Below are 245,190 nucleotides of genomic sequence, written 5' to 3'. Positions count from 1 at the left end.
ATTCTCTATTTAAATACATATAACAAGGCCACATTGCTTCCTGAATTCAGCAGTGCTAAGTTTATACAGGAGGAAGCCCAAAGCCTCCGTTCTTTTTTCTCTGCATATGCTAATGGAGCTTGAAGAGGTAAGTTGTTGCCATATAAATGTACAAATGCACTGGAGGAATTCACAAGATCGAACCTGAAAAAGAGAATTAAACCGCATACGTTACGAAGTGAATTAGCATTTATACAGCCCGGAAAAGAGAAATGCACATCACCTCACTTCACCAGAGCGGAATCATTCTGACAAAGATGCTTGAGTGGCATTTCGTTGTTACCTATTATGGCATGGAGGGCAATGAGCTGCACTATGCAGGTTCCAGGGAATAAGCAGGGCTGTCCGGCACAAGCAGCAGACTGGATATGGCAAGGGGCGGGGGGTCACGTGAGGCTCCGCAGACGGGCCTGTGGGAGCCCAGTACGTTTTCAATGAGGCAACTTGTCATAAGAGTCAATACCTACAAAAAACCTCAAACCTTGTAGTTCATATGTCAACCATATTTTGGTTGCAGGCATCTCAGCATCCCCAAAAATCCATCTGTATCCCATCAAAGAAAGTATGACAAAAGGGCTTCCTGCTTCTCCAAATTAAGGACTCGGGATATTCAGCCACTCTTTTTACCTTTATCAGCCCTTCATTCTGTACTGTTATATTTTATTTTAAAGGCAAGTCCATTTCCCCTCTCTGAGATGCTGCACTGCACTATCAAACCTGGCTGAGAAGACTGAAAGGATCCTCTCTCTAAACTATCCCCTATTTATTACCATGCAATGCACCTGTATGATGGATTGCTGATGTGGAAGGTGTTTATGACCAGTGTTACCTATTGGTTCTAAAACTATAGAGTATTTCCAACTTCCAAGTGGTCTGTAAAGCTACATCATGACCTGGATACAGGAGTACTATAATATTAGTTCAAACCGTGGGCAATGAAGGTAGATTGCTAGATATAATCTTTTGTAACCAGAGAGGAGAATTAAACAAATTAGACACATCTACCACATTTACAAGCCATATTTACATCTAGTGTCCTTAATGGTGTCCTAATACCAACAAGGAGAGGTGTGCTATAAATATCTAGACCCATGATTGATTTTACTTTTTCCAACTCACCAAGCACTATCATTACAATGGGGTAGGTATGGAATCTGGACTAGGAGGCATAGTGTAAAAGGAAGAATTGGTCCAAGGATATGAAAAAGTTAGAAAACCATTCATGCTGCCTGTATCCTAAAAGTCCTTCTGCGTTGCTACCAGCTGCTGCCACCTCTTGAAACTCTGCTTTTAGAAACTGTTCACTCAGATGTGACTTGGGTTATCCATGTTACATGTGCAACTGGTTCTATACTACAGCCGGAAATAGTGAGAGATGCACATGGTAGCGACACTAGATTACTAGATGATGTATTAATTAACTGCTTCATATTTTATATGCAGCGAGGCATCTGTGTAGGTACACAAAGTCTTTGTCCAAATATCCATTTCACCAGACTATTAGCTTCCCTATATTTTTAGGGACAAATCCTATGTGGAACCAAGGACTGGGGATTAGATACAAGGAAGAATCCTCTATTTGGGCCACAGAACAGCTTCACAGCCATAGAGTGAGAGAATGAACCAGACGAGAGATGATGGTCACCTTGCTTAATGCACTGTTGGAAGGCACTCATATACAATGCAGTGAAAGTAGTAGGAGATCTTATATAAAATAGAATAGAGCTGTAGAAGTCCCTCCATGGCCCTGCGTAAAGGAGATATCCATATAGCTGTGGATTCGCTGCCCAACACCTTCTCCCCGCATGCTAAGGAATAAGGAGTAACCCCTTTCCACAAGTGAATCACACTAGTTCTGCTGAGCCAGGGCCCTCCTTGAGACAGCATAATGATCACTGAGGAAAAAAAAGCACCTTTCGTTTCATTATTCCTTTTATTTTCATATAAATTAACATTCTAAAAAAATTGAAGTAGAAACACTAAATACAGTATTGCACATAGCGATCTCTGTTAGATATCCTATTATTTCATTTAGTATGGTCATATACATACTGGAGGTACTGAAGGGAACAGGAAGGCTACAAAACCAAAACATGCGACTGTATCCTTGCACGTAAATAAAAATAAATGCAAAAGTTAAGAGCAAAAGACTATAGTTTACATAAATACAAACATGGGTTTGAATCAGTGCCATTAAAATAAACTTTATTTTTAAGTTACTTTCCATAGGTTACTCATAAACAGCAAATAATCTCTTTTCCCTTTTGCAAGAAGTAACATTACTCCCACCACCACATGATTTTAGAACTCAATTCTCGGTAATCATATTCTTGCCAGAAATTATCGTGAACACAGAATTTCACATAGTTTTATCAAGCTACAGGAGACTTATTTTTCACACAAGTGAAGAACATCTTTTCTAGTGCTTAGCATACGTGAAGAACAATGGATTCCTGCGGTTGTATTTTACATTGCCCTTATGACACCTGGTACAGTACATGTGCCTCTGGACCATCAGGAATGTCTTATGATATACTAGGCTAGACAAGGAATAATCCACCCCAGCAGGTTAAACCTCAAGCCACTCAGAAGTTTATGCTGCTAGTGTCTTCGATGCTAAGAGATTGTGAGCATGTGAACCGAATTCATTCCACACATTGCCGTTTCCAAGAAAACAGTGCTTTGGAAGAGAACAGTTACAAGGCCAATTCATGTTGGGCTCAGTAGTTATATCTAGGGCAGAGGGTTTTTATTGGCTCAACAAATCAAAACTGAGAAATCCTTAGGTTAATTTCCAGATCACAAATAGAAATCAATCATGTGGATTAAAAAGGAAAGCATAGTCACAGATTTCCATTGCCTCCTAGCCAATGGTATGGACTACTTAGAGAGAAAATGTTATGACTCTGATGTTAAATGTGAAATTGGCATGAATTAGTCAATAGCCTTTGTTTTGTCGGGAGAGTTGACTACTGTAATTCTCGAATGCCAATCCCTAGATAGATCTTTTAATATCCCTGATAAAGGGAGTCTTAAATTAATTGAAAAGATAATTCAAAAAGGAAGTCTGGCTAGCAACATGGTAGTCCTGAGAATCTTGTATCACTCAAATAATCAGCAATATAACTGTAATACCCCTTAAGTTTTTCTGTATACAAATGAGCTGCTTTACATGTTAGCAAGCTAAAGTGCCTAAGTTTCTCTTTTATCCTCTGAAGTACTCCTGTGATTTTCTGTGTTTACTGCTTTTCACTTAAATGTTTTTGGTTCAGGTTTTCCAACTCCCCCCCCCACTACTCACTATCTGGCAAAAGATGAAGAAAAAGTATGCTGCCTTATCGATTTTAAAGATAGTTACGGTAAACATCTTGTTCCACAAATATTTAGTCATGGAGGGCAACCAAACAAGTTGAGAAAGCATTGATTATACTTTATAAACAGCACTTAACGATTCAAAATACAAACGACAAATGTCGACGTGAAACGGATACAAACAATTCACTAGAAGTAACATTTCTTTCCCTAATCTAAATGCAGTGCCATGGAGTATTTGTGTTAGACAGATGTTGCCAGTAGGAATGGAAATATGTTACTGTATCAAGTAGCATTCTTGTGAAGTTCAACTTTAAATAGAATTTTCAGCATGTTCAGAACTGATACAGATGCTGCCTCTTAGGCATGCTGGTTTGGTCTACTGGTATTATACCATAAACTTTACAAAATGCCAGTGTTTTGGTGGAGAACGAGGCATGGGATATAGGGAACTTGTCTCATGTCCATAACTAGTCTATTGCTGGGCACTCCATTACAGTGGTCACATTCATTCATGAATGTACACTACACATTCTATCAGTGAGAAACTCTAGAGAACAAAAAGCAAATTTGAAAGGCCAAGAAGAAAACAAATGATCTGAATGATGTAGTTTCCTTTCCCGCCCCCAACAGACACGTTGAGTTTTACTGATCAAGTGGCAATGGGTTTTTCTTTTCTTCTCTCAGATCTTCATACTTATCTTTGCTTTCTGAAAAGAAATACCATAAGAAAACAAGTTACCATATATAAACATATGTATTATGCAACTATGTAAAGCACAGGGATATGTAGGCTGATCATCAAGTGTATCCAATATATAGTTTACTTATAACACCCTGCAACAAACTCAGTTTTAAACAGATTTAAAGTACAAGGTGGCTAACCATGTCTGTGAAATATCTTTTTTTTAATACTATTTGTAACTCCGTTTATATTGTAAGCATTTTGGGGCAGGGTCCATCCTTTTGTTGTATGTACAGTGTCTAGCACAATGGAGTTCTGATCCCCAATTAGGACTTTTAGGCACAATAGCAATACAAATAATTATAAATGTTATTTAAATGCATGGCTGTTCTTAAAGAATGCCATTAATCGCATGATTTTATTCTTACAAAGTGGAAAAATCCAACCAAACAAGTTTTTAAAACCTACATCTTGATGTGATTACAAATAAAGTTGATAAACTAAGATCTAGTTACCATTCCTAGCCAAGCTATTACTTCATTTACATTTCCTGTGTCACTAACCACAGCCAGTTACAACGAGAAACAACAGCAATAATTCTTTTCTTCGTGTGTTGGATTATGCCAGAGAGATTATGGTAAATGACAACGTTTCATTTCAAGGACATGTGTCACATGTCACAATGATTCATAAAATAGCATTAAATACAAACCAAACGGAATCATGTTTTTAGGAAAAAAACATGACCAAGGAAATAGTCATTCATTTTTAAATATTGCCAAAAAAGAAGCATGGACAGACATTATGAAAATTAGGGACCAGATTAATTTTCTGCTGCGAAAAAAAATCCAGCCATTGTAAAATAGGCCCATGTCCTGAAAATGCTTATACATGCACTTAACTTTAGCCATTTGAGTAGATGACAACTGAAATTAAAAGGAATTACTCGTGTGCTTAAAACTGAAGATGTGTCTTCGATGCTAAGTATCTTCAGGATCCAGGCCATAGTTTATAGGGAGCTGTATATAGCTCAAGAGATTAGTAAAAGTAGAGTATCTTTTTTTTCTAGATCTCTGTCTCTAATCCAGCCTAGGTATGTAGTGACTTACAGTCACTGGCATCTAATAGGTCCAACTCCCAGGGGACAGATGACCTCATCACAAAATCCCCCATCACAATTGGAAGTCTGAGCAGTGGGGCTGTGCACTGGATGGGTTTGGAGATTGAACTACCTCCTCACCCACAAAGGTCCGTCTCTTCCAGGTTCAAGGGACGAGGCACATTGGCAGGGCACAGTGGGGAAATTTTCGCTGCCACTACCTGAGCTGTATCTCTTCTGTGGATAAATATAGGACTTCAGGGTTGTCAATCTGGCATCTTTCACAAAAATGCTAAATTCAGACACATTTAAAAATAAATATTAACTAAATATGTCAGGATAGCGTACATACAAAATGTAAAAAGAACAAAGAAAAAGAAAAAGTTAACAAGAGCAGTATAATAATAATAATAATGCAATCCATTCTTACTATTCCAGAATCATGTCTTGGCTTTATATTATAAAGCGATTTCCCCTTTTTCTGTCTGCACACTTCCTCTGCTTCTTTAACTCTGAAGAAAGAAATTGTGATGAATATTTCAAGGGTTAAAGCTGTTTGCAAGATAGCACAATATGTGAATCAAAGATTAAGGTTTAAAGACAACAAATGTGTAACTCCCCCCCTCCACACCATTAACTAATATGCAGTGGTCTGCAAAATACCATTTATAAGTAGTATTTGCTATTACAATACCATCAGGACGACTGTATAATTTACCAGGAAAGGTGCAATCACTTCTAATCAGTGTATGTAAAAAATCACATTCTCTACCATAGCATTAAAATTAGGATATAAATAGATCATGGTTACAAAATATACTGTCTGACACAGAGTTGCTTTGCAAGTGTACATATTGGAAACTGCATTTCCATCATTCATTGTTTATACTTCTGTCTGCATTTCACTGTCTGCATACTGCCAACAAAAGCTTTGCCACTCTTGATTGTGGCTATTCCCCAGTTTGTCCTTTATTTACCCAATGATTTAATTCATTTTGGCAGAAACTTATGAAACGATTCAACACAAATGTCCAGTCTTTGCTTTCATATTCATAATTGAGGAAACTTGGTTTTCAATTTAAAAAAACAAACAAAAACATGTTTTCAGTTTCAGAGCAGTTGGCAATCTCTGGGCCTGATTCTGTGATTTTTTTACTGCTGGGACCAGTGCTTATTATTAGGAGCGGACATCAGCGACTCCGCACACAGTAGTAAGTGATTGCAGGACTGGAAGCTAGTCTGGAATTCTTACTCTCACAAGTATTTATGTATTTTGATTTACAGTAAGTATGTACAAACCCACCACCACCCCATGCCTATTCAGGCACTTTTGTCAGATATTAAAAGTACAAAATAAAGCTAATAGCTGCTCCTCTGACCTACAATAAATCAAGCTCAAGCAATGTTGTCTCCCCCTCCAAAAACAGCCCTTATTATGCTCTTTCCTCTCCAAAAGCCTGAGTAGCCCTTGCAGCAGGTTCTGATCAACAACACATTTGGGCTTTTTTGGACCAAAGAAAGGAACAGGTTCTAAAACGGAGGGTTTTTCGCAATGGGACTACTTGCTTCAGTACAGATCCCTCATGCGAGGAGGGCTGCAAGTCAGGACCTGATAAAATGATGCTCAGCAAAGACAGCATTTATAATAGGATAAACTTCCCTAGGTCCAGCACCGGGGTGTTGTCAGTGGAGTACTACCCGCTAGGACCTGCTCCTGTCGATAGCCTGCCATAGCCCAGTTCTGGTGAGCTCCAGGAAACAGTTTAAAATGTGTTTGATCTGCGGATCAATCAAAGATTGCCACTGCGTGTTTGAAGTATTGATACTGTGTTGGGCATTCCGTTATTGAACCTTTATGTTTTAGAGGCTTCTATTGGGTTACTTTGTAAATGATTACTTTTAATGGGGTGGACTCTTGAGTGAGGGATGGCAACGTACCTTATAAATAAAAGTATAGCAAAAGAGTCAGGTAAAACCCACATGGACTTTTTGTATAGTTGCCAGCAGCGTGAATTTTGGAGACCACTTACTTTGCCTTTTCATCATCATCCAACAGTAAGAAATAAACAGGAAAAAGATACTGAAGGAATGAGTACAGAGACCAATGATATATCCTTGGGCTGGTCCCGATGGATATTCTCCAAACCACTTGCATGTCTGCTATTTTGCTGTATCTCTAAGGAGCAAAGTGAGAAGCAGATTTTTTTTAAATAATTGTTTTATGTTATTAAGGGCCAGATTTCAAGAGAGACAAGCTCCCATTTAATAACTTAAATGCAAGTGGCCAGTTTTTCAGAAGTGCTCAGCACCCAGTGAAAATGTGACCCCAATTGTATCTGCTGAGTGCTTTTGAAAATTTGGTGTTAAGTCACTGTCCCTTTTATCCAACTTCAGCCAACATTCCCCAAGCTTTTTCACAAACACAAAATGTATACTTGTACAAATCAGCTTTGATCATGATTCTCTGCCAGTAGTGAAATCAAAGCTCTGACTGAACTTAACAAATATAGGAACATTTCTAATTGTAGAGGTTTTTTTTTTAAAAAAAAACAAAAAAAAACGGTGAATACACATTAGTTTGAAACTGTATTTCCAGTCTAAATGAGAAGCAGATGAGGTGGTGCTGCACAATATACACAGAGCCTTTGCAAAAATGCTTAACAGCCAAGTAATGCAGCTTTTGTAAAGGTATTTTAAATGGGTTCAATAAAGGTAGCAGCCAACGTGTAGTGGTAGTTTTACAACAGCAGCTAAGACAGAAGGTATAAAATGCAGTCAAGTTCACGGGACTTGGTTTGTTCACTTCCAAAGAATCACTTACCCTTTCTAATTAACGTCTATGAAAATTTGATCACATTTGAAGGAAGAAAAAGCACCTCTCTCCTCTGGTCACCTCCTAATAATCTATTAGACAGTTTTTCCAATAAAAGGTATTACCTCACCCCCCTTACCCTGCTGCAAATCCTACCTCTATGCCTCAACGTGGTGCAGCGGTGACTCTGGCTGTTCAACAGCGATAGTAGCGGAGTGTATTCTCCGGCAGGTCTAACCATGCTATCAAGGTGTTGGACTATCAGCCCAGCGAGGGGGCAGCTTCCGCTGTGGAAGGGCATAGAATCCCTCTTTCTGAGGCTGTAAGATAGCTAAGTTGAGGAGGTAAATGCGCCACTGACAGCCCAGTCAGTGGGTGGATGAAAACAATGGCTAAAACAACATGGAAAACCAAGTCTCAGTTCTCTGCACATTCCTCAATCCCCACTCCGGAGGCAGTGAGGCATTCGAACAACGAGAGGCTGCAAAGAATCTCAGGTGGCAGGTTGCCAAAAGGAAACCAGACAACTCTCTCAGTGTGCACTTATAACTGCAGAACACTGACGAGGGAGGAATCGATAAACCATCTCATGGAGAAAAAGGCAAAAACAGCCTGTGATGTGCTGGGTGTTTGCGAAACACAATGAAAGAAGGAGATGGAGGTCAGCTGGAGGGATGGAAGCATGGTCATTCTAGGAAAAGGAGAAGGCTCAAGGACCGTCGGAGGAGTTGGATTCATCATAAACAAGGAATGGTCTTTGAAAATTGTCTCATGCCATTTGAAATCATCATTTATCGGGGTGCTTTACCTCTGATTGAACTGAAACAGTACCCTCAAAGTCATCTAGATCTATGATCCCACAAGTGCATGTGAAGATGATGTGGTGGAAGGATTCTATCAGGAACTAGAGGAAACCCTCGCCCAGAGTTCCACATATACAATTGTGATGGGAGATTTTAACGCCAAGGTTGGAAGAGGGAGCGAAAAGTTCATACGAAAGTATGGTATCGGAGAACGAAATGCAAGAGGAGAATGACTAGCTATATTGGCAGAGATGAGGAGAATGTTCAGTGGTAATACCTGGTTCTGAAAGAAGGCCAATAGAAGATGGACCTGGATCGCACCAAATGTGAAGACAAAAAATGAAACTGAATACTTTCTTATCAATAGACGACACACCGTGCAGGATATTTCAGTAGTGCCATCATTCAATATCGGTAGCGATCATCGCCTACTGAGAGCCAGACTCACATTCACTGTAAAGGTGGAGAAAAAGGTGCTGTGTATGGCAAACAGAAGACACCAACCCGTAGCTTTTGATGAGGCAATCCTGAAGAAAAACATTTCTAGGGAAGATTGGAGCCTCCTGGATGACTGCGACGATGATTATGAGAACTTCAGTAAGAGACTGAAATGGTGTGTGAAATCAGCTGAGCATGAAAGACCAAGAAGAGCTAGTGGAAGAATCTTGGAGAATACAAAGACTTTACTGGAGAAGAGGAGGAAAATGAAAAGAAATGGCAGCAACAGGCTTGAGTACTCCCTTGTCTGCAAGCTCATACGAATGAAGTTGAAGGAAGATTTCGAGAAATTTCAAACCAAAAAGGTCCTAAAGGCTGCTGAAGATCGTAAAAGTCTCAAAAATGCAAACGGGAACTGGAGTTGTACAGGTCATCATTATCGGTTTGAAGAACAGGGACGGAAAATCAATAACCAAACAGAGATGGAGACAATTTGCAGTGATTTCTATACCCAGCTGTTTGCATCCCGTATAGACATCCCAATGCCATCACTTCAACAAACCGATGGACACATACTCCCGGTTCTCATCAGTGAAGTCGATCACACAGTCCTTTAAATGAAAGAGGGGAAGACTCCAAGCAAGGACAATCTGACAGCAGAAGTGCTTAAGGCGGTAGGTCAGGAACTTTGGAAAGCTCTCGCCCAAAGATTCAGCTGCTACCTGGAAATCCATAAAATACCATCCAGTTGGAAAGAGAATAATACCATCTTGCTATATAGAAAGGCAATCGAGAAAATTTAAAGAACTATCGCCCAATCTGCGTGCTTTCACATATCTATAAGTTGTTCACTAAAATAATAACAAATCGACTGTTGTGAAACCTGGATGAACAGCAACCTAGAGAGCAGGCCGGCTTTCGAAGGAATTACAGCACAATAGACCACATCTTCACTCTAAACCAACTAGTAGAGCGTTCAAGGGAATACAAGTTCCCTTTGTGCATTGCCTTCGTGGACTATGAGAAGGCGTTAGACAGCGTAGAGACTAACACCATTCTTGAAGCTCTTTCAGAACAGGACATCAGCATGAAATATAGCACATTACTAAAGGAAGTGAACTCTGGCTGCAGCATGGACATATCACTGTTTGATACTCCCCTCCGAATCCCCATAGAGAAAGGCATGAAACAAGGAGATACAGTTTCACCAAAACTATTCACAGCCTGTTTTGAATTGGTTTTTCGATGAGCAGACTTGAAAGGCAGGATTAATATCAATGGCGAGTGGCTAAACCATCTCAGGTTTGCAGATGATATAGCACTGATAGCCAAAAATACAGCCCAACTTGAGAGAATGCTTAAAGAACTGAAGGCGAAAAGTAGTCAAGTTGGATTAAAAAATGAACCAGTCGAAAACAAAATACACGAGATCAAGAGTTATTTGGGTTCTTGGCAGAACATCTGGAGGACAGCAGACCCAAGAGATTGATAAATATGTTTATTTGGGCCAGGAAGTCAACATGCACCATGGTCAGAAAGGCGAACTGTTGCACAGAAAAAAAGCTGGATGGTGCGCACTCAATGACATCAAGGACATCCTCCAAGGAAAGATCAGCAAAACAACTCGACCGTGCTTCCAGCGATGTTATATGGCAGTGAAACATGCTCGCTGACAAAGACTGAAGAACATCAACTATCTGTCACACAGAGGGTGATGGAACAAACATTTCTCGGCATTTTGCTCCACAATCACATCCCCAATGAAATAATTAGGCAGCAGTCTGGAGTGCAAGACGTTGTTGTGGAAAGCAGGCTCAGCAAAATGTGATGGGTGGGACATCTGGCCTGACTCAGTGACAACAGATGGACCGCAGCTATATCCGAGTGGTATCCGTGAAAACAGCAATGGCCACGCGGTCAGCCTCCAAAGAGGTGGGATGATTTCCTAACGAGGAGATATGGACAAGCATGGCGAAGGATGGCCAGAGCGAGAGAAGATTGGAAGATGTGTTGTGATTGGCTCAGTCTCACTTGATGAAGGACTGACAGTCTATGCAGTCTACGTTACCTCACCCCCTCTTGTCTCTTTAGACACATCCGAGGCATTAAAAAGTGTCTATTACTAAGATTAGTACATATTATAACAGTATCTATCATTTTATGCAATTATAGCTGCTAGCTAAGTGGTATATCCCACTTTAGCAAAAGTGGGTCAGATTCTTGGCTGGTGTAAATCAGCATAGCTCCATGTGGCCTAGTATTTGCTCCCAACTCATCAACAGATTCGTTGGTTATACGAAATAATTGATATTCTGCAAATACTAAGACTTCTCAACAACCTCTAATGCAAAGGACAGATGGTGTGAAACGCACCACAATATTTTTTGAAACCAACTCACTCTGATCTGGAAATTGTTGTCCAGTAACATCAGGGAAGGTTTAGTTCCATGCTCTATCCCAATTAAGTGAACCCTTTCTGGGACACATCAGCCATTGTGTTTTATTTTTGATCACATATGGCAGTTCTGTTGTGGACTGCAAGTCAATGCAAAGTCACTGACTTGGATATTTTCTGGTAGATGTCAGAGATGCCTAGGCAGATCCAAGAGAAAACTAACTGTTCATGGCATTACAGTGGGAACAAAAAACCTCTCATATATTGTAAATACTTCATCAGCATCAAGTGCTTGGGCAGGGGCTGGGTGACAGCTGCTGTGGCATATGGATCTCAGTCTAGTTTGGCAAAGTGTGTGTGTGTGTGTGTGTGTGTGTTTCGGCCGAGGGGTTGGGGGCAGCATACGTTCTCTAGATACCATAACAAGTCATAGGTGGGGTGGAAATCAGTAAGTTCACTGCTGCTGTTTTGTATTACTACAACTTTTGAAGAGAACTGCAGTGTTTGTGTAGGCTAGTTAAGGAGTGGCTTGTTTTGAGAGCCAATAGGACTTGTCACTGTTGAAAAACCTGGCCACCCTGCTCAAATTTGCCCCTCCCCACATCATGACAGAGGGATGTCTGGGCCAAACCTGAATGAGCGGTGCTTGCCTCCCCCCACACTTCTACCAGAGCCACTGAATCATCAGCAGGCTCATCATGCCTTCTCCCTGAAAGTCCACTGCACTCCCACAGCGTAGAACCTCTGTTCTAGGAGGAAAGAGGAGAGCAGCACATTGACTTTTTGCCTAAGGTGGCAGATTTTCTTGTATATCACGTGAACTGTCTACTTTAAGGAAGGCGAGGGCCCCTAACATCCACAGTGTACAGGGTCCCAAAAATCTTTAATCTGGACCTGCTTATATATATTGAAATCGTCAACTGCAACTTTGAGTGTCTGCAGGATAATTCTTGCAGAGACGTGTTTCAAGCCAACTGGCAATTAAACTTGGACTCTTAATAGGTCTTGTCTTCCAGTTTGGAAAATTAGGTCTTGAATTCTTCAGGACAGTGCAACCCAGTATTAGGCACTAAGAGAGCTTCACTTGGTTCTACTCTAGACTTCATTATAAAAGGTATAGGGTGCTGTGGGACTTATGTTCTAAGACAATGAGCCAGGTTTTGGATGGCTGCATGGCTAATACTAAAAAAAAACAAAAACAATTTCTCTTGAGCTTGTGAATATTTATAGATGTGGTAAGTGAAAAATAGTGTGGTCTAGTGGACAGGGCCCAAAGCTGGGAGCCAGAAACTACTGAATTCTAATTGCAGACAAACCACTTACTCATTGTGTGGCTTTGGGCTACTTAACCTGTCTGTCTCTTGGCCTCCTGCTCCTGTGATGAGATGCATGCAGGCAGATTCTTGTGCTTGCAAGGAGCCGCACTGAAGTCAATACAATTCCACATGCATGCATCTCTAGCATCAGAAACTAAGCTTCTTCATCTGTAAAATGAAGGTATCATTTACCTGCATCACTGGGGAGCTGTGCGAGGCTTAATTTGTGACTATTAAAAAAATGGGAAGCATTGTGTAAGTGTTAAACTGTAGTATTACATATGAAAAGGCAGGTAAAAGCATTACCTTCTATCTCCAGCCTACAGCTGTGGTCATTGGGCTTTGCAGTGCTAAAATCCAAAAGCAACTAAACTGTTCTTAATTGTTGCAATATTCAAACATATATTTTGAAGGCTGAAAATATGACTGAATCCAGGATTTTGTTTAAATTTAAAATTAATATGTATGGATTTCTCCTTTCAAAAAGCTCTAAAAATTTACTGGTTTGAACATTTCTACCACTTAAAACTACAGACAAACAGCTCCTTTCACAACCACCAGCAAGACTAATACGTTACACTAGTTGGACATGACTTTGAAATGTCATCAGCAGTTTCCTCCCTTCCTTGGGAGTCAGTATGTTTGTACTTTTGCACTATGATAGAGTGGACAGGGGAATGAACTCATTTTAAATCCTCTTTTCTTTGCCAACTGCCATGTTTTATAATAAATGCTGTGATGTGCACAGGATTTGTCAATTATTTAAATTACTAATTTACAATTATGCAAATGATTATATTTAGCATTTCCATTGTGTTTTCATCTATACATATGAAAGGAATTTTCAAGAGTGGATAAGCATAAGGCAGAGAAGTGAGAAGAACCCTGGCTAATATATTTTCCATTTGTTCTATTACAAAATATGCTAAAAATCAGTCATATATATGTATGACTGATTTAATATATAATGAAATATATGCTGAATTTTTATAATGTATAAAGTGCCTATCACCATACCAATCAGCAATACTTGCAAAAAATTTAAAACAGAAATTATATTTAAATAGCTATAAAGTACGAACAAAATTAAAGAGAACAACCAAATCAATAAAAAGATCGGAGCTGGGGGGGAGGCGGAGAACCATGAAATTTCCACAATTGTAATAACAAACAAGAATCTTGGAAGGGATATAAATCATCATGCCTCAAGGAACAAACTCACCTCTTACTAATGGGGTTAGGAGGAAACTTTCCCTTTCCCCCGAAGCATCTATGCTGTCCACTGGGAAGCAGGTCACTGGATTTGATGGACCGCTGATCTGATCCAACTGCTATATTCCTAAATACATTTTGTCTAAGTAAGCACTGTGAGGTTGGGCCCCATTTTTGTAATAAATGTTCTAGCTATTACAATATCATTTGCATTGTCTTTTATTGTCTTTGCCCCTCCCTTCTTCACCTGTTGTCATTTCTTGTGTTTTTAAACATCAAGACCTAATCTTACAAACACTTACTACCAAGGTTAGTATTCACTATTGTGGGTTGTCCAATTTAAAGTTAATGTTGTTCCAATACTGTAAAAGGGTAAATGGGATGACTGAGGTAATTATAGGCCTGTCGGCCTGATATTGATCCTGGACAAGATAATGGAGAGGCTGATACAGGACAAACGAGGGTAATATAATTAATGCCAGTCAACATGGATTTAAGGAAAATCCTGTTAAACTAACTTGATATCTTTTTTGATGAGATGACAAGTTTGGTAGATAAAGTTGATAATGGTATTGATGTGTTAGACTTCTGTAAACATTTGACTTGGTGCTGCATGACATTTTAATTAAAAACTAGAATACTACAAAATTAATATGGCACACATTACATGGATTACAAGCTGGCTAACAGGATAGTTCTCCAAATGTAATTGTAAGTGTGAATCATCACTGAGCAGGTGTGTTTCTAGTGGGATTCCCACAGAGATCAGTCCTTGGCACTACACTACTGAAAAATGATCTGGAAGAAAACACAAAATCCAGCACTGATAAAGTTTTCAGAGGACACAAAAATTAGGGGACTGGTAAATAATGAAGAGGACAGGTCACTGATACAGAGGGATCTGAATTGCTTGGTAAGCTGGCAAGTACAAACAAACACTATCCATGTTAATAGGGTCAAAAGTAAATGTACACGTATATGAACAGAGAATGTAGGCCATACTTACAGAATTGGGGACTCTACCTTCGGATGCAGTGACTCTGAGAAAGATTTAGAGGTGGTGATGGATAATCAGCTGAACATGAGCTCACAGTGCAATGCTGTAGCCAAAAGGATGAATGTGATCCTGGGATGTATAAAACAGGGGAATCTCAAGTAGGAGTAAAGAGGTTATTTTACCTCTGTATTTGGCACTGTTGCAACCACTGCTGGGATGCTGTGTCCAGTTCTGATGCTCACATGTCAGAAAGGATGTTGATCAATTGGAGAGGGTTCAGAGAAGAGCCACAAGAATGGTAAAAGAATTAGAAACCCTGCCTTGTAGAGACAGATTCAAGGAGTTTAATCTATTTAGCTTAACAAAGAGAAGGTTAAGGAGTGATTTGATTACAGTCCATAAGTACCTACATGGAGAACACATATTTGACAATGCACTCTTTAAAATGTAGCAGAGAAAGATATAGCAAGATCCAATGGTTGGAAGTTGAAACTAGAGAAATTCAGGCTGGAAATAAGATGTATATTTTTAATAGGGTAATTAATTATTGGGACATTTTATCAAAGGTTGTGATGGATTCTCCATCACTGGCAATTTTTAAATCGAGACTGGATGTTTTTCTACAAACAGATGCTCTCATCCAAACAGAGATTATTTTGCAGAAATTCTATGCCCTGTGTTACACAGTCAGACTAGATGAGCACAATGATCCCTTCTGGACTTGGAGTCCATGAATCCATAAATTGCAGAGACCACTCACAGCAGTGTGCAATCTCAGGATCAGACCTGTACAATGCTTTATAAATATTAAATAAAATTTCCATAATTCAAATCCACCCCATCCAGACAGATGTATGTCTTCACTGAGCTCAAATGCTTTATTCCAGAAAGGATTTCCTCCAATGCAGCTACAGCAATAGTAAAACACTCAGTAAATGTAAAAATCATGAAACATCCATGAGCCTGTGAAAAACCTACGGTTTTAGCTAGTTATTATGCAGTGCAAAAGAAAGGCTCTCAAATCCTGCTTTTGAATAAAATTTTGATAGTTTACTGAGGGTTAATCTAAACAAAGGGAGCGGTTTCTTGTTTCCATCATAATAAAATTGTTTTTCTCCAGCACTTTCACCTCCCACTCCCCCCTATTTATTGTCAGGCAAACATATACAAAAAGTTCACCATGATTAAGTTTAAAGACAGCTTGCAAGATGAATAAGGGAGATACACTTTGGCACAGATACAGGAAAAAGAAACCAGACGTCCTTGCAGCCCTGAAGGCAGAATCATTTTATCTACCTTCTAGACCAAACGCCAGCCTGACCACAGCCTTATCAAGACTGAGAGAATTTCTCTCATCATTCAATCCAATGAGAAGGGGAGCCACTTCCCTGCCACTAAGCATTAATAATTTTGTCTGAATAAGTATCTGTGGCAGACAGATTCATTTCCGACTGGCTCCGAGTAGGCTTGGTGGAGATTCCCTTACACTTCACTCGAGTCTATTAGTACATGACAAATTTAAACATACTGACAAGGTTGGAATGTTGCATGCTTTAGGCAGTAGAAATGGTCACAACAAACCTTCCAACAACAAGCTAAGAGCAGGCATTATTACACTTCAACAAGGTACTTCATGAAACTCAACACCATTGCGTCTGTACAAATTCAATACATCGTAAGACAGAGTAAAAAACTAAGTGAAGCAAGAGGTTTTATAGTTTGAATTAAATGGATTTTTTAATCAGTTAAATAAAAGAAAAAAGGGATGTCATACGCTAAACAAAGGATTTAAACTGTTCTATGAGGATTGCTCTCTGTCTTGCAAGTAACGTGTTTATAATACTAAGACACATGAGCAATTTCTTTAAAAATCAGCCAAACCATTCAGTGCCAGATATTTCTCCAATCTCTGGAGTACCACATAAGGAAAGAGAGTTATAAAAATCTTTCTTGTGAAACTGTTTATGAAAAGAAGGGCTAAATATGATTATTTCACCCTGTTTTTAAATGTGTTTAATTATTTACTAAATATTCTTTTAGAGCAGGTCATCATATTTCTTGCATGAGATAATCCCAGCTAGAAATCAGAATTGTTAAAATAAAAGTAATTTATAAAACACAAGCAGAAGTTTAGAGCTCTTGCACTAAGGCTATCAGGGTTGAAGTGATGAAACAGACATGATTCAGTAACTGACTGTGAAGACTTTTACACAGATAAGAAGCACATTATAACGTACCTAGTCCCATCAAATTGACGGATGAAACTTAACCTCTGCCTACCAACAAAGAGGTTATGCATTGGACTATCTTGATATCACAGCCAACTTCTTGCACTGCTCCTTTAAGGACTGCATAGCAGACAATAGCTGGCCAAAAGACACTGTGATTAATCATACTTTGGCTCAGAGGATCAAGGACAAATGGATTAAAATGTTTTAATCTAACCACTTAAAATAGAAGCTAACCTGTAGCAGAATCCTGGACATTTTCCTCCTTTGTCAACAACCGATGCCCAGAACTTGTACTGCCCTGAGATGTCATTTCTCAAATAAGCACATCTTGACAATACAATGAAAAAGGTGTCTGGTGTGTTTTGTTGATGAAGATTTCATTGAGATTAGCAAGTATTGTAGCTCTACGTTTTATTTAGTTTACTTTCAGAGATTAGTCCATATTTTTGGATGATGAAAACTGGCATAACTCCCTTGACTTCTACATTATAGAAACATGGAATCATAGGACTGGAAGGGACCTCAAAAGGTCTTCTAGTCCAGTCCCCTGAACTCATGTCAGGACAAAGTATTATACAGACCATCCCTGACAGGTGTTTGTCTAACCTGCTCTTGAAATTCTCCAATGATAGAGATTCCACAACCTCCCTAGGTGATTTATTCCAGTGCTTACTTACCCTGATGGTTAGGAAGTTTTTCCTAATGTCCAACCTAAACCACCCTTGCTGCAGTTTAAGCCCATTGCTTCTTGTACTATCCTCAGGGGTTAATGAGAACAATTTTTCTCCCTCTTTCTTATAACAAACTTTTATGTATTTGAAAGCTGTTATATCCCACCTCAGTCTTCTCTTCTCCAGACTAAACAAACCCATTTTTTTCAAATCTTTCCTCACAGGTCATGTTTTCTAGACCTTGAATCATTTTGTTGCTCTTTTCTGGACCTTCTCCAGTTTGTCAAAATCCTTCCGGAAACGTGGTGCCCAGAACTGGACACAATACTCCAGTTGAGGCCGCATCAGCACGGAGTGGAACAGAAGAATTACTCTCGGTCCTTGCTTACAGCACTCCTGCTAATATAGCCCAGAATTATGTTTGCTTTTCTTGCAACAGTGTTACATTGTTGACTCATATTTAGCTTATGATCCACTATGACCCCCAGTACTCCTTCCTAGACAGTCATTTCCCGTTTTGGGTGTGTGCAACTAATCGTTCCTTCCTATGTGGAGTATTTTGCATTTGTCCTTATTGAATTTCATCCTATTTACTTCAGACCATTTCTCCAGTTTGCCCAATCATTTTGAATTTTAATCCTATCCTCCAAAGCCCTTGCAACCCCTCCCAGCTTGGTATCATCTGCAAACTTTACAAGAGTACTCTCTATGCCATTATTTAAACCATTGGTGAAGATATTGAACAGAATGGGATCCAAAACGGATCCCTGCAGGACCCCTTGATATATCCTTCCAGCTTGCCTGTGAACTACTCTCTAGGAACAGATTTCCAACCAGCTATACACCTACCTTATAGTACCTCCATCTAGGTTGTATTTCCCTATAGTGTTTATAAGAAGGCCATAGGAGACATTATCAAAGCCTTACTAAAGTCAAGATATACCACATCTACTGCTTCCCCCCTCCACAATGCTTGCTACCCTATCAAAGAAAGCTATTAGGTTGGCTTGATACCATTTGTTCTTGAAAATACCATGCTGACTTACTTACAGCATTATCTTGTATGTATCTGCAAATTGATTACTTAATTAATTACACATTTTGTACGTGTGTTAATTAAGCTGACTAGGGTGTAATTCCCAGGTTGTCCTTATTTCCCTTTCTATAGATGGGTACTATATTTGCCCTCTTCCAGTCCTCTGGAATCTCTCCGGTCTTCCATGACTTTTGAAAGATAATCACTAATGGCTCAGATATTTCCTCAGGCCCTGGTGACTTGAAAAAAATCTAACTTGTCTAAGTAATTTTAACTTGTTCTTTCCCTATTTTGGTCTTATCTCATTTTCACTGGCATTCACTATGTTAGACGTTCAATCGCTGCTAAACTGTTTAGTGATGACTGAAACAAAGAAGTCATTAAGCACCACTGCCATTTCCATATTTCCTCGCCCCCATTAAGTAATGGGCCTACCCTGTCCTTGTACTTCCTCTTGCTTCTAATATTACTCCAGTTTTAATCTTGAGTATTGAAAGGCCTGTGGATCCATTTCAATACTACAAGTCTTTGGCACTCGGCAAAACTTGGTACTAGAGCTGATCAGAAATTTTCTGCTGGAATGATTCTCTGACAAAAATGCAGTTTCTGTAACATTTCTGGCTGAAAAATCTAAATGAAATATTTCATTCTGGACAGGTTCAACCCAAATAGGAATATTTAGTTTTGTTGAACTGATGTGAAACATTTTTCTGGATCATGGTGCATAGCCTTATTAAAGTTGTAATTTGGGCTCCCATTCTCTCCTATTGTCTGGGCTCTGTGGAGGACTACATCTCTCACATTGGAGAATGGATTCCCCTACAATCAAGCTGCATGGGACATCAAGGCATGAAAGTGACTGTGTGTACACCATGGGAGATGTAATCCGACCAGGAAGTCTGGCCCATAGGGAAGAATAGAGGCATCAGATATTCAAATAAGAGCACCCATGAGGCAAAGCACCACAATAGGAAATGGAGTTTAATGTTCAACATAGAAGTATTTCAAGTTAATTTGAACCAAAATCAAACATTTTGATTGCAGAATATTGAAATGTTCGTTTTGATTGAAAGTGTAGTAATGTTTCATTTCAAGATTTCCTAATTTACATTTTTTGAATACTTCACTCCATGAAATATTTTAATATTGCATTTTTTTCCTCCTAATTTAGGATGACAAATGTTGAAACATTAGAATTTCCCATGGGACAGAACTTCCAAATTTCACTCAGCATCACTTGTGACCACTACAATCACTTGGGTGGTCTAGAGATTTTGTCTTACTCTGCTATGCAACAGGAGAAAGGCCAATTGTGTAATAACCATGGTGTCCAACTATATATAGGAAGCCATATCTGCACAAATACACAGAGACACACATCCAAAGTTCAAAAGGGCAACAGTTTTTAAAATGAAAGGAAATCCCATTCTTAAGTCACCAAATTGTGCCTAGTTACAGCAACTCATATGGTACTGAAAAATCAGCAGAATTGCCAAATCTTCTGATTTCATGACAAGTATCATACATACACATACACACAAAACGTGTCCATACCTCCTGATTTATACCAGCAAAATCATGAATTTTGTCTTTAGTCGAAGTGGTCACCATTTCCTATTACTTTCAGTAAGACTGAAGCAAGGCTACCTTCAGGCCAGACGACCATCATTTCCTTACATCTTACATCAGCTAATTTTATGTTCATTTTGAAATGTGGCCTTGCTAGGCAATGCTACTAATCTTCATTATCACAGGAATGACACATTGAAGACTTACTAGAGAAATTTTTCAACCACTGATTCTCTCCCCACTTTCCCATTCCTTACTAAGTGAATAGTTCCATGTTCCCAGATCTCTTTCTCAGGTCTAATTTACTGGTTCTTATTATAAGGGTTAATAAAAGATCCCTTAAATTACTTTGGGAGGACATAGCTCGTGCAAGGAGATTTAATGCCCTTCTTTGCAAGCAATAGTGGCAGATTACCAGTATGTGCCTTACTCTGCAAGGCATAGATATCGAATGCCAGACTTTAAATTGCTCAACAGCAAGTTTTAAATCATCCTGCTGGGGAATCTGTAGGGAGACATACCAGTCTTGCTGCAGGGGGAGATCAATGAGCTGTGGAGACATGTTGGCCAGGAATCTCCCTTTCATCTAGATATACAATGTGACACGCCAAGTGCCAGCTTAACTGCTATTCTTATGGGAACGGGCAACTTTTAGAGTCAAATGAGGAGTAAATTTAGGGGGGTTACAGATTATTTTTAAAATGTCAAAGATTTATCCTGGGAGTTAAAAGGTTGGATGGAGTCAGTGAAATGAAGTTCTCATACTCAGCGTGAGGTGGAAGATGTCAGAACTTTACTATAATGATGTAGATCTAGTTTATGACCCCCCCTTCCACCTACAGCTAAGAGTCAGTTAAAGTGCATTTCTATTAGCTGACACCCTGTTTCATAAATATGCGCCAAGGTGAGTAAACAATCAGTTCCCCCCCCCCCCACACACACTTTGGGGTCCCCAACTGTCCCTCTCCTTTTCTCTTCTTCTGTGCAAGCAGGAGTTCTTTCCCATGTTCAGATAGACGCCTACACTTTTGCAAGGGGTGGGGCTATCTGGGGCAGCAGTGATTATCTGAAGAGACTGCAGCCGTACTCTGAGCAGGGGTAGAGAGAAAGGAGCTTCTTTGCCTACTCTGCCACCCAAAAAATGGAGGCGGGGTTATGAACAACGCCTCTCCAGGTTTAGGGACAAGTCTAGCAGGTTTTAATTAGGCTCTAATGCTGCACCAGTGATACCGGCATTTTAAAATGTTGGCCTTTTTTTTTTTTTTTTTTTAAACAAAATAAGTTCTGAAAGCCTTCACCTCTCTTTGCTACTGTCATGAGCCAGAGTATACATAATTAAAAAATTAAAAATACAAATAAAAAAAAGAAGCGTTTGGCTCTGTTAGTCTTGAAAGACAGATTTTGCCACCCAGACCAATAGAAGACATTCCAATAATTAACTTTGTATAACTTACTCTGTTTTTGACTGTCATACAAGTGTGTCTTTACTCTCAGGGGATTTTTCTCTGAGAGTGAGGAATTTGCCCACCTCAGCCTGAAGACAAGACTCTTGAGGAGGTTCTTGCCCTACTCCTCCAGACAGTTCCAGGTTTATAGTCAAGTGGCACAGTTGTTCCTGCCTAGCCCCTCTGCCTCCCTTCTTTGGATGATAGAGGAGGCAGCCAGTGTTCCTTTCTCTCTGATCAGGCTCAAGCACAAATAAATCTGGAAAAAATGCATTTAATGATGGACACCTCATTACCAGGATGATCTATAGAAACCGAAAGGAATTCAAAGAAATTTAAACAAAATTAGGAGATTGAAGAGATTGATTTAAAAGGAAAAAGTTAAATACTTACAGCTTGGCATGCTCAAGGGGGACAGGATTAGAGCTGGGTGAAATTTTATGACCAAAGCTTTTTTTTGTGAAAAATGCAGATGTGGTGACACTGACATTTTGCAAATTCATGTTGATTTTGCCAAATTGCTTCAGTCAAGTACAATAAAATTAATTCCAAATGGAAATGTTTCATTTTTTTTAACTCGAAAACAATGTTTTAGAAAAAATCCTTTACTTTTACGCAAAATGTTTTTTTAAAGATTAAAAAGTGCTTGAAGTATTAATAAAAAGTGTTTCACTTTGTGTCTAACAAAACGTTTGACCCCAAAACGATTTTTTAAAACTTTTCAATTCACTGAAAAAGTATTTTCTGCTCAACTTGATTTTTTTTCCCCAATTTTTGAGAACTGCTAACAAGCTGAAAAATATGTTATTTGCACAGCTATAGATAAAATAACTGCCTATAAACAAAACATTAAGATGTCTGAGAGTCGTAATCCCAAACACTGAACAGCAAATGGGTGCTCAGGACCAAGATCAGACATTTGGATTCCAAGCAGTGAATGTGCTACCTTCACCTACATCATGCTATAGTCATGGACACAGGTCTAAGTGACCTGTCCTGCTTCCATTACACCCACTTTTCAGAATCCCATCACATGATCCAGGAGGTCTGGCTGTAACATATACAGGTAAACACATTCTCAGAGCTCATAATATATGAATGCAACATGTGGTCTATTAATGGCACATTAAAAAAAATATAGTGGAAGAAAAAAGGTGAGATAATTCAAAGCTTGTTAGGTTGTTAATTGAAAATCAAGAGCCAAATTCGAACGTTGGTGGGGTTGCACAGATGTAACCGAGTGCTGAATTTGACGCCAGTTGTTTGCAAACTTATGATATCCCTTTCATCTCTAAAAAGGTTATACCTGCCAAGGTTAAATATCAAAACAAAGCCATTTTTAGTTATGAAACATGGAACAAAAGTATTTTAAAGTACAAAACACGCTTTAAAAAAAAAGGTGTGTAAATAAAAAAAAATAGCTAAATGGATCTTGTTTAGACTTTAAAAAAAAAAATCACCCTTAGGGTGAGACCCAGCATAAGAAATTTCAGCCTAAAGGGAACATTTCTGAGAACATTATAAACAACTCAGAATGATTTAGAATGGAATGCCCATCTTACCCTTGACTAAAGTGTTGCTACCAAACACAGTGCTGTTAAGAAAATCCCAACAGTACTAATGAAGAAATATGCTTTACATGTATATTTCAGGTGCATTTTTCTTTGTATTGCTACTGTATTCAGCAGTGTCTTGTCGAATTTTCTCTGTGACTGGTATTTTCCATTTCTGCTTTATTTCATCTGACACAACTGAGTAGAAGCAGTTGAAAACTTCAGAAAAATGAATTTGTTCTTAAGCTTGCGCCATTTTTCTTTGGTTTTTCTCATCTGGTAGCTGAGAAATACCAAGACTAGACACTGCTGTGTTTATCTAAATGCCTGCAAACCAATATACAAGCTGCAATCCAGACTGGAAAGTATTTAAAATAAAGAATTACTGACTGCTTTCTTTAAACACACACATTTTTGGCACATCTGTAACATAAGGGTGCACTTTAGAAAAAAACCCATTTATGAAAGGCCTTTGGGTAAGTTATTGTATTAACAATTTGACTCACATTTACAGAGATTGGATAAGGAACTTCTACTATAAGAAGCTATCACTCCCCCTTGTTTTCCCTGCTGAAGACCAAGGACCTTAAAACTAGGCCAGAAATGCTGTACACAGTGTAATCTTAAACAAAGAACATTGTTTGGGGCTCAAACAAAAGAACAGGGTTCAGTTCTTACAAATATGATCACTGTCAAACTGCTTTCCTTTTTGCAGCAATTATTTCCCCAACAACAGAATTATATTGCAACAAAGAAAGAAAACGGGGGGGGGGGGGGTTCTTATCAGACCTGTCATATAAATGCGTACAGACAATACCTTGCTCTTTGATTTTAGCTACAGAAAATAACTTGATTTACCAAACATAGACAGAGATAAGCAACCACTGTGATTTCAAAATACACTGTGTGAAATTCTGGCCCTACTTTTTGCAATTGACTTCAAGGGGGCCAGGATTTCACCATTAAAATATTAGCATGAGACACCTAGCATGTAATCTAGGCACCAATCTTTTAGGTATAAATAACATCAGTGGCATCTGAGTGGCATGTATCATCACAAAGCAGCTTAGTGTATTTCAGATTTAGAGTGTTTCCCCATTGAGTTAAAAGCTAAACTATGCACTCACAGGAAAGTATTCATTTGGCAATAATTTAAGTCATGGAACCATAGAGATGTAGAGTCCTGGGGACACTCTGGAAGCAAAAGCCCGGATCCTCAAATCCAACAGTCTTGATGTCAATTTACACCAACTGTAGATATGTCCCTACCTTTTAATTCTTACTGCAATTTTGTGGGAGTAGGGAATACTATGGAGTGTTGCCCTAGAGTGGCTGAGAGTGTCTTGCCCAGGTTATTCTCCATTTTACTCTCCCGGTACAAAGAGGCCTTCAATTCACAACATTCCTGTCCTTTATCAGTAGAGCCGGAAATGGCTACTAAAACAGGTCAAGAAAACCATTCTGTCAGTTGGCTGGAGGACACCTCTAGAGAACGTATTTTTACTAGGGCTGGTTAGAAAATTTCCATTGACACTGTTTGAGGGAAAAAAATGAGTTTTCAACTAAATTAGAGTTTTCACAAAAAGTATGGGCTTTCCATGGAAAATCTAATTGCTCATCAAAAATCTGGCCAAAGCCAAAAATAGATAGATTCAGTTAAATGCCACTGTGGTGCTTCATAGGTGTTGTAGTTTGGGTCACTCATTCTTTTCTATAGGATGGGATCCCCAGATGGATTTAATCTTCCACGATGCATCATGGCCCATGCAACAGCCATGATGCATCACCTCCCATCACCAAAATGTGAGACAATTGTAATCTGGCTCAGGGGTCCATCTTATGGAGGAGACAGGGAGCATGAGACACCTGAACTACATCTCTCATGAGGGACTGCAAATAGCATTTCAGAATCTATAAATTTTGATTTTCTGTTGAAATATTTCAGATTTGTCATGTTTTGCTGAAAATGATATTTTTCACAGAAAAAGTTCACATTTCTGACCAGCTCTGTAAATTTTTCCTTTTCCTCTAAGATTTTGCCTGTTGCCTCTATAGCACCTCCTGCTGGGGTGTGATTAGTTAACAGTTATATAGTTAGATGCAAATCACTATTATTAAGTAGTATTAATTATCATTAACCTTGGTACCCTGGGGATGGAAAGAGCAAGCCAGGACCTCCAAAATTCTTAATCCATGCTGACAGAACATTACAAAAAAGCCTTGAGTCAGTTCAGCATGATGTACTATTTTCTGTATTCCACATTCCCCATATCATAATGGAAAAACATTCATAAAAGTGGGTCTTTGTTTCTTAGGTGTTTGTCTGCCTTGAATGAATTTCTCCCATGGGAAGTCATGGACCTCTTTTTTCAGATCATCATAATCTCCTCCTCCACACCGATTTATATAGGATACCATATATGGAGGACAATGATTTCAGGTAGGGTAATAAGAAACCCAAGCAAGTGAAAACTTAATGGTCTTGTTTTCATTACAACTTCTCTTGTACTTCAAAATATGTGGAGAAACAAAGCAAACAAACATTTGTATAACAAGCAGAGAATCTAAAAAGTGTTTTCAAAATTTTCCATGAGCTGATCTTTTAAAGAGTCAAAATGTATTTCCCCCCCTTTTAAAAAAAATACTAAAGGAAACAATATGTACAGTGAGAGGCGTTCTCACCATTTTAAGAAAAATAACCTAATAATCAGAAAAAGAAAAAAAATTAAAAACAATTTTATGAAAAATACATGGAAACACAAGATAAACCTTTGGCAACTATATCCCAACACAGGAAACTGGAGACAGAATGAACTTGGGCTGAAGTTAAATACTAAAGAGAGAGATTTAAGTACATGAAATCATTTCAGACAGGCAGTAAAATGAAGTGCACCCCCGTCCAGTAAGTACTTGCACCGTGTTAATATTTGCTCCATAAACTTGCCATAGAATCAGAATCCAGTCCTCGTTTTCTTAATTGTGAAAAGGGAATTCACTCTAAAATATCTTCCCCTGTACTTAAAAATCAATTGTTTTGATTTGACTTAGATACCTGATTTTCTAGGTGCTAGGTCCCTATAGTTTCCATTGACTTTAGCCAAGCAGTAATCTAATTTCAGTGGGAATTGGGCATGCTCAGCACTTCTGAAAAGCAAGCCCTCTTTATTTAGGTGCCTAAATATGTGCTTACATGACAAGTTTTGATAATCTGAGTAATTTCATTAACTTCCCAAGGAAGTCATTGTGACTACATGTGTAAAGTTATGCATGTCTATAAACATTTGCTGTTCAGGCCTACCTCTGTAAAATTTCATTTTATTTTGACATTTATTAAATCATAGCAACATTCTTATGCTCACTGAGTTACCAAAACCAACAACTATATATAGCATACAATAGCTCCTCTAGCACAAGTTGTAATCCACGTCTCAGTGGGTGTTAGAATGACTGGACAAGCTCCCGCTTATATGACAGCCACCATCTTAGCCAACATACTAGCTTTAGCTAAAGAGCCAAGATTTCTTAGCTGAGAGCTGTAACAGACCCACATCATCTGTGGATCGGCACAAAGGGGCACCTGTTATACACACATACCAGAGGGTTACACAAGGCACAGGCAGTTATGCCAATTTTTTTTTCAATGATCATGCCTTATTTCTATCATGGTGCAAGAAAGCTCAAAAAACTAGAGTTTGGGTATTTTATTTGTTTTGGTTCTCTCTGTGGGATGACCTTGCTAGACTTTTGTCTCCCCCTGCTATAATAGGTCAAATATTTTAGGATATCATCTCTGGATATTGAGCCCGGTCTATGACTCACTATAAACATATGAATGAGAAAACCTCTCAATGACTTTCAGGACTTAAGTGAATAATGTTTCATTGGCTGGATTAATAGTGATGTATCAATTACATGCTCTAATGCGTCATTCATGGTCATGTGGACAAAGACAGAAAAAGCTTGGCACAAACTGAAATTTTTACTGATTACTAGACTTCATGACTGTTAGGATGTATTTATAAAAAAAATTAATAAAAGTTTGTATCAGAAGCTATTTGAAAGACGTTAGATGTATTTTTATGCCCATGTTGATTTTTTCCTGAGATATTGCTCCAAATACTCTTTTAGAAAGAATATTAACAGTCATTGCAAAAATGAGGACACCTACTTTTCTTGCAGAATAAGTTTGTTTTCCTTCTTCCAGAGGTCTTTGAAGTCAGAACTGAATTCATGCCAAATACTGAAGAAAGCATGAGGTGACACTTCCTTCTCTCCCATTTTTGGTTTCATACAGAAATAGGCTGCAGTTTCCAAAAAGCTGCCAAAGACAACAAAAGCATCAAGTATTTTGTTATCTATTGATATAGAATTTTTTTCTGCATCCAAAACCTGGCATAATACACAATTACTATTGCTAATAGGAGTGAAATATACGGATTATCTAGCTCTGATGTTTTCCTGTACATATTCTGTTACAATATATTTCCTCAGCAATGGTTGGGGTTTGGTATTTAATAACACACACATTGTTTTTGACCAAAGCATTGTCCATATTAAAGCCAAGAATGAACATACTCTCTTCAGAGCCCAGCAAAGCCAGACCTCAACGCCTTTCCTTGCATTGCATTTTTATTATATTTGAAACTATTTTAAAACAGAGCTGAAATCTAAAGCAGTTCCAAACAGTCTTTCACTATGAAACACGACAATAGACAATCTAGCAGTCCATAGAAAGGTGGTATTAAAACAATTCTTTTCTACCCTAGACAATAGTAAAACTGCTAGCAACAGTCATACTAGAAAATAGTTATCAATCATGATTCTGACATAACTGTGTTTGACACCCATTTCTGAACATAGATATCGCTAGAATAGATGACAAAGTAAAATATGTAGAGCTGAAGAGCAAGCAAGAATTGCTCTTGAAGGATACAGAGGACTACACAACAAGATTTAACACAATGGCTGTGATTTCAATGAAATGTAACCCCCCCCCCATAATTAGAGCCTCTCTCTTAGTTCCAAATTTTAAAAAATGGTCAACATGAAAAAAAATATGAATTTCAATTCAAAAGGATAAAGTCATACACCTATTCCTTGAGCTAATTTTACTGAAATCTCATCCAATTTTATTTGTAATTAAAAATGCCGACGTGTTCAAAATAGTCTTCAAGAACAATTACATCAAAATAGGAGAATTCAAATTTTCACGTTTCTATGAAAAATTGGCCAGTTTGTCCGCAACATTTTTTCACAACACAATGGCTCAGAACGTATCAGAATATTTCTTTTATTTGTGTGTTACACTATTCAGACAATGCTTCCAAAGCCTGCTGGTGTGGGGTGTAGGAGAATGGGACAAGACGGCAGTACAGCAATGGACACTAAAGGAGAGATTAGACAGACAGGGAACCAGTTTTGTGCCTCACATGGTAGTTCAGATTACTGCTATTCAACCACCCATGAAATAACAGTTTATGAACCCGTACGTGGTGAGACCATATTCGTCACAGAGTGAAATCTTGGCCCCACTGAAAACAAAGAAATTTTGGTATTGACTTCAATGTGGTTAGGATTTCACCCACTGAACCAACTGACTGATTACCTTAATTATAGTTACAGCAGTAGTGCTAGGACAGTTGTCAGTGCATGTGCCAGACAGCTAATCAAAAGCATATGGAGAGTGATGGGCATTACAGGATGGCTTGGGAATCTTCAGGCACCTTTTGAGTCAGTGGCCATTTCTGAGTAAGCTACTTAAAGACCATTCTGTGTTTTGCAAAACACAGGAAAATCAGTAGCTCAAAGAAAGAAGAGGCTCGGTTTTGACAAACACCTAGACAAATAGGCAAATGACACTAGGATATCAGACCCAATTATAGCATGAAACAAGGGAACCCTAATAGCAAAATGACTGATCTGAAAAAAACATCATCAACCTGACTAGAAGATGATCATCACAAGAGAATGAAAAATAGTCATCTCAAGTAATGTGTTTAAATTTGAGGTAACAAGCTATAATCACTCTACATGAAACTATCTATCTCATCAAGCAGGGAGCCAGGCCAGAATGAAAATCCAAATACATGTTTGAGTTTGATAAATGGTACTAACATTTACAGAAGACATGAAGGCTTTCATTAACAATCCATGGGATCAAAGGGAGTTAGTCAGGCTTTTCCTCTGATCATTGCTAATCTTGCTGCGAACCCCAGTATAGCCAATTCAGCCATACATCTATGTTTAACTCTAGCTAATGGCATTCCTTCTTCCAGTCAGTTACAACAGAATGCAAGTCCCCAGCTGGATTGATCACCTCCCATGGCAACCAATTTGAGGGAAGGGGAAATTAAGCTGTTTGTAAAATGTGAAAGACCAGAAGCTTGGCAGATTGTCACTTAATGTGTCACTTTTCTAACACCTGTTAGTGCAAATTCAGAAGACACAACCTACAACACAGTTGGACCTAAAAGCAGGAAGCCCCAGGAATCCAGGTATTTATCTATCCTGGTAGCACAAAAAGGTGAAACAAATCCAAGGTAATCATCTCAACTTCTTTAGTCAGAGGTATGTTGATGTTCTCCTTTAGTGTATCTTGAAGGAGAAGGTGGCAGGATTCAGATATGAAAAGCAAAAGATCAATACAAAGCGAGGGAGAAGTGACCCTAGATCCCCAGAATGAAATTTGGGAAGCAGTAACTTGTTTACGTTAGCATACTCTGTGAATATCAGATTTTGTAATCCGTAAGATTACAGTTTACATATGTTAAAATAGAGAGACCTCAAAGCTGACTCTGGAGGGGACATGGAGTATATGGCTCAATTATAAAAAGGGACTTAGACAAAGTCGCAGATAAACCCATGAGGTTAGGAGTGGATATTGCCATTTCACATTTCATTACCACATTACTGAGCCACACAACAGATGCTTTGTTGGTCTGTCACGGTGTTGTGACTCACCCCTGCAGAGCCTCCTGCTGGTCTCTCAGGGAATTTGTTTTTCCAGCCTCTGGAGCGCCCTCTGCAGGCCAGTGTCCCACTTGCCGCTGGCCCTGTGTCCCTCCCCAACCCCAGTGCCCCTTTCACCCAGTCTCTGGGTCTCCCCCTCCCAGGGGAACCCCCACCCACTATCCCTACCTTGCCTCAGTCTTTGGCTACTGCCAGTCACCATTAAGCCCCCGCATACTGAGCGGACTGCAGTGTATTAGCCAGTCATCACAGGCAAGGGGGGGTTGGACCTGCTGCCTCTGCCTACCCGTGGGCTGCCCCCTGCAATCCCAGTACACTTTTTTAGGCCGTCTGCCAGGCCTGCAGCCTGGGGCTTTTCCAGTCTGCAGCCTCCCAGCTCCTCTGGCCTTCCCCAGCCCTGGTCCACTCCAGGTACCTTCTCAAGGCAGAGAGAAAGTGTCTGCGCCTGGCCCACGGCCCTCTTATAAGGGCCAGCTGAGCCCTGATTGGGGCGTGGCAACAGCTGAGCCTGCTTCCCCCAGTCAGCCTGGGAACTGCTTGCTCCCAGCCACAGCCCTCTCCTGGGCTGTTTTAAGACCTTTAAGGCCGGAGTGGGTGACTACCCCGCTACCTGGTCTTTTAACAAACCTTGAAGCAAAACACATTTCAATAGTGCTTATAGCTATATATGCAGCATGTGTATGGTGGTCAGAGTAGGGGACTGGGAGTCACGACTCCTGGGTTCCATTTCCAAATTTGTTTCAGTAACGTATGACCTTGTGAAAGTCACATAAGCTCCCTGTGCCTCACCTTCCCTATCTGTGAAACAGGTGTACTTACTACTCCAAAGAGGTGTTGTGGAACTTGCTTAATGTTCATAAAGCACTACGAGTTCCTCAAATGAAAGGTGCTTACATCCCCCATACTACTAAATCATGTTTCAAAACAACACAAAATCTGTGCATCAGAGAAGGTGGGAGAGGAGAGGGTTAGGGTTATTTTCAAGGATTAATAGAGGTACAGGAGGTCAGTGGCTTTGTTCCAGTCAGCGTGACTTTTCAAGCTTGATTAAAAATAAGGCACTGATGTTCACACTGCTGCCTTATCCAGACAGGGCAAAGGCCAAATATCTGTTAAAAGGATTTTAAATAGGTTTTCATATTCCCCACACTGGCCCCAAAGAACATTTAAATATCATTAAATCTGCTAAATCTGTGAAGGTGGTGGTTTCTGAGAAAATAAATAAGGAAATGAGATTAGGGAAGGTGGTTAGCTTCCCTCCTCCCCCAGTCTTCCCTTCCCCCAATCTAATCTCTAAAAACTTAATTGTTTCATCTCCAGGCACATTTCAGAAAAACATCATAGACCTAAAAATTTTATTAAGATGATGTTAAAATAAAAAGAAAATGGAACAGAGTTTAAGCATAGAAGTTTCTGTTTATCAGGGAATAACGTACAGATTATCAAGGGGTGTGAAGTTCGGTTTAGGATCGGATGTCTTAAGGAATACATAATCTGCAATATCCCCAATTGGGGGTAAAAGGTTAATGGGTCAATACATGCTTCTTATTTTACACCTCTGCTATTGTGCGTTTTTCTATAGATATTCGACTACAAAACAACTAAACGTAACAATCAGCATTATTAGAAAAACCTGAATCATATTTTTAAACCTACTCGCCACCAGCATGTCGACCTACTGGGTCAAATCAATTAGAAATACTTTGAGAGCAAGCCATAGATTGGTTTATCTTTTTGTTCCCAGTTAACACACTACAGCAACACACAATGATTCAAATTCAGGTCTGCCATGTGTCATACATCGACTGGACAACTATCCATTCATCTGACCAGTTTATCAATACCAACAAAATGTGTGTGCATGGAGATATCTCTCTTAATTTGTGGATGATATGGGAGTGCCTATTGCTGAAGAAAGAGGAATGGAGGAACAAACCACAAATTGGCATTTTTAAGAAATGAATTAGAATCAATACTACTCAGCAGTGAAGAAACAGCTGCAGAGTCTCCTCAGGCTACCCAGGCTCCAGCAGCCAACAAATAAAGGTAACTGCAGGTCCAGAGACATGGTTTGAATTTCACTTGCAGGGACATTATTCCTGGCTGACCTTACTGAGAGATGGTTAACCCACACTCTCTCTCTCTACATCATGGTTCCAAACACCCAAAACAAAACACCTGAAGGCACAGCATAGTAGCAGTGATCAGTCTAAACATGGAGTTAAGACCATGGAAGATGATTCTAGATTGTTTAACAAATGAAGGACTTCAACTGCAGCTATATTCGGTCAGCTGTTGTTGATATGCACTAAAGTTACTACTCACTTACGTAAATTTGAGTTTAATTAATTGACATTACCTCATGGGATTTCCCTCCCTGGTAGTAGTTGTGAGGCTTTGGGTTCCAGAAGTATTCCCAGATTCAGATAGTAGATTTATCTACTTCATAAAATACATGCTATCCAGTGATTAAGGTTACAGGTAAAACAGCTAATAACTAAGGTCGAGTAAGGGGAAGTGTAGGCGTGTTTGGAGAGGGAGAAGAACAGCTAGATGTAATCAACAAGGCGCTATACAAGTACATGCAACTTATTGCTCTATTTAAATTTGACATGAGTTGTATTATATTAAGGCCCAACTTATGTAGCGAGGCTTTATAAGTTTGTTATAAGGGCAACATTTGGCCCTTTGGATTTAAGGTGAGACATGAAAACAAGAGTACAGTATATAGCTAGCAGTTAGTAGCTGCGTTCTGGAAAGTTAGTCAAATGAATTGTCGTATTAACCCCTCTCAGCATCATTTTGTTTAGCGGCAAAAGCAATGACAAATATTCTGTTGTCTCTTGTATAGAATATACAGCTCCTTTAGCATAAACACATTGGTGAGAATATGTAAACAAGGAAACGCCATCTATCTGATCAAGGTTGGGCTTATGATTTGGAGGGCTCTCAGCAGCTCTAGCAGGTGGAATTAAGCCTCTTCCCTCTTGGGTTCTGCTTCAAAAAGGGATAAAAGGGGCCAACCTCCTAGTTTCTGAGATAGGTGACTGGAAGAAACAGGATCCCAAACAGTCACTTGGACAAGCTGGTATATTTAATTCAGGTTCCCTTTTTATTGTGGTTTCAAGGTTACGAGTGCATTTTCATACAGTTTTTACACATTTTCACCTATTGCCATCCTTGTCCTGCATAATGAAAAATGGGGAAATTTGATTGTAAACACAAGTATGGGGAAAAAAATCAAGCATTCAAAATTTTATAAGCAAATTTTGTTTTGTTAGGCAGAAAACAGTATTATTGTATTAAAAACAAAGCCAAGTTAACATACCACTTTAAATTAACTGCCAGGAACCATCAATCTTTCCTTGCTTTTGCCGATTTATATTGTGTAACTATGGTTTTTGTAATTTTGTTCTTTAGAGAACACACTAAGGTCTCAAGTTTCTCCCCTGCCCCCCATAAAAACTTTCCAAATGTTTGCAATGTTTTTCATTCTAAATCATCCTCCTCATCTCCACCCCCCCCCCATCCCATAAATGTATACTGAATGCAAAAATGTTTTATTGCTCCAATAAAGAAAAAAATCAAACAACTTTGTATTGGGGGTGGGGTGGGGGGAAATGCTTTGGAGGAATATCTTCACAGAGTACTCCTATGCCAGCCACCACCCAACATAAATCATAAAAGCGGAAGGCCAACAAACTATATTGTGGCAGACTAGTATTTTGTGGTATTTTTCTATTCTTAATATGACAACGAACACTCAACATCCTTAATGCTTAATGATAACAACTGATCGTATCAAAAGTATAAATGAATAAATAATATAACTGCACAACATAAATATTTATAATTTATACTTTATAATGAGTGTAGCAGATTCAGCAACACTTACAGATTCAGCAACTGTCACAGAACGTACAGTGTAAGTGGCAGAGAATCGTTACATTCAAGATGCAACATTCAGAGTTTAAGCTATTTCATAAACATTTCTTTGGAAAAGTTACAATTTGCAGGGGACTGATTGACTCAGGATGTTGCTAAAGGATTATGCCTTTTGTCTCTAGAATGCCAATTCAAATGCAGCCCAGGCCAGTAATCTAATGCCTGAAGCCATCCAGTGGTTGCTGGCTTCCTCGGTCTAGTTTCCCATGGACAAAGCCCATTATACAAAATCTACAGCCGCGACTGGAACAAAGCAGCAATCTTGTTGGAACTCTCAGAGAGGCCAAAGAGTGAAGTGAGCGTGGACACTAACCTACCTTTTCAACCCTAGAATTATCCCGCTGCAGACTCGCTGCTGCAGGGTTGGGTTCGGAGTTTTTTGATGCTGTGTAGACGTACCATAATGCTACCATTTTTAAAGGAGTTGTGTGTGTGAGATGCAAGGTGACCTTCCACATAATATTTTTTGTTTTACTTCGAGAAATTTATTTTATTGACATAGGCCCAGTCTTGAAAGATGCTCCATGCTGGTGAACCCCCATGTCTCTGTGATACTGGATGTCTCTGCAGGATGAGGGACATCAATTTCTTTAATTATATAAGTAGAAAAGTCCGCATGTATCTTATCAGATTCAATACACATACAACATTAAACACAGATTTGGCTAATGCCTGGCATCCCCTAAAGAAGCTGGGTAGCAGGGTTGGGGCTCCTAATGTTTGGTACAGTGAGGAAATAGCCCTTTTTCCTCAGCCTCTTAACCCTCATGTTCTACCAGGGGAGGATTGTGAGGTCTCACCATGGAAGAAAGGGGGGCTGACAGCAGGCCTCCACCAGGTGGAAACAATTAAGGAAGGAATGATGACCTGCACGATACAAGTTTTTGCTAGATATGTCCCAGATGAGTTTAATTAATAAAGTTGTGACCTAATTAAACCACATTCCTTGCAACTGTCTAACTTAACTGGTGTGCCCAGGACATTGGGAGCTGGATCAGGATCTAACCCATAAGGTGATTCTTACAACAGAAGGGAAGAGGGCAATGCCTGCAGGGACATATCTACTCTTCCTACTCTATTTTCTTCTCTTCCTGCTCCACTTCCCAATAAAAATTTGAATGACAAAATTATCTAGGCTAGACAAGACTAAACTGTGAGGAACTACAGAAGAATGTAGCTACACTTGCCAACTGGGCAATGTGATAGAAGATAACTTTCAGTGCATATAAGTGTAACCCACACATATCCTGGGTGTGGTGTTCTGTCCCATGTAGTGGCACTGAGACCACTTAGAGAGAGATAAAATGAGTCTGCTCTACAGCCTTAGCTAAGAGCAAGTTGGCTTTTAGTTCATGTGGTAGAGGCTCATGCACTAAGCTCCAGAGGTCCCCGGTTCGATCCTGCCCGCAGATGACCAGGGTTTGTTGGTGTTACTTAAGCACAAGATGATGCATGCTGCAATAAAAATATGATTAATTCTAATTCAGCTGTATTCTCTCAAGAAAACTATCTTGGCATCACTGTAGTGAAACCACTTGCTGAACACGCTGCGGTTGTCAAAAAAAGCAAACGTGCTGGATCTAAGGATTTTAATTTCTGCAATTAGAGCGTTTTTTGACTAGCTCCTTGATTTTTTGTTTAAAACCTCCTTTTCTAAAAGCTTAGTGCCACAGTGCTAATTTGCAGTATGATTCTTAAAGATACTGACCTTAATTATATTCGTGTCACTATTACTTAGTACTCCACTAGAATTGCTTCTTGAACTAACTCCTGCATCTCATTTACTGTAGAGCAAAGAATAGACCCTCCTTATGAGCTTTAGAACTAGCTATTCCAAGAAGCAACAATCTTCAATAACATAAAATTGGTACTTCTAAGCCTTGTCCCATTTGATACACGTTTGTGTTAGCACTTGAAGTTCCCTAATGAAATTAAAAGGCAATAAATTTAAAACTGATAACAGGAAATTTAAAAAAAGGGAAAAAACGCCAACCCACAACATAATACTTAAACATTCAAAAAACAGACATGTAAATGGATTTTTTTTTCAAAAATTAGATAAGACAAACATTTCATAAATGGACATACATTTTCATGATTCTCCCTGGGTTTAGGAAAAACTTTTCTTTATGGGAAACGTTGTTCCCTAATTACCCATTATAGGGGATTTACATGGTCTGACACTTGCCTTTATCAGAAACAGGGCACTGGACTAGAAAGACCATTGACCTCATGTGTGGCAGTTCCTAAGCTCATACATTACCTGTTCCCTTTTTCAGCCCTTTTCCCATTGAGCATTTCCCTCCTGCTACAACTAATATATAGCTACGATGTGTAAATTCCTACTGCTGAGTAACTCACACAAGTAATATGAGCCACCAAGTGAGAAGATCTAACAGGGAAGGAATCAACTGTCAATGAATGGAAGGTCACAAGGGTATGGGTGGCAAGGAAAACAGTAGCAAAAGGAACCCAGAGGAGAAAGAAAGAGTCCAACCGTATTCTCTGAACTTTCAGTTAAATTTTAGTTTTTCTGCTCAATCTCTCTCTCCACTCTCAGCCTTGCTAGTGGGAGTTTTCAACACATATTTCAAGCATTCATTCAATTACATTTTAGCTTCACAGATCCCCTTTGAAGGAAATCCAAACCATTGTGTGGTGGGGAGCGGGGTGGGAGCAACGTTTAAGGTTTTAAAGGCTTACCAGACTTAGGTGCTACATTTCTAGGTATTGCTTTTCAACAGTACCATTCTACCATTAGGTTTGTTATTACTCTAGGTGTCATCAACCTGTCAGCACAAGAGCAGGTGTGAAGTATTGGTCCCTACCATATCTAATGCCATTGAAGCTGATGGAAGTTCTATGCATGCAAGGAGTGTCCTGTCAGGCCTACATTATTTCTCAGGGAATTTTGGAGGTAAACATTCCCACAATTCACCTGTTACTACAGCAAAGAGAGCAACATAACATTGCTAAATGCATTAAAAAAAAAAAGTTCAGAAAACAAAGAGGTGCCTGAGAGACAGCACTTGGGAAGCACTTTAAAACCTAGCAATCCTTGGAATGTAGAAGTACCTGTATCAAATAATGAAATAAACCAAACCAAAAACATCCTGAAATGAGCAGATGGGTGTTCCATATCCAATTGTACTCATCCTAAATTCCACAGCCAGTAATTACGTTAGTGTGCAGAAACCATCCATTTGTCCTTTTATTATATATCAAGTACCTGTTACTGCATCACAGAGCAAATTTCAATTTCACATAGCAGAACTTACTCTAAATTCTCATATCAATTTAAATCCATCACAACATAACCCAGCCAGGATGATAATCCAACATTTTGGTCTATCTGGCCTTTACCAGGGATCAATAGCAAAATGTATTCGTAAAACTCTTTTCTACAGCCTTCAGCCATCTAAGGAGTCCAAAGGAAAGCAGCCCTTAAATGTGAATGCCTCCTGGTAATCACATCTTATCACCATTTTGCCTGAAAATGTAGAAAACAGTGAAAACATACATAAAAATATAGTTTATAATATTTGGAAGGGACACACTGTAATAATCTAGAAGACTCTAAACATGCACTACTCCAAGCAACATCATTTTCAGAGGCTCCACATAAATCATCTGAAACGGAGTAATTTTCAGTGCAAATTAATTGTTTTTGACAGATGTCAGATCCCCAGTCCGAATCTGTTAGGGTTCACCCACATCTAAGCATTACTAGCCCAACTAGTAGCTACTGTATTGGGCTTAGAATCTGTTGTTTCATAATTTGCCAAATGGATAGCACTAGTAAGTGGACTCTCTCCAAGCTCTGAAGGCGAACTTGTACATGGATTCTAAAGTGTTTCTCTACAAGCAGACACTGTGGTGATGGAAGAGGAAGATTCATGCTAAATCCTCTAGTGCTATTGATTTTGGGAAACTAGCATACCACCTTTTTTTTTTTTTTTTTTTAAAAGAGATAAGCAATTAATATGGGAACCAGACTTTGAACTAGGCCCAAAGGTAACATAGATCAAAACAGCTTAATAATGGGTACTAAGGCTTCAGCTGTTCATTCACAGGCACACAGTCCAGGAAAGCGAATGGATCTTGCTGCAGCATTGCTGTTGCCATTTTTGATGGGTCTGGCTTTACTACTTAGCTTCTGCTTCTACAAGAACCCGTATGAGAAGATATGAAGGCCAGAGACAGCTCTGACAATGTGCCAGTAACATGATGCTATAGTGGCTGCTCTTACCCTGCAATGAAGTGTGTAGGAGGGGGTGAGAAGGAAGGAAGGAAACTTCTGTATCATAACTACTGTATTTCGGTGACAATGACGGTCTGATATTGTGGGCCTCTTTTTCCTGTCGTAAGTTGTATGATCAAACCTTATCCCTTGTAAATTGCATTAAATGCAGTTTCCTTCCCCCCCAAAAAATGGAACTAAAACTTCTCTCCCCACTCCCAGAAAATGAAGGTCATGATTAAAAACTTGTCAAGCAAGCAAAAACGTTCAGTAGCTGAACACAACAAAAAGGGGTACGGGGAAGAAGAGGAAATTGTTCTTAATTCTTTGTGAAAACAAGGCCAAGTGTTCTAATTTTAGTAGAGAGTCACTTCATCCATCCATCAATATCTAGTAGAAGTTCAGTATTTCAGCCATACAGCTGTGGGCCGCAGGACAAAATGAGAAGTGCTTAACCTAAATTACTTAAGGATTATTTAAAATGAAAACAATGTAAAATATAATTCATGGCCCTTCTCCTCCCAACACTCTCCCTCTCTTCTCCCCCCTCAAAAAAAAAAAAAAGTGGTTCCTACTTTAACTTGTGAAGTATTTGACAGGTTCACAAGTATTTACGAATGAGGGTCTAATTGGAAAGTGCCAGGTTCCTTTTTATTGCACTTTATCAATATTGTTAAGGGAGTGATGTAATTGTTTGGGGTATGGCAAAGACATTCCATGTCACTTCAGTGTTAATACCAGGCTGGAGCCTTCCTTGTCTGCCTGCGTAAGCTAGATAAACACAGACCTGTGTGCTTTCTTCTCATCTCAGGATACTTACTCAGAGAGACCTTGGAACATATGCCTATTGTGTGCTAAACATTTCACTTTTCATTTTATCCATGTGCCAGAAATCCATTCCTTGGATAAACACTTTACATACTGACACTCTTAAAGTCACTAAACACGATAAATAAAGAGAGAATACATCATTTCAGAACTGATTAAACATTTTCTCACTTGTGACAAATGAACAGCTATACACTGTATGGAGTCTCTGGAGCAGACATTCCATTTTCTTTGTCTTTATTTTGTGTGGAAGATTAACTTTCCATTTCAGCTCATCTATTGCACAACTCCGCTTCTCTAAAGTACACATTGTTGCACTGAGCCCAAAACATTATTCAAATTAGATTTTTTTTTGCAAGTGCTTTTTACCTAGAGTTTCTGTATTTTTATGGCACCTTAGAGACTAACAAATTTATTTGAGCATAAGCTTTTGTGAGCTACAGCTCAGTTCATCGGATTGCATCCAATGAAGTGAGCTGTAGCTCATGAAAGCTTATGTCAAATAAATTTGTTAGTCTCTAAGGTGCCACAAGTCCTCCTGTTCTTTTTGCGAATACAGACTAACACGGCTGCTACTCTGAAACCTGTATTTTTATGGTAATATCAATTTTTAACATTTTATGCTATAGCTAAAAGGGGAGTCTGTTTCTTGCTAGAAGTTAAAGAAATACTACCATGAGGTAGATTTTAAGTGTTTAAGTTGTATGTAGGCTAAAGTTAACCACTTCAAAAAGAAAAATCCAAGTACATTAATCACATTAATTTTGCTTCATCTAATCCATCACTTTCTTGTACTACTTACTTCTCTATTCATTCAATACATTGCTGTTCTACCTATGATTAACAGAATGTAACTAATCTCTTATTTAGCATTCCTAAACTCTCCTACTTTAAAATAGTTCAACGTCCAAGCATTTTATTTTGAAGATATTTAAAGAAAACTTTAGCACTGAAAATATCCTTCCCAAAGGAGATTGACCAAGAAGCGACCTTCAAAATCTTAGCAAAAGTTTTATTCTAGTGGCTGAATAAGAATTTCAGTAGTGGGAAGGGAAAGAAAGGATATATGTATTTTTCTAAAGTACACATTGGTGCATTGAGTCCAAAACATTATTCAAATTAGATTTTTTTTGCAAGTGCTTTTTATCTAGAGTTTCTGTACTTTTATGGAGATGTCCATTTTTAACATTCTATGCTATAGCAAAAAGGAGAGTGTGTTTCTGGCTAGAAGTTAAAGAAATATTATCATGTAAATGTATTTTTCCATAGCTAGTGAGTGGACAGAGTAAGTTCTGTCTCTTAATATTAAATCTTGGGGTCTTAACATAATTTTTGGTATACAACATAAAGGTTGCTAAAAGTCCAGATCATCCTTGCTAGACAAATGCATGATATGCTTATAAGGCATAATTCCTTTCCCCACCAACCTACGTAGGATCTAGGTTCTGCAGAGAGACGGAGAGGGAGAGAGAGAGGGCTAGTGGGCAGGAATGGACAAGACCAGAGGAAGGACCACGGGGATGGACATTCTGTTCTCCTTCCCACTGTCCCTATAGACACTAGGTGTAGCCATAGCCATGGCCACAGGCACGCATCATTAGAACAGTTCCAATTAAGCCAGTCTGGCAAGAAAATGGGGAGTAAGCAGGGAAGGGAAACCAAAGGCAGTGCTGAGGCAAGGGTCCCTGGACAGAATACTTGAGGATTTGCCAGGTTTGGAAGTCTGACAGCCCCCCAAAAGAACAATTAATTTACAGTAAAATACAGTAGGAATGCTCAAAAATTTCCCTTGCTTACCCAGAGATTGGGTTTTACTATGGGATTTGCGTCACAGCTTTTAAGAATACTGAGCCTGCAGTTTAGCAATTATAAACCTCTAAATGATTTTAATAATGTCTTACATATAATTTACCAAGGCTTCAGATGGGCCCCAATCACAAAACTATTTATGCTGCACTACTTAGCAATCCTATATTCTGCCAGTTGAATTTAAAGAGACAAGAGCAAATCAAAGAGGACTATATTATGCAGTTTTCTATTCACTGGGTGTAACTTTGGCACTGTGACAATAATTAAATACAATTCTATGGAAAGCGAGGACGGTTTAACACCAAAAGAGACAAGTCCTTGCACTTAATTACCAAAGACTATAAAAAGCATTTTAATCTACACACTTGTATCTAATAAGTTCCAACTGCATTCACTCATACTGGGTAAAAATAAAATTAATTAATTATACACCACAAATAAAACCAGGTAAAGAAATGCATTCATAAGTCTGATCAGAATATAAACGGTGTTTGTTTACTTATTTTTCATTTTGGTCCTTTACTGTGACTGACAAAGTAACCTTTCCTGCCCCCACCTTTTACTCCATCATTTAAACAAACACTGAACAACATGTACCCCCACACACAGACTTGTGCACGCATACACCACAAGTTGTGCAATACAGCAAAGTTGGGGAATTTTCCCAATTTTGAAACTTTTACGCTGCTCATATACGTAATGAAATTTGTGGTTTCATCACAAAAGTCATTTGAAGAAAAATTTGAGTTCTTACAGATCAAATCACATTTAATTATACACATCCTTGATATTAAAAAAAAACTATTAGTACAGCAGATATTTCATAAGTGAAGAACTGTGGTTCAAACAGTTCACTCATATGCCAATGTCTTCTTTCTTTTTTTTTTAAGGCATGAAGATGGGTGTATTTCCCATTATAATAGTCTTCTGTGCATGCTTGGGTTGTTTTGATTTTCTATTCTAAAGTTCAAAACAAAGCTGACATTAAATAAATATCACTTGTATTTTCTGAATGCATTTCTTTTGCTATCCAGAAAATTCTGTTAGTGTTGGCTTACAGTACAGTACCTTCGAATGAAAACACATCTTTCAAAGGAAAAAGTTTTATTGCGTTAGTTCATCTCACCTTTTATGTGCTTCTGTCAGTGACTTCTCTTCATTTTCTTGGTCGATTTTAGCTGTGCAACAGACAGGAAATGGATTAGCTACAAGAAGAATACTCCACAAGTTTCTTTAGCGATAAATGTTTTTCATTGAACATGTCTGTAAAGTATTTATCTTTTAATTTATAAGAATGCACATCAGGTTGTATTGACATGTATATCAATTCTAAATCAACCATGAATTAGAACACAGCCACATTTTAAAAGAAAAAAAAAACCCTCCCAATTAACACAAATAAATGGGACCACCTCATGAAAAAGGCTTAAAGAAGTAGGCCTTAAAGAGAAAGACCTTGGAATGCCCCCTGAAAATCAACACACTTGGGCTCTTATGGACCAAGAGGGAAAGAATATTTCAGGGAGAAGTACTAAAAAATACCCTCCAACCAGGCCTCCCTGATATTTACATTTGGTGACTGTGAGTAAAAGCCCCATCGCTGATCTAACTGTTGGAGTACAGCCTTAAGAAAGAGGCATCTCTAAGAAAGCCAGGATCCAAATCAGTAATGAACGTGAGTGCATGCACAAACCCTACAATTAGTGCATTCTTAATGAGAGTCTCATTCCCGCAGTCAGAGACAGTTATCATTTTGCCAGCTATGGTGCTAACAAAGAGAATTCAAAACACTGAGCCATATTTGCTGTACATTTGTGAAGACACTATTTTCCAATTTAAAATTTCTTTTGATTTTCATTTTATTCCAGTTTATCTTGTTTATGCAGGAGTCTTGATACAGAAGGCACACAAAACCAAAACACATTTCAACTCAGAGATTTTACTAGTCTGAAGAACAACAGTAATGCCCGCTATGTGCATGTGCAAGCTCAGATGAAATCGATTCCTGTGTATAGGGCTAACAAAAAAAAAAAGACCATGCACCACTTATTTTAACAGGTAGCCCTTCAACCTGGAATCTGATTCCCCTCTTTGGTCCCTCAGAGCAAAAGTTTGCTGATTTGCAGAGTAATCTGCAAGGCCTATTTTGAGGGTGTAAGTGGATCTTAAGTGGTGTGGAGGCTTTGTGTTGTCATAGAACCATAGGACTGGAAGGGACCGTGAGAGGTAATCTAGTCCAGTCCCCTGGACTCATGTAAGGACTAAGTACTATCTAGACCATCCCGGACAGGTGTTTGTCTAGCCTGCTCTTAAAAATCTCCAGTGATGGAGATTCCACAACCTCCCTAGGCAATTTATTCCAGTGCTTAACCACCCTGACAGTTAGGAAGTTTTTCCTAATGTCCAACCTAAACCTCCCTTGCTGCAATTTAAGCCCATTGCTTCTTGTTCTGTGCTCAGAGGTTAAGAAGAACAATTTTTCTCTCTCCTCCTTGTAACAACTTTTTATGTACTTGAAAACTTATGTCCCCTCTCAGTCCTCTCTTCATCAAGGTTGAATTTCTATACAGGGTTGTAACATATGGCAAAAAATCCAAGAATATTCTTACTTTTCATTCGGTTTTAGCACGTCACTCCTGCCAACCATACTCATCAAATAATGCGTTCTCAATATTGCCCCCACGTTATAAGTATATCATCTTTTGAAATACTAACTTCTACATTTGAAAAAGGATGCTACTGCATCCTGAAACCATTAGCAGTTGCAACAGTGGCCAGAAATGATCAGAGAAGAAAGTGAACTTCAACCTGGTAGTAAGAATAATCACTAATGATAATTCTTTCATCCACTAGCTCAAAACACTTTACAGAGATGGGCTAGCACTACTGGGCCTATTTTACAGAGGGCAAGAGAGATGCAAAGTGATTTGCCCATAGTCACACAGCCAGTTAGAGCCAGGATGTGAATCCATGCTCATGGCTCCCACTCCAGTATCAACCCACTCAGCTATATGCTTTTTAGCATAAAGATCACGGGGCTGACCCTGAAACCCTTGCTATTGGTGTAGTGCATACTACCATGAGTTGACATCAACGGGATTACATGTGGTAACATGCCTTGTTTCTAGCAATAGTTATCTGAAAGTTCAGGCCCTATTTCAATGTTCAAAAAACAAACCACAGCAAACTTAAGCAGAGCTGGGTAAAAAGTTCTCAAGGAAATTCAAGAGCATGTGAAGCCTGCCTGATCATGGGTTTCATTACTAGCTTGAAACTCAGCCCAGATTCTTCTAAAGGTTTGTGTAGCTTCACAATGCTTTCAAGTGAACCTGGGACCAGTGTTGATTGAACCTGGGCTGACTTACGGGTTTACATGCGAGCCTTCCATGGCTTTGGATGTGAAACAAGGTGAAACTTGGCAGCTTAAACTGAGCTTCATTATAACAATATATGTATTTTTAACTTCAATCTTGGAACTCAAAGTGACACTCTTTGTGAAACAATGTGGATGAAGACTGAACAAAATGGTTGCAAAGCTCCCTGTGAAGCAAACGCACCAATCTCTCACTTTAGGTTCACAAAGTATCCCTATATAGAACTGCTAAAAATAAAAATAATGTATTACTGAAACATTTAACTTGGGCTCCTCTAATCTGCTTAAAATCCACTGCACAAAACTTAGACTGGCTAATGTTTGACAAGCTCCGGTCAGTGGTTTTTAAATGCCTGTACAGTATCTGAAAGTCATAACTAAACAACGTTCCCCACTATTTCCAAGATTACTTGGTTCTGACAAGATTGTTCACACTGGCGGCAGAGCTTCTTTCCTTTTTTGCCCATTAGATGGTTTACACTAGCTTACAGGTCAATTGTTTACGATATAAAAATGGGGAAAATGTTCCGCAATTTACCATTTGAAAGTGCTCACGCATGAACAATATTAACCATAAAAACGTGCTTCAGGCTGAACAAGGCATGACTGAAAACATCTTCATGCTGGAGCACTTTAAAAAAAAAAAAGTCGACAAGAAAAGTAGTTATCCTGAACATCCACACGGGGGGGAGAGGGGGGGAATAGCTTTTTACTGAGATTTGTGCTCATTAGTATTTCATTTAGAAAAAGGACTACTATACATAGAACAGAATTTTGAGAAGTCCTTCAATGACACAAGGACATAATCTGTATTTTTTGTTAAAAGTTACAAATATATACATACATGACAGTCAGAGCTACACAGCCAGATTCTCTCCTATGTTAGACCACCACTGGGCACAGGAGGAAGGCAGAGAGTTGCTGGGGGTGGGGATGGGAGTCTGTTCCTCAAGGCTGGCCCAGCTTCCACCCTAATGATATACTTAAAGCAAGTGCTGGAGGCCATAACTCACTTGAGAATCTGGCCCACAGTCTACCTACTCTCCTAAGTTTCTAAAGGTGGAGTGCTTTAAACTGTTAAAGAATAACACAAAAGTGATTCTGCAGTAACATGAAGGTAAATGATACACCCGTGAAGGCAAGTTAACATCAAGATTAAAACGGACACCTTCATGTGTTTTCTAATACCTAGCTCTCATGTAGTCCTTCTCATCAATACATCTTAAATATCTTTACTATAAACTATTAGATGGATCTCATGTACTATGGGTGGTTTTTGCTGGTGATCTTCCCTATAATGAAAATATTACACGTGTTGTTGAGTCATCATCTTCCCTTCCCTCCAACAGTTTAACTAATCCTTGATGCCAACCTAATGATCAGTCTCAAAGTTGCAGCTCACTCCTCCTAAAGGATGCATCACCCCAGTAAATGATAATCCCTAAATTTTGATCTCATGGATCAGGAACAGAACTTATTTTTTATTTAGCTGCTTTCATACTCTCAATATTTCACAGGGGTCTGCATGTACTTAACAGCTCACATAGCACTGTAAGTACAAATCTACTTTAAAATAGAAATATATTGAACGGTAATATTGGCAAGGCTCTGGGAACTATTCTGGCTTTTTTTCATATACTGCTTGGGTGTCAAAGAATCAAGGGCTAAAAAGTGACTTCTCATGGGACAAGCGAAATGAGGTGCCTAAACCTAATACATACTGTACATTGACTTTATCTAATCTCCTTTTTAATATTTCCATATATGGTGCATCATGATTTCTCATGGCAGGGTATTCCATTGTTTAAACTCTTATCATCAGGATATGTTCCTTATATTTAATCTACATTTGTCCTACTTTAATGTAAAGCCCTATACTTCCTGTAATACTTTATAATTTTTGGTCATAAGTCTAGTACATTACTTTGGCCTTATATCATTTCCCCACAAATATCTTTACACAAAGTATCATAGCCCCTTTCTATTCATTTCTTTCAACTACGGTATATATGCATTGTTAATCTTTTTTCCTGTCTGACCTTTCAGCTCTTATCTTTGCCGTTATTCTTTGTGTTTTCTTTGTTTTACTGTTCTAGGTTTTATAATCAGGTGTACAAAATTGTACACGGTATTCCATAAATACTCAGTCTACTGGAATTACCACTATGTATGCATCTACAAAATGGTATATGTCTTTATCCAACAGCTTTGCACTTTAAGTTCCTGCAGAGACTTAAATACATGCATAACTTTACACATGAGTAGCCACACTGAAGTCAAATATTCCGATAAGGGAATTCAAAGCATTGAAAATAAGAAGAGATTAGGAGAAGCATATACAGGTTATCTAGCAAATATCTAGATGTTTAGTAAAGAAATGTTATTTATGTTCCTGCAAATATAGTTTAAAAATATACAACATGAAATTGAGTATAGAAAATACAAAGACTTAAGCATTCAAGGAAGGTATTTATGAATAGTCCCACTGACTTTGATGGTATATCATGCTCCAGTCACACATTGCTCAAGTCCTGGCATGACTCGGGCTACTTAATACAGAAAACAAAACAAAACAAAAAAAACCCACCAAATCCTTTTTTTTCATTTCCACGCACCTAACATTCTCCTATATTGTTCCCCCCAACCAGATGTCTTTGATTTTTCTATATTAAACTTCATTTAAAAATATTTGTAGGAAAGTAAATGGTATTTTTCTTTTGCTAGCCTACTTCATCTTCTAAGTATTCTCCACATTGCTATATTTTGTGTGTGTGCAACTCCTTCAAATTCTCTTATCTACAAATCTGGCCCTTTCATCACTTATCTGAGTTTCCAGATCAGTTATAAAGATATTTAACAATACCAGCCCTAGAGTTAACTCTGCCATATAGACCACAAGTTGAACATAATTCTCTTTCAACTCTCAAAGATTATTCTGTTTCTCTACCATTGTAGTCTTATTTGGGAGGTTGAATTTGTAGACATGAGTTGGGACTGACTGTGGAAAGGCCTAAATTTACTATGCTTGGACAAACCAGTGCTGCATCTCCTGTTGCAAGGGTGGGTTTTATTAGGCTCTATAAAGTTTATTTACTCTTGACACTAAGACTGAGTAAGCAGTAGCTGGAACTGATTAAAAAAAATGGCTACGTATCTCCCCCACTTGGGTAACTGGCCACCTAGATCAGACAGAGAGAAATCAAGGCCAAAGGAGAGACTTGCTCTGGATTCCTGACCTCTTCCCTCCTCTGGGCCAAGCGAACTCTAGGACCTCATGATGTTCTTGCCGGGCCTTCAGCCAATACTCGCACCCCAAAGTCGGAAGAGAAGACAAGTGAAGACAAGATAAAGAGGATACACTGTTCAACAGCCTACACAAACCAAAGTCCTCGTGCTGGACCATTCTAGCCTACAGAATTTTTGCCTAATCTCCCAAGAGGAGAATTTGCAAGAATTTGCAAGCACTCCAGGGGCTGCACCTGCAATGGTGTTTATAATTATTTTATTTAGGTATTTCTATAATACTCAAAACCATAGAATCCAAGTATCTGACATTATTAAGGGTAGAAGATCAAGGCAGAATAGCAAGATAAGAAGACAAAGGGAAGTCTCTTGAGGGAGCTCTTTCCTTTTCCTCCCCATTGCTCCCCTCTCCTCCTCCTGATTTTGTGCATTTTGGTTTTACTTCTTGGATTTTGTTGTTTGCTCTATTGTTGTAAGCTTAATATCCCTTAATGTAGTCAGAGAGAGGAGTGGCATTGCGGGGAGCAAGAAAGCAGTGATTGATTATGGATGGAAAATAGCAGAAATAAGTGGGTTCTGAGGAAGTATTTAAAGGAAGTGACTGTATCAATAATCTTCAGAACATGACAGTGGCTTTGTGAAAAAATAATTAAACCCTTTGCTGAATCCTGAATGTGCATCAACCCCAGAAATTAGCTACAGAAAATCTATTCAAAATTAATAGAAAATTAGGGCTTACCAGATACCGTATGTGCAAATGTACTGGGATAAGCATAGTTACAAGACTGACTTACTATTTAGTTCATATTCAGAAAATACTCTGAGCTGAGCAGGCCTTGTGGTATTAAGATGCGGTCTATTCTAACAGCATTCACACATCCATCTTAAACTTTTCGCTCCACCACAACTTTCTGTTGCTATTCTGTGTTATGATCTTGACCCAGTGATTACGGTCTGTAGTCACTGTCTGAATCCAAAACCTTTCAGCAGCTTAAACTATTTCTGCTGAACCAGTTCCAAAGGGTTGTGAGCAAGCAGAGGCACAAAACTGCCATCCCTTCTGCTCTCCCACTCTCACTTAAGGGAATATCACGTCCTCTCAGGTAATTGAATACAGGAATGTATTTGAGTAATCTGAGGCAACAAGAACCATTTCATCTACTTGTCAATGCTCTACATCTTTTTGCTTTTTCTTCTTTTTTATTTAAAAAGTGTTAACTACTATTTATTTATCATTAGCTATGAATGTTCTTTCCAGTCACTTTCATGTGTAGCGAGTTTTTTTAAACAGATATAGTCCCTTTACAATAAGGGCATGGCTACACTTGCAGATGTAGAGCACTTTGAGTTAAACCCACCTTCGGAGAGCGCAGTAGGGAAAGTGCTGCAGTCTGTCCACACTGACAGGAACAAGCGCACTGGCGCGGCCATGTTTGAGGCACTTGCAGAGGCATTGGGAGTGGTGCATTATGGGCAGCTATCCCACAGAGCACCTCTTCCCATTCTGGTGCTGTGAATTGTGGGAAGGGGGTGGGAGATGTGGGGCATTCTGGGTCCTGTCCCAACGCCCTGTGATGCATCGGTTCACATCCCAGCAATCCCTGTGCTTCAGTCCACATTTGGCGCCAGCTTTCACCGTTTTTTGTACTGCGTGCTCCGTCTTCCCTTTCGGTCTGTGGGAATGGAGCCTGAACTGCTGAGGAGGATGCAGACGAGTCTCGCCAGCACGTCACGTTTGGCAGTTGAGTTATTCCTTATGATCCAAAGTGACAGTGAGGGCTCCGACGATGATATCGACGCGAGTAACACATAGGACACGAGTTTGCTTGTGGCATTCATGGTCATGCTCACCACCGTGGAACGGTGCTTTTGGGCTCAGGAAACAAGCACTGAGTGGTGGGATCACATCGTCATGCAAGTCTGGGATGACAAGCAGTGGCTGCAGAACTTTCAGATGAGAAAAGCCACTTTCATGGGACTCCGTCAGGACCTCACACACACCTTGCGGTGCAAGGACACAAGATTGAGAGATGCCCTGATGGTGGAGAAGAGGGTGGCTATTGCAATCTGGAAGCTGGCAACTCCAGACAGCTACCAATCGGTCGCTAACCAGTTTGGAGTGGGGAAGTCGACCGTTGGAATCGTGTTGATGCAAGTTTGCAGGACTATTAATCGCATTCTGCTCAGAAGAACCGCGACTCCAGGTAATGTGCATGACATTGTGGATGGTGATAGATGGCACACACATTCCAATTCTGGCACCAGCCCACCTAACCTCCGAGTATGTTAATTGGAAGGGGTATTTCTCTATGGTTCTCGAGGAGCTTGTGGATCACCATGGGCGTTTCACTGACATTAACGCAGGCTGGCCCAGAAAGGTGCATGACACATGCATCTTTCAGAAAACTGGCCTGTTCAGGAAGCTGCAAGCTGGGACTTTTTTCCCCAGACCAAAAGATCACCACAGGGGAAGTTGAAATGCCCATTGTGATCCTGGGAGACCCCACTTATCCTTTAATGCCATGGCTCATGAAACCCTACACAGGGAGCCTTGACAGCAGCAAGGAGCGGTTCAACAACAGGCTGAGCCATTGCAGAATGACTGTGGAGTGTGCTTTTGGCCGTTTAAAGGGCTGCTGGCACTCTCTGTATGGGAAGCTGGACCTCACCGATGACAGCATCCCCATGGTTATATCCGCATGCTGTACCCTCCATAACATTTGTGAAGGGAAGGGTGAACGATTCTCTCAGGCATGGAACTCAGAGGTTCAACACCTGGAGGCTGAATTTGAACAGCCAGAGAGCAGGGTTATTAGAGGGGCCCAGTGCGGGGCTGCAAGGATTAGGGATGCCTTGAGGGAGCAATTTGAGGCTGAAAGCCACCAGTAATGTCTGGTGCCCTGCACGGGAGTGAAGTGCAGTGGTTCCAATGTTAGTAGGAATCTGTGTTTGCTACGCTGACTTGCAGTGCCTGTTTCTTTCCTGGGCTAAGGTATCTTTTACTTTATGCAATAAGAAAGCCAAAAAAGCCATTTATTGAAAAGAAACACAACTGCTTGGGAAACAGAAAGGGCAAAGGGGTGGCCTGGGGAATGGTACAATCACAGATTGTATGTCCTGTTGTTATACTCAGCCTTCCTGTCTGGAGTGCTGTGCAATGAGTGCTGCAGTTCAGGATGGCTATACTGCATGGTGACGGGGGTTGAGTGCAGTGGGTAAGAATCATCGTTTTCAGGGCTGGGTGGTGAAGCTACAGGTGTTAGAGGCAGCTGGTGGCGGTAAGAACCTGAATATTGGGGAAAGTGGATTGGAGGTGACATGGGGGCACAAGGGAAAGAGTTTTGGGACAAGGGCTGCGGGGGGGGGGGGTCGGGCACAGTAGTGCTCCACCTGCATTGCTACGAGCGCCTGGATCGAGTCCGCTTGGCGCTCCATTATGCTTATTAGCTGATCCGTGCTTTGCTGCCGGAGCACCATGCTTTTGTGCTGGTGCTCCTCATTCTGCTGGCGGATCCTCCTTTCACTGTCCCGCCACTCCTGCAGTTTTTGATTTTCATTATTTGAATGCTGCATTACTTCATGCAACATTTCTTCCTTGCTTCTATGTGGCCTCTTTCTGATTCTTTGGAGTCTTTCGGGCAGAGATCTCAAGGTTGCATCTGTAAAGGAAAAATGCAACACTTAACAGAGGCACCGTTGTTCACACCAGACAGAGCAATGATGCACCCTGGCCCATATGCAGCTTGCCTGTGTGCAGCAATGGTCCCCCCGCCCGTCACGGCACAGTGGCACGGACAAGTTAGCCTTACTGGGACAAGGAACGCAGTGGCTCTCCCGAGAAACCTGCGCAAGCGCATTGCCCAAGTTCTGGATGAAACCTTTGAAGAGATCACTGAGGCAGATTACCGTGATGTGAGAGAGCACATCAACACCCTGTTCTGCATCTAGGCATGCATGCAGCCCTAACCCTCCTCATCACAAGAGCCTGCACCGAATAACTTCCTTCCCAAAATAAATGCCGCTTACCGGGAACCTCCTCTAGCGTTTGTCCTTCCCCAAGCACCGGCTGCCGCAACTTGCTACCTTCCTCTTGGCTTGAGAACAGCTCCTGGCTCCATGCATCTAGGGATGCCGGGGTGTCTTCCTCCGCCTCAGCACCCTCGCTCCTAGTTTGCTGCTGCTCCTCCTCCTCTTCCTGCCTTGTTGAACTGGGCTCTGAGGTGTCCATGGTGGTACTCGGAGTAGAGGTGGAGTCGCCCCCAAATAGCGCATCCAGCTCTTTGTAGAAACGGCAGGTCGCAGGGGCAGCACTTGAGCGGCTGTTTGCCTCACGGGCTTTGCGGTAGGCATTCCGCAGCTCCTTCACTTTAATCCTGCACTGCACTGTGTTCTTTGCATCATGTCCCTTGATATCTGCCCGAAGGTATCGTAATTCCTACAGCTGGAGCACAGCTTGGACTGGACAGCTTCCTCCCCACAAGCACTGATGAGGTCCAGCACCTCGCCATTGCGCCATACTGGGGATTGCCCTAGTGGAGGCATGGTCACCTGGAAAGATTCGCGGAGAGCACTCCATGCCTGGCTGAGCAAACAGAAAGGGGATTTTCAAAATTCCCAGAGAATTTAAAGGGCGGGTCTGGTGGTTAGTCACCTGAGGGCAGGGCAGTAGAGTTCAAAGTGATGACCAGAGTGGCTAGCACAGGCATTGTGGGACACTTCTGGAGGCTGATCAGAGTGCACTAACAGACCAGGGCATCCACACTGGTGCCACAGCACTCCAGCAGGGGTGCACAAAACATTATTCCAGACACTGAGGTGGAGTACCAGGAGCGGACCAGACACGGAGTCAGAGCAATCTACATGCTTTCCCAGTGTGGACGGGTAGTGAGCTAGTGTGCCTGGGGCTCCTTTAATGCACTGTAACTTGCAAGTGTAGCCAAGCCCTTAGTCGCTACACTGCTATAGTTTTCAATACTTGTATTGACACTGAATTGAGATCTAAGTACATTTGCATAATGTATAAATGTTCTACGCTATATTCATGGTAAGACCACATTGCAATAGAAGGATGCACTCACAGGGATTCCCATGTCTGGATTTCTCTTGACAATTAAATTCATAGAAAGGTTTTGGCAGAAAGTATAAAAAATAGACATTTTCTATTCATGAAATTCCATTTGAGCCTTTTAAATACTTCAGTCTTCATAGAGTCTTCAAATTAGAGCTGTCAAACATTTAAAAAATTAATCGTGATCAATTGCAAGATTATTGAAATAGCCATGATTAATTGCGCTGTTAAACAATACCACATTTATTTAAGTATTTTTGGAATATTTGGATGTAGAAAACAGGTATTCACATGGCACTGTTGTCATCGTCATTGGTGATCCCTTGATGGAAGGTTGAAAAGATGTTATTTCCCATGGTAGAAACCTGTGCGTGATGTCTTAACATGGAGAAGCTGATACGCCTACAGCAACCACACAATCATGACAAGCTGGAGGTCTGGGGCCCAGTGGCAGGGAAAGTCCGAGATGACTGGAGATCTCCAACATGCTGCAGCCTTCATCTGCTTTCACAGCTGTTGAGATCCAAAGACCCTCTTCCGCCTGATCCACTGTTGAGGACTTGGGGGATTGGATCGTGCTTTGTCTGAGAACTCCTCTCGGACCTGTTTGCCTTGGGAGACCCTACAAGGAGCATAAAGCTCCTGACAACATAGTTCTGAGGATCATTGGAACATGCAAGCCCCTTCACCACAGCAAGGTAATGGTCCCCGAAGAGCGGCACTGTTGTAGGCCAGAATTGCAAGGTATTTATGTACCAGATATGCTAAGCCTTCGTATGTCCCTTCATGCTTCAACTACCATTCCAGAGGACATGCTTCCATGCTGATCACAGGTTCTGCTCGATAATGACCCAAACCAGTGCAAACAGAGGCACATTCATTTTCACCATCTGAGTCAGATGTCACCAGCAGAAGGTTGATTTTCTTTTTTCGTGGTTCAGATTCCGTAGTTTCTGCATCAGAATGTTGTTCTTCTGAAAGCATGCTCCACACCTCGTCCCTCTCAGATTTTGGACGGCACTTCAGATTCTTAAACCTTGGGTCGAGTGCTGTATCTATCTTTAGAAATCTCACATTGGTACCTTCTTTGAGTTTTGTCAAATCTGCAGTGAAAGCATTCTTAAATTGAACAACACGTGCTGGGTCATCATCCAAGACTGCCATAACATGAAATACATGGCAGAATGCAGGTAAAACCACAGAGCAGGAGACTTACAATGCTCCCCCAAGGAATTCAGTCACAAATTCAATTAACACACATTTTATCAAGTGTCATCAGCATGGAAGCATGTACTCTGGAATGGTGGCTGAAGCATGAAGGGGCACACAAATGTTTAGCATATCTGATACGTAAATACCATGCAACCTCGGCTACAACAGTGCCATGTGAATTCCTGTTATCACTTTCAAGTGACACTGTCAACAAAAAGCAGGCAGCATTAGCTCCCATAAACATAAACAAACTTGTTTGTCTTTGCGATTGACTGAACAAGAAGTAGCTCTGAGTAAACTTGTACGATCTACGGATTTACATTGTTTTGGTTTTGAGTGCAGTTATGTAAAAATATAATTCTACATTTGTAAATTGCACTTTCACAATAAAGAGATTGCGCTACAGTACTTGTATGAGATTAATTGAAAAATACTATTTCTTTTGTTTATCTTTTTTACAATGCAAATATTTGTAATACAAAATAATATAAAGTGAGCATTGTGCACTTTGTATTCTGTGTTGTAATTGAAATCAATATATTTGGAAATGTACAAAAACATCCAAAATATTTATATTCAATTTAAATTAGTATTCCATTATTATTTAACAGTGCAATTAAAAACGGTGATTAATTGTGACTATTTTTTTAATCTAGTTAATTTGTTTTGTATTAATTGCTTGAGCTAACCGTGACACTCCTACCTCAAATACTTCAGGATGCAACTACTAATATAGTTTCTAACATGCAGCCCTGATTTACAACTGTGTTACTGAAGTTTTGTGCCAGCATAATTTTCTATCAGTATCATAAACTTGTATTTGTTTGTCTTTATTTCAAATGCCTTAACCTCAGAAAGGCATTACACTGACTTATATCTGAAATAGTGCAGTGATATTTGAGACCATAGATATATATTTTATTTAGTTTTCAGTTTATCAATAAAATGCATGAACCTACTGTTTAAGCTTTTTGGCACATTTACCAACACTGAAACACAATAGAAACACTAACCTGATGACAACAGAGGGTGCTGTGACCAAAGCAGATGCAGATTGCTTGAGCTATGAAGCAGCCCACTACATAGGTTCCGACTACCCCTCTACCCGGTGGGTTCTCGACACTCACCCCCGCCCCTAGCCCCATCTCTTCTTGCTCCTGCACTGCCCTCACCCCACTCCCATTCCACCCCTTTCCCAATGTCTCCACCCTGCCTTTTCCCACTCCAGCCCTGCCCCCATTCCACCCCCTTTTCCCAAGTCCCCATCCCTGCCCTGCCTCCTCCCCTGAGCATGCCAGGTCCCCGTCCCTCCTGAAAAGCACGAAGTGTCGCCAAACAGCTGTTAGGTGGGGAGGGGGGGTGGGAAGTGCGGGGAGGGAGGGGGAGGAGCGAGGACATGGAGCACTTGGGGAGGAGGCGGCGGCGAGGAGGAGGGAGCTTGGCTGCTGGTGGGTGCGGAGCATCCACGAAGTCGGCGCCCACGGCCCAGTAGGAATCTCCAAACATCATCCCCTAAACCCCATCATCCCTCCCAAAGAAATATTGCACCTGCCTACTGAAATGCCCAAGATACTATCTTCTAGCTGTAGATTCTTCCTCTCCGGATCTGAAAGAACCAACAAAACCAGAGGAGATCTGCCTCCCCCACTTCTACAAACAAAATGGTGCCTGAGCTTGATGGAATGCAGCTGATGGCTGTGCTACAACAGATGGCCGTAGATACTCTGTTGGAATCAAATCTGCAGTTTCCACCCTACAGACCACAATGACTGAGATTCAGGGTGCACTGCACGCTCTACCCAGACAGATGGATGAAGCAGAACACAGAATTTCTGAAGTGGACGATGCTTTCAAAGAGAACAAATTACAGATTATGAAGAATTGTATCATCATCAAGACTGTTAAGACCAAGCTAACTGATCTAGAAAGCTGCTTGCAACGATATAACATGAGGATTGTGGGTGTCCCTGAGGGAACAGAGAACGGTAAACCTTCTGAATTTGTCCCTACACAGGTAACTAAGTTGTTGGATCTGCCAGTAGATTTTTGTTTTGATAAAGATCATGCATACCAGGCCCTTGCCCTCAAGCCAGCTCCAGGAAGTACGCCTAGAGGTTGACTGTGAAATTGCTGAAGTTTACCACTAAGGAGCTTATTTGCAGAAATCCAGAATCCAGCATCCAGCAATTAAAATACAGCTCTTTTATGATTATGCCCCTGATGTGGTTGCAATGAGGGCAGCTTTTAACCAAGCAAAACATCTGGCCGGGAAGGTGGACTTGAAGTTTTTTATTAAATGCCCAGCAACATTTGATAATGTGAATGGTGAGAAGAAAGGATCATTCAGTTCATGTCAGGAGGAGGAAAAAACACCTCAACAGTCTGCAAACTCCTCCCTTGCAAGAGAAGATATTTTTGGAATGATTCAATCATATGGAATTTATGTATTGCTCTCGGAGATCTGATATGGCTACTCTGAACAAGTTAATGAGCTCTATTTGATAATGATATGTTAGTTCCTTTTCTTTTCTCTCTCTCTTTCATTGGGGTTAAAAGATTAAAGCATTATCATCAATGTACTTCCACATGCCTTAACTCATAGGAAAGGTAAAGTAAAATCTATCATTTGGTTAGTACTTTTATATATAATAAACAAATAATTGCTTTATTAGATTGTGCTTCCTTACGGACTAATGTATGAAGGTTTTATTGGTAATAGGTGATTATTAATACATTTGGGCTCTCTCAAGAGATGGAATTAATTGGAGTAAATCAGAAGTCTTGGGCATTAACAAAAATGCCCACAAAGGCCTTTCCTCAAATTGGGACTTTCAGTGGTAATACTCTTGTATGAAACACGTAGGAATACTGATCCCCCAAAATATTCAGGAGATCTCTAAGATAAATACTGAACCTATTATTGCCCAAGTGCTTTCACCATCTCATCTGCCCACTGCCCACTAACCCATTCACTGTCACTAGTTTTAACATCCTAAGTCTCGGAGAGCTTCAAAAAGACTAGTGGTCTCAACCATGTGAGAGCTCTGTTCTGCTAGGTACTGTACAAGCATGTAGTAAAAGACACTTACTAAGACAAAGCATACATTCTTAGGTATAGAGATGATACTGTAAGTAGTTTACATTGGTTTTAATTCCTCTTTCCAAGACCTGCATGGAAGGACTGATAACTTAAAGATACCTGACTCTTTTCTGTAGGCGGGTGATGGATGAACATACACACACTTTTTTAACAATTTTAAAGATTTCTGAAATTGCTTTCCATTAATATATGCAAGAAAAACAGAATCACTGATGGTGCAGAGTGGCATAAAAAGGGTTTATTGGCACACCTTTTGATGACTTGTATAAACTGTCTTGTCCCTTATTTTTTGTCACTGATGAGTATGGGGCTTTTTTTCAAACACATGTCCATAAAACCTTCTTTTACCTGACCACAACATGCAGAGATACCCACACAGTAGGCATAGATTACATTTATGCCACTAAGGATGCGTGAGTGAGTTCCTGTACAGTGGCTGCGGAGAACTGAATACATTGCAATACACTGGCTTTCTTGTGGGTTCTGAAACAAGGCAAATTCATTTAAGCAGTCTTAGTGATCCACATGAAATTGAATGTGCAACAAGAGGACTATGTAGTAATGCAAAACAAATGAGGTGTAGACATCTGAGGTAAAAGACAAGTTGATGCAATACAGATGCATTTGTTAGCATTACCACATCTAAATGTTTGAGATATATATATAAAAAAGATGACTTTCATCATTTAAAGCAGACAGAACACTAATAGAAAACTGTAAAACAATTAATGAAATTCACATTATTTTCCCCCAGTGTTAAGCATTCTGTTTTCTTATGTACTTATTCTGTGTTGCCTGTTCTTCGCATTCCTCTCCAGTGAAATTTTCAAAAACGGGAAGTTTGGGGGGGGAGGGTTTAGGTTTATTTTTTTTCTTTCAATAAAGAGCATATTGGGAACAGTCCTATCTCAGTAGCTTTGCTTATACTAACAGCTCCCTAACTCTGCCCATTTAGCCTTGCTTTGCTTCTCCACTTTGGGACGTACCCAGGAAAAAAACTAAAGACTTCACTGTTGCATATATGAAGTATATGGTACACTGATACAACCTACATATCCTTTCTGTCCTTTGCGTAGTATAGCAGAATTTCAGGCCGACTTTGCAAGGGACTATAGATTATTGTGGTTCTGAGGAAAAAAGCTGATCTTGTCTACAGAATGTGAGGTCTCTGACTACTACAGGGACAGTGAATGGAGTAGAGAGGGGTGTCCCTCCCAGAGTGGAGTGATGGGGAACTCATCTTTTAAGTGGGTGACATGTGGAGGGAATGTGAGTGAAATGCCGTGGTCTCCTCTGGTCCTCACCACTTGAGGAAAATCTTTTTTTCAGTATCTGATTATTAGGTAGGATCACAATTTATAGGCCAGAACAGAGTTGCATTTTGGATAGTTGAGATCTGTAGCCCAGAATTCAAAGTTACATGAAAGACTGAGGAGGGCGATAGGAAGGCAGAGATAAGGTTAATGTTGGAAACTTATGTCATTACTATTACCACCTTTCAGAACATTTTCAGCATTATAATTTATTTTCATTTTTTAAAATATCTTATAATGTTTAAAGAATGGTGTTTAAAATTAATAGATATTCACAGCTATATACTCTTTGCTACCTTAATGAAGTTTTTGGCCTGGGAATTTTTTTAAAGAACAAAACAGTTTTATTTCTATATATTCCTAACATTATTTTATGCCTTGTTTTCTTGAAAGGATTAGTTTAGAACATTTTGGAAAATAACAAAGAATCGTATTACCCTATACATTAAAAAGATACATTTAAAGAACATTAAGTTGGAAGTCAAGCACACAGAAGGTAAGAAATGCCAGAATTAAAGTAGCATGGGTATGTGTCTTGAGATACGGTCTCTCTGAACATTATGTAGGAAGTCTGTGGCAGAGTCAGGAGCAGAGCCCAGATCTCTTGGGATCCAGTGCACAGCCTTAACCACAAAGGAACATTCTTGTCTTTCTTACAAACCTCTGCCTTATTCACTATCCATCATTTGCACTGAAAGAAGCAGGGGTCTTGCAGAACAGACAGCATGTGATCATGTAATTAAGGACTTTATCATAGTTCATATACACAGGGGAGGGCAAGTTAAGATTTCATGAAAAACCTTCATTCTGACACTTCCTAACCTGAAGGGGTGAGTTTGCAAACTTTACATCCTTTAAAAATAGTTTTGGTACGCAATTTCCTAGATTAAAAAAATACATAAATCCCCAAACCAACAGAGCAAATTTTATCATGTGAAACCATACTGGCCCACCAGCAGGAGTTAAACCCAAAGCCTTTAGATCCACAGCACTGATGTGTACTGTTTGACCTGTAAGAGTAATTGACAGTAGTAGCAAGCTATTATCTTCTAAGTACACCAGCCATGAGAGAGGTAAATGTGACACACTTTGCTAATGGCTTACACAACTGTTTTCTAGATAGCAGTGGAACATGGAGAATCAGGATTCCTGATTTCTATTCCTGGCACTGGAAGGAAGTGGTTATGGATAGGATAGCCAACTATATAAATTTGGCATATTTTATCGTTCAAAGCAATGAGACTTTGGATTGAGTCCGCAACATTAGAGACAGTGTGATCTTGCCAGTTGTACCTGAAATGACCTTGTGTAACCACTGTGTAAAATCAGTGGTATGATACTCACCTGCCTTCTAAGGTAGGAATATGGGGCGTTCCTCAATAATAAATGTAGTGATGGGCACAGAATTTTGCATATCGGTACATGGGGGAGCTGAGATTAGAATGTACGGTCTCTTTCTGGGTCCCAATGCAGCACTACTTAATAAAGTGACAGTTTTTACTGCTACATCCTTCATGGAGTCTGTGGGGCCAGGAAGCATGCTCAGTGCAGATGGAATGTTCAGCAACTGTACCAGCAAGCCTCTAAAGGCCTCCCTTGACTGCAAAGTTAACTCGAATTACAACAAGAAAAGGAGTACTTGTGGCACCTTAGAGACTAACCAATTTATTTGAGCATAAGCTTTCGTGAGCTACAGCTCACTTCATCGGTATATGCATCCGATGAAGTGAGCTGTAGCTCACGAAAGCTTATGCTCAAATAAATTGGTTAGTCTCTAAGGTGCCACAAGTACGCCTTTTCTTTTTGCGAATACAGACTAACACGGCTGTTACTCTGAAACCTCGAATTACAACTTGAATGCTGCACCTAGCTCAAGTTCCGTCCACTAACAAAAATCCTCAACTCAAGTTGGCTGGGCCATTAGGGGGCATAACTCATCAGCTGCTAACATGACCACTCTGCAGTGTGGATGTAGGGTAGTTCCATTAGCACTACATTGTCTTTCCACAATTCCACCCGTGTGCCCAGATAAACTCTCCCACTGGGAAAGAATTCATAGAGCTTACTTCAGTGCGAAGAACCATCAGATAGGCCCACAGAAGCCTTTGTGTCACACGAGTGAGTGCAATGCCAGTATGAAAACAGCAGCTTGACTGTTGTTCTGCAGTGTGGCTGCTCGCTCCCCCAAATTAGGCTAACTTGAAAGAAGTAGCTCACATATAGAAAACTTGAGTTAATGTTGCCATGTAAACATACCATAAAAGTCTTTACCAAGCATGTGCAAATTGCAATTTTCAGACACTTACAATTTGGCTAAATCTGGATACATTTTAATGGGGACAGCAAAAGGTACCTGTTTAATACCAGGATCATCCGCCCGCCAAATTTCATATTCCTGTTCCAAATCTTAGAGGTGCTAGAGCTCTTCAAAGAACCCTTCAAAAAAATGTAACTTTTGGAAAATGACTAACATTATTTTTTATTGTATACATTATACTAATTATTCCTTAATCTTCTCCTTGGAAGCAGTTAATTTGCTTTTACTGAAACCTTTTTTGGGGCGGGGGGGGAGCCTCTGGCAGAGACAATTTCAGCACAAATGGTTCAAGTTTAGCAAAGCAATATGCAACTTAAAACAGATGTCTCACAGGGTGGCTGATTCTTTAGGTGGAGCTAGAGCTAGCCCCACCTGTGAATAATCAGCTGCCTCAGCAGATACTTTGAGGCCAGGGATTGGGTTATAGCCTGAAGATCAACTGGTCCTTAGCTTAGCTGAAGAGGGAGCTGTGAAGAGTAATATCCTGCAGGAGATGCTTGGGAGGGGAAAGAACCCAGTTATGAGTCTGAGGCAAATGGCCTGCAGAGTGTAATTCTACAGGAAGTAGGTCAGGAAGGAGAGAGGAGCCTTGTAGGCTCATCTTGACTCCTCATCAGGTAGTCTATGGAGCATAATCCTGCAGGGAGTAGACAGGCTCTTGCAGAAAATTCCAGATTAGAGGGGACAGGACACGACATGTTGAACTTGTATTAAATAATGTTATTTTGAAGAAATAAAACTAAAGCTGCACAGAAAAGGAATTGGAATCCTGTGGCTGGAGAGGGTTCTTTGGTGCATGGGCTGGTGAGTTAACCATATAGTTTGCAAGGTGATTATAATAAAAGTATTAGGAAACCGTAACCAAGTGCATCATTTCCAGGTCCACTGATAACATATTAGCTGACATGCATAGGGATTGATTCTTCCTCTTAAGGTGGGTGTAATGATCCATTTAAAAAGTAAGTCTGACAGGATTCTGAGCCCCAATCTTTTCTGCTTTTACTTTACAAGTTTACTCACTATTTTTTTCTTTTTTACATATAAAATTCAACCTGACCAGTTGCAATATTTTAATTAAAAATTAAACTAATACAACTGTGCTAAACCTGTAGCTGCTCCTATACAGTTCTTCTCTAGCTCCTTGCGAGAGATATTTAACCACATATGCTCAGCTCTCCACACATACTGGTAGATCGTTTCTCACTTCAACTTTCTGCCTGGCCAATGCTAGCAATATGTATCAATGGAATATTCTGTAAATGTCTAAAGTTACTCTGAACTGGTGAATCTCATTATACGGAAAAGTTACCTGCTCTGAAAAGCATCAGAAAAACATTCTAAGTTATTTAACCCTGTGAAAAATTATGAATTTAACTGTAAGTTTAAAACTTTTTTTTGCTTTGGAGAAACTGAACTTTAAATATAAAAGAACTTAAACTTTATTTTACTTTGCCCAGAACACACATTATATAAACACATAAATCCCCCAAAGGTGTCAAAAGTTGTCCCTCTGTTTTTCTAAATGATCTTGTGTGTGCAGTCTAGCTGAAAAGACTCATCGATTATGCCTACATAAACAACAAAAGCCCTTAGAAAAAATATCTAGATCAAAAGCCTGTCAAACACTGAACAGGAAAGAGAAATCCTGTTTTAAACATGGCCTCTTTCAAGTCTGAATTCAATCCCACCAAGTAAAAACAAAGTTCCATAATGGAAGGTATTTTAAAATTACTTTATTTTTTGAACTTAACTAAAGGATTCTTTTCTCCTATATGTTAAGCTCTATTTTTCATATAGTAATATCATTAGAGACTTCTGAAAAGTAGCCTTTGCGAGGTTTAAAGAATTGTAGACTAGTTTATTTAGAACACATCTAAATAACCCCTACTTGTAATAATTTCCATTAGAACATGCAAATAATATTTTTAACTTTGCTGCTGTTCTGAGGTTATGGGGTTTCTTCTCCCATCAATGATCACACAAAACTCCCACTAATGCCAAAAAGGAGTAACAGCTGTACATTCTGATAGGAGACTAGACCTCTAGGATCAGATTTATCAGTATCTTCTTTTCTCTCTGTCTCAAAATGAATACAAGATCAGGGAGGGGGATGACTTTGAGAAAAAAAATATCTGGTAAACCTATAACAAACAAAATAGAATATTACTTCTCCTCCACATAATCATTCTGTGGAATTCACTGCTGCAGGAAAACAGTCTCAAAAATTGTGGAGAAATTTAAATAGGGAGCCAGGCAACTTTTATGACCATTAATAATGTTTTCATTGTTCTTTCCTAAAGGGATGAAGAAACATCATAGGAGTTTCTTCTGATTTACATTAGTATAGGTGAAATAAACCTCATGTTCAAATCATTGTTTTAGTTTTAAGAGGAATGCATAAAACAGTTATTAGACCTTAAGTTGTAGCTCCTAACACATCATCTGACAGAAAGAATCTCTACTTCCTATTGACAAATGACCTTTAATTTGTTGTTCCTTCTTCCTCATGCATAACCTTATTTGCATATACATTAAGATAGATGCCAAAAAACAATTACCATTGTGGCATAAAGTATAAAATGTAGGCCTCTGATTCCAAAGCAGATCTTACCAATTCTTTCAGGACACAGCTTAGGACCTGTTTGGCAAGGATTTGGGGACGGACCTTTCATGATCTGTTGATTTGTATTTGATTGGTCACGTGGCGTTTTGGCTATGGGCATCAATCTAAATAAATCTGTTCAATGACATGTGAAGTCACAGGAACTGGTGCACCCATGCTGAACGTCACCATAAGACTACCTTGAAAATGCTATTTACCTTTGATGATCCAGTTAGGAAGCAAAAATGTGCATTTAATACCTGCCTAGCTCACTGGAAATAAATAATGGGCATTGAACTCTAATACAATCCATCAATGATAATTTCCATTTGTGATGATTAGTTAACACAGTTCTAGACTTCAGCACTATTGACCTCTAAAAGGGATAAGCAGAAGAAACTTTCACTTCTCACACAATTGTTTATCCAATCATGAAAAAAAGCAATATTTTTGTTTCTATTATGTTGTATGGTTACAGAAAGCTGGAGTGGGGACAGGAGCAGCCAAATAAGTAGACTGTACTGGCCAGAAAACCACTGTGGCCAAGTCAGCAGAGAACATTCCGACTCAGAACATTCCCTCATTGGCAGTGCTGCTCTCCTCACCTACTGCAGAATCCTGATGGTGGGGTATGGAAACAGCAAAACCCATCCCCCATTATGATGCTTCCCGCCTAGTGTTCAGACAAGATCAGCCTAGATACATTTAAATTTATCCCTCCCGTAGCATTTTCCACAAGCCTATCCATTTGAATTTGCCTTTTGTGTTTGCTTAAGAAATTAGTCTCACGTTTTGTAATCTGAAGAGCTGAAATGAGACCTCTGCTCTGCAGACACCGTATTTTTGGCACAACAGTCACTGCTTTGGAGATGAGTCCAGCTTTAAAATATTTTCAAGAAACAAACATTTTACTAGAGTTGCAAACTCATGATGAGTTCACACCCTTGAGCCAATAGCATCTGTCTTTGCTGCCACTCAAGAGAGTGACTCACTGACAGTACAACAGTCATCCCACAAATCTTTTAGAACTGCATGGCAGCTGATTAAACTAACCCACATCTTTCTATGATGCCAAAATAAACTGTCTCTTTACTCCCAATGTATAAACATTGTTTCTATAACTTTCCTTTGAAATGTCTTGAAAAGGTTAAATGACGTTTCATTATTTACCTTGATTAATGAATTGCTCCATGCTGTCTTTGAAAGGCTGGATGTGCTCTTCTAGCGATACCTGATAAACTTTCCCCGCTTCTGTCTCGCATGCTGAAATTGAAATAACAGATTACTTTCGGGTGACAAATCACGGCATAGATATGAATACTATAGTAAAAGTACATTAACTTATGTAAATTTATAGCCAGCAAAACTTGCTAGCATATGATCCTTAGAAAAATACTGCTTCAAATGCAAATGCTACAATAAAATCTTCCTGGAGAGCAATTTTGTTCCTGATCAAATGTTTCTCTGATAAATGAACAACTGGTGCCCAAAGTAAGTGGTGGGCTTATAGGTGTCAGAGGCCATCCTTCCTGCTACCCTCTGACTCCCACTGATCTGCTACCCAGGGAGTGACCAGATTTTTGTGGGGAAACATTTGGAACACTTATTGTTTGAACAGCAAGCGATAACGAGGAAGAGGTGTTGTATTTACCTCTTTGTAAATGTACTGTAACATATACTGTATTTTATACCATGCTCCAGCAGGGTGAGCTCCGTATCTTATTTATTAAATTATATTTCCCTGGATCAAAATCCTACCCTTATTTCTTCCACTTCTCTTTCTGTTTTTATGTTCAGCTCCCCTACTCCTAACTCCATTTTAAGGTCCCATTTTTCTCTCTTTTTTAAATTTCCCTTTCTCTTGGTCTTCTCTTTCCTTGTCTTACTTCTTTCTACACATCCTTTCCTCCCCCTGTAATTCTTCCCCACCTCTAGCCTCGTACGGTCTCCTCCTATTTCCAAAATATATTTTCCTTCCTTCAGCTTCCTGAGTCTACCCATCAGTGGCTGCAAGCTGCAGTACAGAAAACACTTGTTCTACCATGGGCTTGGGGGGACAAGTATGTAATTAGCTCCTCAAAGGCTTGAAAGGACCTTTGCTCTTCTCCCTTACATCTTATGCAAGTCAGGAAGTCAACAAAGGACAAAGAAGCTTCGGTCTCAAAATATTTCCAGGTAGAAGCCAGGGATATGACCTTAACTGCACAGGCACGGCAAAATATCTATATAAGTGGAAAAAAGAAAAGGAGTACTTGTGGCACCTTAGAGACTAACAAATTAATTTGAACATAAGCTTTTGTAAAGCTACAGCTCAATTCATTCGATGCATGCAGTGGAAAATACAGTAGGGAGATTTTATATACACAGAGAACATGAAACAATGGGTGTTACCATACATACTGTAACGAGAGTGATCAGGTAAGGTGAGCTATTACCAGCAGGAGAGGAAGGAAAAAACAAAACAAAACACCTTTTGTAGTGATAATCAAGGTGGGCCATTTCCAGCAGTTGACAAGAACAAGAGAGGAACAGTAGGGGGAAAAATAAACAAGGGGAAATAGTTTTACTTTGTGTAATGACACATCCACTCCCAGTCTTTATTCAAGCTTAATTTAATGGTGTCCAGTTTGCAAATTAATTCCAGTTCAGCAGTCTCTTGTTGGAGTCTGTTTTTGAAGTAAATACTCACCAGCAACCACACACCACACAACAAAAACACTAACCCAGGAACCTATCCTTGCAACAAAGCCTGTTGCCAACTGTGTCCACATATCTATTCAGGGAACACCATCATAGGGCCTAATCATATCAGCCACACTATCAGCGACTCATTCACCTGCACATCTACCAACGTGATATATGCCATCATGTGCCAGTAATGCCCCTCTGCCATGTACATTGGCCAAACCAGACAGTCTCTATGTAAAAGAATAAATGGACACAAATCAGACATCAAGAATTATAACATTCAAAAACCAGTCAGAGAACACTTCAGCCTCTCTGGTTACTTGATTACAGACCTAAAAGTGGCAATATTATAACAAAAAAATTAAAAACAGACTTCAATGAGAGACTGAATTGGAATTAATTTGCAAATTGGACACCATTAAATTAGGCTTGAATAAAGACTGGGAGTGGATGTGTCATTGCACAAAGTAAAACTATTTCCCCTTGTTTATTTTCCCCCATAGTGTTCCTCACATGTTCTTATCAACTGCTGGAAATGGCCCACCTTGATTATCACTACAAAAGGTTTTTTTCTCTCTCTCTCTCTCCTCTGCAGGTAATATCTCACCTTACCTGATCACTCTCCTTACAGTGTGTATGGCAACACCCATTGTTTCATGTTCTCTGTGTATATAAAGTCCCCCTACTGTATTTTCCACGGCATGCATCCAATGAAGTGAGCTGTAGCTCACGAAAGCTTATGCTCAAATTAATTTGTTAGTCTCTAAGGTGCCACACGTACTCCTTTTCTTTTTGCGGATACAGACTAACACGGCTGCTACTCTGAAACCTGTCATTATATAAGTGGAGGCATCTCTATAAATCCTTACAGTTACCAGGCACCCCACAGCAAAGGTATCACCTAACATAGACACTTCTAATAAAGGTGAAGAAATACAGTATTAGGAAGACAGAAAGATCTAAGTGTTTACATGAGAAAGACAGAAAAGTTCTAATAGATTTAAGAATGCAGGGTGAGACAAGAACTCAGGAACCCAGAACTCAGGCCATATTTCCCAACTTTGATGAACCTGGCGTGAGTCTGGGATATCAAAAACATATGATCTTGTTTGAAAACAGGGTTTTCAGCCCCAAACCAGGTACAACTAAGTGAACTTAGTTCAGTTTTGCATTAACATTTTAGGTTTATTTGAAATTGAACGAAAGCAAAATTCAAGGTATAAAATTCCATGCAAACTGGGGAATACAGAACTATAATTATTGAGCAATGCACAGCAGAAGGCTTAATGTGCATGGTGCTACTACAATAGTAGGACTTGCTTGGAGTGGCTTGCCTTGTTCAACAGCAACCATTCTAGATGATTAAAGAGCAACAAAGAAAGGGAGTGAGAGAGACAAGGTGCTTAAGTTAATATGTTTTATTAGATCAACTTCTGTAGGTGAAAGACACAAGCTTTCAAGCCACCCAGACATCTGCTTCAGGTCTGGGAAAGGTAATCAGAATTACAAAGCTAAATACAAAGTGGAATAAGGAGTTAAAACACATATTGCAAGAGAGCATTCAAGATGAACCAGGCAATTAACACCTCTACAGTCTTAGGACAAAAGAGAGTTAGTGGGTTACAGATTGTTATGAGGCAGCATAAAACCACTGCGTCCACGATTTTTAGTGTTTAGTAAAGTTAGTATTTAAACTTCCAGGCTTGCCCTTTGAAGGTGTTGTGCAGGTTTCCTTTGGGGACGTGGACTGAAAAGTTAGATAGGGAGTGACCATTTTGTGAAAAGTGTTCACCTACAGGTGAGAGGATGTTGTTGTCTTTTATAATTTTTCTGTGTGAGTTCATTTGAGAACTTGGTGATTGTCTGGTTTTACGCACATAGATGTTACATGGGATGAGGTACACCACATATTATGATTGGCATGCGTAGGAACATGGATCTTGAAAGGTGTGTTGTGGGGAGCGTTGATCATCATGGCAGTGGAGATATGTCTACAGGTTTTGCATCTGTTGTTCGGGCAGTGTCTGGTATTGCTTTGATTTGGCGCGTCCTCTGGGCAGCTTGCTTTTGATTGAGGGGTTGTTTATATGCCAGAAGAGGGGGCTCGGCAAGATATCTTTCAGGATATGATCCCCATCAAGTTGTCACTAGAGGTGTGTGGTAGGTGGGTTGTTTTTTTCCCTGAATTGAAGCAGGTTCTCTCAGCATACTTGGGTGGCCTGTTCCATAATGCAATCTACTTCTCTGGTCCTCTAAACTAGTGTCCTTGTTTGGTGAAGGCAGTTTTAAGTGTGTTAAGGTGTGTATCCCAGACTTTCTCCTCAGGGCATATTCTGTGGTAGCTTAGCACTTTGCAGTAGATAACTGATTTCTTGGTGCATGTCGGGTGGTTCCTAGATTTGTGGAGATAAAATGTTGTGATCTGTGGGTTTCTTATATATAGCTGTCTGCAGGGTTCCATTGTTGAAGCTGACTGTGGTGTCCAGGAAGCTGATGCTAGTGTGGGAGTGTTCTAGAAAGAGTATGATGGATAGGTGGTAGTGGCTGAAGTTGTGGAAATCTATCATGGAATTTAGGTCATCCGTCCAGAGGATGAAAATATCATAGATGTATCTCAGGTATATCATTGGTTTTGTGGTACATTTTCCCAGAAATTCTTCCTCGAGGTGGCCCATGAAGAAATAGGCATATTGGGGAGCCATCCTAGTACCATGGGCAGTTCCCATGGTTTGGACAAAGTGTTTGTTGTTGAGCGTAAAATTGCTTTGGGTGAGGATGAAATGGATGAATTTTGGCAATGTGTTTGTGTATAAGGGAGTGTTTGCCACTAGAATGATGACTGATAGAACTTGGGAATGGACAAGGTCAAATCTTAAAGTAGTCTGGCTCTCATGGTGGGGCCACATTATGCATGTATTCAAACAAAATGCACTAGCTTTAATGTGATACCCTGAGGATTCTGTCTGTACCACTTCTGAATTGTGGATGAGTCTATGAAATTTTATCATGAAATTATTGTGTCACGGAAAGCCTATGTGTATGTGGATCCACCCTAAATTAGCAGGGTGGCATCATGTCTCTACCAGGCCAGACACAATGGTAAGTGATCAGCACTCAACAACAGTATACTTGAAGTAAAACACCCTGGGACAATAGGTTTTGCTCTAATTGGGAGAAGACACTTCTACCTTGTGTGTGCACGGAGGAGAGTTTGAAAGTAATGCAAAATTTCCAAAAAGACAGAAAAAAAGGTGACCCCAAGCAAGAGTCTATAAAGGGATTCACATGGGTCAGAGAGCCATTTTGCAGCTGATTAATATGAGGCAGGCTGCTGCAGGGGCACAGTAGAAAAGGGGGTGGAGGACCCTGCCATGGAACACAGAGGATTCCCCAAAAACTCCCAAGGGAAGGGTAAGCTGGTGAGGGATATCACATTTAGGATTTTGTAGAGCTTTTTGTGATCGGAACTCTCTTGTGCTTTACATTGGATTACATATAAAAAGAGCATAAAGTTGAAAGATTATACAAAATGTGTGTGTGTTTGTGCTTCACAAGTACCACACGCTCCTGGGAGAGTTAAACTGTAAACGAGAAGCTTCACACCTGTAGAGTGGAGTTCTGGGAGATGAGCATTTCAAGTCCTGGGGAATGTGAAGGGTCAGTGCTGCACCTAGGGCATCTAGGAGGCTGGACAACAGGTTCCAACACTTGGAGGGTGGTGCCAGTTAGAAAGTCTGTGCTCCGAGATTGTTCCATGGGGCCCTTAGATTGGGACAGTAGCTGGACTCCATTCAGCTCCAGAAGCTCAACACACCCCAGGGCATCCAGAACACAGAGGCTTAGATTCCCTTCACAGCAGTCCTAGTGGGGGGCAGGAAAGGATGATCACTAGGATCTGTGACAAATGGGTTCAAACAAACTGCCCTAGCTTTAAAATGTCATGAACCAATAGAAAGACAAGGTGGGTGATGTAAGATCTTTTATTGGACCAACTGCTATTGGTGAGAGAGAGAGAGAGAGAGAGAAGTTTCGAGCTCCACAGAGCTCTTCTTCAGCTCTGTTTAGCTCAAAAGCTTGTCTCTCTCACCAGTAGAAGTTGAGCCAATAAAAGATCTTACCTCACCCACATCATGTCTCTCTAGTACCCTGGGACCAACACTGCAATGAACCAACAGAACTCAACTCTTGGGCAATGCCAGACTTGACACTTCTTTCAGACCACTTGTAGCTCTAAGTTCTATAAAAGGGGGAGAAAATCCTCTTTGGTGGTCAAAAGCTACCACATCTTTTAATGCAGAAGTACTGCTTCTGCCTAAAATCAAATCTGCATAAAAACCCCAAACATATAATGTTACAAAAATGGTACAATTCACCCTAAATAGTACCTTTAAATTAAACAGGATTATTTGTTTTACCCTATCTACAACAGAGCAGTTGTGGTATTGTTTCTAAAAGGCACTTCTGTGATAAAGAGATTTACTACCATACTCTGCTTATCCAATATAAAATGAATATTTAAACTGTCATCACTCTAGACCCCTAGAGAATAGCAATCTGTTTTAGAGATCCAAAAGCTCATGTGTCAGAAACAATCACTGGAGGCCTAAACCACACTGCTGTCATACACAGCGCAAAAGAAAATGACTTTAGGAAAAATCCCTGGAGAGCTAGATAATGTAATTCAAATTTAACAAGGCTCTAAGTGGTAATCACACCCTGAATAACAATGGAATCCAGATGCCCAGCAACAAATTAAGATGTACCAAAGGTTTTTTCTTATTTTTCTTTTTAATTAATTGAACATGAAGCCCGAAAACACACTTTGTGGGCATTTCTTTTATCATTGTTTTCCACAAATGTAAAAAATGCTAATGATCAAAAGTACACAGATAAATGGAAATCAAATCAAATTATTCAATGGCGAGCCACACAAAAGGCATAAAGTTAGTGGGACATTGACAGCTGTAAATACTCTGATTCCTTTTTTTGTTTTAAAGTATAATTGAAGATAGAGGAGAAATGCGAACAGACTTAGTAAAAAACATCAGTAGCCCTATTCAATTTAAAAAAAAGTTAAACGGGCCTTCTTTGCTTGTGTAGCAACTTATTTGAAAACAAATGTTACGTATCTGCACACTCCTGTAGGAAGGCTTATGAAACACGTACACGTGCTAAGTCAATACAATACAAGAATGGAATTACTACTGGATGTGATGATTTTCTAGGGTTTGGAGAATCTGCTCATTTATTTAGTGAATAAGTGTTATATTAGGTCAATTCCATGCTTAGTGAAAGTGCTCCAGTGCAGCATTCTCTACCTTTTCTCCCACTTCTGCTGTGTCTTTGAGGCAAGAATGTAAACTTTGTACTACACGAAAAGAAAACAATTGTACTCCACATGAAGCCTTTTCAGAAATGGTCTCATACATTTAATAGGAGACTGTTCACCAAAAAGCTTCTCAAAATGCTTCACAAACTAATATATGTAGCCACTTCTGGAGTGAAATATGGGAGGTGTTCAATTACGCTGTCGAACACCATACAAAATTTAGGACAGGAAGTGAAAATGAGTACCTTATCTAATTTAGATAAAAGAAAACTGAAGAGGGATCTTTTAGGTGGGTAAACTGAAAACTACAAAACACAATTAGTCAAAAAGGAGTTTGATCCCAAACACTCAAACAGTATTATGGGGTAATGGAGATTTTCCAAAGGGAGCCAATCCAGAAATATCGGATGACCATCTGAAAGATCTTGCACTCTGCCACAAATTGCTATAACAGCCTAGGTAACATCACATGAGTTCAGTGTCTCTTCCCAGGCTATGGATTACTCATCATTTTTGACATAGTCAAACTTTTTATTCTTTTAAGTCATCAGCTACAATTCAGGATGACCTCCTGATATCTCAGTCAATTTAAGAGAAGATAAGTGTGGCTCCTCTGAGGATAAGTGCCCCCCAGGGATCGTAGGCTATACCCATGCCAACAGCCTACAGCAGTTCCCCTTCAGAGTCTTTAAGGAAATGCGCAAATACACTATCTTTCATATTCTCTTTGCTTTGGAAAAGAAAAACAGATGTAATATTGTCAGAATGAAATGCTTAATCTTTCTTTCTTCACAGAACTATTTAGAGTCCTGAAACATCTCCCATGACATGTGAATCTTAAAAACAAAAGAAAACCTCTGTTTCTACAATCTGTTGTTTTATGTGAAAGGACTAAAGTTTGACATTAGTGATCCTAAAAAGATTCAGAGTTCAGGTTTGATTCAGCCAAGCAGCTTGGTTGGGAAAACTGGACTGTAAACCTCAAGAATTAATAAGATTTGGGGAATTCCCACAGTGGATAAACTTCAGGAACAAACACTTTCACTATCCTTGCACCTCCTGTTTCGATCCAGACTAGAAAATGATAAAGAAAATACTCTGAGGGCTTGATCCTATAGAGTCTCTGTGTAGCATGCATCTAAATACAAGGAAGAACTGAGTGGCAGGAAAGGGAGTTCCTGAGATCCTAATTCTGCATCAGACTGCTGCTATGCTACCCCCAAGTAACTCCTTCCTAGTGTCAGACATAGAACCTAAGAGAAAAAAAAATGCGAAATTAAGAAAGGAACTTAAATGAAGAAGCACCTGGCATTAAGAGAATTGTGCTGAAGTCTATGTCCACATGCCTGATATCCACCCACAACCTTTTTGTGTTGTTTTTGTTTTTTTAAATCTGTGGTCTTGTGACTAAGGGAGCAGGTGTACAGGGAGCTGAAGACTTACTACTATTCAGCATGGTACACTAGTACTTTCCCTTGCAATGTATGTTACCACAAATGGCCTCCACTCACACTGATACTGGAACAGAACAACCCTGTATAATGAGTCAGGTTTTGGATTATGGAGGCCTTCATCTAATAGCATCAAAACCACAAAAGAGGGAGCTTGGTTCAAATTCAGTTATAAAATGGGTGATGGTTGAGGCAAAAGTTCTCATTTTGGAAAAACATTCACCCCATTCCTGGCAAAAATTGCCAACCATGTGTAGATCCTTCAAAGACAATGGAAAAACACAGAAAAGGAAGAAAAATACATCTTACTTTGTCCAATTAGGTATACAGGTGCTGAAAATTAAGGCCCCAAATGCAACATCACACCCTTTAGAAACAGTGGGAGGCATGCTGATACTGCCATTAGTCAGGCAGTGGTATCATCACCTACCGGTCTAAAACGCGTCAGCGTCTAAAATTAACCAGTGATTCATTATTGTCTATAGAACAGGCGTAACATGTCTTTTAGGTTTGGTAGTCTTCAGTCCCCCAGATCAACAAACTACTTTTTAGGATCATAATCTCTCTAAACAGAACTGTTAGATGTACTCATAGATCATGTTCTACACGTTTCACTGGAGTCTAAAAACCTCTGTCCTGCTGAGCTGTTATTATTCCACAGCATGACTAAAGGAAGCAAAGATGATAGGAGCACAAACGATACAGGCAGTACTCCTGCCTTTCCATATTTCACTGCCTGTATATGCTTTTCTTCAATGTTCCTTTACTAAATTCTTAGTAGTGCAAGGGAAAGTGAGTGAAATTGTGTGGAATAAGTGACACAAGAATGCCGGCACAGTTTGTTACATACTTCGTAAAATCTATTTGATTTCACTTAACTTGATAATGTTTAAAGTTGGGCTGTCGATTAATTGCAGTTAACTCACACAATTAACTCAAAAAATTAATTGCAATTAATCACACTGTTAAACAATAGAATACCAATTAAAATTTATTAAATATTTTAGGATGTTTTTCGACATTTTCAAATATATGGATTTCAATTACAACAGACTACAATGTTTACAGTGCTCACTTTATATTATTTTTATTACAAGTATATGCACTGTAAAAATGATAAAAGAAATAATATTTTAAGTCACCCCATACACGTACCATAGTGCAATCTCTTTATCATGGAAGTGTAACTTACAAATGTAGATTTTTTTTTTGTTACATAACTGCACTCAAAAACAAAACAATGTAAAACTTTAGAACCTACAAGTCCACTCAGTCCTACTTCTTGCTCAGCCAATCGCTAAGACAAACATTTTTGTTTACATTTATGGGAGATACTGCTGCCCGCTTCTTATTTACAATGTCACCTGAAAGTGAGAACAGGCATTTGCATTGCACTTTTGTAGCCGGCACTGCAAGGTATTTACGTGCAAGATATGCTAAACATTTGTATGCCCCTTTATGCTCCAGCAACCATTCCAGAGGACATGCTTCCATGCTGATGATGCTCGTTAAAAAAAATTATGCGTCAATTAAATTTGTGACTGTACTCCTTGGAGAGAGGATTGTATGTCTCCTGTTCCATTTTACCTGCATTCTGCCATACATTTCATGTTATAGCAGTCTCAGATGATGACCCAGCACATGTTCATTTTATGAACTCTTTCACAGCAGATTTGATCAAACACAAAGAAGGTACCAATGTGAGATTTCCAAAAAAATAGCTACAGCACTCGACCCAAGGTTTAAGAATCTGAAGTGCCGTCCAAAATCTGAGAGGGACGAGGTGTGGAGCATGCTTTCAGAAGTTTTAAAAGAACAACATTCTGATGCAAAAACTACAGAACCCAAACCACCAAAAAAGAAAATCAACCTTCTTCTGGTGGCATCTAACTCAGTCCACTCTGCTTTGAATCATTATAAAGCAGAACCCGTCATCAGCACGGACACATGTCCTCTGAAATGGTGGTTGAAGCACGAAGGCTCATGTGAATCTTTAGCGCATCTGGCACGTAAATATGTTGTGACACCGGCTACAACAATGCCATGTGAAGAATGCCTGTTCTCACTTTCAGGTGACATTGTAAACAAGAATCGGGCAGCATTATCTCCTGCAAATTGTAACAAAACTTGTTTGTCTGAGCAATTGGCTGAAGTAAGACTGAGTGGACTTGTAGACTGTTTATTTTTGAATGCAATTATTTTTTGTACATGATTCTACATTTGTATGTTCAACTTTCATGATAAAGATTCCATTACAGTACTTGTATTAGGTGAATTGAAAAATATAATTTCTTTTGTTTTTTACAGTGCAAATATTTGTAATAAAAATAAATATAGTGAGCACTGTACATTTTGTATTGTGTTGTAATTGAAATCAATATACTTGAAAATGTAGAAAACATCCAAAATATTTAAATACATGGTATTCTATTATTGTTTAACAGTGCAATTAATAGCACGATTAATGGGATTCATTTTTTTAATCGCTTGACAGCCCCAGTTTAAAGACATTGCTCTCAATAAAAGAGCCTAGCTAAACATTAACAATATCCAGGGACTGGGTCTATCAGTTGGTAAAGCTCAAGGAGGTTCAGTTGAAGTAAGTATCCAGAAGTTTGAATATGAAACAAAAACTATAGCATCCTCTCCCTTCTATCAGGCCTCTGATCCAAACTGCATTAAATTTACCACCTTAAATAATTGGTCCCATCTCTACTCCTTTTTAAAAAGGGCCCTCATATCTGATTTCCTCTATGCTATGTTCACTGCAAATTAACTGCCACCCTGGGGTTTCCTTGTTACCTGCATAACTTTAGAAGTCTCTAAACATGAAAGCAAATGACTGGATTGCAGGAAGAAAGCAAAAAACGTCAGGGACTTATCTGAAACTGCAAAAATGTCTGGTTTGCCGGTACAGGTAAAGTGAACAGGGGTATGTATACATCACAATCACAAATTGGTGACCACAGTCACCACAGCTGACAGTCTTGTTGGCCATCTCAAATGAAGCCAAGGTCTGAATAGAGTTATAAACTGAATTACCTTCTCAGCTGTCAAGCTGGTCTTTCCATCTCTATTTTCCAAAAATGAATAGAAAGTAGTAAATAGCAAAGAACTCTACTGTACACAGCTTTGTAAGACAATAGATTTCAGAACCCTGCAGTCTATACTACTCATTAGCATTGTACTGCCCTTGTACTTTCTTCTAAGAAGTTTAAAATCTTAAATAAAAAAAATACCTAACATCAGCATATGGACATAGGAAATGCTACACTGGATTAGACCAACGGTACATACAATCTGGTATCTTGTCTTCAACAATGACCAGCACCATACGCTTCAGAGGACTATGTATAAACCTCGTACTGGACTAATTCAGAAACTTTGTCATGGGGAAAGTTTCTAACACTTAGACAATTAGTGTTTGATATTTCTTGAAGCATGATGATATTTCACACACGTATGTTGCTCTCTGATTAGTATCCACACATTTTTGAATAGTCAGTCTACCACAGTATGTATTATTTTCCTCCCTGCATAATACAGTATATGTGAAATGAGAACACTTTAAAACAGTGATGGACAAGCATAAATATTCAGGTATCCATACTTCAGACTCTCATCCATATCTTGCTGGTCTGAAAATTGGAAAAGGTAGACGGAAGGAAAATTGGACGGAAAATCTGATAACAAGATTTGGTAATATTTCTAAAGCTTCCCAGTTCCAGATGTGTCTAATACCATGAGAATAGCCTCTGTCTCACCCGGTATTTCTATGAACAAAACCTCTAATACAAAAGACATTTTTCAACAGCAGCACACGTTTGGTTCAAGGTTTGGGTGACTCTCCTTTTACCTGACCAGGTTCATCTATCCTAACATGGCAGATTTTATTTGCTATGAGGTTAGCACAGTAAAACTGAACACAATCAAAGAGCCCAAACTGATCAAGGGCCACTTACACCGTCTGAAGAGAAACGGAATGGAGAAGATGTTTCAGTGAACAAGAAATATGTGATGAGTATGTGTACTTTCTGGTTAAGTGACACTCTCGAGATGTACAATAGAAGTGATAAAATGTAGGGTCTAACCACTGTTTTCCCAGCACCTCCAGTGTTTTCATGTAACATTTACAACTACAATCTGCAACTTTAAGGACAGTTAAGAATTTCATGAAGGGGAATGAAACTAGCATCATCTGAAAGACAAACTCTGCCACAAATAGAACAAGCTCTCAGTTTTCTTTTATTTATTTTTTTGGTATTGTTAAGACTTACACTAAGAACTGCTCAGGCTTCAAGGGCTTTCATAGACAGCTCCTTGTTTGGAGTTTTAAGGACAGTAAAACATGACTCACAGATTGACTGAAAGCCTGGCTTTAGTTTACATCTGGTTTAGGTTTAGGAGTCTGCATGCTGCACAGTTTCAGTAATTAACCCATTCAGTGATGGCTGCACAAGCTGCTGGAGTGTGTTGATGCAGAGTTCATGATTTGTAAGCAAAAGCAATATTTTATTTTTTTTTAGCATGCTCTCTATGCTTCGGAATAACTGGAATTGAGTGACTTCCTCAAGCACAGATGTATTGGTGTATTTAACTAATATTTATCTTGACGGATTTGGCATTTACTAATAAAAAGGCAGTAAGCATCTTTTCTGAAAATAAGCATGTTAATATTACACATCTGGCTCTGTATCTCATCACACTGCCTCATATAGATAGAAAACTGTAAAAAATATTTAATGATCTTTGAAGTCTTAACATTTGTAAAAAATTTAATTGATGTGATCGCAAGACTTAAATTTTGAGACTAAAAACAATGAAACACTGGACGAATTTATTAAAAAATTATGAGATGGTGCTACAAAATATATTTAGAACAGATAGCAAGAGGAGTACTGCAGAGTCAATTAATTCAGCCCTCTCAGAGTTGAGGAGTTCCTCATGTAACTTACTCTATTCGCCTTCCCCAAAGACTGGGAATACAAGCATAGAAGCACATTCAGGCCTGGTGCGGGAGAGGGTAGCAAATCATTGAGTGACCCCTGTGGTTGCTCCCTTGATCAGCACTAATCTGATGCCAAGCATCATGTGCAAATGGGTTGGGAGGATAGTTGAAGGTGGATATGGGCTGAAAATTGGGACAAATAGGGATTTGCAGGAATGAGGATGACATTCAAGTACAGATGAGGGTAATGTGCTTTTTGGACATTAACCTCTGAGTACATGATATTACTGCCCTTTTGACCTAATTCATCACCACTCATGAATGGTGCTTGCTTTGCAAATTGTGAATTTGGCTCTCCATGTGTCAAATCACAGACACAAGAGCAGAGGCTTATAGTTCCAGGTAAAAGCAAAAGAAAATGGTAGATGTGGTAAATCAGGAATATTTGTATACCTCTCAGGGTTGCTGAAGCTTTTTTGGAAAATACTTTGAAAATATGACATTCTGCACAAGTGCTAAGTATTCTTATAAACATTTTTCAGTCACATAATTCAGAGATGGGAGAGACTGATTGGGTAATCTAGTCTATCCCCATGCAAATGCAGGATTATTCAGCGAATCGTAGATTCTCAGAATACATACAAAATAGCACTAAAAAGCATATTGTTTACGTCACCACAATTACCTTGTTAATTTATAATGTCCATGGTTGTCAACTGAATATGATAATAGTACTACCACATCATGACATGCAAACAAGCTCTGGCAGATTCAGGATTTTAGATCAGTCAGTTCATACTATACTTGGTTGGGTTCTTACATTTTTACTAGTTAGGCAGAAAATAAATCTAACCTTGTGTTTTTAATTCTATTTCACTGGAACTTTAGTGGAAGTTGGGCAATACATTACAACTGATGAATTTTATGCTTGTGAATTAATTTACTATTGTAGAGCTCCCATGACAAGAGCCATTTTCCAGATGGTTTAAACTCACCATAAGAAGTGCTTCAGAAACACTAAAAGAAAAGGAGTACTTGTGGCACCTTAGAGACTAACAAATTTATTTGAGCATAAGCTTTCGTGAGCTACAGCTCACTTCATCAGATGCATTCAGTGGAAAACACTATACTTCTTATCGCCTTTTTAGTGTTTTACCTCTTCCCTGCCCTGAATCCAAGTCCAGTTTTCTACGTTATCTTCCTCCCCTTCCTCTCCTCCAATCTCCATCACTCTGATGGCTAGAATTTGGTGTAGTTTCTGATGAGTACTATACCTCAGATGCCAGGTATCAATGAAGACCCTTCCCCTTTTTACTTCCAGTGAAAGTCTTTGATTCACCTAAAAGGTAGATTTCAAAATCCGTGTAGTAATGGAAACAAAAATACCCTTTCACATCTAGAAAATTACTTTGATAATCCTAAATAGTAGATATACACAATGCAGAAACCTTTGCATCAAAAATCTTCTTCCATTGTTTCTGTGACCTTAGCTACCTGACTCTCTTTACATGGTCAGTTGATTTATGTCATGTGGTGAGTGCTAAAATTTCTCTCGTGGAATGACATAAGAACAGAAGTCATTACTTGTCATGACTGCATGAAGGAGGGCTGCTGACAGCCAGGAGAGATCAAAAGCAGATCAGGTTGCTTAGCAAACTATATGTCACTGAACTCAGAAAGGCTAAATTGAGAATCCTGGAGAGCTGAGAAATCTGGGGGCAATTGATGGAGACAAATTCAGTAGGTATATTAATAAAATACCTAGCTGTTCTTCAGTCTTCTGTTTATTAAAATGTCTAGTACATAATACATTAATCCCCACCATATATTCTTTTTAAACAAGAACATCAGAAATAAACTGCCTGTGAGTTTAATAATGTATGGTGTACACTGGTACACTGTAATTTGTGTATATCTTTAATTCCTCATTTTTTACCATTTTGTAACTGAAATCTCTGTTCCAAGCAAGAAGGCAGCAGGCATCCAACTTACTTTTCCAAATTCTTGTAGGTTGACACTTTTAGACTAATTAAACTCTTGGAACAGGTTTTCTTCACTAATATTTGCAAACCGCAAGGCATACAATTCATAAACTTAAACATAGACAAAAGCCTATGCAGACATAATGGGAAAGGCATAAAGATATGGAAATCATGAGTGTTTTTTTTCCTTGAAGCATCTCAAAAAACCTACCCCTTTGATACAAGCAAGCATCCAAGCTGATCACTGTGAATTAGCATTTCACAGAAATCATCTAAAACAAATCAAAGATGGCTTTAAGTCTGAATGTCTCTCTGTGTGTTACTTACATATTTAGATTGTAATAAAGGCTTAAAATGGAAACCTTTGTAACTATAAGTCTAGCAGCTGATTCCAGCAATTGCTATATTTTCCAATCTCATTCTGAAACAAACCTATTGGACTGAGGTTTCCCATGACTGATCTCTATTCAAAAAGGTAATTTTTTTCTTCTTCTTCTTTTTTTTTTTTTTAAATTTTAGGAGGGTAAGAAAAAAGCCCATTGTAATAAAATTTTAACATACTTTTTGAATATGGACACCGTATTTTTTAAAAGTGAAATGGACTGGTGCCTTTGTTCGAATTGAAAACAGTCTTTGTTGTACCAAAGTTATGAGTGATTGAAAGTTTCTGACTTGCAGTTAAAAAAAAAAAAATTAAAGGTGAAATTCTGACCCTACTGAAGTCAATAGGAGATTTGCCATCGACTGCAATGGGGTAAGAATTTCACTAAGAGTCTACAACCTTGCACTTAAACATGAATGCATGTGCACACAGCTACTTAAGGGTCTAATATTTCAAGGTACTGAACACCTCTTGAGTTTTGTCAGCTATCACTGCTGTCAAATGCAGAGAAGTACTGTGTCAGGAGACGATCTTCACCTTGCAGATTCAAGCCCTAAGTGTTCAGCTATTTAGGTAGGAACTTGCTACTTTAAGGAATTTATAAGATCCATTGGAAAATCAGCAATGCTTGAATAAAGCATAAGCTAAATAAATAGTTATAAGAAAGGCAATTGAAGCCAGATTCATTTTCTCTCTTTTTTTCAGATAAAAGTTATATGACATTTTAAAAACAGCATTCGGACATGGTTAACTTTGCCCCATTGAAAACCTTACATGCACTAATTTATTCCAGATAATGCATAAAGTGTCCAAGATGGTGAGCTTAACGTACCTAGAGCAACTTTAACTGTTGGAATTTCCTGACTTGTGAGTGCTTGAACTTGTAATTTTAATGTTGTATTAACGCTAGTTTTTGCACCTAGGTTGACATTCTCCCATGGTGTGGAGGGCCAGCATAAGGCATTCTGCACCATTCAAGACCTGCAGTAAAGCTGTGAAGGACTGTGGATTGGTTTTGAGTGGGTTCCTCTATATAGGACCTGGAAGAGCTCCTACACTGGTCCCAAATTGGCTATTGCTAAGAGAAGTGTGCAGGAGAGATCATGGAAGATGTAGCTACATGGATTCAGTAGCCCTAACAAACTGAGCAGTCACTATTCCAGTTTAGGGGCTGAAGCAATGGCACTAGAGTGATCAGGCTGCAGCCCCATGGTAGGTTGAGGAAGAAATATAATTTCCATCCCCATATAACCCGTGCTTAATTCCCCCACACAAGGCCCAATAACTCCACATGGATGGTGCAAATTTCACTCTTAATGTAAAGATATTTCAGCTTTTGTCAATGCAAAGAAAACAGCTTTGAAAATTTCTCATGGTGACATATGAGGAATTATGACCCTAATCCATGGGAGTGTGCTAATAAAGTTTGTGGATGATACAAAATTGGGAGGTATTGCCAATTTAGAGAAGGACCAGGATATCATACAGGAGGATCTGGATGACCTTGTAAACTGGAGTAATAGTAATAGGATGAAATTTAATAGTGAGAAGTGTAAGGTCATGCATTTAGGGATTAATAACAAGAATTTTAGTTATAAGCTGGGGACGCATCAATAGAAGTAACAGAGGAGGAGAAGGACCTTGGAGTATTGGTTGATCACAGGATGACTATAAGCCGCCAATGTGATATGGCTGTGAAAAAAGCTAATGCGGTCTTGGGATGCATCAGGAGAGGTATTTCCAGTAAGGATAATGAGGTTTTAGTACCGTTATACAAGGCACTGGTGAGACCTCACCTGGAATACCGTGTGCAGTTCTGGTCTCCCATGTTTAAGAAAGATGAATTCAAACTGGAACAGGTACAGAGAAGGGCTACTAGGATGATCCGAGGAATGGAAAACTTGCCTTATGAAAGGAGACTCAAGGAGCTTGGCTTGTTTAGCCTAACTAAAAGAAGGTTGAGGGGAGATAGGATTGCTCTCGATAAATATATCAGAGGGATAAATACCGGAGAGGGAGAGGAATTATTTAAGCTCAGTACCAGTGTGGACACAAGAACAAATGCATATAAACTGGCCACCAGGAAATTTAGACTAGAAATTAGACTAAGGTTTCTAACCATCAGAGGAGTGAAGTTTTGGAATAGCCTTCCAAGGGAAGCAGTGGGGGCAAAAGATCTATCTGGCTTTAAGATTAAACTGGATAAGTTTATGGAAGTGATGGTATGATGGGATAACATGGGTTTTGGTAATTAAATATTCATGGTAAATAGGCTCAATGGCCTGTGATAGGATATTAGATGGGGTGGGATCTGAGTTACCCAGGAAAAAATTTTCTGTAGTATCTGGCTGGTGAATCTTGCCCATATGCTCAGGGTTTAGCTGATTGCCATATTTGGGGTCAGGAAGGAATTTTCCTCCAGGGAAGATTGGAAGAGGCCCTGGAGGTTTTTCACCTTCCTCTGTAGCATGGGGCACGGGTCACTTGCTGGAGGATTCTCTGCTCCTTGAAGTCTTTAAACCACGATTTGAGGACTTCAATAGCTCAGACATAGGTGAGAGGTTTTTCGCAGGAGTGGGTGGGTGAAATTCTGTGCAAGAGGTCAGACTAGATGATCATAATGGTCCCTTCTGACCTTAGTATCTATGAATCTATGAAGTACTTAAACCTGCACCTAACTTCAAGAACCATTCTGAATCAGCGTCTATATGCCTTCATTCTTGGGTATCGAGATCAGACAATATCCACCAGATAATCATTTGCAAACTGCAAAAGCTACTGTATGAACTCACTTCACAAGACTGAACTGGGGGCAGGGGTTGTCTCCAGGGAAACTGGGGCAGCAAGTTTATGCTGCTTCATCTTTACTCCTCAGCAATACTCAGAACTGCATCTGAACATTTTCCTGACATGCAATTCATTTAAAAATCTTGATACCATGGCTATAACATATGCTGATCACTCACTCTAAAAACACCAACCAGTAGAGTTAATCAAGTCAAGGATACAAAGGCAAAACGTAGGAGGTAAGATCTACCTTTCATAATGTATTTTACAGATGAGCAAGTTTCCAGAAATTATACAAAAAGTGAAATAGAGCTATATGTTATTGACATATCTGTAGTCTGATCTAGTTACAGTACCTCGCAAATCTTTTTTTAGTTTGCGAAGATCTTTTTGAAAGTCTTCAAATTTCATTTGTGAAGCCTGAAAGAGGTCCTGTGGCTCTGGAAGAGGAAAGATGCATTGCTCTTTTCCAGCATCCTGACAAAAATATAAATGAACATTTACTTTACCTTTATTTTTAAAGGTATACATTTTAAATAACTAGCACTTATTAAAATTTTACTTATTAAAACAGATAGTGGACAGTTAGCACTAGTATTACTTATGAATAATAACATACAGATTAAAGTAGTCTTAACCAATATAAGGTAATACAAGTTTTAATAATTAGTTTATGTAATTTTATTTAAATTGGCAAAGGTAACTCACTCACCTCATCAAAATTACGCAAATAATATGAGACAATATATGATAGAAGACTTCTGCTATTATCCTGTGTAGAAAAAACAAAATAATAAAGTTAAATTTTATTGTGTTGCTATGTCATATTTAAAGTATAGTAGGGTCTATTAACTTTTTTTTTTTTAAAAGCTACAATTAAATCACCTTTATTCTAGAAGAGCAAGGGAATTCTGAATGGAAGCTAATGTTCCTTACTGAATGATGCTGTTAAAAGCAAAACACACCCTTAAGTCCTTTGCTGAATAGGGATGGACTTAAGGAAGTACTTAAAGCCAAAAAGATGCTTAACTACTTTGCTGAGTTGTGGCCTTAAATGAAAAAATATTTCAGTCTCTCTGCAGATATTACATCGGATCACATTTATACTCAGGTCATATTTTCAAGCTTTTCTTCACAACCAGGAAGGCTTGAAACTTACTTTGCTTTCCTAAATGAAAGTTGAGTTTCTGATATAATCAGCTCACTCCAGGAGTCAGTGCCATAACCGTGGGTGTATAGTGCCTTTGCCTTGCTTACCATTTTCACCCAAATGGCTATGCTAGGCAGCTTTAATAATAGGATATTTACCATCACTACCATTTCTTTCATGAAACTGTTCCACAGCCCAGTGACTCTCTGTATTGTATATACAGGCCTGACAGATTCATATGACGAAACTTGGGTTAGTATAGGAAACACATCACATTTTAGATGTTAGGGCTCCCAGTATTAGGTATTTCATATGGTAATTATAACATGTCATAAATATAAAGGGAAGGGTAAACCCCTTTAAAATCCCTCCTGGCCAGAGGAAAACTCCTCTCACCTGTAAAGGGTTACGAAGCTAAAGGTAACCTCGCTGGCACCTGACCAAAATGACCAATGAGGAGACAAGATACTTTCAAAAGCTGGGAGGAGGGAGAGAAACAAAGGGTCTGTGGGTCTGTCTTTATGCTGCCTTTGCTGGGGATAGACCAGGAATGGAGTCTTAGAACTTTTAGTAAGTAATCTAGCTAGGTATGTGTTAGATTATGATTTCTTTAAATGGCTGAGAAAAGAATTGTGCTGAATAGAATAACTATTTCTGTCTGTGTATCTTTTTTGTAACTTAAGGTTTTGCCTAGAGGGATTCTCTATGTTTTGAATCTAATTACCCTGTAAGGTATCTACTATCCTGATTTTACAGAGGGGATTTCTTTACTTCTATTTACTCCTATTTCTATTAAAAGTCTTCGTGTAAGAAAACTGAATGCTTTTTCATTGTTCTCAGATCCAAGGGTTTGGGTCTGTGGTCATCTGTGCAAATTGGTGAGGCTTTTTATCCAACATTTCCCAGGAAAGTGGGGGGTGCAAGTGTTGGGAGGATTGTTCATTGTTCTTAAGATCCAAGGGTCTGGGTCTGTAGTCACCTAGGCAAATTGGTGAGGCTTTTTACCAAACCTTGTCCAGGAAGTGGGGTGCAAGGTTTTGGGAAGTATTTTGGGGGAAAGACTTTCCAAACAGCTCTTCCCCAGTAACCAGTATTTGTTTGGTGGTGGTAGCGGCCAATCCAAGGGCAAAGGGTGGAACATTTTGTACCTTGGGGAAGTTTTGACCTAAGCTGGTAAAGATAAGCTTAGGAGGTTTCCATGCAGGTCCCCACATCTGTACCCTAGCGTTCAGAGTGGGGGAGGAACCTTGACATAACACCTACTCAGTCATTTTTCACTATTTTCTCTCTCCCAAATACTTCAAAATCAGTATTTACTAGAACTGTTTTTTGTTACAACAGTTTCCACTTCTGAAACATATATAGTTTTAAAGAGTAAAATTAATTATATTGAAGGAAACACTCACTGAAAATAAAAACCATAAATATGCAGCATATGGAAATTCAAATATACACTAAGTTAGGGAGTAAGACAATTTCTAATTTAAGACACTGATTTGTTCATCAGTTTAATAGCCATAGAGAAGGCAGATTCATTTCCAAATTGTTCTACAAATAAATTCACTCTATAAGTGCAATCAAAGTTGTATCCACTGATAAATATTTCTGTCTGATACTAGCTTTAACTTTATATGAGGTCTGGTAAACATTTATTAAGAAAAGTGCGATAAAGCAGCACTCTGTTAGTAAAGAATGAAATATTGTTCTACAGTCAATATACTTACACTGCTCTTAACATCTTTCAGCTTTGGAAGAATGTCCAATCCAAACCCATCTGCCTGTCCCCGTGTCCTGTTTCCACCATTCATGTAATTTCCAAATGCGAGAACCAAACCCAGAACCTGCATAACTCCTGACCCACTTTTCAAAGTCTGTAAAACAGGATATTTATATATAAAAACGTAAAATCTCAGTTGAAATCCTTAATAAGTCAAAGAAAAAAATTAAGTAAGTATGGATATCAATAATTAACAGATTAATTACAAGCTTTATATTGCAGTTTGATGTTGCATTTTACACTGTAGCTATAATTTTGGAGAATATCAAACTCATATCAGGGACACTCAAATCTAATGCAGTAATGACAATTTTCAGCAAATTAAATTCACTCTAATTTTAGCACACCTGATTACTCTCAAAATGGGTATTTGAGGGGAAAATGGTATTTGTAGGTTTCAAGTTACTACATTCTTTATGCATAGGGCCCTACCAAATTCACGGTCCATTTGGGTCAATTTAACGGTCATAGGATTTTAAAAACTGTAAATTTAATAATTTCAGATATTTAAATCTGAAATTTCATGGTGTTGTAACTGTAGGGTTCCTGAGGCAATGGAGTGCCGAAGTTAGAGGGCATGGTATGATATTGCCACCTTTATATCTGCACTGCTGCTGACAGGGCACTGCCTTCAGAGCTGGGTGCCTGGCCAGCAGCCACCGCTCTCCAGCCACTCAGCTCTAAAGACAGTGCCGAAGTAAGGGTGGAAATACTGCAACCCCCTTACAATTACCTTGCACTCCCCTCCCCCCCAGCCCTCTCTTGCTGGGGACCTCCAGTTTGAGAAACGCTGGTCTCCCTCGTGAAATCTGGTCTTGTATGTACTTTTACCCTATACTATACAGATTTCACGGGGGAGACCAGATTTCACAGTCAGTGATGTGTTTTTCACAGCCATGAATTTGGTAGGGTCCTATTTATGCAAAAAGAGAGTATGAGGTATAACAACAGATTGACCATTCAGAAGGAGGATCAGTACTTTCTTAGCAGACCATGGTATTACCTAGCGGTGCATTTACTTTGGTCTCTGATCCTGCAATCAGTTTTGCAAAAACAATAAATATATGGCACAAGGCAACTTGCAGGACTGGGGCCTTAGGGAACACACATTTCTAATAGGAAGAAGCAATTATTTTTTTAAAATGTCCATTGTATAAAGATTAAATTTATCCTAAGTATGTTTAAATGTTTCTTACAAGCATTAGGCTATGAAAAACTAACTCTGCATTACTTCAACAAAGCTATTGATTTAGTACTAATTTTACACCAACCTTTTCAAGACACATCACAAACAGCAGAATTGGCATTATTTTTCTTTAATAAAAGGTTTAAGAAATTTGCATAGTATTAATTTAAGTATGCGACCTTTTATCTGTTGCTAAGGAGGCAGCTCGTTTAGATCAGATATTTCAGATCTGTTGAACAGACACATTCAGAATCAAAGCATGCACTTAAAATGAGCTAAAATGGCATTCGTTTGGAAAGTGCAAGAAGTGAGACAGTAACTATGAAGACAGAAGATTTTTGCTTTGGCAAAAGCAGAAGTTACAGTATTCTCTAGAGGCTGATGTGTATTGGCTGCAAACTTGTGATGTTATAGTTCAGCAGCGAAAGCCAATTTTAAAATTTGCTTTGATCTTGGAGTACAATCATAAAATGTTCCATTCTGCAGGACTGCTATCCCTCAAATTTAATGAGTGCTTAAAGTAAATAAAAGAAAACTTTTGAAATATGAGTACAGCTGAACAAGAAAGATTAAATATCAGAAAATCTAGCTCTACCTTTATATGGACCACAACCCACCTCACACAGTTTCTGTAGCAATTCAAGTTTGCGATGGATAGAGCAAATGGTTTCTGAAAATGTTGATTGGAACAGGATACAAAATACTCGTTCTGAAAAGTTGGGGATTAGTGAGAGTTCATATAGAAACCTGGAGGAATGATTAAAAAAAATGATTTAGTTTAGTTAGTGAAGGTTTTTCACTTCTATTTGCTTCTTCCTAACACTTCCAGTTAGGTTACTAGAGCAAATTAAGTTTCCCTAAAGAATGCAGCATACACATCTCCCAGGAAACTTGTTCTGTTGAAGACAGTGTCCTTACTGTTCAGGTTTGTCCAAAGATTTGGCATTCTCCCTCTCTTTCGATGATTTGCCGTGCTTTTCTATTTTTTCCAGTTCATCTGATTGTGCTCTCTGGAAAAAACAAGCAAACAAAGAAATTAAAAAGTGTTTATTCAAAAGCTAGACAATTAAGCTTTACAAATAATTATGCCCTTGTAACCTCACTTCTTTTTAACTTTACTTTTTAGCATCTGTTCATGGTAATACTACTTAATTTGTGGAGTCATTTTAAGTGTAAATATGTTTGATTCAAAACAGAACATCTCTGAATTCTCCAAATAAAATTATTGACTATTAGTAATCTGCAAAACATTTATTTATTCAAGTATGTATTGAGACAATGCTTTTTCTTCCTGCCCTCCTCTCCCTCTTATTTTGCTTTTGGATGTTTATAAAACCTCCAAGATCAAAGTATTTCCCTTTTAAGTGGTATTTCTCATTCAAAAATCAGTTGGGTTGCAAATGAACGCAATTTGATCTATAGCTACATATATTGTATTTTTAACTAAATCAAAGGGGTTCATATTGTTTAGTGTTATTAACTTTTATTTGTGGCACCTTAGAGACTAACAAATTTATTAGAGCATAAGCTTTCGTGAGCTATAGCTCACTTCATCGGATGCTTATGCTCTAATAAATTTGTTAGTCTCTAAGGTGCCACAAGTACTCCTTTTCTTTTTACGGATGCAGACTAACTCGGCTGCTACTCTGAAACTTAACTTTTATTCAGGATTTTGAAAAAGGAATGGAACAACAAAAATAATTATTGAACTGATTTAAATGCAAGTATCATATAAGAAACACATAACAATACATGAACAAACAACTATGGTATTTTTTCCTGGAGTATAATGAATCTCACTGTATCTTGAAAAATAACCCACTGCAATCACATGTAAATTTCATTTTTCTTCTCAACTTTAGTTCCTTGGATGACCCTGTATTAGGGTGTGTGGTTATTTTTTGAATATTCCTGATAAGTGGAGAGATATTTCATAGGTCGCAAATCTTTCTATATTCACTGCAATGCTACAATTAATTTTCCTAACTATAGTGCTGCATTATTGGGTGGAATTTTTCTTTTTGGTTTCATGACGATTTTTAACATGTGTTTGTAACTCCTGACAAAAGTATAACATACAGGGGAAAGTAAGTTAGTTTAACTCCAAAGTACTTATCTTTACCCTAGGAGGAAAAAGTGTTCATATCTTAACATATAATATTATGGGAACTGGAAGATAACAGGGGAACCAACCAACACTTCGACACACAACCATTCTTAGCATCCTCCCCTCCCATGAAGGACGAAAACCAAAAGACAAGCAGGACTTGAGTACCTCAACGTGTCCTGCATTAACAAGTTTGGAAGGAGAACACTGGGACTCTAAATAGATGATTTATAGTGTCCAACTTTGGCAGTCAACATGGAGCCACAAGAATTAGTCCTCCAGGTAAAATTTCTTTGAAGACCACTTGACTTGAAGAGGTCCAATGCCACATGTCCCAGTGCTCTCCAACCAGTCAGAATGTCAGGGATTGTTCCCATAGGCACAGGATCTGTTCTGTTCAAAACAGTCAGCCTCCCAGTAGTCTTTTGAACATGCAAGGTGCCAATGGATAAGATATTCTCTGCCTGAGCAAAGAGATCCATTATCTTTTTCAACAGCAGTCTTGGTTCTTGGCTACCTTTCTGATTACGAACAATACAACAGCAGTATTGTACATGTGTAGTGTACCCCACCACTTTTGGGAGAGGGGATAAGATTTGTCAAGGGTAATTTGACAGCCTTTGTCTCTAGGATGTAGACTACTGTGCAATACCCGGCACTGTGGATTTCCCTACCTGGAAGTCCTCCTTTATTTAGAAAGCAGAATCCATTTGAGTCTTAGATAAGGTTTCTCTGACAGTGTTCATTCTGTTTAAGGCTTTAGTCAAGTGATTCCTGACTGATTTGGGAGTGGTAGAGCTCATGTAGCTTTCTAGACTCTCATTGTCTATCCCTGCCCCAAGGAGAAGTTGTTGAAGGGACCTCTCATGATATTGGGAACAGGGAATCAGGTTTTGACATAAAATATTATCCCTAGGAGGTTCATCAGATGTTTCCATAGCTGTATTAAGGCAATCTAGGCTCAATGCACACCATGGACATGCACACACAACCACACAGGGCTTTTCCATTGTGTCATGACCCTGTTTCCCACACTTGGAATGACTGCAGCAGAGGTCTCTACCCAATTATTGCAGAACTCCAGGAGCAGCAAATGCCCACCCCCTTCTCTCCTCCACGACAGGCAGGAGTGTTTCGCTCCCCCTCAGGGCATCAGGAATGGTATCAGGTGACCCACTCAATAAATACTTAGATCCCAGATGCTAAGGTGCATTTACTTGAGTAAACCAGGCCTACCACTCTCTTCTCTTTCTGCTGCACCCACAATCCTCTTCTCAAGTGCTGTTGGCAAGAGACCCCAGATCAGTAAGTTTGCAGTTATAGACACATATAGGGCACTTCACACCTCTCAGACTAATTCTTTCAGGCTGCCTGCAGATATCACACTGCATCAGCTATGCTAAGGTCACATATTCAAGTTTTTCTGCACAGCCATAAGGGCTAGACACACTTTTTTATAGAATGAAACCCAATAAATTGATGTAAGCAACTGGCTGCAGGAGCTATGGCTATTAGCACTGACCTTCAGCACTTATGCATTAATTTTCATAGAATCCGAGAAGTATAGAGCTGAACAAAGCTAGTCCATGCCCCACTCTGAAGCAGGACCATGTATCCCTAATCCCTGACAAGTGTTTGTTCAACGTACTGATGGGAATTCTACAACCTCCCTTGGTAATACCTTCCAGTACTTAACTATCTATATCTCCTTTGCTGCAGATTAAGCCCAATACTTTTTTTGTCCTACCATCAGTGGACATGGAGAATAATTGATCACTGTCCTCTTAATAACAGCCCTTAATATACTTGAAGGCTTAACAGGTCCCAGCTCAGTCTTCTTTCTTCAAGGCTAAGGATGTCAGGTTTTTTAACCTTTCCTTCTAGACCTTTCTGTAGCTGTCCTCTGGACACTGTCCCCACTTTGTCCACATCTTTCCTAAAGTGCGGTGGCCAGAACTGGACTATTGCCTAGCCAGATATTCCCCATTTTGCTGCTGATTTTTTCTTCCAAAATTAGTATTGTGCACTTGTCTTTATTGAATTTCAGACCAGTTTTCCAATTTGTCAAGGTCATTTTGAATTCTAATCTTATCCTCCAAAGTGCTTGCAAACCGTCCCAGCTGCAGATTTTATAAGCATACTTTCCACTCCATTGTCCTAGTCATTAATTAAAATAATGAATAGTACTGGGCCCAGGACAGATCTGTGTGGGATCCCACTAGATACGCCCTCTCACTTGGACAGCAAATCATTGGTAACTATTCTGACTATAGTTTTTCAACCTGTTATGCACTCATGTTACAGTAATTTAATCTCGATTGCATTTTTCTAGTTTCCATATGAAAATGTCACATGGCACTGTGTCAAAAGCCTTTCTAAAATCATAACATTACACATCTTCTGCTTCCCCCCATCCAATAGGGCAGTAACCCTGTCAAAGAAGAAAATTAGGTTGGTTTGCCATAATATGTTCTTGAAAAGTCCATGCTGGCTATTCCTCACAACCCTATTATCCTCCAGGTGCCTACAAACTGATTGTTCAACAATTTGTTCCTGTATTTTTACAGATATTGAAGATACCTTAATTGATCTATATTTCTCTGGTCACCCTTTTTGGTCAGCCTTTTAAAGACAGGTACTTCATTGTCTCTTCTCCAGTCCTCTGCGAGCTCACCTATCCTCCATGAGTTCTTGATGATAATTGCCAACAGTTCTAAATTTGTGTCAGCTAGTTACTTGAGCACCATAGAGTGAATTTCATCAGGCCCTGCCAACCTGAATACACTTAACTTATGTCAATAGTCTTCAACCTGTTCTTTCCCTTTTCTGGCTTGTATTCCTTCCCTCTTGTTAATATTAATTGTGTTGAGTTTTGGGTCACAATTAACTTCTGTAGTGCAGATGGAAGGAAAGATAATGTATCATCACCACACATGGCATTGCTAGTCCCTCGTTTGTGCCTACAGGCTACAGATCCTGAGATTTTCTTTATTGCACTACTGAGTTTTTTGCTAGGTTAAAAAAAAGTGATCCTCATGAGCCAGTTATCCTCTCTGAACTACGGACAATTTATAATTTTATCTGAAAGTACCCTTCATTTTGTGACCAAGAACATATTTTTGAGACCCTGCCAATTCCAGTTGCTTTAACACTCTCTCTCTCTCTCATACAAACACACATACAGTTTAGTGCTGGATACTTTAAACACTACAAGCCTTGCTCTTTGACTCTGATGGAAGTCAATAGGGAGGGGACAGGTCAGAAGTCTTGAAAACATGTTGTTCCCCAACTTGAATCATAGAATAGCAGGGACCTCAGCAGATCATCTAGTCCAACCCCCTGCTCAAAACAGTACCAATCCCCAACTTTTGCTCCAGATCCCTAAATGGCTCCCTCAAGGATTGAACTCACAACACTGGGTTTAGCAGGCCAATGCTCAAACCACTGAGCTATCCCTCCCCCACTAACTTTGGAACTGATGTGTATATAGGAGATGGTGCTCCCCTGTGAGCTTTGGAAGTAACAAGTGTGTGGGGGTAGGGGGAGAGGAAGGTCCTTCTGTGGCTGCTCGGGGACTTGAAGTTTCACAGTGGCAGAATGATCCCACTTTAGAGGCGTTAGTGAGTCTCTGCTAGTTGTCAATCGGAATCCTTTCAGTCTTGCCGTCCATGCCTTGCTACTTCCACTTCCATATTAATAAACTACGTGAGAGTTTACCCATCAGTCTGTCCCCAAGGAACAGAACTCAGAATATAAGCAGCTTTTACTCATCGAGTGTACACAAATATTTAATTAAATTCTATCATCCTATATTTTAACAACACATTAATCTGGAAAACTGATATGTTTAGTTTGCTTCTCTAGTCTAGCATTCAAAATCCCTTTGATAGTATTTCATTTGGTAAAAAAGAAGCTCCAGAAAGATTTGTGCTGTGGGGGTTACACATCTGAGGAGCTATAGGAGTACCCAGTATCATCTCCTGTCTCACTGCTATGATATACAGCTTTAGGATGATGGAGTATTTTAAAATGCAGGTGTTCCAGTGGATCACCTTAACCAAGAAGGACTTGTACCCTCAAAAGGCATGTCTTTTAGCAAGAAAAAGAGAACTGAGGACAGACAAACTAAGGAGAAATGTTGATCCTCTAACAGTTTGACATTTTTAGCCTTTGGAACGAGAATGTATTATAAGGTGTTATGAGGCCCTGATGAAGAGAAATTTGCTTGAAAAAACCCTACTGAAGGCATTGAGAAGACTAGCAGTTCCTTCTTCACAAGATAACAATTAATCACAGTTCCCTTCCCAAACTGTTTACACTACTCTGCAGGAATCACCAGAATGACCAGAGATGGGCCCAAGCCACAAAGCTTAGATTCAGACCTCCACTTCCCCAAGGTTAGGTCATCTCTACACTACAGATGGTATACCAGCATAGCTATGGTGCATTTGTGTTAACGCAGAGTACAGCGATGGAAGGATAGGAACTCCACCTCCCCAAATGATGGTAGCTCAGACAAGATGGAAGCATTCTTCCATCAACTGAGCGGTGTCTATACCAAGGATTAGGTTGGCAGAAATACGATCTGCAGGAGTGTGGATTTTTCATACCCCATAGTGCCATAGCTATGTCAATCTAAGTTTTAACTGCAGACCAGGCCGCAGGGGATCAGAGTTTTGATTCAGGCTCATCTCCGCTAATATCATACATTAGGCTTCAGGGTGGGGACCATTATCCTTAGGTATATGCTTTCTGCTAAGGTCAACAAAACAGTAGCAGGAAGTACTAGACAACTCCAAATGATTGAAACCAGTTGTGAATATAACGTGTGCCTGAAGAGACGTTGTGACTTTGTATCAAAAAGTAGCATTAATTTTAGCAAAGCCATTAACTTGAAACCACATGGCTCCATTGTAAATATCTAGCAGGGTTTCTAAAAAATGGATGATACAAAAAAAAAAAAGCAGATTTTTAATTAAAATCACATATTTGTACAAATTATATATATTTCTTTTAAAAATAAACCTGTTTAAAGTTAAATTTGAAGTTAAGGCCTACATTTACAATATTAAAATACAATAAAATATATATTGCATCAATGAGCACTCCTCAAGTTTTGATGTGTTAAAGGGTGCTTTGTTTTGTATTATATACAGACGCAGGATAAAACATAACTACTGAGATTAACTCAAGTTTTACAAATATGTAGTGCTGTACACTAAGTATCTATGTGTTTTTCAGTCTTCACAATGGAACATATACGGGTATTTCCATTTTTCCAAATTGTAAGTACTTTGTTTCTTTTGTGGAGAAAAGCTTTTGGCTTAGTTACTTTTGGTTTCAGTTTAACTGACAGGTGCAGAGAGAATGTTTTCCTCATTTGGACTAGTTTATTTATACTTGAGAAACCAACTGGGAGTTGAAAAAGCAAGAAAACGTGTTTTCCTCTTTCAATATATGAACCACCACCAGGTGGGAGAGGATGAGCTTTACCAATTCTAAAACTAACCTAACCTGCTTAGGCACTTTTGCAATTCCACTAGGTGCCTATTTGCATCCTGAGGCTCCCAAATACCTTGGAAAATCTGGCTCATGGTGACCAGAAACAATCCATCAACTCACTAACTACAGTTAACACTTCCTTTGTTTACTAAAACAATTTTTGCATTTAAAACATACTTAAACTTACCTTCCCTCCCTCCATATGTATCCAGCACTTTTGAGATAGTTTTATTTCATTAATCCAAAAAGAGTTTAAACATTTTTGTGCATTTTAATTGAATTCCAATTTCCATCCAAATGCAGATTGACACAAATCATGAGTCAAAAATTATCTAGTAATTAAGAAATGGGTTATTCACCATTTTCTAACATAACAAAAAGTAAAAATTAACCTGAACAAATGTATGTTGAGGTATAAAATTATTTAAGCAAAATGCATATAGATGTATACATCAGGGGATTGGACTAGATGACCTCCTGAGGTCTCTTCCAACCCTAATCTTCTATGTAGAGTATCCTCCTCGTTAGCAACGAACAAAAGAGTTTTGTTTATGTGGGCTTTTTAAAAAAGAAATTAAATTATTTATACATTTGGAACCCACACTTTTTGGTACTACAGCCAATGTATAGCCCATTAAGTAACAGCGCCTACCGACCACATCATTTAACTGCTCTGTGCTGTGCCCTAAAGACCTCTTCTGAAAAATACAGCTAATACTATTGTGTATCACCCACTGCTTATTCATCTCTATATGCAAAGCATTTTACAAAAGCAGGGGAGGGTTATTTATCACCATTTTACTGTTGACTTAAGTACAGAGGTTGAACTAATTTGTATGAGGCATGATGGTCCAGGGGATCATCTTAGACATGAGCATTATAGTTCAACCTTGGCCACAACTTCCTACGTAACTTTTATCCAGTGTCTCAAGCTTAAATCAATGCAGTACTCTGGTAGGGAATACAGGGTGAGGTTTAATTTCCACTAGAAACTGAAATTCCTTTCGTTTTTGATATGGCTTGTTCAGAGGTTGAAAATGCAAATATTCTTTGTTTTTTTTCCCATCTGCTTCATTGACATAATTCAGTCCAGTTTTCATATAAAGTTAATATCGTAAATGGGTTATTATATCTGCCCTTCAAAAGCATCGTCTCCAGGAACCACACCTACTTTTTAGGTGTTGGGGTTTAAAGTGATTTCATTGTATGGATACAGGGACAAAAAATTGGGCACTCTGCAAAAATTTCAAAAAGTCATCTCTCAGTAATTATTTTCCAGAAATGGTCTAGCTGTTGGTAAGGCTTGACCCTAAAGATTTGAAAGCATGATGATTTCAGATAATGGCACAGGGACTGCAACTTTAACTGCTGAGAGGCTGCCCTTATGTCCTTAACAAAACATTACACCCCTCCCTGGACACGCTAAAGTGTCAGCTCCAAAATCACATGCCTTTATTTCTTTAAACTAATGGAAAATATCTGATAGATGTCAGACAGCAGGTCCCAAATGTGCTGTCTGAGCTTCTCCTAGCCAGTAGAAATTAATATGCTCATAGACACGCAGTACAGGATTCTCCACCCACTGAAGTTAATGCCAAAAAACTCCCATTGACATTAATGGGAGCAGGATCACATTCATAATTTCCACCAAAATGAATGGGCCTTAACTATCCAGAACAAAAAATAGTAAATTCAATGAATTACAATTCAAAAATAGTCGTCTGAATGTCACTTTGTCTCCCTCTTACTCAAGTGACTTTACACAGTAATGTGTAAAGTCACTTGAGTAAGAGGGAGACAAAGTGACATTCAAAATTTCAAATCAGAAAAATATTTTAATCATCTGACACTCAAACTATTTTGACCAAATTTCTTCAGATTTTTCAGAGACGTTTGCCTTGCCTCCATAATAAATCTTCAATTTTCAAGCCAACGTTACAAGGGGTGATGAAGTAGGGATTCATAATGGGAGCTGATTTCAACCTTAACTCTGGAAAGACTGCTCCTTCTCAAATTATATAGATACACACACCCCAATTCATTTCACAAAAGCAGCAAGGCAAAAACATTTAAGGATTCTGTTTCATCTGACATGTACAGCACCCTCTTCTCAAATCAAAGTTCATAACTAATGTGCCAGGAAAAGAATACTGAAGTGCTACAAGATTGTAAGTGAAACACAAACCTTGAGAAGTAAAACTTAGAGATCTCAGATTCTTTCTGCCACACGTGATTTATCCTAATTGGGGGATTGTGTGTGAGAGAGATAAACTGTCTTCTTAACGAAATTGTTGACTTATCTTGAGCTATCATTTATGCATCTTGTTTTAAATTTTGAATTATGTTTTTAAGAAATGGATTCTGACACACAAAATGAAATCAGGAGGGCCAAATCGTACCTGGAGCTGCAGCTAGCAAGAGATGTCAAGAGTAACAAGAAGGGTTTCTTCAGGTATGTTGGCAACAAGAAGAAAGCCAAGGAAAGTGTGGGCCCCTTACTGAATGAGGGAGGCAACCTAGTGACAGAGGATGTGGAAAAAGCTAATGTACTCAATGCTTTTTTTGCCTCTGTCTTCACGAACAAGGTCAACTCCCAGACTACTGCACTGGGCATCACAGCATGGGGAGTAGATGGCCAGCCCTCTGTGGAGAAAGAGGTGGTTAGGGAGTATTTAGAAAAGCTGGACGTGCACAAGTCCATGGGGCTGGATGCGTTGCATCCGAGAGTGCTAAAGGAATTGGCGGCTGTGATTGCAGAGCCATTGGCCATTATCTTTGAAAACTCGTGGCGAATGGGGGAAGTCCCAGATGACTGGAAAAAGGCTAATGTACTGCCAATCTTTAAAAAAGGGAAGGAGGAGGATCCTGGGAACTACAGGCCAGTCAGCCTCACCTCAGGCCCCGGAAAAATCATGGAGCAGGTCCTCAAGGAATCAATCCTGAAGCACTTACATGAGAGGAAAGTGATCAGGAACAGTCAGCATGGATTCACCAAGGGAAGGTCATGCCTGACTAATCTAATCGCCTTCTATGATGAGATTACTGGTTCTGTGGATGAAGGGAAAGCAGTGGATGTATTGTTTCTTGACTTTAGCAAAGCTTTTGACACGGTCTCCCACAGTATTCTTGTCAGCAAGTTAAAGAAGTATGGGCTGGATGAATGCACTATAAGGTGGGTAGAAAGTTGGCTAGATTGTCGGGCTCAACGGGTAGTGATCAATGGCTCCATGTCTAGTTGGCAGCCGGTGTCAAGTGGAGTGCCCCAGGGGTCGGTCCTGGGGCCGGTTTTGTTCAATATCTTCATAAAGGATCTGGAGGATGGTGTGGATTGCACTCTCAGCAAATTTGCGGATGATACTAAACTAGGAGGAGTGGTAGATACGCTGGAGGGCAGGGATAGGATACAGAGGGACCTAGACAAATTGGAGGATTGGGCCAAAAGAAATCTGATGAGGTTCAATATGGATAAGTGCAGGGTCCTGCACTTAGGACGGAAGAACCCAATGCACAGCTACAGACTAGGGACCGAATGGCTAGGCAGCAGTTCTGCGGAAAAGGACCTAGGGGTGACAGTGGACGAGAAGCTGGATATAAGTCAGCAGTGTGCCCTTGTTGCCAAGAAGGCCAATGGCATTTTGGGATGTATAAGTAGGGGCATAGCGAGCAGATCGAGGGACGTGATCGTCCCCCTCTATTCAACGTTGGTGAGGCCTCATCTGGAGTACTGTGTCCAGTTTTGGGCCCCACACTACAAGCAGGATGTGGAAAAATTGGAGAGAGTCCAGCGAAGGGCAAAAAAATTACTGGGATCTGGAACACATGACTTATGAGGAGAGGCTGAGGGAACTGGGATTGTTTAGTCTGCGGAAGAGAAGAATGAGGGGGGATTTGATTGCTGCTTTCAACTACCTGAGAGGTGGTTCCAGGGAGGATGGTTCTAGACTATTCTCAGTGGTAGAAGAGGACAGGACAAGGAGTAATGGTCTCAAGTTGCAGTGGGGGAGGTTTAGGTCGGATATTAAGACAAACTTTTTCACTAGGAGGGTGGTGAAACACTGGAACGCGTTACCTAGGGAGGTGGTAGAATCTCCTTCCTTAGAAGTTTTTAAGGTCAGGCTTGACAAAGCCCTGGCTGAGATGATTTAATTGGGGATTGGTCCTGCTTTGAGCAGGGGGTTGGACTAGATGACTTCCTGAGGTCCCTTCTAACCATGATATTCTATGATTCTAAAACTGTTTGGATAGTAGGTTTAAACTAAGATACATGTGGAAATATCACTGATCATTGGAGCCCATTAGATAGACACTTTCTGTTGAAAACATGTTAATAAATATGAAATAGAATCTCCTCCCCAATAGCTATAGAGTAAATAATAATAATACCGTAGAACCTCAGTGTTACGAACACCCCGGAAATGGAGGTTGTTTGTAACTGAAAGGTTCGTAACTCTGAACAAAACATTATGGTTGTTCTTTCAAAATTTTACAACTGCACATTGACTTAATACAGCTTTAAAAAGTTACTAAGCAGAAGAAAAATGCTGCTTTACCTTTTTGTTTAGTAGTTTACATTTAACACAGTACTGTAGTGTTTTTGCTTTTTTATTGTTGTTTTGTTTGTTTCTATTGCTGCCTGATTGTGTACTTACTGTTCTAAATAAGGTGTGTTTGAATGGTCAATTAGTAACTCTGGTGTTCGTAACTCTGAAGTTCTACTGTAATATCACCTAGCTCATATATAGCGCTTCTCATCAGTAGATCTCAAAGCACTTGAAAAGAAACTATACAATTGTTTAACAAAGTGTAGCTACTATACAGTGATCCACTAATAAAGACATTACCATCTAACTGCAATGCTGGTTAATAATCCTAAACAAACTATACAGGGATTTTTTTTTTACATCTTAAAAAAAAAATCACAAAAGGTGTATTTAGTAACTATGCGGGTTTAAGAAGGCTTTAATTCCTTGGTAAACAGGAATTGAGCCCTCTGGACTGTGGTTTTTGAAATTAGGGTGTGTTTAGATCTGGAGACTGCCCAAACTTCATTCACATCTAGAAGGGAAAGCAGCATGCCAAACATATGCAATCAGGAAAAATTACATTCTGAAGAAAGATTGTAAAACAAATGCTCCCATATGTTTCACAGAGATCAAATAGAATGGCTGAGGACTAGCACAGTGATATTTAACTATCTGGTGCAAAAAAAAACCCCACAAATCTTCAGAACTGAGAATTAATTTAGTGTATGAAAAGTAAGGGAAGGAGGCACATAAGTTAACTACTCTTTTTTAAAAAATTTCTATATGCTACAGAGTATAGCTAAGAAATAAGGGGAGATACAAACTCTCAACTCATCTGGTACCATCAGACACCTAAAATCACTATTTGTATTACAATGCTACCTACTGTCCCCAACAGAGCTCAGGCCCCTATTTTACTAGGTGCTGTACAAAAGTATAGTAAGGGACAGTCCAGGCACCAAAGAGCTTACAATCTAAATAGACAAAATAGGGGAAAAAGAAAAAAAAAAAGATGGGAAGCATAGAGAAGTGAAGTGGCTTGCCCCAGGTCACAGAACAGATCACTGGTGGAGCCCAGATTTAAATCCAGGTTTCTCAGGTCTCAGTCTAATGCCCTGTACACTAGACCACACATCTTATTTCTCAACTTGAGCAATGTACTGCAGTCACTCTCAAATATCCAGTTGTGCCTGAACTAAATATTTAACATTTCCCCAGTGGTTACACTATTCCCTAGGTATTCCCTGTATCAGGTATAGAAAATATCAAAGGCATTCTGCCATAATGTTATTCTGTTATGTAAGCCACCTGAAAAGATTAAGGGTAACCAATACAGTGTTTCACAGATGAGCTTTAAGGGACTGGTGTGAGTCCCTTGTTAGCAGGGCTGATCTTTAGTCAGATGGAGAAATCCTTAGGTTTTAGTAAAAATGCTTCTAGACCCATTTGTTTGTGAAGACAGCTCTGAAAACATAACCTGACATAAAGCAGAAAGATACACACACATAATCTTAATCTTACTTTATGTAAAATTAGTCAATTACATTTTGGGATGAATGCCAAAGAATCATTAATGGTACACAGTGGTGTGATCATAGTGGGTGGGAGTTAGTTTTGTTAGGACTGGGAGCTCACTAAAAATAATAGCAGGCTCTGTTTCTTAAATTGGGTTAAGAACTGAGGCTGAACTGTCTCCTTCTCATTCAGACTGCTGCCACAGCATGGTTTTATCCCCCCACCGCTGACCTTGCTGTCTCCTGTGTCTCCTCCCCTGCTCCCCAGCACCACTAAAAATCACACCCACCCATTTTTCAACCACTCTGGCAATTTATGAGGATGAAGCAGAAAGGAGGCAGGCCAAGCTTCTGCTACATTGAGAGTGTGTCCACCACTCTTCTACTGCCAGTGCCAGCCTACTCAGAGCCTGAAGATCCAGTAAGCAGGTGAGAACTTGGAACTCCCTAGTCCAGCAACAGAGAACCCCAGTAGGACAACTACCCCACAGCTAGAGACTGCAGGACATCCACCTTTCCCATGACCAGCCACTCAAAGCCAGAAGCTATTGGACAATTCGCCTGTCATCATCATGTGTAAGGAACAGCTACCTGGTAGAGAAGCTAACAAGAAGAACCTCAAATGAGGTACTGGGGAGTTGGAAGCATAAAAGGTGAATGGAGTCAGGGATGGAAGAATAAGTAGATTAAAAAGGAGGTAGAGATCATGGAAATGATACATTTTTTGTGGGTGAGAGTGGGAAAGAAGAATACTAGAATGATGGATTTGCTAGAGGGAATAATATTTGGCACTGAAAAAACATCCTATATATGACTGAATAAACTGGAACAATGAGGGGTACACATTTTCCTAACATTTAGGCAGCATATAATTGATGTTTTTTTCTCTGAAATCACAGGATACTGGACAATTTATCTATAATCATTTCACTCTAAGAGAAAGAGCATTTTTGAAAAACAGAAAACTGAAATAACCAAAATTATTTAATGGGGTGACAAAATAACATTACCCTCCTTCATTCTGCCTCTATGACAGACCCTGCATGCTGTCTCTGTGAGAAAAGCCAGGTGTGGCAGGGCAGAGATGAGACAAAGCTAGGAATAAGTCGGTGTCTTCAGCACCATTCTCCCTGCAAACCCATAGTGTTGGCAGAGACCCTGTTTTGGTTTTGCCTTCCTCTGCAGCATGGGACACTTGCCAATTTGAATTAGATTAAATGGTGGATTCTCTGTAGCTTGAAATCTTTAAATCAAGAGCTGAGGACTGCAATAATTCAGCCAGAGGTTATGGCCTATTGCAGCTGTGTGAGGTTCTATGGCCTGTAATCTACAGGAGGTCAGACTATATGATCATGATGTCTATCCTCAAAGTCTATGTAGGTTTTTCTGCATTACTAAATTCGACCATTTATTTTGTGTGGTTTCTGCTCTATAAGGATGGAGCAAGATGGCAGTCTGCATTGGGCTAGGGCAGAGACAGAAAGGCTGAGGAAGACAGGAAGGACGGTCCAGTGTTATGGCACTAGCCTAGGACATGGGTGACCTTGTTTCAATTCCTGTTCTACCACTGTTTTCCTATGTGACCTTGGGCAAGTCATGTAGTCTCTCTGTTTCTCAGCTGCCATCTGTAACAGTATCTCCCTATCTCACAGGTTTGTTGTGTGGATTAAAGATTGTAAGGTGCTCAGATACTGTGGTAACAGGGGCCATATAAATACCTAAGATAGAACATATTTGTGGCAATATAGCTCCTGTGGCAATCATGCTGTCATGGGGAAATAAAAGAGGTCAGAACCAGTGCTTAATCTGTGCTGGGACTTGCCAGGGCTGAGCAGGCACCTCTAGGGTTGGCAGTTCATAGGCTTACCAGATCAGTTATGAAAGTAAAAAAAATTGCGTAAGCCCTGGCACCTAATTGCTTGAGCCCCAGCACCTCTTTCATTACAAATTAAGCACCGGCAAGAAAAGTAGCAAAACAGGAAAAGGCCTCTGCAGATACCCCCATATCTCCCTCAAGGGGAGTCGGACCACTTGTCTACTCTGTGCGGAAACCCCATCTCTACTTAATCATGGGACTGGAAGGGACCTCGAGAGGTCATCCAGTCCAGTCCCCTGCACTCGTGGCGGGACTAATTATCGAGACCATCCCTGACAGCTGTTTGTCTAACCTGCTCTTAAAAGCCTAACGTAACTTCATCCAGCCAGACAGATGTTTTCAGGGAAACTCCACCAGCTGAAACAATGTCCTGACCCTCCCGCAGGTTCTTCATAGGTGGGCATGGTCCAGCCCTACATGCTCAATATGTTTAAAAGACAAAAGGACTACAAGTTTTAAAAATCACGAGTTAAGGGAAAACAAAGTAACTGAATATATTGGCCAGGAATACCAAGAATATTTCCCCTACTTAACGATTTACGCCTTCAGACATCCAGGATCTATTAATAGTACTGATATTAGCATACTGATGTTAGCATCTTCTAGGGGTGAGTGGTCCTCCACCTCTCTTTTGCAGCAGTGGAAGTCAGAAATGCTCTGCTGGATTCTACTATTTCTGTCTTCACAGTCAGAATAATGCTGGGACCAGGATGCTTTAGGCCAGGGGTGAGCAAACTATGGCTCGGGGCCACATCTGGCCCTTCAGATGTTTTAATCTGTCCCTCAAGCTCCCGTTGGCTCCTGGAAATGGCAGCATACCCCCACTCCGCCTCCTATGCGTAGGGGCAGCCAGGGGGTTCTGCACACTGCCCCCATCCCAAGCACTGCCCCCACAGCTCCCATTAGTAGGAACTGCGGCCAATGGAGCTGCAGGTGCAGCACCTGTGGACCAGGCAGCACACAGAGGTGCCTGGCAGTGCCTTCGTGCAGGAGCCGGAGGAGGTACATGCCGCTGTTTCCAGGCACTGCTTGAGGTAAGCGCCACCCAGAGCCTGTACCCCTGACCCCCTTCCACACCCCAACCCCCTGCCCCAGGCCTGATCCCCCTCAGTCCCAGCCTGGAGCACCCTTCTGCACCTCCAACCCCTCATCCCTAGCCCCGTCCCAGAACTTGCACCCCCAGCCGGAGTCCTCCCCCCTGCACTCCAACTCTATGCCCCAGCACAGAGCTCCCTCCTGTACCTTGAACTCCCCATTTCTGGCCCGATCCCAGAGCCTGCACCCCCAGCCGGAGCCCTCATCCGATCCCGTACCCCAACTGCCAATTTTGTGAGCATTCATGGCCCACCATACAATTTCCATACTCAGATGTGGCCCTTGAGCCAAAAGGTTTGCCCCCTCCCCCTGGTTTATTCTTAAATCTCTGATCTTGCATAGTTATTATATAATCTCTCAGAGTAGTTAGTATCTCATGGTTATGTATCTCAGTATACTATACTAAATTTTACAGCTCTCAATGATCCTTTCCTTTAAAGTAACTAAGCATTATTTCCTGTGGAAGTGAAAAACCATGAAATACAGTATTCAAAAAAGTTTTAGGTGTAGCACAGGAATAAATATTTTTTAAACATATGCAATTTTATTTTATGTTTATTCCTGTCAAATATAGCATCAAGCTTATTAAAAGGAAGAAATTATATATTTGAATATAAGTGAAATCCTTGACTTGAAAAATAAATCCACATTGCAAAATGGATTGCCATTTTAGAAAGGGCAAATGTTTATCCTAATTTTCATTTCGATTTAACAAAGTAAAAATTTCCTTAACAGAGAATACATTTGTGCAGCTTAGTAATGAGCTGTTTCTGTTGCAAACCAAAATTACCTTCACATGAAACTACAGTATACTATGTATCTATACCTCCTCCTATTACTCACATTCTCATAGAGGGCTTGAAGGGTCTCTAGGTCAACCACAGAGTTGTCCAAGTTCACAACAGCTGTGAAAAAAAGACAAAAGTGAAAAAGAATTAGTTGTCAAGATGATAATCCAGCAGTGAAAGACACACTGAACACAGTACCCAGCAATAGCTTTTATGACCCCACTGGTCATACAGCTTAAGGGTTTTAACTTTATTAATGCCTTGAATAGTGCCGTTTCTAAGACTGTGGCCTAAGAACCTGGTAGAGCCAGGTGACAAGCATTAAAGAATCCACCCCCTCCCGCAACACACACACACACACACAATCCCATGAGTATGGCCAAAGCCAAAGATCAGAGATAAGCTTCACATCAGACTTTCGTGGTCCGACTGAAAGCATTATAAAAATTTGTAAATCTGTATCTCTCTCTCACACACACACACACCCACCCCTCATTCCTGTCACTGATTGGTTTCAGACTTAAATTGATTAATCCACAAATCAACCAGTTAACTTCAAGACACCTGACAAGGGTCAAATCTTCTATGCACTAACCCGACAGGTTCAGTACAAATACAAAATATGCCTTTCCTGTTCCCAACCAATGCTGGTGCCACATACATACTGTACTTTCTCAATGTCAAAAATCTGGCTTAACTGCACACAGAGAAGCAATTTCAAATCAACCTGACCTTTTGGGAGCGGTGGTGGGGGGGAATGATGAACAGGGGCACTGATGTGCTGGGATCACTGGAAAAAACTATGAAGTGGAAGTATAGGTACTAGGCACATTTCATATTTATGCTGGTCAGCGAAGAATCATTCCAAATTAATATGAATACAAAATTATTAACACAGAATTATTTAAAACCTGGTAAACTGCATTTTTTATTTTTACACTCTTACAATCCATGTCATTGGAAAGCAAAGTAAATTTGGGTTTCTATATATTGAACAGGTATTCTGAATATTATACAGCAGGGATTCTTGTAATGTTAAATATTTTTACTGCAATATTTTATGTTTTGCCATTTTGTCCTTTATTTGATTGCTTTCTTTTTTTGTGATTTTTTCTGTATACATATCTGTCTGCTAGCCAGAATAACCGTGGGACAAAACTACTCTAGAGATCATGCTGGTGATCAGTGATGGAATCCCAGTATCTGATTGCTTGATCCTCTATAAATCAGTGTCCTTGACTGTCACTAAGTGATTCTGTGTATACACCTCAAGATTAGAGACAATATAATTCAAACTCATTTGTTTCTCATTGCTCTAAGCATTCAGTGATACCACTTAGTGTCTGGGACTCATCACGTTTTCACCTTACCGGTCTGGAACTTAATTTTAGTTACAGTATAATAAAAGAATATATAAATAAAGAAACATTGATCTTGATTAAACAGAGCAGGGTCCAGTGCATATGTATGGACAGAGTTTTAGCAGATGAAAAGAACGGGAACTTATTTGGAAATGTGCTAACTTTCCAAATCAATAAAAAAAATGATCTTTTCTGTTTTTCCTTATCAAATATATTTTATACATACATATTGCCTTGCCCCTCCTACCCTGCCTGCCAAGTACCCACCATCTAAAATGTTTTAGAAGGCCAAATTTAATGGGTATTGAAAGATGTGAAAATATATTAAGAATTTTGCACAAAATAATCCTAAAATTGAGCTGTCTATTCCCATTACAGAATGCCAATATTTTCCCTTTTCAACTTTTTAAAATGTCAAATACATTAAAGGTCTAATTAAAACTAGCAAAACCAGGAAATACATATTGAACATCTGACATTTCAATACACCTGTAAATCAGCTGGTGACAACAGGGTGGCAAACCTTCCTGGGGGATACAACAGTGGTCCTTGTTTAATGCTACACATTGTGATACCTTATGTCACTTACACTTTTTATTCTGTGAATAAATGTTACAGCAGGCACTCTAAGGCAACATTTCAGCAAGGTACTTAAGCACATGTGTGTCTTTAAGCATATAAATAATCCCACTGGCTTCAATAGGACTGTTCCCGTGTTTAAAGATGTGCATGTGCTGAAGTAGCTTGTTGAATCAAGGATTAAAAATCAAAAGAATTGTTCAGATTCTGCAGTGTAGAGATTTCTACACATTGTTTGAGCTTGTACACCAGCGTGTACATGCTATAACAGCTATCCAAAACAAGGTGTATTATAGACCTACATTTAACTGCGTATCTGATTTTTGCTTTTACAAGTTAGTGTATTTATATTATACGCAAACACCACAACCCTTTAGTCATTCACTTTGACTCAATAGTTATCTTCTACTACCCCCGCCCTCGCCTCAGAGACTGTCTGCTTCTGAACTAAGAAATATGGCACAAGTTCCTGTTCTGACTTCTTCCACAATGTTAAGATCACCCATGGATTACTTAGAGAGCAATAGAACACTTTTGTTTGAATGCTTGCCTGAGATAAGAGAATGCCTGGCAAACACAATGGTGCCAGATCTGTGTACTTTCAACAAAACAGGTATGCAGAAGAGCATGCATATTTCAGGGAGCTGCTCAAAACAAATCAGTCTCAGAGGACTACAGACAAGGATTTAAAGAAATTATCTCCTAGCACATATATAAAGAAGTGTCTCACTGCTAAGAAAATGACAAAACTAAATATACCTACACACACATATATACTTACCTACCTATCACTCTATAAAATTTCACTCAAATCTTTCAACATAAAGACTCAAATATGTTTTTTCGGGAAATAAGATTATAAATTGAATAATTAAGAGGATCATTAAAAAAAAAAAACAACCTCATGTCCCCTCACCAATAGTATTCTCTACTAGTGAACTCATATAATCATATAAATAAGAACCACTGTAGTTGAGCATCTAGTTCCACTACCCAACATCTAGAATTGCGAGATAAAGCACCCCCAAAATTCCATATGTGCTGGTCAACTCAGTAATGAAAACACAGAGAAACACCTACTCCTCCTGGGTGGCTGGGGAGGGCCTCACTGAGATGAACTACACAGTTCTAGTGCATCGTGCTTTGAGTATCCCTCACAGTGATGCCATAGTCCATGGACACTATGTGCTCAGTTGCACAATGATCTCCCACTGTCCCAGCAAACAAAGCTTGCGGTGGGGTCAGGGGAAAAATCAAATCATGCAGAGTATTTTTAATAAATCATAAAACATAACATAATAAAACAAATAAGTCACAAAAGAAACACCCCCCACTCACCCAAAAAATCATCTCCTGTCTTGACTATTGCAAAATCCTCTTCACTATCCTCTGTAAAACCCATTCCATGCCTCTTCAATTCATTCAAAGCACAACAGCCAATGACTTCTCTCCGATGCATCACTGTGATGTAACCACACACCCTGCCCTTTTCATCCAATAGTTATTTGTTTTCCATCAATCAAAATAAAGTTTTCAATCCCATCTATCTATCTACCTAAGGTACTTACATGACTACAATTGCCATAGTATCTGAACACATCTCAATCTTTAATGTACGTATTCTCACAACATTGCTGTGAGATAGGAAAGTAATATTTTACACGTGAGGATCTGAGGCAGAGAGAGGCTAAGTGACTTGCTTAAGGTCACACAGTAAGTCTATGGTAGAGCCAGAACTCAACCCACGTTTTCCAAGTCCTAGGCTAGTCCCCAAACTATTGAATCATGCATCCTCTTTCCTATTCTCAACCTCAAGGCCTTGCACAACTCTGTCTCTCTCTGCTTATGCAATCTTGTCTCTTTTTCTTACCCATCACCACTACTCTGCCAATGTTGCCAGCTTTGAATGCCAACTTCTCTGATTCTACAAAGGTCTCGGTGTCTCTTTCCATGCTGCCCTTTATGCATAGCTCATACTCCCTTAATGAATCTGTAAGCCTTCTCATTCAAATATGTTCTCAAGACCCATTGTCACCATGAGAGCTATATGAATCAATTACTAATGACAGCTAGGTTGAGAAGCAGTTGGAGATATAGGACATTATTGAAAAAGATTGTTACACGATTCTGAGCCACCAAGCATGCACACAGGTACACTGCAAAACTATATGATCTTATTATCCTCTCACCCTTCAGTCCCTCTTATTATTTGTCACAATCTGATTAAAAACTCCATGTAACAAGTGTAAGATCTTTGGGGCAGGGACCATGTCTTTCTGAATGTTTGCACAATCTTTATTATAATGGAAGGGGTTTTATTTATGCATTACAGGAGAGTAATAGTAAAATAAATAATGCAAATTTATACATACATTGAAAAAATCAAGCAAGCCAACTGTGTACCATTTTCAAAGCAAGGACTACTAAGTGTCTGAACAAACAACAGGACAAAGACTTGCGACAACAATTAACACTGCTTATTTTGTGAAGATGGCTAACCACCTGTGAAGAGTCTTCAATACAACAGAATACTGAAACAAAATGAGCTTAGTGTACAGTACAGACAACACTGTATATAAAGGCAATCAAATTGCCATGCTTACGCTGAGACAACACACCTCCTCCCATATATACTGAAGCCAGTCTAGAATAGAAGCCAATCTTTAAAAAAAATACCCTGGGGGATGCAATATGTAATCAAACATAACCAATGAGATCAATGATCTTGACAGCAAACAGTGTGTACATGGAGAGATACAAAGAAAACACCAAAAGGAAATTTTCAATAAGCCCATCATATTCCCAGACAGAGTACGGAGGAAAGTAGCATTGAATAGTTTCACTGTAAACTAGACAGACTCTCTCATCATTATAGTTTATTATTCAGATTTCTAGGAAATACAGAAATGGCCAGATATGACTAAAGCAAAAGCAGTACACAAAGCAGACGGGACAAACCAACCAGATTAGCAGACATAACAATCCAACCTTTGTCTTCCTTGACAATGGCTCTAAATTCACCAGCAACTAACTTGCATAATTGGTCAGAGAAAGATATTTTTGAAAAACTGGTCAAAACTTGGATTTTGCATGAAATTCTAACATTGTGAAGTTCTCTTTCATCCCAAATTGTAACAAACAATTGAAAGTTTTAAAGTTCCTGCAAAATGAAATATCAAGATGATCTTATCAAAATGCTTTGTTTCAATAAGGTCAAAGCACTTCATTTAGACTTTATCATTGACTTTCATAGACTACTACATCCGCTAATATTTGGCACATACTTTCCTCTCCCTACACTAGTTATTCCAATGGCAATACTGAGTTGGCTGTCAAAAAATAATCTACTCAAAGAATAATAAAATTATATGGCAAGCCAACCTTAAATAGCAAAAAATAAACAACACAGCCAAGTGCATTGTTAGATATACTTTAACATTTGTAACCTAACTTACTGCTAAAAACTGAAGCAGTGGAATATTTACAAACCAAAGAGGGAGAAAAAAACCCACAAAATACCAACAGGGTATGATCAATATTCCACAGACCTCCCAGAGTTACAAGTAAGAGAGAAGTAAAATTGTTTCCTCAGCATAGATGGGAAATAGGAACTCTGAATAGAAGTACTCAGTTAATGGATGTCTTTAGAAAAAACTGCAAGGATATCCACACACTGCAAACTCAAGAATCTAAGCACGGATAGACAAATCATCTTCCTAGGAACAACTGACAGGATCTTGATTGCCTTCTTGAATAGCACACAACCAGCATGCGAACCAGCTGCCCATATCATTCAGCGAACCAAAGAGCCAAGCAAATCCAAAAGGAAGCTCAAACAGAATGCAGCAGCCCCTTTTGCTGCTATTAGAAAAAAAAAGAAAAAAAAAAAAGGTTATAACTTGATGCAACATCAAGCCACTGGCAAGATAAACCCAAGAGCTGTACTAAAGTGGAAATAGTAGCACTTAGGGTAAGTTATTGTATTAGTCACTCCCTGAAGAATAAGTAGTTTTGAAAACTATGTTGCTTATTGCTGTGTTTCAAAGCAATGGGTGTCACACATTGGCCTATTGCATATGATCATTCCTTCCTCTAATATGATACCAGCAACTAAACAGCCTACTATTATCTCTCACCTAAAGGATTTATCCTTTAGCTCAAAGGACAGAGATTTATATCTTTGCGTTGAAGGTCAAATCCCAAGTTTCAACCCGAGGTATTGTTTTAAGCAATCCATCTTAAATAAATATGGAGAAGGGGATGTTGGAAGAGAAAGATTTCCTGTCACCAGTGGGAGGTACAGTGAAACCCAAAGAAATCTTAACTGTGTAACATTTAGGGACTCTGAGTGCTAAATAAACAGGGGAAGAAGAGAGTTCACAGCACAGGCGCATGTACCTGCACTAATTGCAGAACAATGCCTATTGATAACAGCTGAGCAGATGAGGAGTTACACCACGCACAGAGTTAAAATGCATGAAAACATTCTCAGATTACTACCCCTGCGTTTGCTTTGTGCACTCACCTGATACGTACTGTCATTAAACAAAACTGTAAGCCATTTGGGGAAGGGGCTTTCTTTTTAGTACATGAATTTGTAATGTGGACTGGGTTTCTGATACAAATAATACACAGGGGTGAGAATCAGCCTCACTTAGAATTGTATGCATATCCCTTTATTGTTGCAGTGATTTATTTGGATCTATACACTTAATAAGAAACCAGAACGGTGCATAAAATCCCCAAATTGAAGGTGATAGGAAATTAGGCGATTCTTGTGTTTGTTTTTAAAACACTCAAAATTCAAAAACTGCTTTAGAAACAGCCAACCACTCACATGTATCTGGGAAGTCACCAACCATGGAAAATTTCAAACAAAAATATTAATTTGAGAAATTTGAGCAACTTAAAAAGGGACTTTATGATGAAGGGGCATTTCATCCTTAGTTTTTACTATTCATTCTTCTATAGTGTGGATTGGTTAACATTGTTACAGCCTTTGACCTTAGCTTTTCATTTCCCGGGTTTGGGTTCTAATTTGTAACCTTAGAATTGTATTAATATGGGGTTTTAATTGTGATATAAAAGAAAGATATTGCTAACAAACAGCTCTGCTACAGACATTTCAAGTAAATATGGTTATGCAAGTTTAAGGACAGCAGTTACTGATTAAGTCAGTCTAACTCCATACACCTATACCATGTGTTTATAAAATGTGTGTAAGTTCAATTCTTCGAGAACAAATACATTTTGTTTGACTCAGTATGTCGCCTTCTTGTCTAGGCGAGGGGGGGAAAAGGGAGACTAATGCTGTAATCCTTTCAGAATAAAATGTTTAAATACAAACATGATTGCCATTGTAGACTGTTTAATCTAGAGAGATTGTATTTCAGTTCTGTTTTTGAAAGGTTTGCTGATTTGACCATACAGAGCACTTCATTGCTTATCTTAATTGTTTAGATAAGATTTCTTTGAGTTTGGCAGGTGACAGAATCTTGGGTGTGGGATATAGGAGGGTCAAAAAATATTGGCATGTTACCAGATTATACTTATTTAAAATTATAGTGTGTGGCTGAGCCAATAGTCTCAATGAACCTGCTGGAGGCTGGTCTTTGGGGATGGAATCTGAAGCAGAACACTGATTGGTAGAAGGCAGGATTTTGAATAAACGAAGAAAGAATTATTATCACCCCCCTGACCCCAAAATGGGATCTAAGTCTTAGCGCAGAGAGAGCACAAGTAACCCTCTCCAGTTTCTGCATGTGTGAAAGAGGGACAGATTTAGTTAGGGATTTTTAGGTGAAATTTTTATGCAAACATAAGATTATTTTTATAAGCAGGTTTTCATGGCTCTCTCTGCTTCCCAAAGAGTGGGACCAGTGGTGAATAACAGACCTGCCTTTTCTGATGGAAAGATAAAAACAGTCTCAATTACATTTTTAAAAACTCCACTGAAATAGGTTTTTTATACCTGTGACAAATGCAAACTACAAGTTGGTCTAGCCTGGTCCAAGCATTCATTTTGGGTGACCTGTATAAGTTCCTCATAGCATTATTATTCATTAGTAATGTGCCTATACCATGAATGTGTTCTTTAGATAGACTGTATATGTAAACATTCTAGAGAGAGAGAAAGAGATACAGAACAATTCAACTGCACAAGCTGAGGAGAATCTATGCACTGGGATTCTGCACATCTTGTACACCATCTCTCAGACTGTTTAAGGAATAACACTGGGTATGGGCCTGAGCGTCCTCTAACCATACTTATCCACTTGGTCAAAATCCACTCTCACTCCTACTCACCCTTTCTCATCAGCCCGTTCAGTAACAGTCACAATCCCGTTGTGTGCCTAGTCCAGTATCCAGTCTATAACAATTCCCGGAAACAAATGGCTCCGAGGAAAGTGTAGGAATAACCTGCCAATATGGGAGATATTTTTCCTAACTGCCACCAGTCAGTGATTCTCTGCCCTGAAGCAGGAGAGAGTTTACAACTCTCCCCAAATGAAGGTTTTGGTTTACTGTGGGGTTGGGGTTTTGCTTCTCTCTCTCATTACTATTTACATTTCAGTTCTGTTGAACTCAGTCTCAGTGACGTATCACGGCAGAAAGTTATACAGGCTAATTATTCATCTTCATAATATGTATTATCTTTTCTATTTTTAAAATGTTTCCTTTTCATTTAATTGAATTTCACATGATTATTTGTATTACAGTAGTGCCTAGCATACCCAAAAAAGATCAGGTCCCCACTTTGACAAATACTGTACAATATGCATAGAGAAGACAACCTGTGACCCAAAGATCTTACAATCTAAATAGACAAGAAAAACAATGCGTAGGAAATGAAAGAGACCGAGAAAATGCAGTAACTTGCCCAAGGTCACAGCAGATCAGTGGCAGAGCCAGAAACAGAACCCATGTCTCCAGAGTCTCAATCCCATGTCCTATCTGCTAAATCCCTCTGGTTTTGGTTCTCATAGTCAAACTTTGTCAAGTTTGATTGACAAAAGTAACTGTGTTGACAATATGCTCAGACTTCTTAAGACTAAGTACCAAGCAACATTCTAATAAAAATAGCACTATGAAAGTCAATGTAGCACATATTAAATGAATTAAAAACTATCTGAGAGAGAGAGAGAGAGATCTCAAAATTCAATGGTTAATGGAGAATCATCAAATGGGAGTATTTCTAGTCTGCATCCTGAAAAGCAGAGACTCTGAAAAGGACTTAGGAGTCATGATGGATAGTCAAGTTAACATGTGCTCTTAGGCCAAGGTGCTGGCTAAGAGGGATAGCACAGTCTTTAATAGGATGTATAAAACTGGGGCCTACATAGTAGCTGTAGGCAGGTGGCTCCCTCTGTATATGGGATACACAAAGGGAATAAATTACTGAAATAAAGTTGTAAAATTGGAAAGAGTTCAGAAAACAACTAATAATAATAATTTTCAGTATGAAAAACCTGTCTTACCATGAGAGACTTAAGATGCTCAATCTATTTCAATTATCCCAAAGAAGGATAAGAGAGGACTTAATCACAGTCTGTAAGTACCTAGAGGAATTCAATTTAGGAAAGGCATAACAATAGCTCATGGCTTTAAGTTGAAGCCAATCATATTCAAACTGGAAGTAAATGCACAAGCTTTCAACAGAGAGGGTGATCAACCAAAGGAACAACTTACCAAAGGATGGGATGGATTCTTCATCACCTAAAGTCTTTGTTTGAAATCCTGGCTCCATTGAAGTCAATGGCAAAACTCCCTGTAAACTGTAAATCAAGATCACATATCTTTCTAAAATATATGTTCTAATTCAAACAGCAACTAAGAGCCTGATGGAGGGAATACTGGGTGAAATTATATGGCCTGTGTTATTCAGGACAACAGGCTGGATTACCATGATGGTCTCTTCCGGCCTTAAAAATATATGAACCTTTAAATATTGAACTTCATCTGCCTATTCAACTACCTTTTTTATTCCACTTTGAAGATCCTCACAGTCTCCCCTAATTTTGACTGATCTAAAACATTTTGCTTTATCCTCAAATTTTGCCACCTTTTTGCCCGTCTTTTCCAGTTCATTAAGAAATATATGTAACACCACCAATCTGAAAGCCAATGTAAATAATTACACAAGTGCTTAGAAGCACTTTTACAAAACTGCAGGTCCAGCTGAAAATCTTGCTGACCAAGAACACAAAAGGCAGCTGGAAAAGTTTATTTAAAGAAATAAATTAAATAATAAGAAATCAAGTAAAGTCCCATTCTCCCCCCCCCACCATCACCAAATGGTACTCTACTAAAAATAAGCCTTCATTCTTTCAGTTTCTTCCCCCAACTCCCACCAAAAAACTTGGGACAGCAGAAAGAAGTTAAGATGTAGCCTTGTATATTACATGTATGACTATCAATCATATTTCAACACATGAACCTTTTCACCTAGTATTCTGCTTCAGGCAGCCACCGATGCTAGCAAAGTGGTGTAGCGATCATGTGATATTTGGTCCATGTTCTAAGTGTGGCAAGATTATGGAAATACCTAACCAAAAATCTTGTCATATAAATGACAGAAGATTTGGCATTACTAATTCAAATTGCTGTGCTGTGGGAAATTACAGGGGTTTATGATTTAATCCCCCCTCCTTCACATGCTAAGAAATGTGTTTCCACAAAGTTGGCATTGTTGATTCAAGGTTCAAGTAGATAAGGGCTTTGACTGCAACAAAACTGGTGACCTAATATTGCAAACAGAATAGGATATTTCATCTAGATTTTTTGAATCAGAATGTGTACACATTTCAATATCTTAACTGGATTCTGACCTAAGGACTTCAAGGGTAGGATTTTCAAAAGCACTCAACTTTAATGGACGTTTACCATTGACTTAAAAGAAAGCCAAGAAAGGTAGGCCAATGGTGGCTGTTTCTGAAATTCCTACCCCTGAATTTTAACATTAAGTGCCATTTTTTGTGCAAATATTTCAATCTTAAAAAATAAGAACTACCTAAACATTACATGAAATTACATAAAACCCCTAGATGATGCCAATACTTTTAATAGTAGAACAAACAGATGCATAGACATAGAAAGTTCAATATTTTAATACTTAAAATTCACAGTGATGATTAGAAATTCAGTGTGGAATAGTCAAGTCCCAAGAGAAACAAGAAATTTGTGGCTACCAGCTAAAAGGCGACCCCTTCAAGAAATTGTTTGTGGTCACCTGGTGCTGCAAGGGGCAGAGAAACAAAAGGCACTTCCAAACTCATTACCACTTCCGATATGGACTGCCAGATGCTCACACACTATCATTTCCCCAGTGCAATGATGGTGTTCCAAAAGGAGTGGTATCTAGCCCAACACTTTGGCCTACACTCTTCAGCAGGGACAGAACAGTCCACTAGTGCCATCTGGTGGAACTACAAAACTTGAACTAGCAGTCAAAGCATACAGGGGTTTTCAATCTGATGATTTAGTAACACTTTGCCCTAGCCATCTTTGAGGTGATGACGTAGTATACTGTGTATCTCTGTGGTGCAGCATGACTAGGTCAAAACAACTGAAAAATTAAGTGACGTCGTTGATGTGAAGCATTTCCAACATTCCGACGTTTTGTAAATGCTTCTCCCCGACTCCCAAAGGATGTCTTGGAAATGCTGGTATCACCCAATTAGTGCAGGAAGCATTCCTAGGTTATGGAAAAGATACTATTAACATAAAATGATTCTGATCATTTGTTGTTGGGTCCAACCCAGCCTTTCAAGCTAAATGTTAGGAGCATGATGGCACCATGATAAGGAAGCTTTAACTACAGCCAGCCAATAGAAAAAAAGAGTACACCACACACTGAGATGGTTGTTCCATACTTTATAGCCCCCTAAACTGACATTCTTCCAGCAGCATCTTTAGCTTTTGGAAATGTACAGTTGGAGTCTTCAGTCCTATGTCTCCTCTTTTAATCAACACAACCAGGTCTGTTTGATCATCTGCCACCAGGCTGGGCTAGCAAAACACTGATCAGCCTGATTTCCCTGCTTTACCTGTCAGTGAGAGTGGCACACAGAGCATGGGAGTCGTTTTATGTATGACTCCGGGTCATGAGAACTCCAGAGCCTTTTCTCTCTGTGCAGAACAACATGGTTCTAAGACATTATAACTAAAAGAATTACACATTATCCTCTCATTTTGGAAATCTCTTTTACTATTAAAAAAAAAAGTCTTGAAGAAGGAACCCTTTCCTTACATTGTATCCTTCTGAACATCCAGTTGTACTGTTCTCTGAAATAATGAGTGGTTGAAGTACAGCTGCTCTCCTGAGACTAAACTTCCCTTCCGTTTGTCAGCCATTTTTAAATGCTGAATTAAGGTCTCTTTTAAACAAATATTTTATATACCTACCTTAGATACTTACATGGCACACATCATCACAGTCTTTGAGCTCCTCACAGTCTGTCAATGTATTTATGCTGTCAGCCCAATTTGAGATAGCGAAGTGCTATTACCTCTCTTTGATAGATCAGAGTTGAGGCACAGAGAGAATAACTGTCTTGCCCAGGGTCACACAGGAAGTCTTTGGCAAGAAGGGAAGTGAACCTGGGTCTCCCACAGTCCTAGTTAGCACCCTAACCACTGCACAATCCTTCTCCTTACTCAACAACCACTTTGTATGTCCTGGGCAAAAACACCAGCCAGCAACTTTTGACAGCATACATTGTTGTCATGATTTTATAAGCCCTTTAAAAATACATTCACTTTTATTTATCCTGGGTGGGCTGGAACAGAGAGAGTCTGCTTCAGCACACTGATATCACAATCCCCAGCTACAATGGTTGTATTCAAACAGCTCCTTTGTTAGCAAATATCTCTAAACGGGAGAGGTACAGTGGCCTATTAGTATATTGTGAGAACGAACACACACAACCTGTAGTGGTAAACACCTTAATTCCCTCAAATCTGTCCACTTTACAGAAAAGGGAAGATTTAATGACACTGGCAGATCTTATTTGAGGAAATATTAATTAGCTGTTTTTCACTTTTGTGACTGTATTGAGTGCCCAAGTCTGATTCAATAATGCTTTGGTACATGTGTGAACATTGGGAAAAGTTCCTCTTGAGGAAACAGGTGAAATTTCTTAACCACAGCATGTTACCCATGCTATTAGCAAACAAAAAAATTCTGTTATACTTTTATTTCCTGACCAGTAATCTTGTGATGACTGTGAAGTGCACAAATCAGACCAGTGGTGCTAGTTTATTAATGCCCATTTGGGAGATTAAAACTTTCCTCCACTTTTCTCTTTGGAAATTCCCACATTACTGAACTTAAGAAAGAGCACAGCCTTTCAGCTGAAGCAATGAAGAAATATGTTCTCCCGAAGTCACAATTCTTACAAAACTTCCCTATAAAATTAGATGTGCTGGTGTGTCCTTAAAAAATCCTTAACGCACCAAAAATATACAATGTGGCAGTGATTAGTCTGTGTGCTGATTGCAGCATTATGAGAAAATTTTATAATTTTCCTCATTGTTTAAAAAATGTAATTTATTGCAAATTCATTACAAACATATGAAATGATTTTGAGTGGTTTAATATTAAAGGTTTTTCAGGCTTTGTAAAAAATTAAGTGTAAATTTCCAAATGGGAAAGACATCGAGACTGGTATGTCCTAAGATGGGGTCTGGTAACTAATGGAAAAACTTATATGAAGTATCTAAGTAGTGAACCCCATGTGGTCCCAATAAAATGGTTAAGGAAAAATTGCTGCTCTGGCACAATTTTCCCTTTCCTCAACTTCAAGGGAGCCATACTCGCACTCTGGGCAGGAGGAACCCAGGTGCAGGGATGTTAAATAGGCCAGACACATTCTCTCACCACTTAAAAACCTATCTCAGGGAGATTGTCTATGTCCTTCATCCAAGGCTCAGAAATCCTTGCCCACTTCATTGCAAGCTTCTAACATTCAATTACAACTCCAACCTTGACCTTGGCGTCAGCATCATTGCTAGTACAAGTGGTCAGTCAGGGATTCTAGGACTGCTTTAAATGTACCATACAACTTAAAAACAAACACTATAGTATAAATGTATTAGGAATTACAGATACATATGGGCAGTTTTAGCACATTACTTTCCCTTCTAATGTGGTTTGACTTTAGTGCTCACCTTCTGGAAAACTACTATCATATATTCTATTACTATCATCAATTATAATTTCACAGCTCCTAAAAGTACTAAGAAGTTCTTTGAACAAATATAAGACGACAGGGTCCCTGCCCTTATGAGTTTGCAATCTACCAACAGGCATGATGCAAGAAAGAGGGTTGCAGATGAGTTGAGAGGGACTGAGGAAAAAGGACAAGGGTTACAGCAATAAAACTATGTGGTTACTCAGCAAAAGCTAACACACAGCAGAATGAAACAATTAAAGGATCTGATTCAATATGTGAGCTTGCTCAAGAAGGGCATGGCATTTGGTATAGGAAAAAAGGATTTGAAATGTTTCCGAATCAATTCTCGGTGACAACTTGGAATTGATATTAAGATAAATCAAGCCTTGTGATTAAACAGGAGTGAATAAAAAACTAAATTTTCCAGAAGTTGGTCTTTTCTTCCAGAAAAAATTATTCATTCAATGCTTCACTGCAGTTTCAATAATTAATTATTTTAAAAAAGTTTGTTAAAGCAGGATTAATATTGGACTGTTTCTCTCCACGTACCTTGTATTTGGAGATAGGCATGATAAATTTAATTATAGCAGTCTTATCATCCATGATTTCAGTTCATGAACAGAAAATACTTGAACCTTCTGCAACAATACTTTTTGAATAGTGCTTTATTCTTTATTTTACACATCTATCATGGTTATATACTATCAAACTGGAATATGGCATTTATAACAGTAACTATATAGAACACAGTGAAACTCACTGCTATTATTAAGGAGTACAGAAATTGTCATACTACTTCAGAACAATGGTTCACCTAATGACCAGCAGCGGTCAGTACTAGATTCATAGCTTTTAAGGACAGAAGGGACCTTTATAAACAACTTATTTGACTTACTATAAATCACAGACCAAAATACCTTACCCAATAATTTCTGCATCCAACCCATAATTTGTCTGAGTTACACTATACCTTTTTCAAAGATATCCACCCTTGATTTAAAGACTTGAAATTATATAGAATTCTCCACATCCTTAAGTAGGCTGTTCCAACCCTTACTTACGCTAATGTACTTATTTCTTCACTGCAGTGGATGTGAGGGAGATTCCCACACCTGAGCCATTCTTTTTAGGTGACAAATCTGAGGATCTGTCCCAGAATGAGGTGTCAATAGAGGAGATTTTGGAACTAATTGATCAGTTCAGTAATACGTCACCAGAACCAGATACTATTCACCCAAGAGTTCTGAAGGGACTCGTATATGAAATTGCAGAACTAAGTACGGCATGTAATCTATCACTTAATCAGCTTCTGTACCAGATGACTAAAGGATAGCTAATGTGACATGAACTTTTAAAAAAGGCTCCAGAGGTGATACTGTCAATTACAAGCCGGTAAGCCTAACTTCAGTAACAGGCAAATTGGTTGAAACTACAGAAAAAGAACAGAATTATCTGACACATATATGAACATGATTTATTGGCGGAAAGAGTCACCATGGCCTTTGTAAAGGCAAATCATGCCTCACTAATATATTGGAATTCTTTGAGGGGGTCAACAAATATGTGGACAGAGACGATCCAGTGGATATACTGTACTTGGACTTACAGGAAACCTTCGACAAGGTCCCTCACAAAAGGCTTTTAAACAAAGTAAGCTGTCATGGGGTAAGAGGGAAGGTCCTGTCATGGACTGTTAACTGATTAAAAGGTAGGAAATAAAGGTCAGTTTTCAGAATGGAGAGAGGTAAATAGTAGTATCCCCAAGGATCTATACTGGGAACAGTGCTGTTCAACATATTCTTAAATGATCTGGACACAGGGGTAAACAGTGAGGTGGAAAAATTTTTAAACTATGCCAAATTTGCAGACTATACAAAATTACTCAAGATAGTTAAGTTCAAAGCAAACTGAACAGATCTCACAAAACTTGGCGACTGGGCATCCTGCAGGGATGTGCTGGCCGCTGCTTCCCGCAGCTCCCATTGGCCAGGAACAACAAACCGTGGTCAACATAAACAAAATGTCTTGTGGCCCACCAGCGGATTACCCTGATGTGACACATTATGAAGGTTGCCGACCCCAGTAATAGAGGTCTATAAAATCATGCGTAACTTTAGCAGCCTCATGGCCAAGATGTAGTCTGCTCTGCAGGCAGCTCTGACAAAGAGAAGGCATGTGCAGGAATGCAGCAGGGAAAATCCCTTGCGCCCCAGGGGCACCTGTTCCAAACCCCCCCAGAGTGAACACACACACTGGAAAAGTACAATGTTCTGTTCATTCCCTCTGAAGCACCTGGCATTGGCCACCGTCAGAAGATAGGGTACACTGGTCTGACCCAGTAACATGGCTGTTCTTATGTTCTAGATTCAATTTGTGTAACTTAAGCTTCCAACCTTTGACTCTTGTGCTTTTTTCTGCTAGATTAAAGAGCCATCCAACATCAAAAAAATCTTTTCCCCATAGCTGTACTTTTAGACCGTGATCAAGTCACCTTTTAACCTTCTTTTGGATAAACTAAACACATTGAGCCTCTTAAGTCTCTCACTAGAAAGAATAATAGCCATAGCAAAATTTATTTTCCAGCCCATGTCAGCTAGTGTTGAGTAAGAAGTTATTTATTAAGTTTTCCCCTTGTTAATTTGCATTGCAAGCAATCACATTTATCTTAAGTCTTTTTTTTTTTAAATTGTCCATTAGCACTTTTTAAATTAAAGTAGTTCACTTCCTGCACAACATCTACCTTTCAAAGTCACAGGGCAAAATGTTTTCTGTAGTGCACAAATACAAAGCCAGAGTTAGACAACTTAAGAAACCAAGTTATGGTAGATATGGTGCAAATATGATGTTTAGTAAAATAATCTGAACTGTCCAGGAAACAGGATTGGGCTTTAATTGAGGCTGGATGAACTAGTGGCTCTTTCCATCTCCCCATAACCAGATTTCTTCTTGTTGATGTCAATATTGCAACCTCCTTCCTTCCAGCTGATACCCACCAGACTCCCTCTGATCACTGATCACACCAGAGAACAGGCAGAACTTGCATGTGCAAGTTATATGAGTAGCAGAGACAAGGCAGGACCTGTGAGGAATGCATTATTACTGGACCAGTGTGGTTCCAAAAATAAAGAATGGGATGGGAAGCAGAGCTTTTAAAGTAGCAGGACCAGAGTGGAAGTGAAGGAGTGAGGACATGAAAGGAGCTTTGGAGAGGCAGACATTTCAGAGGGATGGAAAGTATGGAACAGTGAAAAATAATCAGCAAAAGTTGTGCAAGTACATATTTTGCACTCTTGCTGCTTTATCTTTTGAATATAATGTTTTGTTCAAATAGTTTAAATAACACCACAGTATAGATTAAATCTCTGTTCAACAACAAAATTGTATTGCTATGCTAAAAGTTTTCATTATCAGAGAGAAAAGGGCTATTAGCTGTCAAATATAGCTAAGGAGCTTCTCTTCATGAGGGACTGCGGCGTCTCACAATAGAAAAAAATACTCTTGGTGGGGAGGGAGGGTCAGGGTAGGTGTGTCTAAGCAGAAGGCATTAAGACAACTAAAGGATGGTGTCCAGATAGTGTTTGAGGATTTTCACAGCAATTCTCTAATAGAATATTGCTCGCAGCTAGATATGCAGTTAGGAAATTCAAGAGCCCTGAACCTGTCACAACAAGAGGAATGGTGGAAACAAAGTACAGGAAACTACTGAAATGGAAAAGATGATATACAAGCAAAATGGACAAACACAGAGCCTTTTATAATATTTTTTCCAGACTGCTATTCTCAACATTTACAAGAAACGCACTTAAATAAGCTCAACAGGTTTAGTCAACCGAGATTCATTTCCACATTGGAAAGAAACACATTGTACATTTCTAACTGGGAAGAAACTGGAATATTCATTAGTGTGAAATATGATATTTGTTGTCAAATGTTGTTACTCTAACTACAGGCTTCCCCAACCCAGGTGTTGTTTTCATTTGGAGGGAGAAGGGGCAACATGTGGTTTGGATAGTTTTTTTTTGGGGGGGGGGAGAGGGTTTATACACCCAGTCCTGTTATTTTTATGATTACTGTATTTGTGATGATCAATTAATACAAGCTTAAAAACCAAGAGGAAACAAATTGTTCCTTACAAAGAAACAGCTTCCATCTTTCTCTTGCCTTTTCTATACCAAGATCTAATGGCTAGAAGCTGAATTGGACAAATTCATATTGAGGTGCACATTTTCAACAGTGGGGGTAATTAACAATTGGAGCAATTTACCAAGGGTTGTGATAGAGTCTCTATTCTCACATCATTCTTCCATGTGAAAGAAATTTTTAAATCAATATTGGATATTTTTCTAAAAAGATAGGCTTTAGTTTAAACAGGAATTAATTCAAGGGAGTTCTATGTCCTATGTTAAATGGGAGGTCTGACTAGATGATCATAGTAATCCCTTTCTGGCTTTATAAATAAAATCTATACATTTTTGCTGTCTCCATTTGATGGGGAGAAAAGTCCACCACAAGGCTCTCCATAAAATGCCTTCTATTCCACACACATTCTTGCTCAAAAGGTGGTTCTGTGCTGCAAAATTGACTTTAAAAAATGGTACCTTCTTATTTAACAGACCTGCTCCCTGAATGTATTCAGGGCCATAGTGAAGATGAATACTTTAATTATTTCTGCTGATTTTAACAATATGCATTTTTTCTACTTTTGAGCCCTTCACATTTATCACTGAAAAATATTTGTAACAAAAATGAAACACTAATGAAACTGAAGTTACAGTTAGTTATTTACACTACAGGAGTGGATCCCTTAGCTTTTAAGTTTGCCGAATGTATTTTTTGTCTTCGCCACACATTGCATCTCACATTTGGGCCTTTGCAGGTTGAGAGATACATGTACATCAGCAGCTGATTTGGTTTACTACATTCCTTTCACATATGCATGTGAAAAATTAAATTAAAGGCAATGGGTTTGCACAGCTAACAATTATTTCTATAAAACCTTTATTATTCGTGATGATATTTGAGAGGGAAAAAATGCAGCCTCACTTCTAGAGTTAAGTTTAACAAGGTAGCAGTTAGGGGATAAAACACTGTTTTACCTCTAAAACGAGTAAACTTGATAGGGAAATTACTGAACATGACCTGGAACACCCACAATGCCATTATTAAATGGAATCTCTTTTCAGAAATGGATAATACTTTAAAAATAGCCTGGCAATGCCCAATTACTACCACAGAACCAGTTCTGATACTTGAACCACCACCAAACACAATAAAAATACTTCTTTAATTATTATTTTCACCTGAAAACTAAAAAAATAAATCTTGCCAAAAATAAAAAATGTTTGGTCTTCAGCCAAAAAAAAAAAAAAAAAAAGATTTGTTTTATTTCTTTTTTTTCTTTTCTTTTTGAGGAAAGCAGATTCAGAAAAAGTTTTCATTTGATAAAAACTTAAATTTTGTCAAAAAAGTTTCAATGGAAAATTTTCAATCAGCCCGAATATCTTACTTTCAACATAGCCATTACCATGATGTCTTTAAATAGAATCTTTATCACTCAGCACTGAAACTGCTAATTGAAATTGTGATAAAGTCCCAGTTTAAACATGGCTTGCATTTCTGACCTTTTGGAAAAAAACCCAAATGGATCTTGAAGTCATCATATTGCATCTAAAAAATAAAATCTGAGATATAAAGGAAAAATTCATGAGAAGTGCTTGACTGGCCTCTCTCAAACATTGGCTGAGTCTTGAAGCCAAATGCAGTCATGATTCCAGTGGGAACATAATACTGGCTAAAATGAACGAAGGATATTAGTGGCATACCCCACCTCTCCCCCCCCCAAAAAAAAAAACAAGAAAAATGACTGGGTAAAGTGTTTCAGGTAATTGATAGATGATTGTAATGATTGAGCATCAGTAAGCGCACGCATGAAACCAGAGAAACCATGAGAAAAACTTCTTTTTGTACTGCAGCATCTAAATACATAGAAAATGGCATTGGGATTAAAGAGAATAACATTTCTTAAAATTCTAGCCAACACATGATAGACAATTGGAAGATCTGTTAGCAATTAAAATCTATAAAAAAAACTCAACAACTTTAAAGCACTACTAGAAAGATCTATTAGGATTCAATAAAAAATATGTTCTGCTCATTAAAAGGATTCCTTCCACACTGTAAAATGTCTAAACAGCAACCAGAATTTGGGCAAGCGTCTTACTGAATCCAATTCAAAGAAAGAAACAGACTAGCCCAATTTCATTAGCTGCCACTTATGTTCCCCTGACCAAAGGAGATAATTAAGTGTACATTGTACTGCTGCTGCTGCAAGCTTGCATGAAATGTCACCTAATCACAAACTCAGAAAACAGTAGCAGACTCCAGATAGTAAAGAGACCATAGTTGGAGAAACAGCACAAATGATTACTATTCAAATTTTCAACATCATCTGTCAAGTAGAATTAAAATTTGTTTTAAGAATATATTTTACCAATATTATGCAATTTCCAGAAGCGATAAAATTAAGTGTAATGTTTGCCTGGAGTTTCAAATTATTTTAAAACTATTAAAAATGAGTTACAACCATGTAACTGTAACTTGCAACCCCAAATTAGCCATTTGGGCTCATGCTTACCCCAGTTTTCACCTAAATTCCTAAAATCATTTGAGTTTTGTTTTCAAAAGAAGGAATCCTGATACAGTGTCTCACTGAAAGGTTCCCTCTCTTGCTAAGTTATACAGTGGTCTTAAAATCTGTACAAGTTGCCTTTGCAAGTAATTAACATTTCCTCTGCATTCAACAGATGTGCCTTACACGCAACACAAGGAATATCTGTGTACAGAGTATGATATATCCCAGTGAACCAAGATAAAGAAATGCATAGTAAAACAGACTGTTAGTGGGGACAATTATTTTGTTCTAACTACTCAGGAAATTCAGAAATAAGCATTCCAGAATTGCACTTTCGGCTGTGTACTGTTTCTTTAGATTTGTAGCACAAAATCAAGCAGAACGGACTGCAAAGTGGAGTAAAGTAGAGCATAAGTGTAGTATTAATGATATTACTGGTTTCATTATTCTAACAGCATAACAATTATGGGTGAAGATCTAGAAATTTTGAATTTATGCAAATACAGCAAATACCCTATTTACATACTTCATCAATTTTTCACTGAAAGGTTATTTAAATTCTCTGCTCCTGCTCCCTTATCAGTTTCTCTGTTACTGTAATAGTCAGGCTATAAAAGCTGGTAAAAATATATTACTACTAGATATTTACATGCCTTCAAGTCCAAGTTAAATGAGGCATAAATAGAAAGTGAAGCTAGGCTCTTGGGGCTATGATTTAATAATTAATATTCATCGACAACCTGATTATTTGGGAGGGAGGTGTCTAAGATCACAAATGTTGGCAGTAACTAGGAGGAGGAGGGAGAAACCCAGACACTGAGGTAAGGGGTAGGGAGAGGGAAATGTGCTGCCTCAGCCAAGTCATGGTAAATGTCATGTTAACTCCATTAACAATGTCACAGACTCTGCAGGAGCCACAGGTAGGGGGCAGCACTGAGAATCCTAGTTCCTTTGGGAGCGAGGAGGGCAGACTATTTCCAGGGCTGTTTCAGTCTCCTTTGACCCTCTCTGAGAGGTGGGGGATCATAGAGGCTGCATCCAGTGCTTGCTCTATGGCCTTGCACGTGCTTCCCTCTTCCCTCACACTCCAAAATCCCCAAGCTGCAAAGGGAACCTCCACTCATCCCACAAAGTCTATGCTGTGAGGTCTGACAAGAAAGAAATGGGAGTGCGGCACTAGTCCTAGGGTTAAATTCTGGCCCACTGAAGCCAACAGGTATTTTGCCATTGACTTCAACAGGGCCAGAATTTCACCTCAGTCTCAGATAGGGTGTACCAGCTACAGCTGATAAACCCTCACTGTAACTATAGAGAGTAGAAGTGTTTTATTCTCACCTCCTGTTTCAGTCTCCTTGTTTCCCCAGGAGATTCAGTCTCCCAGTTAGGGTCCAGGTGAGATCAGCAGAAATTTGGAGCCTGCAGAGGTGCCTGGGGCACTCAACTCTGATGAACTATGATGAACTTCCTTGTTCAGAGTTAGAAGAAATTGGCTCTTCGGTGTTGCCAACCCCAAATGTCCAAAAATCAGACCCCAAACAATAGTGAGGTTTAAATAAATAACAACCACCCAAAATGTATAATTTGCTTTCTGGCTTCTGAATCTTTAGGGTTCACTCTATTCACATCTGCAAGATTTTCAATGTAATCATGTGGGCAGTAACCTCATTAAAAAAAATCGAAACTCAGATTTTCTCAAATCGTTTGACTTCAGAAGGTGGGGCCTTAAGAAAAACACCAAGTATCACAAGACTATCAATATAATCGCAAAAGCTAGCAACACTGCATGATGTTGTTCTTTACCATTGTCATATAACCAGCAGATTGGCCTGCGGTTCTCAGGAGAGTGAAATCCAGGCCAAAATACAGGACATTTACAGACAGGTGGCTTCTGCTTCCATGTTCTCCAAGGGCTGGCAGCAGGGGAAGCTGCTTGTAGGCCCAGTGTTGAGACAGCTGGTCCTGGGTCAAAGGAGGAGGAAGGGAAGTGTAATAGAACCTTCCTCCCCAGGAGAATTAGCACTAAGCACCCACACGCTGGCTACCCAACATCAATCCAGGATCAGCAAACTGAGCAGGTCTGAGAGGGTGCATCTGCCCATACTGGAAAGTGCTCATGGGATGTCTGGAAAGGAAGAGGGTGGATATCTGTCTATCCTGGGAAAACGTCTGGGTGTAAGTCTGAAATGGAAATAGCGGGGAGGCTAGTTTGGATTGACGAGAGGCATGCCTGATGTTGCGTCATTTTGTAGCACATCATCTGCCTTGCTCAGCCCCGTCAGTGCTCCTTTCCTGCCTCCAAAATTGCGTTAACCACCAAGTGACAGATTCTTTGCATTATTTTCCAAAAGCTTCCCTAATAGAAAAATGTTGCTTCTATTTCACAATTTCAGTCATATTTCAGACAACATGTAAGTAAGGACAATCGTGCACTGTGCTTTAGCAAAGATTTTTTTTTCTTTTAAACTAACAGCTATTGAAGGGGAATATAGAAAATAGTGTCAGGTTTCAGAGTAGCAGCCGTGTTAGTCTGTATCCACTAAAAGAAAAGGAGTACTTGTGGGACCTTAGAGACTAACAAATTTATTTGAGCATAAGCTTTCGTGAGCTACAGCATCCGATGAAGTGGGCTGTAGCTCACGAAAGCTTATGTTCAAATAACTTTGTTAGTCTCGAAGGTGCCACAAGCCCTCCTGTTATTTTTACAAAATAGTATGTAACTTGTATGACAGATGATCCTATATACTTAACATTCTAATAGGATAAAGGTTAAGCATAATATTGTTTGACCCCCTTCAACTACAGACATTCATGCCATGTTATTGTTAGTATTGCATGTTAAGCAAGCACATTTTCAATGAACTCGCGTTGGCTTTACCACAGACACAGATGTTAGGCGGACTCCTTTGTTCATAAGGTTCTCATTATTAACTCAAACCAAGTTGAATATTTGACTGAAGGAAAGGACCATATCATTGTTTTCAGATTTCACTCAATGACTTAACTGAACTACATCTGCCAGCTTTAGAAATACCAAGTATTTCTTGGCGCCAGTACTGGCGCCTTATTCTATGACTACCATCCTAAACGTTTCAGCTTGAGGAAGTCTAGTAACCATCAAAACAATTTAATAAAAACTTAAATTGTGATTAAGAGTTACTCACTAGCTGACAGATCACAGGAAAATTTGTTCTAAATCTGAATTATTCCACAAAATAATCTAAGCACAGCAAATGGAATTCAGGTCTGTAAAGATGTAGGCTAGAAAGCTTGAATTTTTTTTCCCTGTGATTTATTAAGTCTGCACTATACTTGAAACCATGTTTATTTAATAGGTAGGCTGGCACTTCACAGGACAGATCAGTCTGCTTTAAATCTATTCAAAGCCCCTGGGAAGCATAAAGGACACTCTGAATAAAAATATAACTCCTCTTTTCTGCCATCCTACTATAAAAGTGAAAAATATTACAATCTCAACAAAATGTTTCTCTTTATAACATTCTTGAAGATAAAGCAACTAAGAAGTCTATACGTGATATTCTAATACTAAATGTAGGAGCGATTTTACACAGCAAATAAATAAAATGGAAGTCACAACATTTCCAGGTGTCTAGGTTTCCAATTATGCTAACTGAGTTAGAATCAACAATACAATATAGGCTGGAGCCAAAGTCACTAGATTTTATATATCTGACAGAATCCAAGTGAAAGAATGTAAATTGTAAGGCTTTGAATGAACAGCCACATTAACTGTGCAACTCTGTATATAATGCATGGCAATTATGTAACACTGATCAAATGGGTAGATACACACTACACGCTGGCATCAAGTTCCTTCTGGATTTTAGAAAAAATATTTTTATTGAAAGCCTTACTTAATAAAAGTTTATTGTACTTACCGTGCTGGATGTCTTTCATATCTAAATGAAGACTGGACATTAGTATTCCAACTGCCTGAGATCTTTTGTTGCTTAACAACTTGACAACCTGGCCAAGAAAAGAAACATTTATTAACTTGCAATCAGCAGCCAGGATTTACAAAATATTTTGCATTGCTCGTTACGAATCCAAGAAATGCAAGGTACTTTGTACTGTACTTGTTTAATTGGATGAAAAAGTAATGTGCTGTTATTCATGCCATGCAAAATGTACTTTTTCTGTGTAAGCCATGACACGTGTAGACAGCCAGATAATCTGAGTGAAATCCTGGTCCTGTTGAATTCAATGTAAAAACTGCCTTTGATTTCAATGAAGCTAACAATTTCACCCTCCATTGGGATTTGCATTTCCATCTTCATCCTCACACTGATGTTACTATCTGTATAAAACAGGCTGTCATATAAAAGGTTTCCAACTGCGTTTTGGAATGTGTTTGGTTTCCAAAACCACACAATGATTTCCAGCTTCAATGTAAGCTAAAACTGTGAGAATGTCATTTATTTGAATGTTTGATGCAGTAGTGGCCAATATGAATGTTATTTAGAAAGCAAAATAACCATGTACATATTGAGATGCTCTTTGATCACTTTTAGGGAACACAAAAGGCCTCAAAGTATGCTATGAAAGCTACATCAGACCCTCAAAATTGCTAGTTTGAGTAGCTGGAGTTAAAAAATTAGCTACATACATATTTGTACATACCATGTGTTGGCTCTGTAAACACAAAAGCAACAATTAATTTACAGACTAACTTCCAGATAGCTTTAAGCATAGTGGCCTCTTTCTTGCTTCTCATTCCAGTATTACAAAACACACAGAGTAGCTCCAGGAGAAGATTCCTTATCAGGCAAATGATGTGGCCCTAGACAAAAGAGTTTTCTGTGTAAAAGCAATTTGCTACATAGTCTGAGAAGTATATGCCAATTACTTTTTTACTGAGACTACTTCTTCCTCACAGACCATATAAGGGACACAGACAGACTTTCCTCTCTACAAGCCATTAAGTTTCAAGTGTTCTTGAAAAGCCAAATGTAATTAAAGCCAGTAAAGGTCCAATTTCCAGAAGCGACAGACTCCTTAACAACAGTTGATGGTGTTTATATTTTTAATTAAATTGGAGCATTCATAGAAAATAAATAATCTTAATTCATTGTCACACAAAGGTCTTAAGACAAAAACTGTAGTTGCAATTCTGTTCCTAGTTTTTGAGGGGAACCAGACTGGCAGATCAGTTATAAAACAAGAACAGCTAATTGATGTATGACAGGTGATTCAAAAAAATCAAACTATTCTAGTCAGCATTGCTGAGCAGTAAATAATGTTTAATACACAGAAAAGGAACAAAACCACATTTAATGTTGAACAATTCAAAATGTCCATATTTTTTTTTAAAAGTCACTATTTAGGTTTTATTAGCTGGAGGATGCTGCCCAAATGGCTGAATCATCCATTCTGTCTTGGAAAAAAGATGGTTCCAGAAACCAGATTTCTCCCAGCATTTGAAAGAGTACAGCTGATGATGACTGAATTAATCTACCAAAAAGTTGATTTATATCTAGGCAAGTATAAAGGTACACAAGGTGTTTTCCATCAGACCATTACTAAGTCTGATTCCTTCAGGATTTCATGAAAGTGAATATAGGTTTTTAGTTTGATGTATAAAGAGAGGCTAAATGGAAATACAAGAGCATGACTTAGATTTTAGCAGATACTCTGGTTAAAATAAGGAAGCTAGAGGAACTCCCAGAGTCAGGCTTTTGCAGCCTACCTTCTTACATTGTCCCATAAAAGTTAAAGTCTTCACTGAGTCAATTTACATTTTGTCTTGCTTTCTCTACACCTCCCTTCTTTTAATTAGCCAGTGAAATGAAAATACTGTATCTTACTGATGAACTGAAAAAGTAGCAAGCCAGAAACCAAATATATGTGTTAACTTTTCCTCATAAATTTAAACAAAACAAAACACAACCCTAAACTCAGAACAGAATTTGACAAAAAATTCATTAAGGAATCTCAAAACATAAAAATCAAATGGACTGAAAAAGCTACTGAACATCGATGTCAAATGCAGATATCAGCATTAAAGGATAGCACTCGGTCTCATAAGTAAGAAAAACAATTAGATTAATCTGGATCTTCCATTGAAGGAACTCAAAGTACTCTCTCTTTCAAACTAGAATTTCTAAATCTCAGGTAAACCTGAACCTCTTAAGACAAATCTAGCCAGAGAAACTATCTCTAAGGGTTTCCTGCTGTGGAGAGAAGCTATTAATTGTAACGATCAACATATTTAAGACCATCTATGTCTGTCTACAAAATAAAACAACTCTTGGTCATCAGGCTGTGGCTTCAATATTTCCAGCCATTACATTGCCTCTAATAGAAATCTTGGCAGTATCTTGAGCTGCATCATGAAGGAAGTAAGCAATTACGCAGAGAAAGAGCATTATTATACTGCTGTCACTTATATGTCTCCAAAGATTGTGCAGTACTGGAAAATCCATGAAGTATTTTGCTGTAGACTACAGCACTCTTTCTTCCAGGAGCAGGAAGTCCCCTCCTATGTCAACTAATAAATCTTTAGAAGTTTCACTTTAAAAATATTAAACAGAAATGAATTGAACTCTGGAGATGGGGTGGAACTGAAATATTTTCACCGCTTTGGATCCCAAGAGTACAGCATCCCACAAGAGTATAATTATGACAGACTAAGCCTGCTGTGGTCAGCTACAGAGGAAAGAGGTCCTTCTTGTGTTCCTTTTGAACCAGTGTCTGCAGAAGGCAAGATAATTGCTCCAAACAGGAAACTGAACAAATGAAAATGTAAGTGGAAACACTTTAGGAAGAAACAGTCTCAAAAAAACAACAGGATAAAGAAATGGAAAGTAAACTAGTTAGGTCAAAGCTCAGGAACTTGTTGCAGAGTGAACTAATGGAAGACAGAACAATTACTATTTATTAATTATCATAACTTTTCACTGTAACCAAATAGGAAAAGACATTGCCTACGTACAAGATGTGAACTAGGAACATATTGGATCTCTGGGGCCAGAATTCTGAGTTTTAAGGAGTGAGTCAAAGAAACATCGAAGTGAAGAGTAAGATCTATCATTTCTGGGCCTGTGAACAAAGTGTATAGAAAAGTGATTGAAAAGAAGGTTGTGACATAGTAATTGCCACTTTTTGGCTAGTTACATTTAAAAAGTAGGTTATTTCATTTTGATTTTTATACGCATCTTAACTTTAGTTTTCATTCAATCCGTGAAAAATTGCATGAACACCAAAGTTTCCTGTTTCTTTTTTCTCCAATACAGTGGCTGTAACAATACAATATTAATTAACAAAACATGAATATTAGCATATGTGACTAAAGCAATTCCCACAATTTAAAATAAAATCATTAGTTATGCAGTCTAGGTCTACTGGCTAGTGATGCCATTAAAAGGAGAAACAACAAAAGGTTGCTAATCAAATCTCTCTAAGATCTAGGCACCTTAGACACAATATACAACTTTTTTATTTTGTAATCTGGAATGCCGCTTTCAATAAATTAAAAAAAGAAAAAAGGAACCTACAGATAATATCAGCACATTAATGTCTAAAACAAAGCTTCTGACTGTTGAGTGGTCCTTGCTGTTGACTAGTAAACAAAACTACATGCCAAATTTATTCCTGATTGGACAACACAAGCAATAATATTCAAAGATACATTTAGTGAATAGTAATACAATACAGATGTTAGATGATAAAAGCCCTGGAACAAATATATGAAGATTCACTTTCCCCAGAATAATCTTTAGGTAATGCAGAAGAGTTTTGCAAGGATTCTCACTTTGTGGTTCAGAGTTTAACGGTTAACATTAACCAAAAGCATCCCATGGTTCTTGCTGGTAAGGAAAACTACTAATTAATTCTTAAACAAAAAATAAATCACACACACATGCAACTCAACTGTACAAAACCTAGGATCTATTTGTACGGAATATGCAAAAACCTTAAGTTTCCAAACAAGAACTTGAAAGACCAGATCAAAGCAATAATTCATGAATCAGCCTCGATCCCCTTCACTGGGAAGGAACTAAAGCCTTGTAGGGTCTCCACTGCAATTAGACCCATGGCTGGTGACTTGGGACATGGGGTTCCAACCCAGGCCTAAACATCTACACCACACTTAAACAACCCCTTAGCAAGAGCCCCATGAGCCTGAGCCAGCTGGCATGGGCTAGCCACCGGTTTTTAATTACAGTGTAGACATACTTTATTACGAACAGTCTAAGGGTAACAAATTTCTGGTGGAAGTGTATAGGTCCCTAAAAATAATACCAAACGGAATTGTACATGTTTCCCATAAAGACACAAGATTTATAATTAAATTAAGGGACTGAGGACATCCAGTGGCTTCTTTAAAACAGAAAGGGGTTAAGACAATCCCAAAAGTAAGGCTGGAGTAAAATACTGATCAGGAAGGAATCCTGCTGCAAAGCGTTTAGCATAGGAAGCCAGTTATGGCTGCTATTGCCAAAATATCCAACACCGGCCAATCAGGAAAATTCCTTTGCTGTTAAAGGAGTGGAAGCAAGGAGTAGAGCGCTACAGCTCCTGCATTCAATGAGATGCACTGGAGCTGGCTAAAGCCTAACAGCCAGTGACAATGCTCATTGACTCCAAAGATGCATTGGCTAAGTGAGTTAACTGAACTGTATGTAATCAACAGCTGTTATTTTGGGGCTGTTTTATGACACTCGTCAAATGGGTTATTTCTTTACATACTTTTGGTGGCAATGAATCTGGGTCAGGAGAATGGGCCTTTGGAATAAGTTCAAGAAATCTGTGATGACTCAGATGCTAACTTCTCTTGGCCTTGGTCTATACTATGAGTTTAGGTCGAATTTAGTAGCGTTAGGCCGATATAACCCTGCACTCGTCCACGTGACCAAGCCTGTTTTGTCGACTTAAAGGGCTCTTAAAATCGATTCTGTACTCCTCCCCGGTGAGGGGTTTAGTGCTAAAATCAACCTCCCTGGGTCAAATTTGGGGTAGTGTGGATGCAATTCGATGGTATTGGCCTCTGGGAGCTACCCCAGAGAGCTCCATTGTGACCACTCTGGACAGGGCTCTCAACTCAGATGCACTGGCCAGGGGGACAGCAAAAAGCCCTGGGAACTTTTGAATTTCATTTCCTGTTTGGCCAGCGTAGCAAGTTGAATAGCACAGGTGACCATGCAGCCCCAGAATCGCAAAAAAGCTCCAGCAGGGACTGAACAGGAGGTACTGAATCTGATCGCTGTATGGGGTGAAGAATCCATGCAGGCAGAACTCCGTTCCAAAAGATGAAATGCCAATATATATGTCAAAATCTCCAAGGGCATGATGGACAGAGGCTACAACAGGGACACACAGCAGTGCCATGTGAAAATTAAGGAGCTCAGGCAAGCCTAACAAAAAACAAAGGAGGCAAATGGTCACTCCAGGTCAGAGCCCCATATATGCTGCTTCTATGAGTGGCTGCATGCAATTCTAGGGGGAGGGGGCTACCACTAACCCACCACTGTCTGTGGACACCTGCAAAGGGGAGTCTCAGCAACAGGGATGAGGAAGATGGAGGAGGAAGAGGAGGTTGAGAACAGCACACAGCAGGCAAGTGGCTCTCCCCGACAGCCAGGAACTGTTCATCACCGTAAAACCCAATACCCTCTCAACCCTCCCAAGGTGGGCTCCTGGACCATGAAACCAGAGAAGGCACCTCTGGTGAGTGTACCTTTGTAAATATAATACAGGGTTTAAAAGCAAAAGTGTTTAATGATTAATTTGCTCTGAAGACTTGGGATGCATTCGTGGCCAGTATAGCTACTGGAAAAGTCTGTTAAAGTGTCTGGGGATGGAGCGGGAATCCTCCAGGGACATCTCCATGAAGCTCTCCTGGAGGTACTCTAAAAGCCTTTGCAGAAGGTTTCTGGGGAGGGTAGCCTTATTCCATGCTCCATAGTAGGACACTTTACCACACCAAGCCAGTAGCAAGTAGTTTGGAATCATTGCAGAACAAATGCAGCGAATGGACCCAGGCTTTGGTGGCATTTAAGCAACAGCCGTTCTTTATCTCTCTGTGTTAGCCTCAGGAGAGTGATATTATTCATGGCCACCTGGTTGAAATACGGAAAATTTGTTTAAGGGGACATTCAGAGGTCCCGTTTCTGCTGGGCTGTTTGCCTTTGGCTGAAAAGAAATCATCCCTGCTGTTATCCAAGCGGTGGGGGGAGGCCAGTTCATACTAAGCTGTTTGCATTTGGCTGATGGGGATCTTCCCTGATACTAGCCATGCGGTGGGGTGGGGGGTGAAGCGATCATCCCAGAGAATTGGGTGTGTGTGGAGTTGGGTTGTGCTGCACATTCACCCGAAAACCACATCCCCTCCTTTTAAATGGCCAACCCAAAAGGCTTTGCTTGGTATGGGAAAGGAGGGCGCTGCTGTTTCAAACCACTCCCATATGTTGTGAAGGTTGAAGAAGCCGAAACCCTTTGCCTTACCATGGCTGCCTGCAAGCCAAATTCTATTGCCCAGTCGAGCGTGCGTGATGTCTCACACCAAACCAGCAGGCACGCAATATAAGAGACAAAATGTAACCTTGTACCAAAAGCACAAGTGCTATGTAATGTGAATCGCTTGATTCAGTGTGAAATAGTCTTCCATTTGTTCTGTAAAATGTATCTTTTTAAAGACTACTCTCCCTTTTTTTCCTCCTGCAGCTGCAAATGTTTCTACGCTCCCCCTATCATCTCCATCCAAGAGGCTAGCGCACATTAGAAGGCAAAAAAAAATGCACTCGCGATGACATGTTCTCAGAGCTCATGCAGTCCTCCCGCACTGAAAGAGCTCAGCAGAATGCATGGACGCAAACAATGTTAGAGTCCAGGAAAGCGTTAAATGAACGTGATGAGAGAAGGAAGGAGGCAGGACGCAATGCTGAGGCTAATGCGGGAGCAAACTGACATGCTCAGATATCTGGTGGAGCTACAAGAAAGGCAGCAGGAGCACAGACCACCGCTGCAGCCCCTGTATAACTGCCTGCCCTCCTCCCCAAGTTCCATATCCTCCTCACCCAGATGCCCAAGAATGCAGGGGGAAGGCTATGGGCACCCAACCACTCCACCCCAGAGGATTGTCCAAGAAACAGAAGGCTGACATTCAATAAGTTTTGAACTGTAGTGTGGACTTGTCCTTCCCTCCTCCTCTCATCCACCACCCCACCTGGTGCTTCCCTCCTCACGCACCCCTCCCGGGCTACCTTGCGAGTTTTCCCCCTATTTGTGTGATGAATTAAGAAAGAATGCATGATTTTGAACCAATAATGACTTTATTGCCTCTGAAAGCGGTGATCGAAGGGGGGAGGTCGCTTGGCTTATGAAGTAAGGGAAGTAGAGTTAACCAAGGGGGCGGGTTTTCATCAAGAAGAAAAACAGAACTGTCACACCGTAGCCTGGCCAGTCATGAAACTGGTTTTCAAAGCTTCTCTGATGTGCAGGGAGCCCAGCTGTGCTCTTCAAATTGCCCTGGTGTCTGGTTATGTGTAATCGGCCACCAGGCGATTTGCCTCAACCTCCCACCCTGCCATAAACGTCTCCCCATTATTCTCACAGATATTGTGGAGCACACAGCAAGCAGCAATAAAAATGGGAATATTGGTTTCACTGAGGTCTAACGTAGTCAGTAAACTGCACCAGCGAGCTTTTAAACGTCCAAATGCACATTCTACCACCATTCTGCACTTGCTCAGCCTATAGTTGAACTGCTCCTTACTACTGTCCAGGGTGCCTGTGTATGGCTTCATGAGCCATGGCTTTAAGGGGTAGGCTGGGTCCCCGAGGATAACTTTAGGCATTTCAACATCCCCAATGGTAATTTTCTGGTCGGGGAAGGAAGTTCCTTCCTGCAGCTGTTCAAACAGACCAGAGTTCCTGAAGATGCGAGTGTCATGCACCTTTCCTGGCCATCCCACATTGATGTCAGTGAAATGTCCCTTGTGATCCACCAGTGCTTGCAACACCATTGAAAAGTACCCCTTGCCACTTAAGTACTGGCTGCCAAGGTGGTCCAGTCCCAAGATAGGGATATGTGTTCCGTCTATCGCCCTACCACAGTTAGGGGACCCCATTGCAGCAAAGCCATCCACTATGACCTGCACATTTTCCAGAGTCACTACCCTTGATACCAGCAGCTCAGTGATTGCATTGGCTACTTGGATCACAGCAGCCCCCACAGTAGATTTACCCACTCCAAATTGATTCCTGACTGATTGGTAACTGTCTGGCATTGCAAGCTTCCAGAGGGCTATCGCCACTCGCTTCTCAACTGTGAGGACTGCTCTCATCTTGGTATTCTTGTGCTTCAGGGCAGGGGAAAGCAAGTCACAAAGTTCCATGAAAGTGCCTTTACACATGCAAAAGTTTTGCAGCCACTGGGAATCATCCCAGACCTGCAATACTATGCGGTCCCACCAATCTGTGCTTGTTTCCTGGGCCCAGAATCAGCGTTCAACAGCAGGAACCTGCCCCATTACCACCATGATATCCAAATTGCCAGGGCCCGTGCTTTGAAAGAAGTTTGTGTCCATGTCCTCATCACTATCATGATCGCGCTGTCGTCGCCTCCTCACCTGCTTTTGCAGGTTCTGCACATATTGCAGGATAATGTGTGAGGTGTTTACAATGCTCACAACTGCAGCGGTGAGCTGAGTGGGCTCCATGCTTGCCATAGTATGGTGTCTGCAGGAGAGCAGAGTTGCAGCGGAAGATGACGAGAGATGCAACGAGAATAGATATTTATACAAAATGACGAGAGGACCTGCGAGGTGGATTCATGGCACCAGGAGAGCAGAGTTGCAGCGGAAGCAGTTGATAACGACAACATGGAGAAATTTGCTATTGAGACTGAGCTCATTTACAAGACCAGAAGAGCAGAGTTGCAGCAGAAGTGGTGGATGACGATGGTGAGCAGTCCTACTGCACCATCTGCTGACAGCAGCACCCAAGACACAACAGCAGCAGCGATGGTGAGCTGAGCTGAGCAGGCTCCATACTTGCTGAAGTATGGCGTCTGCACAGAAAAAAGGCACGAAACACTTGTCTGCCATTGCTTTCAGGGAGGGAGGGGCAACTGACGACATGTACCCAAAACCACCTGCGACAATGTTTTTGCCCCATCAGGCATTGGGAGCTTAACCCATAATTCCAATGCGTGGCAGAGACTGTGGGAACTGTGGGATAGCTACCCACAGTGCACCGCTACATAAGTCGATGCTAGCCACAGTAGTGAGGACGCACTCCACTGACTTAATGCGCTTAGTGGGGAATACACAATTGACTGTACAAAATCGATTTCTAAAAATCGACTTCTATAAAATCGACCTAATTTTATAGTGTAGACATACCCTTCGATAGGCTCCAGTCTATTCCAACTGTAAAGAACGGCTACAACGGTGTATTGAAGCCTCCATGCCTTCTTTCACTTTTTATACCCTCCCCACAGACTTGAGATGACATTTTATTGTCACCATCACCAGGTTTCCCAGTAAATATTCAGACCCAATCTCTAGTTTGTATTGGTGGTGTTAGGGTAAGGGGGAAAGGAGCTGTAGCACATGAGTGGCAATGCTGTGATACAGCAAGATCCCCAACATTTTCTACTAGTCTTAAAATGTTGTGTGCGCTGCCCCAAGTGTTAATACATATCTTCATGGCAAAGCGTTTAACAAAGCCACCCATGTCACATGGAGCCAACGTCAGACACACTGACCAGATTAAAGTCTAATGCTCCAGGGAAGGTTGGTTCTGGCTAGGTTCTGTATAAGTGTGCTTTGAACCCCATTCCCCCCCCACCCCAAATGAATATATCTTTCTTGACTGGCACTCCTATCCAATCAGCTCTGCTCCCTTCTCCAATTCAAGATTCTCCTTTACATCAATAAAAACTAGAAATTTCAAAACCCTCCTCAACATACACCTCTATAAAGGTGCCATCCACCAGCTGTTGTCACATTGTATAAACTAGCACAATACCTTTAATGCAAACTGCTAGCCAGCTTTATGTGCCTACTTCATAATGCTGCAACTTCTGTTTGAAAATTAAATTAACTCTTTAGCTTATCTTTCATTCCTTCCCACCTTCCTCATGATTCAGCTTTCATAAGTCATAAGCTTTCAACCCTACGTATAAGAAATTGTTCACACTCTTTCACACAGTTTTACCATTAAAATAGCATAGATGTACATGTTGTTGGTTGAAACAAATACCCCTCATGTTATTATAGAGGTCACCCTCTAATAATAGATTGCTGCTCTAGTTAATGACTCTCTGTTATGACATTACATGAAAAATTACTCAGATTGTTTAGATTCAGATGCTTATTTTACTTATTACTGTGTATCATGTTCTTCAACAGGAGACAGAACAATAGACTAAAATGTTCCTCTAATTAGAAACAATCATGGATTCAAAAGTGCAGAGGGAAATATATAGAAAAGTTTCAACTCCCTGGTTTTAAAAGAAAATACAGGGCTCCCCCGCAAACCACCAGACCTGATCATCTCTGCCAGTTTAGCTCATTGTTATCCACAACAACTGGCTTTTTTTCCTCATTATTTCTTGAAGACCACAGCTATGATTTTCAAAAAAGGGGTGCCTCAGGTTAGGCTCCCCAGTCCCTATTTAGGAAACTATAGGGAGATTTTAAAAGTTTCTAAGTGAGTTAGGAGCATAATCCCATTGACTTTCATAAGACACAATCCAGTCTTTCTTCAAACTTACACTTTGTAAAAATTAGGTATAAAACCCACAATTTTCAAACTTCTCCTGCAATGCACTTACCAGGCCATCTGCATATGTGGTCACCTAACCGATACAAACAATCTTAGTCATTGTACAAACAAATTAGGCATACATTTACTCATTCATTTTGAATGCACCATTTCATGCCTCAGTGTATTAAAAATCATGCTCATTCTGAAGTTACTTTATTACAAAATCATCCCTGAACTTCAGGGAGATTGACAAAGGAAAGTGGAAAACACTTATTACTATCACTAAAGTTCCTAATGTTCTCCTCAGCTATTGCAGCAGTAAAAATCAGGAGTGAGAACCTCACCCCCACTCTGACCCTTTAAATTGCATAAAAGGGCCAGAGCAGCATAAATCCTCTTGAACAGCCCATGTGCCTAGTGGGGGAGGATTCTCCCGGATGAAGGCAATGAGAAGACCACAAAAGACTGTGCTTTGAGGACTCCTTTGCAAGCAGTAGCATATGGGGTGTGATGGAGTGTATCTGGAGTGGGACTTGAGCACTTAGAGCTGTAGAGATTCCAAGCAGCGTCAAAAAGCTACAAAAGGTCTCATTTTTATCCGATACGGAACAAGAAATTTTTTCCCAAACTTTTAGAAATATTTGCAGGATGGAATAACTATTTCCTGCCAAGCTCTAATACTGGTTCAGGTTCTGAGGGGAGTGTGTTCTAGTGGGCACAGACTCTTTTCCCCCTATCCCCCTAAGCTTGACCCCTTCTGCACCTGTAGCCTGTCCTCAGTTCCACATCCCATTCCCACTCTCCCCCACCCCCATGCCCACTGGTCCCAGTGCCCCCCTTGCTATCCCAGGTATCTGGCTTCTCACCCCTCCGCTTTTAAGTCAGGCTGTTTCCTCCTCCACCGCGCTCCTTAGGTGCCAGCTGAAGGGGTCACAGCACAGGAGAGAAAGTCTCCCTGCTCTCAGTGCTCATGTCTGATGCCCCATTACTGAGAGAGAGAGAGAGACAGACAGACAGCAGACAGACACTCTCTACAGCCCAGTGGTTATGGCCCTCACCTGGGACATGAGAGAGTCAGGTTCAATTAATATTTAATTATTTAGATAAAGTGGTGCCAGGAACAGCAATTTCATGGAAAGTCTTGTTGAGCATCTATATTCCAGGGATAGAACATGCTTACTACAGATGCAAACTTTGGAACATTTAACTACAAAATACAAAGTCATACTGAGCATGTGAAAACAGATTTTTAGTGGCTCATAACTTGGCCAAATGTATGGAAATTTTCATAGGGACAGGCCACAAATAGGACATCTTTGACAGCAAGTTGTCAAAATTTCTGCCAAATTTCAAGTCTCTGCTCCAAAGCACAGGGGCACTAAAGTTTCTCAAGGAAACAGTTTTGTGATTTTTTTTTTTTTAACATGGCAGTATTAATCCAAAATTATTCAGCCTGAGGCTGACACCTAGCATGGGGAATGTCCGCCTGAACCACTGGCAAAGCTAAAAGCAAATGAAAACAGGGTTTTATAACGTAAAGAGCCAGGAAAACTTAATAAATGACATTAGCTCGGCCACCCATGGGGGGCTTTCTTTGAAGACTAAGGGGGCAAATTCAGTGAAGCTATGCTGATTTACAACGGCTGAGAACCCTCATCCTACTACATTAACGAGGCCAACAGACAACTCTCTGACACCTCCGACTATAGAGAACTCAAAGACCACCACCATTTACTCAGGAATTTAAGGCTATCATCAAATCCTTCCCCAAAAAACTCCAAGAGAAATTCTACAAACTTATCCCCTACAAACCAACCCCAAGGACCTTCTTCATGCTTCCCAAGATACGCAAACAAGGTAACCCAAGCAGATCCACCATACCTGGTCACAGCACTCTTACTGAAGGAATATCTAGACCAGTGGTCTCCAATCTTTTTTATGCCCATGATCACTTTTTGAATGTAAGGGCAACCCAGGATCTACCCTGCCCCTTCCCTGAGGCCATGCCCCTTCCTTGAAGCCCTGCCCCACTCACTCCATCCCATCCCTCACCCCCCCCATCACACTCTCTCCCCCATCCTCACTCACTTTCACCAGGCTAGGGCGGGGGTTCGGGAGGGGGTGTGGGCTCTGAGCTGGGGCTGAGGGGTTCACAGTGTGGGAAGGGGCTCTGGGCTGAGCCTGGGGTAGGGAGTTGGGGGCAAAAGGGGGTGAAGGGTGCAAACTCTGGGAGTTTGGGTTCAGAAGGGGGCTCCGGGCTGGGGCTGAGCCTTGGGATGCAGGAGGTGGTACAGGGTGCTAGCTCTGGGAGGGGGGTCCAGGCTGTGGAATGGGGTTTGGGTGGAGGAGTAGGTATGGGGTGCTGTCTCTGGGAGGGGACTCAGGGCTGTGGCAGGGACTTCGGGTACAGGAGGGATCTGGGAGTTCAGGAGGGGGTATGGGGTGCTGGTTCCAACCGGGGGCACTTACCTCAGGCATCTCCCAGTTGGTGGTGCAACAGGGCTAAGGCAGGCTCCCTGCCTGCCCCGGCCCCACTCAGGCACATCAGCTCCTCCTTCCCATCACAAGCTGGGTCACCCTGCCAGCCAGTAGTGCACCACGCAGTGATGCCGCTCCTGGAAGGGTGGCCCCTGGGGGGGGCACGTGGGTGTGCATACTGCCCCTCTCTGCAGACACTGCCCCTGCAGCTCCCATTGGCCACAGTTCCACATTCCCGGGCAATGGGAGCCACGGGGGTGGTGCTTGCAGGCAGGAGCAGCATGCAGAGACCCCTCCTCACCCAAAAGAACGGCAGAGACATGCTGGCCGCTTCCGGGAGCGGCGTGGGGCCACGGTAGGCAGTCCCACTGCGCCGCTGCAGGCAGAGATTGCGATTGACTGGGGGAGTCTCCAGGATTGACTAGTCGATTGCGATCGACAGGTTGGTGATCACTGATCTAGACTCTCGGAAACCATCCTGAAACCACTCACCGCACAAAGGGCCAGCTTTATCTACAAACTCCAGAACATTTACAACCTCTCTCAGAACACCATCCTCGCCACCATGGATGTCACTTCCCTTTTATACTACCACCCCTCACAATGAAGGCATAGCTCCCTGCCTCATATATTTACAAGACAATGGACAATCCTCAGATACCCATCCCAAATACATCACAGAGCTCATCCATTTCATCCTCACCCATAACAATTTTACATTCAACAATAAGCAATGTCCAAACCATGAGAACAGCCCTGGGTACTAGGATGGCTCCCCAATACTCCAACATCTTCATGGGCCACCTTGAAGAAGAATTTCTGGACCACACGATCAAACCACATGATATACTGAAATATATTGAGGATATTTTCATCCTCTGGACTGGCAATTCCCTCACAGACTTCCACCACAATTTCAACCACCACCACCACCAGTCCTTAAAACTCTTTCTGTAACTCTCCCACACCAGCATCAACTTCCAGGGCACCACAATCAGCTTCAGCAGTGAAACCCTACTGATAACTATATACAAGAAACCCACAGATCACCACAACTACCTTCATAGATCCAGTGAATATCCCAAACACACCAAGAAATATGTTATCTACAGCAAGGCAATATGATATATGCTCTGAGGAGAAAGTCCATAGAATGGGCCATCCAAATACCACGAGAGAACCTGCTTCAATACAAAAATAAAACCGCAACTGACCACACATCCCTACTTGTCCCCTACCATCCACACTAGAACCCATATGGGTATAATCAAACAACTATAACCCATACTCAGTGGAGACCCCATCCTTAAATCTTTCCTGAACCCCCTTTTCTGGCCTTCAAATAATGTCCCAGCCACTCCAAGCTCACCACCAGAAGCAAGCTCCTCACAGACTAGGGCACATCAACTCAAAGCGGCACCATACCCTGTCAGAACAACAGATGCAAAACCAGCACACATACCTACACTGCTACAATGATCTACATCCCCTCAAGATCCATGGGTCCTACACATGCCTATCACAACATGTGTGTAACTCATCCAGTGCACTAAATGCCCCATAAAAACTATGTGGATGAAACCGGACAATCACTGCGCTATCAAATGAACTCTCAAAAAAATTATACGAGACAAAAACACCCTATCACCTGTGAGTGGACACTTTTCACAAAGCAATCTCTATATTTGATTTATCAGTACTCATCCTCAAAGGAAACCTGCACAACACGTTTAAAAGATGAGCCTGGGAGCTTAAATTCATAACTTTGCTCGACACTAAAAATCATGGACTAAATAGACACACTGGATTTATGGCTTGTTACAAAAATCTTAACTCACTAACTGCCTGCCCCACCAGCTGCTTTCTCTCCCCCTCCCCCCACCGCTTCCTTTCACTCTTATGACTTGAGAGGTGTTAATGGGCCACTTCACCTAGAATAATCCCTTGAAATGTGTGTTAACTATGCTAAACAATCTGTTACATCTTGTATTTAGCAGTGACTCTCTGAGTTAGGACATGTCTACACTTACAGTGCTGCAGCAGCGTAATTTATGTCTCACTGACACAGTGCTGTGCACACTAGTGCTTATGCTGGTGTAATTTATGTCACTCACGGGGGTGGACTCACACCCCTGACCAAAAAAAGTTTTACCAACAAAAGTGCTAGTGTAGACATAGCATTAGTTTCTCGGGCCTGAAGAAGAGTTCTGTGTAAGCTTGTGTCATAAATATAAAGGGAAGGGTAAACCCCTTTGAAATCCCTCCTGGCCAGGGGAAAACCCTTTACAGGTGAGAGGAGTTAAGAAGCTAAAGGTAACCTCGCTGGCACCTGACCAAAATGACCAATGAGGAGACAAGATACTTTCAAAAGCTGGGAGGAGGGAGAGAAACAAAGGGTCTGTGTGTCCGTCTATATTCTGTCTTTGCCGGGGATAGACCAGGAATGGAGTCTTAGAACTTTTAGTAAGTAATCTAGCTAGGTACGTGTTAGATTATGATTTCTTTAAATGGCTGAGAAAAGAACTGTGCTGAATAGAATAACTATTTCTGTCTGTGTATCTTTTTTGTAACTTAAGGTTTTGCCTAGAGGGGTTCTCTATGTTTTGAATCTAATTACCCTGTAAGGTATCCACCGTCCTGATTTTACAGGGGGGATTTCTTTATTTCTATTTACTTCTATTTTTATTAAAAGTCTTCTTGTAAGAAAACTGAATGCTTTTTCATTGTTCTCAGATCCAAGGGTTTGGGTCTGTGGTCACCTGTGCAAATTGGTGAGGCTTTTTATCCAACATTTCCCAGGAAAGGGGGGGTGCAAGTGTTGGGAGGATTGTTCATTGTTCTTAAGATCCAAGGGTCTGGGTCTGTAGTCACCTAGGCAAATTGGTGAGGCTTTTTACCAAACCTTGTCCAGGAAGTGGGGTGCAAGGTTTTGGGAAGTATTTTGGGGGGAAAGACGCGTCCAAACAGCTCTTCCCCAGTAACCAGTATTAGTTTGGTGGTGGTAGCAGCCAATCCAAGGAATATTTTGTACCTTGGGGAAGTTTTGACCTAAGCTGGTAAAGATAAGCTTAGGAGGTTTTTCATGCAGGTCCCCACATCTGAACCCTAGAGTTCAGAGTGGGGGAGGAACCTTGACAGCTTGTCTTTCTCACCAACAGATGTTGGTCCAATACATGATACTGCCTGACTCATCTTGTCTCTCTAATAGCCTGGGACCACCAGAGCTACTACAATACTGCATGAAAGTTATTTGGACAGCTTTTCTTCAAAACTATTTCAAATTTAGCCAATGTTTTACATATAGCATATATAATCAACGCACAACTAAGCACATATAAGCATCCTCACAGAGAAACAAATCAGTTTCCACAAATAAAACTTTTCTGCAAATAAGAGCACTAAACTTAGCACTGCTATTCAGTGTACTGCATAAACACACAAACAACATGAATTTCAATGTCCAGAAGGAAAAATGAAAAGGTATTTTCCACAGCTCAATAGGATACAAAACACATCTGCTTTGTATAACAGATGACCATAAAAAACACTACAGAAACACTAATTGTAGGATCTTTACAAATGCCAATATCTATCAGAGAATCCATGTAAGTCAGAAACAGTTTAAAGTTGCTTCCTATAAATGCCACTCTTGTGGCATTATGGCTATGCCTTCTCACAATAATGGCTTCTTCTGCTGAGCAGGGATGAACTTCATTATCCAAATGTTTACTATGGTATAAATAAAAAGTATTTAAAAATGAACTCAAATTCAAATTTACTGAGGATGTGCGCATAGAATAGGTTTTTAAAGCTTATCCATTTCAAATCTCTATTGGTTTAATATTTTAGGAAACCTAAATGATAAGCTGTTTGCAGTGTTATTGTGGAAGAGCTGTGCAGCTTTTAAGCTTGTCTCTTTCACCAACGGAAGTTGGTCCAATAAAAGATATTATCTCACCCACGTTGTCTGTCTATCAATATGAGCATTTTACATTTACATCTTGAGCAAATGCTACTTCTAATGCAGGCTTCTGTTGCCTCCCTTGCATAATAAACAGCAGATTTAGCTATCAGTTTGATATTTCCACAGATCGAAGTTCAATAAATCACACCTATCTATAAAGGCATTTTCAGGTGGGGGAAGCTGGAGGGGCAGCGGCACACATTAATCTGATAAATACAACAGAAGTACCACTTAAAGGGATACTTTTGTATCATGTTACAATGGCAACACAAATGGTCAGTTCTAAATTGAAACACATTCTTAAATTCGATCTTGTTAACTTCGGTGTGCAAGTTTCTGTTGCAGACCACATGTTCTTTGGGAATCCTTTAAAAATGGTCAGGGACTTCTTGAAACATATTTGATAACAATATAAGAAAATTCTTGTCATTGGAAGGAAAACAAATTCTGTCAGTCATTGAAAGCCACATCCACTAATGTTTAACCACAACTACTGTCTGTCTCTGTTTAACCACTATTTGTCTGCCACATAGAACTTAATAGCCATAATTTTTATTGTTTACAGAGGTTTGCATTGCCAAACCCCATAAAATGTAAACAAAGTAGCATTTCACAGGGCAGACATCAGGTATAATTTTGCACTCACTTCTCTTCATGTGGAGCTACTACATGTACATGGTTCCAGTATCACCACCATCTGATTTTTTCAGTTGTCGGCCTTCCCAAGAGAGTCTCAAAATACAGTTGAAGACTTCCCATTTGATGATCAGAAGCTCTTCCAAGAACTACAGATGAGCCCCTGCGCATGCTAAAGGACTCCAGGGCTATATTGAGGTCTTTGGGTATACATACCCTACAAACAAGATTAGATTTAGTAAGTCTCAGATTGCTCAGAGACCGTGCCTGGCTCAGTTATCTGCTTGTGTCAAGGTTCTTTCCCCACTCTGAACTCTAGGGTACAGATGTGGGGACCTGCATGAAAACCTCCTAAGCTTACTTTTACCAGCTTAGGTTAAAACTTCCCCAAGGTACAAACTATTTTACCCTTTGCCCTTGGACTTTATTGCTGCCACTACCAAACGTCTAACCAGGTTTATTATTGGGAAAGAGTCGTTTGGAAATGTCTTTCCCCCCAAAACCCTCACCAAAACCTTGCACCCCCCTTCCTGGGGAAGGTTTGATAAAAATCCTCACCAATTTGCATAGGTGATCACAGACCCAAACCCTTGGATCTTAAGAACAATGAAAAAAGCATTCAGTTTCTTACAAGAAGAATTTTAATAGAAGAAAAAGTAAAAAGAACCACCTCTGTAAAATTAGGATGGTAAATACCTTACAGGGTAATTAGATTCAAAACATAGAGAATCCCTCTAAGCAAAACCTTAAGTTACAAAAAGACACAAAGACAGGAATATCCATTCCATTTAGCACAGCTTATTTTCTCAGCCATTTAAAGAAATCATAACCTAACGCATATCTAGTTAGATTACTTACTAAGTTCTAAGACTCGATTCCTGTTCTGTCCCCAGCAAAAGCATCACACAGACAGACCCAGACCCTTTGTCCCCTCCCTCCCCCACTCCAGCTTTGAAAGTATCTTGTCTCCTCATTGGTCATTGTGGTCAGGTGCCAGCGAGGTTATCCTAGCTTCTTAAACCTTTACAGGTGAAAGGGTTTTTCCTCTGGCCAGGAGGGATTTTAAAGGTGTTTACCCTTCCCTTTATATTTATGACAGAGCCCAACAAATAAATTCTGTTAAGCCAGCAGCAAATGAAAAAATCATTGTTTGAAATGTAGATCACCTTTATAGGACTATAGTGAAAATTAAGTTACTTATGATTAAGTGGAGTGATCTAGCGGCTCAATCTTGAAGGTACTGAGCTCGCTGAAGTCCTATTCGACATGTAGCATCTTGCAGAATTGCTCGGGAACATGAAGTCTTATGCCCCAAATACCTTGCAAATTGTTCAATCCAGGTTAGTGCTTTGCAGACCTCAGAACCACAAGGTGACATTGGCTCCTGAAGATGGGCGGGGGTGTGTGTATTGGGGGAGAGCAGGTGAGGGCATCATGTGTAATTGCACATGTAACTTGACATCAAGCTCATTATAAAGAATTTTTTGGAAAGACATATAGGAACTGAGTAAAGAAAGGACCATAAGCCACAGACTTCAAAGATGCAGGGAAGGCAAGTGAGGATCTATAAAGACAATGTATTTCTAGTTCTCCATTTACTTGTAAGTATTTTCACTCCTACTTAATTGCCTCCACAGGTCCTCTTTCCTGGAGATTAATTCCAAATATATGATGATTAATTAGAAAATAATGGCATCTCATCAGAGGTTTCATCTTGCTGCTAGCTGTAGTGGGGCAAGTGGGGCAGCTGGTCTGGGGAACATATGTGCACATATAGGGAGTGCCTGTGGATAGAGTAGGAGTTATGATGGAGGGCTGGATGTGAATGCGGAGCAAACAGTGAGTCTAGTACCATATCGCTGATGCAATGGGCTTTATGGGCCCCCTGATATCTGAACCTTCAGTTATCAACTATGAGTATCAAGAGCAGGCCATGTTAGTAGCATCTATACAGAACAACTAAAAGGAGAAAATTTCTCCAAATACAACAAACTAGGTGGACTTCCAGAAAGACCTAAGCTATCCAGTCTATCCAGGAAACAGCCAGATGCCTACAATAAGTTTGTGAAGTATAGTCCTGCAGAGTCATGGGGTCTGGAGAGGAGACCTGGAGATCTAGATAAAAATTAGACTTTCAGCAAGATAGATAAGATCATAAAAACTACCTTGTCTTTACAAAGGCATTGGAAGGGGGGTAAGCCATAAAAGCTTGGAGTTCACTCATACACACCTGACAGAGGCCACCAATCACCAAGAATGCCACTTTTAAATACAGATGTCATATAAATATCACATGACTGAAGGATCTGTAAGCCTACCAAGCTGCATTAGAGGGGTACACTTACAAGAATTCCTTAAAGAATCACTTTATAAGCAAATGCAGGTGAACAAAAATAAATAGCCAGCATGGCAAGTGGTGTTCTAAGATGGAGGGCACTCAACAGGAATGAGAAACCACAGCCTGCCTGATAAACTGGGAAACATGAGCTTTCATTATGGACTAGAGCAGAAAATGACAAAACATCAAGCCACAAACCCAAGGATTTTGTTCTTAGAATGCCAGGATCCGCCATATGATGCTGATTGCCATAGTATCAAAGTGCCTGTTGGCTAAATAAAGAGAAACTTTGTCTGTATGAACCAATCCTTCCTTCCTTCTTGGAGAAGATCAGTATGTCTGGCATAAAGAAGAGATTTCTCAGCCAGAGTTAGGAGCTTTGAATACCAGAAGTAGTGAACCCAAGCAGGAGCCATAAGGATCACACATGCTCTTCCCTTGCATCATCTTGCTAAGGTCCCTATGCAGAAGATAAACAAAGTTATATGCAGGCACTCACAATCAGAAGGCCTAACCCTGGATGAAAAAGAAAGGCTTTTGATATATGCCCTTGACTTCTGCCTGTTCAAACATAGAACTGTTCTTATTTGGCATTGGAGTACGATGAAAGGTCAGTCTGTGGTCTAACTAACCACCCCTCTATTGAACAGGTTGTGTACTACCAACTGCCAGAGAGACCACTGGATGTAGCAATTGTCCACAAAGATGTTCCCCCCTACACACACACACACAGATTTATGGCTGAAGGACCTTTCCAGTAAAACATAAAAGCGCAGATAAGAAGTTTCACAGATTCTAAAACCAGAAAGAACCTTTATGATTATTCATCTGATCTCCTACATAACACAGGACAAAAGAATTCCTTATTATTTTAAAGGTAAAAGTTTTAATACAAAACCAGCATCTACTCAGAAACTACTCAAATTGTCAAGGGTAATTAAAAACAACCAAGGAAAGAGGAACCTTGTGTCTCTTTACACCCTCTGTCTCCATGCCAGGCTGAACATAAGCCTCCTCTCCTAGTGTGAATTCCTCTCAACAACTCTGTCTCTTTCTCTCCACCCCATACCTCAGACACCAAGTGTAGGGATCCATGAAGGATATTCCATGGGGGAAGAGAGTCTGGAATGCCAGAGAAACATGTGTAAAGATTATAGTTACTTTTCAAACTGAACTAAAACAAATACAATTAAATGTAGTGCTAAGAGCCTACTAAAATTATACCACTGCATGTGTATACCCTAGTCCTGGACCAGGACCCTATTGTGTTGTTAGGGCCTGTACAAACAGTACAAAAATTGCTCTGGTCTCAAAGATCTTGCAATCTAAGTAATGAGATTGTCTCTGAGCATTAGTCACACAATATATAGCTCTCTCTCCTTTACAACAGCAACGGAAATTGGACATATGTAGACAAGAATCAGTGTCCGAAGTAAAGGATTGAGGGAAGGGAACTCATCACAGATTAGCATCTCTCCTTTTCTGCAGCTATTCTGAAGACTGAGCTGGTTTTATATTAACAGAAACTTTCTGTATTATTTAGCAGGTTGTATCTTATGAGATTAGGCACCCAGGATATAGAATGGATGTCTATAGTTACATTTTTGAAATTCAAATAAAGGATAAAATAATAGCAGCAACATACAATATGTAGGATATAAAAGAACAACGTTTCATGGTGGGGAAATATACATACTGGGATGGATTCTCCTCCGTGAACAAGCTGCACTCAGATGCACTGAAGAGTGGATCCAGCCGCAGTGCCCTGATCTTCCAATATCTGCTCCCGGTAACGGGAGGATTAGCATACTCAACTCTTTCTCCACCATATTCTTCCCGGGCCCCAGTCTGCCTCCTTCCCTACCTCTTGTGCCGAGGACAGGTGGACAGAGGGTGGGTGGAGCAGACTACCCTGTCTCTGCCAACCTTCTGCTAGCAGACAGTTGTCCTGAACAAGTAAAATTCTCCACTTGAAATTTGCAGCCAGTTGTGCTGTGCTGACAAATGTGTGCTGCTTTATGGAACAAAGAGGACATAGCAAACTAAACTAACCCCACAGCTATTCCTGGTTTCTTTCATTTAAAACAAAACAAAAAACAAAACCCTTTCTATTGAATTATTTAATCTCCCTTTTCACACCACTTTATTTATTCTGTTTATGTCGTACATGTGGACAAGGCCGGCTCCAGGTTTTTTGCTGCCCCAAGCTCCAAGAGCGCAACTGCCCAAGCAAAAAACAAACAGAAAAAAAAAAAACCCAAAAAAAACCAGAAGGGGGGCCGGAACGCCGCCCCTGGAATTGTGCTGCCCCGAGCATGTGCTTGCTTTGCTGGTGCCTGGAGCCAGTCTTGCATGTGGACATGACCACATGGGACAATAGTGCATGGCACGCCAAAGTCTGAATCTACAGTGCATCGCCTTGCCACACAGCAATATCCCATGCTACAGTGCACGAAAAGTTCCATGGCATGAACTACAGAATTCATAGCGCACTGCAGCCCCACCCACATGAGATATTACTCTGTGGCAAGCTAGTGTGCTGTAGCTTCACGCCCCGGCTTGCTACTATGCACTAAAGTTCTGTTTAGACAAGCCTGTATTCTTAGAGATGTGTTGCTGTTTCATTTACTAGCTGGAGATAAAAACCATTGCAAGGCTCAGCTTGTGCGAACTCATGTTCACTTTAAGCAACAAATACAATAATTTAATCACAGGAAAGCAAGGCAAACCCCATACAGTGAACAAAGTGACACATTTTTCTTCCCTTTTTTGTTAAAGAATTGCTGTAAAAGTCAAAAAAGCCAAATGCAAAGGGGAAAAAAATCCACTAACACAGTCACAGAACATTAAAAGCTTATAAACTTATATAAATTATATTTCTTATAATGTAAATCATGCGGATGGACAGCACAGCCACTTTATTACTGTGAAGGTAACGTACTGTGTAGGAAACTGTAATCAAACTTTTAAGAAGATGCCAGAACATAAGAATTCTAAAGTTACTTTAAAGGATTTAAGAAAACCAGAACTTCCATTGTATATATGTGGCATTGTTAGGGACTTTTTCATAAATATTTGCCACTACTGTGAACATTTCTAGTCTGGTTCCTACAATGAATCATGAGATGCCAAAAATTCCTACATGTCATCCAGTCAGTATACACATGCAATGGGAGGGGAATTGTTTATAAAGCACCTTGAAAAACAAACCTTTATAAACCATCTATAAAACTATGAATCACATGTAAATGGGGCAGATAAATATTTCTACAAAAGTAGAACAAAAAAGACTTTATTTCAACAAAATTTCAGCCACTGCACTTTTTCATTTTCCTGCTCTTCTGTGACATTTTGTGTGCGCACAGCCTCCATGTCATTCAGGAAAAAAATAAATAATTGGCCACGTACCTTACCGGTGTCTAAGTCAGTTGCACTAATGAAGAACTAACAGACTATTTGAGAAAAAACTCATAATAATTGGCAAGGGGTACAAATCAAAACTATTTTGAGGACAGGAGAAGACCAACATAGGCCCTAATACTATAAATTGTTCAGGCTACCTTCATTAGAACTGTGTGAAAACTACAGACTGAAATAGGCTGGCTGCACAGGGTCACTTGAGAAGACTACTTTGCACAGGCTACTCAATGTAACAATCCCAATTATACTGTCAGTTCTGCTGCTCCTCATCCCTGGATGCTGACACACAATCAGAAGATATCACATGCTTGAATGGCTGGCCAAACGACAGACCAACTTTTTAAATGTTACGTAGCACTAAAGGAACAATACCTAGTCAAATAATGTCTGTGTAAAGATTATCACTAAACATTGCCAAATCTATGGCACTGAGATATTGAAGAGGACTGTTATAAAAAGCAGTCTGGGTTTGGAAAATTCCTATACTGTATTGCCCTGTATATGGACACATGAGAACCATAACCACCATAGAGAAACCACCACCATACCTGCAAGCCAATGACAAGTTTGAATGAGTGTTTCAACTGCTCATTTGAAAATTCTGATTAAGAGCATGTTCTTGTGTGTCATTCCTGTGTTAGTCTGATTATCAGACTACTAACAACAAAAGAAAGACTAATTGGAAGGTAATTTATTTTGAGCAACTAACTATTCAGAATTCTCTTTATGCTCATGTAGATGTGAGGCTGCAATAGCTTACGTACCAAGGCTTAACCTGCTTAGTAATCTTTACATTTATAATGGTCCGGATTTTTCCCAGTGTACTACAATTCTTTCAATTTCAAGAAGTTTTTTGATCAATGTATTTTTTCCATTTTGCTTTTTCATTTTTATTATGCATTCATGTGCATGTACTATATAAACAGATACACATACTATAACCTCAGTTACTGTGGTTATTTTTATGGTAGAAGAACTTGGATGGACAGAAACTTTCAAGCATTGATTTTCAGATAAGTCACTGAATTCTTATCAGCCTTACCCATTATATTTACTTTAAAATACTTAATAAGAACAAATTGCAAACTATATATTGTGCACACATACACATATATTAATGTTAGATACTATATAGAGATAGATACATATACTTGAAATTTCACCTGTGCTGTTAGAATTTTTTTTTTCCCCAGAAACTCACTATTTTAATGGAAAGGAAGAACTATGCTTTTAGGAACATAACTTAGTTTAAACCTTGAAATCACTGAGTTTTTGAAGTCAGAATTGTTAGTTCCATTAACTTTCATATGTGTATGTGTAGTTCACAAGTGTGTAAGTAAACAAAGCTGTCAACTGTACTCTGGAACAACCACAACTATAATGTACAATTTAATCATATTTGCATATCTTATTTTCCCCCCAGACACAGGATAAAAGTTATGAGGTTTGTTTCTGGCTATTATTTTAGGTTTGTTCTAGCCACTTCCAGACACCATGTAAAGATTTTAAAAGCAATTAATACAGGGACATAGCTTCATTTGACTACAGAGGAAGTTAGTAAATGTAGCTAGCTTCTAAAATTATTACCCATACTCTCCTTTTTTATATATTTGTAAACACCATGCAGAACAACAGTTTGAAAAACAATCAAACAAACAAACAAACCCCATACATCACAGCTTCCTATTGCAGCCCAGGTATGCGTAGATAGATACCGACCCAAAAGCATGGGAAATGAAGAGTACTCACTTGTTTAGCCTTTGTCTTTGTGATGGTGTCTGAAATTGGTTTCTTCCTCTCTTTAACAGCTGTTTTGGAAAACAGTTCTTCAAACTCATGATAATCTATAGAAGGCTCTTCAATTTTTTCCCACACAAGTGAAGCATTAGAATCTCTAAAGTTAAGCAAAAGACCTATGTAGAGCAATGTCAAACTAAATATAGTCACAAATGGTGGAATGAAGAAAAATAATGTTAATATTATTTTTGAGTGACTGCTACTTTCAGGATTAGCAGGAGTTTAATAGACTATATTTTGGATCTGAAGTCCTCCACACCCCAGTTATGCTTCAAACTGCTTTCTATTCACATGTGCCACACAGTTTGCGTTATCACTAGCTCAGTATATAAAAAAAAACACCAGAACTGGAAATAAGCTTGGGCTGAGAAAAGATAAACCCACTATTAAGTGACAAAAAATATGAAGGTGAAGAAAATGATAGGCAGGGAGAGAAGAATATTACTGAAATCAAAATTAGTATTTCCCTATGAGTATGAAATCAGTATTTCCATAAACAATGGGCATTCTGCAAAACAGAGAAATACATTAACAACAAATCTGATGTCAGCCAGAGCAGCGTCAAGCAACGAGGGTCACAGGCAAGTGGGCCTTTTACATCATAAGGTAGGAGACATGGGGAGCGAGTGTGCGCATATCATGGATTCATTTGGAGACTCAAACTACCTGAGTTTGCAAGTTGCTTGAGACAGGACCTTGGTGCTGGTGGAAAGGAAAAAAGGTACAAGCAACTTACATTTGAGTCACAAAATGCCTGACACGTATCACATATTGAGAGCTGAGGGTCCACAGAACCCCATAGGATCAGGCCCAAAGTTATCCAGAAAATGGTTCTTTAAAAGATTTCTCAAACAGCGCAAATATATACATTTTTCCCCCTCTGCACTGACCTGTTCTATATAAAAAAAGGGGGGGGGGGAGGGAAATAGCACTTCTTACTAATATGCTCTCTGTAGTTCATAAAGACAGTATTGAAATATTACCTTTGTAAAATAGCTTTCATGGGTAATAAGCAGTTTAAGTTTAATTTTAACATACAAAATGCTAAATGCAATGAGCATTTTATTTAAATGGCAGTTAAAATTAAAATTGCAATTATATGAAAATGTGTATGTTGTAAAGAACTATTTATAAGACACTAAAGCACTTAGTTAATTTCACCCCATGTTATTGAAACACGCTTGGAACAAAAACAAATTCTCCATCTTCACGTTGTACATATTTTACCTTTTACTATGAAGCTGAATTCTTGTCCAATAAAGAGGCTTCATGGGTCGAGAAGGTTCTATTGCATGTTTCCTGCTCCCTTTATCCTGATTCATCCCCAGTACAAATAAACCGACTGGTAATGGAGGAGGAAGAACCCCACAGACTTGTGGAAGGCCGAAAGTTGGCAAGAAGCCTCCCTGGGCTGGTGGTGGAAGAGAAAGAGCTGCCCCATGTGGTGGCGGCGGAGGGGCAGGGGGCGGCATTCCTACACCAGGCAGTGGTGGGGGAGGGGGCGGCATTCCTACACCAGGCAGTGGTGGGGGAGGGGGCGGCATTCCTACACCAGGCAGTGGTGGGGGAGGGGGCGGCATTCCTACACCAGGCAAAGGAGGTGGGCATGGCATTCCTGCACCAGGCAGTGGTGGGGGAGGGGGCGGCATTCCTGCACCAGGCAGTGGGGGGGGAGGGGGCGGCATTCCTACACCAGGCAGTGGTGGGGGAGGGGGCGGCATTCCTACACCAGGCAAAGGAGGTGGGCATGGCATTCCTGCACCAGGCAGTGGTGGGGGAGGGGGCGGCATTCCTGCACCAGGCAGTGTGGGGGGAGGGGGCGGCATTCCTGCACCAGGCAAAGGAGGTGGGCATGGGATACTTGCACCAGGCAAAGGAGGGGGTGAGGGTGGGGGAGGCATTCCCATACCAGGCAAAGGAGGTGGGCATGGGATTCTTGCACTAGGCAAAGGAGGGGGCGGGGGAGGGGGGGGCATTCCCGCCCCAGGCAGAGGAGGGGCCGGAGGTATTCCTGCCCCAGGCAGAGGAGGGGCTGGAGGTGGGATTCCCGCACATGGAAGAAATGGGGGAGCGGGAGGCAGTGGCATCGCTCCATCAGGCAAAGGTGGGGGTAGAGGAGGTGGCATAATTATGCCAGGCAACGAGGAGCCCAGGGGTGGCACTGCTGTGCCAGCCAAAGGCAAGAAAAGTCCTGAACCAGGCAAAGGTGGTGGGGATGGGACACCTGCACCAGGCAAGTGTGATGTGAAGGAAGAGCGTCCTGCTCCAGGCAGGGGAACAGATAGTTCTGTGCCAGGCAGTGGGGGTGGGATGCTACAAGTGGGTTCAGAGGATACAGAAGGGAAACAATCACTGCAAGTCACACTCTCAGTACTTCGAGACTGATGGGGAGCTGGCGATACAGTCACTTCTTGAAACAAAGAAGAGGATAGATCCATGTCAGGTCCTGCACGAGGTGGCTGTGATGTACTTTCTGTGGACTGGCTTTCATCGAGCTGCGTCGAGATTAGTTTTGGTGACAGAATTAAAGATACTTCAGAACAATATGTGGGATGTAGTTCAAAAGTTGGCAACGGCTGAGATGGCAGTTCAATTTTATCCCCTTCCAGGTGGGGAGGAGACTGTGGCAGTGCGTTGGCTGAAGGCTTTGAGTGTGTAAAACTATCTTCTACTGGTGAAGTTTGTACTGATTTTACTTGTAAAACTGTTTTGGGTAGAACATTCTCTTCATCTGTTTGAAGATCCACATTACCACGTTCCCCACAAACTGGGTGTCCACTCTCACTCTCTTGGTCTCTGCAAGGAATCTGTGCCTCCGTTGGGGCTGGGAACTGTTTCTCCAGTTCTGCGATTTTGGTCCTCAGATCCTCGATGGTTTGTTCCAGCTGCTGAATTACATTAGCACGCTCCTCAGATTTCAACTCGAAATCATCCTTCAAAAAGAAAAAATAAATCAACACACAGAAAGAGGAGATAACCGTTATCAGCACACATGGGCAGTGAAGCTAAATACGGATTAGCACCATCCACTGCTAGAGAAAGCAATTTGCTTCTACACTCTGTAAGAATGGAGACACCATATTCCCAGGTACAACCTACTATGGAAATTAGTTTAGGCACTCACACTATAATTAGTGATTATAATGACTTCATCAGCACGTGTGTTCTTTATATTGTGATGTTATTCTCCTGTCTATAGTACTGCTTTCCAAAGATGGACAAAGAACCGCAGAGCAGTGGATTAAAAGTACTGCAACTCTCTTTTTATGGTTAGATGTAATAGAAGAGTTATACAAATACTTAAATTTGCACAAATTTTCAGTAATGACTGAAAACATTTTAAGTATTTCTTTAGTACACTATTACTGTACATGATAGACGGGGTGAATGACCAAATGTTACATTTGAATACATGCTAAACTAGCCCAGGCCTTATTCACCCAAGAATGGATAAAAGAAAACAATATGGAACCAATTTTTAAAAGAATGCAATCATATTGGTGTACATGGCAAAGTTATGATGGCAGAAAGTCCTGCATGTTGAATACAGTAAACTACACAGCATAGTATTTGAGCTAGTAGAACCATAACTAATTGGAAAGAAAAATGACAAGAAATAAGAAAATTAGGAGCTACTTCTTCTCCCCAAGTTCAGAAAGCATCAAAACTGCTATGTTTAAGGGCATAAAACAACCACTAACAAAGAGGGATTAGGGAGAAGCTTCCTTTATGAGACGGTTATTCCCTAATTGCCAACTTTGAAGCTTCTTGCAGTTTCCTCTGAAGCATCTAGTACTGTTGGAAACAGATTACTGGAATATATGGACTATTCAATATGCCAATTCCTATGTTCCTAAATAAATACCAGTAATGGAGTGTGTTCTGTTTAAATGGAGATGTGCTTTATCAAAACGCATCACAAGGAAACAATGTAGCCCAGGGATAGTGAATAGTAATGACTGGTGCTTTATCAGGACCACAATTCAAGAAGCTAATCAGGCAATAGATACATCAGAAATTCTGAAGCATTTCAATACAAATGTTCCCAGATAGAGATTTAAGGGAACAGGAATGCTAAAGTTGAATATTTTTTTCCCCACTGCTGTACTTCATTAAATGTTAAGGATTTTTTTAATGGTATCCTCTCTTGACTGGGACAACAGAACAACAACAGGGAGTCAGTAAGGTAGATTGTGTTTTACAGTCTGTTCTGCACACATTCAGGAGATGTGGGGTTTATTTTTCCATTCTCTGCTACAGATTTCCTTGGTGACCTTCGGCAAGTTACAACCTTTTTGTGCCTTTTGTCTCCCTTCTGTAAAATGGTAAGCCTCACAGGTGAAATTCAGGCTTCATCCAAGAACGTTTGAGAGTTACTGACCTCAGACACAATGGTGAGGAGTACCATAGAAGCATCTGTAAATGAATGCCCAATAGCTAACAGAGTATTAGCCTTTACTTGTCTCCCAGTCCTGAACATTATGCTTGTCATCTCATACATGACACAAGAATATATTTTAAAAAACAGCTTTCTTTGTTGTAAGCAAAGTTCTCACTACCAGTAATGATATATTCATAGCTTACTAAAATAGTTTCTACCGAGTTGTTTTCTGAACACAACATTTCAGGCATGTGTTTATCTTGGGATTTCCCAGGTCTCCTAAAGCATTCACTAAAATGAAATAGTAACAAGCGACTAACTCAGATTGCTCTCTACTCGAAGCAATTTACATCAAGTTACAATGCTCGGTCTCACAGAAAGTCTGAAGAGTCATTTGGATCTAAAATTATGAATACTGGCAAACGGTTCTCCCTATCAGATTTTAATGTGTAGGTAACAAGTTAAAGCAGGGACTGGGTGGCCATATATTTGTCTAGAGGTGGGTGCTAGTTACTGGCTGCTCAGCCAACAACTACATAGTGCTTTAAACAGTAACCTGGAAAGAAAGGCTAAAAGATAGCTTTGCCTATTGCTTCAGCTTCAGTTACAGGATATTCTGCTGGTACCTTTTTTATTATACATCCCATTAAAATTCAATCCATTTTATTAGCAACATTTTTGTTGAAAAACTTTATTATAATATAAAGGACAAACATTTTGGATTAGAATGTGTAAGTATGATGAAAAGAATATTACAAAACTTCATCCATCCCCATTATTCTGGTGTTTGTACATTAAGATCAATTTCTCAAAAATAAAAATAAAATACATACGGACTAGGACTATTTATACATACAAAATACCTATACAAATTCAAACATCAACTCTTCAGAATTCACTTGAGAAATATGACCATCCACTTTCAGCCATCGTAATATTCACTGGCTGCCACTTAACTTTTTTATAATGTTTAAATAATAAAAAAAAATTAAAGATATAGCCTTCTAATTTGTATCTAAAGGAGAAATTACATCCCTGCCATAAACCTATTTAAGTCAATAGAATTACACCAGAGATTAATTTGATCCATTTTACTTGAAGCTAATGCTCTAAGAATATTTAATATGGCAATGATTAATCTGTTGGTGAAGAATTACCACTGTTAATATTAATTCAGAACAAAGGGCCACTTAGTCTGCTTTTTAACATGTTACCATATCCATGAACAAAATATAGTCCTTGAAACTGAAAATTCGTCTTGACCTGCAGGAAGGCACTGGAACTCAATGTTACACAGTGGAATTCATCCTATGGGGCTGAAAATCCATTGCAAGAAAATAGGAATTTTAAAGCTTCATGATCACATTTAAAAAAAAAAAAGTCATAGAGCAATTAAGAGATGTGTTAAGCAATTACTCCAAAGGCAAACAAAAATGGGTAGCTCAGTGGAGGTGGTCTTCACATGAAGGTGAAGCAGAACTGCATTCCATCATTTTGTAGTTTATTTTAGCAGTCTTTTGAGATAGGAGGTTACATAATAAGGAAGGAGGGAGTGGATTTCTTGTCGAGTTCTTAATGTTTCAGTCTATTAGGGTCTCAGAGATGCCTGAAAAAATTAACTGAGAAAAGATGTCATAGCTTGAGACAAATCTTGGAAAACATTTGTGTGTCCAAAGAGACTTATACCAATTATATTTATTGAGGAAAACAGTATTTTTATGCTTTGACTATATAGTATTTGGAATCATTTACTTTAACACCCAAATGTTTTCCAAGATTTGTCTCAAGCTGGGACATCTTGCCTCAGTTAATTTTTTCAGGCGATGAAAGGATTGTTTCAAGAAAAACAAGACAATGACCTTCCACACACAAACTGATTTGGTTTTTGAAACATCTCCTAGAATGTCCTTAAAAGATTAATTTAGTTTATCAAATCTAAAAACCTCATTGGGGAAACTGGAATTCTTTCTGTGAGTTCAGCCAGAGAGAAAACATTGAATCATTCATACCTTTCAATTTTGTAACATTCATACTAACCAAAAATTCCAAATGCTTAGGGATCATTTAAATATGGGGCACATAAAGGGTGCCCCAAATTTGAAATGCCAATGTATTTTGTCTGGTTATGATCATTGATCTCTTCCCTTCAGTTCTTTTGCTGTAAGTTAAAAAAAATAATCAGGATCTGCTCAGTACAACTAAAATATAACTACATTAATTTCTATGTCCAATAATTCATAGAAAGGTTAAATCAAACCACCTTTGCTTTTAGAACTGGCCATTTCTGTATGTTTGAAGTAAATAAAGACTTTTTTACCTTGCCCATTAAGATGACAGCCCAAAGCTCCTTTAACCCTCCTTCCCCCAGCAAAAAGACTTGAGTTCTTCCCCCATGCCTTGGGTTTGCCTTCCCTCAGCAAACTATTATGAATGAGATACACTGAAGTTAAACCAAGATTTGCGTAAGTCACAGCAAGCTCTTAATATCCCTCAGTGGCAAGAAAGATTAGAAGCATTGGTTGATGAAACTTTAAATGTTCACGGAAACAGAAAAGGAAGACATTTTTCTGCTGCACATGTAAACACAGACGAAAGCCACTTCCCAGGAACCTGAAAGGTTTGCCCAGGTAAAAGACTGATCATGAGAAAGGTCCACATTAAAGTCCAAAGGACAACTCCACAGCAAAATACTGTGTGGCTTAAAAAGATGTTTGAGGGACCTCTGTCTTGCTTAGACTTCTTACCCAGGACATGGGTACTTTGAGGGAGTCTTCTTTCTGTAAAGGAAGAAAGAAAGGTGGAAGCTTAAGCCTCACTTTATCCAGGAAAAATGGGTTATGTATGATTCAAGAATAGGGAAGAAGAAAATAAGTATGTATGCACATTAATATACATTCCCTGAGATATAGAATTCGAGGGAGAGAAAATAATGTACCTTTAGCCTCTGAATATAAACTACCATTCTTAAATCAAAGATAATCTGTAATATTTCAAGAATAAAGACACATTACTTTCTACTTTTGGAAATTAACAGGTTTCTAGTGTCAGAGACTAAAAGCCGCCAAGCTGCATTTGTCCACCTCTGAGACTCCAGCAGTTTGTTACTTCATGTTCCAGATGAAGTTGACTCTGAGTGAGATCCATAATTAGACACTAAGCCGACATTTTTCATTTGGGATTTTATCCAGAACTTTATTGTATTGGTTCTACTAGGTTTGCAGGAAGAAGGCACTCTTTTTAACCATTCTGTCCACAGAATAATAAATTTTTCCAGGCAAAACAGAAGACAGGCTTGCAGGTCTTGCTTATCTGTGACAGTACAGCACAGCTTAAGGTTACAATGCATTTTAGTCCTTTCAGTTAGGAAAAATTGATAACTTCTCAGATCCCTAATGGTCCAAGGTTAACAAGTTTTAACATCTATTCTGAGAGCCCTGCAGCCCCAGCATAAAGAAAGGAGACATGGTATTTAGCAGCTAAGTCTCCAGTGCTGCAGCTGGAGTTGTTGAATGCTATTAAATGAGATACACTACTAGTGGGCATTTACTGAATTGTTTTCATATTCAGAACATCTTACAAAATATTATTTAATTAATCCTCCCACTCACCTTGTGACACACACACACACACACATATATATATATATTATATATTCTTATTTTACAGCTGGAGACAGTGAGTTAGAAACTGACTACTTTGCCCTTGGCTTCAGGAAAAGTCACTGTCTGAAAGCCTGATTCCCAGTCTCTTGCTCAAATTTCTAGACAATATCTTTCTTCTCCTAATATATTAGCATTCCACAGGTTTGGGAAGGGAGATACTCTCCAGACTTTGGTTATTCCTGGGAAAAACAGAGACTAGCACACAGGTAAATGTTCTAATAACAGTGGAAGATTTACTCTGCTACTTCAGTAGTTAGATCAATCAGTTACTTAAAACTTAATTCCTCAAAAATAATTTTGGTTCTAATGTTGCTGACAGAATGAATTGCTTATAAAATTGCATTATAGTTTTTCTTTTGTGCTTTCTGATTTTGAATCCTGTATTTTTAAAAGTTTCCTGACAGCAGACATTTCATCAAAGACTTGTAATTGTAGGGCTCTCCCTCCAGTTTCCCATTATGTGTGCCGTTGTGTTTAATTTTCCCAAGACTACACGGAAATCTAGCAAGAACTAGAGGTCTATGTGGAACTATGGATAGATGGAACTACAAGTGCGTTTCTGGCCTCTCCATTGTATTTACCTGTACTGAAAGGGGGTGGGAATAAAAACAGGTATCATATACTATAGGAACTGAAAGGACCTATACAGGATACAGAAAGTATCCCTGCCCACTGTGTGTGAACCTTGTGAAGAAATTCAGTCTTGCAATTCAAGGAGCTCTCAATATAGTGACCCCTGTAGTTCCCAGATGTAACAAATGAAAATCTGAGTTTCAAGGCGGTTTGCTGGACAGGGAATTGCTACTACATTCTTCTGTCTCTGAAACATGTTTAACAATCAGAATATACTCCTTTTTGGCCTTGTTCCCCCTAGTTTAGTGAGACAAGATATAATGGTGCTGTCTGATAGAAGCTATATGTACAAGCACCAAAAGGTAGCCTTCCAAATAGAGAAGTTTGAATTTATTTATTCTCAGTGACATATGACAAGTGCTATACCCTAAACAGTGATTAGCAAAATAAGCCCCACACTGCATGAATGCTCTATTCTATGTAGGTTCTTATCTCATGTTTATCACATTAGTATCTGAGCACCTTCCAGTAGTATATTAAGCAACAAGCTTAGCATGTCATGTTTTGTTCTCCCATCCTCTCCCAAGGGGGAGTAGAGTGAATATTGGAGAATTTAGTTGTGGTAGGATTTTGTTTGTAAATATAGCAACATAGATGTGTTTGTTAGAGAAAGCAAGGTCAAAGAAATCCACCTGACCTTTGTAGCCAAAGGAGGTGAGGTTTGTGACGGTCCTTAGCTCCTGAGGGAGGTCATTCCACAGTCTCAGGCTCACCCCACCAAAAAAAGCTATCTCTGGCACATATGAGCTTTACCTTTGTTCTTTACTACCAGAGGAGTGATTTTGTTGACCACAGTCTTCATCCCAGAGCACTAGGCAATCTTAGTCCCAGGCTATTGAGCATTTTGAAGATAAAAACTGAGACCTTGACTGTGTCTCAATGTTCTATGGAAAGTCAGTGTGGAGAGTGGAGAACAGGAGTGGGATCATGGTAACCCATGTTGGTGAGGAGACGAGTTGCAGAGCTCTCTATTGGTTGGAGTTTTCTAAGCACAAGATGGTTCACGCCGAGGCATATCACAATGCCATATTCCAGCTAGGTGGAAAGGCATGAATAACGGAGGTCATATCATGATTTACCAAGAGGGGACAAAGTCTTTAGCCAACCAGAGATGGCTGAAAGCATTACCTGCAGATGTTTAGCTTATGAAGCAAAATAGCTTAGCATCAGTGAGGAATCCAATAGCACTCCTAAACTTCTGACTAATTGTGAATGAAATGTCCTTTTAGGATTTTTCCTAACCCTGCTACAATCAAGAACCTCAAATTAGTTTGTTTTAAACCCCAGACACCTTAGATGAATCAGTTGTCTCCCGACCACGTTAAGCATCCCGGAGACAACACAAAAGCCAAGCATTACCACCTTCCACTGATATGGTACTCCTTTGCAAGATAGCACAAGGAATGTTTTTTGCAATGTTAGTGAACAGGAATGCCAATGAGGGTTTTTGCTTAGGTTTGGTTTTGCTAAGAAGTATCCTTTATAAAGAAGAACTTAAGTCTTTGAGGCTGCTCATCTGATATAGTTGGGTGCCGGTAAAGAGTTTTGAAAACAGGGTGGGATCTACCAGTGGACTTAGAAACACAGTAGCGTGCCCACCTTTTCTATATGTTCCTAATTGTCCTGGAAACTGCCTTAGTTGCTTTGTCACCCACTCCAATGAGAAGGGAGTGCATACATGGGATGGGTGTGGGGGAAGGAGAGGATAGTCTGTACTAGATTTGAACATAGAACCTTAGATTGCTCACTGTTGCCAGCTCAGATGCTCTACTAGTGACCAAAGAGGGGGCTGGCACAATAGGGCTAGAAAAGCTTAAGTCTTCTAGCTTATGAAGCAACAATACCATGCTTACTTCTGCCAACACTCTGTGAATGTGCAGTAGTCCTGCCTCTTAGTGGAGCAGATGGATTGAGGATGAAGGACTTCTTAAAAGGTCAGGAGATATGGCCTGTTGGTTTTCTTTCCTGCTTGTTATGAGGTGACCATTTCAATCAGTGATTTACATAAGTCATCTTCCTTCTTTGCTTCTTTTATGTAAATTTGTCCTATGTAGGTAGGTATGTAGATTGAGTTTTTAGATTAGGGAAGTCCAGAAATTTTGGCTAAGCTTTTATCATAAGAATGTTAGAACATACCCACCCTGCCCTGGGAATGGAAATATAGCAGAGTTTGAGCTGCCATAGACATTAACATTTTGGCACACTTGACAAAAGAGATGACCCTCCACAAGTTGGGCTACACACAGATAGTCTCTTTTGCCCGTCTTTGGTTCTATTTTAGGCAGCCCCCTTCTGAAGATGTTGGCCTACCTAAAAATAGACCAAAGACTGGCAAAATAGACTTTGTAGCTCAGTTTGTGGAGGGTTATTCCATTTTGTATGTATTAAGAATGGTACAGGCATGTTTCTTGTATTGCTTTTAATATATGGTCTTACTATCCACAGGTTAATTTATTTTCTGTTAGGAATGATTTTCCTAGCCATTAATGACTAGAGCCTCTTCTTCTAAACTGGGTGGGTTGAGACAGCCTACATGTGGGGAGCCCACTACCCTGCTTTAATTTCTCCTCCTGGAGCTCCAGCATTGAGTTGCAGAAGAAATTGTTGAGGAGTTTGAAGAGTTGACTTTCCCTCATGTTGGGTAACTGACCAGAGTTTATGACATTCAGACACCAGAGCCAAGAACTCTATAGAAAGCTCAGGAGGATACGCAATTTCCGGTCGTCAGGGATGTTGCTGAGACCACAGAATCATAGGAAGTCCCCAAAAGGGGCCATTGTCTCAGGCTTGTTGTCAGCAGGCTCAGGCAGGACAGCCTTAGTCACTGAGGGACACTCCACGAGTTTGGTGGCCTGGAAAGGTCAGATGGGAAGGTACTTGGGGCATAACATGCTAGAAAATTCTTATGCACCAGGAGTAGGCATCAAGAAATATTTACAGTGATGATGTGGTTATCCTTCCATATAGGAGAGGTTTGGTACTCTCTCACACCCCTGAAGTGTGAGCCTGATATTATGAAAAACCAGAGGTAGACAAAGGTTGGTGGAGCAGAATTGGTTCCCTGATTCCAATGTCTCTGCAAATTTGTCCATCACCAAACCTGAGGATGAGTTGATGGTAGGTATCTCTAACAATTCTAAGAAGAGGATGAGGTGGAAGGCAATATTAGAAGTGAAAAGAGAGGCCTCCATATGTCTTGCATCATTGACCATGAGGTCATTCAAAGAAAATGAGCCTTATTTAGGTCTCCATGGGGGCTCAAAAGTTTTTTGGTGTGAGGGTCTGAAAGAGCCTTACTTGCCATTTTAAAGGGAAAGGTAAATTATCAAAGGTAGAAGTTAGTTATATTATTCAATATACAGCTACATGCAAGGTAAAGCCTACCAGTTTTTTAGGTGTCGTTTTTATACCAATGTGCATATTCAAAAGGATACCGTCAAGCTAATTTAAATGAAAATATTTTACATACAAGTTCTCTTATCTTACAATGAACAGCTTAATTATTAAAATGAAAAGACCATTTAAGTGTGTTTTCTATTAAACTATTTACCTTGCTTACATTTTGCAATTCTAATCTGGGACAATACAAACAGACTAGAATTTAACTATAAACAAATGAAACCAACTAGTCAATCTTCCTTTTAGGTTCTCACTCTGTAGTTCAATGTATAGGTTGAAAACATGCCAAGGGGATGGACATGGATAAATTAAATACCATTTCCTATTAGATTTTTCTCAGTAAATCAATGGAATAATTTGTATTCGTCTTAAAATTTAGTGAGGCACTTATTTTTACAAAGAAAATGGCTAGGCAGAAATCATTAGAATCTTCAACAACGTAAATGAAGTTACCCCTGTGGAAGACTGATACAGGCAAGAGAAGAATCAGGCGCCCCACTTCTGGGCCAAATTTGGCTCTAGGCTATCCTGTTAAACTAGGTGACAGTAGCAGCCAGATTCAGAGATCAGTTCAGGTTGTTCTGCCAGAGAAACGTGCTCAGAAGAATTTTCTTTCAGGGAACAAGCATTCTTTGAAGAGCATTTTATGGAACTTTCGTTTTTACCCTAGAATTCACTGGGACCTCAAATTAGGTGTATGCAATTGCTATAACAGAAAACTTATTTTTTATGATTCATTCAAAAAACCAATAGATTGTTTTTGTAAAGGTAATCATAGCTATAATTGAATACAGAGGACTTCATATAGATCACTATGCTAAAACATTTTTTAAATGGCAGTGGTGAACATATACTAGCTCCTTTCATTTCCACCCCCTCTTTCCAACAAGTGAGAAAATCCACATTTAGATCAGCAGTTTAACAGTTTACAGTTTCTCTATGGGAAGCTCTTACTGGTTTTCTTCATTTAGAAATGTAATTTGAAAAATATTGCATTCACCTATTAATAGTGTCAGTGATTAATACATGCTGCAATAGACAGGAATGTACAGACTATGTAGAGCTGAGCAAAACTCGAATTTTCGTCCCACAGGAAATTCCAAGATTTTGAAATTTGGCTTTTGTTCTGAATTGGAACAAAAAAGTAACTGTATTTTGTGAGAAACACAATTTCAAAATATTTCATTTGGGGGGCAATCACAATGAGCACATATGCCCTATGGGGCAAACTGGCAAAGGGGCAGAGCCTCTATCCTCCACCCTCCCCACATCCACACTTCCTGCACTTCTCCAACCCGTCCACCGTGCGCACACACTCCAACTCACTGCTCAAATTCCCCATATTTATGAGCTCTGCATCAAAAAAAAAAAGTTACAAGAATCTGAAAATGTTATGAGCAGCTCATTGGGGGTGCGTGTGGAGGGGACGGATAACTGTGCATCAGCAAACACTTGACCAAATTACATTTAAACTTCCATATTATATTATAAAAAATATAAAAAGAAGTTGAAACAAAAGAGTAGTTTCAAAATAAGAAAGTCAAAACAAAATCAATTCAAAATGAAATGTTTCAACATTATTGAAACAAAATTCTTTGAGATTTTTTTCAAAACAAAAATTCATCAAACTAGATACTTTCCCGCAGTATGTTTTGATTTTGTAGAATTGGCATTTTCAGCTTGGAGGGGGTGGGGGGGAAGAAAAAAAAATAAAACCTTCCGTCAGAAAATTTTCAACCAACCCTAATGCAAAATGCATTCATTCATTGTTTAGGAGACAAACTCTCCAAACAGCATAAAAGGAAATGTCAGACGCACAAAAATTGTATTTTGAATCCTACTGGCATGGACCTAATTATATGATGCATTCCTAACTCTCCCTCAGCAGGGCAGCATTACCATTCCCTCTACCTTCCTAAAAATCTTCCTTGTTCTATACAATGGCAAGAGGGGCAAAGCCACGATGGAGAAATCAACAATCCCCAAAACTGTGGGTAACAAAACTCACTTTTCTCTAACCCTGCCTTGCCTCTCCTAACAATTCAACTATTGAGAAGCAACTGTGCCCTCATTCAGTTAATCTGCTGAATTTTTTTAAACATCTGTTCGGTCAAAAAATGTTTTTTTTTTAAACTGAATAATTTTTTATTTTTTGTTTCCCACCCCTCCTTGTTTTTTTTTTTTTTTTAAATAGTGGACAAATGGAAAAAGGGAGGGAAAAGAAAAGAAAAATTGAGTCCACTATTTGTACTCCAATTATCTCTATTAATTGGCCAGAAATGGTGCTAGATGGGCATCAGGTTTGTATAATTTTTGGTGGTGGTGGTGCCCAGACCGGGACCAATTCCTGCCGCCTCACCCCCCCACACACACACCTGCCTAAGGCTCTGGGAGGGAGTTTGGGTGCTGGGTGCAAGCTCTGGGCTGGGGGTTGGGGTGCAGGCTCAGGTAGGGAGTTTGGGTGCTGGAGGGGTGAGGGTTTGGGCTTTGGGATGGAATTTGGCTGTGGGCTCTGGGCTGGAGCAGGGGGTTGGGGTGTGGGAGGGGGGCGGCGCTTACCTAGGGTGGCTCCCGAAAGCAAACCGCACACCCCTCTGACAGCGGCTCCCAGGCGGTGGTCTCCACGCATCACTGCCCACAGGCACCACCCCTGCAGTTCCCATTGGCCACAGTTCCCAATCAATGGGAGCTGTGGAGTCCTTGCTCAGGGCAGGGCAGCATGTGGAGACCCCCGCTCCCTCTTTGGGGCTGCAGGGATGTGCCAGCCACTTCCGGGAGTGGTGCAGAACGAGGGTGGGCAACAAGGTAGAGCTTTCAAAAGATTTAAAGTCTTCGGAGTTTTTATTTTTTAGGACTTAGTTTATTCTTAAACTTTGAGAAATGTTCCAATTCCCATTTAGGTCTTAGTCGGGTTACACACACTAGATGCTGTTGTTTTTTCCAAGGCTACAGTGCTAACCCACACACTATTGTCTGAATCAGATAAATATATATTTATTCACATTGAGAAGTACCTTAAGAGTTCTGCTGGGAACCACCTGCAAATTCTCTGCACTTCCCATGTTAAGATACATAATTGCCATCTAGTGGCTGAAAAGGGACACTTCAGGATGCTGGCCCCCCTTATTTCTGACTTGTCTGTGTTACTTGCTTTTATTTTTCCATTTAAGGCCCCTTACAAATCCTGGCATTAGCAGAAACCAATAGATCAATTGCAACATTCAGGTACTGACAACATGGGAGAAGAAGTAATCTCTCATCGACTGCTGTTTTCCAATCCCTCTCCCTCTATGTAAATTTTCTTGGGGAATCAGCTTGTGGAAGTAAAAGATTCTAAAGGGGCATCTTTAACGTATTCTCTTAAAAAGTATAAAAGACAAGTTTGATCCATTTGCCTTCTAGACTTGTAAAACATGAAATATTTGCAAGAATTTCTCAACAAACTTTATAAGCTATACAGAAAATGAGACTAAAACCTGAAGAGTGGACGCTAGCCCTAATTAAGGAAATATATAGTTACTTCTGAAATTGGAAATTACTGTGAAAATAAGAGCAAGACTTTTGCTGAGTATCTAAAAATAAAGACCCAATTAGATACATTCTATAAAGTCCTGAGATTATACTTTAGGAAGGTTAGATCCATCTTTACAGACAGATCTTCAGTGATGGACATAAACTGAACATCCAGCCAGAGAACCTTAAGGCCCACACTAGATATTAATCCAGATAGTTGCCATCTGCAAGGAGGCTACCTGCCTGGCTATGATGCTGCTGTTGTTGCTAGCTAAGCGAGGGCTTTGGATTTCAATCATTCCTGTGAATCTTCCAGTAGCGGCTGTTGTTGGGTCTGTGCAATCCACTGAGTCACATTGAGTGCTTCTTTCCTTTCTGTCAATTTTTGACTAAGCAGGGCGGTTGTTATTAAATCTAAAAAGAAAGCTGTACACCTGGGTATAAATACTCACGCTCCCTCAGCCCCAGGGTTGAGTAGACCAACTTTGACATAATCTATTTGATCTAAAGTTAGAGTGTAAACATCTGTATTTTTTTTTTTTTTAGCAAAACTTGGCTTTATTCTGTTCATGAGGAAGGCAAAACAGGGTTTAATAGTTAAAAACACAACACTAAAGTTACAGTGTCTCACTCGGCACAGTACAGAGCAATTGGAGGTAATCATTTCCAGGTTGGGATTGATGGACATTGGCATGGTGCTGTGGAGAAGCTTGAATTGCTACTGGGCTGCCTGTGGCACAGCTGTAGATCTGTTGTTTTAGTTTCCAGGGCTCTTTAGTTCACACCTAAACACCATATTTGTGGGAGGGTGTGCTGCAGCACCCCCATGTTTTGCGCCTGGCATCCCGGCCACCAGCCGCCAGCCCCATGCCTGTGGCTCCATACCCACCCCAGCTGTGACTACATCCTCCGCCTCCTTACCCCTATCCATGTCCCCCCTCCCGGAGCCATGGTCCTACTCCCAGCCCCAGCTCTAGGGGGTGGTGTGGGGGCACAGACAGGGCTAAGAGGGGTGCAGCTCAGCATTCCCAAGCCAAAAACTGTTCCAGAGCCACTGAGAAACACTATTTTTGGAAAAGTAAAATCCTTTCAATCTCTGAATGCCAAATCTAGTTCCATTTGTTGAGGACACAGAAGAGGTACTTGCTCTGAAAGACCTCATCAGTAAGGCTGTTGCAACGGTTAGATCAGCAATGGAATATTTTCTTTCCAAAAAGACAGCCGGTCTCACTCCATTCTTAGTCCAGTACCAGACGATTAAATCTAGGTGACCACTCTGAGCATGGCTTTTATACCTTGCTTCCAGGGTAATATTCTGCAATCTACACAGTAGTAACCATGCTTTCTGAGGGGACAAACTGTCCCAATAGATATGCTGGTGGTTTCCACACACACACTCCCGTCTCCACTTACCAGAGGTATCCATGCAAGGAGTGAAGGGAGCAGGAACCTCTTGGTGTCTCCTGGTTGAGCAGCTGAATGAGGAACATGATTAGAAGTCAAGCAAGCGGCTTAAAAAGAGCCACTATTCACATAGTGCTTTCCCACTTCATCCTCCCTGATTGGGAGAGTTTCTGCAGTGAGCACAAGAGTTTGGTAAACCCATCTATGCATGTGCGCACACATACACACACGCCCCTCTCCTCTCCTCCAGTCTCTGCTGGACTCTCTAGCTGCTTATCCACTCACCGACAGCACATCACCCATCTTATGAGAGACAATCATACAGGGGCAGCTGTGGGGGCATCCATTGAGTTTATTTTCCTCACCATCTTTGTTGCTGGTCACACGCAGCTGGAACTGTTTCCCTCCCCAGAGAGATCTTCCATCAGCCTCAGGGGCTGATCCCACAAGTGGGGAACCACTACTCAGCAGACATAACCCATCCTCAAACAAGCTGTTCAATCCAAGGACCACCCTTCCCTGAATTTCAAGGGACTGTTTTGGCCAGACTAAAGCATATATGTTTCTTGACAAAAAGCTATTTGGATATAAACTTATAGAGTGCTAAAGAAATCCCTTGTCATTTACAACTGTTTTGTGGATCACTTCTTCAAATACAGTGATGACACGCTAACCTTTCAAGATGTCAGAAGTTTGTTTTTTTAAGTCTCAAGATCTGAAGCTTCTGTTTGCCACAGTGCTACAACTCTTAACTTTTTTTTCTTAGTCGCTTGTTGCTACCAAAGGTTGGTGCAAAGTATTACAAACAAGACTCCTCATCTGAGCCAGGAAGAATGTGCATCCTCAGTGCACTATATTCTGGGGAGATGCTCCATAAATCAAATTTATAATCTTTTAAAGTAGTAAAAGGTTACTGCATGGGGCAAAATGCGTCAGATAATGTGAGATCATCAAAGCTATATTTTTTATTGATATTGCTGGAAAATGCATCAATAGATTTGTATTTCATGATCTGTCTTTAGAATCCGAGAACTGCCAAAATTATTTTATAGTTTAGCTAGTAGTACTTGGGAAAGTACACTATGTCCCAAAAGGATCTATAATTTTGATTGAGGGATAATTTGTTAGTTGGGATAGAGATGGACCAAATGAGTCAATAACAGAGTTAGAAATCCTAGGGCACAGGAAATTCAAAAGTTCTTGATGACCAAATATTTAGTTGTGAAGGCAGTTTAATACTTAATGCAAAGTCATTCCACCTCCTGAAATAGGATAACTTAGGATAAATCATCTTCAACAAAATGATTCATTTCATTTGGGTGGTCACCTTTAAATAAAATGCCCTGCCCCATAAGATTACGTTTATGTGATATTCTAGATAAGCACTCAACTTGTGTCTAATGGAGAATTATCAAAATATTTAGAAAGAGTTAAGTTATCATTTTTAGACTATAAAGGACCAAAAGGTTGTTTTCGGGGGTGGGGGGCAGGGGGTGGCTAAATATCAAATATCTACTGTCTTTAAGATATGGGTTGACCCATTGTAGAGCAAAAACCAGACTTATATACAATGGTGTTGCAATTATAAGACACCTTCCTTTCTGCTACCAGTAGCAGAATAGTTTGGAAAAAAGTGAGTGGTCTATATTTTTCTACAGAAACGAAAGTCACATGAGATCTGCCTGTCCGCGCATCCCCCATCAATTCTGCCCTTGTGATTTGCTCCCTCCAGCCCCCCAATCAATTCTGTCCCCCATCTGTTCTCTCGACCCAAGCTTCATTCTACTCCTTCTACACCTCCTGGGGCTCTTCTCCTGCCTCTCCCCAGCCCCAGAGGAGTGGGGAGCTGCAATGCAGTTCTCTCCCCCCCATCCCACGCCAGGGGTTGCAAAGGGGAGGCAGGGATCCCTTGTTCACAGGAGGGAAGCAAGCAGAGCAACTATGAGCTGCTGCACTCTTTTTGCTCCCTCTCCCTGCTCCCCTAAGAATGATGTCTGCTCCTGAGGGGAGGAAGTAAAGAACTCTGCCTCCTTCCCACAGCTGCTCCAATTGGCTGCTCTAGCCCAGGAGGCAGGGAAATGGAGAGAGCAGTCAATCAGAAGTTTCTCCCAGGCAAAACTGAAACACATGCTTGTCTGCAACCTAGCTCAAGTTGTAGACATGTTTTTTGTCGGGTCTGTGACCCCTTTTGACTAGATACACTTCATGCACTGGTGAGCAGTGCTGCTGAGAGGAAAGTGGCAGCCAGAAGGGAAGAAGTGTGGTGCCTGGACAGAAGCTATCTTGCTATCTCTGGATTTAGCCCTGGGGTTGGAGTTCCTGAAGTAGAATGCTCTGAAACTCTCCTCTTCCCTCATTAATATAAAATCTTATACCTCCTAGTGGCAAAGCATGGTGGAAAAATTGGGTAGAGATTGTAGTATAAAAAAATAGCTCTTTTTGTCCAGACTGGGGAGAACTTGTACACAGATCTTCATGGAAACACAAAGAGCAAAGGGCTCTGAAAATCCACTAGAGCAGGTTTCTTTTATTGGTACTATATTTGTTATCTTCACTATATAAATATCTTTACCATTTTTGAGAGAGAGATCGCTTTAGATAGGTGAACTCCAGTCTTAAGAGAACTTTTAAAGCTAAAAAGTTAGAAAATATACTGTAGGGACTAAACCCTGAACAGGCAGGGAAATGGACCAGATGGCCTAAAAAGGCTTTTCCACATCTACCTTCCACAAATCCTTCACAAGTTTCCTAAATGGTTTTAGTTGAGGAGCATCCTGCTTCATTTAGAGATCTTAGTCACCTACAAGCTATTATACGTTATTTTAAATTGCCAGTTTTATGCCGCAATTATATCAGACATAGCTGATATATCAGACATAGCTGATTATGCTCTATGATATCTAAGTATTGCTTTTGCCAGAAAAAGAGTCTATAAGAAGCCTTAGTTTCACACTGTTGTCAATTTCACATCAAGGCTTCTTTCTTTGTTAAGTCAGAGAAGAAGAAAAATAATCTACTTAGCTGACTTTAGGCTGGGGACATAATCAGTACAAGAAAAAGGGGTCAGAGCCCAGATGGGAACACTCCTCATTGTATCGCCATACAAGTTCCTTAGACTGAAGTATGCCTTTATATGAAGGGTGGGATCCCTTCTAGAAGGATTTATCTGGATACAAGGATGATGAGGGGGGAAAAAATGGGGAGGAGGGTCCTTTTTCCTCCTTCCTTGATATTAAACAAAAAGGAAAATATACTAAAGTATGTTCCACTGTTTAGAATAGTTAGCAACTTCACAGAAAGTTTGGAAACCTTGATGACAAATTTGGGAAAGTAAAATGAAAGTTGATATTTGACCTATACACATATATTCTATTCCAACTTTCAAAATAAACCACAATGGAGAACAGAAGAGCATGATGGAATCTATAAGGACTTACTTTTCACACATGATGGAATCTATAAGGATTTAGTCATCTGGATGACCCTACCCAGACAAGCCTTTATCTATGCTACTTCCAGAAGAGGAAGCTACTCTGTGACAGAGAGTCATGGAAGATGGAAGAAGTCACCATTACCGTCAGCCGAAGTTACTGCTGACTGATAGAGACCAAGAGCTCTAAAAACTTACTAAATCAAATGTAATAAAAATATGTTTGAATAACAAAAGGATCCTGGGTTGAGATTTTCAAAGCCAGCTAGGGGATTCATCACATAACTCATTAACTTCAAAGGGAGTTGTGTGGCTAAATGCTGTAGTCAGCTTTGAAAGTCTCAGACCCAGTAAACATTACATTAAAGGCCTGATCACATGGCCCTTTTACAATCAGTGAGAATTTAGACAGTGAGGGGACATGGGATCAAGCAACAGTCCAAAATGATACAGAAGATAAAACCTTCATTATCACGCTTGCTAAAATTAAACAAAAATTATTAAATAAAATAATGAGCAGAGAAAATAGAAGGAAAGATGACATAGGGGAGACATTTCATTATTCAGATACATACATATTTCCATGTAAAATTCAAGTCTTGAAATGCTGGGAATATGGGAGTACAGTAAATCAGAAAGAAAGAATGACCAGACTGGACCTGAATTTTCAGTTATATGACATGTTTTAAAGAATATAAAAAAATGTACTACCCATACTGAAAGAAATCCATTTTTATACTTCGGTTCTAAGACTTCAAATTTATTAGTCTCTATTATCCAGTCTTCAATTTTAGGAAGGGTGGGGTTCTATTCATACTACAGCAGTTTTCTGACCATCAGCATTTAATTAGCCAGTTTCTTTTAGATTTATTTCTGAACAGAAGAGTTGGGGAAATATTTGAAGTCACATTCCAAAAGCTACAGAATACCACATTTTCCACAGTAAATGAAACAATCCACCATGATTGTTTCTTGTTTCCGACAATTCCTAATGGTTCTAATTGCAGTAAACTGGTTCTTTACTTTTCTATTAGTAACAAAACACAAGCACATCTCCATTAAACCGGAATTCTTTGGTACAGTAAAGTTCCTTAGTTCTTTTTGTTGTGCTTCATTTTAATGACAAGTGGATCAAGTGGTAGGATAACTAAAATAAGGGATAATGAGTAAATTTTCCAACAGGTTTTGGACTTTTTTTTTTTGGTTAAATGTTTCTTGAAAAACAGATTCAGCTGTAGGTACAAATCAAATAAAGCCTATAATTGGAATAATTTTCTAATGATTTATTGGGATTGAGAACAATAATTGCCTTTCCGAAGATGTGGGGAAAATAATCTATTAAAATGTGCATGACTTGAAGTAAGAATAAAGGTTACCTGAGACTAAGATATTTTACCACCATTCCACCCTGTAGCTGTATTACAACTCATTCCATTCATAGCTTCTATAATTCAAATCTTAATTATGGAAAGTGAACAACATTTAAATAGATACATTCTAGTGTTTCATCATTCAGTTGTTTCTTCTGGTATACCAATATTCTTCATAAATATCCTTCCTTTATCAAAATATACCAGTTCATTTTTAGCAGAGATGGTTGAACCAAATAGTTATTAAAAAAAAAAAAAGACTTGAAACTTTGCCCACTCCCTGTTCCAAACCAGTTTTCTTCCTCACCAATCCTCCCAAAGATTCATGCTCTTTTATTCATGACTCTCCGTATAGTGTAATTTAGTCAGTCTTCTGGCCTAACCTTATTGAATGAAGTTTAAGTATCTTAGGAGTGTTTTGAATTAAAATGCAAATGTTTATGTATTATTGTGGGACTGTATGTAACATCTCCAGCGGGCAGACATGATCAATGTAATCCCTGGGAAGTGTTACGGGCTTCAAAGGATTACCTAAAGCAATGTACCACTCAAGGATGGACTTCTGGAATAAAAGTTAAGTGGATTTCCCAGGCAATCTCTAGGGCAAAGATTCCAGCCTTTTGAAGCTTTGCCCTGAGGGGACCTTTGTCTGCTGATAACTTGTTACATGAGGACAAGATCAGAGGCCCCAGCTGTATAAAGGAGTGACTCTCAGATTCATGCATGTGCTTGTTATGAGCCAAGGCAGTTATGAACGTACAACCACAGAAAAAATTCTTGATGGTGTTTGAAGGACTGTTCATGTGCCAGAGCCTTTGGAATTAGGGGTGGTCTCTGGTAAGATTATTAGCATGCATGTAGGTTGTTTTAATAGGTTTTCTCTAATGTTTTCACCTTAATAATAAATGTTTGCATAGAATGGGCAGTGTGGTAACTTAACTGTGGGCAATTACGCTGGTAATAGCTTCTGGAGATAAAGTAAAGCAGGCCTGCTAAGGCAGTCTGACTTGCTGGGGAACTCACAGTGTTGGCAGGGAATTATGAAGCCCAGAAAAAACCTGGTCAGAAGGGAGAGAGATGTGTCTCTCTGCTCAAGAGAGGTGACAGCCAGGAGGAGCCAGGAGCCTAGATGCGTGCCTTTGCTGGACCACAGGGAGGCAACACAGGTGCAGCTGTCCAGAACTGTGACAGAGTGATCTGAGAATTCAACATACTCAGGTCCAAGAAAGGGGCCTGTGCAACCCCCTGAGCTCAAGGGGAGAGACTGAATCTGCTGATAACTGTGCCTAGCATCAAGGCTTGGAGGCGTACAGATCTCAGGAAGGAGGAGCTGTTTAGGAAGAGACTATTTTGAGAAGCTTGGGAGACTGGGATGGAGGAGACTGTACTTTGGGTTTATTTTATGTTAATAAACCAGTTCCCAAGAAGAGGAGTTATTGACATAAACCTCTGTGGATTATTCCCGGGAACTTGTGAAGGGGAAATTGAGACAGGGCACCATACAGCAACACGTAACCAGCAGGAGCTGCTGCGGGCAAGCCCACCCTTTTACACGCCCCAAGTTAGCTCACTTCATATCCTCACTATAATTTATTACAGAATGCATCACCAATGCTGAATCATTAACTGAAGGTTCCAGTTTACTTATGCTGATCAACTGCCATCCATACAAAATTTCTTGAATTCCTTGTGTTCTAGTGTTTCCTATAGATCCTGATACACGCTGCACTGGACTAACTCCGCTTACTTTGAAAATCAGTGGTTAAAATACCATTGCCTTCAATGGTATTTGAGTTAAGCCATTGCAGAGTGCTTTTGAAAATCCCATCCACTGTACCGTACATTTGATACTCCTGAGGGCATTTTGTGCCAAAAAATTAAAAATTCTGCAAATTTTATTTGCCAAATAAATGTGGAGGCTCCAGCATGGCATTGGGGAGCACAGGCCATTGGCTGCACAGAGGTGGGAGGTCACTGTGAAGCTCCCCTCACCCCAGACACAGACTCAGTGGTGAGGTTGCACTCAACCCTGACAAAGCATAAGTCCTGGGCCTGCCCCAGAAACACACCCCCCCCCGCCATGCCAGATGCACGAGGTGTGTGCAGGCAGGCTCAGCAAGGCAGGATCCAAATGTGGAAGGGCTTAAAGGCTGGGGGGGGGGTCCAGGTGTGGGTTGAGAGGGTTCTGTGTGGGGCAATCTAGGTGCAGAGGGCTCAGTGGGAGATCTGGATGCACAGGGGATAGTTTCAGGGTTATGGGTGCAACAGTAATGCAGGAGGTCTAGGTGAAGCTGGTTGGGGCTTGGGGGGGGGGTCTGGATGGGAGCAGGGAGGTCTGGATGTAGGGGACTCAGAGGGGTCCAGATGCTGGGGGAATGGGGCTCAGTGGGGTGGGGATCTGGGTGTGGGTGTCTTGTGGTGGTGCAGGGGGAGTGGGACTCATTGTGGGGGGGGTTCTGAATGTGGGGGGTGGGGATCAGTGGAAGAGTCTGGGTATGAGAGGTTCTGGATGCACAGGGGTTGGGTGGATAGGGCAGCAGCTCCCTGTACAAGGATCTCTCACCCTGCAGCTGAGGAGTGATGGGTGCAGGAAGTGGGGGGACGGGGGGAGGGGAGAGTTTGCGGAGCTTCCTGCAGCTCTAGGAGAAATATGAGGGAGGGTCTGACATGGCCCTGGATGCCGTGCAGGGAAAGAGGAAGTCCCATCCCCCCCAGCCCAGCCAGGACTAGCAGCTGAGCCCAGTGCAGGGTATGGAGCTGGGTCTTCCCCAGTCCCACCCCCCCTGCACCACCATAATTTACCTCTTTGCCAGCTGCCCCGGACCCCCAAAACATACTGTTGGGGAGGGCTGCATGACCGCTCTTGTGACTTCCCCTTGCTTCCCCATCAGAAAATCATTTTTCTTCAGAGAAGCAAAGAAGTCTGTGGGGGGACATAAATTCTGTGCATGCACAGTGGTGCAGAATTCTCCCAGGAGTAATTGAGTCTTGGTAGATTGAAAATTTAACCAAAACGTTGACTACTGCCCTAACATGCTAAATTAAACCTATGACCCATTGCTTTTCCATGTAGTAACTGAAACAAAGGTGACACTTTCACAGACGTGAATGCTAAGAACCAATTTAGGTTGGGGAGACGAGGAATAGGAGGAAGATGAGGTATACGTTTAAAAGTAATAATGGGAGTTTGGCAGAGTAGAGACAAAAGAAGTGGAACAAAAAGTCTGCTGCTTCCCACTAAAATTCCTCATGCATTTAAGAATATAAACATTTATTCATATATTCCTGGAAAATCATGCAATAGCCTTCAAACAAAAAAAATGAAATTCTCCAAGCTGGAGGGTGGAGTCAGTGATTGAGTTTCTGGTCTTTAGACTCTCACACTGTCACACTCCCTTGCCCCTCTTCTCCTCTCCCCCTCCCTCCTTGTTTCACCCCATATATTTGTTTTATAGTGAAATAATATCTTCACTATTTTTCATGCAGTCTTCTGTTAGGATGAACATTAAAGTTACCCTTGAAAATCTGGAGTTAGTGTGATTTTGGGTGCCTCAGTTTTTGGTACCCAAACTCAATACATACCTTCTGATTTCAGAAAGTGCTGGGCACCTAACCTCATCAGGTCTCTTTAACATGTCTCAAGGTGAGCATCCAAAATTGCTCATCATTATTATAAACTTAGCCTACGAGCTACTGTGCTGTGAAGTTGACCTTTGTCAATGTTAACCCTGAGGGATAGTTTATATCTTCAGCTTCATTCACCCAGTCATAAAGCCAACATATGTATTTGACTTCTATTCTCAAGGTTTCCATCAAAAACCACCATTGAATTTCTCCATTATGGTCATAAAATGCCACTTAATGGATTTTGTTTTAAACTATCATTCTCAAGGGGCAAAGCCAGAGCTTCAAACAAATAATGACATGATGATGAACCATTCACACTGCTGAGTTTTGCACATGCCATCTGACTACAACATGAATTCAGGAGAGTCACTGACCGAGGAGCCTGCAAGGAAATAGTATTTTCTAAATGGTTATTGTGCACTGGGTACTGTTCATCTGAGGAAAAGCCACACAGGTACAGATTAATCAATTCTAAGTCCAGCAAGAACCATTGTGATAATCTAGTCTGACCTCCTGCATATCATAGGTCAGTAACACAGGTCCATAGAAACTACCTGTCAAAGGGATCATTTGCAGTCAGTAGATAGCCAAGAGTCTCTTCATGTAAATATACAATCTGGACTATGTATCAATATTTTGAAACAACAAATTTAGAAAGAAAAAACACATTTCTAAAGATTTGCACCACCTATTCAGGCTACAGAAACATGAGAATTACTTCCAAAGGGGCTAACACATCAGCTTCCAAATCATATTACAAAAGAAGTGTAACACATACTGGTTACATCTCCAGCCAAGGTCTTACCTGTACCCGCTGAACATCCTCTATGTATTGTTTCTGTGTTTCCAAGATAGTTGCTTCAAACTCTGGATTGAAAAGGAAATACAGATTCAGAACATTTTCAAGAGAAGTTTCATTCAACATGAACATAACATAAGAATGGCCATACTGGGTCAGACCAAAGGCCCATCTTCTGACAGTGGCCAATGCCCCAGAGGGAATGAACAGAAGGACAGGTAATCATCAAGTAATGCATCCCCTTTCACCCATTCCCAGCTTCTGGCAAACAGAGGCTAGGAACACCATCCCCGCCCATCCTGGCTAATAACCACTGATGATAAATTCATGGAGAATATGTCCAAGTTCTTTTTTGAACCTTGTTATAGTCTTGGCCTTCACAACTTCCTCTGGCAAGGAGTTCCACAGGTTGACTGTGCACTGTGTGAAGAAATACTTCCTTTTGTTTGTTTTAAATCTGCTGCCTATTAATTTCATTTGGTGACCCCTAGTTCACGTGTTATGAGAAGGAGTAAACAACACCTCCTTATTTACTTTCTCATAGATTCATAGATACCAAGGTAAGAAAGGACCACTATGATCATCCAGTCCAACCCCCTGCACAACGCAGGCCACAAAATCTCACCCACACCAATTATGAATTTATAGACCTCTATCATATCTCCCCCCCGCCCCAGTTGTCTCTTTTCCAAGTTGAAAAGTCCCAGCCGTATTAATCTCTCCTCAGATGGAAGCTGTTCCATACCCCTAATAATTTTCTATTACCTTTTCCAATTCCAATACATCTTTTTTGAGGTGGGGTGACCATATCTGCACACAGTATTCAAGATGTGGGCATACCATGGATTTATATAGAGGCAATATGATATTTTGTGTCTTATTTTCTATCCCTTTCCTAATGATTCCCAACATCATTAGCTTTTTTGACTGCCACTGCACTTTGAGTGTAGATGGTGCTTAATCTTTCAGAATACAAGTTAAAGGGACCATAGCGGGGTGGATTTTTTCAAAAAAATAAGAATTGTTTTTATTTTTAAATGAATTCAATAGTTTTTATACATAATCAGTCTTCCTCCTTTCAGGCTGTATAGCATTCACTAAGCCCCACCATTAGTTAAAGGGTATCATCTTAAATGGTTTATAAATAAACTTCACTGTCATCATCAAAAATTTATCTTTCCCTTTGTCAGAAATATTTACCGAGAGCATAGACAACCCTCCCATAGAATACCCCCCAGGAAGCTTAGGATGAATAAAACTCCCTGGAAAGCCCCCACACTTTGTTTTAACATATTATCCCATTAAGAGGTTGGTCTAGCCACCTGTGGAATAGCCAGCAACTCTCCTCAAACTATATAGATCCCAGGTGATCACAGGAGACCAGGGAAATCCCACACATACAGAAAACTTGTGTTTTTTGGTGACCTCTGCCACGCCTCTCAACACCCTGCCCCGAAAGTCTCCCCCACACATTCACTCTCACTTTCAGGCTTCCTTCATATAATATCATCTTGGAAGCCCCCTTTTAAAAGGTGGGTCCTAAGTATTGGGGCAGCATGGAAAAGTTAAAGGTTAATGTGACCTGATACTACATTAAATTCCCACCCCCCTTTACCATGGGGCTTTTGACAGTGGAGAGAAATATAATGGAACCTTCACTCCATCCCTGCCCGCAGGTTTCCCCATCCCTAGTGGCTCTGCAAGGTCTTGTACAGGGGAGAGAACAGTGCTGTGAAAGTGGTTGACCTGAACTGCACCGAACCAGGGGGACCTCCACACCCAGGATTTCCCCCTAAAACCCGGACGTTGGAGAATGGATTGGATTGAGTTCCCTCTGGACAAAGAACCTGTCCTCCCATCCCAGAATTAATTCACCATCCAACACCACTGTAGGAAATTTGCAATAAAAAAAAAAGTTTCAGAAGTGTAATGCCATGTGCTACCTGCCAAACTGAAAAGTTAAAGCAGTAATCAGTTTTCATATCTAGCAGTAGCCACTGTCATGGTTTCTGCACTAAGAATCAGGAGAAAACCCAATGGGAACAATTACGAGCACTGCTTTGCTAATCTATGCCTTTAAAGCAAAGAGTCATTTTGTTCCAATGTAATATAGCTTGAAATAGAACCACTGCTCACCAACAGTCATCACTGTGGCACTGAAAGAAAATATCAGAGAAATTAAGAACATTTCTGTTTCTTTTCCCTGGCAAATGAACATTAAAATATTATGCTAGTAAGAAGTAGATTCTCTTTCTTATTTTAAAGACAGGGTAATCACTGATCATTAGCTTTTCAAGAGCTGCCTTTTAATAAAAACATTTAAGTCAAACTTAAAATAGTGACTGTTGGTCAAGTCAAAAAAGTTAAGTGAAAACTTTGATTCTGGTAATATCATTTGTTTCAGTCAGAAACACATACTGTACATTCCAGCTTTGTTTATACGGCGCAGTATCTGATTGCATGCTGGATAAAAGAAATTACAGATTGTGCTGGCAAGGATGGATACATGCAGCAACCAGTGCACATACTGTACTTGAAAGCAATTTGCTGAATCTTTGGAGAGAATAATGAAGATTTTCTATTTTTATTTAATTGTTGATGACAAATGCTCTTGTGGTTAAAGTACAGGATTGTGAGTCAAGAGCTCTGGCTTGCATTTTCCACTTTCCAGACTTCGTGTTTGACCTTAAGCAACCTCCCCATACAACAACCTCAGTTTCCCATCATGATATGCTAATATCTGCCTACTTGGCAGGGGTGTGGTCAGGGTTTGCTCATTTATATCTGTAAAATATTGTGACATGGTGCTATGAATAGTCAAAGTATACTCAACAATTTAGTCAGTCAGGTTCCACTTTGCTCCCAGCAAGGCAACCAAACTATTTCTTTGATCTGTGCATAAAGAATGGAGGAAACAAATCATTTTGACATCTCTCAGGAGCAGCACTGAACAGTGAACAAACCTGTGGGCTATGACCATCAGTATGCTAGCTCCAAGACATGCTCTCCTCATACACCACCATGACAGTTCACAAGCTACAGTACCAGTGGTGGTTATGTTTCAAGGCTACCAGGTAAGTACTTAAAATCTGAAGCTTCTTTCCCTTCAAGAGCCATGGCATTCTTCTCCACAGTAGCATTAAATCTAATGGAACTGCTGTGGTGCAAAACATGGTTAATCTAAGATACTGTTGAAATGTCTCTCACTTGGACAATTTGAGTGTGTATAACATCACTCCAAATAGTGACTGGATTCACCATATAAATCAGTATGTTTCTGGGACTGGAGGAAGCAAATGCCATATTATGCCAAAATTGACTTTTAGCCAGCTCCACTCATTGGAGGAGAACTGGAGGAACTTTAGGATGCTAACTGTGACTTGAACACATGTCTATAATGACCAGGGGAAAAAAAAAACAAGCAGAAAGGCATTGGCTTTTTTTGGTAGAAATTGTTAATGCCAGAGGGCAGAGTGCCAGTGTGTCTAGAACAAGCAGCTGTCAGGCCTTTGCTCAAAAAACTCTCATGACAATCTCTTTATACAATATAGTCCTCTATAGTTTTCCCTATTAGTTTTTTGTTTGGTTGGTTTTGGTTTTGTGTTTTTGTTTTGTTTTTTTGTGAAAGCTCATTTAGGTGGTGATGGCAAAGGAACACCACAAAACCTAGAATTTTCAGATTTCCTTGTGGCCTTTGAATCTACTTTCAGATTTTAATATGGTACAGACTAAAATAATGAGCATGGAATCCGACAAAAGGTTATGCTGTTGGCTGATTTCCTTCTAGTGATGGACAAAATAAGCATGGCCATTTTTTAGAGCTATCTGCAGCCTTTGATAACAGTGACCATGGGGTTTTGTTGACCTAACTACAGACCCTGGCAGAGCAGGTTCTACTCTTTGATCTTAAAAGAGATCCCAGAAGGTGGTATTTGGTAACTCGTCATCTACCCCTAGGGTTCTCTCTTGCATTCTCATGATGTTTCACAAAGTTTTCTTCTGTCATACCTCCTGAGGCTGCCAGGGGAGATAATGAGACAGCAGGTGCTGAAGATCCAATGTTATGCTTATAAAACACAGCTTTAAGTCTCTTTCATCAGTTAGATCTGTGCATTTCCCCGGTGCCTGGTTAAGTACAGATCCAGATTAGATGAAGATGATGTTACTGCTTGTTTGGGGATAGGGAAGTATCAAGTCTGCCCCATTATTAACCATGCTTCAGCAATGAGGTTTGCAAGCTAAGGATATTTGTGAATCCCTGCTTGACCTAGGATGGCTTTAGTGACCAGAAATGCCCTTTTTCATCTGCTCTTGAAAACTATTGTGACCATTTTCCAAGGATGCAGATGTTCCTACCATCCTACATTAAATTATAGATGCACTTTTAAAAAATAAATTATAAACATATATCAATACCTTTATTATAATTTCTTCTGGGGGGTTCCCCAACACAAAAGGAGTAAACATACATTTCCTGACTCTCCTATGCATTTCTCCTTAAACTGATCTAGAGTTTTATTTATAATTTGCATTGCATTAGCCACTATTCCTTCAAATTTGTTAAAAATTTCATAATGTGATGCTATAAACCCTGCTGAGGTGCTAATTCTATGTTGCTTTATATTTCTCTTTGTTTTCCATATTTTTAAATATACTCATAGTACCAGCACTTACCAATGGCACACACTATGTTTCAGTCCATGTATGTAGCATAAGAGTTTTCAACCACAAAACATTTTTCTGCTAAGTTATCAACAGCACTTGGATTCTGGCTGGTCTTTAACCTATGCACTACCCTGTTATCTAGCAGTATGTCTAAATTACAATTAGACTGCTGCTGCTGGACTGTGCCAGCTGATTTGGGCTCAGGCTAAGGGGCTGTTTAATTGAGGTGTCGTAGATATTCAGGCTCAGGCTGGAACCCAGGTTCTAGGACTCACCCCTTAGCCTGAGCACCGCAAGCCTGAGTCAGCTAGCACAGGCTGGCTTGGGTTTTTAATTGTAGTGTAGATCTGCCCTAATGAGCTAAGGTTAATGTTCTTAGGTTTGCTGGAGTCCGGACATTCTCAATAGCTTCTCCCACTGGTCTGAGAAAGTCCAAGTCATTTGACTTTCAAAGCAAACTGCAGGCCTCTTCTCTTAGATTTTAAGATCAGCATTTAAGAAGGTGTTCCCCCTCTGGCTTCAGAAGGCACATGCACCTCTTATATATGCAATTTTGGTACAAATCTCAGGTAGACTCATTTTTAAGACTTCATTATTCACTTAACATTACTCACCTTCACTGTCCTCTACAAAGTAGGCATGTAAAAAAATATTACATTTTATGTGCAGAAATTACTTCCATTGGACATTAATTACAACAATAACCAAACTCCCTCATTTTTTTCTGATTAGCAAACAAATTAAAGCCATTTAGACAGAAATGTTTGAACTCTTTTTTAAAGGTGCTAACAGTTTGAATAAACTTTCCAAAAAAAGGGTTTGAGAGTCTATGGGTAGGAGCAAACGCAGAAGCAAATTAATTAAATTAATCTTTTTTAGGCAAATAAACAGAATTTTCAAAAAGGAAGTGGAAAAATACAGAATCTAAGCAAGCAGTATTTTTAAATTAAACTAAACTGCTTTTTGTTCTGTTTTGCTGGTATTCCAAATTAATAGATCTTCAAAATTTTTATACTTCTAAGTATTCTGATTTAACCAAAGTCACTGTTTTTCCTTGGATAACTAGTATAATACTTAGTTGTGATAAATCTCTGCTAACCTCAGTTACCGTGTCCACCAGAGTTGTGAACTTGTTCTTGTTAAAGCAATTTAAATAAAGAAAGATTTAAAGCTCAATAAACAGAATGCTATATAGTGGGGGGGAGAGTGGAAGAGGGGACTTTTTTAAGCAACTGAAATTAAGAGAATTGAGGCTGACTTATTTTTGTGAGAATATACATAATCTGGATTAGTAAAGCAAAAACATCTGATACTCAAGGCTTCAAAGTTTTGGCTATGTCAGGAAGGCAGGTTTTGTTTACTTGTAAACTATATCACTAGATTGCTTATACTGCAGTGGACATTTTGGAAGTAAATTAAGGGACAATGCAGTGTTTATATTGTAACCTCAGTTCTTTTGTTTTTTAACTCCAAAGAGGCTTTGGATACAGTCACACACACACACCAGCCAAATCTCCATTTGTGTCAACAGGCACAAGGTTCTGACCCTTACAGGAACTGAGTTCAGCTACCAGGTCTAGCAGCACCTTTGCTGAGGCCTCGACACCACCCAGTGGCCCCTCAAGATAATTTGCCACCATCGGCACATCTTCAGTGCCTTCCCCTTCCTATAACAGAGCAAAGGTGCTCATCCAGAGGGTGCACTCCCCGAGGGGGACTTTCTGGGAAGGCGTGGTGAGCTTTCTGATGGTTTGGTGGTCATGATAGAAGGGGGTGGGGGAGCGCAAGTGCCAGGTCACTCACTCAGGTTTAGCCCAGCCATACCTCTGTCATGATGAGGGGTCACTAAGCCAAATTTGAGTGAATGGCATTGCAACCCGACCCAGTGGGGTCTCAGCACCACTCAGGTTTGGCCCTGTCGCCTTAGGCAGATGCCTAGTTTGCCTATAATTAGAACAGTCCCTGGCACCACTATTTTCTAGTCTCCAACACTACAACACACAAAACTTCAGGCATATCTACACTACACTCTCCTCGTACCACAACTATGTCAGTCAGGGATGTGATAAGGTGTGATTCTTGACTAACAAACCAGTACTGGCAAAAGCCCCTGGTGTAGACACAGTTATACTGGCAAAACTGCATTTTTGCTGGTGTCGCTTATTTTACTCAGGGCGGAGCAAGGATGGAATAAATGATGTCAGCAAAAAATGTAGTTTTTCCAGTATAAGCTACATCCACACTAGAAGTGCTTTGCCAGTAGAGTATACAGATATTCCTGTACCGGCAGAACACTCCTAGTGTAGACACAGCCTAATTCTCAGACCATTCTTAGAAAGGCCCAGAGTGAGGCAAGTTTGATATCAACCACCCCCAGAGCCTAGCAGCAGTGCTAGGAAATCTGTTGAAATAATGACAAATTCCTTATTTGCTGAGGAAAGGCAGAAGGAGTGGTGGGAAAAGGAAGAGTTGTAAATAGTGAGTGGCTTGCCATATAGGCCATAGGGATGAATGTAGCCTCAAAATGTAGAGAGCTCTTGAATGCTAATTCAAAACTAAGCCTCCCTGAACCTCTGATATTTGTCTGTCGTCACGACTTCTAACCAAAAGCAGACCTGAAATTCTTTTCAGTGGTAATCTAGTTTTTTCTAGCCTACAAAACAAGAGATTGTTCATTATTCATTTAAACAAATGCTGTTAGACAATTAGAAAGAATAATGAATTCACTCAGACAAGATAATAAAAAAGTAAACAGACTGGTGAAGTAACTCAACAACTTCTGAAATGCACCAAACTAAAACAAGTCCACCACATTTGTTTCTTATATCCATTTCCTTGTTCCCTTTGCCAACACAGGGGTTGTGCTGAGCACATATGTGGGACAGCATGTGCCTTTTGCCACTCTAATAACCTAAAAATAGCACTGATAGGTTTCAAAGGGAGTCCATATCCAGCAGAAAGGAAGATTGCTCCACATCATCGCTATGAGAAGCTGTAAACTGCAGAAGAACAAAGGACGAAGCATGGCAAAGTGCATTATTGTTTGCTGTATGTATAACATAGTCAGTGTACACCTTAGTGTTTAACAAATCAATACATACCTTCACAAAATATTTCAGTCAAATTCATGCAAGTTACCTTCTACCTTGCATACAGGATCTTTAGAAACAGGTGCAGACATTAGGCTCCAAAGGCCATATTTAGGCACCTAAATAAGGGCTCTGATTTTCAATAATGCTGAAAATAACACACAACAGCTCTCTCTGAAATCAATGGGAAGTGTTGGATCCTGTTTGTGTCTCCAAGCCATCCATACCTGCTTCCATATGTTTGAGTTTTTGCTCCTCGTCGGGAGGCTTGGGTGGTGGCCACACGGATGGAATTCTCCTTGGAAGCCTCCCTTCGATGTAATCCAATGAATGTGTGGGTTGGCTAACTGCAGCCCAAGTATAAAGCTGGTCTTGCTGTGGTTATTCAAAAGAAAGTTGAGAAGTTCATTGTATGAAAAAGACAGTTGAAACAAGTTCAGAAACATCAAAGCTTTCATTTCCAACATAAATAGTTCATTATCCAGTCCTACATCAATATAGGCAACTTGTTTTTTTACACTCTTCACCTCGTGATGAAGTCTTGGCCTCCATTTTTTTTAAAAGGTGAATTTAGTAGCTGTGCAAGGAGCTGTACTGACAGCCATGGAAAATGTCATCTTCTGTTTATCCACAGAAGTAGTAACATCACGGGCAGCAGCAGCCAGAGCTGGGGTTAGCATTTTTCAGTGCACATAAGAAAAAAAAATTTGCTGCTACCCATTCCCAGGGACATAATCAACTCATGATCACCCCTCTATAGGCAGGGTCAGCCTTGGGATTTTGGAGAGGAAGAAGAATCTTTGCCATACGACCTATATTTAAATTAATCATTTTGCAGAAGAGCACCCCAAGGATAGTAAGGGGTGTATTTGTTGGCAAAAGGACAGGACGAGCAGTTTCCCACAAGATTTCTAGTCCCCACAGGACTTCTTGGTAGGCTTGAGGTCTCATGAGATTTGACCCATGATTTGAAGCCATAATACCTCATGGGATTTGGCCCAAGATTTGGAACCATGATAAGAGCCATGTGCTCAGAGCCACTTCTTGTTTTCTGGTTTCCAGAAGTCAACTCACCCTCATCTCAGTCACTGTCAGCTGGGCTAGTTGCCGTTTTGGGGCTGGGAAGGCATTTTTCCCCATGCCACAAGCTTGCTCAAACCTGGGTGTGTTTTTCTGCATTCCCTCACAGCACAACCTAGAGGTTGGAGATTGGGCAACTGGAGGGCTAGAATTCTCCCCCTCCCAGAGGTCACAATTTAGATCTACATAAGAGTCCTTTAGTTGTCACAACTTTTGGCAAGTGCCCGCTGCAGAAACTCACTGATTTACGCTCCAGATCCAAAAAGATAACATAATGGGTATCCCAAGGGCATCCTCTTATGAGACTGGGGCATAGTGGCTAAACCCCTGGAAAGAAGCGTGAACTGGGGGCCGGGGCACTTCATGGCAGTGCTGGCTGGGGGCTGAGGTCCCCTCTCACCTCACCTCCTGAAATGGGGATGGATGCTACCAGGCAAGTGGAGGCACCCAGAGAACCTCCCAGCCCAGTGTGATGATTTGCTCCCCCAGAAGTAGTATAAGAATTGGCAAAGGATCAATTTGGTGTGCACGACTGCGCTTGGCTGTCCTCCGACAGGAACCCGACATATAATTTGACTAAGAAAGTTGCAGCCTGGTTAAAATCCATACCACATGTCCTAGCCTTCTTCCATGCACGAGCATGCCAAAACACGTTTTTGTTGAGGGGAGGAGAATGGGAGAAACTGTAATTCTCCCTGGCTTACTTCAGCAAAAATGGAGACCCTGCTATGTGTCCCTTTCAACCCCAGTGACCTGTTTCCCCATTGACATTTCCAAGGCTGTCTTTACAGGAAAAGGGATTAAAAAATTACTTTTGTTTTTAGAATGAAAACAGATATTCTCCTTTCTAGGGAGACTCATAGGTAGCACATACCTATCTCTCAGAGAGGATAAACTCATGAGTGGCTATCAACTGCTCAGACTGTGCAGTGAGGCAGGGGAGGAAGTCAGTATCTAAATGGATCATCACTGAATATTAATGGTATATCTGACAATGTCACTGTTCTGGTCAAGGAACTGATCTGGTAAAGTCCAATATACTGAAGCATAAAACTGAAAACCCTCACCTTAATCTACGGGATAAAGACCTCTAGTCATCAGTGTTTACCAGCGGTTCTCAATCAGGGGTATGCATACCCCTGGGGGTAGTCAGAGGTCTTCCAGGGGGTACATCAACTCATTTAGATATTTACCTAGTTTTACAACTGGTTACAGAAAAAGCACTAGCTAAGTCAGTACAAACTAAAATTTCAGAGAGAATGACTTGTTTATACAGCCCTATATACTGTACACTGAAATGTAAGCACAATATTGATATTCCATTTTTTTATTTTATAATTATATGTTAAAATTAGAAAGTAAGCAATTTTTCAGTAATAGTGTGCTGTGACAATTCTGTATTTTTATGTCTGTTTTTGTAAGCAAGTAATTTTTAAGTGAGGTGAAACTTGGGAGTATCCAAGACAAATCAGATTCCAGAAAGAGGTACAGTAGTCTGGAAAGGTTGAGAGCCACTGCTGTACACCATTTGTGAATGTTTTCTTACCAGTCTTCACTTATTACACTAAGTAATAAGGTTACAACTCATGTTTTTGTTGTGTGCTGCACTACTAAATTTTTAATGGTTTGTTCTACCAAGTTGCTCTGATAAATCTAGCTATATGTCCAGGGTGATAAACACGCAGCATAACATTTAGGGATTTCTCTACAGTTCATCACGACCACCAATTAAAAAAAAATGAATGCAGAAAAAATGATCAAACTCCTACATATTGTTTACGGGATCATTCGGTATGCATGTGCCTAAAAAAACCCCAACAAGCGGACAAAAGCACAATGATGGGATCTTATTACACTGTGACAGCATCAGAAAACAAGTGGATCAGCATAAAGAGTAAGGGTGCTCCAGACTAGTCAGGGTGAAGTAAAGAAAGATAAATGTATTAGTCCTCCCCCAAAAGGGAAAGAAAACAAACACACACATCAAACCTCTAAATAAATGTATAAGCATCTTAGCCCAAAGTCATAACAGACACACAAGCCATCTGTGAGCTCTAGGCTTCCTCTATTTCCTGATCCTGTTTCCTGTGTCTCAGGGTCTCTATTGCTAACTTATTGCACCTGTGGATCCAGCAGGGCTTGGCTAATCTGGCTCTTTCAATCATTAGTACCCCAGCAACCACCAATATTATGTTTTGCACAGGAGTGTACATTTGTTTTTTTTTGTTTGTTTGTTTGTTTATTGTCCTTCTCCTAGTTTTCTAGGTGGGAATAAATGCTGCAGTGACCAACAAGAAAAAGAAAAAGAAAAAAGAAAAAGAAGAATTTACCACCGTACACCTTTCATTCATAAGGCATTCTCTCTCACCACACAAAACAAGGAAACCCAGAAGGGAAACAGAACCAAATCCCAAAGGACGGGTGGGGGGAATAATCCACCAAAGAAACAAGCCATCCTGTTACAGAGAAGAACTAAACAACTGGCTCAGTTAGCCAGGCCAAACACTGCTACTCTAGGTAGCATAAGAATTATAGTTTAAGCAAAGTTAAGGCAGAGACTTTGTCCTTCTGAAAAGTTTTTCCCAGCTGTACAAACCAACAGTAGGCTTGCATTGGCTCTGACTGGGGAAGTTAGGTGGACAAAGCTTAAGATTGCAGCCCAGGAGTATAGTAGAGGGTGGGCAAATAGACTGCACTTAATAGGGTAAATTTCATACTACAAAAGTAATAATGGAAACAAAAAAGTACTTCTTATGATTACCATTATTACAAATAGCATCCTTGCAAGGATACACTAACCTGTGAACTTTGATAGAGTTTCTTCTCTCTCTCTGGATACTTACATTCAAAGATAATTCCTGCTCTACCTTGTCTAGTCTGCACTAGATGTCTTTTAAAAGTACAACGGATAAGCGCTCTTACCATGACAAAACTTTGAATTTACGCAGACTCTCCACTTCTTGCTGCTCAAAAGCAGCCACATGCACAGACCTTCCATGGGGGAAAAGGGGAACGACCATAACCCACTTTTTAAAGCATGTTAGCCTTCCTTTACTCACCAACCTCATTTCTGTGGGACACATTGTAAGGTAACCACTGTCACAGCCTGGTTTGCTCCATTTAAGGGCAAGAATAGGATCCCTGCTCCGACATATCCTTCCACATCACTTTTGACTGCTTCTTTAGAACTGCAGAACGCTCATACAGGGGTGAGGCAAACTCTCTCTGCAGAATCTGAAGCTATCTTTTCAGCGTCCAATCAATAGACTTTTGAGTGTCTATTACTATTTATAGATGCTGTTGTTCAGAATTTATCCAAGTACTTTCAGATTTGTAAATCTCTCTCCAGTCATACAACGCTGTTATTTCTGCCTTTTTTTCAGCAGTCCTTCACCTCCATTTGAACTGATTATGTTACAACTGTAAAATCTTCATGTTTTCCCTCAACTGCCTGAACACAAATATGACCTCCAAGCAGACCACTGAATATACTGGTGACTTTTGTACGTTTCTTTTTCTGACGCAGATAGGGATTCATCTTACGAATTAATAAGTAGCTATTGAAGGTATTATATCAGGGAAACACATTAATCTGCACAGCAACCAGGCACTTATTGCCGTAGATTGCATTTTCTGTAGACGATCAAATACACGGATACACAAAGGATCCAGGACTGGGATCCACTGTCTGAATGGTTAAAAGACATACATGCTGTGGATGTGTAACTGAAATCAATTTACACAGGTCTGTATGAACTGGTCACAAAAAGCCTAAGTCAGCAATAGGAGCCTACCAAAACAAAAACCAAAAAAAACAAAAAAAGACAAATCTGAACAGATATGACAACTGGCTGCATTTGGATATCACTGAGGAAAAATAAAACATTAAGGGCTGCATTTTGTGTGATGAGATGAGAAGGGAGGGAGGGAGTTGCCACTGTTCATCAAACCCCACCACAACCTCCAAGAGGGAGGCACAATGACAGTAATTCTGACCACATCTACACCACTGTGAATCAGGACGAACTCCACTGAAGGCAAGGGACTTCTGTCAGTTTTCAGACTGGAAGCAGGCCCAATTCCTCCAGAGATTCCAAGGCCAGAAGGGACCACTGTGATCATCTAGTCTGACTTCCTGTTTAACCTGTTTAGCCATAGGTATGATCAATCATGGCTAGGGCATAGAACTTTCCCAAAATCCACATAGGGAGCCCAGGGCTACCTCTGAATCCCCAAGGATCATTGCACAACAACTAAGATTGTGTGCAAAGTTCCCGGAACAGAGAAGGAGCAAAGGGGCTGAACATGGGTGCAAATGCTCTTTGTGAAATGAATCTTAGGGACTCCTTGCACGTAGACTGTTACGGGGCAGGTAAGGTTTTAGTTCCAGAAATAAGAGCCAGAGTACATTAGAATGCTCTAATCAGCTGAAGAGAGCCATCTTTATTTTAACAGGTGCTTAACATGAAGAAATCAATATCGCCAAGTAAATCGGAAAACATACCTCTCCTTAAAAATAAGTTACCAACAAAACTATGAATTCCTTTTATCCCCATGCTAAAACTAGAGCAGCAATTAAACATGGCTATCTGATCTGTGCCAAGCTTCAGACCTAGTAGTGAACACAGATATTTTAGGAACAGCATATCAGTAATGATACTATACTTATGGCTGAGATGGCATTTCAGTTTTCCAGGTTGGACTCAGGAAGAGAAGGGATTCCCTTTTCTTTAGAAAGTTGAAAAAAGTTAGTCAGCTTTTGGAAAGCCTGAGCATGGGGAGAAAAAAAAATCACGAAGAAAACTGTACAGATGTTTTTGCACTGTGGTAACTCAGAAATGTCTTCACCCTGTGCCACAAATCTGGTCAGGCTCCCCTGCTGGCCAACCACCAGATTGCTGTAAAGGGAATCCCAGCCTCTGAGTTCCAGGATATTTTAAAAAGAAAAGGAGTACTTGTGGCACCTTAGAGACTAACACGGCTGCTACTCTGAAACCAGGATATTTTAAGCTTCCTTGGGTCTCAGCAAGCATTAGCACTGTTTCCTCCCTTGCTCGCTCTGGCACATTTTCTGGACACCAACTCTCAGTCTTCTATCCCTTCACAGAAATGGAGTCCCTCAGCGCACCTGGCCCAGGCCAGCAGCAGTGATTCCCAAGATACTCCAGTAGCTTCAACAGACCTTCTCCCAAAACTCCACCCAAAGGTGTGAGCCTTCTGGTTTCCCTCTAACATAGTAGGCATTGCATACAACACTAACGTATTAATGTCCTCTACATGAATCACACAAGAATTACAGAGATACATACAAAAATAATAAACCCTACATACATTCCCCCCTCACTTTAGCTCACACTTCTCTTGGGGGACCATCTGTGTTCAAGAAGCCACCACCCACCCCTCATTCATATGGATCATGCAGCAGTGTCTCTCATCTTCAGCTGGTGAAAAATAGTGAAAAAGAGAACAAATAGAACAGCTCCTGTCTTTTTTAACCTTCCAGTGTGCTCTGTCACGTGACTCTCTGATCCTCCTCAACAGATGACTACAGAGTCCTACCAGGAAACTTCATTGCCGGCAACCGCTCCCCTAACAAACCATTTAATGCAACAACCCCCTGTTCTTATCTCTTTGCCACTCACCTTTGAAATTCCACAAGGAGGAAAACAGACACTAGAGGAGGCAAAGTGCTGCACAGTCCAAATGGAGTTTGCAGTTTGGTGAAGACAGAAAGCTCATAATCTCACTCACAGTTCATGAACTGCACAGACAGATTCCCCAAATCATCACACCCACCCAGGGGATTAGGTGACCTGCCTTAAAACCATTGCTTTCGAAAACCTTAAGGAAGGCCCTACATCCAACTCCAGCCACCAGCTGGATAGAAGATATTGCACCACACTATGAGTATCACCAATCTATGCTGGGCTCCTGGGAAAGTGCTCGACTGAGAGGCACTGCACTGAATGCCAGCCATAGGTATGATCAATCACTGTAAAGGGGTGGAGAAGAGGACTGGCCTGCACCCCAACCACCGCCTTGGAAATTCTGCCTGTCTAGCACTTGCAAACTAAGATATCTTCAGAAAAGCAAAGTTATAGGAAACCATTTTCTTTTCTTGTACTGTAGCCCTTTTGCCAATAATGGAGCTTTCAAACAAAAAACAAACAAACAAACAGCCTAGTCCTTTCCTATATGATAAATAGAAAAGGAGTACTTGTGGCACCTTGGAGACTAACCAATTTATCTGAGCATAAGCTTTCGTGAGCTACAGCTCACTTCATCGGATGCATTCCGATGATATGATAAATGTGACCACATACAGTACCTCAGTAACTGATTAAAATCTTGCTGATCTTTTCAATTACTCCTTTTACAGAAATTGCTGCTGTTCCAATTATCAAGGTTATAAGGATAAACAAAACAAAACAAAAAATTAAAATTGGGCTGCAAGGCCAGTGGAGGTAGGTCAGGTTTGTGAATACAAAAAAAGGGGTGGAGCACAGTGGGAATACTGCCGCCTTTTGATCAGCTAGCTAGTCCCAATTTACGACTATTAGGGTTAAGGTATAGTGCTGCTTTTCACAGGAAAGACTTAGGAGATCAATAACCAGGCAGCTGAGAAGGAAGAGGAGCTACTAAAACTTTAATTGATCTCAACTGAAGTTCTGTGGTTAAAATATTGTAAACACTGATTGAGGACAAACTGGTTTTGTATGTTACAGGGCAAAATCCTAGCCCAAACCTTTAAGGTTCAGATATTGTTTTAAAAATATCTTTATTATTCACTAGTGACAATATTATTATAGCAGGAGTCACCAGATGGCGATGTTACACATTCTTACATTTTCTATGTCTTAGCAGGTGAGCAGTATACAGTCCTTGAAGAAATGTTGTTAGCTGTGTTATACAGTTACTTTTGGGAGAGCTGTTGCAAGCTCTATACAAAAGAAAGGCAGTTCTTGGGGCATAGTTGCTTCCTGAGAACTGAGCATTGGTGTTTTGGCTAAGACTCTTCAGAAAATGACTGGTATATACAGCATAAATAAAACAAGTTACATGGAGAAAACACCCAGAGACTCTGTCAGTGATTTCTTCTCCAACAGGAGTGTCATATAAAGCGAAGGGTAATCACCTTTAAAATCCTTCCTGGCCAGAGGAAAAATCCTTTCACCTGTAAAGGGTTAAGAAGCTAAAGGGAACCTCGCTGGCACCTGACCAAAATGACCAATGAGGAGACAAGATAATTTCAAAAGCTGGGAGGAGGGAGAAAAACAAAGGGTCTGTGTCTGTCTGTCTGATGCTTTTGCCGGGGATAGAACAGGAATGGAGTCTTAGAACTTAGTAGGTAATCTAGCTAGATGTGTGTTAGATTATGATTTCTTTAAATGGCTGAGAAAATAGCTGTGCTGAATAGAATGAATATTCCTGTCTGTGTGTCCTTTTTGTAACTTAAGGTTTTGCCTAGAGGGATTCTCTGTGTTTTGAATCTAATTACTCTGTAAGGTATTTTCCATCCTGATTTTACAGAGGTGATTCTTTTTTTACTTCTATTCAAAGTCTTCTTGTAAGAAAACTGAATGCTTTTTTATTGTTCTAAGATCCAAGGGTTTGGGTCTGTGGTCACCTATGCAAATTGGTGAGGATTTTTACCAAACCTTCCCCAGGAAGTGGGGTGCAAAGGATTTTGGGGGGAAAGACGTTTCCAAACAAAGTTTTCTCAGGAACCCAGATAAAGTTCGATGGTGGCAGTGGAAGTCTAAGGGCAATGGGTAAAATAGTTTGTACCTTGGGGAAGTTTTAACCTAAGCTGGTAAAAGTAAGCTTAGGAGGTTTTCATGCTAGTCCCCACATCTGTACCCTAGAGTTCAGAGTGGGGAAGGAACCTTGACAGGAGGCTGACCTGTAAATCCCCAACATCTGCTACCTCTCAGCAGACAAACAGATTTTTTTTAAAATAAAACTCCAGTCCATCTGTGGCTACACAGATAACAGAAGAAATGTTATTCTTATGCAGTTTTCTATTATTGTGGTTAACCAAATATACTGCTCTGTGAGCCTGGATGCCTATGTTTTCAGGAAGCTCTCTCTCAAGTCAGCCTTCTATGGTGTCAAGACATCAAACACAGAAAAGGGGCATTTCCTGTCCCAACATCTCAAACACATCTGTCTACATATAGAGACTCAGTGTAGAAAGTTAGCAGTCTACCACCTGGGGTAGGAAAAGTGAATCCTAGAAAAAGTAACTGTACTTCTTCCCATTTTAAAATATGCTGAAGTCCTACCAAGGAAGCCATAGTTAGAAAACAGTCTCAGCAGAACTTGAAGAAAGCACTGACAGATGTGAACCAAGCTAATACTTCAAAAATGCCAGAGAATTAAAACAGAGCTGACAGCTCACCATGCAGAGGCAACAAGATCTTGAAATAAGATCACAGCTTATCACCAAGAAGATTTTAAATGATGTTATTGCAAACCAAAATAGTTGCAGAGCCATAAACTACCTAAAACGAAAAAAGTTTGTTTAATCATTTGCAGTTACCCTGCAGAGACCCTCCAGCCTCAGTCTCAGTCTAAAAACACGTATACAAAGAGTGTTAAAAAGCAAAAATTAAACAATGGCCTGAGCAATTAGAAAGTAGAAAGAATTCAAATCTTTCCATGTCCAAAGAAACAGATGACTGCTTGGAGTGGCTTCCAAAAAAGGAGAAAAACAACTCTTGGGGGGATGGAAGGGGAGGAAGGGGGACAAGGGGAAGAGTCCCTAACTCAATACCATATTGTATGAATTAGCCAAGCAAGCATCATTAAGGACTGGATATTTACGACTTACAATAGTTAAATTCACCACATTGCGTTTACACTATTTCCCATTCTAAATACAGGGAATACTTCAAATAGCATGATAAAGTTAAATACAGTGGTCTGGTGTGGATAGCAAATTGGCAGATCTTTTTATAAGCATCTGAAACACCTTAGTTTTAAAGTACAACAAATTTAGTAAATACACTGTTGGAACCTGCTGATGGCCCCACAGAGACTGCTATTTTTATGGCTCTCAAAACAAGTAGCTGATACACTCTAACTAATATAGAGGAACTCACCGGAGTTGAGATTTTACTAACCATTAGGACATGCGGCCATAGCTAACTGGTTACTGCTAAACAGGTTTCAACAGGTATCAACCTGCCAAAGATGAACTGCTTAGCCAGCTGAACCTTACTACTATAATAGGATAATGTAAAGGGGTAATGTGCTAAAAAGCTTAGAAACACTTCTGAATAATCTTATTACTATAGTACAAGAAAATATACCTTAGTAATTAAGGGCTGGCATATAGATCTCTTTCAAGTGTTCAATATACTTATCCTAAATGCCAATAAAAAAGAACATAAAAGTATCAGCATATCTAAATAATTAGAACACTTTGGACCAAAGAGTTCTTTTAAATGTTTCCTTTTTAAAGTTTCACAATAATTGGTTACTGAGTGAATATTGTTTGTATGGATTTCTCCAACCAGTCTTTGCTATACATTGTATGTTAATTTGTATATTGTTGTACTGCTTTCAAATATAATTTTTAAGAAGATATAAAACCAGGCTGAGAACTAAAGACAACAAAATTATGTCATGGCCAACAAGAATGTATGGCCTCTAAGAGCCAATTAACTTCATCTCTAAGAGAGAACCAGTAGTTTTGGAAATTTCAACTTATTGCATCATTTTGCAGCTTCTGTTTTAATACATTAACTTACCTTTTTATTATTTTTGGCAGATCTGGTAGCGAGACCCGTAGTTAAAGTTATCTGATGCCATCTGTTTTCAGTTGCTCATAACTTTTTCCAACTTAAAACCTTTGGGCTTGCAATTTTCCATGCCAGATGTTTGCTTCAGTGTGCGGTGTTTGGGGAGAGGAAGTATCAACTAAAATAATCTGGCTTTTTCCAAGAACCAGATTAGGTAAAAATGTTGGTTTTCCCCATGTTACATTCTTACACCAATTTCACTGAGAAGCTCAAGACCCTCTATCCTTTGTAGCTGAAATTTGAAATTTGACAAGAGGGTCATCCCTGTGGCCACGGTATAAGCCTCTGAAAATTGCAGATCATATACCCAACAGAAGCTTGTTGAAGCTGGCAGCTAAATTCTCTGAACATTCTGTCTGCACTGAGCATGGTTCACCCCACACAACTGTGTGCAGACCCGAGTTAGTACGTACCATCCGCACGGATCAACTGAGCAGGCACCACGACAGGGCTAAAAGAGCAGAGCAGAACTTTTCCTGCCTGCCCTGATATCCAAGGGCCACTGTGACATCAGGCACAGAAATGATCAGAGACTCCTGTTCTCTCAATGGCACCTGAGGAGCATGGAGGAGAAGGACGAGGATAAAACAGCTTGCCTAATGCAGAGGGGGGAGGTTACAGATGTTAAGATGGGAAATGAGAACTGAATGAAAGTTTGGGGTGTTTGGACAGAAAGAAAATGATAGACCTTTGAAATGCTACTGAGGAAGCAGGGGAAAGATTTTGATACAAACTAGCAAAACACAGAGGAATTGAAGGTGACCAACTAGGTTAAAGGTATAAGTGAGACGAGAGATGACAGCGCTATCAGAAGTGATGGAAACTGTGGGGCCCGGAGGGAAGTAGCAGGAGTTCAGCTTTAGCTATGCTATGCTTCAATTGACTGGAAAACATAGAGGAAGGGATATCAGATGAAGAGGATGAGATTTATATCTTTCAGATTATACACATTTATGTTTAAAAAAAATGTTCATCCCATGTTCTGGGCATTACTGACAATCATTAGACAATAGTGTAAACAGACTCCTTCAATTGCTCTCATTATATACCACAAACTGGCAACTACAAACATATAAACAAAATTCAAAAAGAGAAGTGAACTGAGATCAAAGGGGAGAAAGGTCTGATTCAACTGTATAAAGATAGAACTGAAACCATGTGAATGCATGTGATCTCCCACAGAGAACAAAGAAGCCCTATAAGAGAGAGAACGATGATGACCCAGGAAAAGACATGCTGAAAGCACAGAGCGGCAGGAAAAAAAATGAGTATAGGAGAGTCACAAAAGACAACAATATCATAAAATGTATGTGATTGCCAGTGTCAAAAGTAACAGAGAGCTCAGGGAGGAGTACAGAACTGCTTTTTGAGCAGGAAAGAGTCACTTGATTTCAGTATAGTGGAAAGGCAGAAGCCAAACTAGACGAGATCCAGGATGGATTGTATGAGAGGAACTTGAGGCAACAGGTTTAAGTGGCACGTTTGATTAATTTAGAAGTGAACAGAAGGGAGTATATGGGGATTAGCTTGGTTTTCTAGTTTTGGAAGTAAAGGTAGAGCAGGTGCTACAGTTCTATAGTGTTTTACTCTTTTTTTAAGCAGTAAAGAAGAGATTCTCGAAAATGCTTAACATCAATCTAATTCTGTTCCCCTTGAAATCAATGGATTAGGCAATGATGAGGGCTTTTAAAAATCCACTCTAAGGAGGGAAGGAAGTTTGGGAGCCCTGTTTAAACCACATTGATCTTGAGCTGACAGCTAGACATCAACAAGGAGATGTCAGAGAGATAGTTTGGATAGAATGAGACAGGACTGGAGTAGAGGTAATCTGGGAATCATCCTAGAAGTGGTAGTTGAATTTGTGTTTGTGGATGAGATTTAGAGGAAGAGAAGAAGGACTAAGGACTTTCTGAGTTTGACTTGGTCTTGGTATTTTATGGAACGTATATATGAAACTAAAGCACCTGGAAATGTCTGGATTCTGAAGAACTCTTCCTTCCTGAGAGAAAACAACGTATACTACATCTTCTAGACAGTAACCTGTTTATTAGATTTTCCTGCATGACCAAATAGTAGTTAGCCTCTTCTTCCACAGAAGCTCTAACAAAAAAAGTGATCACTGAAGCTGCAACAGGAAAATATTTTGCCATTATCACACTACAGGAAGAATGATCTATTCTGCTCAGGTTCTTATACTGAGTCAGTCATATGGTATCTGACTCATGACTAGTTTCAAAATAATACTGTCAATCTTGGTAGGCCAATAAAATCTTAAATGGATGAGGCTGAAGCAAATGCTCATAAAACTCCATAGCTGGCCACAAATCCCACTTCTTCAGCTATTCTGTCTCTAACCAGCATGATTGGTGAAGGACTTCCAGAATAATCATCTTACTTACAATAAGCAATGGTGTTTTTCTTATTTCTTGGCCCAATTTGAACAAAATAAAACAAGCAATGATCAGTTATAATATTTTTACGTGGGGCACTTTGCTGCATTTTCCTTAAATGCACATAGAAAAGAACGTTATCAGGAAATCTGAGGAAGTTCACTACACAAATTTTAAAGTAAGAGGGCCTGAAGCGGTGAGCTGTCAAAAATGTATATGGTGCAATTTCTTGCTGCTCCTTGTCACTCAAGGTGAATTGCAGCAACCACCAGCGCACCAAAGCTATAAATCATGTGTCACGCAGAGTTAAAAGATACCAAAACATTTAAACAAAAAAAAAAATGTTAAAGGGACATAATCAACTCAACAATTAATCAAAGAAACAATCAATTAAAAGAAAAAATGAATTAGAAAAGTAGTTTCAGCTACAACATTTGTCCCTGGTGCTCCCTACCAGACCTTCTAGTTTTACAGTTCCATTTTTCTATTAAAAAAAAAAAAGTTTCTCTCTCACATATTGCTATATCCAAAACCCACAAACAAAAGGGGAAAACTGATTATCTGACTATATGGCAGAAATAATAAAACTGATCATAGATTCATAGATATTTAGGTCAGAAGGGACCATTATGATCATCTAGTCCGACTTCCTGCACAACGCAGGCCACAGAATTTCACCCACCACTCCTGCAAAAAACTCTCACCTATATATATAAACCTCATATATAAAATGCTGCCCAAATGCTGAAACTGAACCTGTGACAGATACTACAACCACATGCAATATCTTTGGGGAGCGGAGCACATCACTATGGGCCATGGATTGTTGCAACTCCAGGGGAGGGAATTACCACAGCTCCTCCAGGAACAAACACTGTTGGGGGTAACTAAGGCGAATCACTCAGGTTGTAAACACCTCCAGAGAGGTACCACCCCCCCCGGGAAGTCTACATATACTGGTTCAGACTCGGTTTTCCAGAAACCACCAGACAAAGAAAGGGCTTTTGCCATAAAAAGGCTGAGTTTAAACTGACACACAGTCTTCTTGTAAATGCAATAAACAGACAGGACCTTGGATTCTAGGGGGACTCCAAACCTTGTTGAAGGTTTGGAAAGACTAATACTGACTAGAGCCCTATGCTGAAGTTGAGGGTGACCTCTGAGAAGCATGTAGGAACTTTTATTTTTTTTTTAAATGTTCTCTCTTTTATGTTATGAATAAATGTATATTTTAGGGCTGTCGATTAATCACAGTTAACTCACGCAATTACCTCAAAAAAATTAATCGCAGTTTTAATCACACTGTCAAACAAGAGACTACCAATTGAAATTTATTAAATATGTTGGAGGTTTTTCTACATTTTCATACATCTTGTATTATGTGTTGTAACTGAAATCAAAGTGTATATTTTGATTACAAATATTTGCACTGTAAAAATGATAAACAGAAGAAATCGGTTTTTTCAATTCATTTAATGCAAGTACTGTAGTACAATCTCTTTGCATGAAAGTGCAACTTACAAATGTAGATTTTTTTTTGTTACATAACTGCACTCAAAAACAAAACAGTGTGAAACTTCAGAGCCTACAAGTCCAGTCAGTCCTAATTCTTGTTCTGCCAATCGCTAAGACAAACAAGTTTGTTTACATTTACAGGAGATAATGCTGCCCTCTTATTTATAATGTCACCAGAAAGTGAGAACAGGCATTTGCATGGCACTTTTGTAGCCAGCATTGCAAGGTATTTACATGCCAGATTTGCTAAACATTCGTATGCCCCTTCATGCTTAGGCCACCATTCCAAAGGACAAGCTTCCATGCTGATGACACTCATTAAAAGAGTAATGCATTAATTAAATTTGTGACTGAACTCCTTGGGGGAGAATTGTACATCCCCTGCTCTGTTTTACCCACATTCTGCCATATATTTCATGTTACGCCAGTCTCGGATGATGACCCAGCACATGTAGTTGTTCGTTTTAAGAACACTTTCACTGCAGAATTGACAAAACGTAAAGAAGGTACCAATGTGAGATTTCTAAAAATAGCTACAGCACTCGACTTAAGATTTAAGAATCTGAAGTGCCTTCCAAAATCTGAGAGGGATGAGGTGTGGAGCATGCTTTCAGAAGTCTTAAAAGAGCAACACTCCAATGCGGAAACTACAGAACCCAAACCACGAAAAAAGAAAATCAACCTTCTGCTGGTGGCATCTGACTCAGATAATGAAAATGAACATGCTTCAGTCCACAATGCTTTGGATGGTTTTCGAGCAGAACCCGTCATCAACATGGACGAATGTCCCCTGCAACGCATGCGCATCCGGTACATAAATACCTTGCGACATGCCATGAGAACACCTGTTCTCACTTTCAGGTGACATTGTAAACAAGAAGTGGGCAGCATTATCTCCTGCAAATGTAAACAAACTTGTTTGTCTGAGGGATTGACTGAACAAGAATAGGACTGAGTGGACTTGCAAGGTCTAAAATTTTACATTGTTTTATTTCTGAATGCAGTATTTTTGTACATAATTCTATATTTGTAAGTTCAACTTTCATGATAAAGAAATTGCATTACAGTACTTGTATTAGGTGAATTGAAAAATACTATTTTTTTTGTCTTTTTATATTGCAAACACTTTAATAAAAAATAAATATAAAGTGAGCACTGTACACTTTGTATTCCATGTTGTAATTGAAATCAATATATTTGAAAATGTAGAAAACATCCAAAAAATATTTAAATAAATAGTATTCTATTATTGTTGAACAGTGAGATTAATCGTGCGATTCCTTTTTTTTAAAATCACACAATCAATCATGATTAATGTTTTTAATCGCTTGACAGCCCTAGTTTTTTTTAAATGAAGACTGGTTGGTAACAGGTGTACACTGTTGTAGCCCCGGTGAATGATGTAACCTCAATTACTGGACCCTGGTCAGATCTGCTGGGGAAGTCACAGAGAGGTGCAGAGGAACTGTAAGCCTAAACCCCTGGTCCAGAGTGAAGTGAAACAGGTTTCTACCAGAGAAGTGATGGCCGGGAGCCTGAAACCTTAAATAGATGCCCTCAAGGAAGGCCACAGGGAGAGTCAAGGGCACAGTTAACCCTGAAACAGTGACACTAAAAAACAATGGGTCATTTTTCCCCTAAGCTCTTTAGTAACCTTAGGCAATAACCAGGCTTCCTGACTTTCAATTTTATAATCTCCACAGTGTTTTATAATTGCCTGAAATAGTTTTAAGTGCCAATTTAACAACATCTTTAATTCAGTCCCAAAATCAGGTCACAAAACTTCTTCATAGAGACTGTCAACTATTCTCAGATGAATCCAGGAGTTATGCTCCACACGAACTGAATTACCTGGGATAGATGACCAAGACGATAAACAAAAAAATGGTCTAGACAGACATATTCCAACTACGGTCATTTCAGTTTTGTATTTTACCAATGGTTAAATTACAATATTAGCTACTCTTTAGAAAAGCATTACACTCTGAAAATCAGGAAGCCTGGAGTTTCATCTCAGTTATGCCACTAACTCACTAGGTCTCCTTGGGTACGTCATATAGCTTCTCTATGCCTCAGTTTCCTCAAGTATAAAATGGAGATACTATCCCACACAGGTATTGTGAGGATTAGCTAATACGCATACAGCACTTTGAACATGTAAAGTGCAGAAAAATATATTAACTATCTTGATCAAAGTAAACATAAAAAGCCCATGTCACCAAGATCATATGAAGAAGAAGAGAGTGTTCCACAATAAAAAAAAAACCTAGGTAATAATTAAAATGACCTACTAGTGCCCGAGTTTTTTATTCTGAAGAAGGAAAGGGCAACTGCATCGCAGCCTACACTAGACTCCCCGACCCAACCTCAACATTTCACGCCATCGGTAATAATAGTGCAGCTCCACCAGTGACAGCACCAGAGCCAGCTAACTGCAGACAGAACATGGACATAAATGACACAGTAGTTAAAATGCCAGCAGCTGGCCTACATGCCAGTGCCAATGCTGCTCTCGTTTCCTCCACCTGCATCCAGACAAAGAACCTAACCATGGATGCCTCTACCCAGATCCTGGTGTGGATTTGCAGAGACTGTGGCCTGCATTTTCCACTCATAGAAAGCCAGGCTGCAAGGACCATCCAGTGTGAAAGGTGCCTGCTGGTGGAATCTCTTCGGAAGCAGATGAGAGAACCACAAGAGGAGGTGGCCTGGCTGCGGAGCATTCATACACGTGAGTAATTCATTGAGAGTATTCCTATGGAGATGTCCAAGGTTGAGGACGCTATCCAGGTAGAGAGGACTGCTGTCACGCCCGCGGGGGAGGATGGTATGGCTCTGTCACTGGGAGGACACTGACTGCTGGTTACTTCCGGCAGCAGGCACTGATCCACTCCTAAACCTAACTCACCCACCATTATGCATTGTTCAGATGCTTTATCTGAAACTCAAAAAAAAGAAACTACAAAAAATGGAAACTAGGTCAAATTATAAAGGATGAATATAAATAAATAACTCAAGTATATAGGGACAAAATTAGAAAGGCCAAGGCACAAAATGAGATTAAACTAGCTAGAGACAAAGGATAACAAGAAAAAATTCTACAAATATATTAGAAGCAAGAGGAAGACCAAGGATGGTGCAGGCCCATTACTCACTGAGGGGAAAAAACAAACAGAAAATGTGGAAATGGCAGTAGTGCTAAATGACTTTTTTGTTCCAGTTTCACCAAAAAAGTGTAATAGAAACTGGATATCTAACAATGAATACCAGTGGAAATGAGGTAGGATCAGAGGCTTAAATAGGGAAAAAAACAAGTTAAAATTACTTAGACAAGTAAGATGTTTTCAAGTCACCAGGGCCTGATGAAATATATCCTAGTATACTCAAGGAGCTGACTGAGGACATATCTGAGCCATTAGTGATTATCTTCAAAAAGTCATGGAAAACAGCGTGAAATTCCAGAGAACTGGAAAAGGGCAAATATAGTGCCAATCTATAAAAAGCGGAATAGTATCCAGAAAGATAATGGAGCAAATAATTAAGCAATCAATTTGCAGACACCTGGAAGATAATAAGTTGATAAGTAACAGTCAGCATGGATTTGTCAAGAAGAAATCACGTCAAACCAAACTAACAGCTTTCACTGAAATGGTAACAAGCCTGTGGATAAGGGGAAAAACAGTAGATGTAGTATATCTTGACTTTAGTAAGGCTTTTGATACTGTCTTACATGACCGTCTTATAAACAAATTAGGGAACTACTACCTAGATGGAACTCCTATAAGCAGTGGCGTAGCTAGGTGGAGCGAACAGGGGCAGCGGACATAAAAAAAAGATGCCACCCGCTTGTACACACCGGGTGGCCCTCGCCACCAAGGAGCCGGAGCGCGTGAAGGCACCCGCCGCTGAAGACCCGGAGCACCGCCGGGTGAGTAAAAATTGAAAAAAGGCACCACTTGTGCTCAGAGGGGGAGCGGCTGCTCCCCCCGCTACGCTACTGCCTATAAGGAGGGTGCAGAACTGGTTGGAAAACCATTCCCAGAGAATAGTTATCAGTGGTTCACTGTCAGACTGGAAGGGCATGTCAAGTGAGCTCCTGCAGGGATCAGTTCTGGATCCAGTTCTGTTCTGAATCTTCATCAGTACTTTAAATAATGACATAAAGGGTATACTTATAAATATGTAGATGATACCAAGCTGGGAGGGGTTGCAAGTGCTTTGGAGGATAGGATTAAAATTCAAAATGATCTGGATGAACTGGAGAAATGGTCTGACGTAAACAGAACGAAATGCAATAAGGACAAATGCAAAATACTCCACTTAGGAAGGAACAATCAGTTGCACATAGACAAAATGGGAAAGACGGCCAAGGAAAGAGGACTACAGAAAGGGATCTGGGGGTCATAGTGGATCAAAAGCTAAATATGAGTCAACACTGTAACACTGTTGGGGGTGGAGGAGAAACAAACATCATGCTGGGATGTATTAGCAGGAATGTCATAAGCAAGACACAAGAAGTAATTCTTCCGCTTTACTCCATGCTGATTAGGCCTCAACTGGACTATTGTATCCAGTTATGGGTGCCACATTTCAGGAAAGATGTGGACAAACTGGAGAAAGTCCAGAGAACAGAAATAAAAATGATTAAAGGTCTAGAAAACATGACCTATGAGGGAAGACTGAAAACAAATGGGCATGTTTAGTCTGAAGAAAAGAAGATGGATAGGGGACATGATAACAGTTTTCAAGTATATAAAAAGCTGTTACAAGGAGGAGGGGAAAATGGTTCTACTTAACCTACGAGGATAGGACAAGAAGCAATGAGCTTAAATTGCAGCAAGGGCAGTTTAGGTTCTGGGAATGGGCGACAGGGGATGGATCACTTGATTAGCTGTTCTGTTCATTCCCTCTGGGGCACTTGGCATTGGCCACTGTCGAAAGACAGGATACTGGGCTAGATGGACTTTTGGTCTGATCCAGTATGGCCATTCTTATCTTCTTAAGACATTAGGAAAAGCTTCCTAACAAGGTAGTTAAGCATGGAATAAACTGCCTGGGGAGATTGTGGAATCTCCCTCATTGGAGATTTTTAAGAGCAGGTTAGAAAAACACCTCTCAGAGATGGTCTAGATAATACTCAGTCCTGCCATGAGTGCAGATGACCTCTCGAGGTCAATTCTAGGACTCCCACTGTAAAACAAAAACAAAAACAAAAACCCTAGAGTAGACATTGCACCAGAGTTCTGTGGAGTTTCATAGTAACATGCAGGCCCAGATTATCAAACTATGCACTTAGTACACTTGCACAGGGCCCCCATCTTGGAGTGTTGGGGGAAGGGAGGCAAAAACATACAAAAGAATTTAGAGCCAGTGTCAGGGTTCCTTCCCCACTCTGAACTCTGGATTACAGATGTGGGGACCCGCATGAAAGACCCCCTAAGTTTATTTCTATCAGCTTAAGTTAAAACTTTCCTGGGACACAAAATTCCCATATCTGGGATTCAGTATGCTGCCACCACGAAGCGATTTAACAAAGAATCATGGAAGAGACCACTTGGAGACGTCTTTCCCCAAAATATCCCCCCAAGCCTTACACCCCCTTTCCTGGGGAGGCTTTAGAATAAACAAGATGAGCACAGACCAGCCTTGGGTTTTTAGGACACTAAAACCCCAATCAGAGTCTCAAAAAACAGAACTTCATTAGAAGAACAAAAAAAGATAAAAGAAACACTCCATAAGATTAGAATGGAAGATAATCTCACAGGCAGTCAGATTCAAAACATAGAGAAACCCTCTAGGCAAAACCTGAAGTTACAAAAGGACACAAAAACAGGGATGCACATTCCCTCCAGCACAGTAAATTTCACAAGCCAAAAACAAAAGAAAATCTAACGCACTTCCTAGCTAGAATACTTACTAACTCTATAGGTGTTGGATTGCTTGCTTTCTTGATCTGTCCCTGGCAGAGGCATCACACAGACAGAGAAAACCTTCCGCCCCGCCACTCCAGATTTGAAAGTATCTTGTCCCCTTATTGGCCATTTTGGTCAGGTGCCAGCCGGGTTACCTGAGCTTCTTAACCCTTTACAGGTAAAAGCATTTTGCCCCTGGCCAGGAGGGATTTTACAGTACTGTATACAGAAAGGTGGTTACCCTTCCCTTTATATTTATGACAGCCAGTAAGAGTCCTGTCTGCACACTGTGGCAACAGCAGAGCAAGGAGCTGGGCTAGCTCTGCGATACAGGTTCCTCTACAGGGTGAGGCCAGGGTGGGTTTGTTCTCCAACACACACAATCTAGGGCCTCTAAGTCTGAGGGTCGGACCCAATCCCTCTCCCCAGAAGCAGGGAAGATGTCCCCCCAATTGCCAGTGTACATCGGGCCCCAAAAATGACTTAATCTGGCACTGACAGAATGGTATACTGTTGGTTTTCCAGTGAAGCTACCACTGGACTTGTAGGAGGTATGATCTCATGGTTGAAATGCAGAAAGCTATGTATACCTTTCTACAAAAAAGAGAAGATGGTTGGTGTAAATTAGTGAAAATAACAGCTACAGTACAGCAACATGGCAAACACTACCATTATGCTCTCAAATCTTGAAGGAGAACATGTTATGGGAAAGGAAAATAATTGTTTCCAGTATATTTTGTATATCCAGTCTTGAACATGTATGAACCCAAACACTAAATTTAGTTGCCCACATTTAATAGGACAATTTTAGTCACTTGATCACGGGTGGGGGGGGGGGGGGAAGAGTTCTCTGAGAGGAGAATTTTCCTAGATTGATAGGTATCATAAACCACTGATAATTAAAATTGTTCATAAGAAGTATCTACAATATAAATTCTGCAACTTACATCAAATGTGGGTGTGCTCTGATGTGCACTCTGATTACATGGTTCTCTGAAACAATCGCTGAAAGGAAGTAGGAGCCCCATCGCAATGATCCTAGAACACAGCTTTTCTGCTTCTTCCTGTGGGGCATTCTCCTGCTGGCTGAACAGTTTTTCCAGGAGAGTTCGTCCTGCAAAGATTATATAATAGACCAATGATAATTTGTAATAATCTTTGTAGAATAAAAAAAAGTAAGATATTTTACCTCACTCCTGAAATAAAGAGCTTGACAAGTATAGACACCAAAAACATCAAGTTTGTCAGGATACCCTACAAGTCAGCAGATCAGCCTTCAAGTAAAAATAAATCTCTATGCACTAGTTTAAGAATTATGCAAATTAAAGTTTCAATACTACTTATTGTTCATAGGGCTTGAAAGAGAAAATATACATCAAGTTGGCTCAAGTGGCCTAGCAGTTGTACTATACAAACAAGAGTCTTGAATTCCCATTCTAGAATCAGTCTCCTGCTATGAGAAACATAATTAAATTATACTTTACACTTATATAGTTATTTGTTATCACAGGCCCTCAAAAGTCAAGTATACATTACACCATTTTCCATATGGAGAACATGAGGTACAACAGGGTTAAGTAACTTGCTCAAGGTCACATAGCAAGCTGCTACAAAGTCAAGAATAGAACCAAAGTCTCCCAACTCCTAGCTCTTGCTCTTGAACTACACAGAAGAGAATACTAGTATTCTAGAGTCGGTGTTGTACTTCTCAGGAGAGAGTGTCCAATGTCATTTGAAGAAATCATAATTGCTGGCCATTTAAAAGTGACATTTACGGTGCTCCAAAGGTTGCAGAGTGCTCCAGGCCAGAAGAGAATCATTTTAACACAGACCTCTGTACACAGAGGCACAGGTTCAACGGAAGTTGCCTCCTATAGGACTAATCCCTGGATTTTGTGCCCCAAATATTCTTTTCACCAATAAAATATGAAAGGCCCTGAACTTGAGCAGGTTGTTCTTGCAAAGTGCTTAACAGATGACAATACTGTCAGGTCCCAAGAACCTAGTACTGTACAAGTCTAGCCAAATGGAGAATAAAAAAAAAAAATACAACAAAACCAACAGATTAGTTATACAGTCACATGTAATGCAGAAATATATACTAAAAAGACTATTAAAAGTTGCCTGGTTAAGCATTTAAAAACAGATAAATCAGGAAAGGCCAAAGTTAAGGTTGTTCCTGTTTACAAGATATAATAAATGGATGGAACAAGTGCAGGAGAAGAGGAAACACAGGAGCAATAAAATTAGTAGAATGTTTTAGCACGGACTAGCTGCATATACAATTTGTGGCCAAAACGGTAACAATCATCACAGTCCAACACCTGCCAAAGCCATCAAAGCATTTTCCAGAGTTTTACTAAAATAAATAATTGGAATTACAGGGCATTTTGCTTTTCATGAAATGTGGTTTTCTCATTAGAATGCAAGAAATTTCAAACATTTCTATGTGAAGAATGATTTTAAACTAAATGAAATTTTCACAGGCTGTTTCGCAAAAGGTATCCAGTTTCCATGAAAGAAAAAAAGAAAAATCTAAGATTTCATGTTCACTTTTCAAATCTAAAAGATTTGATAGTTTTGAAGGCCATTTCTTTTCATTGTGTCAATTAATATTCTCTTTGAGTCCCTATCTTTCACTACAATACTATATGGTCTAATGGATCCAGGTACTTGGCTGGCAAGAAACTTCAGTTCTATTATGTGCTATACAACTGACTTGCTTTCTGACCTCAAACAAGTTGTCCAACTTCTCTGTCCACTCTTTTCACCATCTGTATAATGGTGATAATGTGTCTTGCTTAGCACCCCTTTAACACCCTCCATTTTAGTGTTTATGTAAAAACGTAGCTTGTACTGACAACACCTCTGTTTATATTTAATAAATATAGGAAACTGGCCTTCTAAATAGGCAATATATTCTTTGGGTTTAGTACACCTAGAATATTGGTTTGAAATTAATCTTTCCCTTTTGTACAGTGTGATTGGTATACAACAGAAACTGCCTTAAAACAAAGCAAATCCATGGGCCCACAACAAAGGAGTTATGACAGCCAAGTTTTTGATAGGGCTTTGCCTCTCTCTTCAGAGCAGCAACCACTGCTTCCAATTACGCTGTAACAAAAAAAAAAAAAATAGTGTTCCTTTAAAGCAGATCAACATTCTTATTAGAAGAAAAGTCAGCCACCACCAAATCCTGTTATTTTCTGGATACTTGTAAAACGAAAGAAAGATCACACAGTACAATTAAATGGCACGATAAGTAGCAAATGATCAGTTTTCACATTAATGCACAGTAAGTCTGAGAAAAGAGATTTCTAAGATGATTTTAATTGGGCTTGTGAAAGAATAAGCAACAGCAATGCATGCTTCCCCATAGTGGGCCAAATTGCTAAAAGCGACCTGTGATTTTTGAGGGGCCCGATTCTGAAAGTCAGGCCTCTTTAAAGTGGCAACTTGGAAACCCAAAAATCACTAGTTGTTTTGGAAGATTTGGGCAACTATGCCTTAAACCAGACAGAGGTACTCCTTCTAGTGATAAGAAAGTAAGTGTGACACCCCTGCCTGATGATTCTCTGGTCTTTGAAACAGCACCCTTGTTGGCAGTCTTAGCAAAGGACTTTAACCTTAAATATTTGTTCAATGAAACAGCATACTTAGCCAAAGATTTCATTCCCATTTACTCAATTTAAACAAATACAGTATTCATTGGTAAATTACTTACTACTTTAAAAAAAAATCTCATTTAAACATTAAACCATATTATAGGCTTCAGACAATATACATATTTTTAAACAGTTTGATTAATTAAATGGGTTTCTGGATTCAAAAATAACATTGTACATTTCTCATCATGCTCTCTATCTGTATTGGATGTTTCCTCTCCAATTTATGATGATTATTTGTACACATTAGGTAACAAAGACATGTTTTTCAATACCAGTTATCAAAAGAGCAGAATATTTTTAGATTAACATCTGTCATCTAAACAAAAATGCTATTAGGAGGAAAAAAACCCTTCAACTCAGCTCTTCAGAAAACTTAAGTAGCACTAAACCATCCCCCCCTTAAACATTGCATCTATTGTTGTCTTGACTCAAGATGCTAATAAGGATTACCACCGGGAAGAAGGTATTATGTTTAAACAAATCTGTGTTCTAATACCGCATGTCCCTTGAAATTACTGTACAAACACACGCATGAAAATTTGAAGTAAAAGTACGTTCCGTCAGTTTAGATTATACATGTTTTACTGAATGCAAGTTTAAATGAGCTCAATTTTCTATGAATATGGAAACAGATTCATGCTGAACTGCTGTGAACAATTCTATTAACACTAAATGGGTTAAACATTTTAACACACTTACTGGGTCATATTTAAAATGAAGTGTTAAGCTGTTTAAATTTTCTGTATATGAAATAGCTAGTTCAGAAGGAACAATCTGAGCGGCTAAGATTATTACCCACTTGAATGGTCAGAAAAGGTTAGCCACACTGATTCCCCTCAAAGCGAGACCCAAAAAAGGCAACATAACAGTCTGTGGGTAGAACAGAAGGTTGGGGGAGGGGAAAGAAAGACCTGTTTACCCTTATTCAGGGCAGCTTCAGCCTCATTTCCAGCTACTTTCAAGTATAAACAGATGCTGTCACTAGAACTGAAGCTTCCCATTTCCGCTGACAGCCATCAGTAGTGGTTTGGGGATACTGACGCTATTCAGAACCCAATGGTGTCCTTTATTGTTTTTCAGCTCTTTGAACTTTGAACTCTTTGATTCACACTGACACTAAGAAAAGCAGAACACACACACCACAAAACCATACATTTAAGAAGAAATTAAAAACAGACTTTGTTACATTATAAAAATGCACTCGTTTCTTAAATACTAAGGGTGAAATCTGAATGGCCTCATCTCTCTTCCTATTCCCGCCCCTCAGGAAAAAAAAAACAAACTGCTTATTTGTTACTTTTAAAACTTCAGCTATTCCCTTCACTTTTCTTTCTGGAGAACTACAACAAGCTCTTTGGAAGACCTGAGTCAAACAAATGTATGAGTGGAAGGGACCTCGATAGGTCTTCTAGCCCATTTCCCTGCATTGAGACAGGACTAAGTTCATTGGGGGGGGGGGGCACACAGGCAATAGTAGTACATTGTGGAGTCATATTTACTTTGTTATCCACTATAAACTCCAGATCCTTTTCTGCAGCACCCCTTTCTAGACAGTTATTTCCCATTTTGTATTTGTGCAATTAATTATTCCTTCTTAGTCCTTATTGAATTTCAGACCATTTCTCCAGTTAGTCAAGATCATTTTGAATTCTAACCCTGTCCTCCAACGCACTTGCAACCCCTCCCAGCTTGGTCCCATTTGCAAACTTTATGAGTGTACTATCTATGCCATTAGCCAAATTATTTTTGGAGATACTGAATAGAACCAGACACAGGACAGATTCCTACATGATTCCATTCAATATGTCCTTCCAGCTTGACTGTGAACCATTGTAACTATTCTGAGTACACTTTTCCAATCAATTATGCACCCACCTTACATAAGTTCATCTAGGCTAATTTCCCTAGTTTATGACGTCATGTGAGACAGTATCAAAAGCCTTGCTAAAGTCAAGATATATCATGTCTGTTGCTTCCCCCCATCCACCAGGCTTGTTACCCTGTGAGAGAAGGATATTAGGTTAGTTTGACATGATTTGTTCTTGACAAATCCATGTTGATTGTTGCTTATCAACATATCTTCTAGGTGCTTACAAATTGATCTCAATTATTTGCTGTATTATCTTTCTGGGTTAAGTTAAACTGACTGATCTACAATTCCCTGGGTTGTCCCTATTCCACCTTTTTTAAATAGGTACTGTATCTGCCCTTTTCGAGTCGTCTGGAATCTCAAAGATAATCAGTAATGGCTCAGATATCTCTTCCGCTATTTCCTTAAATATTCTAGGGTGTATTTCACCAGGCCCTGCCAACTTGAAGACATGTAACTTGTCTAATTAATTCCTAACCTGTTCTTTCCTTATTTTGCCCTTTGATGTTCACTATGCTAGTTCTCCGATCATTGTTAACCTTTTTGGTGAAAACTGAAACTAAAAAGGCATTTAACACTCCAGCTATTACTCACTGAGGACAGAAAGACAATAAGAGAAAATGCAGTAATGGGCCTACCCTGTCCTTCGTCTTCCTCTTCCTTCTAATGTATTCGTAAGATGTTTTCTTGTTACCCGTCATGTCCCTAAATAATTCATTCTAAATTTGCCTTTGCATGCTTCTGTTTGTTTTTTTAAAAATATATTTGTCCTTTGTAATTTAACCAAGTTTCCACTTTTTGTATGACTTCTTTTGAGTTTCAGGTTGTTGAAGAGCTTCTGGTTCTCATATCATCACTTGAGGCTATAATCTAATATACTCCCTTTCTCCCAAATACTAAATTGAGATGGGAAGGGATACTAACTCAATGACCATTCAGGTTACAGCTACAGGTTTCATCACCATTCAGGTCTTCAGATCTTGCCAACAACCTCCAGCAACGAAGTAACTCAAGCAAGAAAGGTATATTTTAGAAAATCTGAGACAGACCTTATAAATCCCCAAAGCAGCAATAATGGGAAAAAAAAGGTTTTTAGTACTCCACTTTATAAAATATTAATAATAATTTATGTTTGGCTCAAGAAACAAGAATCTGATACTGCTACCTTCTCTAAGTGTGCGAGCTGTTGCTGCTATCATTCAGCTCAGGTTTTTTCTTGAGCCTGCTAAATATCATGCTGCTCTCCACTCCATCATCTGTTGCTCCCTGTCACCGTTATCTTCTTCCACTCTCCCATGCTCCTATTTCTCTTCCTTCTGTACCACCCTTAGTGAGGTTCAAGCAACAACAGTGTTCCAAAAGGGTTGTCAAAAACAGCACTGCCAGAATTATGGTTGGCAAGAGTTTTGCAGTAAGGGGTCTACTTTTATTAATAGATTAAAACCCGGCAACCTGCTCACCAGTCACCACCACTCATGACACAAACAGGTAGTCCCTATCACAAGGATCATATAGTCTGGCTCAATTTCCCTGTCCAGTCTGGTTAGTTGAGTACTGCCAACCCGAAGCATTCACAATTCATGAGATTTGCATTAAATGAGAGCTGGCACCGCTGTAAAGGGGGCAGGGAGACTAAGGGGAGAAAGAGCAACTATTTTAGCCCATAGCATGCTATAGAATACCAATCCCTTCCAGAAATTTTGCTTCACTATTTCCAATTATGGTTATAAAATGGTTTCTAACACTGGTAAATGTGGCTGTAAATGATATTATTGGATGTATTTGTAACCAAATTTCTCCTAAACACTTGGAATTGTATTTGCAAGAGGGACTGAGCAGTCAATAGGTACAAGTTGTGCTCAGTGTTTCTGAGCAGGGAGGGAAAATCAGGCCTTTAGAATATCTAACTTAAGCAGACCAAATTCCAAAGATAGCCTTGAGCCTCTGACCCAACTTCAGGGCTAATTTCCACTGCAACTATAGCAGCCTTCAGTACTTTGAACAGACTTTTTATAGCAACAGAGTGAGGAGTTATTTCAGTATACTGTGATTCCTGAAGCCTGTAGCGGTTCACTGGATCACACCAAGTGATACAACGGCTTGTGTTTACAGCATTCTTCTTTAACAACTATAATTGCTCCAACTTTGTTCCCAGTCTATTTTTACTTATGTTAGTAAGGCTAGAAATGCCCACACAGCAATCATTCTGTAAGTTTTGAAACCAAGAGCCCACCATGTTTAGCTCGGACTGAGGAAACAAACATTTTATTATAGAAACCCGTATGGAATAGGAAATAACCATATTATAGAATAGAGAAGATATATCTGTATGCACCCAAAAAAACCCCACACATGATAAAAAGATGATTAAGGTTGCAAAGTCAAGCACTCAAGAATCAGGACATGCCAGCATTCAGATTTTCTGTGCAGGAATATAGTCTTTAATTACATGATCAAAAACTATTTTTTCCCTTCAGGACCCACCTAATTTGTTAGACAGCAAAGGACTTGTGAGGTTCCGGTATCATAGTGTGCCTTGGTGGTTACAGACCTTTCTGCCTGTCCCCATCCTCAAGCCACTCCCTTTCCTTTTCTCCTATTACCACTTCCCCAAATCCCACCCTATCCCCTACCCTGTTGCAATACTGCAGCTCTTGCCCATCTGCCTCCCACCCAATGCTTGTCCTGTCCTATATTCGCCCCATCCTCAGTTCCTGTCCCTCTACCTTTTCTCCCCTTTATTCCTATCTCACCCTCCTGGTTCTTGCTCCTGCATATCTCCTTCCACATTCCTCAATCCTCAGCATGTGCCACTTGACTTCCTCCTCCTCCTGCTTACTGCCTGAATGCCAACAGAAGAGTCTTGTGCTTTCAATTCTGGTGTTGCAGTAGCCCCTGGCAGATAGGGGAAAACAGCGGCAGGAAAGCTCTAGTCTGGTCATGGAACCTTGGACTGGAACATGCTTAGTCACTCTCTGGGGATGGGGTTTGTGCAGTCCAGTCAGCAGTTAGAAGCAAGGATGGGTGGAGCATACTTAGGGTAATGAGAAGCTTCAGAGAATTTAGCTACTAAGTTAACAAGTCTCTACTGAGCACATGCAAATTTAGACAAATTTGGTCATATTTTCAAGTGGTCAGCGAGAGGTACATCCCTGATTACTAGGGCAACTCCCTTCAAGTCCTTGCTCCAAAGCATGAAGATGCTACAACTTCTCAAGAAAAGGTTATACTTTTAACTTTCCATAGAGCCACATTAGTTTAATTCCTATATATATATAAATTCCTATAAGTTTAATTCCTATATATATTATTTTATATAAAATGTGTGTGTGTCTTTTTCATAAGGGAACAGGCAGATTAGTCTCTCCCCCACATTCCAGCTCCCTTCACGCTCCCCTCATAGCGAATATTATGCAAGCATATTAATTAATCAAATGAGAGTGAAGCCACAGTGCATTTAAATCCTGCTGCCTTAGCAGCTGAAGTTGAAAGAAAGAGGAGAAACGTCAGAGTGAATTACTGGATATTGGAAAAATTTCACACGCATTCCAGTGCTGCATGCCAATGAAGGGGCGGGGAAGGAGAATGAGGATAATGATGAAGGATATTTTCAAAATACTCATAACAACTCTGAAGAAGCTATAAAAAGGGTAAAAAAATCATTCATTATTAAAGCTGTGTGAATAACAGAATTTTCTGGTTCATGGGCAGTTCCGAGAAGTTAAAAAGTGTTTATTCTGGGTTGAACAAAACACGGTTTTGTTTGAACTTAAGAATATTTTTAGTAAGACTGAAGTTTCAAAAAGTTTTCAAATAAAAAAATTGAAACACCTTTTTTTAAAAGGCCTGAAACGTTTCGATTTTTCAGATTTTTTTTTTAAACCAAAGATCAATTTGGTAAAATTGACACAAATAAGTGAAATGCTTTGATCAACCTGAATCTGCATTTTTTAGCAAAAAAGTTTTTGCTTAAACCCCCCACCCCAATTCACTGAAAGCTAATTAAGTCTTCGTTTCTTATAGCATAGTCAAGAAAATAAAAAGCACTATTCATCAGCATATGACACTATGGTCATTAGACAACAGCTGGAAAGTGGTAGCCACAAAAATTCCTCCCCCCCTTCTCCCCTAACACTGCTTCAGCTTGGTTCTCCTGAACAATATGCAAAACACACCAATTTTATATACTATGGCCTCAATCCTACAACATTTAGTGTGTTTGTGGGCTGCTGTGTCTGCACAGAGCCCTACTGAAATGGAATGCTACATCGTGTGCTCAAGACCAGCTTACTACATGCTGCAGAATCAGGGTTTAAAACTATGGCTGTGAACAGGGCTGGATTAACACAGGGGCTTTAGAGGACGATGTTTTAGGGGAATTAAAGGTTTGTCAGTTTACAGCCCAGGGAGGAGATGACGCTGGGTGGCCTGAAGATGTCTACTATGAAGGGAAAAGTGATGGGTGGTGTGGAAGAGGTGAACCTCTCCATGACCCTTGGGCGTATGCAGCAACAGCAGATCAAGGAGCTGTGCACTACCTACGCACCAACGTTCTCAGCCACCCCAGGACTGACTGAACGGGCATACCACTCTATTGACACAGGTAATGCTCACCCAATTAAAGTCCAACCTTACCGGGTGTCTCCTCAAGCTAAAAATAGAACTGCTACAGAACGGGAGATCCAGGATATGTTACAGATGGGTGTAATCCACCCCTCTGGCAGTGCACGGGCATCTCCAGTGGTTCTAGTTCCCAAACCAGATGGGGAAATACGTTTTTGCGTGGACTACCGTAAGCTAAATGCTGTAACTCGCCCAGACAACTATCCAATGCCACGCACAGATGAACTATCGGAGAAACTGGGACAAGCGCAGTTCATCTCTATCTTGGACTTAACCAAGGGGTACTGGCAGGTACCGCTAGATGAATCCGCCAAGGAAAGGTCAGCCTTCACCACACGTCAGGCTGTATGAATTTAATATACTCCCTTTCGGGCTGCAGAATGCAGCCGCCACCTTCCAAAGACTTGTACATGGTCTCCTAGCAGGATTGAGAGAATATGCAGTCGCCTACCTTGACAATGTGGCCATATTTTCGGATTCCTGGGCAGAACACCTGGAACAGCTACAAAAAGTCTTCGAGCGCATAAGGAAGGCAGGACTAACTGTTAAGGCTAAGAAGTGTCAAATAGGCTGAAACAGAGTGACTTACCTTGGACACCAGGTGGGTCAAGGAACTATCAGCCCTCTACAGGCCAAAGTGGATGCTATCCAAAAGTGGCCTGTCCCAAAGTCAAAGAAACAGGTCTAATACTTCTTAGGCTTGGCCGGATATTACAGGTGATTTGTACCACAATACAGCCAAATCGCCGCCCCACTGACAGACCTAACCAAAAAGAAACAGCCCAATGCCGTTCAGTGGACCGAAGAGTGTCAGAAGGCCTTTAACCAGCTTAAAGCGACACTCATGTCTGACCCTGTGCTAAGGGCCCCAGACTTTGACAAACCATTCCTAGTAACCACAAATGCATCTGAGCGTGGTATGGGAGCAGTTTTAATGCAGGAAGGACTGGATCAAGAATTCCATCCTGTAGTGTTTCTCAGCAAGAAGCTGTCTGAGAGGGAAAGCAACTGGTCAGTTGGTGAAAAAGAATGTTATGCCATTGTCTACGCTCTGGAAAAGGTACGCCCATACGTTTGGGGACGGCGTTTCCACCTGCAAACTGACTATGCTGCGTTACAGTGGCTTCATACCGCCACGGGAAATAACAAAAGCTTATTCGGTGGAGTTTAGCTCTCCAAGATTTTGATTTTGACATCCAACACATCTCAGGAGCTTCTAACAAAGTGGCTGGTGCACTCTCCCGTGAAAGTTTCCCAGAATCAACTGGTTAAAATCATCCTTGAGATGTTGAAAATATTGTTAGTCTTTACACACTTGGTAGTATATTTAGAGGTGCATGTGTTTTATTAATTCTGTTATCTCCTAACACTCCAGGAAGAAATCACAGCTAGTGTTTCACCCTATCTGTGATTTGGGGGCGTGTCATCAATATAAATATAAATAAAATCCCTCCTGGCCAGAGGCAAAACCCTTTCACCTGTAAAGGGTTAAGAAGCTAAGATAACCTCCCTGGCACCTGACCAAAATGACCAATGAGAAGATAAGATACTTTCAAAGCTGCGGGGCGGCAGGGGGGAACAAAGGCTATCTGTCTGTCTGTCTGATGCTTTTGCCGGGAACAGATCAGGAATGCTCTTCAGAACTCCTGTAAAAAGTTAGTAAGCAATCTAGCTAGAAATGCATTAGATTTTCATTTGTTTAAATGGCTGGTAAATAAGCTGTGCTGAATGGAATGTATATTCCTGTTTGTGTGTCTTTTTGTAACTTAAGGTTTTGCCTAGAGGGATTCTCTATGTTTTGAATCTGATTACCCTGTAAGGAATTTACCATCCTGATTTTACAGAGGTGATTCTTTTACCTTTTCTTTAATTAAAATTCTTCTTTTAAGATCCTGATTGCTTTTTCATTGTTCTTAAGATCCAAGGGTTTGGGTCTGTGTTCACCTGTGCAAATTGGTGAGGATTTTTATCAAGCCTTCCCCAGGAAAGGGGGTGTAGGGCTTGGGGGGATATTTTTTTGGGGGAAGACGTCTCCAAGTGGGCTCTTTCCCTGTTCTTTGTTTAACACGCTTTGTGGTGGCAGCATAGGGTTCAAGGACAAGGCAAAGTTTGTACCTTGAGGAAGTTTTTAAGTTCGTAAGAATAAGTTTAGGGGGGTCTTCCATGCAGGTCTCCACCTCTGTACACTATAGAGTTCAGAGTGGGGAAGGAACCTTGACAGTGTTAATACCCTCGATGCCATAATTGTGATCATTTTGTTTTAAATTAGGTAAAATACTTGTATACGGGGGCCCCACAAAATCTAATAGCCTCGGGCCCACAGGAGAGTTAATCTGGCCCTGGCTGTGAACCAGCTCCATATAGTCAGACCCCCAAAAAAAGATAAATTCTAGGTGAATTCTTTTTATGCCATTATTTTTAGGGCTTGCAGTTTATATCAAGTCCGCCATCAGTTTATTCTTTTTTCATTTCCTAATTTAGTTGGTTCACTGGGTTCTGCATTAGAATTTATTTGGACGCCAATTTAAAATTATTACTGTAGTACTTAATGGGTTCCACTCCAGGGCATCCAGGACTGATAATCTATTCCCACTAGCAGAATGCCCTAAACCACAATTGCTGTTACTGAAGAGTGATAAATGAAGGCGGGGGGGGGGGGGGGGAGGAGGAAGAAAAAAAATCAGTGCAAAAATAGTAAAGCCTGCCTTAAGGATTTTCTTGACTCCATACCCTGACATTTTATTTTTCAAGGATGATCATTATAGAGGAATAAATGGTCCAATTTTACCATAGTCAAAGAACATGGATTTATCAGCATCGCTAAGTTTGATTTTTATTTTGTAATTTATTATTTGCATTACAGTAATGCCTGAAGATTGGAGCCCTATTGTGTTAGGTGCTGTACAAAAGAGATACTCTCTTTCTCAAAGAGTTTATGAACAAAGCAGAGTGGGATTTTTAATCACTTTTTCCCCTCCAATTCCTACTTCTGTCAATAACCACTGTTTCACAAATTAATTTGGAGAAAGATACAGTACATCAGAAAGTATAGCACTTGATTGCGCAACTGTTAATCATACCAGTGAGTAACTTATTCTCAAGAGTAATCTTATAGAAGTGAACACTGTATCTGTCCTAGGAGTATTATAAGCAATAATACGCTATGAGTAAGACTGCAAGAAGCCTGCATGACATTTTACAAAATACTTGTCCGTCAAAATATTTGAAAAAGTCAGTAGGATTAAATCAATTCACCGAACACCTTGAAACAAAGTTATTTCATAGATCTGTAACTTTATTTCACACACACACACACAGTTTATACTCTGCCCCCTTTTTATATTCATTTCAGTCAAGGGTCTGTGCATGCTTGACCTAAATTCCCTGGCAAAATACTTGAATTATGAGGCACTCTGAAGATACTACAGCAGGTTCCCCATCAAGAAAGGGAAGAAGGAGTGTTTCTATTCACAAACACAAATACTCAAACTTATAAGCACAGTAATTTTACACATGTGGGTAAAGTAATAAAAGGAACACAGTATGTTTTTGTGCCATTAATTGAGTATTCAATTACAGAAATCTAATATGATCAAATGCTATTGATTAAATACCTCATCGGACAACTTTTGCTCAGACTTAGATGCATGCATAATTAAAAACATATCAAATTGAAATTCTGGGGTACAAAATTAATAGTGCAAAATCACCTTTCACTTTTGTTTTTCTTGATTTTTTTAGTAGGGCTGTCAATTGATTGCAGTTAACTCAAAACAAATTAACTCAATTAAAAAATAATCATGATTAACCACACTTTTAATCACAGTGTTAAACAATAATATAATACCAAATTTAAATTCTACATATTTTGCATGTTTTTCCTACATTTTCAAATACAGTAAAAACAGCTTTATCTAGCACATCACCAACCAGAAAAACTCTATAAATCGGCATTTCTGATCTTCACTGAAATTCCAGTTTATAGTCCGATCGGCATGGGGCCGACAAGGAGGTGGGGAGCAGGAGGGAGTGCGAGGCATGGGTGCTAGGAGGGAGTCTGGGTGCAGGAGGGGGCATGGGGCAGTGGGTTGGGATTGCAGGAGGGTGCTCATCTCAGGCAGCTCCCCGCAAGCAACAACCTGTCCCGGCTACTCCTAGGCTGAGACGCAGCCGGTGGCAATGGACGCTGCCCCCAGCCCATCCCGAGTGCTAGCTCCGCAGCTCCCACTGGCTGTGAGAACAGGAGTTTGCATGGCACTGTTGTAGCCAGCTTTGCAAGGTATTTATGTGCCAGATATGCTAAAAAAACATTTGTATGCCCCTTCATGCTTTGACTTGCACTATCTTTTGTTTCTCTTTGTTACAGTGCAAATATTTGTAATAAAAATAATAATATAAAGTGACCACTCTACACTTTGCATTCTGCCTTGTAATTGAAATAAATATATTTGAAAAATTTAGAAAAACATCCAAAAATATTTATAATAAATTTAAATTGGTATTCTATTATTGTTTAACAGTGTGCTTAATCGTGATTATTTTTTTTAATCTTGCGATTAATCACTATTAATTTTTTTAATCATTTTGACAGGGTTTTTTTTTTAAGAGCTTAATTGCACACTCTTACGCCTCTGACATGTGCTTAATTTTGGGTGTGCGAACAGTCCCATTAGGGTTAACGTAAATCCTAAATTCACAGGCATGTAATACTCACTTGCTTATCTGCTTGCAAGATGAGGGCCTTAATGTTTAGTTAACACTTCGGGGGAAAAACAAGGAACCTGCTAGTTTTGTAATTAATCTGTGCCAGTCAGCCCAAATACAATATCTGTTAGTATTACAGATTTCAGGCAGCGATTCTCAAAGGCACAAATGGGGAGTTAGGTGCCCAACTCCATTCACTTTTTAATGGGAGCTGGGGGGAGTTTTTCAAAGTGTACAATGGCTATTAGATACTCATGTATGTGTGTCCATTCCTGCACAAATGCACATACTTGTAAGCACGGGAGGCCAGTGACCCAGCCATTGAGGGAGGCTGGCCCTCAGCCCCTCCCCTTGAGCCCGAGGCCCCGCATTCCCACTGCGTCCCCCTGCTTCCGCGTCGGGTGGCGTGGCCCCAGTGCTCCCACCCCTGGCACAAGGGTGGTGCAGCTGCAGCACCAGCCACCCCAAGTCCCTGAAGGAGGCAGGCTGACCAGCCCCAGGCAGCCTGGGCCAGCCAGGGCAGAGGGATGGGAACTGCAGGATGGGGCCTAGCCCGAGGATGGAGTGTGGGCAGAGCCACACTAGGCTGTTTGGTGAGGCACAGCCTAACCCTGCCTACGATACCTGCCACCCATGGTTATAAGCATGCATTTTAGTTTCTGGTTTGCCTGTGGACGGAATTGAGAGATTATACACATTATTCAAGGATTAGAGACTGAATTTATTGCACTTTCCCACCAGAGAGTTTCTAATAATCCTCTGCTGACTTAGAGTATATTGGTTCAGGTCTTGCTCTTCTCAAAGTTATTTTTATATGAAGAGATTAAGAGATTGAATTTTCATTGACAGATACGTTCTTAATGCTAAACAACATTTTGCACATGCCCTGCCCCCATAATGTGACAAAGTTTGTACACACAATCTTGTTACATAACAAATGGACGACTAATCCTCTTCTCAACACCAAATGCATGGTGAATTGTATCAAAAGCCAAAATTCAGAGAGATCTGAATCCCCTAGAGATAGTGTTTTCTCACTCTAATGTGCTACCTGCTATATCCTGCTCATCCAATTACAAAAGCTCTCTCAGTTATTGTACTGCAGGCTACAAGAGCCAATACCTGCATCCATTGCCTACCCAAAAGGAAATGCTAAGCTTCAAATGAAAAAGGCAATTCTCCCCTCTGTTTTACCCAGGTCCTACCATAATAATCCAAATAGGTTGGCTCTACTCTACAAACAGGTAAAGATGGGGGTAGGCGGATGGTCTAACCTCATCTATTCCCTTTCTCCTGGTGCCCCATTCAGTGTTTATGCAGAATCAAGCGTTTTTAACAAAGAACAGGGAAAGAGCCCACTTGGAGACGTCTTTCCCCAAAATATCCCCCCAAGCCCTATACCCCCTTTCCTGGGGAAGGCTTGATAAGAATCCTCACCAATTTGTACAGTTGAACACAGACCCAAACCCTTGGATCTTAAGAACAAGAAAAATCAATCAGGTTCTTAAAAGAAGAATTTTAATTAAAGAAAAGGTAAAAGAGTCACCTCTGTAAAATCAGGATGGAAAATACTTTACAGGGTATTCAGATTCAAAACACAGAGGATTCCCCTCTGGGCAAAACCTTAAAGTTACAGAAAACAGGAATAAACCTCCCTCTTAACACAGGGAAAATTCACATAAAGCAAAAGCAACTAATCCGCCTTGCCTGGCTTACCTATACTGGTTGCAATATTGGAGACTTTGATTAGGATGGGTTGGAGAAGATGGATTTCTGTCTGGCCTCTCAGTCCCAAGAGAGAACCACGATGTAAACAAAGAAGCACAAACAAAAGCCTTCCCCCACCCGCCCACCCCCCAAGATTTCAAAGCATCTTGTTCCCTGATTGGTCCTTTGGTTCAGGTGCCAGCCAGGTTAGTTGAGCTTCTTAACCCTCTGCAGGTAACAGAATGTTGTCTCTGGCCAGGAAGGATTTTATAGCACTGTATACAGAAAGGTGGTTACCCTTCTTTTTTTTTTTTTTTTTTAAATGACAGAAGCATATTACACAAGAACAGTCTGTTTGGTGTTAAGGTAAAGTATTTTTGACACCCAAGCTTTGAGCTCCACTTACAGGTAAACTTAAGAAGAATTTGTCTAGTAAATGTTTTCTACCCAATTACCTACATTAATAGTAGTAATATATTCCCGTAGCACCTAAGAGCCCCAGTCACGGACCAGGAGCCCATTGTGTTAGGCATTTACCAATACAAAACAAAAACAGTCCCTGCCTCAAAGTGTTTCCACTCTAATTATAAGACAACAGCTGGATAGAGAGACAGGAGAGTACAAGCAAACAGTGAGACCATATTTGTCATAATAGGCAGCTGTCTCTTTACACCAGCAGCCTAACTGTTGTCAAGTGAAGTAATGGATTCCACAACTGATATCAGCCCACATCCAACCTGGAGTTCATCTGCTCAGGCCCAAAAACCATGTTAGCAGAGCTAGTTTTCAACAGGACTCAAAAGTGCTTCAGCATGGCTTGTCTAAACACAGTAGAGGGCCCAACCATCTTTTAACAGTAGTTGTAAATGGTGTTTAAGATTGATACTGCTAACATGGTTCCCAACCCGATGGAGATTGTCAAGGTTCCTTCCCAACTCTTAACTCTACGGTACAGATGTGGGGACCCGCATGAAAGACCCCCTAAGCTTATTCTTAAGCTTATTCTAAGCTTAGGTTAAAAACTTCCTCAAGGTACAAACTTTGCCTTGGCCTTGAACAGTATGGCCCCCCCACCACCAAGCGTTTTAAACAAAGATCACGGAAAGAGCCCACTTGGAGATGTCTTCCCCCAAAATACCCCCTCCCCAAGCTCTACACCCCCTTTCCTGGGGAAGGCTTGAATCCTCACCAATTGGTACAGCTGAACACAGACCCAAACCCTTGGATCTTAAGAACAATGAAACATTAATCAGGTTCTTAAAAGAAGAATTTTAATTAAAGAAAAGGTAAAAGAATCACCTCTGTAAAAATCAGGATGGTAAATACCTTACAGGGTAATCCAATTCAAAATATAGAGAATCCCTCTAGACAAAACCTTAAGTTACAAAAAGACAGCTTATTTTACCAGTCATTAAACAAAAGAAAATCTAACGCATGTTCTAGCTAGATTACTTACTAACTTTACAGGAATTATAAGGATGCGTTCCTGATCTAATTCCGGCAAAAGCATCACACAGATAGAAAGAACCCTTTGTCGTTCCCCCCACCCTCCAGATTTTAAAGTATCTTGTCCCCTCATTGGTCATTTTGGGTCAGGTGCCAGCGAGGTCACCTTAGCTTCTTAACCCTTTACAGGTGAAAGGGTTTTGCCTCTGGCCAGGAGGGATTTTATAGCACTGTATCCAGAAAGGTGGTTACCCTTCCCTTTATACTTATGACAGAGATGAAGCCAGTCTCCGCAAATGCATATGGTTTCAAAATTAATACAATGGGTGCTGCTGTATACTCCAAAAAAACTCCACAGAATGGGTTAAATAACCAGAGACACTGTTTTTCAACCAATATTATCCATGACCTGGCTGTACAATATTTGGGCACAGCACCTGCAACCACTGATCATAAAACTCAAGTTCTAGATCTTATTTACAAATCCCTATCCCTGCTGGTCCCCATCAGCTCATCAAGATCTTGGATAATTTATTAACATGGAACTAATTCAATCATACACATTGTAACATGGGATAGCATAATGACAGTATGCTAGATCTCTCTTTTACAGCACAAGCCAGGTTACATTATTTTCCCTGGGACCTTGATTTGTCGCCAGTACTGTTCCTGTATTATTCTAGTGCAGACTCCAAGGATATGTTATAAAAGATTCTGTACCACAGCCACTCCAAAATGAGAGAATAGAGTCCCCAGATCAGTTCCCATTTTATCCATGTGATCATTAACAAGTACTTGTATGCAAGAAAAAAAAATATTCTCTCTGGTTTAAAAGTATAGGCAACACTCACATCTCTGGCAACTCCTATGTTGGATTGTCCAGGTCCTCAGTTGCTCTCAGCAAGCCATTTCATTCTGCGCAATGGTTTACTATTATTTCTGTGGTAATTTCTGGTGGGAAACCTGCGTTCCTTGCCAAGTTCTCACAACATGTCAGAAACCCATGGTTGTGTCTGTCTAGTCTTATAAAGTCATTCTGATGCCTCTTAGGAAGGTGTTACTGAGGGTTTCCTTTGTCTGTGCAAACTGTTATACTGATCTTTATAATCCAATATAGTAAAACTGCTCCATTTCAAATTGTTGCACATTTCATCTGCCATTTACCAAAAAAAACAAAAAAAGAAAGTCTGGGTCCATCTCTACTGGAAAATACATTTTCAAGTCATTGATTCTTGTTTATACCAGCGGCCCCAACTTGAGGTTTTTGTACAGTCACAAATCCACCAGTTACATATGGTTTCATTCTAGGGAGACTGCTACAGTACCCTAACATGACTTTCATTAGATCTGCTATTTACTTGGAGTATCTCCAATTGAATTTCAAAACATTTTTATATCATGTCTTCCTGAGGTTTCAATTGTATTGTTAAACCACTTTTCATAACTCTCATTACTCTGTTTTCTCTCTGGTAGAAGCAAAAATACTGCTTTTCTTCTCATCACCTATAACATCAGTGGATCATTTTCATTCACAGGTAACTTTCCTTGGTGGATGCACAAATAAATATCTGTAAAGCAATGAGCTGTGGCCTCAGATCCATAACATTCAGCATAGCTGAAAAGGAGTCACTGTGTTCCCACTTCATACACAGAGCAAAACAAATATTTCAAACACTGGCATCTTCCTTCACTTTAACTGCTCCCTGATTCCTGGCTCTGAAATTTCTTTTCAAAACTTACTGGGGAGTGGGAAATAAATTATTCTTTCTTAGGTATTTCTAATATCTATAAATGATTAGAAATCAGAAAACATAACCTCAGATCAAACAAAAAAGATCATACAAAATGATATTCACATAGTGGATTCCAAAGTTTCTGGGCTATTTCTCTTATGAAGGTACAATAACATTATAGGAAAATAAAAATGGTCGTAATGGATGAAACCATCTACTCTAGTGACTTGTCTCTGACAGTGACCAGTACATGATGCTTCGGAGAAAGGGGCAAGAAACCCGATAATGCACAATTATGGAACCAATGGGGGAAGTTTTGTCCCCACCTCAAGCAGTTGGTTCTTTTATGCTCCATTGAAGCTTTATTCTCCATTCAGTGATAACTGTGATGTTGGAATCCAAGAAAGAAAAACTGAGGAAAGAAAAAACCCCTTCCTCTCTACGTTGAAAAGCAAGGGGATGATATGGAAGAGGCCTGCTGAGTTTTCCTTTGCTCATGATTTCGCAGCTCTCTCCCAGTTGGAAGCCCAGGAGTCTGAATCACCTGGTGAAACAAGGGTCTAAAACAGGATGTGGGGTGGATGCTGTACCCACAAACACTCCTAGTGCACATGGTCACTGCTGGGTGGTTCCAGTCTGTGGCTGGAGAGACCTACCAGAGATTAAAAGTACGTAGGTAGACTCAAAGCATCTCATCCCAACTTCCTGTCCGACCAGAGAAGTGAGTGTGTTACACTTTCACAGAAGGAGAAGGGCTGAAGGAACAGGGACAGGACCAGCAGCAGTGGCAGAGAAGGGGCTGGATGTGGCCTTTAGGACTGCAGTTCTCGGGGAGGGGTTGGTGGATGTGAAATAGACCCCCCCGGAGGGGGAGAGAGTCTCCCCACAAACCAAGCAGGAGCCTCAGGGCTTCCCCCTGCAGGGTCTGAGATATTGTTAATGGAGTTAACCTGGCATTCTCCATGGTCTGGCTAAGGCAGCACATTCCCCTCTCCCCACCCTTCATCTCAGTGTTCGAGTTTCTCCCAGGCTGTATTTATATTTGAGTTTCCAAGGCACCTAAAATGCCTTGGATTCCAAGGCACCTAAAATGTCTAGTAAAAGTCTTTATTTTTATTGACCCTTACAGCATTCCCATCACTAGCAGAGAAACAGACACTGTGATGAGGAAACAGAAGGAAAAAATTAAAATGATTTTTCAATTGAAAAGGAAAAATATACCAAAGTAACAATGCATTACTATGCAAATTGTGCAGTTGCATGATTTGCACTTCTTGCCTTTCAAGAATGTCCAATGCCTCCTTTCTATGTACAATTTTACGTTTTCATAGTCAGCCATATTTATTATTGTTTGAAAACTTGCCCAAGTTGCCCTGCTGCAACACCCATACACTTGGAAAAAAATCATTATTCACTTTAGATACCCTGATTTCAAATGATGCCATCTTGTTCACACACACAGTAAGCCAGTCTTTTATAGGGCATAGTACTGGATTTTGCCAGTAGCCTTTACACACAATATTTCTAATGCAATCCATTCTTTTTAATTTCAATAAAAAAATCTTTAAAATAATACTTTATTAATGCACCTACTATGCCCTCTACTTCCTAATTGCTTATATAGCTGGGCTAGCCAGCGTTTTCAACCTCACGCTGTAAAGTGCGCTGTCAAGGTTCCTCCCCCACTCTGAACTCTAGGGTACAGATGTGGGGACCTGCATGAAAAACCTCCTAAGCTTATCTTTACCAGCTTAGGTCAAAACTTCCCCAAGGTACAAAGTATTCCACCCGTTGTCCTTGGAATGGCCGCTACCACCACCAAACTAATACTGGTTACTGGGGAAGAGCTGTTTGGACGCGTCTTTCCCCCCAAAATACTTCCCAAAACCTTGCACCCCACTTCCTGGACAAGGTTTGGTAAAAAAGCCTCACCAATTTGCCTAGGTGACTACAGACCCAGACCCTTGGATCTTAAGAACAATGAACAATCCTCCCAACACTTGCACCCCCCCTTTCCTGGGAAATGTTGGATAAAAAGCCTCACCAATTTGCATTGGTGACCACAGACCCAAACCCTTGGATCTGAGAACAATGAAAAAGCATTCAGTTTTTTACAAGAAAACTTTTAATAGAAAATAGAAGTAAATAGAAATAAAGAAATCCCCCCTGTAAAATCAGGATGGTAGATATCTTACAGGGTAATTAGATTAAAAAACATAGAGAACCCCTCTAGGCAAAACGTTAAGTTACAAAAAAGATACACAGACAGAAATAGTTATTCTATTCAGCACAATTCTTTTCTCAGCCATTTAAAGAAATCATAATCTAACACATACCTAGCTAGATTACTTACTAAAAGTTCTAAGACTCCATTCCTGATCTATCCCTGGCCAAGCACAGCATACAGACAGACACAGACCCTTTGTTTCTCTCCCTCCTCCCAGCTTTTGAAAGTATCTTGTCTCCTCATTGGTCATTTTGGTCAGGTGCCAGCGAGGTTACCTTTAGCTTCTTAACCCTTTACAGGTGAGAGGAGCTTTCCCCTGGCCAGGAGGGATTTCAAAGGGGTTTACCCTTCCCTTTATATTTATGACATGCGCCAAAATAAATGTTTAGTTATTGTCTGTGGGCTATATCACTGGGGCCTGAATTACCCCGGATCAACAACACATTTTTTAACATAGCCAATAGGTATTTATACAAACAGTGAAGGGAGAATATGGCCCTTATAGCACATAGCAACAAGCTTTCAGTTACCAAAGTTACTGTTGCATTCAGGAGGGAAACATGATTTTCACGACTTTCAGCTGTGTTGCTTTGTCCACCCTTTATTTGACCATTTATTCACACAAAACCCTGACTCCTTCCACCCCAATAACTGTAACACAAATTAGTGACCTCCTATATTACTTCTATATTACTTAAAAGCCACATGCCTAACTTGCTGAATTGGGGCCTTAAAGTTTGTACACTGACATAACCAAGTATTTCCTTCAAGTATCTCTAGGCATATTATCCTTTTTTTTTTCTTTTTTTAAACTTTTTGCAGAATGACATAAGACTAGCAAATCATCTGTTATGAAGATGCTAGTTGTATGCCAGAGAAGACTATTAATAAGTTGATTCCTTATTTTTAATGTGAATTAGTGAGAAATACGATTTTCCTAGATGGTTACTAACATATAGGAATGTATTCAAATATCCATTTTACTGTGGCACTGAGTTATCTTTTGCACCGATCTCTTTTCTTATGAGTGAAAGTTTAGGAGGGGATGTGTTAACTCTCTCTCTACTGCACTTTCACCTAACTCTTCCCTTGCAAATGCATTCTATCCATTATGCTTCTTTTGGGGACAAGCTGAGAGGCAGTTAACATATCCAGACTTCAGCATCAAATATGCCACAGAATCAAAGCTTCCTCCTATAATTAATTCCTACAGAATGCTATACTTCGTCCAGACCAGATGCACAGAGCTGGCGGTTCAGGAAAATTACTTCAAACCTGGGGATTGAGGCCTCCTTATTTTCACTGCCAAGCTAGGGAGTGCTTTACGACAGCAAAAGCTGTATCTTCTGGGATCAGGCAACAGCACAGAAATTGTTCAGGGTGGAAAGAAACAACTTGCTTGAAGAAGGTTCTGAGATGCAAGAAGACAGCCTCATAACACTAGGATATACATCTCAATAGCTGGCTTGCAAATATTTTATTGTTAATTTCTGTGCTTTGCTTCTACCCCAAAATGGAGGACATTCATCACAAATGACAAACTGACTATAAAGATTTATTCATGTCTCTTTCAGAACAATAACTCTCAATATAAATGGAAGGTGAAGAGATGAGAGAGTTGCTAAATGCTGTGCTTACAAAAACATGGGCTATTAAGATTGAACAGTTCGTTAGTTGAGAAAAATCTATTACAACATATCACATTTTCTTATGTAATTTTGTGCTCACAAATATAGCCATATGACTTTTGTAGATAAAGAAAAATGTTGCCTTACTGAAATGTTAACTTAATGATTGGTTCACTAAAGGAATCAGGATAAAATCACTAGGTCCAACTCCTGTTAAAACTAGCACTTGACAGGCTAGGGTAATAAAAATCAATTTTTTTTTTTTGAGAAGGGATTGTATCTCCTTGAATTATTGTACAAGACCGAGCAAAACTGGGGCCCAAAACTAACTGGGTACTTATGGGACTACTACAGAAATAAGAAGATAAAATACATCAATCTGAGCAAAGGCTCTTGTCATAAATATAAAGGGAAGGGAAACCACCTTTCTGTATACAGAACTATAAAATCCCTCCTGGCCAGAGGCAAAACCCTTTCACCTGTAAAGGGTTAAGAAGCTAAGGTAACCTTGCTGGCACCTGACCCAAAATGACAAATGAGGGGTGTCATAAATATAAAGGGAAGGGTAAACCCCTTTGATATCCCTCCTGGCCAGGGGAAAACTCCTCTCACCTGTAAAGGGTTAAGAAGCTAAAGGGAACCTCGCTGGCACCTGACCAAAATGACCAATGAGGAGACAAGATACTTTCAAAAGCTGGGAGGAGGGAGAGAAACAGAGGGTCTGTGTGTCTGTCTATATTCTGTCTTTGTCGGGGATAGACCAGGAATGGAGTCTTAGAACTTTTAGTAAGTAATCTAGCTAGGTACGTGTTAGATTATGATTTCTTTAAATGGCTGAGAAAAGAACTGTGCTGAATAGAATAACTATTTCTGTCTGTGTATCTTTTTTGTAACTTAAGGTTTTGCCTAGAGGGGTTCTCTATGTTTTGAGTCTAATTACCCTGTAAGATATCTACCATCCTGATTTTACAGGGGGGATTTCTTTATTTCTATTTACTTCTATTTTTATTAAAAGTCTTCTTGTAAGAAAACTGAATGCTTTTTCATTGTTCTCAGATCCAAGGGTTTGGGTCTGTGGTCACCTATGCAAATTGGTGAGGCTTTTTATCCAACATTTCCCAGGAAAGGGGGGGGGGTGCAAGTGTTGGGAGGATTGTTCATTGTTCTTAAGATCCAAGGGTCTGGGTCTGTAGTCACCTAGGCAAATTGGTGAGGCTTTTTACCAAACCTTGTCCAAGAAGTGGGGTGCAAGGTTTTGGGGAAGTATTTTGGGGGGAAAGACTCGTCCAAACAGTTCTTCCCCAGTAACCAGTATTAGTTTGGTGGTGGTAGCGGTATTTTGGAGGAAGATGTCTCCAAGTGGGCTCTTTTCCTGTTCTTTATTTAAAACGCTTGGTGGTGGTGGGGGCATACTGTTCAAGGCCAAGGCAAAGTTTGTACCTTGAGGAAGTTTTTAACCTAAGTTGGTAAGAATAAGCTTAGGGGGTCTTCCATGCAGGTCCCCACACCTGTACCCTAGAGTTCAGAGTGGGGAAGGAACCTTGACAGCACTTCAGCTCAAAGTCATTGTGAGTTGCAGGATGGATTCAGAAACCCAACAGCCTGAACTCAGGTCTTGGCAGAAAAATGGGCGCTTAGCTGAATCAGTAGAATATTTTTGTAAGCCTACATGTTCTGCAGTGTTCCCTCTAATTTTTGATAGGCCGTGTGCAAAAAAATTTCTTCTGTGCAAATTTTTGTGCGCTCAGTGTTTTGCTGTGTGCACGGGGTTTAGGATCTGTGTGCGCGTGTACACCTTAAAGGCAACAGTGAGGTTTGGTTTAATTATTTGGAATTTCATTTTTTTTTAAATTTGCACACACAAAGAAGAAAAGGGAAATAGTCATTTCAGTTCCCTCTGAGGGCCCAATCTTTTCACACTAGAACATGCAAAGCCAATCCTTAAGTATCCCTAAGTGCAGTCCACTTGCTCCCTAGTCATTTCAGTTCCCTCTGAGGGCCCAATCTTTTCACACTAGAACATGCAAAGCCAATCCTTAAGTATCCCTAAGTGCAGTCCACTTGCTCCCTACTTGTATCTCAGTGGAATAATGGATACCCCACATGCCGTACAGTATTACGTAGGATGATTCATTCCCTACACGATGCACTATGTGTAGCAAAACAAAAAAGGGGTGTGTTGGAGCTGAAAACAGGTGTACAAAGATCTGAGGCCGAAACCTCACACAATACATTCCAAAAAGAGAGCTAAGCAACTATTTCAACTCCAGTCCAGGAGTATCTGCCCTTACTTAATTTTGAATAGATGCCTGATGCTGTAACAGTCCCATGTCGCTCCAATGGTAAGTGAGACAGTTTATCGAATCTTTTGTTTCCAGGGCCCTGTGAACATTGTTTTTTAAATGAGGGCAAGTGGGGGGGGGGGAGGTATGCCCCCAAGTAGTGCTCCAGAGTTCTCTCAGTTACAGTGAACCACTAATACAATTGGTTCCCCAACACCCTTAAAACTCTCAGCATTGCCCTCAGCAATGCTTTAATCATAATTAGACCTGATGGCAAGCACATCTCATTCACACTCCCCCTGCCAACATCCCTTGTGGCTGCAGACTTGCTAGCTGTTTCAACGGGACCTGTGACCTAAGTATTTGTTAATGAAGTAAAAGCCAAAAAAAGTAAGGAGTTATCTTGGATAAGTTTCTAATAATAATAATAATAAAAAAATCCACCCAAATGTCAGGGAGTTAGATGCCCAAATTTGCCAGCTAAAAACAAAAACCTGGGTAATCACGCTGAGAAATACCTATGCACATTTATTGCCCCCGTCAGCACCAGCCCTATTTTTGAGGTGGCAGAGCTCAAGTTAGCGTGGTGGGGGCTGAACAGCAGAACACAGAGCCAAAACTGTGAGCAGAACTACAGCACTGTACAATTTAATATTTTAGGCAGGTTTACACCATTGCAGTTAAGATCGGAATCTGGCCCACAACATACAGGCAGTGTGAAATATTCTCAGAAGCCCTTTCCAATGCCAGATACACACCAATATTGATAAAACAAAGGAGAGTTTGTGTGTGCATGAGTGCTTTACTTCAGAAAGTAGGCTTTACCCTACCCACAAAAAAGCCCTAGGAAGATTAACAACAAATCTCTAAAAAAAAAAAAATCCCTAAATAAAATAGTCAAATTTTTGTATCCATATTTAATTAAAAAGTAAAACAAGATTAGATCCAGTCAATGTCATTTCATGTAATTATTCACATTTGAATATTCAATTTCTCTCTTTAAACAAGAACTAAAGCAGTCAAGCATGTGATCTTCTTTAATGACTAGTTCTAGCCACTTACTATACACCAAGGGTATAAGAGTGGTGTTGTCTCATACATACATAGATCCAAGCAGAATGGTCTGGTTTTAACACACCCTATTGTAACTCTGATCTCATTTCCCCACCACCACTTTTTTTTTATCCTCCCAATAAACAGCTCACCACTCAACCCAAACAATTTCTAGCTTGCCCAGGAGCAAGGCTGTGTTTCAGGTCTAGCTCCTCAAAAGAGAGTCATGTAAGAAATATAGCTGCAGAGCCATTTCAATCTTACAGTCCTAATGAAGATTCAGAAAAATAGTGATCAGGAAACCTAGAACTAAGTTGTAATAGGTCTTTACATCCCAGAATCCCCCAAACAGGCAGTTTTGAAACAAAAATGTCAGGGCAACACGAGTGCTGCATTAGTATTTATTTCACAAGCCTCATCGTTGTCCATTTTCAAACACATATGATAGTTTAGCTCTCGTTGATTGGTTTTGCATTTATTTTTTTCTTGATAAAGGACATATTTTATGTTACTGTTGACAAACACCACTTACAATTTACCAATAGCTTTTAGAGCACAAAATATCATTAGTGTTATAAACACATTTCTTCCTGATGGATGATATTTTTAAATCCACATTGAGGATGTCATATGAAATAGAAAATACCTAGCAAAACTACAACAAAATTCTCTGAGCACACTCAATAGCCTTCTGAAGCGACCAAACTTTATAAACATTTCAAAGAATCAAGGGACTCCGGTCCAAATTCTCAGTTACACTAAGGTCCCTTTACAAGTGTCTGGCAGCATAGAGAGGCCTTAAAATGTGCATAAGTGACATTACATTTACTGTCAGAGTGCTGTAAAGGAGCCTTAGTGTAAAAGCGAATCAGACTTTAAGCCCACAAAAGTGATTGCCTTCAGGGGTTTTAATTATTGTTAATTATTCTGAGAGAGAGAGAGAGAGACAGACAGACAGACAAAAAACAAACATTTAAAAATGCATGTGTCTAATTCAAACAGATTCAAGCAAATTTAACAAGTACCTTGCAGTCAGGCCAAAAGCTGGGTGGTTTTTTTTGTTTTTTTTAAACAAAATTAATACGTTACCATTTGAAATGACTGAGTGAATCCCTAAAGACAGGAAAAGAGCTGTTAAAGCTTTCTACTAAAAATCCTATCAAAGTTGCTATGGTTAATACTATGATATATTCAGTTAATAAAAAAAGGCCTTCATCAAAATTATTAGCTCTATGTCCATTATTCTGATGTTGGGGACCAGCAATTCCACTTTTCTACCACAAAATCTCTATTTAATGTCAGGAAAACAATTCAAAAACATACCCAGAAACTGCAGGATTTGATTTTTTCCATTCATGTCCTGCTCTAGTCCTGTTGGGACCATAAGTGAAAAATAATGCTCCCAATGCACATCATGTTGAAATCTAGACTCTTGTAATTACTGTTGCTGCAATTTCAAAACAGCTATCGGTTTAAAAAATGGATCCACTGTCTTAATTTCAGAATGAACTATAAACTTGCCCCACAGCATGCTTAGTCTGGTATTATGGTTTATCAGGATTTAAATGATAAAAATATGCAAACTTGCTTTCTTGGCAACCTATATTGCATATTGACAGGCTTCAGAGTAACAGCCGTGTTAGTCTGTATTCGCAAAAAGAAAAGGAGTACTTGTGGCACCTTAGAGACTAACCAATTCATTTGAGCATAAGCTTTTGTGAGCTACAGCTCACTTCATAGGATGCATACCGTGGAAAATACAGAAGATGTTTTTATACACACAGACCATGAAAAAATGGGTGTTTATCACTACAAAAGGTTTTCTCTCCTCCCACCCCACTGGTGCTATTACCAGCAGGAGAGTGGGGTTGGGGAGAGAAAACCTTTTGTAGTGATAAACACCCATTTTTTCATGGTCTGTGTGTATAAAAACATCTTCTGTATTTTCCACGGTATGCATCCGATGAAGTGAGCTGTAGCTCACGAAAGCTTATGCTCAAATGAATTGGTTAGTCTCTAAGGTGCCACAAGTACTCCTTTTCTATATTGCATATATTTTCCTAAAACAGCTTGACACCTGACCACTAGCTATTTATTTTTAAACGATACTAAGAAAAATTCCTTAAATCAATTCTATCAAAAATTTGGAGAAAAAAAAATCGCAACAGAATATGAAATATATTAGCATTACAATTTCAACTGCTCAGTACTATTTATGTCATGTGTTAGAACAGCCTTAAAACAGAACACGTGGATCATTATAATAATCACAGGGCACAGAGCCTAAATACAATACACTGTAAACTAGGCCAGTCATGTGCTCACAACCTGCTTTCATTAAAATCAGTAACAGAACTGATGTGGAATACTTGACTTGATTCTATATAGAATGCAGATATTATGTACTGACTGCAAGCACTGCATAGCAAGATGTAGTGCTCTAGACAAGATACTTAGATTTCAAAGAGACATAAGAAACCATAAAGATTGCTTGCTTAAAATCTATTTAGTAATCCCAATCCCTCAACCACACTTAAATTTGCTGGAAATAATAATACATTTTTTTCAGAAAAAGCATACTGTTCAAGAGTCAGGAAGATACCATATTTTATTTCTATAAATGTTGCTGTGAAGGATGCTCAGTGGGAATATTTTTTAGTAGAAAGCAAGGGAAGCTTTTCTGATACTATATGAGAGAATAGGGACAGTTTCTGGGAAAGTTAATGTTACCTTTATTTCCCATTTTCTTTCACACCAGTTGTTATTATTTACACTGTTCTGTCAATTTGCAGGCAATAAAAAAGGACAATAGCCTGTTCTTTTATGCATAAATTATAGTTCTAGTTCTTTCATTTTAAACGTAACCATCCTGCATAACATGAAAGGCATAATCACCCTCTGCTTGCACAGACAGCTGGCATATGCATGCAAATGAGGGTCACAGTAATTTCTATGACAGACAGAGCTACTGCTGCATTGGACACTACTCCTTTCACAATTACACTCTTTAGATTGTTGGAGATATAGGGAATGAAAACCAAGAAGTGCTTACAGGATGAGAAAAAATATATTTGTAAGAAATGAGAAGCTATCCATGGAAAAGAGGATCTTAAAATAAACCAGAATACTTCAGTTTTTATCATAACTAAAATCTATTCTAAAAGCACAACCATAAAGGGGAAAGAGAGAGAAAATGAGTGAACAAGTTTGTGGGATTTTTTTAAATTATAAAGCTTTATTAAGACACTGCTTTCAGCAAATATTTATTTATTATTTGTTAGAAAAGGATTTACTAACTCCAGTATAAAATAGAGATGATGCCAAATGCAAAATTCTGATGTGGGGAGTTTTAAAATTAGATCCAAAGTTTGTGGTGAAGATGGGGAGCGATTTGAAAATGGGCACAGATTCAATCTAATGCAGATGGAACGTGGAATTCAGATCAAGATGTGGGTTCTGACTCCAAAGTTTAGATGGAGGATTTTTGCTCAAGTCTACTCCTTTAAAAAAAAAAAATGTACAAATGTACTCATTGAATTATAAAAATCATGACTAATATGTAATATTTCAATCTGAACAACACAAATCCAGGAGTACTGTGCTGTTCTACAAGAACAGCTAGTGAAAAGGACTAGAAACAAAAAGTTAAACTGTCACATTGCACTGTGCAAACTGAGTGAAGTAGGAAGGGTAAAGGAGGAGCACAAATGGTAATACATGATTAAAAATAAGGTTAAAATCTTGGCTATAAACAAGGAGATATTTTAGTTACCTTTTTATTAAAGAAACAGAATTGTGGATAGTAAAAATGATTGCCCTATATATGATTTTTTTAAATCATGACAATGTTTCTTGAGAAAGCAAAATTAGACCCACCACTTTATAAAGAAAAGGAGTACTTGTGGCACCTTAGAGACTAACCAATTTATCTGAGCATAAGCTTTCATGAGGTACAGCTCACTTCATCGGATGCCTTTTCTTTTTGAGAATACAGACTAACATGGCTGTTACTCTGAAACCTGTCACACTTTATAAAGGTGCTAAAAATAGTACTCACAGCATTTTTTCAAACAGCATTGAAAGATGGGTAAGTTAAAATTATGTATTCAGTATGACTTCCATCTCCTTCCAAATCTATCCTGGTGTTAGCTTGTGTGTAAGATTAAGCCAATCGAACAAAGGAATATTTGTGTAAACTTTGTAGCAGTGCAGTATCTTATAACTTACATAGTTTTCCAAAACATCAGAGATGTATTGAAAATTAGGGAACATATGTGACAGATGTGACACAGGCCTGCTCTATTTGTTGAAGGCTCAACTTAAACAAAGACCAAAAAACCACACACACAATATCTCCAAAAACAAAGAGGAAAATAAGGGGCAGTAAATACAGAACATTCCAATCAAACTGCGTGCTATTTTAAAATAGGCATTTCTAAGCTTTCTGACATAATGCTATAAGATGCCTAACAGGCAAGATCAGTGAATGCTTTCCTAAATATGTTACACCTGAATGAGTTACACAATGTAGCCTGCATGGCAAACAGGCGAAAACCACCAAGTTTTCCATCACAAGCTTTTAAAGCCTGTTTTCTGCAGTGTGGCCCTTCTGTGCTTGAACTCCTGATTCCACATGCCTCTTCTTGTACCACATGCCTCTTCTTGTAAGAGGAACGAATAGTGCTACTGTTAGATATGTAAATGTGTCTAACATCAAGTAGGTCCAACAGATCCACTATTTTGGAGGGGTTTAAAACTTGGAATAAGTAGATGCTGATCAATCAATCTATATTGTGAGACTCAATGTTCATCTCCCACAGTTTACTCCATATCTGTGCAGTGCCCAGCACAACTGAGTTCCAATCACAACTGGGTCCTGTAGGCACCACTGCAATACAATAGACACATAACACACACGAAAGTTTCTTTTCTGAATGTTCTATACACCCAGAGAGCCAACTTACCTGTGACAGAACATTTTAGAACAGTTTTCAACTACAAATTCTCAATATATTTAATAGCCTTACCTGTGGGGAAACTGTAAAGCATTAAATGCTGATCCAGCAAATTAAGCCCCCAACTCTGCAAACACTTATGCATATGCTTAATGTTATGACTGCACGTAGTCCCATTGACCACAGCGGCATCACTCACATGCATAAAAAGCATGTGTGTTTGCAAGGTTGGGGCCTTAATTTGCACAGATAAGATTTGAATCTAAACTTAGCACATGCTATTTTGGAGGTCTGAAATGTATACTTGTAAGATTTTCACCCAGAAAGTCACTTTACTAAACTTAATAAAAGCCACTCACCTGTAAAGACATTGGGAAAGTTATCAGTAGAAGCCTGGACCCCTGAGGACCTCCTTGAATGAGTCAAAGGCTCTCTTTCTTCTTGCAGTCTCTCCCTGGACCTCCTGTACTCCAATAAGTCTGCAGAGCCAACCTTTTTAGATATTTCACCTTTGTGATCAGATAGCTCTTCTGTCCAGTCTGCTGATCGACTGAAATAACCAGCCAAACTGACGGACCTTTGCTTCTTGATTGATTCCTTCTCTTTTCTGTGGAAGGACTCGTGTCGTCTCTTAAAAAGTGGGCTCTGGGATGGGGAAAGAGAAGGTGACTGACTGGGAGAACTCAGCTGCCTAGTTGTGGTTTTGATGTAACATGGGTTAATTAGGTATGGCTTAAAGCATCGGGAACTGAGCTGAGGACTTTCCACTATCTCCCCAGATGACAAAGTGCCATTTTTCATTTCAGCAGAAAAACCACTCTCCAGTGCCTCTTGGCTGGCTGATAAACTACATTTGCCTTCCTGAGTCTCAGCAGCATGATCATGGCCTGCATCTGAAAAATCATCATCTCTTCCAGAACCTGGGAAATCAACAGCTTGTACTTCACTAATTTTAGTCTTCGAATCTGCTGCTGGGAACAGAAAATGGAATGCAGAACTGTCTATGTGAGACCCATTTTCTGCCACTGCTGCATTTAAATGTGGATAATCCTTGAGTTCACTAGCTACAGCATTCACTTCAGCCTCAAGATGTTCCTGTTCAGCAGTCCATAGCTTGTGTTCTTGTGTTTCAAATAAATGGTTACCAGGATACGCTGTTACATTTGCTGTATCTTTCAGTTCACTTTCAATTTCACTGTGGGGAATGGTTTCTGTAATTTCAGATATTGCTGAGACAGCCAGCTCAGTTTCTGGGCTACTCTCTTTGTCACTGCTAGTCACTGAAAGAAACCGTTCAAGATCTAAGGGGGCTGCTTGAGAATTAGCCATGTGTGGATCCATTGTTTTGGTGACCTGCTCCTCAGTTCCAATGTTAATTGCCCCCTGCTGCTGCTGCAGTCTAATAGCTTGCTGGATATCAGAAAGCAAATCCTCTTGTTCTGTGGCTGAATGGAAACTGTATATATCTGTATCAGAGCCAGAGCTGGTCCTTTGTCCATCCTGTGCCTCTGCAGCAGCTGGGCGAGTTTCATTTGTAATTTCAAAATGCTCAACATCTGTGTCCGAGAGACCCGCTTCATCTGCAGAAATGCTTATATCCGGAGTTTTGTTAATAATTGAATGAGCACTGTCCAGCTCCCCTGTATGCAAGGCCTGGCTTTCTAAAACATCCTCCCTTGAACTACTGGTCCCATCTTTAGCCTTGGACAGATTTTTTCTGATCCTCAGATTTGAAAACACTGAGGCCCGAGAGTCTGACTTACCCTTCTTTTTGCCAGATTCACTTCCTTTACCATGCTTCCCCAGTCCTTTTTTGCTTCCTGCTCCCTTCTTTGTGCCTTCTGTATCCTTCGGCCCAGACGCATCCTCTCCTCCTTCACATACATCACCTGTATTTTTCTTTATCTTCCCATCTTGGTTCCCCATGATTTTTAGCAATCCAACCCCTTCAGAAATCAAGCCATGCTGCTGGATTTCATTCACTTGGCCTGTCGGCGAGCTCCTCTCTAGCAATGCAGGTTTGTTTTCAGGCGGTGGTGATGCAAGCGACGCAAATGCTTGCTGTGCCTCTCCCCCATCTGCTAGAGCTGCCTTTTTGCATAATATGCTGCTTGCACTGTGCTCTACTGGGACATGCTCAGTACAGCACTGAAAGCTGCAGACAGCTCCTTCCAATGGCTGCTCCTGACACAGTTGCTTTTGCACTGTGGATCTGCTACGTTCCTCTTTCTTTATAAAAGATTCTGTGAAAAGTGTTTCCTTTATAAGAGTTACTTCTTTTTCCACTGTTTGAATTGCTTGCATTGTAAGCTCAGGGGAGATCACAGCTCAGTTTGTTATCAAATAGCTACAATTTCAGGACTTCAAAGTTCAAATTCCTGGAAAAAAGAAGAAGAAAAGTTAAATGAGAGGTACCATAATTACTCTGTCATTACCTAGAGGAATAAACTAGTAAGCCCCAAAAATACAAATATGCTAGTTTAATAATTTATAAAGTTCTTAAACATGTTACTTCAATAGGCTACACAATACCATGTGTATTTTACACATTTAGCTCATTTGTACCATAAAGACACAGTAAATTAAGTTCTCCTTCTTTAAAAAACAAAACAAAAAACAAAAAAACCTCTCTAAAAATAAAAAATGGTGTTTATGCAAACTGATCCATTGAACACACTTTCAAAGATATACATTGAACTTTGAGTGGGATATTGTATTAGTATAATTACCATATAAAACAAACAGTTTGTATTGAGAAGGTACATATACAATTATTCTCAGGACAGTAAGCTCATCAATATTAAAAGCACAATACCATTGTTTCCTCTTATAAAAACATTTGATATGAAACGAATTAAATCAAACAGCACCAGCCAAATGCAACTCTGAAGTAAAGGATACAGGTAAAGTGTTCCCCTGTGCATATATAAATATTTTATAACAATTGGTTTAAACACTGCTGCTGGTTAGCTATTTTGAAACTACAAACAATATTTTATATAAAAGATATATTTTATTTTTCTATTTCTGGTTCACATGAGTGAGTATATGCATTTCATTTAAAAAAAAATCCTACTTTCAAAACAAATATAGTGCAATTTTGCTTGTTTTGTTTGTAGGGGTTTTTTTGGGAGGGGCTGCTTTGTAATCATGGGATTAAATTCCATGAAGTAATTTAACTAAAATGGAAACAAAGGGGCATAAGAATACAGAAATTGCCAGGCTGGATTACCTCCGTGGACTCTCTAATCCAGCATCCTGTTTCTGACAGCAGCAGTAATTGATGCTTTAGATGAAAGGACAAAAAAAACCCATAGTGGGCAAGAATGTCATTAGCTGCTCATAGAGGAAGCTTCTTCCTAACACCTATCAGTTAGTAATTGGTTTATGTCTTGAAGGTAGATGTTCTCAGCCACACAAATATCTAATCATCTGGTGTATTGCATCCAGTTTTGAGTCCCTCACTTCAGAAAGCATGTGGACAAATTGGAGAGAGTCTAGCGGAGGGCAACAAAAATGATCAGGGGGCTGGGGCACATGACTTATGAGGAGAGGCTGTGGGAACTGAGTTTTTTAAGTCTGCAGAAGAATGAGGGAGGATTTGATAGCAGCCTTCAACTACCCAAAGGGGGGTTCCAAAAAGGATGGAGCTAGGCTGTTTTCGGGGTAGCAGATGACAGAACAAGAAGCAATGGTCTCAAGTTGCAGTGGGGGAGGTCTAGGTTGGCTATTAGGAAAAAATATTTCACTAGGAGGGTGGTGAAGCACTGGAATGGGTTGCCTAGGGAGGGGTGG

General features: G+C 39.9%; 1 protein-coding gene across 1 annotated transcript; it reads right to left on the bottom strand.

Moving 5' to 3' along the window:
- Positions 1-4,034: 4,034 nt before the first annotated feature.
- On the bottom strand, positions 4,035-243,321 carry FMN2 (formin 2). Its single transcript, XM_077812174.1, has 18 exons — positions 241,755-243,321; positions 210,447-210,613; positions 189,024-189,171; positions 181,049-181,110; positions 156,052-157,757; positions 154,777-154,921; positions 129,358-129,445; positions 104,773-104,834; positions 88,231-88,322; positions 87,930-88,059; positions 86,074-86,220; positions 83,912-83,971; positions 83,556-83,676; positions 64,803-64,895; positions 42,531-42,582; positions 27,782-27,931; positions 5,566-5,647; positions 4,035-4,061 (listed from the first exon to the last, which is right to left on the bottom strand). Exons 1-18 carry the CDS (start codon positions 243,319-243,321, stop codon positions 4,035-4,037), a joined length of 4,899 nt encoding a protein of 1,632 aa, XP_077668300.1.
- Positions 243,322-245,190: the final 1,869 nt, after the last annotated feature.

The sequence above is a fragment of the Eretmochelys imbricata genome, chromosome 3 (assembly GCF_965152235.1).
Source record: "Eretmochelys imbricata isolate rEreImb1 chromosome 3, rEreImb1.hap1, whole genome shotgun sequence".
NCBI lineage: Eukaryota > Metazoa > Chordata > Testudines > Cheloniidae > Eretmochelys > Eretmochelys imbricata.
The sequence above is the reverse complement of the archived record's forward strand: the minus strand, read 5'-3'. Positions and strand labels throughout refer to the sequence as shown.

Coding starts and splice junctions, on each gene's coding strand:
- FMN2 (XM_077812174.1), bottom strand. CDS start 243,321: ATGGGGAACCAAGATGGGAAGATAAAGAAAAATACAGGTGATGTATGT. Junction 88,323..104,772: donor TTCAAGCCCTCTATGAGAAT/GTGAGTAATAGG, acceptor TGTTTTTTCCAG/AGAGCACAATCAGATGAACT. Junction 4,062..5,565: donor CAAGACATGATTCTGGAATA/GTAAGAATGGAT, acceptor ATTTCTTTTCAG/AAAGCAAAGATAAGTATGAA.